Source organism: Lepidochelys kempii, chromosome 2, assembly GCF_965140265.1.
Source record: "Lepidochelys kempii isolate rLepKem1 chromosome 2, rLepKem1.hap2, whole genome shotgun sequence".
Taxonomy (NCBI): Eukaryota; Metazoa; Chordata; order Testudines; family Cheloniidae; genus Lepidochelys; species Lepidochelys kempii.
In genome coordinates, this window is record NC_133257.1 from 271,390,167 (window position 1) to 271,619,586 (window position 229,420).

The 229,420-nt window shown below is 46.2% G+C and overlaps 1 protein-coding gene across 22 annotated transcripts; it reads left to right on the forward strand.

The window, feature by feature from the left end:
• The first annotated feature begins 10,872 nt into the window (after window positions 1-10,872).
• On the forward strand, window positions 10,873-224,623 carry SMARCD3 (SWI/SNF related BAF chromatin remodeling complex subunit D3). Of its 22 annotated transcripts, XM_073335007.1 has the most exons (17): window positions 10,874-11,022; window positions 14,451-14,646; window positions 15,991-16,252; window positions 51,761-51,993; window positions 52,692-52,884; window positions 53,970-54,044; window positions 54,262-54,322; window positions 124,617-124,834; window positions 128,662-128,704; window positions 152,771-152,893; window positions 173,569-173,691; window positions 179,569-179,664; window positions 185,419-185,520; window positions 199,362-199,523; window positions 206,392-206,489; window positions 207,164-207,299; window positions 223,818-224,537. In XM_073335007.1, the coding sequence occupies exons 8-17, from the start codon at window positions 124,626-124,628 to the stop codon at window positions 223,989-223,991; spliced, it is 1,266 nt and encodes a 421-aa protein (XP_073191108.1). In that variant the 5' UTR covers window positions 10,874-11,022; window positions 14,451-14,646; window positions 15,991-16,252; window positions 51,761-51,993; window positions 52,692-52,884; window positions 53,970-54,044; window positions 54,262-54,322; window positions 124,617-124,625; the 3' UTR covers window positions 223,992-224,537. The 22 variants fall into 22 exon arrangements, 21 of the variants coding, with proteins under 21 accessions (XP_073191105.1, XP_073191106.1, XP_073191103.1 ...); XM_073335004.1 differs by lacking the exons at window positions 52,692-52,884; window positions 53,970-54,044; window positions 54,262-54,322 and adding an exon at window positions 81,460-81,677 and having other exon boundaries at window positions 10,873-11,022; window positions 223,818-224,538; XM_073335008.1 differs by lacking the exons at window positions 53,970-54,044; window positions 54,262-54,322.
• The last annotated feature ends 4,797 nt before the right edge of the window (window positions 224,624-229,420 follow it).

The following is a 229,420-nucleotide window of genomic DNA, read 5'->3' on the forward strand; positions in this document are numbered from 1 at the left end:
TGTCCAGAAAGTGGATCTCTTGTGTGGACTGGACCAGGCTGAGGTTGATGGTGGGATGGAAATTGTTGAAATCATGGTGGAATTCCTCAAGGGCTTCTTTTCCATGGGTCCAGATGATGAAGATGTCATCAATATAGCGCAAGTAGAGTAGGGGCGTTAGGGGACGAGAGCTGAGGAAGCGCTGTTCTAAGTCAGCCATAAAAATGTTGGCATACTGTGGGGCCATGCGGGTACCCATAGTAGTGCCGCTGATTTGAAGGTATACATTGTCCCCAAATGTAAAATAGTTATGGGTAAGTACAAAGTCACAAAGTTCAGCCACCAGGTTAGCCGTGACATTATCGGGGATAGTGTTCTTGACGGCTTGTAGTCCATCTTTGTGTGGAATGTTGGTGTAGAGGGCTTCTACATCCATAGTGGCCAGGATGGTGTTATTAGGAAGATCACCGATGGATTGTAATTTCCTCAGGAAGTCAGTGGTGTCTCGAAGGTAGCTGGGAGTGCTGGTAGCATAGGCCCTGAGGAGGGAGTCTACATAGCCAGACAATCCTGCTGTCAGGGTGCCAATGCCTGAGATGACGGGGCGCCCAGGATTTCCAGGTTTATGGATCTTGGGTAGTAGATAGAATATCCCAGGTCAGGGTTCCAGGGGTGTGTCTTTGCGGATTAGATCTTGTGCTTTTTCAGGGAGTTTCTTGAGCAAATGCTGTAGTTTCTTTTGGTAACTCTCAGTGGGATCAGAGGGTAATGGCTTGTGGAAAGTGGTGTTGGACAGCTGCCGAACAGCCTCTTGTTCATATTCCGACCTATTCATGATGACAACAGCACCTCCTTTGTCAGCCTTTTTGATTATGATGTCAGAGTTGTTTCTGAGGCTGTGGATGGCATTGTGTTTTGCACGGCTGAGGTTATGGGGCAAGTGATGCTGCTTTTCCACGATTTCAGCCCGTGCACGTCGGCGGAAGCACTCTATGTAGAAGTCCAGTCTGCTGTTTCGACCTTCAGGAGGAGTCCACCTAGAATCCTTCTTTCTGTAGTGTTGGTAGGGAGGTCTCTGTGGATTAGTATGTTGTTCAGAGGTATGTTGGAAATATTCCTTGAGTCGGAGATGTCGAAAATAGGATTCTAGGTCACCACAGAACTGTATCATGCTCGTGGGGGTGGAGGGGCAGAAGGAGAGGCCCCGAGATAGGACAGCTGCTTCTGCTGGGCTGAGAGTATAGTTGGATAAACAACTCTGGTGGCTGAACTTTGTGACTTTGTCCTTACCCATAACTGTTTTACATTTGGGGACAATGTATACCTTCAGATCAGCGGCACTGCTATGGGTACCCGCATGACCCCACAGTATGCCAACATTTTTATGGCTGACTTAGAACAGCGCTTCCTCAGCTCTCGTCCCCTAACGCCCCTACTCTACTTGCGCTATATTGATGACATCTTCATCATCTGGACCCATGGAAAAGAAGCCCTTGAGGAATTCCACCATGATTTCAACAATTTCCATCCCACCATCAATCTCCGCCTGGTCCAGTCCACACAAGAGATCCACTTCCTGGACACTACAGTGCTAATAAACGATGGTCACATAAACACCACCCTATACCGGAAACCTACTGACCGCTATTCCTACCTACATGCCTCCAGCTTTCACCCTGACCACACCACACGATCCATCATCTACAGCCAAGCTCTGCGATACAACCGCATTTGCTCCAACCCCTCAGACAGAGACAAACACCTACAAGATCTCTATCAAGCATTTTTACAACTACAATACCCACCTGCGGAAGTGAAGAAACAGATTGATAGAGCCAGAAGAGTTCCCAGAAGTCACCTACTACAGGACAGGCCTAACAAAGAAAATAACAAAACGCCACTAGCCGTCACCTTCAGCCCCCAACTAAAACCTCTCCAACGCATTATTAAGGATTTACAACCTATCCTGAAGGACGACCCAACACTCTCACAAATCTTGGGAGACAGGCCAGTCCTTGCCTACAGACAGCCCCCCAATGTGAAGCAAATGCTCACCAGCAACCACATACCACACAACAGAACCACTAACCCAGGAACCTATCCTTGCAACAAAGCCTGTTGCCAACTGTGCCCACATATCTATTCAGGTGACACCATCACTGGGCCTAATAACATCAGCCACACTATCAGAGGCTCGTTCACCTGTACATCCACCAATGTGATATATGCCATCATGTGCCAGCAATGCCCCTCTGCCATGTACATTGGTCAAACTGGACAGTCTCTACGTAAAAGAATAAATGGACACAAATCAGATGTCAAGAATTATAACATTCATAAACCAGTCGGAGAACACTTCAATCTCTCTGGTCACGCGATTACAGACATGAAAGTTGCGATATTACAACAAAAAAACTTCAAATCCAGACTCCAGCGAGAAACTGTTGAATTGTAATTCATTTGCAAATTGGATACAATTAACTTAGGCTTGAATAGAGACTGCGAGTGGCTAAGTCATTATGCAAGGTAACCTATTTCCCCTTGTTTTTTTCTACTCCCCCCCCCCACGTTCTTGTTAAACCCTGGATTTGTGCTGGAAATGGCCCACCTTGATTATCATACACATTGTTAGGAGAGTGGTCACTTTAGATAAGCTATTACCAGCAGGAGAGTGGGTTTGTATGCGTGTGGGGGGGGGGTGAGAAAACCTGGATTTGTGCTGGAAATGGCCCAACTTGATTATCATACACATTGTAAGGAGAGTGATCACTTCAGATAAGCTATTACCAGCAGGAGAGTGGGGTGGGGGGAGGTATTTCTTCATGCTTTGGGTGTATAAAAAGATCTTCTACACTTTCCACGGTATGCATCCGATGAAGTGAGCTGTAGCTCACGAAAGCTTATGCTCAAATAAATTGGTTAGTCTCTAAGGTGCCACAAGTACTCCTTTTCTTTCTGTGAATACAGACTAACACGGCTGTTACTCTGAAACCTATTTTTATATCAGTAGCTCCAGATAACTTACATCTAAGAGTTTTAAAAGAGCTGGCTCAGGAGCTCACAGGACTGTTAATGTTGATTTTCAATAAATCTTGGAGTACTGGACAAGTTCCAGAAGACTGGAAGAAAGCTAATGTTTTGCCAATTTTAAAAAAGGGTAAACAGGATGACCTGGATAATTATAGCGTTGAGAAAGGAATAACATGATCCAATGATATGAAAATTCAGATGTGAAACATGGTATTAATTTTTAACTGTGAGAGTAATTAACCATTGGAACAATTTACCAAGGATCATAAAATGTCAGGGACCTCAGGAGGTCATCTAGTCCAACCCCCTGCTCAAAGCAGGGCCAATCCCCAATTTTTGCCCTAAATGGCCCCCTCAAGGATTGAACTCACAACCCTAGGTTTAGCAGGCCAATGCTCAAACCACTGAGCTATCTCTCCCACCCCACAATTGCTAACCATTTTAAAATCAAGATTGGATGTTTTTTTAGAAGATGCTCTAGAAATTATTTTGGGGATGTTCTATGGCTTGTGTTATACAGGGGTCAGACAAGATGATCACAATGGTCCCTTCAGGCTTTATATTCTTTCCCCCATTAATTACCACCCTCCACTGGGGATCAGAAGAGTCAGCCCATGAAAGTACAACGAGACATGTTCACAAATGCCTGGGGTGCAAGCTCATCCGGCAGTGTATCCTAAGCGGCAGAGGAGCTGGCTGTATACCACTTTCAGTCACATAGTTCACTTAATAAGGTTGAGCTGCAGGCTGCCTTCTTGGCTGGAAAGAGGACGGGTGAGCCCCTTGGTCCCAGACAAATGTTCTCAAGCCTTGGGCAGTACACCCACTTATGCAGTGTTTTCCTACATATACTACACCTCAGATCTTTGAGGTATAGCTACACAGCCCGTGGCAGTGAGCCTCCCAGCCCAGGTCAACAGAGTGTAGACAGCATTTTGAAGTTGTGGCTTGGTCTGGAGTTCGGACTCTGAACCCCACTGTCTTCTCTAGACTTCAGAGCCCAAGCCACAATGTCTTCACAGCTATTAATTGTGGACCCAAGTCTCTTGACCCAGGATGGGAGGCTTACTACCAGGCTGTGTAGACATACCCTAAGATCCCTCAGCGGGGGTCTTCTGGGGTTGGCTGCTCCCTCCAATTTGGGGCATCTACACTGATGCCCTTTCCAGGACCCATGCTTCGACCAATCCCTTATGGGAACATTCTCATAGAATTGCTTTAACCCGATCAGGTCATATAAACCTGCCATCGCACTGCTACCTCTTTTGTGGAGATATTCTCCCATCTGGGTGAACAGCTTCTATATATATCACATCCTATTTCTTTTGCACACCCTGAAAATTTTTCCTATAAGCCTCAAGTGTTACTTCAAACTTAAGCAAGAGAGTCTTTTTAACTGTTCATAGTCCTCTGTATCAACTCTGTCCATCTGCCTATACACCTCTTATCGTTTTGGGAGCCTGTCAGAAAGTCAAACAACGGAGCTGGTCTGCAGAACCAACCTTATTCAAATCACAAGCCTTTTAAAGGTTTCAGAGTAACAGCCGTGTTAGTCAGTATTCACAAAAAGAAAAGGAGTACTTGTGGAACCTTAGAGACTAACCAATTTATTTGAGCATAAGCTTTCATGAGCTACTACCCAAGATCCATAAACCTGGAAATCCTGGGCACCCCATCATCTCAGGCATTGGCACCCTGACAGCAGGATTGTCTGGCTATGTAGACTCCCTCCTCAGGCCCTACGTTACCAGCACTCCCAGCTACCTTCGAGACACCACTGACTTCCTGAGGAAATTACAATCCATCGGTGATCTTCCTGATAACACCATCCTGGCCACTATGGATGCAGAAGCCCTCTACACCAACATTCCACACAAAGATGAACTACAAGCCGTCAAGAACACTATCCCCGATAATGTCATGGCTAACCTGGTGGCTGAACTTTGTGACTTTGTCCTTACCCATAACTATTTTACATTTGGGGACAATGTTTACCTTCAAATCAGCGGCACTGCTATGGGTACCCGCATGGCCCCACAGTATGCCAACATTTTTATGGCTGACTTAGAACAGCGCTTCCTCAGCTCTCGTCCCCTAACGCCCCTACTCTACTTGCGCTATATTGATGAGATCTTCATCATCTAGACCCATGGAAAAGATGCCCTTGAGGAATTCCACCATGATTTCAACAATTTCCATCCCACCATCAACCTCCGCCTGGTCCAGTCCACACAAGAGATCCACTTCCTGGACACTACAGTGCTAATAAATGATGGTCACATAAACACCACCCTATACCGGAAGCCTACTGACCGCTATTCCTAGCTACATGCCTCCAGCTTTCACCCTGACCACACCACACGATCCATTGTCTACAGCCAAGCTCTGTGATACAACCGCATTTGCTCCAACCCCTCAGACAGAGACAAACACCTATAAGATCTCTATCAAGCATTCTTACAACTACAATACCCACCTGCGGAAGTGAAGAAACAGATTGATAGAGCCAGAAGAGTTCCCAGAAGTCACCTATTACAGGACAGGCCTAACAAAGAAAATAACAGAACGCCACTAGCCGTCACCTTCAGCCCCCAACTAAAACCCCTCCAACGCATTATCAAGGATCTACAACCTATCCTGAAGGATGACCCAACACTCTCACAAATCTTGGGAGACAGGCCAGTCCTTGCCTACAGACAGCCCCCCAACCTGAAGCGAATACTCACCAGCAACCACATACCACACAACAGAACCACTAACCCAGGAACCTATCCTTGCAACATAGCCCGTTGCCAACTGTGTCCACATATCTATTCAGGGGACACCACCACAGGGCCTAATAACATCAGCCACACTATCAGAGGCTCGTTCACCTGCACACCTACCAATGTGATATATGCCATCATGTGCCAGCAATGCCCCTCTGCCATGTACATTGGTCAAACTGGACAGTCTCTACGTAAAAGAATAAATGGACACAAATCAGATGTCAAGAATTATAACATTCATAAACCAGTCGGAGAACACTTCAATCTCTCTGGTCACTTGATTTCTGATCTCAAAGTGACTATCCTTCAACAAAAAAACTTCAAAAACAGACTCCAACGAGAGACTGCTGAATTGGAATTAATTTGCAAATTGGATACAGTTAACTTAGGTTACTTTTTATAATGAATCAACCATTCCCAGTCTCTATTCAAACCTATTTCCCCTTGTTTATTCCTCCCTCCGCCCCCCACCACCCCACCCCCGTTCCTCAGACGTTCTTGTTAAACCCTGGATTTTTGCTGGAAATGGCCCACCTTGATTATCATACACATTGTAAGAAGAGGTTTCAGAGGAACAGCCGTGTTAGTCTGTATTCGCAAAAAGAAAAGGAGGACTTGTGGCTCCTTAGAGACTAACCAATTTATTTGAGCATGAGCTTTCGTGAGCTACAGCTCACTTCATCAGATGTTCATCACATCTGATGAAGTGAGCTGTAGCTCACGAAAGCTCATGCTCAAATAAATTGGTTAGTCTCTAAGGTGCCACAAGTCCTCCTTTTCTTATTGTAAGAAGAGTGATCACTTTAGATAAGCTATTACCAACAGGAGAGTGGGGGCGGGGGGGGGGGGGACCTGGATTTGTGCTGGAAATGGCCCACCTTGATTATCATACACATTGTAAGGAGAGTGATCACTTTAGATAAGCTATTACCAGCAGGAGAGTGGGGTGAGGGGAGAGAAAACCTTTTGTAGTGATAAATACCCATTTTTTCATGGTCTGTGAGTATAAAAACATCTTCTGTATTTTCCACAGTATGCATCCGATGAAGTGAGCTGTAGCTCATGAAAGCTTATGCTCAAATAAATTGGTTAGTCTCTAAGGTGCCACAAGTACTCCAAGCCTTTTAAAGTCACCTATATTCCTCCCTCTATCTCTTTAAATTGGGGGAAACAATTTGATATCAAGGCTTCCTGCAGAATTGGCTTCCCTTGGTCTCACCCTCCTTATCCTTCTATGGGACCTTTTGCTCTTCTGCTTCTCTCCACGTGCAGTTTATACTGATGGTGCTTTTCATGGTTTTTCCACTCTTCCACCTGGTGTTTTCACTGCTCTTCCTTAGGTTTTTGATGGTTCCTGTGGTCAGCTCACTCCCTTTCACAGTTTGCTAATCTCTGTTGCTCCTGACTGTGGAATCCTTTTGTTGACTCTTACTTGAGACTGACATGGAGACAAGAGGAAAGAGACAACAAAAAGAGTCCACAGCAGCTGTGTGTAGTGCTGACTTGGGTAAGATGGACTATGTTTTTATCTTTGCTTATCTGTGCTAACCCAAGGATTTCCCATTGCTGCATTCCAGTTGACTAATAAACCCTGCTCTGTTTGCAAAAGGCTGTCTGGTGTCACGTCAAATACTTGCTGAGGTACATTGATCCCCAAAGACTGTAAAAATCTCTGAATATGAGTCTACCTCAGTTGGACTTGCTGGGTAGAGCACACAGTGTGAAACAGGAATGATGGAGCCCAGAGGCTCAGGGCTGGTCTACACTACAAAATTAAGTTGACTTAGTCGACATACAGGCACCACAGCAATTAAAGTGATGGTTCACGTCCACATTTGCTCCTTCTGTGGGTGGTGCGTGTCCTCACCAGGAGCACTTTCACCAACTGAGGTGGGGCATTGTGGGACGCTGAGAGCTGGAGCCCAGCAGCTCTGCATGAAGGTCACAGCTACCCCAGCACTGACAGCTCAAGCTGTCAGCTAGACGCAGGCTCACAACAGCCCCCTCCCTCCCATCCCAGTGCTGACAGCCCAAACTATCAGCTGGGCATGGGGCTCATTGCTCGCCCCCCAGTACTGACAGCCTGAGCTGTCAACCTGGCACGGGACTCACATCTGCCCCCCAACCCTTGCACTGACAGCCCAAGTTGTCAGCAGGGCATGGGCTCACAGTCCCCCCCCCCCATTGATGCCGGGGCAGAAGGGAGGGCTAAAACTGTGGGTGCTGGAGCAGAAGGGAGGGCTCCAGCTGTCAGCCTCACTGGGGGCTGGCAGCCAACAGGCTGTGTAAGTAACACAGTGTCTACACAGATACTGTGTCGCCCGAACTACAGTGACATAAGTGCTATGTCTCTCGTGGAGGTGGAGTTATTATGTTGGTGTAGCAGGGGACAGGGTAACAGGGCAGAAGCTGCACTCTAGTGCAGCCACGGAATAATTAGGTCTAGTGTAGACACTGCACTGCACTCTATAATTAGGTCTAGTGCAGACACTGAATAATTAGGTCTATGTAAGCTGCCTTGTGTTGACCTAACTCTGTAGTGTAGACCAGGCCTCAGTCTTGGAGGCATTCAGGCCTCGTGGCCTACCCTTAAGGGAGAGTGGGGTCTGGCACACTGAGGGGGTTCCTCCAAAGAACTGTGTAAAAGCTGGGGGATAGCACAAATCCTGTATATCTGTGGCGTGGGTGGGGAGCAGTTGGTGCCTGCTTGGTGGTCAGGGAGGGAGGGATGGTGCAGCTGTGTTGTCAGAGCCTGGTCCCTGGCAGGGGTTTGTGTGTTGGCACCTGGACCGTGTCAGGGGAGACATGTTAGTGCCTGGTCTCTGGCAGGGGGCCAGGGAGTATGGGGAGAGGGGTGTTGATGCCAGTCCCTGGAGGGGAGAGGGACAGGGAGTGGCAAGGGTGTGGGTGGTGCCCAGTCCCTGGGGGACAGGGAGGAGATGTGAGGGAAGGAAGAGTTGTCAGGGCCTGGTCCCTGTGTGAGGCATGGAGGTGGGGGAGGGGTGTGAGTCCCCAGCCCCTGGCTAAGGGGGGCAGAGGGGATGTTGGGGGGCAGGGGTGTGACGAAGTGGGACTCTTCTTAATGTTTCCTCTGAATAGTGTGGGGGTGCCTCAGTTTCCCCTAGGCAGTTCTTAAGTATCTAGGTGGTGGGGTAAGGGTGTATGATCATTGCAGAGCCCTAGAGGGCCGGTGTGTGCAGGAGTGTGCACGGAGTTCCTGGGCGATGCTCTGGAACTGCTCCCCATGAAGCCAGTCAGGACTCTGGGGTAGTCGCCTTTCTGTGAGCAGCCTGTCTTCAGGACACACAGCTCACACAGCTTCCACCTTCCTGGGTCTGACCTTGGAGCATTCAGCATCCTCTGCCCCTCCGTGCGCTTCCCCCCAGTGAGTCCACTCAGGTGGGGCTCCTGGGGAAGCCAGAGGGTCCTGCACCCCAACTCCGCAGTCAGACGGGACTCTCAGCCAGCCAGTAAAACAGAAGGTTTATTAGACGACAGGAACATGGTCTAAAACAGAGCTTGCAGGTGCAGAGAACGGGACCCCTCAGCTGGGTCCATTCTGGGGGGCAGTGAGCCAGACAACCACGTCTGCACTTCACTCCATGTCCCAGCCAGCCCCAAACTGAAACTCCCTCCAGCCCCTCCTCCTCTGGGCTTTGTTCCTTTCCCGGGCCAGGAGGTCACCTGATTCCTTTGTTCTCCAACCCTTTAGCTCTCACCTGGCAGGGGGGAAGGGCCCAGGCCATCAGTTGCCAGGAAACAGGGTGTCGGCCGTTCTCTGTGTCCAGACTCCTGCACACACCGGCCCTCTAGGGCTCTGCAATGATCATACACCCTTACCCCACCACCTAGATACTTAAGAACTGCCTAGGGGAAACTGAGGCACCCCCACACTATTCAGAGGAAACATTAAGAAGAGTCCCACTTCGTCACAAGGGGGATGTCAGTGCTCGGTTGAAGGGGGCTCAGTGGGTGTGGTGGGGAGGAGTGTCAGTGCCCGGGTGAGGGGGGCAGGGCTAAGGGAGGGGTCTCCGTGCCCAGCTGAGGGGTCAGAGGCTGGGAGGGAAGGGGTGTCAATACCTGGCTGAGGGGGACAGGGCTGGGGGAGGGGAGGGGAGGGATGTCAGTGCCCGGGTGAGGGGGGCAGGGGCTGAGGGAGGGGTGTCAGTGCCTGACCGAGGGGGGCAGGGCTGGGGAAGGGGAGGGGTGTCAGTACCGGGCTGAGGAGGAAGCGGGTGTGGAAGGGGGAGGGGTGCCAGTGCCCGGCCGAGGGGGGCGGGGCTGGGGGAGGGGGAGGGGTGTCAGTGCCCGGCCGAGGGGGCAGGGGTGTGGAAGAGGGAGGGGTGTCAGTGCTCCGCCGAGGGGGGCGGGGAGGGGTGTCAGTGCCCGGCCGAGGGGGGCAGAGCGGGGGAGGAGAGGGGAGGGGACGGGTGTCAGTGCCCGGCCGAGGGGGCTGAGGGAGGGGGAGGGGTGTCAGTGCCCGGCCGAGGGGGCTGGGGGAGGGGGAGGGGTGTCAGTGCCCGGCCGAGGGGGGCAGGGCGGGGGAGGGGTGTCAGTGCCCGGCCGAGGGGGGCAGGGCGGGGGAGGGGGAGAGGTGTCAGTGCCCGGTCGAGGGGGGCAGGGCGGGGGAGGGGATGGGTGTCAGTGCCCGGCCGAGGGGGCTGGGGGAGGGGGAGGAGGGGAGGGGTGTCAGTGCCCGGCCGAGGGGGGCAGGGCGGGGGAGGGGTGTCAGTGCCCGGCCGAGGGGGGCAGGGCGGGGGAGGGGGAGGGGTGTCAGTGTCCGGCCGAGGGGGGCAGGGCGGGGGAGGGGGAGGAGGGGAGGGGTGTCAGTGCCCGGCCGAGGGGGGCAGGGCTGGGGGAGGGGATGGGTGTCAGTGCCCGGTCGAGGGGGGCAGGGCGGGGGAGGGGGAGGAGGGGAGGGGTGTCAGTGCCCGGCCGAGGGGGGCAGGGCTGGGGGAGGGGGAGGAGGGGAGGGGTGTCAGTGCCCGGCCGAGGGGGGCAGGGCGGGGGAGAGGACGGGAGGGGTGTCAGTGCCCGGCCGGGACGGGAGGTTCCCGCGCTCCCGCTCGGCTCCGTGGCGCGGGAGGCTCTTTACCCCGATCCCTGACGGCCGCACTTTGCAGACGCTCCCTGCCGCCCGCCGCTCCCCGCATCGCCGCGCAGGCGCCCGCAGGCCCCGGGAGCGGAGCCGCGGCCCCGGGAGCGGGAGAGTCCGGGACCGGCGGGGAGGAGCATGGACGTGAGGGTGAGGGTGAGGGGGAGTGGGAGTGGGAGGGGTCCCGCCGCCCCCGGCTCCTTCCCTTGCCCCCCCCCAGCCTCTCCTTTGTGGGAGACCGACCCGCCCCCCAAGCCTCGGGCACTGCCCCCCGCTGCCCCCCCTCTGGGGAGACCGGCCCCCCCAGTCCCGGGCACTGCCCCCCGCCGCGCCCCTCCAGGGAGATCCGCCCCCCCCCAGCCCCGGGCACTGCCCCCCGCCGCCCCCCTCTGGGGAGACCGGCCCCCCCAGTCCCGGGCACTGCCCCCCGCCGCGCCCCTCTGGGGAGACCGGCCCCCCCAGCCCCGGGCACTGCCCCCCGCCGCGCCCCTTCGGGAGACCGGCCCCCCCAGCCCCGGGCACTGCCCCCCGCCGCGCCCCCTCCGGGGAGATCCGCCCCCCCCAGCCCCGGGCACTGCCCCCCGCCGCCCCCCTCTGGGGAGACCGGCCCCCCCAGCCCCGGGCACTGCCCCCCGCCCGCCCCCCTCTGGGGAGACCGGCCCCCCCAGCCCCGGGCACTGCCCCCCGCCGCGCCCCTCCGGGGAGATCCGCCCCCCCCAGCCTCGGGCACTGCCCCCCGCCCGCCCCCCTCTGGGGAGACCGGCCCCCCCCAGCCCCGGGCACTGCCCCCCGCCACCCCCCTCCGGGGAGATCCGCCCCCCCCAGCCCCGGGCACTGCCCCCCGCCGCGCCCCTCCGGGGAGATCCGCCCCCCCCAGCCCCGGGCACTGCCCCCCGCCGCGCCCCTCCGGGGAGATCCGCCCCCCCCAGCCCCGGGCACTGCCCCCCGCCGCGCCCCTCTGGGGAGACCCGCCCCCCCAGCCCCGGGCACTGCCCCCCGCCGCGCCCCTCCAGGGAGACCCGCCCCCCCCAGCCCCGGGCACTGCCCCCCGCTGCGCCCCTCCGGGGAGATCCGCCCCCCCCAGCCTCGGGCACTGCCCCCCGCCGCCCCCCTCTGGGGAGACCGCCCCCCACACTCCTGGGTACTGCCCCCTTCCTGTCCCCTGTCGGGGAGACCGACCTCCTGGCCCCCAGCCCTGCCTACTGCCCTCTTTCCCTGAGCCCGCTGGGGAAGTCCAACCCCCAACTCCTTCCCTTGCTCCCTGCTGGGGGAGACTGATCCCTCAACCCCTTCCTCTGGTAGGGGGAGACTGACCCCCACCACCCCTTCCTCTGCCCCCTGCCGAGGGAAACTGACCCTCCAGCCGATTCCCCTGTCAGGGAGACCACCCCAGCCCCTTCCCTTGTCCCCAGTCCTGGATACTGCCCACTCCCCGGCCCCCCACTGGGGGAGACCGACCACCCCCTCACCTCAGGCACTGTGTCCTACTTCCCTCAGGTGAGACCAGCTGCTACCTACTGGCTCCTCCTGGGACAAATGAACTGCCCCCTGCTAGGAAAGATTGACCTCGACCAGTCCCAATGCTTGCTCCCCTGGCGTTAGGAGAGATCCAGCACCACTTCCTCACAGCCCCAGCAGTGCCTCTGGGGGAGACCCCCATTTTTGTGATATATCTTCTCCTACATGGCACTGTTCCCTGCCCCTGAGACATACCCTGGGGGCTGGGTCTGCCTTTGCCTTGAGATAGCTTAATTCTCCTGCCCCTGCTCAGTCTGGCGGTGCTACTGCTCCCACCTGCCCTGGAAGAGAGACATGCCTGGTACTACCCCCACCTGCCCTGGGGTAGAGATACCCCATCCCCACCCCCTGCACTGCCCTCTATCCAGCACTGCCCCCGTTCCCTTGGGGAGAGACTCCCTGCTTGGAATTGCTCTCAGCTTGCACTGCCCTCTGGCCCTAGGAGACAGACCCCTCTCTAGCATTGCCTTAGGCTGGGCACTGCCCCCATCCCCTGGAGAGACCCCTAGCACTACCCTCAGTCCAGCACTGTACCTCTGCTGTGTGATACCCCTAGTTCTGCCCTTAGCCTGGCACTCACTCCTGCCTTCGGAAAGGGACTCTTAGCACTGCTTCCTGTTCTTTCAACCTTGGCACCCTCCTTGCCTAGCACGGCCCTTCGGTCTGCAGTTTGTTACTATATGCCTCCACCTTACAAGCCTTGCTCCCTGCCTGCCAGGCCTGGCACTTTCACTTGCTTCTGCCTTGGCATTGTTCACCTGGCCTTACATGGCGCTGCTTCAGTTCATGCCACTGTCCACTATGTGGTACTGCCCAGATCCTCCTAATTATTTCTGGATCTACTGCTGGGCACTGTTAACAAGTCCATCTGCCCACACTGTCCCATGTCCCCTGTCCGCTTTCCCCTGCTTGGCTCTGCCAAGCAGCTGCTTTGGCACATTGTGGCTCTGACCAGATATTGCTGCTCACTTATTCCAAAATGGCACCACACATTGCATGGTCCATACCTTGGTCTCTTGCACAGTCTGCCTTAGTGCTGCACATTTTCTACCTGCCCATCTCCATTTCTGCCTGTTAGCCCATACCTTGTTTTGGCAGTGCTGGATCTGGACCCATGCCCTGCTCTTCAGCCCTGGCAGAGTTGGTTCTTTTGCCATGACAGAGCAGGCTGAACACCGCTGCTCTGCTCATCTGACTTAGTACTGCTACATGAACATCCTCTCCTCTCGGTCCATCTGCTCTTGGAACATCTGGATCGTCAGCGAGCACCCTGCTGGCCTCAACACAGCTGGGTATTAAACTACCCTCCCTGTACATCCCTATGAGCACAGCTGTGTTTTCCTCTCTCCACTTGCTGTGATACAGCCTCGCCTTACTTCCTGGCTTGCAGAGTTAGTGTGATGTGCCATCCCTCTTCCACGGGCATAGCTCGATTGTCACACTCTTCCCAAGGAGCAGCTGTATTGACATCCTCTTTTCCACAGACAGAGCTGGATCTGCATCCCCTTCCCCAGGAACGGCAGGATCTGCTCTGGACTTGCCCTGGCAGAGATGACTCTGCACCCACTTGTGTTGCCCATGTTGCCCATCAACAGCTCCATTCCAACCTACCTACCCCAGGATATTTGGATCTTACCCTACCCTCCTTACACATTTCTATTTACATCTCCTTACCTGCCTTAGCACAGCTAGTTCTGCACCTTCCATGTTCTGGTACAGCTGAGGTAACAGTGTCTCTGCTAAAACATTGTACTTTGCTGTCTGTCTTTTGTAGCCTTTTTTTATACACCAGCAAACTGACACTTACAGCTCCTGAACTAGTTCACTTTCCCCAAAATAGCCAGAGTCCAGATGTGCCCAACAGCAGGAATATAGCCTGGAACAGCAATATCAGTAAACACTCTCCACTCTTCCTTCAACATCTGGGGCTGATAGCCTCTCTATCTTTCTTCTCTCAGCTTGCAAAGGTACATCTTGGGTCAGCACTGACCCAGCAAGTTCACACTGATTTGTTGTGTTCATCTCTTCCCTCCCACTCACTGCCTGCCTTCTCCTTTCAGAGCTGGATTCGAATGTATCCTGGGTTTGCTGCGTTACAGCAGTTCCTGCTTCAGTTAGATCAGAACCTTCCCTGCTAATTCATCATGACATAACCAACCAGCCACCTCCCCCTGCACAGCTGGATAAGCTTCTTGTTTCCCATTGTTCCAAGCACATGTGACTCAAGGCCTTCATCATCCACCTAGTCTGGTACAGGTAGGTTTAACCCTTTGGAAAGCAGATTGTTCCTGGTGGGAAGGAAGATGTATATGGTTTGCATGAGATAGGGAGAACCTCTGGGGCTGGCAATCTTGGGTATGTTAGGACTGTTGCCTGGAGTCAGTCCTAGACTGAGCTGCTCCTTCAGGTACTCACAAAAAGAAAAGGAGTACTTGTGGCACCTTAGAGACTAACCAGTTTATTTGAGCATCCAATGAAGTGAGCTGTAGCTCACGAAAGCTTATGCTCAAATAAATTGGTTAGTCTCTAAGGTGCCAGAAGTACTCCTTTTCTTTTTGCGAATACAGACTAACACAGCTGCTACTCTGAATCCTTCAGTACTGGATATCTTAGCTGGTGCTCTGATTAGTTAAGATCCAAATATACTGGGGTAGATAGGCTGGAATGGAGTTGTTGATTACCATCATGGCTGGTAGAGAGGAGACTAACATGGGCAAAGCAGGGAGTTTGACTTGGAGAGTGAGAGGTAGCCATTGAGAAAGTAAACGAGTGCCTGTTGTGGGGGAGAAGGGAAGAGGAGGAGCTTAAGGTGTTCATTCACAGTAACTCCTCCTCCATTCACTAAGGGTGATTGATGCTTGCCAGGCTGTCATTGACTTGTACAGGTATCATGCTTATCTTTGCACCATTCCTAAATCAACATTTTTTGAGTTCCCATTTCCTTTATGTAGTGTCACACAGTAAATTCTCCTCCTCCTGCTATTCCTCCATCCCTGGCCTCCATAGATACCCACTGGTTAACTCTACATTTACACTAACATACTAGAATCTCCAGTTCAATTCTTTCATCTTTAGTGTCACTTCCACTGGAGCATTTCCAGATGAGCCATACTGCCTCCTGCTGCTCGGTCACTTCTTTACAGTTTCTCTAACCGGTATTCTCTTTTCCATGGTTGGATCAGTCCCTTTTTTCCTGCTTAGACTTGCAAAGTTCACTTCAGTGGTCACTGGTGGTAAGAGTAGTGGACGAACACAGTGTTACCCTAGTGAAGGTAACAATTTTATAGTTTGGGATTATACCATTATGATCCGCCAGTTTGGCCGCCTGCGCAATCCTGGCTAGAGAATCTCTCCTGGTGATTCCTGCATCAAGTTCATCACTTCTGGCTGAGCTAGAGCATGTTGCTGAGTGAAAGACACCCAGTCTTGCTTTATAGATTCGAAGTGATGGAGAATTCACTGTGGCCCAGGTAAGTTGTTCTGGTGGTTAATTACCCTTACTGGTAAAAATTTGTGTTATGTCTAGTCTGAATTTGTCTAACTTCTGCTTCCAGTTAGTGGATCTTGATGACTGAAAACTTAATACCTCATCTTTTCCAGTCCAGTTGGTGCAGCTGAACCACTTCATGGAGTTTTAAAGCCAGAAGGGACCATTATGGTAATCCAGTCTTACCTACTGCATAAGACAGGTCAGAGAATTACACCTAGTGAATTCCTGCGTCCAGCCTAAGAGCGTACCTTTTAGAAAGGCATACAGTCTTGACTTATAGACTCCTCATGAAGTACTCTTGCTCAACATCTGGCAAAGATTGGGGCATGGATGAAAGCTGGCTGGCAGAGGCTCGACTCAGATAAGAACAAGGTAATGCTGGAAAGTTGGGGGAAGCAACTGGAAAGAATGGTAGCGATTATCAGTCTGCTTGGTCGAGGGAGTGCACCTCCCATTTATACTCTTGTTTGCCATTTAGGGACTCTGTTAGGTCTTAGACAGCCGCTGGATACCCCAATAGCAGCTGTGGCCAAATTGCTTTTTCCCTTCTGCGTTTGGCAAGGAGGGTGCAACATTTGCTTTCCAATTCTGAGACCTCATTACAGTTGTCCCTGTCACTGTCACCTCAATACTAGACTATTGCAGTGTGCTCTACATTGGTTTACACCTTAAGGTCATCTGGCAGCTGAAGTTACTGCTGAATGAGTTTGTCTGCCAACTTGTTTGCATGTTGGTGTTCGAGAGTCTGAGGAGTTTGGGATGGAATTTAAGGTGTTGCTTTTGACCTACAAAACTCTAAAAGGTTTGGGACCTGCCTCTCTCCCAGTGTGAAGTTGCTACAGTGGTGTTCAGTGGGAGACCTCAAGGTAACAGCCTGATACTTTAAACAGAAGGGAGATGGAGGAAGGGTATTTTTCTTAAGGGGCCCTTTGACTCTGGATTTGGCTAATTTTCCAAGCCCTGTCCAGCAAAGCTTGGACCATTATAACTAAGACCCTACTTGAATCGTGGGATCATATTCAAATAATTACGGTTGAGTTGAGAACAAGACATGGAAAATCATGGAAAAGTACTAATGGACATTTATTAATAGCAGTAATTTGGAAAAGCCAGAGTAGACCTACTTGTTTAAGAAAAATTTGCTGGAACGATATAAACACTCAAGTATTATGTTATGCCTGCTAATTTTTTTGATAACCAGACATTTTGCTGTAACTATATTAAACATTCATTTAAAAAAAAGAAAGTGACCCATACAATATAAAATTTAAAAGATTAAAAGTCTTAACATAACTGCTGTAGAAATCGACTCCAGTCCACTTTAGCCTTCAAAATTTTACAGGCATTATATGTTAGTGCAGTACTAATTGCATACTCAAAATACATGCAAAATTGTGGACTGTGCAAAGTAAGCCAATTAAAATCCAAATTGCAGTAGAAGCCTAATGTTGTGGGATCTACAACTTCCACAATATTGCAAATGAGGTAGGGGCTTAGTTATGACATTCAGGGCATGCTGTAAGACTCAACTTTTTTCCTAGGGTTTTCTGGAAAGGTTCATATTTTGAGATGGGGAGGATTCAAAATCTTTTATGGATAGCTCTCTTTGTATGTATTCAGTTGTGTAGAGGTGCCGTAATCCTGCATAGTTAATTACTTTTAGACAAATGTAAATAACTAAAATAGACAACCCTAAGGTGCCACAAGTACTCCTCGTTCTTTTTGCTGATACAGACTAACACGGCTACCACTCTGATACATGTCTTTGTAGCTCATACTAACAAGTATTTGTATTACACTCTCCGGAATGTATTCATGCCATATATAGTGACTACTAAATGTTCTCATCTCACAATGTGTATTGCTCAAAAATGTCCTCAGATGGATTCATTAACTGCTTTCAGCACAGAGACTGGTATGCTGTGGGCAAGTATGTCTGGTATTTAGCAACTTAACATGGGGTCCTTAACACGGGGACCATAAGGCAGAACTAGCACTTTATATAGCGGATAAGTATCCCTTGAGTTTCAAGGGTGCTTGTTGGGTAAGAAGTGAGAGACAGTTCTAAATATAAATGACAGTGTGCAATGACAGAACTCATAGAATATCAGGGTTGGAAGGGACCTCAGGAGGTCATCTAGTCCAACCCCTGCTCAAAGCAGGACCAGTTCTCAACTAAATCATCCCAGCCAGGGCTTTGTCAAGCCTGAGCTTAAAAACTAATGGAGAGATTCAAGAAATTGGGTGATGTGGTCAGAGTGGTGGCAGAAGAAGGTCATTTCATGACTTTGCTTCTATGACCTCTCTGGCCTTGACAACTGTCAACCTCGTCCCTTACAAATCTATTTAGTATACTTCTGCGAAGATCATCTTCCTGGCCTGTCACTTTGATTATGTCACCCTTCTTTTTAGTCCCTCTGCTAGCTCCTCCTCCCACGTATCCGACACAAACTTCCTGTCCTTACCTTCAAGGCCTTTCATAACTTAGCCCTGCCCTGTCTATCCTTCCTGTTATCACAACATTGATCCCCACCTTTGCCACAGATAGGTGTCAAGGTCCATGGATAGATGTCCTCTTTTTTAAAAAGTGAAGCCCTAGAGTAGAGGTTGCAGAGGTGTGTCAAATGCTTTTAACTTTGTCATCTTTTACTCTTTGCTTTAAAATTTGGCACATTCTGTGGGAATGAAATTTTTGCATGCTTTTAGTAAAGTGGTTCAGTTGTTTTCAAGAACCAGGAGGGTGGAGAAGAAATACAATTTTGCAATTATAAAAATGCATTGTGGCCCTTTTTTGTTGTTGTTGTTTGCACAGCTCTAGTGCTTCAGTGGAAAATGGTATAAATGTGCATTTGACACGGTTTTGCATATGGTCCTTAGATTACAGTGTGCCTTTTGGTGGTCTGATGAAAATTGGACTTGATTTGGTGAAATTACAAGGGTTTTAAAAAACGTATTTTGTACATATTGGGTGCTCTCAATAAAACAATTGGTTACTGTTCCCCTGGCAGCACGTGTGCTGTATGGAAATTGAGTAAAATTCTTTATTTACAAGGTGATGTCATGGAGGAGAAGTGGAGTTGAATTTGTAAATGTTAGGCAGTTGAGTGGGAAATTACTTTTAAGTGACCCATAGATAATTTAAAAAAAATAAAAAGGTTTGGTCTTTTCTGCTGCTTTTTATGGTAGAAAATGAAGAGCTGGAAGTGTTTTAGGGGGTTTCTGTGTTTGTTTTTCCCCTTAGAAGTACATAGGGACAGGCCCAAACCAGACCCTAGGGACAGCTTCCTGTACTGATAGTGGCCAATACCAGCTGCTGCAGAGGGGAGGCCCAAGAAACCTTGCAATAAATGGTTATTCATAGATTCTTAGAGTTTAAGGCCAGAAGGGATTATCTAGTCCAGGGGTGGCCAATGGAGAAGTGGCTCTTCAGAAGTTAATATGTGGCTCCTTGTACAGGCACCGACTTCGGGGCTGGAGCTACAAGCATCAACTTTCCAATGGGTCAGGGGGTGTTCACTGCTCAACCCTTGGCTCTGCCACAGGCCCTGCCTCCACTCCACTACTTCCTGAGCCTGCTATACCCTTGCTCCTCCCCCTTCCTCCTCCCAGCCTCCTGCACGCTACGAAACAGCTGATTGGGAGGTGCGGGGAGGGAGGGGGAGGCGCTGATTGGCAGGGCTGCCAGTGGGAGGGAGGCACTGGGAATGGAGTGGGAGGGAAGCTGTTGGGGGGGCTGCTGATGTATTACTGTGGCTCTTTGGCAATATACATTGGTAAATTCTGGCTCCTTCTCAGGCTCAGGTTGGCCACCCCAATCTACTCTGACCTCCTTGATAGCACAGGTCCTGTATTGACCCAATAATTTATGTGTGACTAAAGCATAAGTTGGTGTTTGGTTAAACCATATCTTCCAGAAAAGCATCCAGTCTGGATTTGAAGATTATCCTTGTGTTATTTGTTAAGAACATAAGACTAAGTGTTATTTGTTGGTAAAGTGCTTTTAATTTATCTAAATTCCATGTATACTTTACAAGGCTCTGAAGTGGTGTAGGGTGGAAGATTTTGGTTTTGCGGAACATTGGTTCACCTTCTGTTGGAAGAGGGGGCTGTATAGTTTGAGATGGCCTTCACCTCTGCAGAAGGGGGACGAATATTCTTGGTGGCTAGAATAGTCAGGAGGGTGTTAAACTAATAAGAAAAGAGGAGGATAAAAAGAGGAAAGATATGAGAACTCAACACAAAATTGAGATGTTGAAAATAAAATTAATAAATGACATGGAGAGAAGAAATTATTGAGTTGCCTATGTACCAAGGCTGGGAGCATGGGTAACAAACGAGGGTTTGGAATTGCTCATTTATGAGAACAAAATTTGATCTAGTTTAGAGGTTCTCAAACTTCATTGCACTGTGACCCCCTTCTGACAACAAAAATTGCTACAAAAAGAAAAGGAGTACTTGTGGCACCTTAGAGACTAACCAATTTATTTGAGCATGAGCTTTCGTGAGCTACAGCATGCGATGAAGTGAGCTGTAGCTCACAAAAGCCCATGCTCAAATAAATTGGTTAGTTTCTAAGGTGCCACAAGTACTCCTTTTCTTTTGGCGAAGACAGACTAACACGGCTGTTACTCTGAAAAAAATTACTACACAACTCTGGGAGGAGGGACTGAAGCCTGAGCCCGGGACAGTGTCTGCAGGTTTGGCCGATCGCAGCTCCCGCTGGCCACGGTTCGCCGTTCCAGGCCAATGGGGGCTGCGGGAAGCGGCTTGGGGCAAGGGATGTGCTGGCCGCCACTTCCTGCAGCCCCCATTGGCCTGGAACAGTGAACCGCAGCCAGTGGAAGCTGCGATCAGCTGAACCTGTGAACGCTGCAGGTAAACAAACTGTCCCGGCCCACCAGCGGATTTCTCTGATGGGCCGCATGCCAAAGGTTGCCAATCCCTGATACAAAATTAATATGGCACACATTAAATGGATTTAAAGCTGGTTAACTGACAGGCCTCAAAGTTTAATTGTAAGCGAAGACTAATCATCATATGGATGTGTTTCTAGTGGGGTCCCACAGGGATCAGTTCTTGATGCTACGCTGTTTGACATTTTTTTATCAATGACCTGGAAGAAAATATAAAATCATCACTGATAAAATTTGCAGATAACACACAAATTGGGGGAGTTGTAAATAATGAAGAGGACAGATCACTGATACAGAGAGATCTTGATTCCTTGGTAAGCTGGGTGCAAGCAAACAATATGTTTTAATATGACTAAATGCAAATGTATACATCCAGGAAGAAAGAACGTATGCCATACTTACAGGATGCGGGACTCCATCCTGAGAAGCAGTGACTCTGGAAAAGATTTGGGGTAGTGGTGGATAATCAGCTGAACATGAGCTGCCAGTGCAATCCTTGGATGTATAAATGGGTATCTTGAGTAGGAGTAAAGAGGTTATTTTTAGGGCTGTCAAGCGATTAATCGTACTGTTAATAATAGAATACCATTTATTTAAATATTTTTGATGTTTTCTACATTTTCAAATATGTTGATTTCAGTTACAAACAGAATACAAAGTGTACAGTGTTCACTTTATATTTATTTTTAATTACAAGTGTTTGCACTGTAAAGACTCAAGAAATAGTATTTTTCAATTCACCTAGTACGGGTACTGTAGTGCAATCTCTTTATCATGAAAGTTGAACTTACCAATATAGAATTATGTACCAAAAAACTGCATTCAAAAATAGAACAGTGTAAAATTTTAAAACTTGCAAGTCCACTCAGTTCTACTTCTTGTTCAGCCAATCGCTCAGACAAACAAGTTTGTTTACATTTGCAGGAGATAATGCTGCCCGCTTCTTGTTTACAATGTCACTTGAAAGTGAGAACAGGCATTCTTATGGCACTGTTGTAGCCGGAGTCATAAGATATTTACGTGCCAGATGTGCTAAAGATTCACATGTTCCTTCATGCTTCAACCACCATTCCAGGGGACATGCGTCCATGCTGATGACTGGTTCTGCTGGAAAACCATCCAAAGCAGTGCCGACCGATGCATGTTCATTTTCATCCTCTGAGTCAGATGCTACCGGCAGAAGGTTGATTTTCTTTTTGGTGGTTCAGGTTCTGTAGTTTCTGCATCAGAGTGTTGCTCTTTTAAGACTTCTGAAAGCATGCTCCCTACCTCGTCCCTCTCAGATTTTGGAGGGCACTTCAGATTCTTAAATCTTGGGTAGAGTGCTGTAGCTATCTTTACAAATCTCGCATTGTTACCTTCTATGCGTTTTGTCAAGTCTGCAGTGAAAGTGTTCTTAAAACGTACAACAACATGTGCTGGGTCATCATTCGAGACTGTCATAACATGAAATATATGGAAGAATGCGGGTAAAACAGAGCAGGGGATGTACAATTCTCCCCCAAGGAGTTCAATCACAAATTTAATTAACTCATAATTTTTTTAACGAGCGTCACCAGCATGGAAGCATGTCCTCTGGAATGGTGGCTGAAGCATGAAGGGGCATACAAATGTTTAGCATATCTGGCATGTAAATACCTTGCACTGCTGGCTACAGAAGTGCCATGCAAATGCCTGTTCTCACTTTCTGGTGACATTGTAAATAAGAGGACAGCATTATCTCCTGTAAATGTAAAGAAACTTGTTTGTCTTAGCAATTGGCTGAACAAGAAGTAGGACTGAGTGGACTTGTATGCTCTGAAGTTTTAAATTGTTTTGTTTTTGAGTTCAGTTATGTAACAAAAAAAAATCTACATTTGTAAATTGCACTTTCAGGACAAAGAGATTGCATTACAGTACTTATATGAGGTGAATTGAAAAATACTATTTCTTCTGTTTATCATTTTTACAGTATAAATATTTTGTAATCAAAATATAAACTTTGATTTCACTTACAACACAGAATACAAGATATATATGAAAATGTAGAAAAACATCCAAAATATTTAATAAATTTCAATTGGTATTCTCTTGTTTAACAGTGCAATTCGAACTGCGATTAATTGCGATTAATTTTTTTGAGTTAATTGCGTGAGTTAACTGTGATTAATCGGCAGGCCTAGTTATTTTATCTCTATATTTGACATTGGTGTGACCGATGCTGGAATGCTGCGTTCAGTTCTGGGGTCCAGAGTTCAAGAATGATGATGATAATTTGGAGAGGAGCGATGAATATGATTAAGGGACTAGAAAACATGCCTTACAGAGATAGATTCAAGGAGCTCAATCTATTTAGCTTAACAAAGAGAAGGCTAAGAGGTGGCTTGATTACAGTCTGTAAGTACCAGCATGGGGAGCAAATATTTGATCTTCAATGTGAAAGGTATAACATGATCCAGTGACTGGAAGGTGAAGCTAGACAAATTCAGACTGGAAATAGGGTGTAATTTTTTTTAACAGTGAGGTTAATTAAACATTGGAATAATTTACCAAGGATCATGGTGGATTCTACATCACTAGCAATTTTTAAATTGAAATTGGATATCTTTCTAAAAGATCTGCTCTTGGAATTATTTTGGGGAAGTTCGATAGGCTGTGTTATACTGGAGGTCAGACTAGATGACCACATTGATCTCTCTTGGCCTTGGAATCTATGAAATCAAACACAACCATGAGGCTTCACATCATTTTGATGACTGGGGGCTATATGTCTTCAGATGAAGGTGGAGTCATCTTGGCCAGTTATTTAAAGCATTTCTCCTTTAGACAGCATAATTTTTGTCTTGCCTGGAGCATCTTGAGGAAGTCCTCTGTAAATCACCAAAAATCCCAGATGTGCATCCTGCTAATCTGCAGACCTCCAGAGCCCTGTGAGATCTTCAAGACCAACCCCTGGGAGGATATGACAGGGATGCAGTGTGACATGGTGGTTCAGGATTTACTGCCCTAAGTATCTTCAACATCCATGCTAATACCACCTCTGATAGGAACATGGGACTGGAAGGGGCCTTCTGGATCGTCAAATCCAGTCCCCTGTTATTGATGCAATAGTATGAGATCTCCATCTACCCTCTCTTTCCCACAGGTTGTTTCTTGACTTTGCCACATTACCATTCACGCGCTGGACTTAATTTCAGACTGGGTGTGGATATAGGGAACATAAGAAACAGTTCTCTATTCTGGACTGACGCTCTTTCTCCAAACTGGGATGAGAAGAAAATATAAAATCTGGAAGAAATAAATAAAGATCTGGAAGAAAACATAAAATCACTGCCAACAAAATATGCAGATGGTGGAGTGGTAAATAATGGTGGGGATAGGTCAGTTATACAGACCAATCTGGATTGTTTGTCAAAATGTGCCATTTGAACACTATGCATTTTAATACAGCAATCTACAACATCGTACATTTAGAAACAAAGAATGAATATCACACTTATAGGATGGAGTGCTGTGTTCTGCAATGCGGCAACAGAAGAACTTAGGTGTCATGGTAGATAATCAACTAACGTGAACTCCCAGTGTTGTGCTGTAGCTAAGAGGGCAAATGCAGTCCTTTGATGTATAAGCAAGGGTATACTGAATAGAAGTAGGTTTGTAATAATACCTCTGTATACGGCATTAGTGAGACCATTACTGAATAGTGCATCCAATTCTGGTGTCCACACTTCAAAAAGGATGTTGAAAAATTGGAAACGGTTCAGAAAATAGCTACAAGGATGATTTAAGGTCTGAAAAACCTGCCTTAATAGTGAGAGACTAAAGTAGCTCAGTCTATTTAGTTTATCCAAGAGAAGGTTGAGGGTGAATTGGTCACATTCTATAAGTATCCATATGGAAGAGATTTTGATAATAGATGGCCTTGAATCCAACAGGAAAAGGCAGAATGAGCTCCAGTGGGTGGATGCTGAAGTTAGACAAATTCAGATTAGAAATAAAGTACACATTTTTTTTCCTGGAATGGTAATTAATGGAACAGTTTACCTAAGGATGTGGTAGATTCTCCATCACTTGACATTTTTGTATCAAGTCTAGATGTCTTTCTAAATGAGATGCTGTATCTTAAACTGAAGTTATGGGCTTGATCCAGAAGCTGCTGGGTAAGGATGTTTGGCCTGTGTTATGCAGCATGTCTGGTTAGATAATCCTAACAGTCCCTTCTGGTTTGAAAATCCTCATTTACAGATAAACAGCATCCCTGGGAGCTTCTGGACGGGCCAGATATACTGGTAACCCCTCCTCAGTCCCTGAAACAGGCCAGAAAATAGGTGATCTATTGAGCTACTAAGATTGCTCCGTAACCACAGCCACTGACTCGCAGGCACCAATGTGCCTGCTCCATTCTTACCCCCGAGGTCTCCATGGTTTCAGGGATAAACTGTGACATGAAAAGCATGAAGGAACAAGACTTGTTTGTTGAGGAATATGCTCCCCCCTCCCTGCCATTTTTTGTGGCTTTACCATCCTATTTAAAAAAAATATTTCCCCTCCTCTGTTACTGCATAAGAGAGTGAGTGACTGACTCTGCTAACTGGCCCTGCCTAGGGTAGGGGACACCGGGCCAACCAACCAGCTCTACACAAAATGGAGGCTAATGCCAAATTTTCTGCAATTTTGGTTAGTGGGAGAGGGAATGAGAGAGGTTACCAGGACAGTAGCAGGAAATATTTTCAGACGGGTGTTTTTTTAAATTAAGAGTCTCTCTCTAAATTTAGATACCAAAAATAGCTGTAGGGAATAATCTGGCACATTTACTAAACTGCCCAAAATTGGAGCTGAAGAACAGGAATGGGGATGGGGGTTTCCTGCCTGTAAAGTTAGGGGCTTTGATCTATCAGTGTAAAATCCCTTCCAAGCTTTAGGCACTCTGAGGTCCTCAATACCCTGAGACACATTGTTCCCCGTCTCAGAAAGCAATGACTGCATCTCCTCGGCAACGGGAAAGGCACAAGTCTGTTCCCATGGAAATACAGTGAGAAGTACTCCAATGGGAAGCCTCTGTGTAGAAGCTGACAGCCCAAGCTCTTTGTTTGACCTGCTGAATCTGAGGACTTTCTGTACCCTCTGGGTATGTCTGTGGTGCAATTAAACACCTAAGGTTGGCTTGTGTCAGCTGACTTGGGCTGTAAGGCTATTTCTTTGTAGTATAGACTTCGGGCTCAGTCTAGAGCCTGAGCTCTGAGCTCCTCCCCCTCAGCTCAAACCTCTGCACTGCAATTAAACAATCCCAGAGCCCGAGTCAGCTGACACAGGGCAGCTGTGGGTGTTTAATTGCAGTGTAGACATACCTCAGGTGCTCAGACCCTGCTGGTGACAAGGAGAAGTGAGATGTGAATTGTGGTGCTGTGTTTGGCTTTATCTGTAAGAAATTTGTGTTGCACTACATTCCCATCTCAGGAGCGTCTGCTTCAATCACTGAGAGTCTGTCCGTCTGCGGAAATCAGAGGTGCAATTGTGGCACATGTAGACATACCCAAGCTAGTTTGGATTTAGCTAACTGCCCAGTTATGTAGTCAAGTTTCCTGGTGGGCTTGTACTCAGTGGCTAGATCATGCTACTATGGCTTCACTGTTTTTGGTTTAATCTAGCTTTGCGCAAGCTAGATTAAAGCTAATATGAAGGTGTCTACACATGCAGCAATCTCACACCTCATTACTGTTGTGTAGACATGCCTGGTTGCAGCTTCTGTAAGGAAGGGGATACCTCTGCTAGATCGAGAGTCAGGGAGGCACCAGAGGGATAAGCAGGGAATTTGTAGTTCAGTGGAGTCCTTTTCTCTGTTTGAAGGAAGAAATGTTTCTGTGCACAAATTACATCCCAGCTAATGAGACAGTTTGATTATACAGTAGAAAAGCAAAGGGTATTGAATATATCTCCCACACCTGCAGCTCACAGTGACCAAAACTAGACCTAGAAAGCAGTGAGTTAATCTGGGAGATTAGCATGTTTTTTCCATTCTGAAGTGGTGGAGGAAGGGGAAGCTGGTGGAGGAATTGAAAAAGGGCATGATGCAGTCAAAACAAAGGACAAGGCAGGTGATATTAATACCAGCACTTTGTACGACTTCAGGAGGATGATGTGATTGTAGAGGATTTCGGAGAGCAGGTGGCTAATGGTTCAGTGTTTTTTAAAGTCCTTTTATCACTTCTGAGTGGGCTGCCCTTTTAATTTCATTGGCTATCCCCTTGTTCCTCTTTTATGAGAGAGTAAATAGAAATGCTTGATTTTCCTTCTTTATCCCTTTCGTTATCTTGTATTCCCCTACCCACCCACCCCCCATTTATCTCCTTTCTAATTTAAACAATCCCAATCTTTTCAGTCCCTTCTCAAACAGAAGTCTCTCCAACTTCTAATCCTATTTTTCACTCATCTCTGAATGCGCTCTGTTGAATATTTTTAGAAATGGGGATGACCAGAACTGCATACAGTGTTCCAGGTGAGGGCATACCTTTGATTTTTATGGTGGCATTAGTTTTGAGTGTCATTCTCAATTCCATCCCTTTTGCATCCTAACATTTTGTTTGCTTTCATGTCCACTGCTGCATATTAAGTCAAGGTTTCATTGGGCTGCCCATGATGATGCTCTGGTCTCTTTCCAGAGTGGATAGGTTGCCTTAGAATTCAGCAAGATCCTGGGCCTGATAGTTTGGGGGCAGGGAGTGTCCTATTACTCCAGGAGCTAAGAGGAACTCCTAGGACACATCAATATGGACCTTGAGTGGGTCTCTGTACTTATTGTTTGGGGATTGAGGGGGTCTTCAGGCATGTCAGTCATTTCAGGGTCTGAAGGAGGATGCCTTGTGGTACAGACATTCTCCTTTAGAGATTAGAAAAGCCCCATTAGTTTACATCTAGTCCATTCTACACCAGGACTCAGCCAGGATGGAATTGTTTCCTACAGAGTATTCTCCCAGGGCTTTATTTCGTTGTAAACATCCAAAGGGTTTTTAACCTCTCCTCATAAGTCAGTCCCTTTTGCCCCCCAAAATTTGCTAGGCACTTGGAGATTTTGATTTGGGAGATATAGAAGTAGCTAGATAGAGCAGTGTGTAAAGTAAGGGCCCAGGCCTGCAAATACGCAGTCCCAATAAAATCGTGTTGCAAAGTCACATGCATACAGAAGTGCCTGCAGGACTGGGCCCTAGTTTGAGATATGACTGGGTTAACAGATAATACAGAGGCCATATGAAAAAGGAAAGATGAGGGTAACAGTGATGTCATTGTGGGGGAGAAGCTTTTTTATTGACATGCTTATTGTGGTATTGTGGAAGGGGATTTGGAAGTGGAAATGGTAGTGATGTAGCATTCTGGAATTGGGGTGGTCTGATACCTGCATGGAGAAATTCTTGGGATTGGTCCTGCTTTGAGCAGGGGGTTGGACGAGATGCCTTCCTGAGGTCCCTTCCAACCCTGATCTTCTATGATTGTGGGGAGAAAAGATGCACTAAGAGACAGGTCCCAGCCTGCTCAATGACTTACAGTACTAAATTACACTTTGTCTGCTATATTTCATTTTGTGTGTAATATGTTGCTATCTCCCCCTCCAGTCTTGTTCAGGCTTTACAGTGTCCTGGGGAGCTCCTACCTTGAATATTGTTTATTTCCATCAGTGCCCGTGCTATGGTTGATACAGTCTCTTCCTTGAAGACTCTTAGGACAGAGAGATGGAGAGGAAAAGGAAAACAACAAATACACTTTTAAAAAAGTCTCAAAAAGAAAAGGAGTACTTGTGGCACCTTAGAGACTAACCAATTTATTTGAGCATGAGCTTTCGTGAGCTACAGCTCACTTCATCGGATGCATACCGTGGAAACTGCAGCAGACTTTATATACACACAGAGAATATGAAACAATACCTCCTCCCACCCCACTGTCCTGCTGGTAATAGCTTATCTAAAGTGATCATCAGGTTGGGCCATTTCCAGCACAAATCCAGGTTTTCTCACCCTCCACCCCCCCACACAAATTCATTCTCCTGCTGGTGATAGTCTGTATATCTTTGTAAGATCCCAGATGTGCCTACAGCCCATCCTGCCCACTATAGTGTGTGTGTGTGTATTTGAGTGTTGTCTCCCCCTGCATGCTCCCAGGTGTATTAGCTATACCACTCCTGGCTGCGTCTCATTCTTATTTCCTGCCAAAGAGGGGGAGGCTTCCTGCTCTAGGGCCTTTCAGGCAATAACTTTGTCCAAGCTGGGGTTCGGGATGCTCCCCAGTCGTCTTCACATTTTTCCTCATTATACTTTTTACTCCACTATGTGGATCTGCCATGTCTACTATAGTTAAAGTCTAGACCAGCTTTTTGTTTAAAGCTCAGCTCTTGTGTGTGCTCTAAAATCTGCACCATTACCTGGATTGCCTTGAAATGTGCTGTGCGTCTTGGGGATATGGGATAGGTTAGTGAACTGAATTTGGGGTCATTTTGAGCAAAGGGTTCTCTTGATACAGCCACCTCTCCCCAAAAGGCTGTTCTAAAGGTTGACATTTTTGGAACACTTTTTTGCCCATACTTGGGGATCAAACCAGGGCTGTTGTCAAGCTGTCTGGAGTGGCTCCAGTGTATGAGTACCAACCTCAGGGCAGACTGTTAAGAAGCAGGGCCCAAAGCCCAAACTGGATGCAAGTTCATCAACCAAATGTAACGCCGACAGACCCTGGTTGTTGGTAGGCAGGATTGAATCTGGGATCTCTGGAGCTAAATGCATGAGCGTCTATTACATGAGCTAAAAGCCACATGGCCCCTAGCTAAGGCTGTAGCAGACTCATTAGTCTCTAAGTGGTCTTGGTGCCACTAGAGGGAGCAGAGCACCACACCCAGGAGGTGTGTGGGTTACACAAGTATCTAGTGTAAACTACTGAAGCACTGCAACAGCCTTAACATGGAGTCACACACAGTCCTCTGGGGTACTCTGGTCTATCTTGCCACTGAGGGAAGCTTGAATTTGTGATGGTCCCTTAGAAAATCACAATAATATTCAGGTTAATCCCAATTCCAGAGAACCAGTTACTTACCCCAGGCCAATTGCACTTTAGATCTTACACCAAAGACAACCCTTGTAGCCAATCCCATAATAAACTAAAGATTTATTAACTAAGAAAAAGAAATGGGCTATTTACAAGGTTAAAGCAGGTAAACATACACAAAGATGAGTGAGTTGTAGATTCCAAAAGGTGGTAGAAGCTTCTATAATAAGGAACCTCTATATTTCTTTAAGGGCTAATGCAGGCTAAGCAGCTGGGGATCCCTTGCTTATGCTTAGAAATATTGCCCTCTCAAAATCCACTCATCATAGAGATGGTTTCTTCTTATCTTTGTTCTTTGATGTTTCAATGTCTCATTTGGTTTCAGTGAGCCTTCTTGGTTGGCAGGACCTACCACCTTGTGCAGGAAGTCAGCATTTCACATTAATGAATGCTTCTTTCCTGTTTGGTGAGTTACACAATTACACAGTTTACTCCTGGGAGAATTCTGCATCAAGAAATTAAAAATTCTGCACTAAAAAATTCTGCCCATAATATTTAAAAATTCTGCAAAATTCTACATATTTTATTTGTCAAAATAACACAATATAATCACACCAGTTTTAATTATTTTGGTTATTTATTTATAATAATATTTATTTATAATACCTGTCAGCAAGGTTCTGGTAACCTTTTTTTGACAAATAGATTTGTTACTAGGCGTATTAATACAGACCTTTGAGTAATTCATTTAAACTAAATGAGACATTGAAACATCAAAGAACAAAGATTTTAATTGCTCCCCAGCACACCCAGAAAGAGGAGATGTGCATGTGGACTCATCCCATCAGCTTGAATTCTGGTGGAAAAAAATCATTTCCCACACCCGTAAGAAGCAGTGAAAAGTCTTGGGGGAGTCAGGGGTAATGGAGGAGCTGAGGGAGAAGGAAGGAGCCTGGAGTGAATCTGGTGGGTTGTTGGGTGTGGATCAGAGAATTATGGAACAGAGTGTTTTGTGGGGAGGGAGAGGGATTGTTAGGGAGTTGGGGAGCCTCCCCCATGCAGACCCTGGCTGACCTCAAGCCTCTCCTATTCAGTCAGGTACATCTGCCCCTGTCCCTGCAGCCCCCCCGTCCCCATGTGTCCCTGCAGCCCCCCCGTCCCCATGTGTCCCTGCAGCCCCCCCGTCCCCATGTGTCCCTGCACTCCCCCTCCCATTTAGCTCCTGGTTCAATGCTGTCATCCCACTAGCTCCTGAGCCCACGCCCCCAGTCTATCCCACTTGATTAGCCTTTCTGAACCTGTCTGTGACCCCTCAGCAGCCCTGTGTGCTGCACTCTGTCAGTCCTAAGCTGTCTTCACAGGCGGGGTGCTGGGATGAACTTCTACTCCTGCGGGAATTCTGCACCACTGTGTACAATTTTTTTCCCCACAGAAAATACATTCTGCCCCAGAAGTGCTGTAGTTCCACCTTTTGTCCACCAGAGGCCGCTGTGGTGCCAGAATAGCTAGCTGCTGGCTGCATTCATGCTGCTGGGTGTGCCGGCACCACAGCGGCCTCCGGTGTGTCAAAGGCAGAACTGCAGCACTTCTTGGGCAGAATGTATTTTCTGCAGGTGGGAAAAAAAAGTTCTGCGCTCAGACATTAATTTTGCACGTGCGCAGTAGCACAGAATTTCCCCAGGAGTAACAGTTATAGAGGTTTACAATGCGAATACTCCATATAACCTTATCACATGGGGTATGGATGTTATAAGTGAGATTAATATATGCAGTAATGTACAAGCATTTCATGACATCTAACCACTATACACATTTTTATAAATGTTATACCTATTTTAACAATATAACACTTGGGTGAGGCAGACAGGTTTCCAGCTATGCATTTAGCAGTGTTCAGTTGAGGCCTAGGGTCTTGGCAAGCATGAGCTGGCACCCGGTCTTCCAGTGTCACAACTCTGATCCTGGCACAGGGTCTAACTCACAAGAGGGTTACCCCCAGAATATTCATGGAATCCACTAGCCCTTTGGGGAAGCAAAATAGTAATCAAGAAAGAGTTTAGATCTACCTAGGGGTTATAGTGGACGAGAAGATGGATATGAGTCAACAGTGTGCCCTTGTTGCCAAGAAGGCTAATGGCATTTTGGGCTGTATAAGTAGGAGCATTGCCAGCAGATCGAGGGACTTGATCATTCCCCTCTGTTTGACATTGGTGAGGCCTCATCTGGAGCACTGTGTCCAGTTTTGGGCCCCACACTACAAGAAGGATGTGGAAAAATTGGAAAGTCCAGCGGAGGGCAACAAAAATGATTAGGGGGCTGGAGCCCATGACTTATGTGGAGAGGCTGAGGGACCTGGGATTGTTTAGTCAGCAGAAGAGAAGAATATGGGGGGATTTGATAGCTGCTTTCAACTACCTGAAAGGGGGTTCCAAAGAGGATGGATCTAGACTGTTCTCACTGGTAGCAGGTGACAGAACAAGGAGTAATGGTCTCAAGTTGCAGTGGGGGAGGTTTAGGTTGGATGTTAGGAAAAACTTTTTCACTAGGAGGGTGGTGAAGCACTGGAATGGGTTACCTAGGGAGGTGATGAAATCTCCATCCTTAGAGGTTTTCAAGGTCAGGTTTGACAAAGCCCTAACTGGGATGATTTAGTTGGGGATTGGGGTCCTGCTTTGAGCAGGTGGTTGGACTAGATGAGGTCCTTTCCAACCCTGATATTCTTTGATTCTCTGGATAGGGTTGAACCTTATGTTCCTAAGGCTCACAGCTAAGCAAATTATACTGAGCATGTGAAGCCAGAGGAGCTAAGAGGATTTTTAGCCTTGCAGTGTCACTGAAGCTGGATAGCTCAAGGGGCTGAGCAGTAGTCCTTGAACCTGACCCACTCAGCCAGTGTCAGCAAGAGTCTACCTTGGGTAGAAATCTGGTAAAGGTATGAAGGCATACTGCTAAAATTTGTGCCTCAGGCTTAGTTTTTTATTTGTGGGAAATATAATCAAAATATTCTTGGGGAAAATAATTAGATATGCAAATGCTTGCTGGTAGGGAAGGGAGAGAAATAGGCCTGGACAATAGTGGTGGTGGTGGGGGGGGGGGTTGGGAGCTCAAGTGTGGGGGAAAGGTTAGGGAGAGTGGGGGTTGGGGCTCTGGGAAAGGGGACATTGAGGTGAAAGGCAGGGCACTTAGGGGAGAATAGGGGCAGGGGGCATCTGTGAACTTCACATTCTCTCTCCCATGTATGTTCCAGGATCTGGGGGGAGTTCTCCCAGGGAGTCTGAGCCAGTCTCCCTGCCTTTGCATGTGTGCTGGGATCTGGATGGGGCCCAGTCCCTCTAGGGGATCTGAGCGCCTATAAATGAGTGGCTGCCTCCCAGGCACCCCTGTGTAGCAGCCCTCAAGTAGCCCCTCTTCTCAGTTTTCTTTGAGTCACTAGTAACTCCGTGGAAGTTTATCCTCTAATCCATGACCATAGTTTATTAACAGAACATAGTACAGAATTCCCAAAGCATAAAACATATCACGCTAGTGCAAATCCTCACTCTCTTAGCCATTGACATAACATATACCAGTGTCTTCAACCACACCCAGACTCCATCGGTCCTCCTCTGTCAGGCCAGCCACTGCAGCCTTTCCTTGTGGGTTGTGTGACGTTATTGACATAATCTGGGATTGTATAGATCATTGTTACAACCAAGGTCCTGTAGTGGCACCAAATCTTGTATAAAGGGGGTCAAATAAGGTGTCTAAGACAAGGTTATGGTTTGCTGGTTATGATTATGCTATCTATATGTGGGTATCATTTTTGTAGTTAAAGTTATGAATATTGGCTTTATCCTGTCTGTAGTTCAAATGTGTGCTGTGCTTCTGATTGACACCCCAGACAAGTTGGTGTCAGCTCTGCCTAGCCTGCTTGATGGCCCATTAAGGACCATTAGCTATACAATTGACCCATGGAGAGAAGGCAGATACGTCTAGTGATTCAGCAAAGTGTGCAGGGACTTGCCCATGTGACTCCAAACTCCATTCTGCTGTAGTTTTCCACAGTAAGAACAAAGAGGTGTTCATACACCTGGAAAAGACTATAAAAGGCTGATGCCTCATCTCCATCTTGTCTTCAATCCTGCTTCATACCTCTGGAGGAATTTTGCTACACTGAAGCTTTGAACCAAGGACTGAGAGACCCATCCCAGCTGTGGATGTCCTCCAGAGACTTGATCTGAACCTGCAGTTTATTTTATCACTGCTGCAAGACTGAACCAAGAACTTTGCCATTGCAGTTTCCACGGTATGCATCCGATGAAGTGAGCTGTAGCTCACGAAAGCTCATGCTCAAATAAATTGGTTAGTCTCCAAGGTGCCACAAGTACTCCTTTTCTTTTTGCGAATACAGACTAACACGGCTGTTACTCTGAAATTTGCCATTACTGTATGTCATTGATTCCATTGAACCAATTCTAGCTCTCATCTATATTTCTTTCTTTTATGAATAAACCTTTAGATTCTGGATTCTAAAGGGTTGTCAACAGTGTGATTGGTGGGTAAAATCTGATTTGCATATTGACATGGGTCTGGGACTTGGTCCTTCAGGATCGAGAGAACCTTTTTTTCTTTTATTGGGGTATTGGTTTTCATAACCATTCGTCCCCATTATGAGTGGCACTGGTGGTGATACTGGGAAACTGGAATGTCTAAGGGATTTGCTTGTGTGACTTGTGATTAGCTAGTGGGGTAAAACCAAAGTCCTCTCTGTCTGGCTGGTTTGGTTTGCCTTAGAGGTGGAAAAACCCCATCCGTGGGCTGTAACTGCCCTGCTTGAAGCAATTTGTCCTCAATTGGCACTCTCAGTTGGGACCCACCAGAACCAGCATAGTTACAGGGTGCAACCCTGCTTTTTCCCAGTGGGAACTCCTTAGCTTGGAGCATCCCTCATGTCCTTGCTCCTCTCACTGTTTTTCAGGGTCCAGCTGTGCAGCAAGGTGACATCAGTGAGTTAACTGTTTTTCCCCCTGCCTTCAGCTCTCTGGCCCTTGGCTCCAGCTGTCTGGCTTAGAGCCAGCAGGCATCTCCCTGCTGCTGCTGCTCCTCCTGCCTTCAGCCCTGGCTATCTTGCTTGGGAGTGCCATCCAGGAAACACCTCTTTCTGCTCTCCTGCCTTCTCCCAGGAATCACCTTCTGGCTCTGGCACCTCTCATTTCCTACCCTTTACTTGATTAATTCAGGGTATGTCTACACAGCAATTGATCCCCCCCTTTGCCTCCACACTGCGGTGGTGCTAACCTAGCGCTTGGACCCAGGGTCCCATGACCCTGCGGGGCTGGAGGGTCCGAGCCCATTTTAAGGAAGGACTTAGGATCCGAGCCGTATTGGTTTCCTGTGTACACATGTCCCCGGCTTGACTTGCATCTGGAAGGCTCTTGGCACCCATCCCACAGTTTCTGATGGCAGAGTAGCAGTGCTGCAGGCAACCAGTGCAACTGGCTGGAAGTGCAGTTACTGCATGGCTGAACGTGCATTCCCTTCCTGATCCTCCTATGGCAGCGGTGGCTCCGTCTCTTGCTCCTCCTTGCTGCTGCGTGGAGCTTGCCCAGAGCAGGGAGCAAAGTTGCAAGGTGGGAGGTGGCTCCTAGCGGCCAGGATGTTGGGGGTCATCCGTCTCTGGGCTGGGCTGACCCAGGAGCTCTGGGCATTTGGTCCTGCTGTGTTCTCTGGTCCTTGCTCCCTGGCTCCCCCTGGCTCCCAGGGGCTGCACGTGCAGGGCCACTCGGGCTGCGTGGACTATCAGGGCAGTGAGTGGAAACCAGCCCCAAAACTTTCCTGCAGCCTCCTGGGGTGCAGTGGGAACGGGGATAAGTGATGCCTAGGAGGTGCTGGAGCACACTGCACCTCAAGTCCCGAGGGTGCACTTCACTGCTCCGCAGCTGGCAATAGCCAGGCTGGAGTGAGTGAGTGTGTGTGTGTATCACCTGCTAAGAACATAAGAATGGCCATATTGGATCAGACCAAAGATCCATCTAGCCCAGTAGCCTGTCTTCCGACAGTGGCCAGTGCCAGGTTCTTCTGAGGGAATGAACAGAACAGGTAATCATCCAGTGATCCATCCCCTGTCTCCCAGCTTCTTCCAAATAGAGGCTAGCGTCATCATTCCTGTCCATCCTGGCTAATAGCCATTGATGGTCCTACCCTCCATGAATTTATCTAGTTCTTTTTTGAACCCTGTTACAGTCTTGGCCTTCACAATATCCTCTGGCAAAGAGTTCCACAGGTTGACTACCCTGTGGAAGAAGAAACAGAAGAAATACTTTCTTTTGTTTGTTTTAAACCTGCCGAAATTCTTTTTTGGCCTTCCTAATTATATTTTTACATTTCATTTGCCGGAGTTTATGCGCCTTTCTATTTTCCTCAATAGGATTTAACTTACACTTTTTAAAGGATGTCTTTTTGCGTCTCACGCTTTCTTTTACTCTGTTGTTTAGGCACTTTTTTGGTTCTCTTACTATGTTTTTTAATTTGGGAGCATACATTTAATTTGAGCCTTTATTATGGTGTCTTTAAAAAGTTTCCATGCAGCTTGCAGGGATTTCACTTTTGGCACTGTACCTTTTAATTTGTGTTTAACTAACTTTCTCATTTTTGTGTAGTTCCCTTTGCTGAAATTAAATGCTGCTGTGGTGTTTTCCCCGCCACAGGGATGTTAAATTTAATTATATTATGGTCACTATTACCAAGTGATTCCGCTATATGCACCTTTTGGACCAGATCCTGTGCTCCACTTAGGACTAAATCAAGAATTGCCTCTCCTCTTGTGGGTTCCAGGACTAGCTGCTCCAAGAAGCAGTCATTTAAGGTGTCAAGAAGCTTTATCTCTGCATCCCATCCTGAGGTGACATGTACCCAGTCAATATGGGGATGGTTGAAATCCCCCACTATTATTGAGTTTTTTTATGTTTATAGCCTCTCTGTCTCCCTGAGCATTTCACAGTAACCGTCACCATCCTGGTCAGGTGGTCGGTAGTATATCCCTACCGCTATATTCTTATTATTTGAGCATGGAATTACTATTCATAGAGATTCTATGGTACAGTTTGGTTCATTTAAGATTTTTACTTCATTTGGGAGGATTGTCTTGAAAATTAATGTGCCTCATGTATGCACGGGGTAGGGCTAGTGATTCAAATTTGGGGCCATTCCAGCAAGTTTCCTAGCTACAGCTGTCTACCCAAGAAAACAGCATTTCATAAAGTTCACAAATTCTACCAATTTTTTTGTGTGCACAGCTGGCTTCTAAAATGTGAATGACTTGATGGGATGGGAATGGGAGGGTGAGCTCAAAATGGTGGTGGAGGAGGAGGATGTATGTTGCAGGGAGTTGTGGAGAGACACCAGTCTTCTGTAACCATCATGTAATAAACCGTCAAATCCTTGGAACATATACTATGTCTGAGATTTTTCTTGCTGGCCTTGCTAGCAGCTATACATTCCAGACATTTCAAAGCATGACCATTATCGCCATTCCACTATAACAAAATGTACCAGGGGGAACATTTAGCAACCATGTGGGCTAATGGAGAGAACTGTGGACTGGGACTTGGTAGACCTGGGCTTTATTCCTGGCTCTGTTACTGCCCTCAGGGAAGACTTTTGCCAAGTAATTTTCACCTCTCTGTGCCTCAGTTTCCTCATCAATGGAGATAATGATGTTTCCCTCCTTGAGACCTACTAATGGAAAATGCTATGTGAGAGCTAGGTATAATTATTATTACCTGGCCTCAGTAGCATCTGAACTGTGCATTTGTATGATAATTACACCTGTCTAAATGACTACTATCTCCTACTAACAATATTTCTCTGTCTTCTCAAAAAACTAGAAAATTTAAATGACAAAAAAGTTCATTAATACAGAGAGCTTGTCCACATGAACAGTTAGACTGGGACAAGCTGGGGTGTGAATCTATCGTGCACTAGTCTGCAATGGTCTAATTGTCCATGTGCACTCTGATGGTGCGCATCAACAGTTTGTAAGCACTTTGATTAAGTCCTCTTGAAACAGCACTAGCTTAAAGTGCAGGGTAGATTCACTCCCCCAGGTTGCCACAGTCTAATTGTTTGTGTAGACAAGCCCAGAGTTACGATTGCCTGGCTTTGATCTTTGGCTTGTATCTGGACTCTGGCTTCGATATCAACTTGGCTTGTCCTTGGACTCTGACTACCCAGTTTTAGCCTCTGGCCTGCACTTGGATTCTGGCTACGGTTCTGATCCTGGTTTGTCTACAGACTCTGATCTCAGTTTTCATCCCAGCTTGTCCCCAGATCTTGATTCCAGCACCACCCTTGGCCCTGGCCCAACCCTATGCCTAGTTGTGACCTACGCTCCAACCACTAGGCCTGATTATTGGAGGCAGCTCCTGATAGTACACACCTATGCAACCTTAACTCTGTCCTGGGGAGTAATGCCCCATTATGCCAATAGCCCATATTCACAATCTGCCTGTGCACTGTGTTGAACAGGAGCTACCTACACCTATGCTCATACACTTAAATGCTCCATGGACAGAACGCCAGCTCTGCTGCATTTGACAACCTCTTTTACAAATGTTTTTCCCCTTATGTGCATAATGCCATCTAGTTGTATACTGTCACTTACCTTTCATTGAACTCACAGACCATACTCCTTTCCCATCTAACTGCTGACAATCCCCTGTGCCCTTCTGGTAACACAACCTACACCACACAGTGCTGAAATGAGGGATCCTGGATCTCTCCAGGTACATATGCATGGCTTTCCTTTGATCAGACACAAGGGGAGAGGGGCTCACATAAACCCCCAGCGGGCCACAGCCTCTCAGATTGCCCCAGATCATTTCCCAGTTAGCTCCATTTGTCCCTCCACCGTTCAATACAGGTACATCTAACACAGTGAGTGCAGTTTGTGTGCATGTAGATAATTCCCAGTGGCTATTGCCAGCTGCAGGGGGGGCAGAATTTAGTTTGTACGGGAGTGTATTTTACTCCATGTTTTCTTGCTTACACAAATTTGAGTTTTGATGAATTCAGTGTTCCAGAACAGTGTGTGATATCAGCAGGAAAGCTTAATTCTGTGTTAACAAAGTGTGGGGTATTTTTGGCAATTTAATCTTCTTGAATGTTAGTGAAGATCATAACACCAATGCTTGTGGCTCTCACAAGAGTGCTCATAGCTAACTGCAAATGCCACCTCGTTACCCAAGTTTTTTGGCAATAGGACCTGACTCTCACCAGTGCTTCCAGTCTGCTGTATTGAACGATTATTGCAGAAATATCCCCAAGCCTCAGCCGGCCTCTTGCTGGCAGCTCCTGGGAAATGTGTGTGAATGAGAATCACTGTGGTGGTGGTTTTACTCATTCTCTGATGGTGAGAAAGTCTTTCCTCTGCCTTCATTTCTTCATATATAAAAGGGGGGTATGATATTTACTTGCTTCAGTAAAGCAGTTTGAGCTCAATGGATGGAAAGTACTAGGTAAATATGAAGTATTATTCAAGGGGGGAAATGTGTCAGTATTTGGAGATGCAGGTGGGGTGTATTATGAGGGGTGGGGAGACTAAGGAATGCTGATTTTGAGAAGGGGATGAACCAGAGTAGTGGGAGAGATTGAGGTAGGGATGAAAGTGGGGGTGAGGGATATTGGGAGGTGGGATGGGTTGGCGTTACTGGGGCAGGTGGAGTGGTTAGAGGAGTTGAGCAGATGAGAGATCTCGTTTTTAGTAAGGGGGAAGGAAGTCCTGTTGGAGCTTGCTTCCTGCATAGAGATTGAGGGGTGGGCAGGAGGGAGCTGGATTCAGTGCCAGTAGAGGAGCAAGGTGTTTGGCTAGGAAGATGGCAGTGCTGAGGGAGGAAAGAGTGAATTTGTAGCAGAGGAGGTCTGTGTGGTTGAGGGAGGTCTTTTTGCCAGAGGTGCTCATCTGTATGGGAGTAGAAACAGATGGTGGGGATGCCTCAGGTCTGTGAAGTGTGTGGCAGACCTTGTAGCAAGAGAGAAGGGCAAAAAAATCAAGGATGTCAGTGACTTAGGGCATGTCTACACTACAAACTTAAGTCGACTTCAGTTAGGTTGACATCCAGCCGCCACAGTAATTAAGTCAGTCAAGCGTGTCTATACCACACTCCTTGTGTCACTGGAGCATGTCCTTATTAGCATTGCTTGCATTGATGCAGAGAGCAGTGCACTGTAGGTAGCTATCCCACAGTGCAACTCACTATAGGGGGTTTTGGGAAGGGCTTGCAATGCCTCATGGGACCCAAACATTCTCATCGGGAGGACTGGGAACATGGTTTCAATGTCCCATGATGCAGTTTTCTCCCTCCCCTGATTTCAGCTAGAACCCATAATATTTCGCACCTTTTTTCAAAAGGCTGGCATAGCCACGCGTACACCATATCCTGAGAAGCATGGACCCCACTCAACTGTGCACTGTTGACCAGATGTCCCGATTTTATAGGGACAGTCCCAGTTTTGGGGGCTTTTTCTTATATAGGCACCTATTACCCCCTCTACTCCGTCCCAATTTTTTACACTGGCTGTCTGGTCACCCTAACTATTGTGAGCATTACAAACACCACATGCCTTATCCTACAGTATTCACAAAGCTGTGAGAGGAACCACCATGCAGAACGTGGCAGTGTCCTTCAAGCAGCACTGCTGGTAGCCATAGAATGAAACAATTCCCAGTTGCTGCTGGCAGTCGTGTGGGAACTGAACACGATGGATTGCTGTTTCTGGTATTGAGAGCCAAGCACTGACTGGCGGGATCACATTGTTATGCAGTTATGGGATGATGATCAGCGGTTGCAGAACTTTTGTATGTACAAGGCCACTTTCCAAGAACTGTGTGCAGGGCTCTCCCCAGCCCTGCAGCGCAGCAATACTAAAAACGAGACCTGCTCTGACAGTGGAGAACTGAGTGGTAATTGTGATGGGGAAGCTTGCAAAGCCAGACTGCTACCTGTCAGTGGGGAATCAATTTGGAGTTGGTAATTCCATCATCAGGGCAGAAAAGGTGGGGGAGTAGCACTGTATGTAAGGGAGCAGTATGACTGCTCAGAGCTCCGGTACGAAACTGCAGAAAAACCTGAGTGTCTCTGGATTAAGTTTAGAAGTGTGTGCAACAAGAGTGATGTAGTGGTGGGAGTCTGCTATAGACCACCGGACCAGGGGGATGAGGTGGATGAGGCTTTCTTCCGGCAGCTCACGGAAGCTACTAGATCGCATGCCCTGATTCTCATGGGTGACTTTAATTTTCCTGATATCTGCTGGGAGAGCAATACAGCGGTGCATAGACAATCCAGGAAGTTTTTGGAAAGCGTAGGGGACAATTTCCTGGCGCAAGTGCTAGAGGAGCCAACTAGGGGGGGTGCTTTTCTTGACCTGCTGCTCACAAACCGGGTAGAATTAGTGGGGGAAGCAAAAGTGGATGGGAATCTGGGAGGCAGTGACCATGAGTTGGTTGAGTTCAGGATCCTGACGCAGGGAACAAAGGTAAGCAGCAGGATACGGACCCTGGACTTCAGGAAAGCAGACTTCGACTCCCTCAGGGAACGGATGGCCAGGATCCCCTGGGGGACTAACTTGAAGGGGAAAGGAGTCCAGGAGAGCTGGCTGTATTTCAAGGAATCCCTGTTGAGGTTACAGGGACAAACCATCCCGATGAGTCGAAAGAATAGTAAATATGGCAGGCGACCAACTTGGCTTAATGGTGAAATCCTAGCGGATCTTAAACATAAAAAAGAAGTTTACAAGAAGTGGAAGGTTGGACATATGACCAGGGAAGAGTATAAAAATATTGCTCGGGCATGTAGGAATGTTATCAGGAGGGCCAAATCGCACCTGGAGCTGCAGCTAGCCAGAGATGTCAAGAGTAACAAGAAGGGTTTCTTCAGGTATGTTGGCAACAAGAAGAAAGCCAAGGAATGTGTGGGCCCCTTACTGAATGAGGGAGGCAACCTAGTGACAGAGGATGTGGAAAAAGCTAATGTACTCAATGCTTTTTTTGCCTCTGTTTTCACTAACAAGGTCAGCTCCCAGACTGCTGCGCTGGGCATCACAAAATGCGGAAGAGATGGCCAGCCCTCTGTGGAGATAGAGGCGGTTAGGGACTATTTAGAAAAGCTGGACGTGCACAAGTCCATGGGGCCGGACGAGTTGCATCCGAGAGTGCTGAAGGAATTGGCGGCTGTGATTGCAGAGCCACTGGCCATTATCTTTGAAAACTCGTGGCGAACCGGGGAAGTCCCGGATGACTGGAAAAAGGCTAATGTAGTGCCAATCTTTAAAAAAGGGAAGAAGGAAGATCCTGGGAACTACAGGCCAGTCAGCCTCACCTCAGTCCCTGGAAAAATCATGGAGCAGGTTCTCAAAGAATCAATCCTGAAGCACTTGCATGAGAGGAAAGTGATCAGGAACAGCCAGCATGGATTCACCAAGGGAAGGTCATGCCTGACTAATCTAATCGCCTTTTATGATGAGATTACTGGTTCTGTGGATGAAGGGAAAGCAGTGGATGTATTGTTTCTTGACTTTAGCAAAGCTTTTGACACGGTCTCCCATAGTATTCTTGTCAGCAAGTTAAGGAAGTATGGGCTGGATGAATGCACTATAAGGTGGGTAGAAAGCTGGCTAAATTGTCGGGCTCAACGGGTAGTGATCAATGGCTCCATGTCTAGTTGGCAGCCGGTATCAAGTGGAGTGCCCCAAGGGTCGGTCCTGGGGCCGGTTTTATTCAATATCTTCATAAATGATCTGGAGGATGGTGTGGATTGCACTCTCAGCAAATTTGCGGATGATACTAAACTGGGAGGAGTGGTAGATACGCTGGAGGGGAGGGATAGGATACAGAAGGACCTAGACCAATTGGAAGATTGGGCCAAAAGGAATCTGATGAGGTTCAATAAGGATAAGTGCAGGGTCCTGCACTTAGGACGGAAGAACCCAATGCACAGCTACAGACTAGGGACCGAATGGCTAGGCAGCAGTTCTGCAGAAAAGGACCTAGGGGTGACAGTGGACGAGAAGCTGGATATGAGTCAGCAGTGTGCCCTTGTTGCCAAGAAGGCCAATGGCATTTTGGGATGTATAAGTAGGGGCATAGCGAGCAGATCGAGGGATGTGATCGTTCCCCTCTATTCGACATTGGTGAGGCCTCATCTGGAGTACTGTGTCCAGTTTTGGGCCCCACACTTCAAGAAGGATGTGGATAAATTGGAGAGAGTCCAGCGAAGGGCAACAAAAATGATTAGGGGACTGGAACACATGAGTTATGAGGAGAGGCTGAGGGAGCTGGGATTGTTTAGCCTGCAGAAGAGAAGAATGAGGGGGGATTTGATAGCTGCTTTCAACTACCTGAAAGGGGGTTCCAAAGAGGATGGCTCTAGACTGTTCTCAATGGTAGCAGATGACAGAACGAGGAGTAATGGTCTCAAGTTGCAGTGGGGGAGGTTTAGATTGGATATTAGGAAAAACTTTTTCACTAAGAGGGTGGTGAAACACTGGAATGCGTTACCTAGGGAGGTGGTAGAATCTCCTTCCTTAGAAGTTTTTAAGGTCAGGCTTGACAAAGCCCTGGCTGGGATGATTTAACTGGGAATTGGTCCTGCTTTGAGCAGGGGGTTGGACTAGATGACCTTCTGGGGTCCCTTCCAACCCTGATATTCTATGATTCTATGATTCTATGATCATGGAGGCTGTTGTGATCCAAGTATGCAGGGCCATTAATCATCGTCTGCAAAGAAAGATTGAGACTCTGGGCAAAGAGATACTGGATGGTTTTGCTGCAATGGGGTTCCCTAACTGTGATGGGCTGATAGATGGCATGCCTATCCTTATCTTGGCACCAGACCATCTTGCCAAAGAGTACATAAACAGAAAAGGATACTTTTCAATGGTGTTGCAAGTGCCGGTGGATCACCGGGGCCGTTTTACCAACATCAACATGGGATGGTCAGGGAAGGTGCATGATGCACGCATCTTAAGAACACAGGTCTGTTCAGAAAGCTGCAAGCAAGTACTCTCTTTCTGGCACACAAAATAGCTAGTGGTGATGTTGAAATGCCAATAGTGATCCTGGGAGACCCAGACTACCCCTTACTTCCGTTGGCTCTTGAATTCATACACCCGACACCTGGACAGCAGCAAGGATCAGTTCAACAATAGGCACAGCAAGTGCAGAATGGTGGTTGAATGTGCCTTTGGCCATTTAAAGGGTTGCTGACGCAGTTTGCTTACTAAGTTAGACCTCCGTGAAACCAATATCCCCATGGTTATAGCTGCCTGCTGTGTGCTTCATAATATCTGTGAGGCAAAAGGAGAGACATTTCCACAGGGGTGGGACGTGAAGGTGGATAAGCTGTCTGCTAATTTTGAGCAGCCAGATACCAAGGCTAGAAGAAAAGCTCAGCATGGAGCATTGCATCTCAGGGAGGCTTTGAAAACCCGTTCTAGTAATGACCCACAGTAATGTGCGCTGATTCTCTGTACTGTGCCTCCCCATGGTGTGAACCTTGCTGTGACAGCACACCCCTTCTATTACCTCAGTTTCCTTGTCCATCCTCTTAACCCCCCCCACCCCGGCTGTTTTAAATTAATAAACTATAAACTAATAAACTATTAATTCATTCTCTCATTTTATTGAACAAAGATACTGAAACTTAAAGATCACAAATAGAATTTAACCTTGGACACAAGGTGGAATAAAATTGGTAGGAGAAAAACACATTAATCTTGTCTTTAAAAGTACAGTAGCCTCCTTGTCATACATCATTGTATATGCAGCTTTTATTTTTGGGACCTTCCCCTGCGGTTGAGCGGAAGGGATATTGCATTTGCCCTCCTCTTCTCCTGGAATGTTAGGGGGAGGAGGAGAAGTACGTTGATGTTGGAATGCCATTCTGCAGGGGCTGCAGAGGGAGTCTAGCCTCAAGGTGTTTCTCCTGAAGGTCAACCAGATGTCTCAACATGTCTGTTCTTTCAGAATCCCCAGCACTTCCTCCTGCATGCCACGGCCACTTTCCTGGGCTGCTGCTCTGCTCACCATGTCCAGTTTTTCAGAGAGAGAAATCCTCCACGCTCTCTGTGTGGTGTTCGCTGTCCCAAAGGCGTTCGTAATCTCATTAAACATGTCATCATGTGTTCTTTCACCTTTGTCTTATCTGGGAGAGCCTCTACACCATTGTGGAGGAAGAGCGGAAGGCCACACTTTCAGCTGTAAGCCATGGAAAGCACAAAACAACCATTGTCAGTGCAGACCTAGGATCTAGTGCAGAGTTGCTTTATAAAAATCACTCCCTTTATTTCACAGAAGTTTAAGGCAGAGCATTTTCATTTATATAAGGTATTCACTGAACCAGTTCGCTGTCCCAGCACTGGTGAGTATGGCCCTGGGGCATGGGTACCAGACAGTCAGCAGCATTGGGTGGGCAACCTGCGGCGGGACCAGAGGTGGGCAGGGTGCCATGCCACCTTCCCCTTTATAACATGGACGTTGTCTGGAGATTGGGGACCAGCATTCACCATCCTGAACTGCAAGCCTTTGCAGAGGCTACGCCGGGGGGTGCTTGTGGTGGTGAGTGGGCACCACAAAATTCTCCTCCCCTTCCCCGCTGCTGCTAGCCGAGGTTTGTAGCTACTAAGGTCAATGCCCAGCCCCTGCTGCCCAAACTATAGCCATGTTTTGGAAACAGTGGGTGAAGGGGCAGAAAATCATAGAAGATTAGAGTTAGAAGAGACCTCAGGAGGTCATCTAGTCCAACCCCCTAGTCAAAGCAGGACCAACAAGGCAGGGAGAGCACAGACATTATTTTTTGCACAATCACTATTGTTTGTGGTCCAAGCAGTTGAAATGAAAACTACTGCCATCTCCCCTAGGTGAATCTATCTGATATCAGGGTCCTGAGGGTAACAGAGGTAGCAAGGGAACAGACGGGGTCTTTATGCTGCAATGCTGTGTACTGCAATGATGCCAGCCAAATTAACACTGGAGTAGCATGTGGAATTGTCCTACCGTGGTGGAAGACTGGCTGGGCCAAAGTTGAGTGAGTGGCATTGCAACCTGGTGCACATGGTGGGGTCAGTGGTGCAGTTGGACGAAGAGGTTGCCATGGCTGGGGACTTGAGTGGTCAGGGCCAGGCTTCCCTAGAAAGCTTATCCTGCTTACTGCCCTGACTCTGTGCTGACCACTGCTGCCTGCCTTAGATCCTGCTGGTGCTGGCCTCACGCCATCCAAGTGCAGTTTCGCTTCTGCCAAGTGCTGCAGACCAGACCTGCCAAGCAGCAGCGGCTTCTGTGTGGCTTTGAAGAGTTCACCTTCTGTGGCTGCCCAGCCATGCTTGAGGACAAGCTTGGAGAGGCCCTGGTGAGTGGTGCTGGGTGGGGACTGGGGCTTGTGCCTCCTTCTGGGTCTGGGACTGAGACGGGGAGCCGAAGCAGTGCTGGACCCCCACCGGGCCTCCACTTGTCTCTGAACGGAGGGCTCATTTCCCCCCCACCCCCACCCCAGCATGAGAATTAGAGGAATGGGGGTGGGTATCCAGCTCCTTTTGGAGGGTACAGGACTCAGATGCCAACTCAGCAAAACAAGGGTTTAGGCACTGCAGCCCCCACACCTCTGTCCTAAAGACCTTCAATGTCTAAAATATTTTATTTCAAATGAAAATGTGCCAAACAGCAATAAGCAGAGACTTTTGAATTACACAGATGCTCTAGTAATCTATTTGCATGTTTTTTGTGGTTTTTCATTTCTGTTTTTGAACAAATGCTGTGAATCCATTTTTGTTTGTTTATGGTACTTGAACTGACTGCATGAAAATGGCAACTAATAAACTGTTACAAATTTGAACCAAACATTGACAATTTTCTTAGTCTTATGTGTTGTTTGAGCTTGTCTTTTTTTTAATTTTTTTCATTTATTTTTTTTCATCCTCCTCTATGTAATTGTACTTATTCTGCAAAATCATAGAATCATAGAATATCAGGGTTGGAAGGTACCTCTGGAGGTCATCTAGTCCAACCCCCTGCTCAAAGCAGGACCAATCCCCAATTAAATCATCCCAGCCAGGGCTTTGTCAAGCCTGACCTTAAAAACTTCTAAGGAAGGAGATTCTACCACCTCCCTAGGTAACACATTCCAGTGTTTCACCACCCTCCTAGTGAAAAAGTTTTTCCTAATATCCAACCTAAACCTCCCCCACTGCAACTTGAGACAATTACTCCTTGTCCTGTCATCTGCTACCATTGAGAACAGTCTAGAGCCATCCTCTCTGGAACCACCTCTCAGGTAGTTGAAAGCAGCTATCAAATCCCCCCTCATTCTTCTCTTCTGCAGACTAAACAATCCCCGTTCCTTCAGCCTCTCCTCATAAGTCATGTGTTCTAGACCCCTAATCATTTTTGTTGCCCTTCGCTGGACTCTCTCCAATTTCTCCACATCCTTCTTGTAGTGTGGGGCCCAAAACTGGACACAGTACTCCAGATGAGGCCTCACCAATGTCAAATAGAGGGGGATGATCACGTCCCTCGATCTGCTCACTATGCCCCTACTTATACATCCCAAAATGCCCCTGGCCTTCTTGGCAACAAGGGCACACTGCTGACTCATATCCAGCTTCTCGTCCACTGTCACCCCTAGGTCCTTTTCCACAGAACTGCTGCCTAGCCATTCGGTCCCTCGTCTGTAGCTGTGCATTGGGTTCTTCCATCCTAAGTGCAGGACCCTGCACTTATCCTTATTGAACCTCATCAGATTTCTTTTGGCCCAATCCTTCAATTTGTCTAGGTCCCTCTGTATCCTATCCCTGCCCTCCAGCGTATCTACCACTCCTCCCAGTTTAGTATCATCCGCAAATTTGCTGAGAGTGCAATCCACACCATCCTCCAGATCATTTATGAAGATATTGAACAAAACCGACCCCAGGACCGACCCCTGGGGCACTCCACTTGACACCGGCTGCCAACTAGACATGGAGCCATTGATCACTACCCGTTGAGCCCGACAGTGTAGCCAACTTTCTACCCACCTTGTAGTGCATTCATCCAGCCCATACGTCTTTAACTTACTGACAAGAATACTGTGGGAAATGAAGCATTTAAAAAAAAAAGGCATTAAAGATAGTCTGGTAAACTTGTTCTTTCTGACCCCCAATATTGCTTATTGCTCAAAATTACATTATGTTCAGCAGTGTGCCGTTCTTGCCAAGAAGGCTAACAGCATATTGGGCTGTATTTGTAGGAGCGTTGCCAGCAGATCGAGGGAAGTGATTATTCCCCTCTATTCGGCACTGGTGAGGCCACACCTGGAGTATGGCATCCAGTTTTGGGCCCCCCACTACAGAAGGGATATGGACAAATTGGAGAGAGTGCAGCGGAGGGCAACGAAAACGATTAAGGGGCTGCGGCACGTGGCTTGCGGGGAGAGGCTGAGGGAACTCCAGTGGCGCAATGTGTTAGTGCACAGTGCTGACAGAGCAGTGCTGTGTGGAGTATTGCTGAAGCTGTGAGTTCAGACCTCACCTGGAGCACTGGTTTTCTTTAATCTCGGGGGAGGGATAGCTCAGTGGTTTGAACATTGGCCTGCGAAACCCAGGGTTGTGAGTTCAATCCTTGAGGGGGCCATTTAGGGATCTGGGGCAAAAATTGGGGATTGGTCCTGCTTTGAGCAGGGGGTTGGACTAGATGACCTCCTGAGGTCCCTGCCAACCCTGATATTCTATGAACTGGGGTTATTTAGTCTGCAGAAGAGAAGAGTGAGGGGGGATTTGATAGCAGCTTTCAATTACCTGAAGGGGGGTTCCAAAGCGGATGGAGCTCTGCTGTTCTCAGTGGTGGCAGATGACAGAACAAGAAGCAATGGTCTCAAGTTGCAGTGTGGGAGATCTAGGTTGGATATTAGGAAACACTGTTTCACTAGGAGGGTGGTGAAGCACTGGAATGGGTTCCCTAAGGAGGTGGTGGTATTTCCATCCTTAGAGGTTTTTAAGGCCCGGTTTGACAAAGCCGTGGCTGGGATGATTTATTTGGTGTTGGTCCTGCTTTGAGCAGGGGATTGGACTAGATGACCTCCTGAGGTCTCTTCCAACCCTAATATTCTGTGATTCTATGATCTGTAGTGATTTTTTTCTCCTTAATATTTATTCCATTTTACAAGGGATAGGAAGTGGATTTATCAAACAGTTATTGCCAAGATTTCTCTCCTTTGTTTGGAGATGTATTTTTCTCCAGTCTTCTAGTGCTCCCTCGCTAGTGCTTTCCATGACTGTTTCTCGCTTCGTCCCTACTGGTGCATGTTATTACTTCTTCCAGTCAGACTCTGCAGTGATTTTTACACAATGACACCTTAAGTTATAGGCATAATTGGGAATAATGTATATTTCCCATTTTAAAGGAAGAATAAAATAAAAAGTGTTACTGTAATCTGATGTTCCACTGCTATAGCCAAGCACCACCCTTTTTATTTAACACCTGTGTTGCAGCAGTGAATAAGGAACTCAACCAGGTCAGGACCCTGTTGTGGCAGTTGCTGTACAAACATACAGTAAATGAATGACAGTCCCTGCCCCAACAAATTTACAATCTAAAAGACAAGGCCTAAAAGGGGAATGAGACAAACAGTACTGCGCAGAATCCTCTGTCTTGCATAATTTTGTATTTTCCCACATAAAATAAATTTTGCCTAAGTGCTGCAGTTCTTCCTTTTGCTCACCAGAGGCTGCTGTGGTGCCAGAATAGCCAGCTGCAGGAACACAGCCAGCTGTTCTGGCACCACAGCGGCCTCTGGTGGGGAAAAAGGTGAAACTGCAGCACTTCTGGGGCAGAATGTATTTTCTATGCCCAGCGCTGCAGAATTCCCCCAGGAATTCATCACAGCACCCTGCCTGCAGAGCCAGGTTAGGACACACAGTGGGGCACACAGGGCTGCTGAGGAGTCACAGGTGGGTTCAGAATGGCTGGGGGGTGGGACAGACCGGGGCATAGGCTCAGGAGCTAGTGTGGTTACAGCGCTGAGCCGGGGGGTGGGGGGGAGGGGCTGCAGAGACCCATGGGGATAGGGTCTGTGGGGACGGGCAGATGTGCCTGACTGAATGAGAGAGGCTTGGAGTCAGCCAGGGTCTGCATGAGGGCGGCTTCCCAACTCCCTAAGAATCTCCCCCCATAGCACCAACACCCTCTAGGTTCACTCCTAGGCTCCTTCCCTCTCCTTCAACTTCTCCATTACCCCTGACTCCCCCAAGCCTTTGCACTGCTTCCTGACAGGTGCAGGAAATACAGTTCTGTATTGTAATTTAAATGCATTACTCAAAGTTCTATATTAATATGCCTAGTAAGGAATCTATTTATTTGTTTAAAAAAAATTACCAGAATCTTTTTTTTGGTCTGTATTGTTACAGACATATTTGCTGATGGATATTGAACTATATTACCAAAATAATTGAAACTGGCATGATTATATTGTGCTATTTTAACAAATAAAATATGTGGAATTTTGCAGAAATTTCAAATACTGAATTTTTATTTTTTTGGTGCAGACTTCCCCCTGGAGTAAAACAGGCAGACTAGGGTAGCATATGATAGGATATGTGAAATTGTTAGCCGGTCACTATTAGTGATCACACACTGGCCACTCTGCTTATATGCTGTTTTTATCCTCTGTCTTCAGTCTAATGTCACACTGAGATATTTTGGGATGGGATGGGATTGTCTCTTATCTTCTAGCCACAGAAGTCTATGCATGTGCAGTTCTGCTTAGGCCTTTCAATTGTTTAGACGGAATGCTGACACAATAGTTCCGGTAGAGTTTGGTTTAGCTGCCAGGATAAGAAATATTCTTCCATAGTTTTAAGGTTCTTGGTTAGGCTGTATTCTATGATAGATTCTCTGCCTGTGCACTCAAAACAATGTCGTCAACAATGCATAGACACATTTCTATGATCAAGTCTGGGGAAGGTTGCTTGTGTGAAATATTAAACAGGATCGGCGCTAGGACAGGTCCCTGTGATAAGCAATCATTCAGAGTATGTGGCCTGCTGACCTCATTATCAAGGAAAATGCAAAACCTATGATTGATTATAGTGAAAGTTTCTTACAGATTTTTACTTAAAGCAGGACTAAAATATCTGCTTTGCAATTTAAATGTTGCATTTCTTCTCAAATTTGACACAGTTTTACAGAGAGCAATGGAATATTGTGTATTGTTTTAGAAAAAGGTTTTGTAACTTTTGCAAAGGAAATACTTTAAAAATGCTCCTTTTTAAATTTTGCTGTTTTATTCACGTTTTTTTGGATTCCTCTATTGTAAAACATAAATTTACACAAGCTTAAGATTTCACCAAGTAACTCATCTTTACAATATCTCAGGCACAGGCTAAGGTGTGGAACCTGAAATATTAAAGTTATAAAACGATTGCTATAATTTACTGTAAGCAAAGGAACCTATAGGTCATGAGAAGTGTTATTGATGCCATGCTCTGGTACAGATCATGAGACTGCTGAGAGTGTCCTTTTTGGGGATGGGGGTGTGATGTTATCTGATTAAAATATGACCATATAGATAGTTGTTGCAACCACTGTTCTATATTTGCAGCAAATCTTGTACAAAGGTTGTCAAGTGAGGTGTCTATGAAAAGGTTATGATTTTGCTGTGTGTATGCATGTATCATTTTTGTATTTGAAGTTATAAGTATTGGCCCTCAACCTGGATTTCAAATGTTTGCTTCTGGGGTACCACCCACAAGGTAGCTAGCCAGCACATGTTGGAGGGACTATTCAAATTAAGTGGCTCATGAAGAAACACTTGGTTGACAATGGACCATGGGAGACGCCCATCTACGCTGTGTCATGTTAAACGTTCTGTCTGGGGTGTAGGTAATGGCTTCCTGCAATGACTGAGTGAAATTGGGCATGAACATGTGACTCCAAACTCCATCTTGTTGCTGTAATTTTCCACAGTAAGAACAATGGGATGCCCTCCACATGGCAGAAGCTATAAAAGGCCCTGGAAACACTTCCATTTTGTCTTCAATCCTGCTTCTTACCTCTGGAAGAACTTTGCTACAAACTGAAGCTCTGAACAAAGGACTGAATGACCCATCCAAGCTGTGGATGTATTCCAGAGACTTGACTTAAGCCAGCAGTTTATTCCATCACTGCTACAAGCCTGAACCAAGAACTTTGCAATTACTGTATGTATTTGACTCTTTTAACCAATTTTCTCTTTCTTTCTCTCTCTTTCTCTCTTTCTTTCTCTCTCTCTCTCCCCTCCCTCCCTTCCTCAGAGTTTACATACTAAAGGATTGGCATCAACGTGATTATTGGGTAAGATCTAAGATATATATTGACCTGGGTTGGGGGCTGCTCCTTTGGGATCAGAAGAACCTTTCATTTGATGAGACTGGTTGTAAAGAACCACTCATCTCTGAATCCAGTGTTTTTCGTGGTTATATAAGAACTGGAATGCCCAAGGAAACTGCTTTTATGACTTCTTGTTAGCCAGTGTGGTGAAACAGGAGTTTACTTTTGTGGCTGGTTTCGTATATATCATAAAAGAATAACCACCAGTTTTCGGTTGTGTTTGCCCTATTTCTCAGTAGTTTGTCCTGAATTTGGCATCCTTAGTTGTGACCCACTAAGGCATGGTTACAGGAGGAGGAACCAGGAATGTGGGGGAGCAGGAGGGCTTACCAGAAGTATGGAGTAGGCATTACGGGCAGGGAGGCGTGAGCAGCCATCTTGGTGGTGGGTGAATGGGGAAGGGAAGGGAAGGGGAGTGTTAACCCTTTCCTTCCTTCTCTACCTGACCTGCTGTAGTTTGCTGGAATTGGGAGGGTTACTTCGCTTTAAGTCATAGCAGGAATGCTGCAATGGTTCTCTTTCTCCACAGCCTGATGAATAACTGGTCCTTGCAAGTCTGCCATCCCTAGGGATCAGTCTGCAGCTGCAGATACTGCTGGTGTTTGGGGAAAGAGCAAGTGCAGCAGGAGGAAGTAGGGGCAGGGCAGCACTAGAAATGTCTTGCCGTCTCTGCCTGATGAACCCGTGCCTCAAGTGAACCCAAGCCATTGCAAATCCATCAGGTGAAGAAGGCAAAGACGAGCTACTTTTCCCTTATTTTGTCTTCCTGCTTGCACCCCACCAGAATCTCCTTGCTCCCATGTCTCGCTCATTCTTACTTGTCCCCCACAGCCCAATTTGCTTATCTCCCATGCCCTCTCCATGGCTCTAACTCTTTGATACCCCATAGCCTCATATCACTTCTTGCTCTCCCAAAACCCTGCACCCTTCTGTCCCCATAAGTCCCATAACTCTTCTCACCCAGTAGCTATATTGATGATCCTCTGCTGCCCCTCTCTCGAGCATGACCATCACAGCCAGCACTCTTCCCTGCCCCAATCCTTGCTGTCATCTCTTGCTTCCCAATATTCCTTATACTACTTCTTCCAGCACTGGCTCCCACTTCTTAGAATCACAGGGAGACTCCCACACAAAAACTTTAGAGCTGTTTGCTCAAGTGCGTTTCTTATCCATGCAGTCACTAGAAATAATTAAACTCCTTGGTGAAGGCTACATTAACATCCAGAACAAGTTCAGCTCACATGCCTTGTCATCCCTATACACGTGGACTCTTTACCTCTTTACCGTAGTAGACTTCCTTTTGCTTCTCACAATGCACATGTCCAATTCCTCTAAATCACACTCAAACGTACAAGTTTTCATAGATTCCAAAGCATCATCTAGTCTGACGTCCTGCATAACACAGGCCATAGAACACCCCCAAAATAATTCCTTTTGAACTAGACTATATTTAAAAAAAAAATCTTGATTTTAAAAATGTAAGTGATGGAGAGTCCACCACAACCCTTGGTAAATTGTTCATTAGTCAATTACCTTCATAGTTAAAAATTTACGCCTTTTTTCTAGTCTCAATTTGTCTAACTTCAACTTCTAAAGCGATTGGATCATGTTAGACCTTTCTCCATGAGAGGTCATTATCAAATATTTGTTCCCCATGTAAGTGCTTAAAGACTGTGATCTAGTCACCTTTTAACCTTCTTTGTTAGACACAAGGAGCTCAATCTATGTAGCTTATCACTGTAAGGCAGGTTTTTCAATCCTTTAATCATTCTCCTTTCTTTTTTATGAACACACTTCAATTTATCAGCATCATTCTTGAATTGTGGACACCAGAACGGGACATAATATTCCAGCAGCGGTCGCATCCGTGCCAAATAAAGAGGTAAAAACCTCTCCGTTCCTACCTGAGGTACCTCTATTTATGCATCCAACGATTGCATTTGCTCATTTGGCCACAGCTTTCCTTTTGGAACTCATGTTCAGCTGATTATCCACCTCTCATTCCCCCCACCCCCCAAACACTTTTTCAGAATTCCTACTGCTTCTGCAAGTGCTGCTGGTGGTGGTGCGGACTGACTGCCTCTCCACTTCCTTTTCAGTGCCACATGGTCTGAAACAGAACCCTTCTGTTCCTGGAGCTGATCCACCTACATCAAACCTGTAAATATTATAAACTGTAAATATTGTGTATAAAATTTCTTATTTTATTAGACAGATATCAGGGACATGCCTCCGGAGCCCCCCACTTTCTGGTATGGGAGTCCAATTATGCCTGGGATTCTGGGCTTCAAGAACTGCCTCTCCTGTCCCTGTTCTTTTCCGGTCAGCAAAGAGCACTGCAGGTTCCTTTACTGCCTTGGGAGAGAAGGTCATATCTCTGCTAAGTGCAGTATCGGTCACTTCTTTCTGACTTGAACCCATCAAGCCCAGGAGTTCAGACTTAAGAAACACCTCATGAAGCAGGCTATGAGGCCCCTGTTGGATCTGGGCTGGGGAGACCCCACTTGTACAGTGGGCTTGAGGCATCAAGGACAGCAATGCCAAGTATTACACACCAGACACAGGTGCAGGCAAAGGTAGAGCCAAGGGCTCCTTTTCTCAGACTTCATGCTAAGGCAAGAAACCCTCTCTATACCTGAGAGAAAATTCCCCCTCCAGATCCACTTCTAAGAGGAGGGCTGATTCACTTATACTGTTGAGGTTGGGTGACTCTGAAGCTCGAAAACCCATTGATGTCGTGGTACTGGCCCACAGGCTGAAAAGACTGATCGCCTCCACTTTGGCATCATAGGTGGCAGTGGGACTGTTACACCTGGGGTTATTTGAACCCAAAACTATAGTAACTAATTCTTGCTTTCCAGGTGGTGGCAGGAAATAAATCTGTGGGGACACAGCTCCTCTGTCCAATAAATGATTGGTACAAGAGTGCTTCCACTTAGTTTTAAGCACACACACACACATATGCAACAGCAATAGTCTAGAGCACCCCAGATATAGTTACCCGAAGTCTGAGGTGGTGTCGAGTGGGCAACAGGAGGTTTTTGGTGATCAGCCATCCTTCCAGTTGCTGGGGAATAAGATGTCAGTCTGCTAGCTCTTAGAAATCCTCCTCAATCTGCTTCAAATTGGACATTTTCAACCTCTAATAAGCTAACAATTTTCCTAGCAACAGCAAAAACCTCATAATGCTACTTATCAGCAAAGCAACTCCAAGTCATAACAGAAAGAGACACAGATCCAAACTCAGTTATCCACATGTTTTAATTTTAATAAATCCATACACCGCTGCAGCTGTGCAGCTATTCGTATGGTTTACTTAGGCAAAGGCCAAATTATTTCTAACTATATGGTATTTTCATTTTCAACTATTGGTGGTGGAGTACACAAAATGGCTACAGTTATGTCAACTCCAGCTTATGTCATGTCCAGTTCTCTTGTAACAGGCCCATCAGTACTGAGTAAAAAGAAGCATGAGCCTAGACTGGCGAAAGACAGATGACCATCCCATACACAGTCGTCACTGGCACACACTTTGAGCTGACGCCAAAGGTTCACAGGGAGAAGACTCACGGTGGCAAATACAGTGCTTTGGGGGACAAAGTCCTGCACTTAGGACGGAAGAATCCAATGCACCGCTACAGACTAGGGACCAAATGGCTAGGTAGCAGTTCTGCAGAAAAGGACCTACAGTGTTACAGTTACAGTTAAAGGGTTACAGTGGACGAGAAGCTGGAAAGGAGTCAACAGTGTGCCTTTGTTGCCAAGAAGCCCAGTGGCATTTTGGGATGTATAAGTAGGGGCATTGCCAGCCAATTGAGGGACGTGATCGTTCCCCTCTATTCGACATTGGTGAGGCCTCGTCTGGAGTACTGTGTCCAGCTTTGGGCCCCACACTACAAGAAGGATGTGGAAAAATTGGAAAGAGTCCAGCGGAGGGCAACAAAAATGATTAGGGGACTGGAACACATGAGTTATGAGGAGAGGCTGAGGGAACTGGGGATGTTTAGTCTACGGAAGAGAAGAATGGGGGGGTGGTTGATAGCTGCTTTCAACTACCTGAAAGGGGATTCCAAGGATGGATCTAGACTGTTCTCAGTGGTAGCAGATGACAGAACAAGGAGTAATGGTCTCAAGTTGCAGTGGGGGAGGTTTAGGTTGGATATTAGGAAAAACTTTTTCACTAGGAGGGTGGTGAAACACTGGAATGTGTTACCTAGGGAAGTGGTGGACTCTTCTTCCTTAGAAGTTTTTAAGGTCAGGCTTGACAAAGCCCTGGCTGGGATGATTTAATTGGGGATTGGTCTTGCTTTGAGCAGGGGGTTGGACTAGATGACCTCCTGAGGTCCCTTCCAACCCTGATATTCTATGATTCTATGATAACCATCCTGCTGGATCCAGAATCTCCCATCCTATCAGAATTGATTCTTACAAGGGAGATCATGACACCATTGGTCCACAAATATTATGAAAGAAGCCAGTCTCCTGTTCCCTCTGCTACTTGGGATATTTCCTCATCCACAGTTCTAACATCACCACCTTTGGAGATGGAACCTACATTTTTTCTTCAAGTGCTTGCTCATGTCCATTCAACTAGGTGTGTGTGCTTGCCACACGTACCAGTGCCGGAAGGTTTTCCCTCAGCAATATCCGTAGGGGACCGGCTCCAGCGCCCCCAGGAGTGGCGCACATATGCCACGGTATATAGGGAGCTGCCAGTTCCCCCCATTCTCAGTTCTTCTTTGAGTGATTGCTCATGTGCATTCCACAGTAGGTGTGCGTGCTTGCCACATGCACCAGTGCCGGAAGTTTTCCTCCTAGCAGTACCTGTAGGGGAGCGCCCCTAGCAACCCCTGGAGTGGCACCACCATGGTGCAGTATAAGGGGCTCAGTTCCTTCTTGCCACCAGTGACGGTGCTTCGGAACTGCTGTGCTCCAGCTCTCCATTGTAGCGTTCCCTGTTTGGTCTGTTGTTTAGTCTGTAGATAGTTCGTACTTGTAGTTTTAAAAAATATATAGATAGATAGTAGTAGTAGTAAAGTAGAAGAACTACGCCTGGATCGGGGCATGCCCTGTGCCCCGGGCTTCAGGTCGTGCGACACTTGTAAATGGCCTATGCCCAAAAGTGACCCACACACCAGTTGCTTATGCTGTTTTGGGGAAACCCACATCAGCGACCGCTGCAAAATTTGCAGATCATTTAAGCCATGGACTAAGAAGGAGCAGGATATTTGGCTCTGAGCCATGTTGATGGAGTCGGCACTGACCCTGACACCGCTACGCCGCTCCGAGTCAGCACTGTAGCATCGGTGCGCGGGGACTCAGTGGTGCCTTCCACCAGCCGGCATCACTCCCCATCCACGGGACACTCTAAGAAGATGAAGAAGCGATCTTCTCTGTCAAGGCACCAGGGCAAGGCTGGGGGCGAGACTAGACCCATGCTGGGCAGCTCTCAATCCCCGTCAGCCTTACGGCCTCCAACTCAAGTAGAGCGGAGTAGCCCAGACCACTCTGAGCCGACCTCCCCCGACTCCAGTGGCCACATACGGGTGCCCTCCACGTCAGAGGCCCTGTAGGCCACTCGAGACATCATATCTCTCCTGGTACCAGCTGGTACCTGGTGCCGAGGCAGGCCGGCGCTGGGACTGCTGCAGTCACCATCTGGGGGGTACCGCTCACGGTCGCAGGAAGGTTCCTGATGCCATTCTTCACCAAGCCCCGCTTGCAGCCTGCACCGGTCCCCGTTGACCCCCACCCAGTTGTCTGGGGTGCCAAGCAACAGGGAATTGAGACACTGCTCCGAATCTAGGGAGCGCAGGCCTCAAGTTCAGAGCATGCCCCACCAGGACTGGGACCGATGGCACTGGAGGTTGTCGACTCCGAGAAACCACTGTAGTCCCTCATGGTAGCAGCACTGGCGCTGCTCACGCTCCTCACCCCGGTCAAGCTCCCCAGCATGGCACCGCTCCCGCAGCCCCAGGCGTAGCTCACCGTCAGCTGGCCGTTGCAGATCCGCCCGACAGAACCGTTTGCGGAGCAGCTGTTACAGACGGACTCCTGCTCCTGTAAACCAGACTGACGGTCTTGAGCCCAGCACCACTCCTGACACCGCTACTCGTCCCCATCCCAGGATAGCAGGCGTTCGTATGCCAGCCTCTCCTCCCCTCAGAGCCCACAGTCAGCGGACCAGGCAAGTCCGGCGGGGCAGCCTGCTCCATGGTGCCACAGCATGTGCCAGTGCCCTGGTACTAATGGACCCCTGGGCCCTGACGCAGCCCCTGGTGGTGGCCCACTTGGTAGCCGGCGCATCGGACAGGCAGTCAGCCTCCCTCTCTCAACCCCCCAGCCCTGCACTCAGAAGGGGACCAAGCGCTTGGGGGCTGCGGCGCTGGTGGGAACACAGAGCACTGCGCCTCCATCTGCATCCTCCCCAGATGAGGCCATCACGACGCCTCCTCCTCCTGTTCCCCAGGAGGACACAAAAGCCCACCAGGAGCTCCTGAAAAGGGTGGCCGCAAGCCTCAATTTACAGCCCTAAGAGATGGAGGAGCCTTTGGACTCCCTCTTTGATGTCTTCTCAGCCACAGCACCGGCTAGGGTGGCCCTCCCTGTCCGTGAAGGGGTGGCGAAAATCTCCACTGCCCTATGGCAGACCCCGTCTTCCTGGCCACCAAGGGGCACAATATCTTTATACTCACCCCATATCGGCCTTCCACCTGCCTGTCCAGGGCCACACAGTATTTTCTCATGCCATGACCGGTTGATTCCTTAAGGGCTTAGATTGCCTCTTTCCTTACGTTAGGCCCCCTGTTTCACAGTGGGGCCTGAACTTGGTTCTGGCCAGGCTGACAGGGCCTCCATTTGAGCCGCTTGCCACATGCTCCTGGTCCCACCTTTCATGGAAAGTAGACTTTCTTGTGGCAATTACATCTGCTAGGAGGGTCTCGGAGCTCCGGGCCCTGATTGCCGAACTCCTGTATACAGTATTTCATAAAGATAAGCTCTAGCTCTGCCCACACCCTTCGTTCCTCCCCAAGGTGGTCTCCGCCTATCATATGAATCATTTTCCTTCCGGTGCTCTGTCCCAAGCCTCACGCATCTAGTGAGGAGCACTGTCTCCACATGCTAGATGTGAGATGGGCCCTGGCTTTTTAACTGGAATGAACAAAAGCGTTCAGGAAGTCTTCACAGCTGTTCATAGCCACGGCCGAATGCCTGAAGGGTCGGCCGATCTCCACTCAGCGACTCTCCAGCCAGATCATTTTATGTATCTGTACTTGTTATGACCTGGTGGGAGTTCCCCCACCACAGATTGTGAGAGCGCACTCGACAAGGGTGCAAGCCTCGTCGGCTGCCTTTCTGGCTCATGTCCCTATTCAGGACATGTGTAGGTCTGCTACATGGTCATCTGTCCACATGTTCACGCGCTATGCAATCGTCTCCAAGACCAGGGAGGACGCTGGGTTTGGCAGGGCAGTGCTCCATCCTGAGTGTCTGTGAACTCCTATCCACCTCCAACAGGTATAGCTTGGGAAACACTACTGTGGAATGCACATGAGCAATTACTCGAAGAAGAAAACAGTTATCTTTTCCGTAACCGGTGTTCTTCGAGATGTGTTGCTCATGTCCATTCCACATCCCTCCCTCCTTCCCCACTGTCGGAGTTGTCCGGCAAGAAGGAACTGAGGGTGGGGGGAGCGCCCAGTGCCCCTTATACCGTGCTATGGTGGCTCCACTCCAGGGGTTGCTAGGGGCGCTCCCCTACGGGTACTACTAGGGTAAAAACTTCCGGCACCAGTGCACATGGCGAGCACGCCCACCTGCTGTTCAATGGACGTGAGCAACACCTCTCGAAGACACAAGTTACGGGAAAGGGAACGGTCCTTCCCTTCTTGCCACCAGTGACGGTGCTGGAACTATTGCTGCTTCAGCTGGTGCGGTTGCTGCTCATTCCTATGAACTACTTAATACTTGTATTATAGGGTATGTGGTTTTGTTAGTGTTTGTATATCTTTTAGCTATAGTTAGAGACTTCGTAGGTCCTGAACAGGACTTTGTCTTGGGATGCGGCATGCCCCGGGCCCCAGACTTTAAGCCCTGTGATCGCTGCAAGAGGCCCATGTCCGTTAGTGATCCACACAGTAGTTGTCTGTGTTGCTTGGGCAAAGGGCACATTAGTGAAAAGTGCAAAATTTGCAAGTACTTCAAGCCATGGACTAAGAAGGAGCACAATATTCATTTAAGAGCAGTCCTTATGGAGTCAGCCCTCACCCTGGTATCGGAGCAGTGCTCCGACTCAGCACGGAGCACCGTGACCTCAGTATGCAGTGCTCCACCGGGACCAACCACTGGCCAGCACTGGTCCCCATCTGTGGCTCCGATCAAGAAACCCAAGACGACGGTGCAAGGTCGGTCTCCAACCTCCCGCAAGGGAAAAGATAAGACTGGGTCTGAGCAAGGTCCCGTGCTGGGCAACTCTTCACCACATTGGGATCTCGGGCCCAAGCTCTGGTGGAGCAATGTAGCCCAACCCACTCCCCGCCGGCTACCCCAGATAGTGGCAGAGGCTCCGTCAGCTCCAGGTACCATCCATGCCAGAGGCCCTGCAGTGGGCGCAGGAGATCATGTCTCTCCCGGTATGCCCACACCAGCTCCTGCAGTTCCCTGGTCACGGGGTACACCCACCTTTGGACTGCTTCAGTCCCCACCTCAGCGGCACCGTTCCCCTTTGCAGGGGATATCCCACCAGCGCTCTCCTTCCTGTATCCACCATGTCTTTGACCATGAAAGGCAGACACAGCGCAGCCCCATTCGGTCCCCAGACCTTGGGCACGGGCAGAGAGACTCAAGGCACAGCTTGCCGGTTACCGGGTGCAGACCTTTGGAGGCATGCGCCTCCCGGCAGGAGTACTGGTCCCAGCACCTGGTATCTCTGAGACCATGGTACCGCTCCAGGGACCAGCTGAGGGATCAACATTGCCATTCCTCAGACCGTCGCTGATACCTTAGGAGAACTTCACCGAGTGCAGGCGCTTCTCAGCACCGGGCCTATTCCAACAACTGGTCCCGCTCCTCATCCCGGTACAGTTCGTGAAGCAAGAGACACAAATTGCTAGATCCAAGCCGCAACAGATCTGTCTAGCTCCACTGGTCCCTAAGACCCCGCTCAAGATCGGACTCCAGGCGGAGTGACTGGCACCAGTCGGGACAGAGTCACCGTTCCGCTTTGTCCTGGTCACCTGGAAGCGACCGCCCAGGATCCAGCCCTGGTTGGGAGTGAGGTTCCCTGATGGTGGGACAAGCTCTGGTACAGGCGGTACCAGCTACATTGTTGGCACCGAAACTGGCCCCATGGCCTCAGGCACAGTGGCTGGCATTGTAGTACCCAAGGAACCTGTGGGGGTTCACTCAGCCCACCCAGGCTGCCCGCTTGGTGTCTGGATCCTCAGAAAGAACAGCTGCCTCTCTCTCCTGGCCTCCTCCAGTGCATGAAGCCTCAGGTGCGAGGACCCCGCAGGTCCAAGAGGGAGCAGGGGAACAAACCACTGAGCCACCAATGGTTGTGGAGGACCCTACAGCACTGACATCTTCATCGTTGTCGCCAGATGAGGCTATAATGGGGCCACCTCTCCCGGTTCCTCTGGCTGATGCTAAAGTGCACTAGAAACTACTGAAGAGGGTCGCTGCCAACCTGGGCCTTCAGGTGGAGGAGCTAGAGGAGCCCTCGGACTCTCTCTTTGATATCCTTTGTTCTACAGAACTGGCCAGAGTGGCTCTGCCCCTTCATGAAGGGGTCTCTAAGATCACTAATGTCTTGTGGCAAACTCCCTCCTCCCTGCCACCCATTTCCAAGAGGGCTGAGCGCAAGTACTTTGTGCTATCTAAAGGCCACGAGTACCTGTACACCCACCCTGCTCCCAACTCCCTAGTGGTAGAAGTGGTTAACCACAGGAAGCGACAAGGTCAACCCAGAGCTACCCCTAAGAACAGACTCCAAGAGACTAGACTTGTTTGGACGTAAGGTTTATTCGTCCTCTAATCTCCAGTTGAGGGTGGCCAACCATCAATCCCTCCTGGGACACTCTGACTTTAACATGTGGCAAGCGATGGCCAAGTTCGAGAGCTCTCTTCCTGAGGCTTCTAGGAAGGAGTTCTGGGCCATTATAGAGGAGGGCACGATTGCGGACAGGGCGATGCTCCAGGCGGTGTCAGATGTGGTGGACACTGCCACCCAAACCATGGCCTTGGCTGTTACCATGCGCCAGGCATCCTGGCTGCTCCTTTCTGGCTTGTCCATGGAGGCTCAGCAGTTGATGTAAGACCTTCCCTTCAAAGGGCAAGCCCTGTTTGCGGAACAGATGGACAATAAACTCCATGGCCTGAAGGACTCCCGCATGACCCTTAAAATGCTGGGCCTATATGTTCTCGGCCCTGCTCGCAAGTGGTTCAAGCCACAGCAGCCTCAGGGCCAGGGGAGCCACCCTTGCCAGGAGCCTCCCCCTAAGAAATCCAGAGGCTAAAAGCAGCGTCCTAGCCAACAGCCTTCACAGGCTTCTCAGTCGCACTCAACCCACCATAAACAGGCGGGCAAGCACTCATTTTGAGGGTATGCTTGAGGACGACCTACTGGACTGTTTCCAGGATCTTCCCTTCCCTATTTTTGCCAACTGCCTTTCTCCTTTCCTCCCTGCATGGGTATTTATAACATCGGACCGATGGGTCCTCAGTACGATGGCGCGGTGTTACACCCTTCAGTTACTTTCTACCCCTCCTTCCCACCCACACCCCGTCCCTCTTCAGAGACCCTTCTTATGAGTCTCTCCTCGTGCAGACGGTAGAGAGGTCACTGTAGGTAGGTGCCATGGAGGTCGTTCCTCTAGAGTACAGGAACAAGGGGTTCTATTCCCGTTACTTGTTAATCCCAAAGGCCAAGGGTGGTCTGCAACCTATCCTGGACCTATGAGACTTGAACCACTTCCTAGCAATGCTGAAATTCCGCATGGTTTCCCTGGCCTCCATCATCCCCTCCCTGAATCCAGGAGACTGGTATGCCGCCCTCGGTCTGAAAGATACATATTTTCACATTGCCATCTTTGAGGGACACAGACGCTTCCTCCGATTTACAGTAGGTCCCAACCACAATCAGTTTGCGGTCCTCCCGTTTGGCGTAGTGAAAGCACCACGGGTATTTACCAAGTGCTTGTTGGTGGTGGCCACTTACCTCAGACATTGGGGTGTCCAGATCTACTCATACCTCAACGACTGGCTAGTCAAGGGCAGCTCTAGGTCCCAGGTCCAAAGGGATGTCGCGATGCTGTTAGTCACTTGTCATCGTCTCGGCCTGTTGGTAAATGACAAAATCCACATTAGTTCTGGTACAGAGGATAGAGTTAATCGGAGCGGCGTTTGACTCGACCTGCGCCAGGGCGTTCCTGCTGCTGGAGAGATGCAGGGCACTGACAGACCTCATCGCAGAAGTCTCTGTTTCTCCTGACCACCCCCAAGGTTTGCATGCGCCTCCCAGGTCACATGGCAGCATGAACATATGTGGTGCGCCACGCCAGGCTCCGGATGCAACCCCTGCAGCAATGGCTGGCGACGGTCTACTCCCAGTCCAGGAACCACCTGGAAAACCTCGTTACCATTCCTGCGATGGTACTTACCTCGCTGTGATGGTGGACCGACCCTGGGAAAGTCCTGGAAGGAAGTTCCCTTCATCAGCACTCCTCACTGAGTCAAGTTGGTTTCGGACACCTCGCACCTCCGCACCCTCCATACCCAGGGTATGTGGTCCCCAGAGGAAATGACACTACACATAAACATCAAGGAGTGCAGAGCATGCATGGTCTTCCTACCTTTCCTGTCGGGCAGAGGGGTCAGAGTCCTGACAGACAACACAGCCTCAATGTTCAACATCAACAGACAAAGGGGAGCGCAATCCTCGGCCCTCTGCCAAAAGGCACTCTGTCTCTGGGACTTCTGCATTAACCACGGAATCTACCTAGAAGTGTGTCACTTTCTGGGTGCCAAGGATATGCTAGCAGATCACCTGAGCAGGGACTTCACCTCTCACCACGAGTGTGTAGCCGGCACGATCTTCCAGAGGTGGGGAACTCCTCAAGTGGATTTGTTCGCCACCAGGCAGAACAGGAGGTACCACAGGTTTTGCTTCAGACGGGCAAGGGCTGGGCAAGTGCTCCCTCTCCAATGCCTTCCTCCTGCTGTGGACAGGAAGCCTAATGTACGTGTTCCCTCCGATTCCGTTCATCAGCAAAGTCCTAGCAAAAATCAAGAGAGACAAGGCTCAGGTTATCATGTCGCTCCAGCATGGCCTTGCCCGCACTGGTTTGGGATGCTATTGAGCTTGTCAGTGATCCCTCCGTGGCCCCTGCCGAACCTACCGGACCTGCTGTCACAGGATCACGGTCGACTCTTGCACCCCAACCACACGTCCCTCCACCTCATGGCATGGATATTGTGTGGCTGAACCCTGAGGTACAGGCCTGTTCAGAAGGGATCCAGAGGGTCCTCCTTGAGAGTAGAAAGCCCTTGACTAGACAGACTTACCTGGGAAAGTGGACGAGGTTCTCCCGCTGCGTGGCCGAGTGGGGCATCTCCCCTTCGCATTCTTCGATGCAGTTGATTTTTAGACTGCCTGCTTCATTTGAGGAACCAGGGCCTGGCACACTCCTCTATCTATCTGGCGGCCATTTCTGCTTTCATCTGCCCATCCAGGGGCGAACGGTGTTCTCCCATGACATGATGGTCAGGTTCCTCAGAGGTCTGGAGACTTCTTTCCTCAAGTTTGGTCCCTGGCCCCTCAGGGGGATCTCAGCTTGGTTCTGTCCAGGCTCATGGGCGAGTCTCTGAGCTGCAAGTCCTGACCTCAGAACCATCGTACACAGTCTCCTATAAGGACAAGGTCTAGCTCCGGCCTCACCTGGCCTTCCTTCCCAAGGTGGTGTCTACTTTCCACATGAGCCAGGACATCTTCCTTCTGGTCTTCTGCCCTAAACCCCATGAGACTAGTGAGGAGAGGTGCCTTCACGCTTTGGACATAAGAAGGGCCCTGGCTTTCTACCTAGATTGGACAAAGCCTTTCCGTAAGTTGACTCAGCTTTTCATCTCTACAGCTGATAGGATGAAGGGCCTCCTGGTGTCCACGCAGAGGATTTCTAACTGGATCACTGCTTGCATTCGGACCTGCTATGAGTTGGTGAGAGTCCCTCCACCGCTGATTGTCAGAGCCCACTTGACCAGAGAGCAGGCATCTTCAGAGGCCTTCCTGGCGCACTTCCCGATCCAGGACATCTGTCAAGCCACGATGTGGTCCTCGGTGCACATGTTCAGAGCTCACTGTGCAATCACTCAGCAGGCCAGAAACGACGCTGGGTTCGGCAGAGCTGTGTTGCAATCTACATGTCCGTGAACTCCTACCCACCTCTAACGGGTACTGCTTGGGAGTCACCTAAGTTGAATGGACATGAGCAAGTACTCGAAGAAGAAAAGAAAGTTACCTTTTCCGTAACTGGTATTCTTCAAGATGTATTGCTCATGTCCATTCCACAATCTGTCCTCCTTCCCCACTGTCAGAGTTTCTGATAAGAAGGAAGTGAGGGTGGTGGGAACCAGCAGTGTCCTATATATCGCATGCCACTCCAGGGGGAACAAGAGCCGGTCCCTTATGGATACTGCTGAGGGAAAATCTTCTGGTATTGGTGTATGTGGTGAGCACACACACCTAAGTTGAATGGACATCTTGAAGAACACCAGTTACCGAAAAGGTAACTGTCTTTTTCTTTGTCAGGTGATTCTGATATGCGAGAAGGATCGTGATCACCCAAGAGATGTCACCTTGCTAGAGGTTCCAGAATCACTTGGGGCCCAACACAATCATGTAAGATGGCATATCCCCCGCCACCTCCTGGACCAGTGGTACTCTATGCCTTGGGGTCCACCTCAACCCAGGCTGGATCCTTCTTACTGGCCCTACTGGGGACAATAGGACCAATATGTGCATTATCCTGAATTCATATGGTCCCATCAAGACAGTTATCATCCATCTCCACTGGGGCACCAGCCTGAACTCCTGGAGTCCATGGGGGAAAAAGCCGAATTTAATGGTACCGTCTTCGTCTTCTGACTGTGTGGTTGCCCCAGCATCACCATCTCCACCAGACGATCACAGTTTTAAGAGTTAAGAAAAGTTACTGAAGCCCTCTAGATTGCCCTTGAGGAAGTTCAAGAGTCATTCCACAAACTCGTGGACATTTTGCAGAGTACAGGGACCACTCTCAGTCAATGACATTATCCTAGACCTGGCCAAAGTGGTGTGGCACACTCCAGCAACACGTGGACCCACACCTAAGAGGGCAGAAAAGAGGTACTTTGTTCTACCCAAAGGAGTGATTTCTCTTCATACATCCTGCCCCCAGCTCCTTGGTTGCTCAGGCTGCTATGGAAAGGAATCAGCAACAACACACAAGATCTACCCTTTCAGATAAGGAGGCCAGACACTTGGACTTCCGAGGGAGAAAAGTATTTACATCTAAATACATCCTACAATTCCAAATAGCCAATTATCAGGCACTACTTGTGAAATATATGTTCATGAACTACTGCAAGATTTTGGAATTTAGAAAAAAATTCCCTCTGGAGGACAGAATGCTATTCCAAGTCCTTATTGACAGGGGTAATGTGATAGCCAGATCATCTCTTCGGGCCGCAGTAGATGCAGTTTATACTGCCTCTAGATCAGTGGTTTCCAAATGGTGGGTCTGGGGTCATGCCATCAGCGGCTGGGGTCACAGGTTCAATGGGCTAGATTTGCCCAGCAGAATGATTTTGTCCACCTCCAAATGTGTCTGCATCTGCTTCACAAACACTTGAGGAGGATGCTGTGATGAAGTGGAACTGTTCTTAATGTTTCCTCTGAATGCTGTAGGGGTGCCTCAGTTTCCCCTATGCATTTCTTAAGTCCCTAGGTGGTGGGATAAGGGGGTGTAATTGTTGCAGAGCAAAGGGCCAGTGTACATAAATGGCCGACACTGTCTCCTGGCAACTGATGGCCTGGGCCCTTCCCCCCTGCAAGGTGATAGCTAAAGGGTTGGAGAACAAAGGAATCAGGTGACCTCCTGGCCCAGGAAAGGGACAAAGCACAGAGGAGGAGGGGCTGAAGAGCGAGTCAGTTGGGGCTGGCTGCGGACATGGAGTGAAGTGCAGATGTGGTTGTCTGGCTTACTGCCCCCCAAAATGGACCCGGCTGAGGGATCCTGTTCTCTGTACCTACAAGCTCTGTTTTAGACCGTGTTCCTATCATAGAATATCAGGGTTGGAAGGGACCCCAGAAGGTCATCTAGTCCAACCCCCTGCTCAAAGCAGGACCAATTCCCAGTTAAATCATCCCAGCCAGGGCTTTGTCAAGCCTGACCTTAAAAACCTCTAAGGAAGGAGATTCTACCACCTCCCTAGGTAACGCATTCCAGTGTTTCACCACCCTCTTAGTGAAAAAGTTTTTCCTAATATCCAATCTAAACCTCCCCCACTGCAACTTGAGACCATTACTCCTCGTTCTGTCATCTGCTACCATTGAGAACAGTCTAGAGCCATCCTCTTTGGAACCCCCTTTCACGTAGTTGAAAGCAGCTATCAAATCCCCCCTCATTCTTCTCTTCTGCAGGCTAAACAATCCCAGCTCCCTCAGCCTCTCCTCATAACTCATGTGTTCCAGTCCCCTAATCATTTTTGTTGCCCTTCGCTGGACTCTCTCCAATTTATCCACATCCTTCTTGAAGTGTGGGGCCCAAAACTGGACACAGTACTCCAGATGAGGCCTCACCAATGTCGAATAGAATCATCTAATAAACTTCTGTTTTACTGGCTGGCTAAGAATCACGTCTGACTACGAAGTTGGGGGGCAGGACCCTCTGGCTTCCCCAGGACCCTGCCTGGGCGGACTCGCTGTGGGAAGCACACGGAGGGGCAGAGGAGGCTGAATGCTCAGAGGTCAGACCCAGGAAGGTGGAAGCTGTGTGTGCTTTTTGCCCTGAAGACAGGCTGCTCACAGAGAGGAGATTTCACCAGAGTCCTGACTGGCTTCATAGGGAGCAGTTCCAAAGCACTGCCTGGGGACTCCGTGACAGATGCCATTTTGATCCACAAAATAGTGTCCTCTGCACAGTGTGATCTTACATGCACTGGACATGCTGTATCACTCCATGAGGAGACAGCCTTTTTGCTCTACAAAATGGCAGCCTCTGCTTGGCTACGTGGAGGTCATTTTGCCATTTATACCATACACACCATCCGGCTGTGCAAGGATCAGCTGAGACTTGAACCCAGAAGATCCTTATAATCTGGGAGCAGCAGCCTTGTCAAGAAAGCATCCTCTGTGCTTGAGCTGGTAGGAGCCTGTGCTAGCATTTTCTGAGATGGGAGTCTGCAGTGGCTTGTGAGAGTCCATATCTTTTTCTCTGCCATCCTGAGCACTCTGTTCGCACTCAATAAAGAATAAGTGTAAGCTACTGACTCTGTGCTGCCCTGGTATCACCACACATGGCCTTCTTAACTCCTGATCTTACTTGCTTAACAGTGAATTGTGCATTCTGATTTGTGATAGAAGAGGCACAATGGACTCATTTCTATGCAGAGCATCTGGTGCAACCACCAGCAGTGAGTCTGATGTAGTTATGAACAAAAAACAAGAATGTGGGGAACGCGTTTGCTAATATGATAAAGCTTATCTTGAGTATGGCATTACCTGTGTTTTTGTCAAGAATGAAGAAAGGAGAAAATGTCTGCTGTCACACAGTGTTATCTAGGGAAAGTATGAAGCCTAGTAAACTTAAATGACACTTGGAAACCCTTCACAAGGAATACAGAGAAAAAACAAGGTCATTTTTCCGGTGCTTGAAAGAAGAATTTTTGCCTCAACAAATGCAATTCAAGAGAGCCATTTCTATCTCTGACCAAGTTCAAAAGACATCATTTGAGGTAAGTTACTGTATTGCACAGGCCAAGAAGCGTCACACCAATTGCAGAGATTTTTGATTTTGCCTTTTGGCAACAGTATGTTGAAGGTAATGTGTGTGGAAACTGAGGCAAACAAACTCAAAGCCATGAGACTCTCCAACCACTCAGTGAAGTGAAGGAAGGAGGCAATAGCTGCAGATCAGGAAAACACGCTGGTGAAGCTTTTGAAAAACACAGATGCTTTGGCTCTTCAAGTTAATATGAGTACTTAAGGTCGTTATGAATGTTTCTTGGCTTTTGTGCTGTATATATGGGAGCATGCAATTCTCAGACATTCTGTTCTGTCTATCTCTTCCTGGACATTAGATGGTATAAGGAATATTCAATGTGCTACATGTAAGACAAAAATATCCCATGTGATTGCAGGGTGGGCTTTTGCACAGATAGAGTTCAGTCTATCCCAGGCTACAAGGCAGGTCTGTGCATCTTGGTAAAGAAAGTTGCTGTCTGCTGTGTGGACTCACTGCAAGATTCACAGAAAGCAACTGTCATATAAAGCTTTGAGTCAAGAGCTAGGTGAAGTCTTGCAGCAGGTCTTATCCATTGTGAACTACATCAAGACTCAGCCTCTTCACACATGTCTGTTTGCAAAACAGGGTGAAATTTTGGGGTGCAATCATGATGCATTGTTGTTCTGGAGTGACATAGTTAAGCTAAACTATGCTAACTGTGAAGAGGCAAAGGCAAACAAGACTAAAGGGATACTTTTAAATTGGTCTCCATGCATCTGGAGAAGTGTTTTTTTTACCCACGAAAGCTTATGCCCAAATAAATCTGTTAGTCTTCAAGGTGCCATTGGACTCCTTGTTGTTTTTGCAGATACAGACTAACACGGCTACCCCTGATGCTTTTAAATTTTTAGAACTTTGCAAGGGAAAATCCAAAAATTGTATAAGGAGCATAAATCATATAGAACATTACCAAGTACTTGCTACTTATAATAATAAAAAAAAGGTTACCAACACATTAACCTTTACAAACTTGTACACACTACTCTTCCTTTCTCTGTGCAGTTAATACCAAATGCATTGTTGTTAACAAGAACAAAGAGATTACTCCACAATATAAAGTGTCACTTCAGAGAAGAATCAACTTTTCCTGTCCTTGGCTGTACATAAGAACGTTAAGATGAACTGTCAGGCTGGAGAGAGGTTACGAGTGGAGTTCCTCAGGGACTAGTCTTGGGACCAGTCTTACCTAACATTTTTATTACTTTGGCACAAAAAGTGGGAGTGTGCTAATAAAATTGCAGGATGACACAAAGTTGGGAGGTATGGTCAATACAGAGGAGGACCGGAATATCATACAAGAAGATCTGGATGACTTTGTAAACTGGAGTAATAGAAATGGGATGAAATATAATAGTGCAAAGTCATGCATGTAGGGTCTAACAAAGAATTTTTTGCTATAAACTGGGGACGTCTCAGTTGGAAGTAACAGAGGAGGATCAAAACTTGAGTGTATTGGTTGATCACAGGATGATTATGAGCTGCCAATGTGATGTGGCTATGAAAAAGGCTAATGCGGTCCTAAGATACATCAGTAAAGTGTTGGTACCATTAGACCTCATCTGGAACACTGTGTGCAATTCTGGGGACCATCGCTGCCCATCCCGAGTAATCGCCATTGATGGACCTATCCTCTATGAATTTATCTAGTTCTTTTTTGAACCTGTTATAGGCTTGGTCTTCACAACATCCTCTAGCAAAGAGTTGTACAGGTTGACTTTTTGAATAACTTAGAGGAGAGGAAAGTGATCAGGAGCAGTCAGCATGGATTCACCAAGGGCAAGTCATGCCTGACTAACCTAATTGCCTTCTATGATGAGATAACTGGCTCTGTGGATGAGGGGAAAGCAGTGGACGTGTTATTCCTTGACTTTAGCAAAGCTTTTGATACGGTCTCCCACAGTATTCTTGCCAGCAAGTTAAAGTAGTATGGGCTGGATGAATGGACTATAAGGTGGATAGAAAGCTAGATCATCAGGCTCAACGGGTAGTGATCAATGGCTCCATGTCTAGTTGGCAGCTGGTCTCAAGCAGAGTACCCGAAGGGTTGGTCCTGGGGCCGTTTTTGTTCAATATCTTCATTAATGATCTGGACGATGGCGTGGATTGCACCCTCAGCAAGTTTGCAGATGACACTAAACTGGGAGGAGAGATAGATACGCTGGAGGGTAGGGATATGATACAGAGGGCCCTAGACAAATTAGAGGATTGGGCCAAAATAAATCTGATGAGTTTCAACAAGGACAAGTGCAGAGTCCTCCACTTAGGACTGGAAGAATCCCATGCACTGCTACAGACTAGGGACCTAATGGCTAGGCAGCAGTTCTGCAGAAAAGGACCTAGGGGTTACAGTGGATGAGAAGCTGGATAGTCAATAGTGTGCCCTTGTTGCCAAGAAGGCTAACGACATTTTGGGCTGTATAAGTAGGAGCGTTGCCAGCTGATCGAGGGATGTGATCATTCCCCTCTATTCGGCATTGCTGAAGCCTCATCTGGAGTACTGTGTCCAGTTTTGGGCCCCACAATGCAAGAGGATGTGGAGAGATTGGAAAGAGTCCAGCGGAGGGCAACAAAAATGATTAGGGGGCTGGAGCACATAATTTATGAGGAGAGGCTGAGGGAACTGGGATTATTTAGTCTGCAGAAGAGAAGAATGAGGGGGGATTTGACAGCTGCTTTCAACTACCTGAAAGGGGGTTCCAAAGAGGATGGATCTAGACTGTTCTCAGTGGTACCAGATGACAGAACAAGGAGTAATGGTCTCAAGTTGTAGTGGGGGAGGTTTAGGTTGGATATTAGGAAAAACTTTTTCACTTGGAGGGTGGTGAAACACTGGAATGGGTTACCTGGGAAGGTGGTGGAATCTCCTTCCTTAGAGGTTTTTAAGATCAGGCTTGACGTAGCCCTGGCTGGGATGATTTAGTTGGGGATAAGTCCTGCTTTGAGCAGGGGGTTACTAGATAACCTCCTGAGGTCCCTTCCAACCTTGATATTCTATGATTCTAAGAAATACTTCCTTTTGTTTGTTTTAAACCTTCTGCCTATTAATTTCATTTGGTGACCCCTAGTTCTTGTGTTATGAGAACGCGTAAATAACTTTTCCTTATTTACTCTCTCCACACCAGTCATGATTTTATAGAACTCTATCATATCCTCCCTTAGCCGTTTCTGTTCCAAGATGAAAATTCCCAATCTTATTAATCTCTCCTTATGCAGAAGTTGTTTCATACCTCTAATAATTTTTATTGCCGTTTTCTGAACCTTTTTCAATTCCAAAATATCTTTTTTGAGATGGGGCACATCTGCACGCAGTATTCAAGATATGGGCATACCATGAATTTATACAGAGGCAATGTGATATCTTCTGTCTTCTTATCTATCCCTTTCCTAATGATTCCCAACATTCTGTTCGCTTTTTTGACTTCCACTGCACATTGAGTGGGTGTTTTCAGAGAATTATCCACAATGACTCCAAGAATTCTCTATTGAGTGGTAACAACTAATTTAGATCCCATCATTCCATATGTATAGTTGGGATTATGTGTTCCCATGTGCATTACTTTGCATTTACTAACATTGAGTTTCATCTGCTATTTTGTTGCCCAGTCACCCAGTTTTGAGAGATCCCTTTGTAGCTCTTTACAGTCTGTTTTGGACTTGACTTTATTAAGTAGTTTTATATCATCTACAAATTTTGCCACCTCACTGTTTACACCTTTTTCCAGATAATTTATGAATGGGTTGAACAGCACTCGTCCCAGAACAGATCCTTGGGGTGGGGGTGCGGTGTGTGTCCCACTATGTACTTCTCTCCACTGTGAAAACCGACCTTTTATTCCTACCCTTGGTTTCCTATCTTTTAACCAGTTACTGATCCAAGAGAAGACCTTCCCTCTCATCCTATGACTGCTTACTTTGCTTAAGAGCCTTTGGTGGGGGACCTTTTCAAAGGCTTTCTGAAAGTCCAAGTACACTATATCCGCTGGATCACTCTTGTCCACATATTTGTTGACTCCCTCAAAGAATTCTAAGAGACTGGTGAGGCATGATATCCATTTACAAAAGCCATGTTGACTTTTCCCCAACAAATCGTATTCATCTATATTTCTGATAATTCTGTCCTTTACTATAGTTTCAGCCAGTTTGCCTGGTACTGAAGTTAGATTTACCAACCTGTAAGCAAAGAAAAACCCGTGACTGGCCTGTGCCAGCTGAGTTGGGCACATGGGGCTTGGGCTGTGGGGCTGTTTCATTGCTGTGTAGATTTCTGGGCTCAGTCTGGCGCCTGGGCTCTGGGAGGCTTCCACCCTGCAGGGTCCTAGAGTCTGGGCTCCAGCCCGAGCCCAAAAGTCTACACAGCAATGAAACAGCCCTGCAGACTGAGCCATATGAGCCTGAGTCAGCTAGCATGGGTCAGTCGCAGGTTTTTCTTTGCTGTGTAGACGTACCCTAATTGCTGGGATTGCCTCTGGAGCCCTTTTTAAAACTTGGCGTCACATTCACTACCCTCCAGGCATCTGATACAGAAGCTGATTTAAATGATAAGTTACAAACCACACTTAATAGTTCTGCAATTTCACATTTGAGTTCCTTCAGAACTCTTAGGTTCCATTTGATCCTGGTGACTTATTACTGTGTAATTTATCAGTTTGTTCCGAAGTCTTCTCTAGTGACACCTCAATCAGGAATAGTTCCTCAGATTTGTCACCTAAAAAGAATGGCTCAGGTGTGGGACTCTTCCTCACATCCTTGGCAGTGAAGACTGATGCAAAGAATTCTTTTAGCTTCTCCACAATGGCCTTATCTTCCTCGAGTGCTCCTTTAGCACCTTGATTGTCCAGTGGCCCTGCTGATTGTTTGGCCCACTTCTTACTTATGATGTATTTAAATTTTTTTGGCTGTTTGTTTTTGAGTGTTTTGCTAGTTGCTCTTCAAATTCTTTTTTTGTCCTGCCTAATTATACTTTTACACTTGCCTTGCCAGAATGCTGCTAGGCAGCAGTTCTGTGGAAAAGGACCTAGGGATGACAGTGGACGAGAAGCTGGATATGAGTCAACAGTGTGCCCTTGTTGCCAAGAAGGCCAATGGCATTTTGGGATGTATAAGTAGGGGCATAGCCAGCAGATCGAGGGATGTGATCGTTCCCCTCTATTCAACCTTGGTGAGGCCTCATCTGGAATACTGTATCCAATTTTGGGCCCCACACTACAAGAAGGTTGTGGATAAATTGGAGAGAGTCCAGCGAAGGGCAACAAAAATGATTAGGGGTCTGGAACACATGACTTATGAGGAGAGGCTGAGGGAACTGGGATTGTTTAGTCTGCAGAAGAGAAGAATAAGGGGGGATTTGATAGCTGCTTTCAACTACCTGAAAGGGGGTTCCAAAGAGGATGGATCTAGACTGTTCTCAGTGGTAGAAGATGACAGGACAAGGAGTAATGGTCTCAAGTTGCAGTGGGGGAGGTTTAGATTGGATATTAGGAAAAACTTTTTCACTAGGAGGGTGGTGAAACACTGGAATGCGTTACCTAGGGAGGTGGTAGAATCTCCTTCTTTAGAAGTTTTTAAGGTCAGGCTTGACAAAGCTCTGGCTGGGATGATTTAATTGGGGATTGGCCCTGCTTTGAGCAGGGGGTTGGACTAGGTGACCTCCTGAGGTCCCTTCCAACCCTGATATTCTATGATTCTATGAATTTATGCTCTTTTCTATTTTCCTCAGTAGGATTTGAGTTTCAGTTTTTAAAGGATGCCTTTTTGCCTCTAACTGCTTCTTTTACTTTATTGTTTAGCCATGGTGGCAATTTTATGGTCCTCTTACTATGTTTTTTATTTGGGGTAAACATTTAATATGAGTCTCTATTATGATGTTTTTTAAAAGTTTTCATGCAGCTTGCAGGCATTTCACTTTTGTGACTGTACCTTTTTAATTTCTGTTTAAGTACCTTCCTCATTTTTGTGTAGTCCTCTTTCTGAAGTTAAATGCTACCGTGGTCAGCTACTCTGGTGTGTCGTCCTCCCCCCCACCACACCCCCCAGGATGTTAAATTTAATTATATTATTGTTGCTATTACCAAGTGGTTCAGCTATATTAATCTCTTGGGACCAGGTTCTGTGCTCCACTTAGGACTAAATCAAGAATTACCTCCTCTCTTGTGGTTCCAGGACTCACTGCTCCAAGAAGCAGTAACTTATGGTGTCAAGAAACTTTATATATGCATCCTGTCCTGAAGTGACACTTGTCCAGTCAGTACGGGGATAGTCAAAATCTCCCATTATTATTGAATTTTCTATTTTTATAACCTTTGTAATCTCCCAGAGCATTTCATAATTACCATCACCATCCTGGTCAGGTGGTCGGTAATATATCCCTACTGCTATATTCTTCTTATTCAAGCATGGAAATTCTGTCCAGAGAGATTCTGTGGCAGAGTTTGATTAATTTAAGATTTTTCTATGTTTAAGTCTATGCTCTCTTTCACATATAGTGCCACTCCTCTAGCAGCACAATTTACTCTGTCATTCCTATATATTCTGTACCCTGCTATTACCACGGCCCATTAAGTATCATCATTTCACCAAGTTTCTGTGATCCCTATTATACCAATATTTTCGTTTAATACCAGGCACTCACGTTCACCCATCTTAGTATTTAGACTGCTAGCATTTGTATACATACGCTATAAAACTTGTCACTTCTTAGCTGTCTGCCTTCATGTGACGTAAGTAAGGCCCCATGGGTCTAGAACTCAGGCCTGCAATGCTACCAAGCAGTTAATCTGCAGGCTGCCACACAGTGGCAGCTCTAACTAACCTGTGTTCCACTTCCCATGACCTGCTGTGGACACAGACCAGGGCAAGTTCTACCTCAGGGTTTGGCAGGCAGCAGCCCCAAGGCTCCTGATTTGCTCCCTGTCCTATATAAACCCAAAGGGTGTTCCAGGAAGGGTCTAAGCAACAACATGGATCTTCTGTAGTGGCCATGACCGTGCTCTTGAACTCCTGGCTTGACCTCAGCTTGTTTTGGATATCACCTCCTGATTCGGACTCTGAAACCTGACTTGCACTCTGATCCTCAGTATTGTCCCTGGCCTGGAACTGGCTATGAACTCTTTGGCTACTCCTTACCTCAGTTTGCCCCTGATTTGACACTTGGTGCTGGCTGCTCTTTTGGGGATCCTGAGAATGTAATTGAATGGAACTCGTTTTCATTTGACTGTTTCTCTTCAGCTCCCACCTGTACTTATCAAATTCCATTCTCTCCTCCTTCCTAGGATATAAGGAATCCCCATTAATTGATCCTCCCCAAGGGATGTCTCTGTCTGAACCATGTGCTTCTTCACACCTGTCGGCTTTCCCCCATCCCTTAGTTTAAAAACTCCTCTATAAATTTTTTTGATTTTACATGCCAGCAATCTGGTTCCATTTTAGTTTAGGTGGAGCCTAAAGATTCTCAGTTCCTAATAAATCTAGCCCGCTCCTTCCTACACAATTGTCTCATCCTTGCATTGCGTCTCTACATTTCTACCTGTCTAACTGGCCCTGTGCATGGAGCTTGAAGCATTTCAGATAATGCTACGATGGAGGTACTGCACTTCAAGCGCTTACCTAGCAGCCTAAATTTGGCTTCCAAGGCTCTCTCCTAGCTTTCCATATGTCATTGGTAACTATATGTACCATGACCACCAGCTCCTCCCCAGCACTACACATAAGCCTGTCTAGATGTCTCGAGAGATTTGCAACCTTTGCCTCTGGCAGACAATCCACCATGCAGGTCTCCCCGTCCTCAAGAATCCAGCTATCGATATTTCTAATGATCGATTCAGCTGCTACTATTACTTGTCTCTTCCTAATACTTGGGATTCCCTCCTCCAGAGAAGTACCTCAGTGCAAGAGGATACCATGACATCATCTGGAAGGAGGATCCCTACTATGGGATTATTTCCCTCCATTCCAGCTTGATGTTCTCCTTCCCCAAGACCTTCATCCCCCCACAACTGCACAGAGGCTGTCAGACTGGGGGTGGGACCACTCTACTGTGTCCTGGAAAGTCTCATCTATGTACCTGAGTGTCTCTTAGCTCTTCTAGTTCTGACATCCTGGTCTCCAGAGCCTGTACTTGGTCTCTGAGGGCCAGGAGCTCCTTGCACCGAATGCACACAGACACCACCTGGCCACAGCGCAGGTAATCATACATGCTGGATTCAGTGCAATAAACTGGATAGCCCCCATTCTACTGCTGGATTTCTGCCTCCATTCTCTGTACTCGTGCAGCTTTTTTGGTTGGGTTTTGTTTGTTGATCTTTTTCCCCCCACGGGTGGGGGAGTTTATTGCTCTAAGTTTAGAGAATGTTAATCAGGTGTATCTAACACTCCCACACTGTTTCTAAACTCCCTCACAAAACTCCTGTCAGCTGCTCCTGTTCGCTAGTTCCTCTGGTTGCTTAGGAGCTGGCTTTTTAAACCTCTGTTCTCCCTGTATGTCCATCTCCATTCTTGCTGTCCTGTCCGTCTTGGAAGTGCTCCTTAGATTCAGCGTTCCTGTGGCTGTACCTCTTTTCACTGAGTATATCCACAAGTGGGGTTTCTTCACCCAGTGGGCCCTCACTTGTCCATTAGACACCTTTTTACTGTATTTCTTCAATAGATGTTCAAACAGTCATTCTCTCTGTTCGTATACTGTGTGGGAGGGTTTCTCGTTTACAGTTTTCAGGATTTGTTTTAATCTAACACAGCTTTTTGATCAATTCACTTTTTCACCAATTATATTTCCTTTTAGTGTTTTTCTTGATTCTCTCTCTCCAGTATGTCTGTAGATTTTATTTCTCTCTACTTCCCTTCTCTAATAGTGTATGTTCACGTACCCAGCTCTAGCTTTTTCTGCTTCTCCTGACCTGAAACCTTTTCTAGTTTCCTTCCTTCCTTCCTCCTCCTCACTTCCCAGTCTCCTACTTTTATTCTCCTCCTACCCTAGCTCCAGTTCATCTGCTATATCAGCATCTAAGTTCTTCTCCTTCCCTCTTTCTCTAACAGCTTTTTTTCCAACTGCCCCCTTCCAGCAGATTCCAAGCCTCCTCCCCAGCTCGAGCTGCCTCTCGTTGGCTATCTCTCCTCCCAAGAAAGCATTTTATGATGCTGCATCACAGCTGCAACAGGTGCTAGTTCCAGGGCCAGGGTTACTACAGTTCCATGCTGAAGCTTGTTGACTCTCAAGAGGAAAAGTACTGGGATAATTTTTTTGAGCTGAGAGACAAGTTGTGTGCCTATGCAATGTTCTGCAAAAAGAGTGAATTTGTTGATTTTCTGTGACCAAAGGAAGATGTCCCTATGTCAAAGACATATTTGGGAACTGAGTGTATTTAATACACCCACATCCTTCACAGAATTCATGAAGAAATTTGTGTTCTGGAAGAATAATCTCTTGAAGACAAACTATGACTGCTTCCCGCAGATTTGCAACTTCCTGGCTAATAAGGAAATTATTCAGCCTCCCATACAGTGATGGCTGAGCATCTTAGTCGGCTGGAGGTACAGTTTGCATCCTTTTTCCCGACTTGAGATGACAAAATATGACTGGGTGCAAAATCCCTTTCAGTGCAAGCTTGATGCTATGGGTTTGCCAGCAGCTGAAATCAAACAGCTCATCAACATTTTCTGCAATTGATTCTTGCAAGGAACATATGACCAACTTTCTTGACAGTGAACCAGAACTCCAGAAGAGAATGAATGTCCTGCACACTCAGTGCATGCATTGAAACGGATTGTGCCATTCGCAAGCACATATTTGTGTGAAGCTGGATTCAGTGCACTAGTATCCATCAATTCTCAATATTGCTCTACCACTGATGTCACCTCGAAGATTAGATGTGCGATTTCTACCATTGTACGATTGCTGCTGGACTTCAAGAAACTTTGTCACAACATTGTGTCACAGTACATTGCATTAAATAATGTACTGAATGTGTAATTACTTGCTTCGTTGCTGTCTGGGGTCACAGGAATCGGTTTGTTTTAAAATGAGCTCACACAGGCAAAAAGTTTGGGAACCTGTGCTTTAGATGGATGGCTATTGGTATGCAAAGGAGTCCTGAATTCATTCTTCAGGTTTCCCTAAGGAAATACAGTCCACTGCTGAAGATTTTCTCTTTGAGGAGGTCTACTTGTTCAGGCAAAAAACTGATGAGTCATTGCACTCATTAATGACAGGTTTCAGAGTAGCAGCCATGTTAGTCTGTATTCGCAAAAAGAAAAGGAGTACTTGTGGCACCTTAGAGACTAACCAATTTATCTGAGCATAAGCTTTCATGAGCTACAGCTCACTTCATTGGATGCACTCATTAAAGGACTCAAGGGCAACCCCCTCTGTTCCCTGGATATATATACCCCATCACCCAAAAGGAAATACGCAAAGCTATCTTATAAGGATCGACCAACATAGAATCATAGAATCATAGAATATCAGGGTTGGAAGGGACCCCAGAAGGTCATCTAGTCCAACCCCCTGCTTGAAGCAGGACCAATTCCCAGTTAAATCATCCCAGCCAGGGCTTTGTCAAGCCTGACCTTAAAAACCTCTAAGGAAGGAGATTCTACCACCTCCCTAGGTAACGCATTCCAGTGTTTCACCACCCTCTTAGTGAAAAAGTTTTTCCTAATATCCAATCTAAACCTTCCCCACTGCAACTTGACCCCATGTTCCAGACCCCTAATCATTTTTGTTGCCCTTCGCTGGACTCTCTCCAATTTATCCACATCCTTCTTGTAGTGTGGGGCCCAAAACTGGACACAGTACTCCAGATGAGGCATCACAGGTATTTTTTCACCAAAGAGGGTGTGAATCACCACGAAAGAGTCAGTGGATACAGGGGAACAAGCATAGTGCTTTTTTCCAGCCACAACTGCCCATCAAGAAGTACTTTCAACAGGATCTTCGAGAGCTGCAAACCCACCCAAGTGCCAGGTCCTCCAGGCTCCAAGATTCATTTTGGTGGCCACCTAGCTCAATTTTCCCATATATAGCAGAAGATAAAAATGGAAAAATGGGTTCTCCATACTGTCCATCTTGGTTACACCATAAAGTTACCTGTCCCTTTTCAGGGACCACTCTCAAGAGATGATTCTCCTACAGAAGATATGGCGACTTACTTCTGGGGAGCCATAGAGCTAGTACCACCTCAACATCGGGGAAAGGGATTATATTCCAAATATTTCCTAATACCCAAGAAGAAAGGAGGATGAAGACAGATATTAGACTCCAGCTCCGCAGTGTCTTTATCCAAAAACTAAGATTCAGGATGGTAACACTCTCACCAAACAGAAATGAATGGTTCACAGCTCTCAATGTAAAAGTTGCCTGTTTTCATGTGGACATCCCCTGAGGTTTCTGAGGTTCACGGTAGATGTGAACTACTGTCAGTACAGGGTGCTTCCTTTTGGACTGGCAGCGGCGGCCAGTGTATTTACAAAGGTGCCTTCCATAGTGGCAGCTCACTTCTGATGCAACCATTTCCATACCTAGACAAGTGGCTTCTGACAAGAATGTCTTGTTGGGAAGTAGTGATATCACTCTCATATCCCTTCAATCTTCTAACATCACTAGGAATCTGCCTGAATGTAGAATAGTCCATTTTAGCTCCAACACAGATCATAGAATTAATTGCAGGAACTCTAGTCTCAACCATGGCCAGAGCTTACCTCCTTATGGACAGATTTCTGTGAACATCCTGATCAGTCATGTCAGAAATAGCCCACAAACATTGGTTTGATCATGCCTCTTCCTCCTGGGTCACATGGCATTTTGCACGTATGTGACACTGTTCATGAGGTTCTGACTTGGCTGTCTACAGGCCTGGCTTTGAATGGTATATGTGCCAAGCAGGCACATTATGCCTCCCAGGGTACAAGACTCTCTAGCTTGGTGGCAGGGCAGAGAACAGTTATGCATAGGAGTTCCTTTTGTTCTGCCACCTCCTCAGAAGATACTAATTAAAGATGCCTCCCTTGTAGGTTGGGCTAAATAAATTACCATTTGAACCACTAGTGACATGTTCACTTTCCCATTTATCTATGAAGGTCATCTTCTTGGTGGCCATCACTTTGGCTAGAAGGGTAGGCAAATTTGGGGCCATTATGGCCAATCCACCATACTCTGTATTCCATAAGGATAAGGTTTCACTGAGACTACACCCTAAATTTGTTCCCAAAGTAATCTCAGACTTCCACCTGAATCAGACTATACACTTACCTGTGTTTTTTTCCCCTAAGTCTCATACCATCAGTGAGGATCAGAGACTCCATTTACTGGATGTATGTTGGCCATTGATGTTCAGAAAACAATGCCCGTAGGAGGTCACCTAGGCTGTTCGTGGCCTGAGTTGAACAGATGAAGGGACAAGCATTATCGTCACAAACAGTAGCCACGTGGATTTTGGGCTGTATCTTGCTCTGTGACCAGTTATCTGATGCGCCTCCACATCCTAAATGTGAGTCAGCAATGCGATGCTTTTGCAAAAAAAGCAAATGCAATTTTAGATTGCATTAACAGAGGCATAGCATGCAAGTCATGGGAGGTGATAATACCACTCTGCTTAGCTCTGGTTAGGTCTCCGCAGGAGTACTGTGTCCAATTTTGTCACCAGTGTATAGAAAGGATGTAGAGAAACTGAAAAGGATCCATAGGTGAGCAACAAAGATGATTAAAGAGATGGAATGCAAGCTATATTACCAAAGGCTGAAGGAACTGGGTATGGTTAGTTTGGAAAAGAGGAGATTAAGGGGGGACATGATAGCAATCTTCAGGTACTTGAAAGGCTGCCATAAAAAAGATGGAGAAAAGTTGTTCTCTCTGGCCACAGGGGGTAGGACAAGAGGCAATGGGTTCATACTACAGCATAGCAGATTTAGATTAAATCTCAGGAAAAACTTCCTAACTGAAAGAACAGTAGGGCAATGGAACAGAGTGCCTAGGGAGGTTGTGGAAACTCCTTCACTGGAGGTTTTCAAAAGGAGGCTGGATAGCCATCTGTCTTGGATAGTTTAGACACACAAAATCCTGCATCTTGGCAGGTGGGAGGTAGATTTAGGTGACCCTTACGGTCTCTTCTAACCCTATGATTCTGTAATCTTGTAAATATGGCCTACCTTCTTTGGTTCTAGATGTATACATTTGCGTTTAGCCATATTAAAATTGTTTGTTTATACCCAGCTTACCAAGTGATCCAGATCACTCTCTATAAGTGACCTGTCCTCTTCATTATTTACCTACCACTCTCCCAATTTTTGTGTCATCTGCACACTTTTATCAGTGATATTTTGTTTTCTTTCATGTCATTGATAAAAATGTTAAATAGCGTAGGGCCAAGAATCAATCCATACATGACCTCACTAGAAATACACTTGCCTTTATCAAACTTGTAATCTAATTAAAAAAGGTATCAGGTTAGTTTGACAGGATCTATTTTCTCATGACCCATGTTGATTGGCGCTGATTATATTATTCCCCTGTAATTTTTTTATTGAGTACCATATCAGCCACTCCATTGGCTGACAGGCCTATAATTACCTGGGTCATCCTGTTTACCTTTTAAAAATATTGGCACAGCATTAGCTTTCTTCCAGTCTTCTGGAGCTTCCCCAGTGTTCCAAGACTTATTGAAAAGCAACATTAATGGTCAGCTCCTCTACCAGCTCTTTTGAAACTCTTGGTTGCAAGTTATCTGGACCTGCTGATTTCAAAATGTCTAATTTTAACAGCTGTTGTTTAACATCCTCCTGAGATATTATTGGAATGGAAAGTGTGTCATCATCATCTGGTATGACTATATCATCTGTTTTTCCCCAAATACGGAACAGAAATATTTACTGAATATTTCTGTTGCTATGACCCTAACTATGATCTTTGATTTTTAGGTAGTAGTAACCATGTTTACTGTGCAAGTATATTCAGTAAAGTATATTAATCTTGGTTAGGTCAAGGCTGTTTGTCTGTGTGTGGTTCCTAGGAGCTGAATATATGTATTGTGACTCGTATTTTGTAGTGGTACCCCAAACTTCTTGGTTCAAGGAGAAAAAGTCTATCCTGAAGAGCTTGCAGTCTAAGAAGGCACACATCATGTAGGGAGAGTTTATTGTAAAGTATCGACTATCCAGTTCTACTTGTACATAATTACTTTGCTAATTCCCTATGGCAAAAGGAGGTCGTGGAGGGATTTGAAGGTGGCAAAGATAGAAGGCTTGCAGATCAGCAGAGAGCGGTGCATTCCAAGTGTAAGTGGCAATGTGGAAAAAGGTGAAAAGATAGTTGGAGGAGAAAGGAGCAAGACTGACAGAACAGCGGGGCGATATGATAAGAAACAAGAGCAGAAAGGACAAGAAGCTTGAACTTGGTGCAGTGGATGAATTCAAAGGTCCTGGGGAGGTGACACAGTCAGAGTGCCTGACTCTGAAGACTCTCAGCAGCAGTGTTTTGTTGTAATTGCACTGCTGGGAGGTAATGTGGGTGTGAGGGAGGTTGGAGAGGAAGAAGTCACAATGACCAAGACAGGAGATGATGAGAACTTCCATTGTGAGGATAGAGAGAAATGGAGTTTTGAAGGAAGGAGGAGCAACATTAGGATGTAGCCTGGATGGACAAGGGAGAGCCAGAGTCAAAGCTGCCTTACAGGTTATGGGCCTGGAGTAATAGGGAGAAAATGGTGGTATTGTCAATGGAGATTTGCAGTAGTGGGGAGGGTTTGGAAGAAAGACCAGAGTTCAGTTTGGGCCACATTAAATTTAATCTTATGGTGAGACACTCCCAGAGAGACATTAGAGAGACAGGGGCCTTATGAAGGACAGGATGGACAAAGACAGAATGGGTGTAAAGAGGTAGATCTATGATTTATTTGTGTACAGATGGTAATTGAAGCTATGTGAGTAAATTAATAGAGAGAAAGGAGGAGGGGACATTATAGGGGGACTTGACAGCAACCACTGTATTAGGATGTCTAATACTTTTTATTATAAAAAATTCTTGTTACCGTTTATTGAGAAACATGAACACTTGCAGCAGGTTTTTGAGATATGGCAAGGGGAAAATCCTGTAGCTGGAGAACTGCTTTTTCTTTCTCCCATTTAGCTGAGGTACAAACTGTTGAAAAATCACCATTTCTCTTCTCTCACTTGTGTTCCTCAAGAAAATTCTGTCAGCACCAAAATAACTTGCCAAGCAAAATGAGGCCTTATTCTCAACTTGATGGCATTTCTCTGTTTGTTAGTAATGCACTAACTTTTGAACAGTGCATCTGATCAATTTTAAAATTTCAGGGAATATTCTAGGGATCAATGGCTAGAACCCTGTTGATTTTGGTGAAAATTGGAAAAGCTGAAAGGAAAAATGGGGACATGGAGCCCCTGGGATCTGGTTAGCAGCAGCTTCAAAACTGTCTAGATCACTACATGCATCCAATGAAGTGAGCTGGAGCTCACGAAAGCTTATGCTGAAATAAATTTGTTAGTCTCTAAAGTGCCACAAGTCCTCCTTTTCTTTTTGTAGATCAAAGAACTGGTTGGTGGCAGCCATTAACACCTTCCAGCATAAGAATACCTCACACCCCCACCTCCCCAGTTTTGCTGATCCTTCTAATACAGTGGAAAAATATTGACACCCTGAATAAGTTCTCTCCCAGGCAGAAAGAAAAATAAGAATGTGTGTGTTGGGGGGAGAGCTTGGTATTCGAGGCATGGTAGAATGGGGTACACAGAGCCACTGGCATAGTGGAGAAGGTGGAGTAACGGGTATAGGAGAATGTGGGGCACATGGAGCTCCTGCCATAGTGGTGAAGAGCTGATCCCTTGGCGTGTGGAGGGAGAGTGGGGGACATGAGGGACACAGAGCCCCTGGCTTGTGGTACGTGGGAGGGGGGAGGCATACAGAGCCCCAGGCATGGGAGGAATGGGGTGGCATGAAGGAGGAGAGTGGGCGTTGCAAGGAGTCCCTGAAACAGAGGGGAATGGGAAGGGAATCTTTGTAGGGGGGCATAGAAGAATGCATGGAGCCCTTGGTACATGCAATGCACTCAGCCTACAGAAACAATGAAGTATATGACCCTCTTGTAATTCAACACAAACATTCTAAAGAGCTGTGGCCACGTTGCTGCTGCAGGAGTACATCCTGCACTAGGAATGCCTGGGAGCTGGTGACGCAATTAGAGCAGCAGGAGTGGGGAAGAGAGCTGGGCTGGGCCAGGTGCTCTCTTTCTCTCGTTCGCACGCTCTCTCACGTGGCCTTTCTGCTAGGGGCATGACATGGAGTAATGCTCAATGCTCAAACCCCTGAGCTATCCCTCCCTCCAAGTACATGGAGCATTGGATGGGACTAAGTAGACCTGTTCTATTCCCAGCTTTGCCAGTGGCCTGCAGAGTGATCTTAAGTAAGTTACTTCAGCTATGGCTACACTGGCACTTTACAGCGCTGCAACTTTCTCGCTCAGGGGTGTGAAAAAACACCCCCCTGAGTGCAGCAAGTTACAGCGCTGTAAAGCGCCAGTGTAAACAGTGTCCTAAGCTGTCAAGGTTCCTTCCCCACTCTGAACGCTAGGGTACAGATCTGGGGACCTGCATGAAAACCTCCTAAGATTACTTTTACCAGCTTAGGTTAAAACTTCCCCAAGGTACAAACTATTTTACCCTTTGCCCTTGGACTTTTGCTGCCACCACCAAACGTCTAACACCGGTATTATTATTATTAGGAAAGAGTTTGTTTGGAAATGTCTTTCCCCCCAAAAATCCTCCCAAATCTTACCCCCTTTTTTCTGGGGAAGGTTTGATAAAAATCCTCACCAATTTGCGTAGGTGACCACAGACCCAAACCCTTGGATCTTAAGAACAATGAAAAAAGCATTCAGGTTCTTAAAAGAAGAATTTTAATAGAAGAAAAGTTAAAAGAATCACCTCTGTAAAATCGGGATGGTAGGGTAATTAAATTCAAAAGGGTAATGAAATTCAAAACATCTAGGCAAAAACCTTAAGTTACAAAAAGACACAAAAACTGGAATATCCATTCCATTCAGCACAGCTTATTTTCTCAGCCATTTAAAGAAATCATAATCTAATGCATATCTAGCTAGATTACTTACTAAGTTCTAAGACTCCATTCCTGTTCTGTCCCCGGCAAAAGCATCACACAGACAGACTCAGACCCTTTGTTTTTCCCACCCTCCAGCTTTGAAAGTATCTTGTCTCCTCATTGGTCATTGTGGTCAGGTGCCAGCGAGGTTATCCTAGCTTCTTAACTCTTTACAGGTGAAAGGGTTTTTCCTCTGGCCAGGAGGGATTTTAAAGGTGTTTACCCTTCCCTTTGTATTTATGACATGAGATAATCCCCTCGTGGAGGTGGAGTACCAGGAGCGCTGGGAGAGCTCTCTCCCAGCACTGGGGCGCGACCACACTCACACTTCAAAGCGCTGCTGCGGGAGTGCTCCCGCAGCAGCGCTTTGAAGTTTCAAGTGTAGCCATACCCTAAGTTTCTCTGTGTCTTCATTTCCCCATCTATAAAATGGAGATAATGAAACTGACCACCTCTGTAATGCGCTTTGAGACCTTCTGATGAAAAGAACTAGGTTTTATTATATGATCATATACTATTTTTTCCCTGGGATGCCTGCCTCATTCACTGCATAGGTTGGATGCACATGGGGCAGATTTATGGTTACGCTGGCAACAGTAGATCTGATAAATGACTGCTTCTTGACACAGCAAGTCCTGGAACCCACAAGTAGAGAGGCAATCCTTGATTTAGTCCTAAGTGGAGCTCAGGATCTGGTCCAAGAGGTGAATATAGCTGAACTACTCAGTAATAGTAACCCTAATATAATTCAATTTAAGATTCTTGTGAGGGGGAAAACACAAAGAAGCCCATCACAGTAGCATTTAACTTCAGAAAGGAGAACTACACAAAAAATGAAGAAGCTACAGTAGAACCTCAGAGTTACGAACACCTCAGGAATGGAGGTTGTTTGTAACTCTGCCCTGGTCTACACTAGGAGTTGAGGTCGAATTTAGCAGCGTTAAGTTGATTTAATCCTGCACCCGTCCACAGGATGAAGCCCTTTTTTCCGACTTAAAGGGCTCTTAAAATCGATTTCCATACTCCACCCCCGACAAGGGGATTAGCGCTTAAATCAGCCTTGCCGGGTCGAATTTGGGGTACTGTGGACGCAATTAGATGGTATTGGCCTCTGGGAGCTATCCCAGAGTGCTCCATTGTGACAGCTCTGGACAGCACTCTCAACTCAGATGCACTGGCCAGATAGACAGGAAAAGGCCCGCGAACTTTTGAATTTCAATTCCTGTTTGGCCACCGTGGCAAGCTGCAGGTGACCATGCAGAGCTTATCAGCAGAGGTGACCATGATGGAGTCCCAGAATTGCAAAAGAGCTCCAGCATGGACCAAACGGGAGGTACGGGATCTGATCGCTGTATGGGGAGAGGAATCCATGCTATCAGAACTCCGTTCCAGTTTTCGAAATGCCAAAACATTTGTCAAAATCTCCCAGGGCATGAAGGACAGAGCCCGTAACAGGGACCTGAACCAGTGCCACGTGAAACTTAAGGAGCTGAGGCAAGCCTACCAGAAAACCAGAGAGGTGAACGGCCACTCCAGGTCAGAGCCCCAAACATGCCGCTTCTATGATGAGCTGCATGACATTTTAGGGGGTTCAGCCACCACTACCCCAGCTGTGTTGTTTGACTCCTTCAATGGAGATGGAGCCAACATGGAAGCAGGGTTTGGGGACGAGGAAGAAGATAATGATGAGGTTGTAGATAGCTCACAGCAAGCAAGCGGAGAAACCGGTTTTCCCGACAGCCAGGAACTGTCCTGGACCTGGAGCCAGTACCCCCTGAACCCACCCAAGGCTGCCTCCCGGACCCGCCAGGAGGAGAAGGGACCTCTGGTGAGTGTACCTTTTAAAATACTATACATGGTTTAAAAGCAAGCATGTTTAATGATTAATTTGCCCTGGCATTCGTGGCTCTCCTGGGTATACTCCCAAAGCCTTTGCAAAAGGTTTCTGGGGAAGGCAGCCTTATTGCGTCCTCCATGGTAGGACGCTTTACCACTCCAGGCCAGTAGCACGTACTCGGGAATCATTGTAGAACAAAGTATTGCAGTGTATGTTTGCTGGTGTTCAAACAACATCCGTTCTTTATCTCTCTGTGTTATCCTCAGGAGAGTGATATCATTCATGGTCACCTGGTTGAAATAGGGTGCTTTTCTTAAGGGGACACTCAGAGGTGCCCGTTCCTGCTGGGCTGTTTGCCTGTGGCTGAACAGAAATGTTCCCCGCAGTTAGCCACGGGGAGGGTGGAGGGGCTAGCCACGCGCTGGGGGGAAGCAAAATGCTACCTTGTAACGAAAGCACGTGTGCTATGTATGTAATGTTAACAGCAAGGTTTACCGTGAAAGAGTGTACCCATTGTTCTATAAAATGTGTCTTTTTAAAATACCACTGTCCCTTTTTTTTCTCCACCAGCTGCATGTGTTTCAATGATCACAGGATCGTCTCCTTCCCAGAGGCTAGCGAAGATTAGAAGGTGAAAAAAACGCACTCGTGATGAAATGTTCTCTGAGCTCATGCTGCCCTCCCACACTGACAGAGCACAGACGAATGCATGGAGGTAGACAATGTCAGAGTGCAGGAAAGCACAAAATGACCGGGAGGAGAGGTGGTGGGCTGAAAGGTGATGGCAGAGTGATGAGAGGAGGCAGGATTCAATGCTGAGGCTGCTGGAGGATCAAACCAATATGCTCCAGCGTATAGTTGAGTTGCAGGAAAGGCAGCTGGAGCACAGACCGCTGCTACTGCCCCCGTGTAACCAACCACTCTCCTCCCCAAGTTCCATAGCCTCCTCACCCAGATGCCAAGAATGCGGTGCGGGGGCCTCCGGCCACTCAGCCACTCCACCACAGAGGATTGCCCAAGCAACAGAAGGCTGGCATTCAATAAGTTTTAAAATTGTAAACTTTTAAAGTGCTGTGTGGCCTTGTCCTTCCCTCCTCCACCACCTCTCCTGGTGCTTCTCTCCTCCACCACCCCTCCTGGGCTACCTTGGTAGTTATCCCCCTATTTTTGTGATGAATGAATAAAGAATGCATGAATGTGAAGCAACAATGACTTTATTGCCTCTGCAAGTGGTGATCGAAGGGAGGTGGGAAGGGTGGTTAGCTTACAGGGAAGTAGAGTGAATCAAGGGGCGGGGGGTTTCATCAAGAAGAAACAAACAGAACTTTCACACCGTAGCCTGTCCAGTCATGAAACTGGTTTTCAAAGCTTCTCTGATGCACACCGCGCCCTCCTGTGCTCTTCTAACCACCCTGGTGTCTGGCTGTGCGAAACCAGCAGCCAGACGATTCGCCTCAACCTCCCACCCCGCCATAAACTTCTCCCCCTTACTCTCACAGATATTGTGGAGCGCACAGCAAGCAGTAATAACAGTGGGAATATTGGTTTCACTGAGGTCTAACCGAGTCAGTAAACTGCACCAGCACGCTTTTAAACATCCAAATGCACATTCTACCACCATTCTGCACTTGCTCAGCCTGTAGTTGAACAGCTCCTGACTACTGTCCAGGCTGCCTATGTACGGCTTCATGAGCCATGGCATTAAGGGGTAGGCTGGGTCCCCAAGGATAACTATAGGCATTTCAACATCCCCAACAGTTATTTTCTGGTCTGGGAATAAAGTCCCTTCCTGCAGCTTTTGAAACAGACCAGAGTTCCTGAAGATGCGAGCGTCATGTACCTTTCCCAGCCATCCCACGTTGATGTTGGTGAAACGTCCCTTGTGATCCACCAGTGCTTGCAGCACTATTGAAAAGTACCCCTTGCGGTTTATGTACTCGGCGGCTTGATGCTCCGGTGCCAAGATAGGGATATGGATTCCATCTATTACCCCACCACAGTTAGGGAATCCCATTGCAGCAAAGCCATCCACTATGACCTGCACATTTCCCAGGGTCACTACCCTTGATATCAACAGATCTTTGATTGCTTTGGCTACTTGCATCACAGCAGCCCCCACAGTAGATTTGCCCACTCCAAATTGATTCCCGACTGACCGGTAGCTATCTGGCGTTGCAAGCTTCCACAGGGCTATTGCCACTCACTTCTCAACTGTGAGGGCTGCTCTCATCTTGGTATTCATGCACTTCAGGGCAGGGGAAAGCAAGTCACAAAGTTCCATGAAAGTGCCCTTATGCATGCGAAAGTTTCGCAGCCACTGGGAATTGTCCCAGACCTACAACACTATGTGGTCCCACCAGTCTGTGCTTGTTTCCTGGGCCCAGAATCAGCGTTCCACGGCATGAACCTGCCCCATTAGCACCATGATGCCCACATTGGCAGGGCCCATGCTTTGAGAGAAGTCTGTGTCCATGTCCTCATCACTCACGTCACCGCGCTGATGTCACCTACTCGCCCGGTATCGCTTTGCCAGGTTCTGGTGCTGCATATACTGCTGGATAATGCGTGTGGTGTTTAATGTGCTCCTAATTGCCAAAGTGAGTTGAGCGGGCTCCATGCTTGCCATGGTATGGCGTCCGCACAGAAAAAAGGTGCGGAACGATTGTCTGCCATTGCTCTGATGGAGGGAGGGGCAACTGATGTCATGGCTTACAGGGAATTAAAATCAACAAAGGGGGTGGCTTTACATCAACGAGTATTTCAGGCAGGACTTCATGGAGGGAGCAAATAAGTACAAAACAAATCTGGTCTATTTCTTGTTTTGATCCACTCCACCTATCTTTTACATCTTTGGCTGGCAGCAGATGGTGCAGAAGGACTGCAAGCCATCCACATCTCTTGGCTGCTCGGCAGAAGATGGTACAATAGGACTGCTGGCCGTCCATATTGCCTGCCTGCTCACCAAAAGATGGTAGGATAGGACTGCCTGCAGGACTAAAGAGAGTGACCTGATCGAGTCACTCCACTACGCTGGAGGGGAGGGATAGGATACAGAAGGACCTAGACCAATTGGAAGATTGGGCCAAAAGGAATCTGATGAGGTTCAATCAGGATAAGTGCAGGGTCCTGCACTTAGGACGGAAGAACCCAATGCACAGCTACAGACTAGGGACCGAATGGCTAGGCAGCAGTTCTGCGGAAAAGGACCTAGGGGTGACAGTGGACGAGAAGCTGGATATGAGTCAGCAGTGTGCCCTTGTTGCCAAGAAGGCCAATGGCATTTTGGGATGTATAAGTAGGGGCATAGCGAGCAGATTGAGGGACGTGATCGTTCCCCTCTATTCGACATTGGTGAGGCCTCATCTGGAGTACTGTGTCCAGTTTTGGGCCCCACACTTCAAGAAGGATGTGGATAAATTGGAGAGAGTCCAGCGAAGGGCAACAAAAATGATTAGGGGACTGGAACACATGAGTTATGAGGAGAGGCTGAGGGAGCTGGGATTGTTTAGCCTGCAGAAGAGAAGAATGAGGGGGGATTTGATAGCTGCTTTCAACTACGTGAAAGGGGGTTCCAAAGAGGATGGCTCTAGACTGTTCTCAATGGTAGCAGATGACAGAACGAGGAGTAATGGTCTCAAGTTGCAGTGGGGGAGGTTTAGATTGGATATTAGGAAAAACTTTTTCACTAAGAGGGTGGTGAAACACTGGAATGCGTTACCTAGGGAGGTGGTAGAATCTCCTTCCTTAGAGGTTTTTAAGGTCAGGCTTGACAAAGCCCTGGCTGGGATGATTTAACTGGGAATTGGTCCTGCTTTGAGCAGGGGGTTGGACTAGATGACCTTCTGGGGTCCCTTCCAACCCTGATATTCTATGATTCTATAATGTAGTCCCTGCACCCATGTCTGCCCAGGCGCTCCTGGCTGACGTGGCCAGGAGCACCTCGGACATGACGATGATGGCTATCAGTCCTCTTGTACTGCCTCGTCTGCTGCCACAAGGCAATGGGTTGCTGCTGCTGTGTAGCAATGCAGTACCGCGTCTGCCAGCACCCAGGAGACATATGGTGACAGTGAGCTGAGCGGGCTCCATGCTTGCCGTGGTATGGCGTCTGCACAGGTAACTCATGAAAAAAGGCGCGAAACGATTGTCTGCCGTTGCTTTCACAGAGGGAGGGAGGGAAGGAGGGCCTGATGACATATACCCAGAACCACCCGTGACAATGTTTTTTGCCCCATCAGGCATTGGGATCTCAACCCAGAATTCCAATGGACAGCGGAGACTGCGGGAACTGTGGGATAGCTACCCACAGTGCAACACTCCGGAAGTTGACGCTAGCCTCGGTACTGTGGAAGCACTCCGCCGAGTTAATGCACTTAATGCACTTAGAGCATTTTGTGTGGGGACACACACAATCGACTATTTAAAAACGATTTCTAAAAAACCAACTTTTATAAATTCGACTTAATTTCGTAGTGTAGACATACCCTCTGAAATGTTCGTAACCCTGTACAAAACATTATGGTGGTTCTTTTAAAAGTTTACAACTGAACATTGACTTAATAGAGCTTTGAAACTTTACTATGCAAATGAAAAATTCTGCTTTCCCTTTTTTTTAGTAGTTTACGTTTACGTACTGCACTGTATTTGCTTTTTTTTATTTGGTCTCTGATGCTGCCTGATTGTGTACTTCCAGTTCCAAACAAGGTATATGGCTGACTGGTCAGTTTGTAACTCTGGTGTTCGTAACTCTGATGTTCTTCTGTAGTTAAATGGAAAGTAAAAGGTAAAGTCACAAAAGTGAAATTCCTGCAAGCTGCATGAAAACTTAAAAAAAACCCGCCATAATAAAATCTCAGATTAAATGTATATCCCAAATTAAAAATACATAGTAAGAGGACCAAAAACGAGTCACCATGGCTAAACAAAGTAAGAGAAGCAGCAGTTAGAGGCAAAAAGGCATCCTTTAAAAATTAGAAGTCAAATCCTACTGAGGAAAATGGAAAGGAGCAAAACTCTGGCAAGTCTAGTGTAAAAGTATAATTAGGCAGGGCAAAAAAGAATTTGAAGAGCAACTAGCAAAATACTCAAAAACAAACAGCAAAAAAAATGTAAATACATAAGAAGCGGGCCAAACAGTCAGTAGGGCCACTGGACAATCAAGGTGCTAAAGGAGCACTTGAGGAAGATAAGGCCATTGTCGAGAAGCTAAAAGAATTCTTTGCATCAATCTTCACTGCCAAGGATGTGAGGGAGAGTCCCAAAGCCTGAGCCATTCTTTTTAGGTGACAAATCTGAGGAACTGTTCCTGATTGAGGTGTCAATAGAGGTTTTGGAACAAATTGATAAATACACAATAATAAGTCACCAGGATCAGATGGTATTCACCCAAGAGTTCTGAATGAACTCAAATGTGAAATTGCAGAACTATTAAGTGTGGTATGTTAACCTATCATTTAAATCAGCTTCTGTACCAGATGACTGGAGGAGAGCTAATGTGATAACAATTTTTGAAAAAGGCTCTAGAGGCAACCCATCGGTGCTAGGCCAATTGGTTGAAACTATAGTGAAGAACAGAATTATCGGACACACAGATGAACACGATTTGTTGGGAAAGTGTCAGCATGGCTTTTGTAAAGTGAAGCCATTCCTCACCAATCTATTGAACAGTGGTTTTCAAGCTGATGTCCATGGACTTCTGGGGGTCCGCAGGCTACGTCTAAGGGGCCTGTGAAAGGTTGTCATTACCATAGAGCAGTGGTTTTCAACCTGTGGTCCGCGGCCCTCTGCAGCTTCGCAGACTATCTAAGATTGCCAGAGGGGTCCACATCTCCCTTTGACATTTTTTAGGGGTCTGCAAATGAAAAAAGGTTGAAAATCACTGTATTAGAATTATTTGAGGGGGTCAACAAATGTGTAGAAGGTGATCCAGTGGATGTACCTGAACTTTAAGAAAGCCTTTGACAAGGTCCCTCACGGAAGACTCTTAGTATGCAGTCATGGGATAAGAGAGACAGTGCTCTCATGGTCAGTAGCTGGTTAAAAGAGAGGAAACAAAGGGTAAGAATAAAAGATCAATTTTCATAATGGTGAGAGAGTGGTGTCCATATTCATAAATGATCTGGAAAAAGGCCTAAACACTGAGGTAGCAAAATTTGCAGACATACAAAATTATACAAGATAGTTAAGTCCAAAGCAGACTGTGAAGAGTTACAAAGGAATCTCAGAAAACTGGGTGACTGGGCAACAAAATGGCAGATGAAATTCAGTGCTGATAAATGCAAAATAATGCACATTGGAAAACATAATAAAAGCCATACATACAAAATGATGGGATCTAAATTAGCTGTTACCACTCAAGAAACCCATTGTGGAGTCTTTGTGGTTAGTTCTATGAAAACATTCACTTAATGTGCAGAGGCAGTCAAAAAAGCTAACAATGTTAGCAACCATTAGGAAAGGGATAGATAATACAGTAAGACAGAAAATATCATACTACCATGATATATACCAATGGTACATCCACAGCTTGAATACTGCATGCAGTTCTGGTCACCTCATCTCAAAAAAGATACAAGAGAAGGGCAACAAAAATGATTAAGGGTATGAAACAGCTTCCCTATGAGGAGAGATTTAAAAGACTGGGATTTTTCATCTTGGAAAAGGGATGACTAAGGGGGGAAATATGACAGATATCTATAAAAACTTGAATGGTGTGGAGAAAGTGACTAAGGAGGTGTTATTTACTTCTTCTCATAAGGTAAGAACTAGGGATCACCAAATGAAATTAATAGGCAGCAGGTTTAAAACAAAAGGAATGTTAAAACAAAAGGAATTCACACAATGCACATTCAACCTGTGGAACTCATTGCCAGGGGATGTTGTGAGGGCCAAAACTATAATGGGGTTCACAAAGAATGAGATAAATTCATGGATGATAGGTCCATCAATAGCTATTAGCTTAAATGGTCAGGGATGCAACCCCATGCTCTGGGTGGCTGTAGCCTCTGACTTCTAGAAGCTGGGAGTGGACGACAGGTGACGGATCACTCCATGATTGCCTGGTCTGTTCATTCCCTGTGAAGCACCTGCCATTGGCCACAGTGAGAAGACAAGATACTGGGTTAGATGGATCATTGGTCTGACCCAGTATGGCCATTCTTATGGTGTTACCTAACTTTTGAGGGTTTGACTTTCTTTTAATTTATCTTTAATTTTTTTGGGGGGATTATTAGAATGAATGAGAATAATTAGTTAAATTAGGGTAAAAATGTATATAGAGATCTAATCCCTTTCTGCTTTAGGGCATAATAAATAAACCAACCACAAACTGGATTAAGAACAAATTTAACTTGTGAGATTATTCCATAACTGCAAACAAAACCCCAAAACAGAAGCCATAATGGATACCTTCCTCTTAAGCATCTGAGACTGGTGGAAATGGAATATTGAATTACATGTGCCACCAGTCTGATCTGATACTGCACGTCCTGTGTTCCTGTCTGCAGACTCAGGCAGACAGTGTTGCGTTGTGGTCACATCCAGAAGGTTCTTTCATAACCATAAGGACTAAACTTTTGTTTTGTTTTTAACGAAAGCTTAAATTCTATAGCGAGTAAAGAGAAAAGGAGTACTTGTGGCACCTTAGAGACTAACCGATTTATTTGAGCATAAGCTTTCGTGAGCTACAGCTCACTTCATCGGATGCATGCAGTGGAAAATACAGTGAGGAGATTTATGTACACACAGACCATGAAAAAATGGGTGTTTATCATACACATTGTAAGGAGAGTGATCACTTAAGATGAGCTATTACCAGCAGGAGAGTGGGGTGGGGGGGGAGAGAAAACCTTTTGAAGTGATAATCAAGGTGGGCCATTTCCAGCACATTTTCAGGAGTTAACAAGAACGTCTGAGGAACAGTGGCGGGATGGGAGGGGGGGAATAAACAAGGGGAAATAGTTTTACTTTGTACAATGACTCAACCACTCCCAGTCTCTATTCAAGCCTAAGTAATAGCTCATCTTAAGTGATCACTCTCCTTACAATGTGTATGATAAACACCCTTTTTTTCATGGTCTCTGTGTACATAAATCTCCTCACTGTATTTTCCACTGCATGCATCCGATGAAGTGAGCTGTAGCTCACGAAAGCTTATGCTCAGATAAATTGATTAGTCTCTAAAAAATGCCACAAGTACTCCTTTTCTTTTTGCGAATACAGACTAACACGGCTGCTACTCTGAAACCTGTCTATAGCGAGTGTTTTTCAGACTGCTCCTGAGTGGATTTGTCACATCCAGTTCTAAATAAGCGTGTCAAAATGTCCTTAAAATATCCCAGATTCTGCTTTATATCTATATTTTAGGTAAGAAAGGCCCAGGTCTGGGGACTTACGACTCTAGGAAAGACTGGGCCCAGGGAAGGAGGATGGAGGGAATGAGGTGTCTCTGTTACTGCTCCTCAGACTACTAAAATGCTTTCACGTAGGGGCCAAAAAGCAATTAGTAAAAGGAACAGGAAAACAAGGTGGGTGCAAAGCTTGTTTGATCTCCGTGTGTCCCCCAGGCAAGACAGGTCTCTCCCTGTATCCCACAGTGAACACTGGGGGAGGAGGGTCTCTTCCCCCCTTTAGAGAATGCTATGGGGATGGAGATCTCCCTTCTCCCCCTCCCACAGATAAGGCTGTGAGCTCCTTCTCCCTCCCTCTCCCCACCAGAGTACTGCAGCTTTCTCTCTGTCTCTGTCAAGGCCTCCACAGAGAACACTCCAGGTCTCCAGCTTCTGCCTGAGCGTGAATGGTTTCCTTGTTCCTGGGCACTGAGACCCTGCGCTGCCTCCTGTGGGTCCCACTCTGTGGGAATAGGGACACTCAGGGCATTCTCAGGGGGTTGGTGTGTGCTATGAGAGTAGGTCATTGTGAGGTGCACAAGCCATGTTTTCTGGGACAGAAGGAGTTAACTTTCCTAGTCCATCCTTCCTCACCCTCCTTCTCTCCCTCCCTCCCTCCAGCTGCTGCCTTTTGAGTCCTGCAGCTAGGCCAGGGGCTGACCTTCACAGAGAGAGTTTGCTCACTGAGCATGCTCACTTCCTTCTGCTGGCTCTCATCTGCTCCAGGGACCCCAGTGCTCACAGGCAGCGTCCTGCTGGGAAGGAATGTGTACAGCACATCCCGGCTCCAGGCTCACCACAGGTCAGGGGCCCAGGCTGCCTTTGTGCTCCAGCTGTGGGACCACTAGCTCCTGCTCCCTGGCTCTCCCTGCCTGCACTGCTGGGAGAAAAGCCGTTGCCATTTGGTGCTGTTGGTGCTTCAGTGACTGAAGGAGAGATGGGGGGACATTAAGGGGGATTCCTGTTTTGACTGCTGCAGCAGCCAGCACTGGCTGAGGCAAGGCGTAGCCCTACACCACAAGACACTCCTTTCACACATTCATTGCTCAAATACTACAGTGACGGGGGCTGAGTAGGGATTGGGGTGCGTTTATGATAAATAGATTTGGATGAGGTTCTGCTTTTTGTGGCATTGGGATGAAGGTCTATCATAAACTTGTGGGAGTGCTATAAACACCTGAAACAGAGGAGCTAGACAATAAATGTCTTTTCTTACATCAGCTAGGCTGATTCTGGAGAGCTGTGTCTTTGCAACCTCATGTCTTGCCGTGTGGCTGAGTGACAGCAGTTTTAATATCCTCTGTGTGTGTTGAGCCTTTGTATCTGCCTGTATATTTGTGTGTCTGTCTGTGTAAATGATGTATTTATCTTTTTTGTTTAGATATATTTGATTATATAAGGGGGAGACTATATTAGAAGGGTTATTTATTATAGCTCCCATCCAATCATACAGAAGATGGGAATGAATTAGGAGATTTTTATATCTATTTCATATTGTGATCTCTCTGAGGCTGGAATTGTTAATAGATTCATAGAGTTTAAGGCCACAAGGGACCGTTAGATCATATAGTCTGACCTCCTGGATAGCACAGACCAGTATATTTCACCCTATTACCCCTGCATTGAGTCCAGTCACTCGTTAGCTAATGTATCTTACAGGAAGGCATCCAGTCTGGATTTGGTTAATTAACTCTGTGTTAGTTATTGGTATAGTGATTTATAAAATGGGCACTAATTGGGATCCAAATTAGAAATAATAGGAATACCTTTAGAGAGAGATGTTTCAATAATCCTATTGCTACTGAAGTTGGTGATTTCCCCAAAGATGGCAGCAACCAGAGATGGATGTGTTTTGTGATGAGGACTTGGCAGTGTTTGTTGTGCTACCACAAAGGGCTAGACAAAGGGCTAGAAAGGATGGCCCATGCATTTCAGTATGCTTTTGGGACCTGAAAGGGAGATGAGACTGAAGAGATACAAGCCAGATGCTGCCTCACCAAAAATGGAGGAGACACACAGTTGTCTGAAACCAGATCACGGGTGTGTTTTGTCTAAGCCACAGACAATATCTCAGGAATGGGTGATCTGCTGGATGAAGACATGCTGGTCTGCTGGGCAGGTTCCTTCTGAGAGAGCTAGTTGACAGAAGATCCCATCTTCCTAGCATTTCTGGTATTCCTGCAGAGATCCCTGGGTACTAGTGCTTGGGTTAGGGCCACGCTGAAGAGTTAAGAAGTCCTATTTCCCCTGTATGTGAGGGCCTGAGGGATTTGGGGAATTGATACATTAACCCAGAGATGCCTGTGACTTGCTGCTCAGTTCCAGCTTACTCAGTATTTCCTCTAAAAAGAAAAGGAGTACTTATGGCACCTTAGAGACTAACCAATTTATTTGAGCATAAGCTTTCGTGAGCTACAGCTCACTTCATCGGATGCATACTGTGGAAAGTTCCGATAAAATGCAGCCGATGAAGTGAGCTGTAGCTCACGAAAGCTTATGCTCAGATAAATTAGTTAGTCTCTAAGGTGCCACAAGTACTCCTTTTCTTTTTGCGAATACAGACTAACACGGCTGTTACTCTGAAACCAGTATTTCCTCTGTGGGTTTGGTTCTCAGTACAATGGTCTAGGCAGTGATATATTTGAGATCAGGTAATTTCCCTGCTCATAGTCTGACCAGACAATTCTTAGCCCCTAAACAAGAATCTCCAGCTGAAGAATAGGATAAACCCCTCTTGTAACCTGGCAACATCTCCTGTATTGCTGTGGTAGGCAAACAGCAGAATGTCAACCCTTCACAAGCTGCAGACATGCAAGAAGCAGTCAGTAAGCAGATTGCTGCCCCAGGCCACCACTGTCCATTCTACCATTATGGAAGAGCCAGCCCTGCTGAGTAGGGAATGGCTGCTATGTCTGTCTACAGTCACTGAATTGCCAGTGTCTAACTCATTTGCTGGGTGAAGTCTTAGGGCATCTGCAGTATGAAATGGGCTGTAAAATCTATATTACCTCAGCCACCTTGTCACTCTAATGTCCTGGAGTTGATATGGCTACAACAACACTGCATACATATGTAAAATCCATAGTCAATGTCTTTTTACTTTACCCATCTCTTCTTTTTCACTTAACTGGGCGTGGCAGGTATACTCCATGTTTCCCATAGTATGCAGCTTTTATTTCCTAGGGAAGACATGCTTTCAACAAAAATGATTAGGGGACTGGAACACATGAGTTATGAGGAGAGGCTGAGGGAGCTGGGATTGTTTAGCCTGCAGAAGAGAAGAATGAGGGGGGATTTGATAACTGCTTTCAACTACCTGAAAGGGGGTTCCAAAGAGGATGGCTCTAGACTGTTCTCAATGGTAGCAGATGACAGAACGAGCAGTAATGGTCTCAAGTTGCAGTGGGGGAGGTTTAGATTGGATATTAGGAAAAACTTTTTCACTAAGAGGGTGGTGAAACACTGGAATGCGTTACCTAGGGAGGTGGTAGAATCTCCTTCCTTAGAGGTTTTTAAGGTCAGGCTTGACAAAGCCCTGGCTGGGATGATTTAACTGGGAATTGGTCCTGCTTTGAGCAGGGGGTTGGACTAGATGACCTTCTGGGGTCCCTTCCAACCCTGATATTCTGTGATTCTATGATTCTATGATTCTTGTTTACATTAGGCTTTTTGTTACACCTGGCTTGATATTTATGCTTAATGGCACGCATGGTGTTATTGTTTGTGCCCATCAATCACCTTTGAGGTGTCTGTCACTCTAGTATGTAAGAATAAGGGCCGGTCACCCTGGCAAGGTTATGGGGGCATTGTAGAAGGGGAGCAGCAAATCAAGCAGCATGCCTCAGTCACTAGCTCTATGCTACATCCACTCCTTTTTTCACAGACTCTCCTTCTCTGTGTCCTTTTTCTGTTCTGTCTCTCTCTATCACACACACACACACACACACACACACACACACACACACACGTTCTCACACTCTTTCTTACACACACACACACTCACTCTTCCCAGCTCTCTCTCTCCTGCTATTTCTCTTTCTTGTCTAAAGGGCTTAGTTCTCAGTCTCATTTGCTGGAAATGCTGCCAGTGAATGTTTGTGTGTGCTGCCTGCCAGGTCTCTGGGGAAAAGGCCTGGAAATACAGTGCAGGAGGAGTAGTGGGAGCAGGGGAAAGCCATTGTTTCTCACTGCTTGCTTGGTGCATTTTCCAACTGGAAAAATCTCTCTGTGAGGACTGAGTTTCTTGTCATTGCCGAAGCCCTGCCCCCCCATCCCATTGCTCAGAATCTGCCATCCCCTCATGCTGAGGAGGAGAGGTTGCCGTACTGCTACTAAAAAGCTCAGACGTGTTTTCAGTTTGCCTCCTGCTTATCTCTGTTGTTTGGACAGAGAGGTTTAAAAAGCTGGATTTTCTGTCCCTGCAGAGTAAACACAGAGAACCCGGCAGCACAAACTATTTCTGGCTTATCAGTTGAGGAATGCAGCAGCTGAGGATTAGCGTGAGTGGGCCGTCAGGAAAGCCCTGAAGGGGCCCCCTCCCCACTCAGCTCTATTAGAAGTGTGAGAGCCCAGCAGGACTCAGAGGGGAGAGTTGGAGAAAAAGGCAGAAAAGGGAAAGAAAGAGGAAGAGAGAGAGTGAGAGAGGCTGAGCAGACCCTGATGGCTACAGATGAAGTTACAGGAGGGGCTCGCAAAGCTACGAAAAGCAAACTTTTTGAGTTTCTGGTCCATGGGGTGGTGAGTCGGGAAAGTTAGTGAGCTGGTTTGGTCTGAATAGAGGAGTGAGTGGAGACTGGAGGCTCTGTGGTGGGCTGAAAGCAGCCCCTACAATATCTTCTGGGGGCTTCGGCGAAATGCCATATATTAGAACACAGAGATCTGTGAAGCCCCCAGAACATGCACAGAGTCATTGATAAAACAGGGTTGGGTTTGGGGGAATGTGTGCTGCAATTTCTGCTCTTGACTGTCCATGAATGGTGAATGGTTTGCTTTTGAACCTGATCACAGTGCAGGGTTTGAACTGGTTCTGACCCTAATGGGCTCATTGGACACTTGGTTCTGTTGTCAAACTTTTGTGTGTTGTTTGTTTTTTAATTCTGATGAAAGCCCAGTAAAGCTTTGAATGGTGCTGCCTCTGGTACTTGTCTTATACTTAGCTCTTCTCTATCTTCTGGCTACCTAACAGGTGGCTTTGAGGGGTTCTAAGAGATTAGCTCTGCAGGTCCTTAGCAGTCCATAGGCACTCATTGGTTAGGGAATCTTAGATGGTTTGGGTGCTATGCTTTAAGGAATCATTAAATCTTTATAAGATTACTACAGTGTTTGGAGACCTCCTGACACTCAAGCTCTCCATTTATGGGGAATTGCAAGCCCCTATCCCACCATTATTGGAGAACATGTTCTGCAGATGTTCCTGCCAGTGATTGAGAACAATCACAGCTTATGACATTGGGATTTCTTAAGGAGACTTTAAATTTAGCAAACATCAGAGTACTGGAAAGTCGTAGGAGTACAAATGCTGAATGAATTTCAATGATCATGTGAACTTTCTCTTTTGAGGTCTCCCTGCTATGACATTTCCAAGACATCAGCTGAGGGCTTCTATATCAAGATCACAGGAATCTTAAGCGCTCACTTTTCAGATTCCCTAAGTGTCTCCATAATTCAGGACATGCCAATCCTGGCTGTTTAGAGTGTAATTTGTAATTTACAAACATTAGATACAGTGAGATCTGCAAGGCTAGGGACATTGAAGTGGTATGCTGTTTGTGTAAGAACTGAGAGATGGTGACCATTGTACTTGTGTCCTACAGAACTAGTTAAGGAATATATTGTGAGAATACGCCTGATATATTGGGCTGGCCTGTGGAGTGGCTTGGCAGTGCATGTGTGGGTGGACATGCAGGTGTGGCCTGGTGGTGGGGGGTAGTGAGCGGGCATGTGGGCAGGGGCATCTGGGTTTCAGATGTGCAGGCATGCGGGGGTGGTATGGCAGTTGGCAGACATGCAGGTGTGGCCTGGTGGTAGGTAGGTGGGTGGGAATACTTGGGGTGGGTGGACATGCGTGGGTGGCCTGGCAGGTGGGAGCAGCCTGGCAGCAGGCAGGGAATCATCTGGGGGTGGCCTGGAAGCAGATGGCTGGGGATGATTTAGTTGGGGATTGGTCCTGCTTTGAGCAGGGGGTTGGACTAGATGACCTCCTGAGGTCCCTTCCAACCGTGATATTCTATGATTCTATGACAGCCTGGGGATGGATAATCAGGCATATGGGGTGGCCTGGTCGCAGGTGCATTGGCCTGTGGGGGCAGCCTGGTGAGCTCACAGTCTGTCACTCAGGAGTGGCCTGGCAGCAGATGGGTGTGTGGATGGGCACATGGGTGTGACTTGGTAGCGTGTGGCAGGCTTGCAGGGTGGCCTGGCGGTGGATGGGTGGGTGTGGATGGGTGGGTGTGCATCTGGGTGTGGATGAGAATGCCGGGATAGTCTGGTGGAAGGCAGGCGGGTGGATGGACACATGGGGTGTGTTTTTTGTTTTTTGTTTTGTTTTTTTACAGTTTCCAAGGTTTCTTTTTGTAATTCCAGACTAATTCACTTTTCTATGGTACTAGGAAGATTAAAGAACATAAGAATGGCCACACTGAGTCAGACCAACGGTCCATCTAGCCCAGTATTCTGTCTCTGACAGTGGCTGATGCCAGAAGCTTCAGAGGGAATTAGTAGAACAGGGCAATTGTCCAGTGATCCATCCACTGTCATACAGTCACAGCTTCTGTCAGTCAGAGGATTAGGGATACCTGTTTGGCTGAAATGGTTATTATAAAACACGTATGTGGACATGGTGTGATAGAGAAAAATTGGCTTCTGTAAAGGAGAATCAGGTCTCTTCAATGTTTGAAATTTTTGAGGATGTTGACAAAATGGTGGTTACAAGGGAACTGATTTCCATTGTTTGTTAGGACTTTCAAAGAGCCTTTGATGTAGTTTGTCAAAGAAGGGTATAAGGAAATTATTTCCTTTTCTGCACTGGGATTTCAGCCATCAGACTGTGTAGCTATAGTTGTGCAAGCCCCTGGTGTAGACACTTTTGCACCGTGACTTGCTTTAGTGCAGCTTTTCCCGGGTTTCAAGATCTGACAGGACCTCCTCTGCCCTATTCATCCCTTTATCCCCTCTCTATCAATGAAGTTGAGGCTTCTTGCCTGTTCTCCTCTAACCTGTAGACCTGCCTGAGTGACCCCATTGCTTCCTGCTTGCTTATCTCCTTCACCTACGCTCTCATCTCCTCCCTTGCCCTTCTCTTGAATCTCTCACTTTCTCCAGGCTTCTTCCCTTTACAACATAAGCACAGCTTAATCTTCCCTATCATAAAAAGTAACCCTTGACCCTACCTGCCTCCTCAACCACTGTCCCATCTCCCTTGCTCCGCCCACATAATTGAACGTGCCATTTGCAATTGTTGCCGTGATCTCTGTCTGTCTATCTGAGCAATCGATCATCACCATAGTATCTGAGACCCATTCATGTAAAATCAACGGTAATAAGAAAGTCCCAAATGGATTTATTGAAGTCTGTGGCTCTCCTCTCTGTTTGGGGTAAAGGCTCTTGCTAGGGTGAGGTTGATTGGTTGATTTGTTAGTTGAGGGGGATGTTTGAGGTATGTGGGGATAGGATACAGAGGGCGCTAGACAAATTAGAGGATTGGGCGAAAAGAAATCTGATGAGGTTCAACAAGGACAAGTGCAGAGCCCTGCACTTAGGACAGAAGAATCTCATGCACCGCTACAGACTAGGGACCGAATGGCTCGGCAGCAGTTCTGCAGAAAAGGACCTAGAGGTTACAGGGGACGAGAAGCTGGATATGAGTCAACAGTGTGCCCTTGTTGCCAAGAAGGCCAATGGCATTTTGGGCTGTATAAGTAGGGGCATTGCCAGCAGATCGAGGGATGTGATCTTTCTCCTCTATTCGACATTGGTGAGGCCTCATCTGGAGTACTGTTTCCAGTTTGGGCCCCACACTACAAGAAGGATGTGGAAAGAGTCCAGCAGAGGGCAACAAAAATGATTAGGGGACTGGAGCACATGACTTATGAGGAGAGACTGAGGGACCTGGGATTGTTTAGTCTGCAGAAGAGAAGAATGAGGGGGGATTTGATAGCTGCTTTCAACTACCTGAAAGGGTGTTCCAAAGAGAATGGATCTAGACTGTTCTCAGTGGTAGCTGATGACAGAACGAGGAGTAATGGTCTCAAGTTGCAGTGCGGGAAGTTTAGGTTGGATATTAGGAAAAACTTTTTCACTAGGAGGGTGGTGAAACACTGGAATGGGATTATCCAGTTGAATATCAGGGTTGGAAGGGACCCCAGAAGGTCATCTAGTCCAACCCCCTGCTCAAAGCAGGACCAATTCCCAGTTAAATCATCCCAGCCAGGGCTTTGTCAAGCCTGACCTTAAAAACCTCTAAGGAAGGAGATTCTACCACCTCCCTAGGTAACGCATTCCAGTGTTTCACCACCCTCTTAGTGAAAAAGTTTTTCCTAATATCCAATCTAAACCTCCCCCACTGCAACTTGAGACCATTACTCCTCGTTCTGTCATCTGCTACCATTGAGAACAGTCTAGAGCCATCCTCTTTGGAACCCCCTTTCAGGTAGTTGAAAGCAGCTATCAAATCCCCCCTCATTCTTCTCTTCTGCAGGCTAAACAATCCCAGCTCCCTCAGCCTCTCCTCATAACTCATGTGTTCCAGTCCCCTAATCATTTTTGTTGCCCTTCGCTGGACTCTCTCCAATTTATCCACATCCTTCTTGAAGTGTGGGGCCCAAAACTGGACACAGTACTCCAGATGAGGCCTCACCAATGTCGAATAGAGGGGAACGATCACGTCCCTCAGTCTGCTCGCTATGCCCCTACTTATACATCCCAAAATGCCATTGGCCTTGTTGGCAACAAGGGCACACTGCTGACTCATATCCAGCTTCTCGTCCACTGTCACCCCTAGGTCCTTTTCCGCAGAACTGCTGCCTAGCCATTCGGTCCCTAGTCTGTAGCTGTGCATTGGGAGGTGGTGGACTCTCCTTCCTTAGATATTTTTAAGGTCAGGCTTGACAAAGCCCTGGCTGGGTTGATTTAGTTGGGGATTGGTCCTGCTTTGAGCAGAGGGTTGGACTAGATGGCCTCCTGAGGTCCCTTCCAACCCTGATATTCTATGATTCTATATTGATACTCTGGATGTCATTCTTGCTATGAGGAGTCCGATGGCACCTTAAAGACTAGCAGATTTATTTGGGCCTAAGGTTTCGTGGGTAAAAAACCCCCTTCTTCAGATGCATGGAGTGAAAATTACAGATACTGGCATAAATATATATACTGGCACATGAACAGAAGGGAGTTACCTTACAAGTGGAGAACCAGTGTTGACAAGGCCAATTTAGTCAGGGTGGGTGTGGTCCACTCCCAATAATTGATGAGGAGGTGTCAATACCAAGAGAGGGAAAATTGTGTTTGTAGTGAGCCAGCCTCTCCCAGTCTGTATTCAAGCCCAAATTAATGGTGTTAAGTTTGCAAATGAATTGTAGCTCTGCAATTTCTCTTTGAAGGATGACTACTTTTAAATCTGTTATTGAATGTCCAGGGAGATTGAAGTGTTCTCCTACTGGCTTTTCTATGTTACTATTCCTGATGTCTGATTTGTGTCCATTTATTCTTTTACATAGAGACTGTCCAGTTTGGCCAATGTACATGGCAGAGGGGCATTGCTGGCACATGATGGCATATATCACATTGGTAGGTGTGCAGGTGAATGAGCCCCGATGGTGTGGCTGATGTGCTTGGGTCCTATGATGGTGTCTCTAGAGTAGATATGGGAACAGAGTAGGCAATGGGATTTGTTACAGGGATTGGTTCCTGGGTTAGTGTTTCTGTGGTGTGGTGTGTAGTTGCTGGTGAGTATTTGCTTCAGGTTGGGGGGCTGTCTGGAAGCAAGGATTGGCCTGCCTCCCAAGATCTGTGAGAGTGAGAGATCGTTTTCCAGAATAGGTTGTAGATCGTTGATGATGTGCTGGAGAGGTTTTAGTTGGGGGCTGTACGTGATGGCCAGTGATGTTCTGTTATTTTCCTTGTTGGGTCTGTCCTGTAGTAGGTGACTTCTGGATACCTGTCTCGCTCTGTCAATCTGTTTTCTCACGTCCCCAAGTGGGTATTGTAGTTTTAAGATGCTTGGTAAAGATCTTGTAGGTGTTTGTCTCTGTCTGAGGGATTGGAGCAAATGCGGTTATATTTTAGGGCTTGGCTAGACAATGGATCGTGTGATATCGGAGAATATTTTATTGCCCTTATGTAAATCCATGGTACGCCCACATCTTGAATACTGCGTACAGATGTGTCCCCTCATCTCAAAAAAGATATACTGGCATTAGAAAAGGTTCAGAAAAGGGCAAATAAAATGCTGAGGGCTTTGGAATGGGTCCCATATGAGGAGAGATTAAAGAGGCTAGGACTTTTCAGCTTGGAAAAGAGGTGACTAAGGGGGATATGATAGAGGTCTATAAAATCATGAGTGGTGTGGAGAAAGTGAATAAGGAAAAGTTATTTACTTGTTCCCATAATATAAGAAGTAGGGGCCACCAAATGAAATTAATGGGTAGCAGGTTTAAAACAAATAAAAGGAAGTTCTTCACTCAGCACACAGTCAACCTGTGGAACTCCTTGCCTGAGGAGGTTGTGAAGGCTAGGACTATAATAGGGTTTAAAAGAGAACTGGATAAATTCATGGAGGTTAAGTCCATTAATGGCTACTAGCCAGGATGGGTAAGGAATGGTGTCCCTAGCCTCTGTTTGGCGAGGGTGGAGATGGATGGCAGGAGAGAGATCACCAGATCATTACCTGTTAGGTTCACTCCCTCTGGGGCACCTGGCATTGGCCACTGTCGGTAGACAGGGTACTGGGCTGGATGGACCTTTTGTCTGACCCAGTATGGCCATTCTTATGTTCTTATGATGTGTCCGGGATGGAAGCTGGAGGCATGTAGGTAAGTATAGCGGTCAGTAGGTTTCCAGTATAGGGTGGTGTTTATGTGACCATCATTTATTTGCACTGTAGTGTCCAGGAAGTGGATCTCTTGTATGGACTGGTCCAGGCTGAGGTTGATGGTGGGGTGGAAATTGTTGAAATCCAGATAGAATTCTTCAAGGTTCTCCTTCCCGTGGGTCCATATGATGTAGCACAAGTAAAGGAGGAGTGTTAGGGGACAAGAGCTGAGGAAGTGTTGTTCTAAGTAGCCATAAAAATGTTGGCATACTGTGGGACCATGTGGGTATCCATAGCAGTGCCTCTGACTTGAAGGTATAAGTTGTCCCCAAATCTGAAATAGTTGTGGGTGAGGACAAAGTCACCAAGTTCAGCCACCAGGTTTGCCATGACATTATCGGGGATACTGTTCCTGACAGCTTGTAGTCCATCCTCATGTGGAATATTGGTGTAAAGAGCTTCTACATCCATGGTGGCCAGGATGGTGTTTTCAGGAAGATCACCAATGCATTGTCGTTTCCTCAGGAAGTCGGTGGTGTCTCGAAGATAGCTAGGAGTGCTGGTAGTGTAGGGTTTGAGGAGAGAGTCCAAATAGCCAGATAATCCTGCCGTAAGAGAGCCAATGCCTGAGATGATGGGGCTTCCAGGAGTTCCAGGTTTATGGAACTTGGGTAGCAGATAGAATACCTCTGTTTATGGTTCTAGGGGTGTGTCTGTGTAGATTGGTTCCTGTGCTATAGCAGGGAGTTTCTTGGGCAGATGGTGTAGTTTCTTTTGGTACTCCTCAGTGGGATTGGAGGATAGTGGCCTGTAGAATGTGGTGTTGGAGAGTTGCCTGGAAGCTTCCAGTTCATAATCCAACCTGTTCATGATGACTACAGCATCTCCTTTGTCATCCCCTTTAATTATAATGTCAGAGTTGTTTCTGAGGCTGTGGATGGCGTTGCGTTCTGTACAGCTGAGGTTATGGGGCAAGTGATGCTGTTTGTTAACAATTTTAGCCTGTGAAACGTCTGCAGAAGCTCTCTATGTAGAAGTCCAGTCTGTCATTTCGACCTTCAGGAGGAGCCATGCAGAATTCTTCTTTTTGTAGTGTCGGTAGGAGGGTTCCTGTGGGTCAGTGCAGGGTTCAGTGGTGTGTTGAAAATATTCCTTGAGTCATAAATGGCGAAAGTAGGCTTCTAGATCACCGCAGAACTGTATTATGTGCGTGGGGGTGGTGGGGCAGAAAGAGAGTCCCTGAGGTAGGACAGACTCTTCTGCCGGGCTACGTATGTGGTTGGATAGATTAACAATATTGTTAGGTGAGTTAAGGGTACTAGCGTTGTAGCCCCCTGTGGCATGTAGGAATTCAGATAGTTTACTGTCCTCTTTTCTCCGTAGAGAAGTGAAGTGTGCATTGTAAATGGCTTATCTCATTTTTGTAAAGTCCAGCTACGCAGTAGTTTGTGTGGAAGGCTGGTTTTGTATGAGAGTCTCCAGTTTGGAGAGCTCATTTTTGATCTGCTCCTGTTTGCTGTACAGGATGCTGATCAGGTGGTTCCTCAGTTTCTTTGAGGGTGTGTGGCACAGTCTCTCACCATAGTCAGTGTAGTATGTCGATTGCAATGGATTTTTTACCTTCAGTCCATTTGGTAAGAACATAAGAACGGCCATACTGGATCAGACCAAAGGTCCATCCAGCCCAGTATCCTGTCTGCTGACAGTGGCCAATGTCAGGTGCTCCAGAGGGAGTGAACATAACAGGTAATGATTAAGTGGTCTCTCTCCTGCCATCCATCTCCACCCTCTGACAAACAGAGGCTAGGGACACCATTCCTTACCCATCCTGGCTAATAGCCATTAATGATATCCATCTGTTTGCACTTGGACAGGAAGATGATGTCTGTCTGTATCTGTGTGAGTTTTTTCATGAAGTTGATGAATTTCCACTTTGTATGGCTAAATTCGGTGCCTTGCATGGTGCCAAGTATCCTCGTTGTTTTTTGTGGATACAGACTAACACAGCTACCCCTCTGATGTTTGGCACCATTCTTGCTATGGTATAAAGACTTTTTTGAAGAGGAAAGTTTTGCAGTGTTTCCCTAAAACTATCAGACTCTTGATTCACCTGATCTTCTCTGAAAATATGCTCCATGTCCAGATCCTCTCAAATGAGAGAGGTTTGTTTCCATCTTTCACACACTTTGGTTTCTACCCTGTCCACTTCACCCAAATTGCTTTCACTAATTACCTCTTCTCAGCCAAATATCAAGGCCTTTAAATAGGGTCCTTCTCGAACTTTCAGTCTCCTATCTTCTTATGGTTCTCTCTCCCTCATATCTTCTTCAACGTCTTCAATGTCTTACACCCTTCTCTGTGGGCATTTCCCAAGGCTTTATCCTTGTTCCTCTCCTTTCTTCTGTCTGCACACTGCTGGAAATGGCCCACCTTGATTATCACTACAAAAGGTCCCTCCCGCCACTCTCCTGCTGGTAATAGCTCACCTTAAGTGATCACTCTGGTTACAGTGTGTATGATAACACCCATTGTTTCATGTTCTCTATGTATATAAATCTCCCCACTGTATTTTCCACTGAATTCATCCGATGAAGTGAGCTGTAGCTCACGAAAGCTTATGCTCAAATAAATTCGTTAGTCTCTAAGGTGCCACAAGTACTCCTTTTCTTTTTATACTATTTCTAGGTGCTCTTATGCATAAGCATAGATTTAATTATCATCTTTGTGCTGATCTACTTGTCTGTTGATAAACTGTCTCCCTCTATCCAATCCTGCCTCTCAGGCTATCTTTCTGACATCTCCTTGTAAGGTGTCCAGCCATTATTTAAGCTCAGCTTGGCCAAAACTGAGCTAATAATAATCTTTTCCCATTCTCCCTTTTTCTGTCTGTGAATACTACCACAGTCCTTCATCTCATTCAGCTCTATGGTCTGCATGTCATCTTTGACTCCGCCTTCTCCTTCAACCCATGTATACAGGCAGTATCTAAATCTAGCCACTTCTTCTTGTACAGCCTCTCAAAGATCCAGCTTTTTTGGCTGGTACATACTGCCAAAGCTCTTGTCAAAGCAACTGTCACATTGCACTTTGATTCCTGTAATCTCTTCCTTTCTGGCCTTGACACTGCCAACCCAGGCCTCATTATGTTAATTCAAAATTCTGCTGAGAGGTTTATCTTCCTGTCCTGTGTTTCTGACCTATTCACCCTCCTTTTTTGTGTCCCTTTACTGGTCCCCCTTCTCCACCTTTTCAAACACAACCGTCTTCCGGCTATTTATTATTTGCATAACTGTAGTGCTGAGGAGTCCTAGTCATGGACCAGGATCCCTACAGTGCTGGGTGCTGTACAACTCAGTACAACAGGATGGTCCCTGCCCCAAGGAGTTTATAATGTCAGCCTAAGACAAGAGACAAAGGATGGATGCAGATAGATGGGGGAGTAAAAGGAAACAATAAAATAATATTAGTGATAGGCAGTGGCCACAACGTACCGGCAGCCTAACAGTTGTCAAGTTTTTTGTCAGCATCAATGCAAATGATGTCTTCTTGTGTAAGCCCGTCCCTCATTTGTCCCCCCCAGCTGTCAAATCAAATTTCTTCTTGCAATGTTATTGATACCAGCTCGGATTACCTGCTTTTCCCATAAGTATCTTTGTGCTTTTCCCCACACAGTCTGTTGTGCATGGAAGCTTTCCATGTTAAAATTTGTAAGTCCACCACCTTCTCCTCTTTTAAATCCCTCTTTAAAATTTATTTTTGCCATGATGCCTACTAATCACTACTAGTGTCTAGTATTGGCTAGACACTGAGACTTCTAATTTATGCAAACATACCCATCTGTTACCTTGTCCTCTTGACCAACCTCCACACCACATTTGTCTGCTTATCAACCTGGTCATAAAATTAAACTTTCAGTGCTCTGGGGCAAGGACTCTTTGTTTCATTCATTTGTACAGTACCTAGCACAATGGACCGGAGTCTCTAGGTCAGAGGTGGGCAAACAATGGCCCGTGGGCCATGTCCGCTCCTGAGCTCCTGGCCCGGGAGGCTGTCCTCCCTCCCCACAGCCACACCGCCGTGCAGCGCAATGCTCTGGGCGGTGTGGCTGCAGAGCCCAGCCTGACCCAGTGCTCTGTGCTGCACGGCACAGCTGCCTGTCTTGGTGCAGCTGCGCTGCAGCCACTGGTGCTCCAGGCAACGTGGTGGGGGGGGTTGGATAGACGGCAAGGGAGTTCAGGGGGTGGTCGGGGTGTGGATAGGGGTCAGGGTGGTCAGAGGGCAGGGAACGGAGGTTGAATGGGGGCAGGGGTCCCGTGGGGGCAGTAAGGAAGGAGAGGGGGAGTTGAATGGGGTGGTGGGGGGCAGTTAGGGGCAAGGGGTCCAGGGGCGGTCAGGGAGAATGGGTGGTTGGATGGGGCAGGGGTCTCAAGGAGGCAGTCAGGAAGGAGAGGGGGGAGTTGGATGTGGCGGCGGGGGGTCTGGGGGCAGTCAGGGGACTGAGAGCGGGGGGGGGGTGGATGAGGCAGGGGACCGTCAGGGAACGGGGGGGTTGGATGAGGAAGGAGTCCTGGGGGGGCCGTCAGGGGGCGATAAGTGGGGGGTGAGATAGGGGGCGGGGGCCGGGCCATGCCTGGCTGTTTGGGGAGGCACAGTCTCCCCTAACCGGCCCTCCATACAATTTCAGAAACCCGATGCAGCCCTCAGGCCAAAAAGTTTGCCTGCCCCTGCTCTAGGCACTACCACAATATAAGTAAATAAATGATAAGGGGAATAAGTGGTCAGTTTTCCTTTTAGCTAAAGGCTAACAATGGAGCGTGGTGCCAGAAGAATCCATACAAGGAGAGGTTTCAGAGGAGCAGCCGTGTTAGTCTGTATTTGCAAAAAGAAGTATTGTTTAATTTATTTATCTGGAAAAGGAGTTGAGCCCTGATTTTTAATCTGCAGATTTTGCCACAAAACTCTTCATACATTGCTGGGTTCTAAATTAACTGAGGGAACCCTTCAGGAAAAAAGCCTAGACACTACAGTGACCTGTCCAGTATGCAGCCGCAGCCGCCGCCGCCGCCAAGAAAGATAGCAAAATATTAGCATGCATAAAACATGGGATGGAGAATAATATAGAAAATATTCCAATCAGAATCAATGGCATGCTCTCACCTGGAATATGGTGTTTGGTTTTGGTCATCCTAGCTACAAAAAAAGTTAGAGCAGAAAGAGAGGAGGCTCAGAGACTGGAGATAACAATTAGAGGCCTGAAGAAACTTCTTTGTCAGCAGAGAATAAAAAGAGGAGGACTATTTAATTTATGCAGGAAATGAAATAAAGGGGACGAGACAATGATATAAAATCATAGAAGTGTATGACTGAAAGGGCCCTCAATAGGTCATCTAGTCCAGTCCCCTGAACGATAACAAATGGTATAGAGAAGTAAATCGGGCAAGCTTCTTACCTTTTCTCATAATATAAGTACAAGGGCACAGTCAACAAAATTGAAAGATAAGTTTAAAACTGATAAAAGTAAATGATTTTTCCCAGCATGTAACTAGCCTGTGGAACTCACTGCCACAGTAGGTCATTGAGCCCAAGAGCATAATAAGTTAAAAGGGATTAGACAGTCACACAGGTAATAAAAATATAAAATTACATTCAATAGTGTAATTTTTTTTACAAGGGATATACATCTTGCTTCAGAACATAAGCCAACCTGAGACGTGCAGAGGCTATAAAGATACTTCCCCTTTGAATAAGTTATTCCACATCTCTCATGCAGGGCTTCTTGCACCTTCCCTGAAACATCAGGTCTCAGCCATTCTCAGAGACAGGATATTGGAGTTGATGGATCACTGCTTTGCTCTTTAGGGCAATTCCTGTGCTGGGTTATTAGACAAACAGAAACTCAGAGTATGTGCTAGGCAAATTGAGAAAAATTATGAGCAAAACTGATTGGAAGAGAGGAAGGTGATTGGGAATAGTCAAACCATCCCGATGTGTAGAAAGAATAGTAAATATGGCAGGCGACCAGCTTGGTTTAACAGTGAAATCCTTGCTGATCTTAAACCCAAAAAAGAAGCTTACAAGAAATGGAAGACTGGACAAATGACCAGGGAGGAGTATAAAAATATTGCTCAGGCATGCAGGAGCGAAATCAGGAAGGCCAAATCACACTTGGAGTTGCAGCTAGCAAGGGACGTTAAATGTAGCAAGAACGGTTTCTTCAGGTGTGTTAGCAACTAAAAGAAGGTCAAGGAAAGTGTGGGCCCCTTACTGAATGAGGGAGGCAACCTAGTGACAGAGGATGTGGAAAAAGCTAATGTATTTAATGCTTTTTTTGCCTCTGTCTTCACGAACAAGGTCAGCTCCCAGACTACTGCACTGGGCAGCACAGCATGGGGAGGAGGTGACCAGCCCTCTGTGGAGAAAGAAATGGTTCAGGACTATTTAGAAAAGCTGGACGTGCACAAGTTCATGGGGCCGGATGCGCTGCACCCTAGAGTGCTAAAGGAGTTGGCGGTTGTGATTGCAGAGCCATTGGCCGTTATCTTTGAAAACTCATGGCGATCGGGGGAGGTCCCGGATGACTGGAAAAAGGCTAATGTAGTGCCCATCTTTAAAAAAGGGAAGGAGGAGGATCTGGGGAATGACAGGCCATTCAGCCTCACCTCAGTCCCTGGAAAAATCATGGAGCAGGTCCTCAAGGAATCAATTCTGAAGCACTTAGAGGAGAGGAAAGTGATCAGGGACAGTTAGCATGGATTCACCAAGGGCAAGTCATGCCTGACTAATCTAATTGCCTTCTATGACGAGATAACTGGCTCTGTGGATGAGGGGAAAGCAGTGGACGTGTTGTTCCTTGACTTTAGAAAAGCTTTTGATACGGTCTCCCACAGTATTCTTGCCAGCAAGTTAAAGAAGTATGGGCTGGATGAATGGACTATAAGGTGGATAGAAAGCTGGCTAGATTGTCAGGCTCAACGGGTAGTGATCAATGACTCCGTGTCTAGTTGGCAGCCAGTATCAAGCAGAGTGCCCCAAGGGTCGGTCCTGGGGCTGGTTTTGTTCAGTATCTTCATTAATGATCTGGAGGATGGTGTGGATTGCACCCTCAGCAAGTTTGCAGATGACACTAAACTGGGAGGAGAGGTAGATACGCTGAGGGTAGGGATAGGATACCGAGGGCCCTAGACAAATTAGAGGATTGGGCCAAAAGAAATCTGATGAGGTTCAACAAGGACAAGTGCAGAGTCCTGCACTTAGGAAGGAAGAATCTCATGCACTACTACAGACTAGGGACCGAGTGGCTAGGCAGCAGTTCTGCAGAAAAGGACCTAGGGATTACAGTAGATGAAAAGCTGAATATGAGTCAAAGTGTGCCCTTGTTGCCAAGAAGGCTAATGGCATTTTGGGCTGTATAAGTAGGGGCATTGCCAGCAGATCAAGGGACATGATCATTCCCCTCTATTCAACATTGGTGAAGCCACACCTGGAGTACTGTGTCCAGTTTTGGGCCCCACACTACAAGAAGGATGTGGAAAAATTGGAAAGAGTCCAGTGGAGGGCAACAAAAATGATTAGGGGACTGGAACACATGACTTATGAGGAGAGACTGAGGGAACTGGGATTATTTAGTCTGCAGAAGAGAAGAAAGCAACTATCACCCCCCCCCCATTCAACTATTTGAAAGGGGGTTCCAAAGAGGATGGATCTAGTCTGTTCTCAGTGGTACCTGATGACAGAATGAGGAGTATTGGTCTCAAGTTGCAGTGGGGGAGGTTTAGGTTGGATATTAGGAAAAACTTTTTCACTAGGAGGGTGGTGAAGCACTGGAATGGGTTACCTAGGGAGGTGGTGGAACCTCCTTCCTTAGAGGTTTTTAAGGTCAGGCTTGAGAAAGCCCTGGCTGGGATGATTTAGTTGGGGATTGGTCCTGCCTTGAGCAGGGGGTTGGACTCGATGACCTCCTGAGGTCTCTTCCAACCCTGATATTCTATTATTGCCAGCAGATCGAGGGAAGTGATTATTCCTCTCTATTTGGCACTGGTGAGGCCACATCTGGAGTGTTGTGTCCAGTTTTGGGGTCCCCACTGCAGAAAGGGTGTGGACAGATTGGAGAGAGTCCAGCGGAGGACTATGAAAATGATTAGGGGGCTGGGACGCATGACTTATGAGGAGAGCTGGTGGGAACTGGGCTTATTTAGTCTGTGGAAGAGAAGAGTGAGGGGGGATTTGAAAGCAGCCTTTAACTACGTGAAGGTGGGTTCCAAGGAGGATGCAGCTAGGCTGTTCTCAGTGGTGGCAGGTGACAAAACAAGGAGCAATAGTCTTAAGTTGCAGTGTGGGAGGTGCTAATTTCCTTCGATATTAGGAAAAACTATTTTACTAGGAGGGTGGTGAAGCACTGGAATGGGTTCCCTAGGGAGGTGGTGGAATCTCCGTCTTTAGAGATTTTTAAGGTCTGGCTTGACAAAGCCCTGGCTGGGATGATTTAGTTGGGATTGGTCCTGCATTGATCAGGGGGTTTCAGTAGATGGCCTGCTGAGGTCTCTTCCAACCCTAATCGTCTAAGATTCTATGCTTGGGAGAAAAAATTTAGGCAGAAAAAAGTGAATGAAAATTGGGAGGTCTTTAAGAAGTGCTTAGTAGTAGATGGCCAAAACCCCATGAGTCCACAAGAAAGAAAGAGAACAACTTTGGCTAAAAGCCCATTTTGGTTCAATGGGGAATTGAAAGCAGTAATTAGAAGTTTAAAAAAATGTAGATTACAAATGGGAACAAGGGTGAAATAGATAGCAATCACCAGAAGTTATCAAGTATAGAAAATTGATGAAGGTGAGGGCATAAGGGAAAATTCCCTTCCTGGCAGGGTTAAGGACAATAAGATGAAGTTTTTAAAATGTATTAGGAACAAAAGAAATCCAAGCAATTGTATATACCCATTAGTAGATGGAGAGGGTAAATTTGTAAATAATGATGCAAAAAAGGCAGAAGTGCTCAAAAATATTCTGCACTGGGAAAGAAACAGAATGATGTACTTCTGTCATATGAGGAAAATGAAGTACTTTCCAGTCCATCAGTAACTGAAGAGGATATTGAACAACATCTGCTAGGGATAAACATTGTTAAATAATCAAACTTTCAGTCAAGAATCGTAAAAGAGCTGGCTGAGGAGACTCCTGGCCTGCTGATATTAGTTCTTAATAAATCTTGGAATACTGGGGAAATTCCAGAAGACTGAAAGAGTGCTGGTGTTCTGATGCATGCATCGGATGAAATGGGTTTTAGCCCATGAAAGCTTATGCCCAAATAAATTTGTTAGTCTCTAAGGTGCCACAAGGACTCCTCGTTGTTTTTGCTGATACAGACTAACACGGCTACCACTCTGAAACTGGTGTTCTGCCAATATTTAAAAAGGGCAAGTAGGATCGTGGGGAAAATAATGGAAAAGCAGATACACGATTCAATCAGTAAAGAACTGAAGGATGGGAACAAAATTAATGCCAGTCAACTTGATTTTATGGAAAATAAAAAATCCAGTTTCATTTCATGTTGAGATTATAAAGGTGTTTGATAAAGTTAAGTGTGGAGATGACATACACTTGACTTCTGTAAGATGTTTAACTTAGTACCTCAAGCCATTCTGGTTAAAAAATTTGCATGATACAAAATTAATAAAGCACACATTAACTAGAAAGACCTAGCTAATGGATAGCTCTCAAAAAGTAATCATGAATAAGGAATCATCTTCAAATGTGGGTGTTTCTAGTGGGGTTCTTCAGGAATAGGTACTGGATCTGACGCTATTCGACATTTTCATCAATGATCTGGAAGTAAATATTAAATCAGTGCTGATAAAGACTGTGTGTTTCTTCGAAAGACATGCTGTAGTTCAAACTGGAATTATTTTGGGTAAGTTCTTTGGCCTGTGTTATTCAGGAGGTCAGACTAGACTGGGGTAGTCAATAGTTGGACTGTGGGCCAAGTATGGTTCACCAGACACTTTTGAATGGACACCAAAATCTTTTTATTTACTTATTGTTATCGTTGTTGTTGTTTTGTACTATTTTCTCTGAAGTCTAGACCTTGACTATACTTTGACCAAGAAATTTGGACCTTGACAAAAAATAATTGACTACCCCATCTGGCCTTGGAATCTATGAATTTATAAAAAAAGGGTGTTGAAAAATTGGAGGGGGTGCAAAAAAGAGAGACAAATTATTTGAGGGGTGGAGAAAATGCCTTTCAATGAAAGACTTAAGGAACTCAATCTGTATATTTTATCAAAAAGAAGATTGAGAGGTGACTTGATTATAGAGTATAAGTACTTCTATGGGGCGAGAAGACTGAGCACTAAAAGACTCTGTAATCTAGCAGAAAAAGGCATAACAGGACCCAAGGCTGGAAGCAGAAGCCAGACAAATTCAAATTAGAAATACGATACAGATTTTTCACAGTGAGGGAGATTAACCACTGGAACACACTACCAGAAAGGTGGTAGATCTCCATCTTTTGATGTCTTAAAGTACAGACTGAAAGTCTCTTCAAAGATCTGATTTAGCCAAACACAAGTTACTCGTAATAATAAAGAGGTAACAGGGTGAAATGTAGTGGCAATACAGTGCTGCACAGACAATCCAGGAAGTTTTTGGAAAGCGTAGGGGACAGTTTCCTGGAGCAAGTGCTGGAAGAGCCAACTAGGGGCAGAGCTCTTCTTGACCTGCTGCTCACAAATCGGGAAGAATCAGTAGGGGAAGCAAAAGTGGATGGGAACCTGGGAGGCAGTGACCATGAGGTGGTCGAGTTCAGGATCCGGACACAGGGAAGAAAGGAGAGCAGCAGAATATGGACGCTGGACTTCAGAATAGCAGACTTTGACAACCTCAGGGAACTGATGGGTAGGATCCCCTGGGAGAATAACATGAGGGGAAAAGGAGTCCAGGAGAGCTGGCTGTATTTTAAAGAATCCTTATTGAGGTTACAGGGACAAACCATTCCGATGTGTAGAAAGAATAGTAAATATGGCAGGCGACCGGCTTGGCTTAACAGTGAAATCCTTGCGGATCTTAAACATAAAAAAGAAGCTTACGAGAAGTGGAAGATTGGACAAATGACCCAGCAAGAGTATAAAAATGCTGCTCGGGCATGTAGGAATGAAATCAGGAGGGCCAAATCGCACCTGGAGCTGCAGCTAGAAAGAGATGTTAAGAGTAACAAGAAAGGTTTCTTCACGTATGTTGGCAATAAGAAGAAAGCCAAGGAAAGTGTGGGCCCCTTACTGAATGAGGGGGGCAACCTAGTGACAGAGGATGTGGAAAAAGCTAATGTACTCAATGCTTTTTTTGCCTCTATCTTCATGAATAAGGTCAGCTCCCAGACTGCTGCGCTGGGCAACGCAGCAAGGGGAGTAGGTGGCCAGCCCCCTGTGGGGAAAGAAGTGGTTTGGGACTATTTAGAAAAGCTGGACGTGCACAAGTCCATGGGGCCGGACGCATTGCATCCGAGAGTGCTAAAGAAGTTGGCGGCTGTGATTGCAGAGCCATTGGCCATTATCTTTGAAAACTCATGGCGATCGGGGGAGGTACCGGACGACTGGAAAAAGGCTAATGTAGTGCCCATCTTTAAAAAAGGGAAGAAGGAGGTTCCTGGGAACTACAGGCCAGTCAGCCTTACCTCAGTCCCCAGAAAAATCATGGAGCAGGTCCTCAAGGAATCAATCCTGAAGCACTTACACGAGAGGAAAGTGATCAGGAACAGTCAGCATGGATTCACCAAGGGAAGGTCATGCCTGACTAATCTAATCGTCTTCTATGATGAGATTACTGGTTCTGTGGATGAAGGGAAAGCAGTGGATGTATTGTTTCTTGACTTTAGCAAAGCTTTTGACATGGTCTCCCACAGTATTCTTGCCAGCAAGTTAAAGAAGTATGGGCTGGATGAATGCACTATAAGGTGGGTAGAAAGTTAGCTAGATTGTCGGGCTCAACGGGTAGTGATCAATGGCTCCATTTCTAGATGGCAGCCGGTATCAAGTGGAGTGCCCCAAGGGTCGGTCCTGGGGCCAGTTTTGTTCAATATCTTCATAAATGATCTGGAGGATGGTGTGGATTGCATTCTCCGCAAATTTGCGGATGATACTAAACTAGGAGGAGTGGTAGATATGGTGGCAGGTAGGGATAGGATACAGAGGGCCCTAGACAAATTAGAGGATTGGGCCAAAAGAAATCTGATGAGGTTCAACAAGGATAAGTGCCGAGTCCTGCACTTAGGACGGAAGAATCCCATGCACCGCTACAGACTAGGGACCAAATGGCTAGGCAGCAGTTCTGCGGAAAAGGACCTAGGGGTGACAGTGGACGAGAAGCTGGATATGAGTCAACAGTGTGCCCTTGTTGCCAAGAAGGCCATTGGCATTTTGGGATGTATAAGTAGGGGCATAGCCAGCAGATCAAGGGACATGATCGTTTCCCTCTATTCGACATTGGTGAGACCTCATCTGGAGTACTGTGTCCAGTTTTGGGCCCCACACTACAAGAAGGATGTGAAAAAATTGGAGAGAGTCCAGCTAAGGGCAACAAAAATTATTAGGGGTCTGGAACACATGACTTATGAGGAGAGACTGAGGGAACTGGGATTGTTTAGTCTGCAGAAGAGAAGAATGAGGGGGGATTTGATAGCTGCTTTCAACTGCCTGAGAGGTGGTTCCAAAGAGGATGGTTCTAGACTATTCTCAGTGGTAGAAGATGACAAGACAAGGAGTAATGGTCTCAAGTTGCAGTGGGGGAGATTTAGGTTGGATATTAGAAAAAACCTTTTCACTAGGAGGGTGGTGAAACACTGGAATGCGTTACCTAGGCAGGTGGTAGAATCTCCTTCCTTAGAAGTTTTTAAGGTCAGGCTTGACAAAGCCGTGGCTGGGATGATTTAACTGGGGATTGGTCCTGCTTTGAGCAGGGGGTTGGACTAGATGACCTCCTGAGGTCCCTTCCAACCCTGATATTCTATTATTCTATGATTCTATACAGGAGGTCAGACTAGATAATTTGTGGGTTTTTTCTGGCCTTAAATTGTATGAATCTATAAATGAAATTGAGGAGTAGAGTTGGAATTGGGCCCTCCAATTATGGGGACATGGGCTATGTGGATAGTTCTGTTGTAATCCTCAGCAAAGCAGTGGTTCAACAACATTGCAGTTTAAACTGACGTCATTATTTTTTGTAATTAAGCTACACTGAGGTGCATGGAGCTCTTATATCTGATGTCTTCCTTAGTCTGCAGACTGGCAGCATGTTAATTGATCACCATTTTGTTGTACTGGTTTTGTTTGTAACTATAAGAGCTATTATTTATGTATTTGAATGGTTGTATCACCTAGAAGCCCCCATTAAAGATTTGGGGTCCCATTGTGTTAGGCACTGAACACCCACATATCACAAAAAGATGATGGCTGCCTCAAAAAGCTTATGGTCTAGGTATCAGCTTACAATCCTAGAAACAGTGTTTTGTGCATGAAAAATTTTAGCTTGTGCTGCCCAATATGCAGTGATGGGTGGAGTCTGCAGCAAATGCCACAGCTGTGGAATCCTGGAATACTTGGTCCCTGATTATAGGGCATGGGATAGTGCAGGGAACTGGAGGACTAGAATGCTTGCTGGAAATGAGTGAAGTGAGAGATTCTAAGGAGTAGGAATTGAAGCACTGAAATTTCTACTTAGTAACTCTGTGATAGACATTAGAGAAGGCAATGTCTATTAGGTCATATTTATAGTCATCCTGGAAAGAGAGGAGAGGCTGTAAAGGATTATTTACAGCCCTTTTTCCTATACTTGTTCCAGTCCAATTTTAAATGTTGCTGTCAATTGGGCTTTCACCACTTCCTTGAGAGACTATTACCAAAAGGCAGGGTTCCCTAAGATACAGTCTTAATTTCGTCCTATTACTCCGAGTGATACCACTACTTATCGCTCTAGAAAAGTCTTCTCCCTTGTGGGTGTTCAAACCTGTCATTAATAGCTGCCATCATGTGCTGCCAGCACCTTGGATGCTGTTGCCTAGCCAAGCTGTACTGTGCTCTTTTACATTTGGACATTTTTGTTCTTTTTAAAACTTCTCATTTGTCAATCTCTTTACATTATTGAAGAGCCCAGGGTTGAGGGCTGCATTCCAGATGGAGTCCCCCTGGAGCATGGAGGCATGGTACCTTTATTGGGCTCCAGGGGGACTCCAACTGGAATACAGCACTCAACCTTGGGCTCTTCATATGCAACCCAAAACTGACCTAGCTTTTTTACAGCCATTTTGCATTGTAAACTGCCATCTAACTTGCTGGACTATTTCAGGCATTGCTGCTCTTCTCGTTTGCTTCTCCCATTGCCTGTCCACATTTCAGATTAGTTTCCTGCAGCTGCACAGATTCAGCCTGAGTCTCATTTTGTCATTTCAGTCTTTTAGGTGCTCTGTTGTTAAAGTTCTTGTAACAGGACTCTTGTGTCTGCAGTAAGAATGCAAAGAGAAGCACAATCATATTAAAACCAGGAGATGTGCAGTCTTGTGCCGTCCTTCATCTGTACTATATGACAGGAGGAAGCTGCTTGAGAAAAGGGGAGGAGGAGAGACACTGAGGAGGTGAGAGAATTGAATTGGAAGGGAGGAGAGTGAGAAACAAAAGACAGGACAAGCTGTAAAACAGAAGAAAGGAGAGACTGGAAAGGATGAAGGAGAGAGGCAGCACCTCATGGCAATGCGGAGCATGCTGCTGTCTGGAGGGGCCTAAGGCACTGACAATGTGCTCAGCTCTGCACAAGACACAGTACCGACAGGCCTTCCCCTCAGGAGCACAGAGAAGACCAGATGCACTAGGGCACCCTGAGGAGGATATTAGATTAGGTGTTGCCTCCTTGTCCTCTCCTCTGGCATTCAAAGTTTGTTCCACATCTAAGGACAGCGTAGAAGAAGGTGCAGAGGTGGGGGTGGGAGAAGGAAAGTAATTAGGCAAAGCAGGGGGTGGACAAGGTGTGAGGGGGACATAAGAATTTAAATGGAAGATGTCAGCCAGAATAGTACTAACCATATTTCTTGGTGGAGCTACTCTTCCTCTGTGACAGGCGATATTTGTTTGGTACCCACACTGTTTTAATGCCCAACAAGAAAAAGGGGAGCCAACAGGAAGTTCAGAAAGTAGGATATAGGCCAGTAACTGGGTTGGCCCACCCAACTTTGCTATTCTGGCCATAATTCGTCCTTTGCAGACACAGATAGCTGGGCCCACAATCTTGTTTCTCCTGGCCAGGCAGTTTTCAAGGGAGTGGACATGGGGCAGCAGAGCTGCGGTGATTGACAGGCAACAGCAGGGCCCACAGTCCGTTTTCTCCATGCTGGAAGGCAGCCACGGTTTGTGGATTGACAGCCAACAGGAGATTCTAAATACAAGATTTAGTGTGAAGTATTTTTAAGCCATTTCCTTTTGCTGACTGCTGGGTTTGGGGGGTGGGGAGTGTGGTGGAGGAGAGAGCCATAGTTTCCAAAGAGTTGTCATAACAGTGTTTGCAGCTCAGCCAATGGTACAGGCTGGGACAGGTGAAGAAGTTCTCGGCTGTATACAAAGGCTTCTCTTTTACTGGTTTACTGCCCCCTCCCTCTCCTTTACCCAGTTGCAGCTCCCACAGTCAGTCTCCCATACTAGCTCTATTATCTGCACTCACTAGCCATGCCCACTCTGTCTTCTGAGCTGGTCTCTCCTCTATCCCCCTCCCATTAACAGTGCAAGCAAAGGTTGTCTGTGCCTCTGCCCCTAAGCCCTCCTATAATTTTCTGTTACTATCCACACCGCCCCTACCTTCACTCTAACATTCTGCCACCTCTGTAATGCAACCAGCCCCTTGGAATCTAAGGAAGAGCTATTTTCTAAGGCTTATGAGGAGCAGGGAGCCTGATGAGGTTTGGTGTTGGTGGGTGGGGTAGTATAGTATACTGGCTAGCTAGTCTGGAGGTGTGGACTAAGCTCCTGGCTTTTGTGATGTTTATGTGGACTGTTCTGTTAAACACTTGCTCACTACCTGCGGCTGGAGCAGGTGCTTTGTTATCTGATCTATACATCACTTGCGCATTGGACTCAGAAGTCATCAAAGAACTCATTGGTGCATACACCATGCTCTGTCAAGAGTGATGGTGCCATTGAAATCATAATAAATAAGGGTAACAGTTTGATGTGTCCAGGAGTTGGGCTTGCATTTTTAAAATGAGATTAATCTTGGTGATTGATTCTTGGAGGGCTATACCTCTTTAGGGCTAGGACTGACTTTATGCTGTGTTTTGTATAGCACTGATCTCATGGTCTGACTCAAAACCACTGAAGTCAATGGAGATGTCAGGAGACTTTAGCATTCCTAAGGAAATGTTATCAGGCTCTCATGTTCCCCTGTTATTGGGGAATGCCTGATCAAAGAGATGACTCTTTTCTGTAGCCACATCTTCTCACTTTATAGGCTTATTCTGATCCTTGGTGATAGTGTATCCTGAAGTGGAAGGCCTTTATGGAGAACTCTCTTCCCCCAGTACTTTAAAGTTTCACCTTTGACTGCCAGCTATAATGTCCCTTGATCACAGTAGCTCAGTCAGCATAAAGGATCACTGGTGTGATATGGTGTCATCATCAGTCTTGATTAACATGTAGACCACAGCATGTTGGCCCAGATGTAGCTTCTACATGATCTTTACGGTCAGTCCAAGAGAGAATGCTGCAGTAATCTGGCCTGGATCTGTCACCCACCCGCTCAACATCTAATTTTATCAAACAAAATTACTTACCCAGCCGCTCAACATCTTGCTGTGTGAAGTATTTTTCCTTACTACCTCCCAGCCTACTCTCTTATCAGGTTCCTCTCTCTAATGACCAAAAAGTGCCAGGCCTGAGTCCATCACTTTGTCCTGCTGCATTGGTGCTTATTAGAATGGTCAAAGCTTGGAAACTTTATGGTCTTTACATGGGAGCTAGTTGCTGCCGTCATGCCAACCCCTTTGCTGTTGCAATAACTGTGACCAAACAGACATTTTATTTCTGTTTTGCTTCCTCCCTAGCGCCCTGGGATGCCATCAGGTGCTCGAATGCCCCACCAGGGGGCTCCAATGGGTCCCCCAGGCTCACCCTACGTTGGAAGCCCCTCAGTGCGCCCTGGGATGCCCCAAACAGTGATGGAACCAACACGAAAGCGCACAGCACCTCAGCAGGTGCAGCAACCGCAGGTGCAACCGCAGGTGCAGCCGCAGCAGCAAGCAACTCCGACCCGAACCCGGAGGTGAGCGCACTGCAAGAGAAGAAGGGAGGGTACCTGTGGGAGGAAGAACCAGCCTCCTTTGCAACTGTGTGACAGCCTTAAACATGTAGGCAACAAATCAGTGGATTTATAGGTAAGGCTACGTTTTAGTCATGGGTATTTTTAGTAAAAGTCAGGGACAGGTCACCGGCAGTAAACAAAAATTCACAGCCTGTGACCTGTCCCTGACTCTTACTAAAAACGCCCATGACTAAAACGTGTGGCGGGGGCTGCCCAGGGGCCCTGCGGGTGCTGAGGCAGAGCAGCCCAGGTGCCGGGGAGGCATGAGCGACAACGCGCAGCCTGGGACCCCTGCCGGTGCTGGGAGGCAGGGGGTTGGCGGGGCCAGTAGGCTCCCTGCTGGCTCCGCGCCTCCCTTTCCTCACCCCCAGCAGCAGAGTTTGGGTGTGGGAGGGGATAGGGGGTGGGGCCTTGGACAGGTTGAGGCAGGCTCTGGGTGGCGCTTACATGGGGACGTCCTCCTCACTCCCTGCTAGGCAGAAGTGTGGCTAGGCAGCTCTGCAGGCTGCCTCCGCCCGCAGGCACCGCCCCTGCAGTTCCCATTGGCCGCAGTTCCTGGTCAATGGGAGCTGTGAAGCCAGCACTCTGGGTGGAGGCAGGTGTGCAGAGCCACCTGGCCACGCCTCCGCCTAGCAGCTGAACAAGGGGGATGTCGCTGCTTCCGGGGAGCCCCCCAGATAAGTGCCGCCCAGAGCGTGCCTCACCCCAACCCGTGCCCCAACCCTTTGCCCCTTCCACCCCCAAACTCTGCTGCATGTGTGCGTGTGTGTGTATGTGTGGCCTGAGACTGCCCCAGCAGCAGCCGGTGCGTCTGGCTCAGGGGCTGCCTGAGCTGTCCCTGAGCCAGGCGCACTGGCTGCTGCAGAAGTCACGGAAAGTCACGGAATCCATGACTTCCGTGACCTCTTTGACAAACTCGCAGCCTTATTTATAGGGTGTATGCTGCTTGGAGCAGGGACTGTGACAATGCAAAATTCACTGAATAGTTTTTCATTGGTGAATTGTCTCTGAGCAGATCTTGATTTCTATTCATTTTCTTGTTATTTGGAGTTATTAGAATGTTTGGTGCATGTTTCAGGCTATGGGGTCTAGTTGTATTTAATCTATAGAGTATTTGCTAACTACTTATTTTGACTTTGTCTTCAACTCTTTGTTGTTTGTGATATATGACTGGTCACATATTTTGCATAATAATACTCCTGCTCCCTGATTGGTTAACTGAATATTTTATAAACAGGAGCAGGCAAATCAGAGATTTCAGCTTCGTAGCGTGAATACTTATACCGTGAGCACTAATGCAAAATGCATTTTCATAAATATTCATGAGATGTTCATTGTCTACAAACATTCTCTGGTGAAATTCACTAATGAAATTTACAGGAAGTAACTAGCTAGAGTTGGAGGGGGGCATTTTTGATGTGTATGTACTTTTCTGGCAGAATTTGCCCATCTTTAATCTCATACAACACCCAGTGCACTGCTGGCAATTAAATAAAGTGTGAGCCAATTCCTCAAGCCTAGATTTATGGCTGATAAGTGCTTGAGGGACATTCACCTACAGACTCTGCACAATGACTGTGCAAACATTATGGGTACTTGCAGGGTCAGGCAATGTATTAGTGGTGTCAGTACATATGGTTGCATGTAATACCTGCTTCTTTAGGTTCAGTGCACTGGGAGCTCCTGTGAGTCCAGGGTATTTGCACTGCAGCATCTAGCAAGCGTTAAGAGTGTGTACTGAGAATGTCCATGTATCTGGGATGCACCCTAGAAAGGCCCCAGCAGCAAGAGTGTTAGTGGATTAAGGGTGAGTGCAGTTCCCAAGGGTCGTCACATGGGAATTAGTCTGTTTCATGTCCCCGTTACAGAAGAAAACACCTTCTTATCCTCAGATTTTCTTGCCGTTTGAAACCCTGTTGTAGCGAGTGAGCCCTGCTCACCTGAAGCCTTCCAGGAGGCACCAAAAGGCTTCCAGTGTTTCCTCCATCATATCTCCTCTCCATGGAGTTTATTGTATTCTTTACCCTGGTTTTCTTTCCCTCCCCTGTCCCCTTCTCAGAAGTTCCTCTGCTTTCCCCGCGCTAACTCCCCTACCATCTCTGGCAGGCTTAGGGGAGGGGGTAAATATCCTTGCCACGGGAGGCTCGGTGTAGGCAGAAAGGGGATAAATTCCCTGGTCTCTATCAGACTTTGGGGGAATGGATGGGGTGTAATGCCCCTTCAGTTTTACTGGGTGCTCCAGGTCACATTCCCATTTCCTTTAGGCTCTGGCTCACCCAGTCACTGTTTCTCGCCTGCAATTATTGTGGCATTACCTCCTTAACTGTCATTTCTGGGGTGTTTTTTTCCTTCTCCAGCTGTTCCCTAGGTCTGGTGAGAGTCACTAGCCCCTCCCTCTGTGGCCAGGCCAGAGGCACTAGCTCCTCCCTTGCCCCTACCCCTGACCCCCATGCTCTCCCCCTAGATCAGATCAGAATCCCAGCCCCGCCCCCAGAAACTGCCATGGAATGTTTCGGCTCCAGCATTTCTCACTTCCTAAAGGGGCCACTGTCTCAAGAGGGCATCCTGCCCATGTGGCCAGTGGATGGGTGTGTAAATACTCTGGGCCAAATCGAGAGCTGGGCCAGAGGGAGGGAGGGTCAGTTTACATTCCCACCCCCACAAACAGTGCCTCGGGCCTGGCCCCAAGAAGAGAAGAGAAACTGGTGTCCCAGGCCCCACTCAGGAGGAAGGCTGCACATCGCTAGTGAGTGTGGGAAGGGCATGTACCGCCCCTGGAAAAAGGTGAAAACATCGGTCCTGGGGAGACAGAAACTAAGGGGTCCTCAGGAGAAATGGGAATGGAGGAGGGGGGACAGGAGCAGCCCCAGGGCCTGGTGGGGGCGGGGAGGGGCCTTCCCTCATTCGCCTCCCAGAGATGGACTGATTGATCCCCTGCTCAAGGGATGGAAGTGTCACTCCTCTGAGCAGAGGGGGGCCAAGTTTCTCCTCTCTCTGAACTGCTGGGGCTGCAAGGAAACGGCTTGATGGGCACCGACAGTGTGTGCAGTTTAAAGTCAAAATCCAGGGACACTGCCTTTGCCTGATTCCAATTTCATCAGCATGCCTTATGCACACACTGTGCCTCATATAGAGGGGTGTGTGTGTGTGTGTATACACACCTGTGCTTGGAACGTAGATGCATAATATATATATTTATATATACACACACAGATATACATGTCCATACATGCTTGTGTAATTCACATGTGTACATACACATACCCGTGTGTGTACAATCACACACACACACACACACCTCCTTCCATGGACATGCATGGACACACATTAGGATATCTGTTTGAACAATCAATCGACAGACATGCACCATCAAGTATGCACATATGTATATACACACAAATGTATGGATACATATCTACATATGGCTACACACACTCCTACATAAATGCTCTCGCACAGACTCTCACAGTCATAATGTATTCATAGATCACACACACACGCACACACACTGCTGCCCCATACTATAGAGGACCCTGCGGTCACAGAACTTGAAGACTTCTTTTTCCAAGGTGTGTGACAGAAAGCCCTGATTTTTTCTTAGTTGCCCCCACCCCTCGGAATGGCTGAGAGAGGGGGTCCTAAGTACTGGGTAAGGCTGAGACCTCTTTGCCGACACATGCACAGCTGTGCACCAGCATGTGGAGATGTCAGGGTAATTTAGCAGGTGGCCTCGTTACTCCTAGATCTGTCACCATGGTAACGTGTTTTTTTCTTTAAAAAATGTACAGTGCCAAGAGGAGGAAGATGGCTGACAAAATTCTCCCTCAGAGGGTGAGTCACTTTCATTTCCTATTCACTTCACAGTCTGCTCAGCACCTTTGTTTATTCAGATGGATTTTAACAAATACTTTCACTTTTTGTTTAAAGATGTCTAATTAAAAAGTAAGTAGCCTGCTGGGTGAAAGTCTAGAGAGTGAGGCCAATGCTGGGGCTGGGAGTGTGGAGCAGAGCTCAGCCTGTGCCCTCCTTGTGTGAAGGGTTAGCCCTGCTGACACTGCTGCATGCAGGGAGGGCCAGGGAGCTGGGCTGCAAAGGACACAATTAGGCACTTGTGCCCTCTGGATTTTGAAGGGGTTTTAAATCAATGTTTCTGTGGGTAGCCAAACGCAGGTTCAGAGTTCAACACCTGCCTGCAGGAGATGGGCTCCTCCTCACATTACAGTGGCCCAGCAGTTCATTCAGCTCCTCGTTTTCAACCATATTCTCTTGCAAGTAAACTGTCTTAATCAATGTCTACAACAGGGCTAAAAGGGTCTAGATTATCCAGAGAATTAACTTGGGTGTCCCTGAGAATTACTCTAGTTGCCTTTGTGTGGCCCTCTACATGCACCTGATCTGACTCACTTCCTCCCCACTGCTTAAACTCTCTAACTTTCTTTTGCAAGCCCCTGACCTCCTCCTCTCTGCTGGCATCCCCTTACTTTTAAGCTAGCATGCAAACCCCATAACACGTGCCCTGACCTGAATTGCCCCCACCTTCCCTTGGAGCAAAACCCTCACATCATCTCACCCCGATACCCTCCTGTTCACCCCTCCCCCAACAACCATCTGGTCCCAAAAGACAAACTATAGCCTTCACAACAAGCAACTTTATATCAATCACTTGATACTAGCCTCTCTTCCACTACCATTCCTCACTCCAGATGCCAACACCCCTTTGATAGGCACTCAGAACCCTTCCACAACTCATCAGTCAGCCTCCCTTCCCTTTGCTAGCATTTATTTCCAGCTTCCGAGCTCTTCCTTTATCCCCCATAAGTAGATGGGCCAACCATTCCAACACATTAATTGTCTCTTGGCCCCTGTGAGATGCAGGTGTCTTGTCCCACAACTGTGAACCCTTTCTCTGCAGCCTCCTGCTCTGAAAGACCCAGGCCTAACCTTCTAGTCTTAGAACATAACCAGTTTTCAGGTGTTGCTGCTTTAGGAATTGGGTTGGAATTAAACCCAGGAACTTCATGATACTCACATTCTCCTAAATTTTTTATGTCTGCTCCGTAGGGAGCCTGTCCTTTCCGAGAATGGGAGTTCAGGCTCTATATTCTTTCAGCTTTGTCTCTTTCGCACACTGGTCCCCAGTGGGCCCCACCCAGCTTAGACTGTTAGATCATAAAGTCAGAAGAGACCATTGTGGTCATCTAATCCTGGCCATAGAATTTTCCAGAATTAATTCCCATTTGAACTACAGCAGATCTTTTCGAAAAAACATCCAACCTTGATTTAAAAATTTCCAGTGAGAGAAAATCCACCATACTCCTTAGTAAACTTTTCCAGTGGTTAATTACCCTCACTGTTAAAAACTTGTTTTATTTCTAGTCTGAATTTGTGTAGCTTCAATTTCCAGCCTTTGGCTCTTGTTATACCTTTGTCTGCTAAACTGAAGAGCCTTCTATTATCAAATGTCTGTTTCCCATGTAGGTACTTGTAGACTGTGATCAAGTCATCCCTTCACTTTCTCTTTGATAAACTAAACGGATTGAGTTCCTTGCATCTTTCACTACAAGGCAGGTTTTCCAATCCTTTCATCATTTGAATGGCTCTTCTCTGAACCCAATTTATCAACATCTTTCTGGACCACAGAACTGGACAAGGTATTCTAGAAGCAGTTGCACCACTGCCAAATACAAAGATCTTTGAGAGATACCCTTCTATTTTATGTGGTGAGAATGGAAGTTATTCCCATGTTTGTTAAAGGCTGCAGTTTCCCCCCTTCCCAAAACAAAAGCACATAGCTCCCGCAAATGGAACTGACTCCACTGGCAGCAAAAGACCTATCTTTATTTATTCAATTACTGGTAACTCAGTGGTGTTTAAGGCCTTTTCTACACTACGGAATTTTACCCAAAAGCTGCACTGGTGGTAGCACCAGAGAGAGCCTTTGTATAGACAAAATGTGGCTTTCGCTGTTTTTAATCACTATGTCAGCTAAATCATTGATACAGTGATAAAAGCCCTGGAAGTGGCCAGAGTTTCATCTACAGTAGGTTTTCCACCAGTGCAGCTGAGTAATCTCAAACTAACTATGTAATTTAATCTTTTCCAGACTTCTTCTCTCCTCCTCCCTATCACTCCCTTCTGGGGTAGGTGAATAGGATAAATATCACCTCTTCCATTAACTGGAAAATCTCTAGCTGTGGTTATTGGGAGTATGCACAATTCATGCTTCCAAGTCTCATGAGAGCTTTCTATCCAATCAGTGGCTGGATATAGACCCCCCCACACCACTCTCCCCCATGTGACCTATATAGTATGTGATAAATATTTTTCAGTCATTCCTCAGCCATTTTGTTGCCTTTCTCCTAATGCTTCCTGGAGGTTGAGGGAAAGTCTCAAAACAAATTGTACTCACTCTTAAAAACTATCTTGTTTTCTGAGTAAGGAGTGGGGAAAAGTAGTGAGAATGAGTGGTTTCCTCACTGTAGGCTGCTGGTTCCAGCAGTGGCCTTGGCAGAGAGGCTGGAGAATGGGCAAACAGATCACACCTACTTGGACACACACATGCTCTGATTAAGCCTGTACTGCAGCCAGTCAATGCTGGAACTTCGTACTGCTCTCTGCTGAGAGCCAGCACAGCTGCTACCATTGTTAGCTGCTTGAGTTGTGCTTAATTTTGCATATATTTAATTGTACACAGCCAGCTCAGCCTAGCGTGACACACAGGCAGACATGTTGAAAAATTACAAGGCTGAGAGTTTAGTGGGTTATATTCAGCAACATTAACTTCAAATCTGTTTCTTCCTCTTTCCCTCACATCACCTCCACCTCATGGTCTTTTTCAAACCTTATACCCATCCCACTTGCTCCCATGCCCTCCTGGTCTTCTCCTGTTCTCTCTGAATGCCAGTTCCATCTCAAAAAAGATCACAGCCATCCATCACCTCTTCATCCTCTGTTCCCTGTGGTCTCTTGGCTCTCAAGACCTGGATCCCGCATCTGACAGCCTCTGTAGACTCCCTCTCTTATGGTGGTCACTTCTCTCAAAGTCTCTTCCTTGAATTGTCCCAAAAGAAACATGATGGGCTGTCATGCTCCCCTCCTTTGGCTCCAGCCCTTCATGCCTTCTCCCCTGAACAGCACTCATCTGTTTCTTAGAATCATAGAATATCAGGGTTGGAAGGGACCTCAGGAGGTCATCTAGTCCAACCCCCTGCTCAAAGCAGGACTAGCACCAACTAAATCATCCCAGCTAGGGCTTTGTCAAGCCTGACCTTAAAAACTTCTAAAGAAGGCGATTCCACCACCTCCCTAGGGAACCCATTCCAGTGCTTCACCACCCTCCTAGTGAAAAAGTTTTTCCTAACATCCAACCTAAACCTCCCCCACTGCAACTTGAGACCATTACTCCTTGTTCTGTCTTCTCCCCTTCCATGTCCTCTCTCCTTTTCCCCTTCCCCGCCCACCCAGCTTCTTCCACATCCACCTTCTTCTCCGACTCTGATTCATGACTCTCCATGTGTTAGCAACAAGAAGGTGGCCAGGGAAAGTGTGGGCCTGTTACTGAATGGGGGAGGCAACCTAGTGACAGAGGATATGGAAAAAGCTAATGTACTCAATACTTTTTTTGCCTCTGTCTTCATGAACAAGGTCAACTCCCAGACTACTGCACTGGGCAGCACAGTATGGGGAGGAGGTGACCATCCCTCTTTGGAAAAAGAAGTGGTTCAGGACTATTTAGAAAAGCTGGATGAGCACAAGTTCATGGGGCCGGATGTACTGGATCCGAGAGTGCTAAAGGAGTTGGCAGATGAGATTGCAGAGCCATTGGCCATTAACTTTGAAAACTCATGGTGATTCGGGGAGGTCCTGGATGACTGGAAAAAGGCTAATGTGTAGTACCCATCTTTAAAAAAGGGAAGATCCTGGGAACTACAGGCCAGTCAGCCTCACTTCAGTCCCATGAAAAATAATGGAGCATGTCCTCAAGGAATCAGTTTTGAAGCACTTAGAGGAGAGGAAAGTGATTGGGAACAGTCAGCATGGATTCACCAAGGGCAAGTCATGCCTGACTAACCTACTTGCCCTCTATGATGAGATAACTGGCTCTGTGGATGAGGGGAAAGCAGTGGACGTGTTGTTCCTTGACTTTAACAAAGCTTTTGACATGTTCTCCCACAGTATTCTTGCCAGAAAGTTAAAGAAGTATGGGCTGGATGAATGGACTATAAGGTGGAGAGAAAGCTGGCTAGATTGTCGGGCTCAATGGGTAGTGATCAATGGCTCCATGTCTAGGTGGCAGCCAGTATCAAGCGGAATGCCCCAAGGGTCAGTCCTTGGGCCAGTTTTGTTCAATATCTTCATTAATGATCTGGAGGATGGCATGGATTGACCCTCAGCAAGTTTGCAGATGACACTAAACTGGAAGGAGAGGTAGATACGCTGGAGGGTAGGGATAGGATACAGAGGGTGCTAGACAAATTAGAGGATTGGGCCAAAAGAAATCTGATGAGGTTCAACAAGGACAAGTGCAGAGCCCTGCACTTAGGACAGAAGAATCTCATGCACCGCTACAGACTAGGGACCGAATGACTCAGCAGCAGTGCTGCAAAAAAGGACCTAGGGGTTACAGTGGACGAGAAGCTGGATATGAGTCAACAGTGTGCCCTTGTTGCCAAGAAAGCTAACAGCATTTTGGGGTGTATAAGTAGGAGCATTGGCAGCAGATCGAGGGACGTGATCATTCCCCTCTATTCGGCATTGGTGAGGCCTCATCTGTCGTCCTGTGTCCAGTTTTGGGCCCCACACTACAAGAAGGATGTGGAAAAATTGGAAAGAGTCCCACGGAGGGCAACAAAAATGATTAGGGGTCTGGAACACATGACTTATGAGGAGAGGCTGAGGGAACTGGGATATTTAGTCTGCGGAAGAGAAGAATGAGGGGGGATTTGATAGCAGTTTTCAACTACCTGAAGGGGGCGTTCCAAAGAGGATGGATCCAATCTGTTCTCAGTGGTACCAGATGACAGAACAAGGAGTAATGGTCTCACGTTGCAATGGGGGAGGTTTAGGTTGGATATTAGGAAAAACTTTTTCACTGGGAGGGTGGTGAAACACTGGAATGCGTTACCTAGGGAAGTGGTAGAATCTCCTTCCTTAGAAGTTTTTAAGGTCCGGCTTGACAAAGCCGTGCCTGGGAAGTCAGGCCAGGAATCTTGACTCTCCGTACTGTGCACATTGCTTCTCAAAAACAAGTGGATTGAGAAATAATTCACATTCAAAGTGGGGAGAAGAAAATGCAGCCTTCCTTGGAGCTGACTGTATTCTACGGTTGATGAGTTTTAGCTTGGTGAAGGCCCTGGACTCCCAAGTGAGTCGTGGATATGTACCACAGAGATGGCTTGGTTCATTGGTGCTGTGCTGTCAGTGAAGAAACATGCTTAATTCAAAAGGACCTACAGGATCACTATCATTAGTCCTTATGTCAAGAGCTACTAATGATTCATAGACTATCAGGGTTGGAAGGGACCTCAGGAGGTCATCTAGTCCAACCCACTGCTCAAAGCAGGACCAATTCCCAACTAAATCATCCCAGCCAGGGCTATGTCAAGCCTGATCTTAAAAACCTCTAAGGAAGGAGATTCCACCACCTTCCTAGGTAACCCATTCCAGTGCTTCACCACTCTCCTAGTGAAAAAGTTTTTCCTTAACTTAACCTCCCCCACTACAACTTGAGACCATTACTCCTTGTTCTGTCATCTGCTACCACTGAGAACAGTCCAGATCCATCCTCTTTGGAAGTAGTTGACCTAGTACTCTTCCTGTGGTCCTGCTTTATAGATGGTTGTAGCATTAGTGAGCGAGCTGGGTGTGTTTTAGCACCAGATCATGTGAAAGCTTGATGAGTCAGAACTCTTGCCAGGGAAAAGCTTGCTTTCCTCCCTGTTTCTTTTCCTTTCTCTGCTGTGTCTAAACAGGCTTTTATGTATTTATTCCTCCTGAGTCTTCTGCACCAAGAGAGTTAAACTAGGATGCAAACTCCCAGATTAGTGATCCCACAGTGTCGGCCCCAGTGCTATCAGGGATCTATCTAGGTACTTAAATAGCTGCCATTACCATAACATCTGCACCATGATACCAGATGCAGTATGAGGCTCATTCTGAGGGGTCTCTGATCTGGAACAATCCATGAGCATCTGGCTTTCAGAGAGCAGTTTTCTCCAGCCCCAGTGGGTAGCTGAATGCCTCCCTGTGCTTTTGCTGCTTGTACACTACGGTAATGTTGACCTTGTGACAACCACCTTTACAGTGTCACAAAGGAATAAGAAACCTAGGACTCATCAGCCTCTTGGGCCTGTCCTCTGTGATATCAGCCCATGTGCCCTCTGAGAAGGAGCCTTCATAGACTGCATCTTTTCCATCTTCAGATGAAGAATCACTGAATTCCGAGGAGTCTGATGGGTCAAAAAAGATGATGACATAGTGGCATCCACATAATCTTTGCCTCTTGATCATTTTAAGAACTTCTAGGTCCTGATCAATGCTTTTTTTGCCTCTGTCTTCACGAACAAGGTCAGCTCCCAGACTACTGCACTGGGCAGCATAGCATGGGGAGGAAGTGACCAGCCCTCTGTGGAGAAAGAAGTGGTTCGGGACTATTTAGAAAAGCTGGACGAGCACAAGTCCATGGGGCCGGATGCGCTGCATCCGAGAGTGCTAAAGGAGTTGGTGGATGTGATTGCAGAGCGATTGGCCATTATCTTTGAAAACTCATGGCGGTCGGGGGAAGTCCCGGACGACTGGAAAAAGGCTAATGTAGTGCCCATCTTTTAAAAAGGGAAGAAGGAGGATCCTGGGAACTACAGGCTAGTCTGTCTCACCTCGATCCCTGGAAAAATCATGGAGCAGGTCCTCAAGGAATCAATTCTGAAGCACTTAGAGGAGAGGAAAGTGATCAGGAACAGTCAGCATGGATTCACCAAGGGCAAGTCATGCCTGACTAATCTAATTGCCTTCTATGACGAGATAACTGGCTCTGTGGATGAGGGGAAAGCAGTGGACATGTTGTTCCTTGACTTTAGCAAAGCTTTTGACATGGTCTCCCACAGTATTCTTGCCAGCAAGTTAAAGAAGTATGGGCTGGATGAATGGATGATAAGGTGGATAGAAAGTTGGCTAGATTGTCGGGCTCAACGGGTAGTGATCAATGGCTCCATGTTTAGTTGGCAGCCGGTATCAAGTGGAATGCCCCAAGGGTCGGTCCTCGGGCCGGTTTTGTTCAATATCCTTATAAATGATCTGGAGGATGGTGTGGATTGCACCTTCAGCAAGTTTGCAGATAACACTAAACTGGGAGGAGAGGTAGATACACTGGAGGGTAGGGATAGGATACAGAGGGCGTTAGACAAATTACAGGATTGGGCCAAAAGAAATCTGATGAGGTTCAACAAGGACAAGTGCAGAGTCCTGCACTTAGGACGGAAGAATCCCATGCACCGCTACAGACTAGGGACCGAATGGCTCAGCAGCAGTTCTGCAGAAAAGGACTTAGGGGGTACAGTGGACGAGAAGCTGGATATGAGTCAACAGTGTGCCCTTGTTGCCAAGAAGGCCAATGGCATTTTGGGCTGTATAAGTAGGGGCATTGCCAGCAGATCGAGGGACGTGATCGTTCCCCTCTATTTGACATTCGTGAGGCCTCATCTGGAGTACTGTGTCCAGTTTTGGGCCCCACACTACAAGAAGGTTGAGGAAAAATTGGAAAGAGTCCAATACACTCTCCCTAGTGAGGCAGACTAGCCTGTAGTTCCCAAGATCCTCCTTCTTCCCTTTTTTTAAAGATGGGCACTCCATTAGCCTTTTTCCAGTTGTCCGGGACTTCCCCCAATCGCCATGAGTTTTCAAAGATAATGGCCAATGCCTCTGCAATCACAACCGCCAACTCCTTTAGCACTCTCGGATGCAGCGCATCCGGCCCCATGGACTTGTGCTCATCCAGCTTTTCTAAATAGTCCCGAACCACTTCTTTCTCCACAGAGGGCTGGTCACCTCCTCCCCATGCTGTGCTACCCAGTGCAGTAGTCTGGGAGCTGACCTTGTTTGTGAAGACAGAGGCAAAAAAAGCTTTTTCCACATTAGCTTTTTCCACATCCTCTGTCACTAGGTTGCCTCCCTCATTCAGTAAGGGGCCCACACTTTCCTTGACTTCTTCTTGTTGCTAACATACCTGAAGAAACCCTTTTTGTTACTCTTAACATCTCTAGCTAGCTGCAACTCCAGGTGTGATTTGGCCTTCCTGATTTCACTCCTTCATGCCTGAGCAATATTTTTATACTCTTCCCTGCTCATTTGTCCAGTCTGCCACTTCTTGTAAGCTTCTTTTTTGTGTTTAAGATCAGCAAGGATTTCACTGTTAAGCCAAGCTGGTCGCCTGCCATATTTACTGTCCTTTCTACGCATCCCGATGGTTTGTCCCTGTAACCTTAAGAAGGATTCTTTAAAATACAGCCAGCTCTCCTGGACTCCTTTCCCCCTCATGTTAATCTCCCAGGGGATCCTGCCCATCAGTTCCCTGAGGGAGTCAAAGTCTGCTTTTCTGCAGTCCAGGGGCCGTATTCTGCTGCTCTCTTTTCTTCCTTGTGTCAGGATCCTGAACTCAACCATTTCATGGTCACTGCCTCCCAGATTCCCATCCACTTTTGCTTCCCCTACTAATTCTTCCCGGTTTGTGAGCAGCAGGTCAAGAAGAGATCTGCCCCTAGTTGGTTCCTCGAGCACTTGCACCAGGAAATTGTCCCCTACAGTTTCCAAAAACTTCCTGGATTGTCTGTGCACCGCTGTGTTGCTCTCCCAGCAGATATCCGGGTGATTGAAGTCTCCCATGAGAACCAGGGCCTGCGATCTAGTAACTTCCGTCAGTTGCTGGAAGAAAGCCTTGTCCACCTCATCCCCCTGGTCCGGTGGTCTATAGCAGAATCATAGAATCATAGAATATTAGGGTTGGAAGGGACCTCAGGAGGTCATCTAGTCCAATCCCCTGCTCAAAGCAGGACCGATCCCCAATTAAATCATCCCAGCCAGACTCCACGACACCACCCTTGTTGCCCACACTTCTAAACTTAATCCAGAGACACTCAGGTTTTTCTGCAGTTTCATACTTGAGCTCTGAGCAGTCATACTGCTCCCCTACATACAGTGCAACTGCCCCATCTTTTCTGCCCTGCCTGTCCTTCCTGAACAGTTTATATCCATCCATGACTGTACTCCAGTCATGTGAGTTATCCCACCAAGTCTCTGTTATTCCAATCACATCATAATTCCTTGACTGTGCCAGGACTTCTAGTTCTCCCTGATTGTTTCCCAGGCTTCTTGCTTTTGTGTATAGGCACTTGAGATAACTTGCTGTTTGTCCTGCTTTCTTAGTATGAGGCAGGAGCCCTCCCCTCTCGCACTCTCCTGCTCGTGCTTCCTCCCGGTATCCCACGTCCCCACTTACCTCAGGGCTTTGGTCTCCTTCCCCCGGTGAACCTAGTTTAATGCCCTCCTCACTAGGTTAGCCAGCCTGCTTGCGAAGATGCTCTTCCCTCTCTTCGTTAGGTGGAGCCCGTCTCTGCCTAGCACTCCTCCTTCTTGGAACACCATCCCTTGGTCAAAGAATCCAAAGCCTTCTCTCCGACACCACCTGCGTAGCCATTCGTTGACTTCCATGATTCGACGGTCCCTACCCAGGCCTTTTCCTTCCAGAGGGAGGATGGACGAGAAGACCACTTGCGTCTCAAACTCCTTTATCCTTTTTCCCAGAGCCACGTCGTCTGCAGTGATCCGCTCAAGGTCATTCTTGGCAGTGTCATTGGTGCCCACATGGAAAAGCAGGAAGGGGTAGCGATCCGAGGGCTTGATGAGTCTCGGCAGTCTCTCCGTCACATCGTGAATCCTGGCAAGCAGCAGACTTCTCGGTTTTCCCGGTCGGGGCGGCAGATAGATGACTCAGTCCCCCTGAGGAGAGAGTCCCCGGCTACCACCACCCACCTCCTTCTCTTGGGAGCGGTGGTCGTGGAACCCCCAACCCTAGGACAGTGCATTTCATGCCTTCCAATCTCTGGAGTCTCCTTCTGTTCCCTTCCCTCCCCTCAGATGTATCATCTAGTCCACTCTCCGCATTAGTACCTGTGGAGAGAACATGAAAATGGTTACTTACCTGTATCTGTGTTGCTGGTACATGGACGCTCCCCTTTCTTCTTCTGGAGGTCACATGCTGCCAAATTTCTTCACCGTCCTCCTGTCCCCTCAGCCTGCTCTGAATCTTCAGAACATTGTGCCCGTAGAAGCATATCCTGACGTCTGTCCAGGAAATCTTCAGTTTCTCTTATGCAACGCAGTGTCAATACCTGTTGCTCCAGACCTTGAACCTTCTCTTCCAATATGGAGACCAGCTTGCACTTTGTACAGACAAAGTCGCTTCTGTCCTGTGGAAGAAAGACAAACATGGCACATCCAGTACAGGTCACAACAGCTGAACACCCCCCATCCATATTACCTTCCTTCTACGGGCTTCCTCAGGAATTGTTGTAACTATGTCCATGAGTTTTACTAAAAATACCCATGACTAAAAACTAGCCTTAATTATATTCCATGCTACTTCCCAAATCTCCCTCATAAGAGAGTACTGAGAGATGAAGTGGTCTCCCTTCTCCAAATTAGAACTGAATTAATGATGTCTCAGTAATCCCATGGAAAAGGGTTTTATTTCCAATATTTCCTCAGTACAAAAAGTTAAAGGTGTCCTTCTTTCCACACAGGGTTTAAGAAAACAGAACAAATACATCCCAAGGTTCACATTCTGTATAGTGACCTTAACTTCAGGTAGCATGGTGATGGATGCGGAATAAAGATCTGCATTATCTCTAGAATTCCTTCTTGTTGTTGCCACAGGATTTGTTCAGCTCTCTTGATTTAAGGGATCCATCATTCCTCATATCTGTCTGACACACAAGAAGCAGCCCTGATTATGTGTGTGTTCAGATAATTTCCAGAACTAAGTTCTTTCTTTTGTCCTTCCTATAATTTCACCTGAACTGCTCCGTAATAACCACAATAATGTAATTAAATTAGGGCCGTCGATTAATCGCAGTTAACTCACGCGATTAAATCAAAAAAATTTACTGTGATTAAAAAATTAATCATGATTAATTGCCCTGTTAAACAATAGAATACCAACTGAAATTTATTGAATAGTTTTGGATGTTTTTCTACATTTTCAAATATATTGATTTCTATTACAGCACAGAATACAAAGTGTACAGTGCTCACTTTATATTATTTTTATTACAAATATTTGCACTGTAAAAAACAAAAGAAATAGTATATTTCAATTCACTTAATACAAGTACTGTAGTGCAATCTCTCTATGATGAAATTTGAACTTACAAATGTAGAATTATGTACAAAAAATAACTGCAATCAAAAATAAAACAATGTAAAACTTTAGAGCCTATAAGTCCCCTCAGTCGTACTTCAGCTCAGACAAACAAGTTTGGTTACAATTTGCAGGAGATAATGCTGCCCACGTCTTGTTTACAATGTCACCTGAAAGTGAGAACAGGCGTTTGCATGGCACTGTTGTAGCCGGCATCTCAAGATAATTACATGCCAGATGCGCTAAAAATTTATATGTCAATTCATGCTTCAACCACCATTCCTGAAGACATGCATCCATTCTACTGACGGGTTCTGCTCAATAACGATCCAAAGCGGAGTGGACTGACACATGTTCATTTTCATCATCAGTGTCAGATGCCACCAACTGAAGGTTGATTTTCTTTTTTGGTGATTCGGGTTCTGTAGTTTCCACATCGGAGTGTTGCTCTTTTAAGACATCTGAACGCATTCTCCACACCTCGTCCTTCTCAGATTTTGGAAAGCATTTCAGATTCTTAAACCTTGGGTCGAGTGCTGTATCTATCCTTAGAAATCTCAGATTGGTACCTTCTTTGCGTTTTGTCAAATCTGCTGTGAAAGTGTTCTTAAAACAAACGTGCTGGGTTATCATCCAAGACTATTATAACATGAAATATATGGCAAAATGTGGGTAAACAGAACAGGTGACATACAGTTCTCCCCGAAGGAGTTTAATCACAAATTTAATTAACGCATCATTTTTTTAACGAGCATCATCAGCATGGAAGCATGTCCTCTGGAATGGTGGCTGAAGGATGAAGGGACATATGAATATTTAGCATATCTGGCACGTAAATACCTTGCAACGCTGGCTACAAAATTACCATGCAAATGCCTGTTCTCACTAAATTAAAAGGAACAGTCACTAGTGTGAAATGTCTGCCAGCTGCATGGAAACTATTTAAAAACGCCATAACAGAGGCTCAAACTAAATGTATACCCTTAACTGGGGGGAAAGAGGGGGGCGGAGTGGAGGGGAAGGACAAAAAATGCCACATTTGTTCAACAAGAGAGTACAAGCAGTTGGAGGCAAAAAGGCATCCTTTAAAAAGTGGAAGTCAGATACTACTGAGAAAAATAGAAAGGAGCATAAGTTCTGGCAGGTCAAGTGTAAACGTATAATTAGGCAGTCCAAAAAAGAATTTGAAGCGCAACAAGCAGAAGGCACAAAAACTAACAGCAAATTTTTTTTAAAGTACCTCAGAATCAGGAAACCTGCCAAACAATCGGTGGGGCCACTGGATGATCAAGGTTTTGAAGGAGCTCTCAAGGAAGACAATGCTGTTACAGAGAAACTAAATGAATTCTTTGCATCGATCTTCACTGCAGAGGATGTGATAGAGATTCCCACACCCAAGCCACTCTTTTTAGGTGACAAATCTGAGGAACTGTCCCAGATTGAGGTGTCAGCAGAGGAAGTTTTGGAACAAATTGATAAATTAAACAGTAACATGTCACAAGTACAAGATGGTATTCACCCGGGAGTTCTGAAGGAACCCAAATCTAAAACAGCAGACCTTCTGATTATAATATGTAACCTATCGCTTAAATCAGAATCTGTACCAGACAACTGGTAAATAGCTAAAGTGGTGCTGCTTTTTAGAAAAAGGCTCCAGAGACAATCCTGGCAATTACATGCTAATAAGCCTAACTTTAGTAACAGGCAAATTAGTTGAAGCTATAGTAAAGAACAGAATTATCAAACCCATAGACGAACACAATTTATTGGGGAAGACTCAACACAACTTTTGTAAAGGGAAATCATGCCTCACCAATCTGTTAGAATTCTTTGAAGGGGTAAACAAACATGTGGACAAGAGTGATCAAGGAATAAACAATGGAGTGGCAAAATTTGCAGACGATAGAAAATTACTCAAGGTAGTTAAGTCCAAAACAGACTGCAAAGAGTTACAAAAGGATCTCACAAAACTGGGGACCAAAATGGCAGATGAAATTCAGTGCTGCTAAGTGCCAAGTAATGCATATTGAAAAACATAACCCCAGCTATACATACAAAATGAAAGGCTTTAAATTAGCTGTTAGCACTCAAGAAAGTGATCTTGGAGTCATTGTGGATAATTCTCTGAAAACATCCAATCAGTATGCAGCAGCAGTCAAAAAAAAACTAACAAATGTTAGGAACCATTAGAAAAGGGTTAGATAATAAGACAGAAAATATCATAATTCCACTATATAAATCCCTGGTATGCCCACACCTTGAACACTGCGTGCAGTTATGGTCACCGCATCTCAAAAAACATATATTAGAAATCAAAAAAGTTTAGAGAAGTGCAACAAAAATTATTAGGGGTATGGAAGAGATTCCATACGAAGAGATGTTTCAGAGTAACAGCCGTGTTAGTCTGTATTCGCAAAAACAAAAGGAGTACTTGTGGCACCTTAGAGACTAACCAATTTATTAGAGCATAAGCTTTCGTGAGCTACAGCTCACTTCCTCAGATGCATATCGTGGAAACTGCAGCAGGCTTTATATATACACAGAGAATACGAAACAATACCTATTCCCACCCCACTGTCCTGCTGGTAATAGCTTATCTAAAGTGATCATCAGGTGGGCCATTTCCAGCACAAATCCAGGTTTTCTCACCCTCCACCCCCCCACACAAATTCACTCTCCTGCTGGTGATAGCCCATCCAAAGTGACAACTCTTTACACAATGTGCATGACAATCAAGTTGGGCTATTTCCTGCACAAATCCAGGTTTTCTCACATCCCCCCCACCCCCCCCCACACACAAACTCACTCTCCTGCTGGTAATAGCTCATCCAAACTGACCACTCTTCAAGTTAAAATCCAAGTTAAACCAGAACATCTGGGGGGGGAGGGGGGGAGGAAAAAACAAGAGGAAACAGGCTACCTTGCATAATGACTTAGCCACTCCAAGTCTCTATTTAAGCCTAAATTAATAGTATCCAATTTGCAAATGAATTCCAATTCAGCAGTTTCTCGCTGGAGTCTGGATTTGAAGTTTTTTTGTTTTAAGATAGCGACCTTCATGTCTGTGATCGCGTGACCAGAGAGATTGAAGTGTTCTCCGACTGGTTTATGAATGTTATAATTCTTGACATCTGATTTGTGTCCATTTATTCTTTTACGTAGAGACTGTCCAGTTTGACCAATGTACATGGCAGAGGGGCATTGCTGGCACATGATGGCATATATCACATTGGTGGATGTGCAGGTGAACGAGCCTCTGATAGTGTGGCTGATGTTATTAGGCCCTGTGATGGTGTCCCCTGAATAGATATGTCGGCACAATTGGCAACGGGCTTTGTTGCAAGGATAAGTTCCTGGGTTAGTGGTTCTGTTGTGTGGTATGTGGTTGTTGGTGAGTATTTGCTTCAGATTGCGGGGCTGTCTGTAGGCAAGGACTGGCCTGTCTCCCAAGATTTGTGAGAGTGTTGGGTCATCCTTTAGGATAGGTTGTAGATCCTTAATAATGCGTTGGAGGGGTTTTAGTTGGGGGCTGAAGGTGACGGCTAGTGGCGTTCTGTTATTTTCTTTGTTAGGCCTGTCCTGTAGTAGGTAACTTCTGGGAACTCTTCTGGCTCTATCAATCTGTTTCTTTACTTCTGCAGGTGGGTATTGTAGTTGTAAGAAAGCTTGACAGAGATCTTGTAGGTGTTTGTCTCTGTCTGAGGGGTTGGAGCAAATGCGGTTGTATCGCAGAGCTTGGCTGTAGACGATGGATCGTGTGGTGTGGTCAGGGTGAAAGCTGGAGGCATGCAGGTAGGAATAGCGGTCAGTAGGTTTCCGGTATAGGGTGGTGTTTGTGACCATTGTTTATTAGCACTGTAGTGTCCAGGAAGTGGATCTCTTGTGTGGACTGGACCAGGCTGAGGTTGGTGGTGGGATGGAAATTGTTGAAATCATGGTGGAATTCCTCAAGGGCTTCTTTTCCATGGGTCCAGATGATGAAGATGTCATCAATATAGCGCAAGTAGAGTAGGGGCTTTAGGGGACGAGAGCTGAGGAAGCGTTGTTCTAAATCAGCCATTGATTGTCATGCACATTGTGTAAAGAGTTGTCACTTTGGATGGGCTATCACCAGCAGGAGAGTGAATTTGTGTGGGGGGGTGGAGGGTGAAAAAACCTGGATTTGTGCTGGAAATGGCCCACCTGATGATCACTTTAGATAAGCTATTACCAGCAGGACAGTGGGGTGGGAATAGGTATTGTTTCATATTCTCTGTGTATATATAAAGCCTGCTGCAGTTTCCACGATATGCATCTGAGGAAGTGAGCTGTAGCTCACGAAAGCTTATGCTCTAATAAATTGGTTAGTCTCTAAGGTGCCACAAGTACTCCTTTTCTTCATACGAAGAGAGATTACAAAGACTGGGACTGTTCATCTTGGAAAAGAGATGATAGAGGTCTAAAAAATCATAACTAGTGTCGAGAAAGTGAATAAAGAAGTGTTATTTACCCCTTAACATAACACAAGAACAAGGGGTCACCCACTGAAATTAATAGGCAGCAGGTTTAAAACAAACATAAGGAAGTACTTCTTCAGAAAACACAGAGGCAGTGTGTGGAACTCACTGTCAGGGGATGCTGTGAAGGCCACCAGTATAACTTGGCTCAAAAAAGAATTAGGTCAGTTCATGGAAAATAGTCTATCAATGGCTTTCAGCCAAGGTGGTCAGGGACTCAGCCCCATGCTTCAGGTATCCTTAAACCTCCAATTGCCAGAAGCTGGCCGTGGATGATAGGATGGATCACTCAAAATTGACCTGTTCTGTTCATTCCCTCTGAAACATCTGGCACTGGCCACTGTTGGAAGACAGGTTTCAGAGTAACAGCCGTGTTAGTCTGTATTTGCAAAAAGAAAAGGAGTACTTGTGGCACCTTAGAGACTAACCAATTTATTTGAGCATGAGCTTTCGTGAGCTACAGCTCACTTCGTTGGAAGACAGAATACTGGGCTAGATGGGCCCCTGGTCTGACCCAGTATGGCCATTCTTACGTTCATGAGTCTTCCCAAAGTACCTAGCAGTAGCAGCCAGGAATATATGTTTAATCATTATAAGGGTTCACTGCTCAGAATGTGTGACTAGCTGTTCAGTAAATCTGCTCTCTACTCCAGTTGTTGAGTCCTATGATTTGCTGGAACAAGTTTATTTTTATACCACTGAGACTCTCTCTTTCCTAAAGGCTGTTCTTGGCTCAATCTGCAAATCCAGACAGATTTCAAGAAATTCAAAACAATCAATCTGGTTAGATCTTTGTCTCATCAAACCATGAGCTATTACTTCAAATTTCTAGAGTTCATGGGATTGTGTACCCAGGTCACTCCATTTGCTAGGCCTTGAGTAAAACCTCTACAAATTTGAGGCCTGTGCCTCAAACACCAACTTCCATTTGGTAATTTACCATTCCGATTCAAAGCTTTCTAGTGGTGGATAATCCCAGAATATGGGTGCAAAATGGTGCTCCTCACTATTCCCTCCCCATTGAAAGTGAAAGTGTGGTACACACTTTAGACATGCGTTGAGGAGCAAACCAAGACCAACTCAGTATTCAGGTTCTGTGAAATCCCAGGAAGGCCAAATTGCATATAAATGTGTTGGAGTTAAGAAACATTTGTTTAGCTCTCAAACGTCCTTCTACATGTGGGAAACTGAGTTCTACCATAATTAAACATATCCTAATATTCAGGTGTTGACAGGTAATACCACATTTATATACTGTCTCAACCATCAAGGAGGAACTCACTCTCATCTGGAATATCTGAGGCAGTTAGGGAGTGAAGCATCCATCATCCAGTGTTGCCAATGGCCAAGCATCACCAAGCGAACAACACTTTAGCAGGTAATCCAAGCCAAAATGCAATTCCCAGCACTTGTGGTCTCTGAAGACTGAGATAATGGCTATATTTTTACACACGTGAGGAAAACCAAAGGTTTACCTCCTTTGCAGTGAGGGAAAATTCAGTGTTCTCTAGTCTATTCCTGGGGTGCTCAGAGTATGGAGCCCTGACTGAAGCCTTTCTTCTGGGTGGGAGCAGGGATTTCTACGTGTCTTTCTTCCAGTGTCACTTATCCCAAAAGTGTCATGATTTTAAGAAGGGACAGAGCTCATATAATATTAATAGCTGCAGGCTTGGGCTCAGATCTTTTGGCATTGACATTGGAGCCTCCAGTTCATCTGCCATTTCCTACAGATCTCCTGTCACATTGCCAGAGACAAATATTGCCTTCAGATCTGAGCTCTCTGACCCTGACAGTTTGGATGATTGCACTTTGTTCAATTCTAATAATGATTTTCTTGAGCGGTCCATTGAATTTCAACATGGAAAACTTTACAGTGAAGTGGAAAATATTTTTCCGCATGAGTCTCTGTCAAAAGTATTTCATTTTTGGCTGCTGCAGTCCCTAATACTCTGTTCTGTTGTTTGATTCTAAAAGAATCTGGATCTATTTTGGGTACTTGATGTGGTCATGTTTAGGGGTCCCAGTCCTGGACCACTACCCTGAACAAGCACAGAACAGAGAGCTGGTCCCTGTTCCAGAGAGCTTACACTCTTAAAACAAGTGACAGCAGGTGGATACAGACAGATGAGGAGCACAAGGCTAGAATGAGGCATTATTGATCAGCTTGCTAGGACGTGGTCTCAGCAGATCAGCTGCCTAACAGTTGTCAAGCTGTTTTGTAGTTATCATGGCAAAGGGGAGTTTTAAGAAGAGATTTGGTGGGATTGTATTACTAAAGTTAATCTGGCAGCTGTGTTATACCAGCTCATCATGCTTCTATTCCCAGATCTTCAGTTCTTGCATACCCAGTGATGTAAAGGTTTTAAAGGAATCTTGCATGTAATTTCATCTGTTTGTAAGCTTCCATCACCTTTTGAGCTCAAATTGTGTGCCACAAAACTTCTGGAATGACTTTATTAAGATCCTTGTGCATACTTCCTGGTCCACCTCCTTGTGAAGCGTATGGCAGAGACAGTGAATTACGAATCCTGATGACGGACACCCCTTTATGGGGTGAACATGGTATTGCATCCACCTCCTAAATTCCTGCTCAAGACTTTGATTAAAATCTGTGAACTTCCCTATTCTTTTTTTTCCAAAACTCCATATTTTACCAGGAGAAGCAAAATATTATAGATGTAACATTAACTAGATGTTAGAGGAGTTCTCAGTGACTATCTAGGTAGAACAAAATTTATAAGCCCTTCCAATTTTTTTGTAGTTTATATAATAAACCGAGGAAAGAAACATCTGCTGCTCAGATTGTCAAAATGGATTAGATTTTGCATTCGGACTTGTTATAATCTAGTGGGTGTTTCAGTACCTGAATGTCGAAGAACACATTATAACATGTATACTAAGGTAACAGACATGACAGAAATAGTTTAAATACGTAAAGGAGGTCTAACGGGGCTTCTGCAGAATGTCTGAGAGACAGATCTCTCACAGAGCTATTTAAGAACATAAGAACGGCCATACTGGGTAAGACCAAAGGTCCATCTAGCCCAGTATCCTGTCTTCTGACAGTGGCCAATGCCAGGTGCTTCAGAGGGAATGAACAGAAGAGGTAATCATCAAGTGATCCATCATCCCCTGTCACCCATTCCCAGCTTCTGGCAAACAGAGGCTAAGGACACCATCCGTTCTCATCCTGGCTAATAGCCATTGATGGACCTTTCCTCCATTTAGCTAGTTCTTTTTTGAACTCTGTTATAATCTTGGTCTTCATAACATCCTCTAGCAAAGAGTTCCACAGGTTGACTGTGCATAGTGTGAAGCAATATTTCCTTTTGTGTTAAATCTGCTGCCTATTAATTTCATCTGGTGACCCCTAGTTTTTGTGTTATGAGAAGGAGTAAATAACACTTCCTTATTTACTTTCTCCATACCAGTCATGATTTTATAAACCTCTATCATATCCCCCCTTAGTCATTCCTTTTCCAAGCTGAAGAGTCCCAATCTTATTAATCTCTGCTCATATGGAAGCTGTTCCATACCCCTAATCATTTTTGTTGCCATTTTCTGGACCTTTTCCAATTCCAATATATCTTTTTAGAGATGGGGCGACCACATCTTCACCAGTATTCAAGTTGTGGGTGTACCATGGATTTATATAGAGGCAATATGATATTTTCTGTCTTCTTATCTATCCCTTTCTTAATGATGTCCAACATTCTGTTAGCTTTTTTGATTGCTGATGCACATTGAGTGGATGTTTTCAGAGAACTATATACACTGACTCCAAGATCTCTTTCTTGAGTGGTAAAAGCTAATTTAGATCCCATCATTTTGTATGGGTAGTTGGGATTATGTTTTCCAATGTGCATTACTTTGCATTTATCAACATTGAATTTCATCTTTCATTTTGTTGCCCAATCACCCAGTTTTGAGAGATCCCTCTGTAACTCTTCACAGTCTGCTTTGGACTTACCTATCTTGAGTTATAGTTACCTAAATTACAAGGCTGCTGCTACTTGGAATTCTGTTCATGCAGTTATTCTATTCAATATTACTCTCATCTTAGCAGAGAAAGTGGTATACTGGTTCAGAAAATGGTCCATTCTAGTCCAGTATTTGGACTCTGATAGACTCAGTACCAACTACTTCAGATGAAGGTATAAGAAAACCTGCGGTAGGCAGCTGTTGGATAACCTGCTTCCAAAGACAGTTTTCTCCTAACCCTCTCTAGTTAGAGGTTGGCTTATGCCCTGAAGCAGGAGGTTTTAGGTCCCTTCCAAAACCCTTGTTTTTTTAATAAATCTTACAATCATAACTGTCATCAGGCCTCCCTCTCCAACTTAAGTAATCATAGCCAAAATATACAGCGTTAGCTCCTTGACTCTCTCCCGATAACTCTGCCACTCCAGGCACCTAAAATATTTTTTCCTGTTCTTCACTAAACTCCATCCACTCTTTCAATATCTCTTTGGCAATAATGTACTCAGAATAAAACCAGTATTCCAGGTTAAGTTGCATCAGGGACATATAGAGAGGGACAGTCCTGGCCAGGGACATGAGGTTTCTGTAGCCCACAATGACGTTGGCATTTTTTTTCTTTTTGGCCATGTTGCACTACAGCTTCATCAGATAGGTAGATGGATTGGGGCCCTAGGGTTCAATCCTCATGGTAGACACAATGCAAGAGGTACCAGGCATTGCTCCCACTATCAGACGCAGAGGTGGAGGATTAACTCAGGATGTCCCAGACCCTAGCCCTTCTCTGATATTGGATATAATGTTGAGGGGCTGAAAGAGAGGGTCAGTTCCAATTCTAAAATGATAGATTCTAAACCCAGAAGGAACCACTGTGATCCTCTAATCTGTCCTCCTGCATAACACAGGCCATAGAATTTCCATAAAATAATTCCTCTTTGAACTAGAACATATATTTTGGAAAAACATCCAGTCTTGATTTAAGCCCACATGATATGGGCTTATGAAGTCAGGCACCTGTATCATAGAATCGTAGGAGTGGAAGGGACCTCGATAGATTATCTAGTCCAGTCCCCTGCACTCATGGGAAGACTAAGTATTATCTAGACCATCCATGACAGGTGTTTGTCTAACCTGCTCTTAAAAATCTCCAATGATGGCGATTCCACAATCTCCCTAGGCAATTTATTCCAGTATTTAACCACCTTGACAGGAAGTTTTTCCTAATGTCCAACCTAAACCACCTTTGCTGCAATTTAAGTCTATTGCATCTTGTCCTATCCTCAGCGCGTAGGCAACTGGTAACTGCCGATGGGGGAGGCACAATGGCAGCTTCCCCCCTCGCCACCACAGTCACAGTCAACTTCCCAGTGGCTGCCAAGGCACCTTCCAGCAACACCCTCTTGACCACAGCTGCCCAGAGCCCCACTCCTTCCCTTTGCTCCTGGTCCCTGCTGCCTTCTCCGGACCCTCAATCCCCCTGGCGTGGCCTATGCCTCAGAGATTAAGGAGAATAGTATTTTTCTTCTTCCTTGTAACAACCTTTTATGTGCTTGAAAACTGTTATCATGTCCCCTGTCATTCTTCTCTTCTCCAGACTAAACAAACCCTGTTTTTTTCAATCTTCCCTCATAGATCATTTTGTATTCTCTAAAGCACTTGCAACCCCTCCCAGCTTGGTATCATCCACAGACTTTATTAGTGTACTTTTCATGTCATTATCTAAACCATTGATGAGGCTCCTGGGTGTTCCCAGTGCAGTGTGTGCTGCTGCTGTGGTGGAGTGGGTGTGGCTCATCAGAATGTTCATGTTCAGTTACTATTTACATGTTGCTAACATTTTCCTGAAGAATGTCAGATAAGAGAAATGACAATTTTAAGTAGTCTGTATCACAGCTAAACATGAATGGAGCTTAATGGGACAAAGAAAAGGTACTTCTCTGGCTCCAGGCCTTATTAGCAAGTCATGAGGCTCTGCCACACATCATATACAGTGCAAGGGAATGAATTAGGGGGACTCAGGGCTCAGCCCCAACCAAACAATGGCACAGGATGGATGAGGGGATGCCAGGGTTTGTGCAACATATGACTTGAATGGTTGAATTAATGAGTGTTCTCCTACATTGCAAGACCTGGAATGATGAGCTGGCCTGGAACTAGAGGAATGGCAGAAATAAAGATTTGGGCAGGGTTAGTGGCACAGTCCAGTCTTTGTTATGGTATTTCTGTAACAGCAACTGATTGGAGGCCTGACAGGAGTTACTTCCTGTGAAATGAACCTGTTTGTACCAGATATGCTGTATGCTGAAACACCTGTCAGAAAGTGTAGTAATGTATAATCTTTGGCCTGGTAGTAATGCCTTCTAGGCCCATGCTATCCATTTCCCATGTATCTGTGTGATATACTAAATCCAAACTGTATAACCCAGATTATAAACAGTAACAGGTGGCAAATATTGGCCAAGTTACCTTTACTGCTGTAGTACAGAAATATTTTAGCTGTTAAATATTTTTGCTGCTTAGTTGAGAACTGGAGTGAGTATTAGAAATGGACAAGAAGACTCAAGAGAGACTAAACTAGGAATTGTTTACTTGTGGCACCTTAGAGACTAACCAATTTATTTGAGCATAAGCTTTCGTGAGCTACAGCTCACTTCATTGGATGCAACTGTAGTTCACGAAAGCTTATGCTCAAATAAATTGGTTAGTCTCTAAGGTGCCACAAGTACTCCTTTTCTTTTTGCGAATACAGACTAACACGGCTGCTACTCTGAAACCTAGGAATTGTTTGTAATCCATTTCTTCTTTGGGCTTGTCTGCACATGGAGTTGTTCCTGAATAATTGTTCCTAATTTACTCCATGTCTGGACTCACTTATTCAAGTGTTTTGTTTAACCCAACTGGTCAGGCACAGTTAATCAGGAACATCTCCAAGTCTTAAAATGCTACCTGCCTCACAATTATCCACAGATCAGGTATTGCCAGGAGTAGATAGTCTGTGTCCACGCTCTAAGAGTATTTCTATACTGGGAAAATACATCACATTAGAAAATGTGCTGACTAATGTGATGTTAAACACAACTTAACATCTAGTATAGGAAGGGCTAGTCAAGTTTAAAAACAAATTTGCTGGTCATGGTTAATCATAGGGTCCACTGAACAAATTTTAAAACCCGACTCATCCTTGTCTGCACTAGGTGCTAAGTCATGTTTAACAGCATGTTAGCTTACACGTTTTCTGGTGCTGCATTTTCCCAGTGTAGAACACATCCCAGGAGGAAAATCATATGCCTATGGAACCAGGTTCTTCTTATCAAGTGGGGACATTGGGTGTGGGGTGTTGCATACCCCATCAGCTCCCTGGAGTCCCCTGTGCAGTAGCATGGAATGGGGACCATATGGATGCAGGGAGGGAGGAACTGCTACAAAGGTTCTGCTGAAGGATATGTGGAACCAGCTCCAGTCGTCGGCTCTGCAGCCTAAGGGGAGGACCCTGCCAAGCATCCAGCTCACTTGTTCAAATCTCTCTTTTCTCTTTTTCTGTGTCCCTCTTTCTTGTCTCCCTCTCTTCATGCCCTACTCCTTGCCAGCTCCTCTTAGAGCTTTTCTAGATTAGGAAAAGATATGTTTTTAAAAAGTGTGTTAGCCAGTATAGCTAGCCATAATATAAGCAGGACAAGTTGCATGTTAACACTTGTTAGCTGGTCATATTAAAGACTCTGGAGGAGTCTGGGGTTCATCTCAGCTGGCTAACACCTTAACCTACAACTTGCCCGGTGTATACTAGGGTTTTAAAAAGTGTAAGGTAACACAGTTGTTTTTAAAAGTGCCTTTCCTCTAGTGTAGAGAGACCCTAGTTTAAACAAAGACAAATCTAAAATGCTTTGTATTGCCTAGAGACAATCACTTCTGCTAAGCAAACCCTCTCTCTAAGGTCTGGACAGATATAAGTATTACTGTTCCTGGAATATGATGAATTCCTTGCCTCCAGTGTTTGGATATTCCCTGCTTCCTCCTCAGATCCGGGAGTTGGTTCCTGAGTCCCAGGCCTACATGGACCTGTTAGCCTTTGAACGCAAACTGGACCAGACCATTATGAGGAAGCGGGTGGACATCCAGGAAGCCCTGAAGAGACCAATGAAGGTATGACATGGGAAATGGTACTATTGGTTGAATCAGGAAAAACATCCTAAGTGTGATGTATTGGGCTGTGGAGCCATCTCACTCAAGAACTAGTGGAAGCTCCATTGATAGGCTGACCGAGGCGCTTAAGAATACATGGCGGGGAAACACCCTTCCTTGGAGGAGGACAAATTTGAATGACTCAGTTCAGTAGTTCTCACCCATCTCTAATTTATGAGTCTTTACTATAGGAAATAATCCTCTCTTTCATTTACAAATATTATTCTTTGAGGTTTTTAAGAAAAAAGAAGAGGAAAAGGAGATAAGACAGTAGAGGTCTATTTAGCACATTAAATATACTGTTAAGAGTTCAGTTTAAGACTGGATTAAAAAGGAAATAAAATAATGAGAAATGTTAGTCAGAAAATAAATAATCTTGTAGGCCCTGATCCTGCAAAAACTTAAACACATACTTAGTGCCACATTGGACTACTCATGTGAGCAAAGTTAAGCATGTGGAAAATTGTTTGCAGGATCGGATGCAAAGACAAGGTGGTTCTCCAAATCCTCAGGCACCACTCTTGTATTATGTGTTGTTTTTTCCTGCATTTGCCAGGTCACTGTGTTCATTATATAATTCTGCAGTGCTTAATTTGCTTGCTGATTTCCAGCTCCATAGGGTACTTCTTTTGGCCAGTGCAGATGCTGTTTGTCCATATCTTGTTCAGATTCCAAATCTCTTAGTATGAAGATTCTTGCATCTGTAGGTCTGTCATGATGTAAAATCATTATTATTATCTCATTATAATATGTCCAGAGGCCGAACTGTGATCAATGCTAGGCACTGTGTAGACACATTATAAATTTTTTTATACAATTTAAATACCTGAGGGAGACAAAAGGTGGGTAAAAAGAAGTACTATTATTCCTATTTTAAAAATGGGAAATGAGACAGATTAAATGACTAAGGCCTGATCTACCCATAAATCTTAGGTCAACCTAGCTACGTTGCTCAGGGCTGTGAAAAAATCCACCCCCTGTGCAACGTAGTTAGGTCAGTCTGATCCCCACTGTAGATGCATTTAGGTCAACAGAAGAATTCTGTGAACTAGCTACTTCCTCTTGGAGAGGTGAATTACCTATGTGAATGGAAAACTCCCTTCCAACAATGTAAGACGCATCTGTGCCACTGTAGCCTAGACATACCCTTGCACAGAGTCACACAAGAAATCTGTGGCAAAGCCAAGAATTGAGCCTAGTTCTCCTGGCCCACCCTTCCTCACATCATCCATGAAACATTTAGCAATATTGACAGTTAATGTGAAGCCCAGTGATGACAGTTTAACAGCTCTCAGTGCTGTTGTTTCAGGATCTTTGCAGATTTAGCAAGGCAACATTTTATTGGTTTACAAGTTTATGGGCAGTAAGGTTTTAAGATTCTTTGCACATAGTGGGCTAGATGTCAGTTAGTGTAAATTAGCATAGCTTCATTGACATCAACGAAGCTATGCCATTTTACACCAGGACATGACCCCATTTAAAAAAAAATGAAAGTATAGATACTCTTTGAAAAATATGCTATAAAGGGTGGATTTTGTGGCAAATTCCTCAACCATGAAACTGAGAAATACTGAAAGCTTTCTAGCAGAACTTTATAGGATCTGAAATGGGAAAGTACATAAAAACTAGAACTCCGCGGTTTCAGCAAACATTCTGTTAATTCCTGTTTGCTCATGTAGTTGCAGTTAGATTTCATTTCGAAAGAATAATCAGGTAGGTAGGTAGGTTTCTAATCTACCTCCAAACTCATGAATGATTGCTCAAATGCAACAGTCATGAAATTCAAAATCTGTCAAAACAAAACTGAGGCCAGCCATTTTTGCCTGGTTTAGAGTATTCTTATTTATTTATTTATACATACTATTCCTGGAGCACTGGTGACTGCTATAGTGAAGGGTGTCCCCGCATTTCCATCCTAAATGCTGCTCTGAGTCACTTGTAACCCTGAAATATTCAGCATAGAAGCTGCCATTTTCCAGACCTTGTCTGCCTGAAGATGAATTATTTAGAAGTTTTAGGGGAAATGGTTCAAACATTTTTGAATGAGTGGAGACTGGAAAACAAACACTTACTCCATTAAAAAAATGCTTTGGTCTTTGTGAGCAGCTGTAGTGCTGAAAAAATGGCAGCTGTGGGGGTAGCTCAAATGGCAGGGGCAAGGCCTTGGGTTGGGGATGGGGGAATGCAAGCATTGAGCCACCTGCCAGCTTACTCTACTGTTGGCAGAAACCCCAATCAGCTGTTGCCTTCTCCAGCCCTGATCCTGTTTCCTGTCATCTCTTTTTCTGTCTCTTGCTCTCTCTGCATTAGTGCATTACTATACCATGTCCATCACCATGGTGTCAACAGTGCCTCATCTTGCAGGTCAACATTCATAGAATCATAGAATATCAGGGTTGGAAGGGACCCCAGAAGGTCATCTAGTCCAACCCCCTGCTCGAAGCAGGACCAATTCCCAGTTAAATCATCCCAGCCAGGGCTTTGTCAAGCCTGACCTTAAAAACCTCTAAGGAAGGAGATTCTACCACCTCCCTAGGTAACACATTCCAGTGTTTCACCACCCTCTTAGTGAAAAAGTTTTTCCTAATATCCAATCTAAACCTCCCCCACTGCAACTTGAGACCATTACTCCTCGTTCTGTCATCTGCTACCATTGAGAACAGTCTAGAGCCATCCTCTTTGGAACCCCCTTTCAGGTAGTTGAAAGCAGCTATCAAATCCCCCCTCATTCTTCTCTTCTGCAGGCTAAACAATCCCAGCTCCCTCAGCCTCTCCTCATAACTCATGTGTTCCAGACCCCTAATCATTTTTGTTGCCCTTCGCTGGACTCTCTCCAATTTATCCACATCCTTCTTGAAGTGTGGGGCCCAAAACTGGACACAGTACTCCAGATGAGGCCTCACCAATGTCGAATAGAGGGGAACGATCACGTCCCTCGATCTGCTCGCTATGCCCCTACTTATACATCCCAAAATGCCATTGGCCTTCTTGGCAACAAGGACACACTGCTGACTCATATCCAGCTTCTCGTCCACTGTCACCCCTAGGTCCTTTTCCGCAGAACTGCTGCCTAGCCATTCGGTCCCTAGTCTGTAGCTGTGCATTGGGTTCTTCAGTCCTAAGTGCAGGACCCTGCACTTATCCTTATTGAACCTCATCAGATTTCTTTTGGCCCAATCCTCCAATTTGTCTAGGTCCTTCTGTATCCTATCCCTCCCCTCCAGCGTATCTACCACTCCTCCCAGTTTAGTATCATCCGCAAATTTGCTGAGAGTGCAATCCACACCATCCTCCAGATCATTTATGAAGATATTGAACAAAACCGGCCCCAGGACCGACCCTTGGGGTACTCCACTTGATACCGGCTGCCAACTAGACATGGAGCCATTGATCACTACCCGTTGAGCCCGACAATCTAGCCAGCTTTCTACCCACCTTATAGTGCATTCATCCAGCCCATACTTCCTTAACTTGCTGACAAGAATACTGTGGGAGACCGTGTCAAAAGCTTTGCTAAAGTCAAGAAACAATACATCCACTGCTTTCCCTTCATCCACAGAACCAGTAATCTCATCATAAAAGGCGATTAGATTAGTCAGGCATGACCTTCCCTTGGTGAATCCATGCTGGCTGTTCCTGATCACTTTCCTCTCATGCAAGTGCTTCAGGATTGATTCTTTGAGGACCTGCTCCATGATTTTTCCAGGGACTGAGGTGAGGCTGACTGGCCTGTAGTTCCCAGGATCCTCCTTCTTCCCTTTTTTAAAGATTGGCACTACATTAGCCTTTTTCCAGTCATCCGGGACTTCCCCGGTTCGCCACGAGTTTTCAAAGATAACGGCCAATGGCTCTGCAATCACAGCCGCCAATTCCTTCAGCACTCTCGGATGCAACTCGTCCGGCCCCATGGACTTGTGCACGTCCAGATTTTCTAAATAGTCCCTAACCACCTCTATCTCCACAGAGGGCTGGCCATCTCTTCCCCATTTTGTGATGCCCAGCGCAGCAGTCTGGAAGGCCACTTCTGTTTTAGTTCTTTTGTAAACAACCAGTATAGCTGTCACAGGGCCTTAGGCCTCCGGGTGCATGTGTGCCTTCTACCATGCCTATAATAACCAGGGCTGGATTTCCCATTAGGCACAGTAGGCATGTGTCTAGGGGCGCCTTACCTCTCTAAAACTGCGTGCAACAGGGAGGTCAACTGTAGGCGGGAGGGCATTGAAGGTGCTGTGCCTAGGGGTGTGTAACCTGTAAATGCAGCCCTGTTAATAGCCCTCGTGACAAAGTTCCTGCTCTACCTTGGTGGGTCTTGCGCTTATTGGCAGATTTGCTCACCTTGGAGCTTCACGGCAGCCCTCAGCTTGGCCGTTTTTCTGAACCCACAGTCCAGGTTGACTCCTCCTGTGTCTGACCAGGAGTTGGGAGGATTTGGCTGGAACCCGGGCCCGCCCTCTACTCTGGGTTCCACCCCAGGGCCCTGTGGAATGCAGCTGTCTAGAGTGCCTCCTGGAACAGCTGTGCAACAGCTACAACTCCCTGGGCTACTTCCCCATGGCCTCCTCCCAACACCTTCTTTATCCTCACCATAGGACCTTCCTCCTGGTGTCTGATAATGCTTGTACACCTCAGTCCTCCAACAGTCCGCGTTCTCACTCTCAGCTCCTAGTGCCTCTTGCTCCCAGCTCCTCACACGCACACCACAAACTGAAGTGAGCTCCTTTTTAAAACCCAGGTGCCCTGATTAGCCTGCCTTAATTGATTCTAGCAGCTTCTTGATTGGCTGCAGGTGTTCTAATCAGCCTGTCAGTCTTAATTGTCTCCAGAAGGTTCCTGATTGTTCTGGAACCTTCCTTGTTACCTTACCCAAGGAAAAGGGACCTACGTAACCTGGGGCTAATATATCTGCCTTCTATTTCTCTCCTATAGCCATCTGGCCCGACCCTGTTACATCCTTTAAAAGTGGGAGCTGTAGTTGCAGTTCTGTGAGTAGGGGAGCCTATGGGCCAACAGGAAGCCATATAGAAGGTTTTCTGCCTCCTACACAGGGACAGTGGGCATGAGAGACACAGGGTCAGGGAAGTTCTAGTGTGGGTCTTTACATAGCAGGCAGGAAGGGTATGGCCTCTTCTGTCCCAGCCGGTGGGAACTGGAGAAGACTTGGTGCTGTGGAGGCAGAGGGAGGGTGTGCATGTTAGTACCAGTATTTTGAGTTTAGTTGCTCTTCTTTTAAAGTAAAGTTAGCCCTGAGCAAAGGAGAAGGTGGTTGATGGGATCTTTATTCCACTTTCATGGTTGGTATGGAGGTGATGTCCATGTCATAAATCCCAGTCATGTGAGAAATAAATGTATCATTCATCTTTGCCCACTTCAACTGTCCTCTGCCCATCACTCCATCTCCCCAGGACATGTTTTAACACTCCATACTGCTGAACATCTTCAAACAACCGCCATTTAAAAAACAAACAAAATCTCAACTGGACAGTGAAATGTTTCTTTCAGACCTTCTCCTTGAGATGTGGAGTTCCCCTCACAAAATTGTGTACGGCTGAGGGTCAGGACAGGAAGATCCAGTCCTTAAGTGGTGCTGGATTTTCTGTACATACAAATTTGCTGATTTTAAAGACAAGTATATCAAGCAGTCTTGTGGAGTTAGAAATTAGAGCTCTATTCCATTGAAAAGAAGATATTCCCAGCTTCTCAGTGGAACATATAGCACTTACTTCCTACTCTGGAACTTCCCAGGGGTAAAAAACTCTAGCGTCATGGCTCTTTTAGGTACAGAAAAGCAAATAATGTGTAGAGATTTTTAAAGGCTTCATCTGAGTCCTTCTGAGGTTCAAGTATTGGGCCCAATTCTATACCTATTGAAGTAAAAAATGCAGTATCAGGGCCATGGGTGTTTTTGGCTACACAATCAGAAGAATACAAAAGTAGTCCTCATAAATATATGCATCTTAGGAAGGTGCAAGAAACCCTAGTAGATGGCTATGGGATAAGTTTCTTCCTAACTGTCAATAGTCAGAGTTGGCTTATGGTCTGAAACAGAAGGGTTTAATATTCCTTCCAAAACTCTTGTTTGTTTAAAAATATATTTATGGGTATAATTCTGGATATTCTTTGTATTCATATGAATGTCTTCGCCCTTTTTCTGTCTGGCTAAGCTCTTGGCCTCAGTACCAAAAGCATAACAAGATCCAATGGCTGCAAGTTGAAGCTAGACAAATTCAGACTGGAAATAATGTGCAGATTTTTAAGAGTGAGAGAAATTTACCATTGGAACAATTTGTCTAGGGATGTAGTTGACTTTCCATTACTTGAAATCTTCAAGTCAAGATCAGTTATCTTTCTGAGATATGCTCTTGTTCAACCAGAGATTCTGGCCTATCTTGTACATCAGGTCAGGCTAGATGATTATAATGGTCCCTTCAGGTAGTAAAAGCTGCATATCTTTTAATCTATATCATGTGGCAATGAATTCTACAGACTAATCGTACATTGTATAATATACTTGAAAAAATATTTCCTTTTGTCACTTTTGAGTCTGCTGCCTTTCAGCTTCATTGAATGTCACTTATTCTTGCATTATGGACTGGGAGTTTCTGGTCTCCCTGTCTACCTTCTAGATTCATAGTCTCTGGGGCCAGAAGGGACCATTATGACGGGGTGCTGGAACAATTTGTATTGTCTTTTTCAGAGTCACAGCATCCCAGGATAGAGTCCCCTATTGTGTAAATATGGTCTGCATTCATTGTAGGCCATTTTCTAGACTATTATTTTATGTATTTTTATTTTATGTGTGCTAGAACAGGGGTTCTCACAAGAAAATTTTTGGTGGCCTCAGAATGGGGCCATCAACTCTTGCTGCTGGCCGCTCTGACAATTTTTCCTAAAATTCTTAATTAACTTTAAGAAAAACAAATAAATACACACATATAAGTGTCCAAATCATTATAATTTATTTATGTATTTTTTTCAGACTCAATAATAAGAGTAATGTACAGTTGTCTCTATTCTTTACTGGACCTAAACAGAATAGAAACACAGACAAGGTGCTTCACACATTCTTGTTTTTTTGTTGTTTCTTTTGGTTTTTGGTTGTTATTTTTTTTTAAGACTTGCTAGCTAGTAAGTCTGCTGCTGTGAAAAGTAATATTTGTATGTTTGTTAGTATCACTTTTCACAGCAGACTTACTCAGCCCTGGATGTGGAGGTGGGTTAGGAGACAATGGGGGCCAGAGATGATGAGGGGATAGATGGGGGACTGGGGAGGCGGTGGGGGTCAGGGGCAATGTGTGGTGGTAGTGAGCCAAGGGCTGGCATCCAGGGCCAGAGGCCACCACCCTAGGGCTGAAGCCTGACCCTCACTGCCCCCGGAAAAGTGTGGAACTGACTGGCTGCCTGCTCCGCTGGCATTTGTGGCTCTGGAGGGGGCAGAGCCCACTGCTTTGTCCCCCCTTCAGTCATTGCGCAGGAGTCTGTGGCCACAAGAAAAGCCCCTGGTGGCTGCATTTGAGAAACACTATGCTAGAAGTCTAAATACTAAGGTGGGTGAGCTAGAGGAGTGCCTGGCATTAAATGAGAATATTGATATAATAGGAATTGCAGAAACTTGATGGAATAAGGATAATCAATGGAACATGGTAATACCAGGGTACAAAATATATAGGAATGACTGAATAGGTCATGCTGGTTGGGGAGTGGCATTATGTGTGGAAAAAAATATAGAGTCAAAGTAAAAATATTAAATGAATCAAGCCATACCATAGAATCTGTATGGATAAAAATTCCACGCTTGAACAATAAAAGTATAGCAGTAGGAATATACTACCAACCACGTGACCTGGATGGTGATAGTGATTGTGAAATGCACAGGGACAGTACAGAGGCTACAAAGGCAAAAAATCCAATAATAAATGGGGATTTCAACCTGTGTTCCCTGTAATCTGTGCGTTTGGGCAGCCGTGCAGGAGAGATTCAATTGCCACGCAGCTGATTAGCAGAGCGCGCATAGCCGGCAGCATGTGCTCAAGTGCCCTGACCCCCACGTTGCTCCATCCTGCAGCTGCTCTTGGGACCCTCCTGCTGGCTGTGCAGCATGGGGTGTGTGTGGAGGGGGTAGGGTGCTGATGTCAGGGTTTCCCCCTCCCCCCGCCCTTGTAGCCCATCTCCACAGAGCAGGGCAGAGGGGACAGCCTGGCTCAGGAGGACTGAGAGCTGCAGTCTGAATGGTGAAGGGCTGAGTCCCTTTCTTAAAGAGACAGTGCACTCTTTCTGAGATTTCCCCAGCAGCCAGCTCACGCACGTCTCTGTGTGTGTGTCTCTCACACTCACACTCTCTGTCACTGTCACTCTCCTCCCTTCCCTCTGCCCATGTACCCCATCTCCACATAAATGAACACAATATGTTGAGGAAAAGTCAACATGGCTTTTGAAAAGGAAATCATGGCTCAGCAATTTGTTAGAATTCTTTGAGGATGCCAACCAGCATTTGGACAAAGGTGATGGAGTGGATATAGTGTACTTGGACTTTCAGAAAGCCTTTGACAGGTCCCACACTAAAGCCTCTTAAGTAAAGTAGGCTGTCATGGTGTCAAGGTTCCTCCCCCACTCTGAACTCTAGGGTACAGATGTGGGGACCTGCATGAAAAACCTCCTAAGCTTATCTTTACCAGCTTAGGTCAAAACTTCCCCAAAGTACAAAATATTCCACCCATTGTCCTTGGATTGGCCGCTACCACCACCAAACTAATACTGGTTACTGAGGAAGAGCTGTTTGGACGCGTCTTTCCCCCCAAAATACTTCCCAAAACCTTGCACCCCACTTCCTGGACAAGGTTTGGTAAAAAGCCTCACCAATTTGCCTAGGTTTCTACAGACCCAGACCCTTGGATCTTAAGAACAATGAACAATCCTCCCAACACTTGCACCCCCCCTTTCCTGGTAAATGTTGGATAAAAAGCCTCACCAGTTTGCATAGGTGACCACAGACCCAAACCCTTGGATCTGAGAACAATGAAAAAGCATTCAGTTTTCTTACAAGAAGACTTTTAATAAAAATAGAAGTAAATAGAAATAAAGAAATCCCACCTGTAAAATCGGGATGGTAGATATCTTACAGGGTAATTAGATTCAGAAACATAGAGAACCCCTCTAGGCAGAACGTTAAGTTACAAAAAAGATACACAGACAGAAATAGTTATTCTATTCAGCACAATTCTTTTCTCAGCCATTTAAAGAAATCATAATCTAACACATACCTAGCTAGATTACTTACTAAAAGTTCTAAGACTCCATTCCTGGTCTATCCCCGGCAGAAACCAGCATATAGACAGACACACAGACCCTTTGTTTCTCTCCCTCCTCCCAGCTTTTGAAAGTATCTTGTCTCCTCATTGGTCATTTTGGTCAGGTGCCAGCGAGGTTACCTTTAGCTTCTTAACCCTTTACAGGTGAGAGGAGCTTTTCCCTGGCCAGGAGGGATTTCAAAGGGGTTTACCCTTCCCTGTATATTTATGACACATGGGATAAGAGGGAAGGTCCTCTTATGGATCAGTAACTGGTTAAAAGGTAGGAAACAAAGAGTAGGGATAAACAGTCAGTTTTCACAATGGAGAGAGGAAAATAGCAGGGGTCCTCCAAGGATTCATAAATTATCTGGAAAAAAGGATAAACAGTAAGGTCGCAGAATTTGCAGATGATACAAAATTACTCAAGATAGTTAAGTCCAAAGCTGACTGCGAAGAGTTAGAACTGGATTTCACTAAACTGGGTGACTAAACTGGCAGGTGAAATTTGATGTTGATAAATGTTAAGTAACACACATTGGAAAAAATCATCCCAACAATACATACAAAATGACGGGGTCTAAATTAGCTGTTACCACGCAAGAAAAGATCTTGGAGTCATCATGGATAATTCCCTGAAAACATCCACTCAATGTGCAGCAGCATCAATAAAGTGAACAGAATGTTAGGAACCATTAGGAAAGGGAGAGGTAATCAGACAGAAAATATCATAATGTCACTACATTAATCCATGGTATGTCACACCTTGAATACTGTGTGCAGTTCTGGTTGCCTCATCTCAAAAAAGATGTATTAGAATGGAAAAAGGTGCTGAGAAGGGCAACAAAAATGATTAGGGGTCTGGGACAGCTTCCATATGAGGAGAGATTAAAAAGACTGAGACTGTTCATCTTAGAAATGAGATGACTAAGGGGAGATATGAGAGAGGTCTATAAAATCATGAATGGTGTGGAGAAAGTGTATAGGGAATGTTACTTACCCCTTCACCTAACACAGGAGCTAGGTGTCACCTGATAAATTAATAAACAGCAGGCTTAAAATGAACAAAAGGAGAACAGTGCACAGTCAAGCTGTGGAACTCGTTGCTATGGGATATTGTGAAGGCCAAAAATATAACTGGATTAAAAAAAATAATTAGGTGAGTTCATGGAGGATAGTTCCATCAAGGGCTGTTAGCCAAGATGGTCAGGAACACAACCCCATGCTCTGTGTGTCCCTGAACCTCCAACTGCAAAAAACTTGGACAGGACAACGGGTGATGTATCACTTGAAATCATCCTGTTCTATTAGAATCATAGAATAACAGAGTTGGAAGGGACCTCTGGAGGCCATCTAGTCCAACCTCCTGCCCAGAGCAGAACCAGTCCCAACTAAATCATCCCAGCCAGGGCTTTGTCAAGCCTGACCTTAAAAACTTCTAAGGAAGGGGATTCCACCACCTCCCTAGGTAACGCATTCCAGTGTTTCACCACCCTCCTAGTGAAAAAGTTTTTCCTAATATCCAACCTAAATCTCCCCCACTGCAACTTGAGACCATTACTCCTTGTCCTGTCATCTGCTATCACTGAGAATAGTCTAGATCCATCCTCTTTGGATCCACCTTTCAGGTAGTTAAAAGCAGCTATCAAATCCCCCCTCATTCTTCTCTGCCGTAGACTAAACAATCCCAGTTCCCTCAGCCTCTCCTCATAAGTCATGTGTTCCAGACCCCTAATCATTTTTGTTGCCCTTCGCTGGACTCTCTCCAATTTCTCCACATCCTTCTTGTAGTGTGGGGCCCAAAACTGGACACAGTACTTCAGATGAGGCCTCACCAGTGTTGAATAGAGGGGAACGATCATGTCCCTCGATCTGCTGGCAATGCTCCTACTTATACATCCCAAAATGCCATTGGCCTTCTTGGCAACAAGGGCACACTGTTGACTCATATCCAGCTTCTTGTCCACTGTAACCCCTAGGTCCTTCTCTGCAGAACTGCTACCGAGCCATTTGGTCCCTAGTCTGTAGCGCTGCATGGGATTCTTCCGTCCTAAGTGCAGGACTCTGCACTTGTCCTTGTTGAACCACATCAGATTTCTTTTGGCCAAATCCTCCGATTTGTCTAGGTCCCTCTGTATCCTATCCCTACCCTCCAGCATATCTACCACTCCTCCCAGTTTAGTGTCATCTGCAAACTTGTTGAGGGTGCAATCCACACCATTCTCTAGATCATTAATGAAGATATTGAATAAAACCGGCCCCAGGACTGACCCTTGGGGCACTCCGCTAGATACCGGCTGCCAACTAGACATGGAGCCATTGATCACTACCCATTGAGCCCGACAATCTAGCCAACTTTCTACCCACCTGTAGTGCATTCATCCAGCCTATACTTCTTTAACTTGCTGACAAGAATACTGTGGGAGACTGTGTCAAAAGCTTTGCTAAAGTCGAGGAATAACACGTCCACTGCTTCCCCTTCATCCACAGAACCAGTTATCTCATCATAGAAGACAATTAGATTAGTCAGGCATGACTTTCCCTTGGTGAATTCATGCTGACTTTTCCTGATCACTTTCCTCTCATCTAAGTGCTTCAGAATTGATTCCTTGAGGACATGCTCCATGATTTTTCTGGGGACTGAGGTGAGGCTGAGCGGCCTCTAGTTCCCAGGATTCTCCTTCCCTTTTTTAAAAATGGGCACTACATTAGCCTTTTTTCAGTCTTCCAGGACTTCCCCCGATTGCCATGAGTTTTCAAAGATCATGGCCAATGGCTCTACAATCACAGCCGCCAATTTCTTTAGCACTCTCGGATGCAACGCATCCGGCCCCATCGACTTGTGCACATCCAGTTTTTCTAAATAGTCCCGAACCACTTCTTCCTTCACAGAGGGCTGGCCACCTCCTCCCCATGCTGTGCTGCCCAGTGCAGTAGTATGGGAGCTGACCTTGGTCATGAAGACAGAGGGGAAAAAAAGCATTGAGTACATTAGCTTTTTCCACATCCTCTGTCACTAGGTTGCCTCCCTCATTCAATAAGGGGCCCACACTTTCCTTGGCTTTCTTCTTATTGCCAACATACCTGAAGAAACCCTTCTTGTTATTCATAACATCCCTCGCTAGCTGCAACTCCAGGTGTGATTTAGCCTTCCTGATTTCATTCCTACATACCCGAGCAATATTTATATACTCATCCCTGGTCATTTGTCCAATCTTCCACTTCTTGTAAGCCTCTTTTTTGTATTTAAGATCAGCAAGGATTTCACTGTTAAGCCAAGCTGGTCGCCTGCCATTATTTACTATTCTTTCTCCACATCGGAATGGTTTGTCCCTGTAACCGCAATAAGGATTCTTTAAAATACAGCCAGCTCTCCTGGACTCCTTTCCCTTCATGTTATTCTCGAATGGGATCTTGCCCATCAGTTCCCTGAGGGAGTCAAAGTCTGCTTTTCTGAAGTCCAGGGTCCGTATTCTGCTGCTTTCCTTTCCTCCTTGTGTCAGGATCCTGAACTCGACCATCTCATGGTCACTGCCTCCCAGGTTACCATCCACTTTTGCTTCCCCTACTAATTCTTCCTGGTTTGTGAGCAGCAGGTCAAGAAGAGCTCCGCCCCTAGTTGGTTCCTCTAGCACTTGCACCAGGAAATTGTCCCCTACAGTTTCCAAAAACTTCCTGGATTGTCTGTGCACCGCTGTATTGCTCTCCCAGCAGATATCAGGATGATTGAAGTCGCCCATGAGAACCAGGGCATGCGATCTAGTAGCTTCTGCGAGTTGCCGGAAGAAAGCCTCGTCCACCTCATCCCCCTGGTCTGGTGGTCTATAGCAGACTCCCACCACAACATCACCCTTGTTGCTCACGCTTCTAAACTTAATCCAGAGACTCTCAGGTTTTTCTGCAGTTTCATACTTGAGCTCTGAGCAGTCATACTGCTCCCTTACATATAGTGCAACTCCCCCACCTTTTCTGGCCTCCCTGTCCTTCCTGAACAGTTTATACCCATCCATAACAGTACTCCAGTCATGTGAGTTATCCCACCAAGTCTCTGTTATTCCAATCACATCATAATTCCCTGACTTTGCCAGGACCTCCAGTTCTCCCTGCTTGTTTTCCAGGCTTTGTGCATTTGTATATAGGCACTTGAGATAACCCGCTGATTGCCCCTCGTTTTCAGTATGAGGCAGGAGCCCTCCCCTCTCACACGCTCCTGCTCGTGCTTCCTCCTGGTATCCCGCTTCCCCACTTACCTCAGGGCTTTGGTCTCCTTCCCCCGGTGAACCTAGTTTAAAGCCCTCCTCACTAGGTTAGCCAGCCTGCTTGCGAAGATGCTCTTCCCTCTCTTCGTTAAGTGGAGCCCGTCTCTGCCTAGCACTCCTCCTTCTTGGAACACCATCCCATGGTCAAAGAATCCAAAGCCTTCTCTCAGACACCATCTGCGTAGCCATTCATTGACTTCCACGATTCGACGATCCCTACCCTGGCCTTTTCCTTCCACGGGGAGGATGGACGAGAACACCACTTGCACCTCATACTTCTTTATCCTCCTTCCCAGAGCCACGTAGTCTGCAGTGATCCGCTCAAGTATCATTGATGCCCACTTGGAAAAGCAGGAAGGGGTAGTGGTCCGAGGGCTTGATGAGTCTCGGCAGACTCTCTGTCACATCACGAATCTTAGCCCCTGGCAAGCAGCAGACTTCTCTGTTTTCCCGGTCAGGGCGGCAGATAGATGACTCAGTCCCCCTGAGGAGAGAGTCCCCGACCACCACCACCCACCTCCTCCTCTTGGGAGTGGTGGTTGTGGAACCCCCAACCTTAGGACAGTGCATCTCATGCCTTTCAACTGGTGGAGTCTCCTTCTGCTCCCTTCCCTCAGATGTATCATCTGGGCCACTCCCCGCAATGGTACCTGTGGAGAGAACATGAAAACGGTTACTTACCTGTATCTGCGTTGCTGGTACATGGACGTTTCCCCTTCTTCTTCAGGAGGTCACATTCTTCCAAATTTCTTCACCGTCCTCCTGTCCCCACTGCGCAGTCTGCTCTGAATCTTCAGAACCTTGTGCCTGTAGAAGCATATCCCGACGTCTGTCCAGGAAATCTTCAGTTTCTCTCATGCAATGCAGAGTTGATACCTGTTGCTCCAGACCTTGAACCTTCTCTTCCAATATGGAAACCAGCTTGCACTTCGTACACACAAAGTCGCTTCTGTCCTGTGGAAGAAAGACAAACATGGCACATCCAGTGCAGGTCACAACAGCTGAACAATCCCCATCCATATTACTATCCTACTACGAGATTCCTCAGGAGATGCAGTAATTACTCAGAAAAGTCATTAGGGTGTAAGCCTCAGTGGGCTCACCCCAAGCGAACTCCAGGCAAACTCCTGCTGTTTGCTGCTCTGCTGTCCCCTGCTGCTCAGCTGGTTCGCGGAGCACCAGCTTCTTTAAACAGCCAGGCTCACCTGATTCCCTCTGAAGCATCAGGCACTGGCCACTGCCAGAAGACAGGTGTAATGATTCTGCTGCTGGTGGGACACAACTGAAAGAATCAGTTCAGGACAAATTGTTTAGAGCAGGGCAATCACAGCCCAAAAGGTGGGGTTCCTTTATTACTAAGGCATTAGTTAGATGGTGTCAGAGTAGCAGCCGTGTTCGTCTGTATTCGCAAAAAGAAAAGGAGGACTTGTGGCACCTTAGAGACTAACCAATTTATTTGAGCATGAGCTTTTGTGAGCTACAGCTCACTTCATCGAATGCATTCATGCAAGTACAAAAGTTAAGAATGTAAGCATTGTGAACTATAGTTAGTTTTCTAAACAGACTTGGTTGATTTCTAGGAATGCTGCTTATTTAATCAAACTTATGAGCTCCACCGGTTATTGTGAATTGGATGCCTGAAGAACTCAGAGATAGAAACAGCTACTGTTCATATGGTTGCAAGATCTGTTTTCCAGTGTATATGTGAGACTCATGTTCTAGTATAGTCTGTTCCATTCTGCATAGGTTCTTATGCTGTGTTCGTTACCATAGTATTTGAGAGCCTTCTTTCTCTTTTTCATCCTCTCTCCAGGAGGAAAATTGAGAGAGCACTATAGTGTTTTGTTTTGGTAGGTTTTATTTTTTTTAAAATGTATGTGCTGCTATACCTGTATATTATTGAAAGGAGGTCAAAGAAGTGTCTTGAACTTTAAGTGGAAGGTGATAGTTCTTAGTTCTGTGGAGTTCAGTTCACCGTCTTGAACCAGTCCTCACGTAAGTTCTATCTCCTGAACATGATGAACATTACTCTTGTGGTGGGCAGTTCCAGTGTACCTGAGGAACAGATATATTGATCTTGGTCTTCATCCTGGAGCTTTACATGATCTTTTCAATATCATGGTCCCAGGCTCCTGAGCACCTTTGTAATAAAGACCAAGACTGTGACTTGATATTCTGTGGGAAGTTAGGGTACAGAGAACAGGTGTGATGTGCTTGTGGTGATCTGTGTTGCTGAGATGTGCTGTTACAATCTGTGCTAGCTGGCATTTCCTAATAGCGGATGGTGTCATAACCAGGTATATTGCATTGCTGTAGTCCAGCAAGAAGGTAACAAAGGTGTCTATAACTGAGGCAAAGTCATCATCTGCCAGGATGAGATGGAGTCTCCTAATGAACCAGAGATGTAGAAAGCAAAGTTCACAGATGCTGCTGTGTGAGAGCTTTAGCATCAGCAAGGAATACAAAAGTGCATGTGAGCTGTGAAATGAATTGACCAACTGTGAGTGTGAACCATCAACCAAAGGAAACAACTCTATGGTTGCAAAGTGCTTATACTGCTAACCAGCGTTACCTTTGTCTTGCTGGGGTTTAGATTCAGGCAGCTGTTCTTCATTTGAAAGCCGATCTTGTCCAAGATCTAGGCCATCTTGGTAGTAAAGGTGTAGTTGTATGTAGTGAAGGATAAGTAGAACTGTATATTATCTGCATATTACAGCATTTGAATTATTGTCGTCTCACCAGGTTTCCTTTTGGCTTCATCTAGATGTTGCATAGGATCAGAGACAGAACTGGTCTCAACGGGACTCCATAAATTGGGCATCTATCTGCAGTTTTCCAAAACTGCCCTCTGCATGTGTCCATCCAGGAATGACTCAAATAATTTTAACACATTCTCCTGGACTTCTGCCACCTCTTTGAGGCAGGACAACAGTATGTGACAGTGTCTAATGCTACAGTGAGATCCAGTAAGAGGAGGATGACTGTCTGCCTTTACCTGTTGACAGCAGCATATCCTCTATCAGTGCTATTAATATGCTTTTTCTGTCCCATATCCTGGCCTGAATCCAGATTGTGTCAGGTATAGGTTGCTGGCTTTGGTTAAATGAGTTCTAGTCAGCCTTTGGCTAGCTTCTCTATGAGTTTGAAAGTTTAATAATGAGTAGTATTTGGCTAGAACCACTGTATCCAGGGTAGGCTTATTCAATGTTCATCAGACTATTATATATTTGAAGGAGGAAGGGAAGATTCCTCCTTGAATAGGGATTGATTGTTTTGGTCAAGAGTGGAACCACTTATTCATGACTCTCTTGCACTAGCCAGGAAGAGGAGGGGTCAGATTCACACCCATGCTTCTTGTGAAGTGAATGGGCTGGAGTCTGGGAACACAGATGGGTTGTTGGTTGGCTGGCAGAGGGGGATCAGATCCCTGCAAGCCAAAGAAACTTTCCTGAATGTGTGTGATCATTTCAGTGAAGTAGGAGGATAGTTCTTCACAGTGCTGGGTTCTGCTGTGGGCTGCAGACATCATGATTAATGAAGCCATTTAACACCTCAAATAATTTCTTGAGTGGTATTTGAAATGGAGGCTGATCGAAAGGTTCTTTTGGCCTGTAACACAGGTTAAAGTGAGCTTGAAGGAATTCTTTGTCTTTCAACCTGTCTCTTCCAGTCTTTGTTTTCTGCTGTTGGTACTTGAGTTTTTGTCCCTTTGTCTTCCTCCAGCACAAAGTTTCAGAAAACAAAGATCTGTGTGGCTGATGAGGAAGGAAGTGCCTCTGCGGGGGCAGTTATGGTGAAGGTCAAGATTCAAGTATGAGGATAATGGTTTCTCAGATCCTCAATATCTTGACCTGTTGGTGGAATGGTGCAGTCCTTTAGCATGTTTTGGAATTTGATATGGTCCATGAGTCTACATGGATTAATCAAATTCATGGGTCTTTCTTTTTGCATTGGTGTTGGGAGATCTCTGATTAATGCCCTTACTGGGGTGATGGTCTTTTCTGAGACAATGGCTGGTTTGCGATGTCCTCTGTATGAACATCTGATTTGAAGAACAGCTCACATATGTGAGTTACATATTCTGCTGGTTTCTCCAGGCACCTTTGAGTCCACCATTTATTATTAGTTATTATTTGTGTAGCAGTAATCACATGCTCACGTGCATACAAATAGACTGTCCTGGCCCAGGGTAGCAGCCTTTGGGTATGTCTACACTGCAGTAAAACACCCATGGCCAGCCTGTGTCAGCTGACTTGGACTTGTGGGGCTCGGGCTGCGGGGCTATACAATTGCAGTGTAGATGTGGACTTGGGCTGGAGCCTAAGTTCTGGGGCTCCATGAGTGGGGAGGGTCCCAGAGTCTGGGCTCCAGCCTGAGCCTGAACCTCTACCAAGATGTTTTATAGCCCTGCAGCTTGAGCCCCACGAGCCTGAGTCAGCTGACATGGGCCAGCTGCAGGTATTTTTTTGCAGCGTAGACAGACTATTTGAGTCCATCATGTTACACCTGAAGAGTTTACAAGCTAAAAGCAAGATACATAGAATGCAGGACACACTAGGAAATCCATAGGTAAGCATCATTTAGCATTGTTATTCATAATTATTATATGATTCTTCCTCGTGGCACAAAAGGAGACAGGTTCTGATACGTAGGGTGCAGCTGACTTGTACAAGAACATGAAGGAAGTGTGAGAAGCTTAAAATGGATGTGTTAGGCAAGGGGAGCCAGTGGAGAGCTGCAAGGAGAGGTGTGATGTAGTCTAGTTGACAGGGATGAAAGATAATTTTACCTGTCTCATTCTGAATGGATTAGAGGAGACTGTGTCGATATCATGGTTGGCCAGAGTAGAGGAGTTAGCAGTAAAGAAGACAGGAAAGATCAGGGTTTGAAGAACTGGCTCTTTGGACCATCTAATTGGAGATGAAGGGGCAGAATTTTTGTTATATTGAGGAGGAAAAAACAGAAGGATTTGGATATAGCCTGAATATAAGGAGAAAGTGAGAGTTAGGTGTTGAAGATGACCGCCATGTTGCAAGTTGGCATAACAGGGAAGATGATGGTGATGTCGATGGTAATGAATTAAGTGGAGAGGGTTTAGAAGGTCAAATAAGGAGGTCAGTTTGAGTCATGATAAGTTTGTGTAATCAGCAAGCCTTGCAGAAAGAATTATTGAGAGGGAGGCAGGTCAGGCGGGAAGAGGTGGTTTTGTGAGTCATCTAAGAAGGTATGATATTTATGGAGATTATAAAGTTTGCAGTGTAGTTGTAGCCGTGTTGGTCCCAGGATATTAGAGAGACAAGGTGGGTGAGCTAATATCTTTTACTGGAAAAACTGTTAGTGACAGAGACAAGCTTTTGAGTTACACAAAGTTCTTCTTCGGCTCTGTATAATTCGAAAGCTTCTCTCTTTTACCATTATAAGGTCTGATGGTTTATTGGAGCCACTTGTGTGCTCACAGGTACAAAACCCACCACACTGGTTGCTAGGGGAATATTATGGGTGATCAGAGCAGTGCAGAGATGGGGGAGATAGCTGTGCTGGGAATGGAGGAAAGTGATGGGATAAATAGTTACTGGGGAGGCCTAGAGTGCATGTGTTATAGGGGGCAATTGGGGTGGCAGCAGAGTTGTGCAGGAGGGTAGAGCAGTGTGTGGGTGAACATTACAGGTAAAGCTCTGCAGGATAGGGAAATATGGTGAGGGGGATGGAACTGCTAGTGCATCTAGTTTTGCAAGTTCATATACTACAGAAACGGATGCCAATATAAGAGGGATGACCAAATTTACTGACCCTCCAAGCTGCATACAACCATCTTCAGAAGTTCAAGAGCCGAGGTGTGCCTGTCGGGGCTTGGGGCTTGAGCTCCGCGGCAGGGTGGTGGGGTTAGGGGCTTCTGCCCTGCAGAGAAGGGGGGGGTCTCAGGGCTTCAGCCCCCCAGGAGGTGCCTGATTGGGCTCGGGGCTTCAGCCCTACAGGAGTTGCCTGATGGGGCTTGGGGCTTCAGCCCCGTGGGAGGCACCCAGTGACATTTGGGGCTTCAGCACTGCAGTAACGGGGGGATCTCGGGGTTTCAGCCCCACCCCTGCTGAAGTCCCAAGCCCCAGCAGGCGCGCCCCGCAGTATTGAAGCCCTGAGACCCCCCCTTTACTGCTGGGCAGAGCCAGAGGCAACAGGGGGTGGGGACTCATGGGATCACATGCTTCCTCAGATTTTTGCCAAGATTTGCTGGCCCTGCTCCATCACATGGTGCTACTGGGCCCCCTCCCTGCACAGCAGCTGCTGGATTTGGCAAGCTGTGAGCTGCGTCTGTGGGGACAGGCTGCAGCAAACAGCTGGGAGATGTAGGGAGAACCGCTGAGGGTATGGGGTATGTGTGTGTGTGGGGGGGCATGACTCAAGCTGTTGGGGGGTTTGAACCTTTAAAATGTGCCCCTCCCCACTCTCAGCAGGCACCAGTTGTCTCTGGCAGAAGACCTGAACTCCCTCCTACAGTCTGTAAGTGGAGAATGGGGGCGGGGAGGGGGCAAGCCACACTTTATCTGTAAAAGAGCTGCATGTGGCTTGCGAGCCATGGTTTGGTTACCCCCTGCAATATAAAAATCTGGATTGAGTCATCCATGAAAGACATTCATATGGCAAGAGCTTTGCTGTTATGGCTCATCAGTGTCCTCATCAACACTGGCTGGAATTGAGAAAGGAAGAATGAGATTGTTTTAAAGCATCAGAATTATTTAATCTTTTTACAAGAAATAGTTTTCAAAAGGTTTGTAAAAACAGTAGGACTTTGACTTCCAGGGCTGTGGGGTATGCACGGTACCCTTCTTTCTTCCTTGGTGTATGGCCCATTCTCTGCTCTTCCTCACTGCTGAGGGTTTCTGAATGGAATTTCAAGATCCAGCATTTCAGTAAGTTTTGTTACATACCCAGGGACAAATGCAGACCTGAAGTAAGCTGGTGCAACTCTACTGAGCACTCAAATTCTACAGTGATAGGGGGCCATATAAATACTTAGATACATCTATATCCCAGGGCTGCCCCATGCCTGGAATGTGCGCTGTGTGTGTTATTTTCTTATCTCTGTTTTGTTTAACAGCAAAAACGGAAACTGAGGCTTTACATCTCCAACACCTTTAACCCTGCAAAATCTGATGCTGATGACTCTGACGGCAGCATTGCATCTTGGGAGCTGCGAGTGGAAGGGAAGCTCCTGGATGATGTAAGACTTGGCTGCATTTCTCTCTCCACTAGGGTTGAGAAGGGGCTGGAAGTTCCTGTTGTGTTCTGTAGGATGCTGAACTGTCAGAGAATGTCAGTGTTAGAAAGGATATCTCCAAATAGGAGTGGAAGGGCCACTACTGCTGTGGAAGCATTATGTCCAGCAGAAGCAGAAGTACAGACATAATTCTGTGGCATGTGGGCAAAAAGGGAGGGGAGGGGGCATGATACTGACAGAAGGAAAGAAAGGGAGAGACCCAAACATAGAAGGGGAGAAGAGGATTGCACTGGGGGAAATTCATTCCATTTATAGATGTAGGCTGGATTTGGGCCATACCTTGTGGAATAGGTCTTGTCTGGGGACGGCAATGTTACTATGTAGTGTGACATGAGCAGGACAGGCTGCATTGTGAGGAGTAGGCTAGAGGGGCAAGAAGAGGATGTAAGGTGGTTTGTGTTCATAGGAAGTGTAAGAGAGCATATGTAGGGGGTCAGGGCCAGGTTGGAAGAGGATTATTATTATTTTTATTGCAGTAGTGCCTAAAGGTCCCAATCAAGGTTTTAGTCCCCTTCTGCTAAGTGCAGAACACATATATAGCAAAGACAGTCTGTCGTATTCTGGGGTGCAATCCAGACCAGTGAAGGGTTGTGTCACTACCTGCCCTGCAACCTTGGGTGCCTCTCAGTGCTCTATTATTCTAGTTCCCAGCCTGTTCGCTTACAAACAGCCTAACAGCAGGCAGGTCACACTCTGAGTGACTAAGTACAGCTGCAGCCCTGGTCCAGCAGCTCTGATCCCAGCAGCCTGCCAGACCACCCCAGTCACACTCTGGCTTCCACCAGCCTTAATTACTACTTGCAGGGTGACCCCAACACACTCCCAGTCCTGAATTTTCTCCAAACATGTGGTCTGTGCTGTCCAGCCCTTTCCTTGACAGTTCAGATGTTAAAGGTCCGTTGCCCCTGTAAAGGGTCAATATTCAACAATTTGCTACTTTAATTGGCATTACCAAACAGTTCAGTTTAAACACAACACTGGATTGGTTTAAATTAAAAAATAAAACAAGTTCATTAATAAAAGAAGATTGGATTTTGAGTGAATTCGGGTATTAAAGTCAGGAACGGTTACAAGAGAAATAAAGATAGAACATGTCTTGGTAACTAAAACTCAACAAGCTAGACTTGGTTCAAGGTAACATCCTTACCACATGTTCCCAGCAACATCTGCTACCACTGAGAACAGACCAGATCCATCCTCTTTGGAACCCCCCATCAGGTAGTTGAAAGCAGCTATCCAATCTCCCCTCATTCTTCTCTTCTGCAGACTAAACAATCCCAGTTCCCTCAGCCTCTCCTCATAAGTCATGTGCTCCAGCCCCCTAATCATTTTTGTTGTCCTCTGCTGGACTCTTTCCAATTTTTCCACATCCTTCTTGTAGTGTGGGGCCCAAAACTGGACACAGTACTCCAGGTGTGGCTTCACCAATGTTGAATAGAGGGGAATGATCATGTCCCTCGATCTGCTGGCAATGCCCCTACTTATACAGCCCAAAATGCCATTAGCCTTCATGGCAACAAGGGCACACTGTGACTCATATTCAGCTTCTCATCTACTGTAATCCCTAGGTCCTTTTCTGCAGAACTTCTGCCTAGCCACTCGGTCCCTAGTCTGTAGCAGTGCATGGGATTCTTCCTTCCTAAGTGCAGGACTCTGCACTTGTCCTTGTTGAACCTCATCAGATTTCTTTTGGCCCAATCCTCTAATTTGTCTAGGGCCCTCTGTATCGTATCCCTACCCTCCAGCGTATCTACCTCTCCTCCAAGTTTAGTGTCATCTGCAAACTTGCTGAGGGTGCAATCCACGCCATCCTCCAGATCATTAATGAAGATATTGAACAAAACCGGCCCCAGGACCGACTCTTGGGGCACTCTGCTTGATACCGGCTGCCAACTAGACATGGAGCCATTGATCACTATCCATTGAGCCCAATGATCTAGCCAGCTTTCTATCCATCTTATAGTCCATTCATCCAGCCCATACTTCTTTAACATGCTTGCTCTCACTGTGTTTTCTGAAATGCTGATTTTCCTTTTCTCCCTGCCATTTTCCCCCTTGCTGTCCTGAGCATCCTGTTTATTATGTATATATAAATTGAGATCAACACACATTCCTCTGTTTAACAAGTTTTGCCTAGTCGGGGCAATGTGGTTTTGAACACGTGCTATTAATATCATGCAGGAGGATTTCATTACTTTACATATAATGTTGCTACATACGTGATATTACCAGCAAGTTATTAGTTTTCAAATGATACCTCACAAGACATATTTTGTAGAAAGATTATTACAGTAGTGTGTAGGTTGTAAATAAAGGGGTGCTTTCGGTCACACTGTACCTGTCCCTAAAGAGCTTACAATCTAAGTATGTGATGAGAGGCAACAGGTGGGAAACATAAGCAAATGTAAAGGAGTACTTGTGGCACCTTAGAGACTAACAAATTTATTTGAGCATAAGCTTTCGTGAGCTACAGCTCACTTCATCGGATGCATTCAGTGGAAAATACAGTGGGGAGATTTATATACACAGAGAACATGAAACAATGGGTGTTACCATACACACTCTAATGAGAGTGATCAGTTAAGGTGAGCTATTACTAGCGGGGGGGAACCTTTTGTAGTGATAATCAAGGTGGGCCATTTCCAGCAGTTGACTAGAACGTCTGAGGAACAGTGTGGTGGAGGGGGGGAATAGTTTTACTTTGTGTAATGACCCATCCACTCCCAGTCTTTATTCAAGCCTAAATTAATTGTATCCAGTTTGCAAATTAATTCAAATTCAGCAGTCTCTCGTTGGAATCTGTTTTTGAAGTTTTTTTGTTGAAGAATTGCCACTTTTAGGTCTGTAATCGAGTGACCAGAGAGACTGAAGTGTTCTCTGACTGGTTTTTGAATGTTATAATTCTTGACGTCTGATTTGTGTCCATTTATTCTTTTACGTAGAGACTGTCCAGTTTGGCCAATGTACATGGCAGAGGGGCATTGCTGGCACATGATGGCATATATCACATTGGTAGATGTGCAGATGAACGAGCCTCTGATAGTGTAGCTGATGTGATTAGGCCCTATGATTAGGCCCTGAATAGATAGGTGGACACAGTTGGCAACGGGCTTTGTTGCAAGGATAGGTTCCTGGGTTAGTGGTTCTGTTGTGTGGTGTGTAGTTGCTGGTGAAGATTTGCTTCAGGTTAGGGGGCTGTCTGTAAGCAAGGACTGGCCTGTCTCCCAAGATCTGTGAGAGTGATGGGTCATCCTTCAGGATAGGTTGAAGATCCTTGATGATGCGTTGGAGAGGTTTTAGTTGGGGGCTGAAGGTGATGGCTAGTGGCGTTCTGTTATTTTCTTTGTTGGGCCTGTCCTGTAGTAGGTAACTTCTGGGTACGCTTCTGGCTCTGTCAGTCTGTTTCTTCCCTTCAGCAGGTGGGTATTGTAGTTGTAAGAACGCTTGATAGAGATCTTATAGGTGTTTGTCTCTGTCTGAGGGGTTGGAGCAAATGTGGTTGTATCGTACAGCTTGGATGCAGACAATGGATCATGTGGTGTGGTCTGGATGAAAGCTGGAGGCATGTAGGTAGGCATAGCGGTCAGTAGGTTTCTGGTATAGGGTGGTGTTTATGTGACCATCGCTTATTAGCACCGTAGTGTCCAGGAAGTGGATCTCTTGTGTGGACTGGTCCAGACTGAGGTTGATGGTGGGATGGAAATTGTTGAAATCACGGTGGAATTCCTCAAGGGCTTCTTTTCCATGGGTTCAGATGATGAAGATGTTATCAATGTAGTGCAAGTAGAGTGGGGGCGTTAGGGGACGAGAGCTGTCAGCTCTAAGTCAGCCATAAAAATGTTGGCATACTGTGGGGCAATGCAGATACCCATAGCAGTGACGCTGATTTGAAGGTATACATTGTCCCCAAATGTGAAATAGTTATGAGTGAGGACAAAGTCATAAAGTACAGCCACCAGGTTTGCCATGACATTATCAGGGATATAAGTAGGGGCATAGCGAGCAGATCGAGGGACGTGATCGTTCCCCTCTATTCGACATTGGTGAGGCCTCATCTGGAGTACTGTGTCCAGTTTTGGGCCCCACACTACAAGAAGGATGTGGATAAATTGGAGAGAGTCCAGCGAAGGGCAACAAAAATGATTAGGGGTCTAGAACACATGACTTATGAGGAGAGGCTGAGGGAGCTGGGATTGTTTAGCCTGCAGAAGAGAAGAATGAGGGGGGATTTGATAGCTGCTTTCAACTACGTGAAAGGGGGTTCCAAAGAGGATGGCTCTAGACTGTTCTCAATGGTAGCAGATGACAGAACGAGGAGTAATGGTCTCAAGTTGCAGTGGGGGAGGTTTAGATTGGATATTAGGAAAAACTTTTTCACTAAGGGGGTGGTGAAACACTGGAATGCGTTACCTAGGGAGGTGGTAGAATCTCCTTCCTTAGAGGTTTTTAAGGTCAGGCTTGACAAAGCCCTGGCTGGGATGATTTAACTGGGAATTGGTCCTGCTTCAAGCAGGGGGTTGGACTAGATGACCTTCTGGGGTCCCTTCCAACCCTGATATTCTATGATTCTATTCTATGATTCTATATTGTTCCTGACGGCTTATAGTCCGTCTTTGTGTGTAATGTTGGTGTAGAGCGCTTCTGCATCCATAGTGGCTTGGATGGTGTTTTCAGGAAGATCACCGATGGATTGTAGTTTCCTCAGGAAGTCAGTGGTGTCTTGAAGATAGCTGGGAGTGCTCGTAGCGTAGGGCCTGAGGAGGGAGTCTACATAGCCAGACAATCGTGTTGTCAGGGTGCCAATGCCTGAGATGATGGGGCATCCAGGATTTTCAGGTTTATGGAGCTTGGGTAGCAGATAGAATACCCCTGGTCGGGGTTCCAGGGGTGTGTCTATGTGGATTTGTTCTTGTGCTTTTTCAGGGAGTTTCTTGAGCAAATGGTGTACTGCTGGAAATGGCCCATCTTGATTATCACTACAAAAGGTTCCCCCCCGCCCCGCTCTCCTGCTGGTAATAGCTCACCTTACCTGATCACTCTCGTTACAGTGTGTATGGTAACACCCATTGTTTCATGTTCTCTGTGTATATAAATCTCCCCACTGTATTTTCCACTGAATTCATCCAATGAAGTGAGCTGTAGTTCATGAAAGCTTATGCTCAAATAAATGTGTTAGTCTCTAAGATGCCACGAGTACTCCTTTTCTTTTTGCGGATACAGACTAACACAGCTGCTACTCTGAAACAAGCAAATGTGTGGAGGAGAAGATAATAGTGAAACAATCACCATTAGTGTAATAAGCAGCAGATGCCGCACAGCAATTGTCAAACCACGGTATGTTTCTGGGAGGGACAGGGTGAGACTTCGACATGCTGACCAGCAATGAAATAGCAAAGCAAAATTTAAATCCGACAAAAGGAAATATTTTTTGTACTGTGCGTGATTAACCTGTGGAGCTCACTGCCACAAGATGTAAATGAGGCCCTGTGCTTTTTCAGATAAAAAAAAAAAAGAATATCCATCCCTACAATAGATGGGATAAACTATCTTACTCCAGGGTACAAGCCAAAGTTCTCTGACAGGGTTACGGGGAATCTTCCCCCATGGACAGGTGATTCCACAATCGCCCACTATCAGGTTTCTTTCACCTTCCTCAGAAGTAGCTGGTACTGGCCATTCTCAGAGACAGAGACTGGACTAGATGGACCTTGGATCCAGTCCAGTCTGGGAATTCATGTTCCGGACGAGGAGGCACAAAGTTAGCAGTAAGCCCAGGCTGAGGTTCGTTCTTTGACATTTCTCTGTTTTCTGATTTTACAGATCAGCAAACAGAAGCGGAAGTTTTCCTCCTTCTTTAAAAGTTTGGTCATTGAGCTGGACAAAGATCTTTATGGACCTGACAATCATCTGGTGGAGGTAGGAGGCTCATGCAACCCTGACACACAACCCTGCTTCTATTGCAACTCAACAATTATGTACATTCTTAATTCCCCCTCCCATGTTTACTTTCATTGACTCTTTCTGCTGGGATGTTTGTGGCCTTACAAGTGGCTTCTCAGAGAGGTGTTCTCTCAGGGATATGAAAGAGATTTGCCATACATAGTATTTATGACTGTAGTGCTTAAATAATCTTCATTCAGGCATCGTAAGCAACAAAGCCATGGCTTTGAGAAAGAAGACTTTGGTGTTGGAATTTTACTGATGCTGAGGCTGATGCCCTTTTATAAGGAGCCAGTTGGTGTGGATCTTTCATCTTTACTGTGAGTTCTGGATCAAGGAACTTACATGATGTATTGGCTAATGAAGATAAGAACTTTAAAAAGTTGTGAATAAGCATCGATTTCAAAATGATAGTATTGTAAGTGCCACGTTTTATTTTTAAATTCAGCACTGTGTGAAGTCCTTCCTAGTGTGTGTGTGTACTGTATATATATATGTGTGTGAAAAATTTTGTGTAAAAATTTTTGTGGCCATGTTATGATTCCAGTTTTAAATATTAGTTTTGTTTATGAATATATAAACTCTGTTATATATTACGATTGCATCTACATTCAGCAGCTGAGGGAAGGGCATTATGCAAGTCCATGAGGGAATTAGGCAGTCCATGCTGCTGGGTGTAGCCTACAAGTGTATGTATGACCTATATCTTTTAACTGGCCACAGCAGCAAAAGAGGGAGTCACAAAGGTAGCACATCTGAGCACTTTGCATCTGAAATTATTGAGCTTTACTTAAAGATGGCAAACAAGGTCAATACCACTGGCTGTACTATTGGATTTGTAGATGAAGCTTGTTCTTGCCATCTAGTATGCCACCTGGAGGTGATATTGAGGTTTCATAGGGAAATTGAGCTGATATGGTGGCTCAGCGGATTAAATACATTTTCCAGTGAGGGTACATGTAGCATGTCTTGCACCTTAAGGAGTAGATTCCGCAAGGTGACGTATCACCTGATGTCATGGGGCGGTGTTGAACAGTACCAACAGCTCGGCCTGGTTGGTTGGTTGGTCTCCTTAGTACTTGTGGCACCTTAGAGACTAACAAATTTATTTGAACATAAGCTTTTTGGGCTTCATCAGATGCATAGAATGGAACATATAGTAAGAAGATATATATACATACAGAGAACATGAAAAGGTGGAAGTTGCCATACCAACTCTAAGAGGCTAATTAATTAAGATGAGCTATTATCAGCAAGAGAAAAAAAACTTGTATAGTGGTAATCAAGATGGCCCATTTCAGACAGTTGACAAGAAGGTGTGAGAATACTTAACATGGGGAAATAGATTCAATTTGTGTAATGACCCAGCCACTCCCAGTCTCTGTTCAAGCCCAAGTTAATGGTATCTAGTTTGCAAATTAATTCTAGTTCAGCAGTTTCTCATTGGAGTCTGTTTTTGAAGCTTTTCTGTTGCAAAACTGCCACCTTTAAGTCTGTTACTGAGTGACCAGAGAGGTTGAAGTGTTCTCCTACTGGTTTTTGAATGTTATGATTCCTGATGTCTGATATGTGTCCATTTATTCTTTTGCGTAGAGACTGTCTGGTTTGGCCAATATACATGGCAGAGGGGCATTGCTGGCACATGATGGCATATATCACATTGGTAGATGTGCAGGTGAACGAGCCCCTGATAGTGTGGCTGATGTGATTAGGTCCTATGATGGTGTCCCCTGAATAGATATGTGGACACAGTTGGCTTTGGGCTTTGTAGCAAGGATAGGTTCCTGGGTTAGTGTTTTTGTTGTGTGGTGTGTGGTTGCTGGTGAAGATTTGCTTCAGGTTAGGGGGCTGTCTGTAAGCAAGGACTGGCCTGTCTCCCAAGATCTGTGAGAATGATGGGTCATCCTTCAGGATAGGTTGTAGATCTTTGATGATGCACTTGAGAGGTTTTAGTTGGGGGCCAAAGGTGATGGCAAGTGGCGTTCTGTTATTGTCTTTGTTGGGCCTGTCCTGTAGTAGCTAGTCCTCTGTGAAAAGAGCTGGGCCACGCTGGGGAGCAATACACTGCTACAGAATAGCACAAGGCAGGTACAAAGTTTCTTAGTGTCTCCACATTGGCGCCCCAGATAGAACCAGCTAGTTTGCTGATTAGATTATTACCTTTTTTTTAATTTCCATTGAAAATAAACTTTGTTAATGAAACATACATGTAGTGACTAGGACTGTCAAGCGATTAAAAAAATAAATCGTGATTAATCACATAATTAAAAAAAATCGCAATTAATCACCCTGCTAATAATAGAATACCATTTATTTAAATATTTGTGGATGTTTTCTACATTTTCAAATATATTTATTTTAATTATAACACAGAATATAAAGTGTACAGTGCTCACTTTATATTTATTTTTTATTACAAATATTTGCACTTTAAAAAAGAAAAATAATATTTTTCAGTTGCCCCATTGCAACTGTAGTGCAATCTCTTTATCATGAAAGTTGAACTTACAAAGGTAGAATTATGTACAAAAAAATAACTGCAATCAAAAATAAAACAATGTAAAACTTTAGAGCTTACAAGTCCCCTCAGTCCTACTTCAGCCAATCCCTCAGAAAAACAAGTTTGGTTACAATTTGCAGGAGATAACACTGCCCGCTTCTTGTTTACAATGTCACCAGAAAGTGAGAACAGGCGTTCTCATGGCACTGTTGTAGCTGGTGTCGCAAGATATTTACGTGCCAGATGCGCTAAAGATTCATATGTTCATTCATGCTTCAACCACCATTCCAGAGGACATGCGTCCATGCTGATGACGAGTTCTACTCGATAACAGTCCAAAGCAGAGCAGACTGATGCGTGTTCATTTTCATCATCTGAGTCAGATGCCACTAGCAGAAGGTTGATTTTTTTTTTTGGTGGTTCGGGTTCTGTAGTTTCTGCATCAGAGTGTTGCTCTTTTAAGACTTCTGAAAGCATTCTCTACACCTCGTCCCGCTCAGATTTTGGACAGCACTTCAGATTCTTAAATCTTGGGTCGTGTGCTGTAGCTATTTTTAGAAATCTCACATTGGTACCTTCTTTGCATTTTGTCAAATCTGCTGTGAAAGTGTTTTTAAAACGAACATGTGTTGGGTCATCATCCGAGATTGCTGTAACATGAAATATATGGCAGAATGTGGGTAAAACAGAACAGGAGACATACAGTTCTCCCTGAAGGAGTTCAGTCACAAATTTAATTAATGCATTATTTTTTTAAGAAGCATCATCAGTGTGGAAGCATGTCCTCTAGAATGGTGGCCGAAGCATGAAGGGGCATACGAATGTTTAACATATCTGGCACGTTAATACCTTGCAACGCTGGCTACAAAAGTGCCATGCAAATGCCTGTTCTCACTTTCAGGTGATGTAAATAAGAAGCAGGCAGCAGTATCTCCTGTAAAAGTAAATAAACTTGTTTGTCTTAGTGATTGGCTGAACAAGAAGTAGGACTGAGTGGACTCGTATGCTCTGAAGTTTTAAATTGGTTTTTTTTTTGAGTTCAGTTATGTACCAAAAAAAATCTACATTTGTAAACTGCACTTTCAGGACAAAGAGATTGCACTACAGTACTTGTGTGAGGTGAATTGAAAAATACTATTTCATCATTTTTATAGTGCAAATAAAATAATATAAAGTGAGCACTGAACACTTTGTATTCTGTGTTGTAATAGAAACCAATATATTTGCAAATATAGAAAAACATCCAAAAATATTTAATACATTTCAATTGGTATTCTATTGTTTAAAAGTGTGATTAATCATGATTAATTTTTTTGAGTTAATCGCGTGAGTTAACTGTGATTAATTGACAGCCCTGGCAGTGACAAATATAGCTGTGTAGTAGAGTATGTGAGGTTGTGTAATAGTCCTCACTTGGGGTCTGGTTGGGGAGTGTGGCCTAGTGGTCACGGCTGCAATCCCTGACTGCCTGGGCCCTCCCACTCCACTGGGCTCCGACCCAGGGCCCTTTGGGCTACCAGTGTTCTGGCAACCAAGGCGGCTTAAAGCTGTCCTCCCTGGGCCACTTCCTCTCGTGCCCTTCCTTCGCTTCCCCCCTGCCCTCCCCAAGGTCAGCTTAGTTCAAGGCTTTCCCCTGTTGGGGAAGTCCAAGCAAAATAAGTAAGAAGTTACCAATGTCCAGGGTCCACAGGCAGAGGAGAGGGGGATACTTCCCTTTCTGATTATCTCTGGGGTGGGTCCTCCCTTCCCTCAGAGAGAGCCCCTTTGGGCAGCTGTGTCAGAGCCTTTAGGCTTCCCTATGCACTTATGTGTGCTGCTGGAGCTGTGGGCTGCAAGTCTGCTCTCTTCCAGCTCTGCCCCCCAAATGAACTATTTCCCTCCCTTTTAATGCCTCCAACAGATGGAGCATTTGCTACAGGTGTGGCGGGGCGAGGCTGTCTGAGCTCAAAATAATCCCTTAATCCCTTGTTGCACACTATGGGGGTTGTATACCCCATCACAGATTGTCTAAAAAATTCCAGTTTGCAGTATATATTGTGCTATCCAACAAATAACATACACTGATATAAAGAGAGATTGTATTTTAAGGCATATGAACAAGAGGGAGAGTTGGAATTTTCTAACTTCAGAGGTAGGGTTGCCAAATTTCTAATCATACAAAACTGAACACTCTTGCCCCACCCCTGCCCTGCCCCTTCCCTGAGGCTCCTTCCCTGCCCTGCCTCTTCTCCGAGGCCCCACCCCCTGCTCACTCCATTCCCCCTTCCTCAGTCGTTCACTCTCCCCCACCCTCACTCACTTGCTCATTTTCACAAGGCTGGGGCAGGGGATGTGGGCTCTGGAGTGCAGCCAGAAATGAGGGATTCAGGGTGCATACGGGGGCTCAGGGCTGGGGCAGAGGGGTTAGAGTGTGGGGGCGGTGAGGGTTCTGGCTGGGCGTGCGGGCTCTGGGGTGGGGCCAGGGATGAGGAATTTGGGGTGCAGGAGGGGGCTCTGTGTTGGGGGTTGCAGCAGAAGGGCTTGGAGTGTGGGAGGAGGCTCTGGGATGAGGCAGTGGGTTGGGGTGCAGGAGAGTGAGGGCTCTAGCTGGGGAGTGTGGGCTCTGGTCAGGGACAGTGTCTGAGGGGTTGCTATGCGGGAGGGGGAAGGGGCTCAGGGCTAGGGTAGAGATTTGGGGTGCAGGATGGGGGTGAGGGTTCCGGCAGGGGGCTCAGGGCTGGGGTGTGGGCTTAGGCAGCTCCCGGAAGTGTCCAATATGTCCCTGTGGCCCCAAGGCACAGGGGCAGCCAGGGGGCTCTGCACACTTCCCTCGCCCACAGGTGCCGCCTCCGCAGCTCCCATTGGCCGCAGTTCCCAGCCAATGGGAGCTGCAGAGCTGGCGCTTGGGGCGGGGGCAGTGCACGGAGCCTCACTGGTCTCCCTTGCACCTAGGAGCCGGAGGGACATGCTGCTGCTTCTGGGAGACACGTGGAGCCAGGGCAGGCAGGGAATGGCCTGGTCAGAGGTGCTTACCGGAGCTGCCAGGTTCCCTTTTCAACCAGGCATTCCAGCCAAAAACTGGACACCTGGCAATACTGTTCGGACGGTGTGATTTCAGAATCTTACTGTTGAACTAATGATAATTTTTGCATGAAATACTGTGTATACACACCCAAAACAACACAATCTCCCAGGTCAGACAGAGGCAAACTGAGACTGACCCTCTTCCTGTTTTGTTTCTCCTCTGGCAGTGGCACAGAACTCCCACTACCCAGGAGACTGATGGCTTCCAGGTGAAGAGGCCTGGTGATGTGAGTGTGCGGTGCACACTTCTCCTCATGTTGGATTACCAGGTCAGTGCATTGAGCTTGGCAAGGTTGTTGCTGACACAGAACACAAACAGCAGGATACAGTACATCACAAGGGAGTCACCCTGTCACATACACCAAGAAATCATTTCCAGCTGTCATTTGTGTGATTCTAAGTGATGGAATTTTTAGAAAGGACAGCTTTTGCTGTATTCCTTTTTCAATTGGTGGAGGAGGTAAATGTCATAAATGTACAATATCATGGGCTATATTCATAGATTACAAGGTCGGAAGGGACCAATGGGATCATCTCTTCTGATCTCCTGTATAAGACAGGCCATAGGACTTCTTTGAATTAATTCCTGTTTGATCTGTAGCCTATCTTTTATAAAAAAAAAAAAATCCAGTCTTGGTTTAAAAATTGCCAGTGATGCAGAATCCACAGAATCATTGGTAAATTGTTCCATTGGTTAATTACCCTCACTGTTAAAAATGGATGCCTTATTTCCAGTCTGAATTTGTCTAGCTTCAACTTCCGTATTATAATTTTATTTGCTAGACCGAAGAGCCTACTATCAAATATTTGTTCCCTATGTAGGTATTTATAGACTGTGATCAAGTCACCTCTTAACCTTCTCTTTGTTAAGCTAAACAGATGGAGCTCCTTGAGTCTGTCACTATAAAGTATGTTTTCTAAGCCTTTAATCATTGTCATGGCTCTTCTTTGAACCCTTACCAATTTATCAGCATCCTCATTGAATTGTGGACACCAGAACTAGACATGCTATTCCAGCAGCAGTTGCACCAGTGCCAAATACGGAGGTAAAATAATCTCTCTACTCCTACTCGAAATCAGTGTTCCCTCTAATTTTTTCCACCCATGCGCAGAATGAATTTTGTTATGTGCACCAATATGGAGGTGATGTGTGTTTGGAGTGTGGGAGGGGGCTCAGGGCTGGGGCAGAGGGTTGGGTGCAGGGGTGTGAAGGCTCCTGTTGGGGATGCAGGCTCTGGGGTGGGGTTGGGGATGAGGGTCTCAGGGCTGGGGCAGAGGGTTGCAGGGAGTGAGGGCTCCGGCTGGGGGTGCAGGCTCTGGGGTGGGGCCAGGGATGAAGAGTTTGGGGTGCAGGAGGGTGCTCTGGGGCTACGGTGGGGACATAGGACTCCCCCAATCTCTCTCTCCCTACAGGAGTTCCGGGGCTGGGGCTGCAGGATAGGCGCCCCTTCCCCGGCCCCAGCATGTCCAGGCTGGAGCTGGGTTTGGGCTGTGGGAGGGGCGCCCTTGCCATGTCTGGATCTGGGGAGGGGCATCCTGGCCAGGCCTGGAGCTGGACTGGGCCGCTCCAGCCGCACCTGGATCCACACCTGGCTGAGCCATGCCTAGGCTTGCGCCTGAGTCCATGCCGCCCCAGCCGCAGGTGGGTCTGGGCCAGGCTGTGCCGCTCTGGCCGCAGCAGGTCAGGGCCACAGCAAAGTTGGGGCCAGCGGATGGGCGCCGCAGCAGGTCCGAGCCATCCCGGCCACAGTAGGTTGGGGGCTGGGCTAGGTTGGGGATGGGGGAGGGGCTCCCCTCCCCCAGGCTGTCCCCGGCTGCAGCAGGTCCCTGGGCTGGTTCCCTGAGCGCCTGCGTGGCGCTAAATAGGCTGCTGCGTAGACATGCAGCTTACAGGGAACTTAGCTCGAAATACTCCTGTTTATGCATCTAAGGATCGGGTTAGCCCTTTTGGCCACAGTGCTGCACTGGTAGCTTATGTTCAGCTGATTGTCCACTATGACCCCCAAATCTTTTTCAAAGTTACTGCATCTCAGCATAGAGTCCCCCATCTTGTAAACATGGTCTACATTCTTTGTTTCTAGATATATACATTTACATTTGGCCCTTGCACCTGTTCAAGCTGCATCATCAAGGGTAGGAAGAGGTTCTTGTTTTTTGGTGCTGTTAGCTCTATGGATGCTCTTATTTGTGTTTGGGAACAGCTTATTATGGTTTAGTTTAAATTTGTTGCCTAACTGCCTTATCACCAAATAAGAGAGAGGGTCCACATAGCCTCTTGCAACTGTTTAACCAAGTCAATGTAAAAAATAAAAATACTGACAGGATCTATTTTCCATAAACCTATGTTGATTCAAATTAATTATATTACCCTCCTTTAATTCTTTATTAATCAAGTTATTTATTAGCTATGTAAATGGTGATACTAATTCAAGTTAGTCCCTCAATGGGGAAAAGTGCCTCAAGAGTGTAACTTTCTTATTGGTGCAATTTTTTTCGTAAATCCATCTAGTCACCAAAAAAGTAGCAGGAGTGAGACAAGCTGAAAATGTGGCCTGGTAAATATATATAGGTTTGTGCTCTCAGGTAGGTAGATTGGTCAATGGAAGAATTCCCCATGTCACACAGAGACCCCTTGGTAAAGAGTCCCCTGTTGTTTGCAAACAGTTCACTTCAGACCTGAAAAACTCATTACACCAAACATGTCTTACAGGCTGTTTATTCATAAAGATATCATGTAAGATATCTGCAGAAAGCTCATAACCTGTCAAAACATAATCATTGCAGATGATACCAAGCTGGGAGGGGTTGCAAGTGCTTTTGAGAATGAATTAAAATTCAAAATGATCTGGACAAACTGAAGAAATGGTCTGAAGTAAATAGGATGAAATTCAATAAGGACAAATGCAAAGTACTCCACTTAGGAAGGAACAATCAGTTGCACACATACAAAATGGGAAATGACTGCCTAGAAAGGAGTAACGCAGAAAGGGATCTAGTGGTCATAGTGGATCACAAGCTAAATATTAGTCAACAGTGTAACACTGTTGCAAAAAAAGTGAACACTCTGGGATGTATTAGCAGGAGTGTTGTAAGCAAGACATGAGGAGTAATTTTTTCGCTCTACGAAGTGCTGATTAAACCTTAATTGGGGTGTTGTGTCCAGTTCTGGGCGCCACATTTCAGGAAGGATGTGGACAAATTGGAGAAAGTACAGAGAAGAGCAACAAAAATGATTAAAGGCCTAGAAAACATGACCTGTGAGGGAAGATTGAAAAAATTGGGTTTGTTTAGTCTGGAAAAGAGAAGACTGAGGGGGGACATAACAGTTTTCAAGTCTGTAAAAGATTGTTACAAGGAGGAGGGAGAAAAATTGTTTTTCTTAACCTCTGAGGATAGGACAAGAAGCAATGGGCTTAAATAGCAGCAAGGGCAATTTAGTCTGGACATTAGGAAAAACTTCCTTGGGTAATTTATTCCAGTGCTTAAGATCCTGACAGTTAGGAAGTTGTGGAATCTTGATCATTGGAGATTTTTAAGAGCAGGTTAGAAAAACACCTGTCAGGAATGGTCTAGATAATACTTAGTCTTTCCATGAGTGAAGGGGACTGGACTAGATGACCTCTTGGGGTCCCTTTCAGTCCTACGATTCTATGATTGCAAGATGTGTGTATGGATAATATTTAAGGAATAATGTATTTATATTGAAAGTATGCTTTATGGACTTGGAATAGAAATCAGTCACCAGGAGATAATGTGTCTTCTTGATTCCCCATTCAAGCAAGAAGGAGATGTCACCCCTTCCTAGTCAGCCAGTGAGGTAATACAAGGTTCTATGGTCTACTCTTGCCACGTCTCAGAACAATCAATGGAAAACCACCAGAGACAACAATAAACAATTGAAACCACTTTGAGATAGAAAAGGAACTCTGCAACAGGGCAGGGGTTTGCCCTGCCTGTGAATAGAAACAAAAGACTGTTTTCATTGTAAGAATGTGTTGAGAAAGGCACTCTGGATTCATTCACTGAGGAAAACCCCGGGCGGAGGGGGGTGTTTTCATGAACGTTTGGATCCTAGTTATTGAGAAACCAGCCATCTTTGCAAGAGACTGAACTTTGGGGGCAAATCTACTTTGTTAGATAGGAAAGATAACTATTGATAAGTGTAGACCCAGGTTCAAAGTTTTATAGTTTTGTTGTGTACTATAACCACTTGTTCTTCGAGTGTTTGTTCATGTCAATTCCAAACAGATGTGTGCGCACACACGTGCACAGTAACCAGAAGATTTTTCCCCTAGCAGCAACTGTAGGGTTGGCCTGGGCACCCCCTGGAGTGCCGCCTTCATGACATCCAATATAGAGCCCTGCCAACCTTACACCCCCTCAGTTCCTTCTTACCGCCAGTGACAGTAGCTGGAACTTCCCCTTCCTCTTCTCTTGCTTTGGCAAGCGGATTAGCAGTGCTTTATAAGCTGTACATAGTTAGTTTCCAGTAGTTAGTATAGTTTAATAGTTCTTTATAAGTTTCAGTTATAGGGGGGTTCCCATTTGTTACCGGGGCATGCTACAATCCCCGAGCTTTAAGACTTGACAGATCTGTGCGAAGCGCATGCCAAAAAGTGACCTCCACACCTCCCACTTATGGTGCCTGAGTGAGGGTCATGAGAAAGACCGCTGCAAGATCTGTCGGGAATTCCGACCGAGAACTATTAAGGAGAGGCAGCAGTGTCTCAAAATTCTCCTTATGGAGGCAGGTCTCTGACCTCAGTCAGACCCAGGCACCAGGGATCCTGTTCCCAGCACATCGTCTTTGGCGCGAAGCGCTCTGGTGCTGTCTTTGAAGGATCTGGTGCTGAAGAAAGATGCTCACAAGGAGGCTGGGCACCGTCATGGAGCCTCTCGGGGACAGTCCAGCCTTCAGCACTGGTCCCAATTGCTGGTGCAGAAGAAAAAGAGGTCGGAGAGAGGCCGATCTCCCTCGGCAAGACCCAGGGACAGCCACCTGTGGCACCTCTGTCAGGCCATGCCTCGGGAACTCAGAGTGGTGCCCAAGAGAGGCATCAAGTCTGGGCCAGTCTCGCTCACTCCCTCGCATCAGAGCATCTACCGCTCTTGTCCACCCCAGAGGCTTTTGAGGTGGTGCAGGACCTGCTGAGACTCATGGCTCTGTTCTCGCTGCTGAGACAGGAGAACATCCCGGCACCACAGGTTCCATCCCGACCCTCCGAGCAGTCTAAGGGAAAGCTGGCGTTGATGGCACACCAATCTCCATCGCCTCGGCACCCTTCTACTCCAACACCACCATCCAGGGAGTGCAGTCGGTCCCCTGCTTCTCGACGCTCTACCTCGAGAGGAGCAGTGCCATTCCTGGCCCTCCTACTCAGAGTCAGAGTCGGACTCATATCATAGAATCATAGAATCATAGAATATCAGGGTTGGAAGGGACCCCAGAAGGTCATCTAGTCCAACCCCCTGCTCAAAGCAGGACCAATTCCCAGTTAAATCATCCCAGCCAGGGCTTTGTCAAGCCTGACCTTAAAAACCTCTAAGGAAGGAGATTCTACCACCTCCCTAGGTAACGCATTCCAGTGTTTCACCACCCTCTTAGTGAAAAAGTTTTTCCTAATATCCAATCTAAACCTCCCCCACTGCAACTTGAGACCATTACTCCTCGTTCTGTCATCTGCTACCATTGAGAACAGTCTAGAGCCATCCTCTTTGGAACCCCCTTTCAGGTAGTTGAAAGCAGCTATCAAATCCCCCCTCATTCTTCTCTTCTGCAGGCTAAACAATCCCAGCTCCCTCAGCCTCTCCTCATAACTCATGTGTTCCAGTCCCCTAATCATTTTTGTTGCCCTTCGCTGGACTCTCTCCAATTTATCCACATCCTTCTTGAAGTGTGGGGCCCAAAACTGGACACAGTACTCCAGATGAGGCCTCACCAATGTCGAATAGAGGGGAACGATCACGTCCCTCGATCTGCTCGCTATGCCCCTACTTATACATCCCAAAATGCCATTGGCCTTGTTGGCAACAAGGGCACACTGCTGACTCATATCCAGCTTCTTGTCCGCTGTCACCCCTAGGTCCTTTTCCGCAGAACTGCTGCCTAGCCATTCGGTCCCTAGTCTGTAGCTGTGCATTGGGTTCTTCTGTCCTAAGTGCAGGACCCTGCACTTATCCTTATTGAACCTCATCAGATTTCTTTTGGCCCAATCCTCCAATTGGTCTAGGTCTTTCTGTATCCTATCCCTCTCCTCCAGCGTATCTACCACTCCTCCCAGTTTAGTATCATCCGCAAATTTGCTGAGAGTGCAATCCACACCATCCTCCAGATCATTTATGAAGATATTGAACAAAACTGGCCCCAGGACCGACCCTTGGGGTACTCCACTTGATACCGGCTGCCAACTAGATATGGAGCCATTGATCACTACCCGTTGAGCCCGACAATCTAGCCAGCTTTCTACCCACCTTGTAGTGCATTCATCCAGCCCATACTTCCTTAACTTGCTGACAAGAATACTGTGGAAGACCGTGTCAAAAGCTTTGCTAAAGTCAAGAAACAATACATCCACTGCTTTCCCTTCATCCACAGAACCAGTAATCTCATCATAAAAGGCGATTAGATTAGTCAGGCATGACCTTCCCTTGGTGAATCCATGCTGGCTGTTCCTGATCACTTTCCTCTCATGCAAGTGCTTCAGGATTGATTCTTTCTCCGACTATCGCTCCGACTATAGCAGAAGATCCTCCTCATGGCACCATAGGCGGTCCCATCTGATGCAGTGGGCCCTTCCGTAGCAAAATCCACAACCGTGGCCCTTTTGGGCTCCATGGACTTTCCATCAAGCCCAGGGTCGGAGTCAGGGGTCCCACTCGGCTGCAGCATCAGTGGTGTCCGCGACGTTCCTTACGCCACATTGGCACCGGCGCCAGTGTCTCGGTCGCTAACACTGGCACTTGTGGTGTCATTTTTGGCACCGGCACCGACTGCACCGACATCGACCGCTTCAGCACTGGGGCATCAGCGGCCCCGATTACAGCTCGGGCGCACGACGCACTCGCGGCTCCAGCGCTGACACTGCCTCTGCCATTGGCGCTGGCTGTGCCGGCACCTACAAGAACCTCAGTGTTCATGCTGCGCCAGGCGCCGGCACTGGCGAGGGCCCAGTGTCAGCACTGACACCCGTGCCATTCACAGCACCAGGACCAGGCCAACCTACTGCAGTTCCCATGGGGTAAAGAGATCCCTCGGGTGGGAATGGTCGGGAGCAACCACCTCCCCTGCTGGTCTCCTCCTCCTCCTCACCAGATGAGGACCTAGCTGGCACTTCAGTCGCCCCAGCTCTGGAAGACTCTAGAGTGTTGCAGGAGATGCTGCGCTGGGTTGCCCAGGGTCTGGGCATTAAGGTGGAGGAAGTCGTGGATGATACGAACCCTATGGTGGACATCCTGGCTCCCTCCGGCCCTGTCCATATCACCTTACCACTAATAAAGACAATCACGGACATGACTGAGACCCTTTGGCAGACCCTGGCCTCGCTGCCACCAACGGCCAAGCACAATGAGCACCGGTACTTTGTGCCCTCCAAGGGCTATAAGCACCTCTATTCCCACCCTCAGCTTGATTCCCTGGTGGTGGACGCCGCTAACCAGTGGGAGAGGCAAGGATTTCAAGGCCCTTCGCCCAAGAATAGGGATGCCAAAAAATTAGACCTTTTCGGGCGAAAGGTTTACTCCACAGGGGTACTGCAACTCCGAATACCCAACCAATAGGCCATTGTCAGCAGGTACTCCTACAATGCCTGCTTGGTGATGGCTAAATTTACAGAGTTGCTCCTCCCAGATTCTCATGCCAAATTTTCGGCTTTGGTTGAGTACGGGAGACTGATCTCCAGAGCGTCCCTTCAGGCGGCACTTGATGGGGCAGATGCGGCAATCAGAGTTATGGTTACTGGAGTGGCCAGGAGAGGGGGCTTATGGCTCCAGTTTTCTGGCCTCCCCTATGAGGTAGAGCAAACCATTCAAGACCTGCCCTTTGAGGGTGAGACCCTTCTCAGAAAAGACGGACAAATGGCTGAACAGCCTTAAAGATTCCAGAGTCATCCTCAGGTCCCTGGGATGCTATACTCCTTCAACACAACAGAGACACTTCTGCCTGTAGCCCCAGCAGCTGTTTGGTCAGCAGAACTGCCAAGATGGGTCCAGAAGGAGGAATTGGAACGGCAAGAGAAGGCCGCACCAACCCTTTGGCCAGGCTTGAAACAACCCAAGCCATCTTCACGGCCCAAGCTGGCCTTTTGAATGCATGGTTGAGGATGGTGTACCACACCTGACAATGGATCCACCCCGCCTTACCTTCTCATCCTGACTATCCCCTTTCTATCATGCATAATCCCGTATCACCTCAGACCGATGGGTGCTCTGCATGGTAGAGAGGGGATACTCCATCCAATTCTGTGCCTTCCCATCCTTCCACCCCTCCTACCCCCCCCCCCCCCACATCCCTCTTCAGGGGCCCTTCTCACAAGCAGCTCTTTATCCAGGAATTGCAGTCGCTCCAACCTTTAGGGGCAGTGGAAAAGGTTCCTCAGGAGCAGGGGCGAGGCCTTCTATTCATGGTATTTCCTAATACCGAAAACCAAAGGTGGCCTCAGGCCCATCCTGGACCTGCGAGAACTCAACAAGTTCTTGAAGAAACTCAGGTTCTTCATGGTCTCTCTGGCCTCCCTCATTCCCTCATTGGATCCAGCAGACTGGTATGCTGCCTTCGACTTAAAGGACGCATACTTTCATATTGCAATCACCCAGCCCCACAGGAAGTTCCTCAGGTTCATGGTGAACAACAGCCACTACCAATTTCCAGTCCTCCCATTCGGCCTGTCAGCAGCACCTCGTGTTTTCACCAAGTGCATGGCAGTTGTCACTGCGTTTCTGAGCAGGCACTGAGTACAGGTGTTTCCGTACCTCGATGACTGGCTGATCAAGGGCCGCTCCAAGACCCAAGTGGAAGCTCAGGTCAGATTCATCAGAATCATAGAATCTCAGGGTTGGAAGGGACCTCAGGAGGTCATCTAGTCCAACCCCCTGCTCAAAGCAGGACCAATCCCCAATTTTTGCCCCAGATCCCTAAATGGCCCCCTCAAGGATTGAACTCACAACCCTGGGTTTAGCAGGCCAATGCTCAAACCACTGAGCTATCCCTCCCCCTCACCTTCAACAATCTGGATCTCTTTCTAAAGAAAGCGAAATCTAAACTCTGTCCCTGGTACAGAGGATAGAATTTATAGGGGCAGTATTGGGCTTACCCAGTATTGGACTCATAAGCAAGGTTTCAGGCCATGACCGATATCATTTGAGGTCTCAGACAGTTTCCCACCACCACAGCAAGAAGCTGCGTGAAGCTTCTCGGACACATGGCTCCCTGTATGGACATGGTGCAGCATGCCAGACTCAGGCTTCGACCTCTTCAGTCGTGGCTTGTGTCAGTGTACTGCCTGGCCAGGGACAGCTTGGACAGGATAGTGACCCTGCCTCACCCGGTCCTCGACTCCCTCCAGTGGTGGCTCGACCCTCAGGAGGTGTGCTCAGGCATCCCCTTCGCCCTCAAGGCCCTAACCTCAGAACTCAAGGCCTTAACCTAAGAACCCCCTTATACTGTGTTCTATAAGGATAAAGTGCAGCTCAGACCTCCTCCTGCTTTCTTCCCAAAGGTGGTATCACAGTTTCGCATTAACCAGGACATCTTTCTCCCGGTGTTCTACCTTAAGCCGCATTCTAGTGGCAGGGAGCAGAGACTCCACTCACTAGACGTCCGCAGGGTGCTAGCTTTCTACATCGAGAGAACGAAGCTGCTCAGAAAATTGGTCCAGCTGTTTGTGGCGGTGGCAGACAGAATAGAAAGGCCTACCCGTGTCATCACAATGCATTTTGTCATGGATCACATCCTGCATCCGTAAGTACTACAACTTGGCGGGGATTCCCACACCCCCGATCACTGCACGCTCCACCACGGCTCAGGCTTCATCAACAGCGTTCGTGGCTCAGGTTCCCACTCAGGAAATCTGCAGGGTGATGACGTGGTCCTCCATCCACGCTTTTACCACACACTATGCAGTTACGCAACAGGCCAGAGATGATGCGGCCTGCGGACGAGCTGTGCTCCAATCAGTGGACGACTCCGACCCTGCCTCCTGAACTTGGATTTGTGAGTCTCCTTATTGGAATTGACATAGAATCATAGAATATCAGGGTTGGAAGAGACCTCAGGAGGTCATCTAGTCCAATCCCCTGCTCAAAGCAGGACCAATCCCCAACTAAATAATCCCAGCCAGGGCTTTGTCAAGCCGGGCCTTAAAAACCTCTAAGGAAGGAGATTCCACCACCTCCCTAGGTAATGCATTCCAGTGCTTCACCACCCTCCGAGTGAAAAAGTTTTTCCTAATATCCAACCTAGACGTCCCCCACTAGACCATTGCTACTTGTTCTGTCATCTGCCACCACTGAGAACAGCCGAGCTCCATCCTCTTTGGAACTCCCCTTCAGGTAGTTGAAGGCTGCTATCAAATCTCCCCTCACTCTTCTCTTCTGCAGACTAAATAACTCCAGTTTCCTTAGCCTCTCTTTGTAAGTCATGTGCCCCAGCCCCCTAATCATTTTCGTTGCCCTCCGCTGGACTCTCTTCAATTTGTCCACATCCCTTTTGTAGTGGGGGGACCAAAACTGGAGGCAAAACTCCAGATGTGGCCTCACCAGTGCTGAATAGAGGGGAATAATCACTTCCCTCGATCTGCTGGCAATGCACCTACTGATACAGCTCAATATGCTGTTGACTTTCTTGGCAACAAGGGCACACTGCTGACTCACATCCAGCTTCTTGTCCACTGTAATTCCCAGGTCCTTTTCTGCAGAACTGCTGCTTAGCCAATCGGTCCCCAGCCTGTAGCGGTGCATGGGATTCTTCCGTCCTAAGTGCAGGACTCTGCACTTGTCTGTGCTGAACCTCATCAGATTTCTTTTGGCCCAATCCTCCAATATGTCTAGGTCACTCTGGACCCTATCCCTACCCTCCAGCGTATCTACCTCTCCCCCCATCTTAGTGTCATCTGCGAACTTGCTGAGGGTGCAATTCATCCCATCATCCAGATCATTAATAAAGATGTTGAACAAAACCGGCCCCAGGACCAATCCCTGGGGCACTCCGCTTGATACTGGCTGCCAACTAGACATCGAGCTGTTGATCACTGCCTGTTGAGCCCAACAATCTAGCCAGCTTTCTATCCACCTTATCATAGAATCATAGAATATCAGGGTTGGAAAGGACCTCAGGAGGTCATCTAGTCCAACCCCCTGCTCAAAGCAGGACCAATCCCCAACTAAATCATCCCAACCAGGGCTTTGTCAAGCCTGACCTTAAAAACCTCTAAGGAAGGAGATTCCACCACCTGCCTAGGTAACACATTCCAGTGCTTCACCACCCTCCTAGTGAAAAAGTTTTTCCTAATATCCAATCTAAACCTCCCCCACTACAACTTGAGACCATTACTCCTTGTTCTATCATCTGGTACCACTGAGAACAGTCTAGATCCATCCTCTTTGGAACCCCCTTTCAGGTAGTTATATTCCATTCATCCAGTCCATACTTCTTTAACTTTCTGGCAAGAATACTGTGGGAGACTGTATCAAAAGCGTTGCTAAAGTCAAGATATATCTCATCCACCACTTTCCCCATATCCACAGAGCCAGTTATCTCATCATAGAAGGCAATCAGGTTGGACATGAACAAGCGCTTGAGAGTGAGTGGCAATAAAAAACGGGTACTCACTGTAGTAAGAGGAGGCCCTGAAACATAAACTCTTGTATCAGAGGCCCAGTCTGAGGCCTGAAGCCTGAACCATAGTACTTCCAGGCAGTGTTAAACAAAGCTGGGCTGTGAGCCAGAGGCAGGTCCCACTCACAGAAGTTGGCAAGAAAAGGTTGTTAGAAGCACGTGCACACACACATAAGTGCTAATGAGAGGAACTTGTGCCAAGATGGCATCAGAACGCTCCACAGACATAACAAGGAACAGGCAGGTGCATCTTAAACACAGGGTCAAAAAGACAACATGATGGATAGATTTGTTTGAACTATAATGAGTAATCTGTCCTGCCACTGTATAAAAGTAGGTTCAGGAGTGCATACCTTTGTCCAGCCTAGGGGGCAGTGGAGTGTCCTGCCACTGACTTAGCTGTATCCATTGCCAGGGAGCACAAATTCATAGTATGCCCTGTAGAGTCTATAGGGAACTATTACTGTGCTTTGTTTGACAATAAACCTGGCTCGGGTTCCGTCGTACCTTACAAGAATCTGTGGTTTTTGGGGGTGCTCTCGGGGTCTGCTGTATTAGCTATCTGTGCAGAGCTGGGGCAGCACACAGAGGGAACTCGCACGCAGCCGACTGTTATCATCATCGAACAAGACCAGAGCACCACACCGGTAGCTACTGACAACACTCACCTTCTTGTAACTTGTTCTTCGAGCTGTGTTGTTCATGTCCATTCCAATACCAACCCTCCTACTCCTCTGTCGGAGTAGTCGGCAAGAAGGAACTGAGGGGGTGTAGTGTCGGCCTCTATATTGGAGGCCGTGAAGGTGCGACTCCAGGGAGCGCCCAGGCCGACCCTATGGTTGCTGCTAGGGGAAAAATCTTCCAGCTATTGTGAATGTGCACGCACACACATCTGATTGGAATGGACATGAACAACACATCTCAAAGAACAACAGTTACGAGAAGGTGAGTAACCGTTTTTTTCCACCACTCTTGTTTCTAGTTAAATCTTTATTCTTTCTTAAATAAACCTTCTTTTGTTATAAGTGCTCACAAGTGCTATGTACTTTACAGGAGCTATGGTTTAAGGTAAAACTGGCAAACAGGGGCATGCTGTACCTTTGGGTGCAGAGGCTCTGGAAATTATGTGAGTAGCCTGTGTCAGGGTCTGGATATGAGAGGGAACGATTCAAAGCATATTTGCATATTGAGATTTCTCTCTGCCTGAGTCAGAGGAGGGATTTGAATCCATATCTCCTACCTCTCAGATGAGTGTATTAATCACCAGGTCATAGAGTCATTCCTTTTCTTTCTTTCTTTCTTTCTTTCTTTCTTTCTTTCTTTCTTTCTTTCTTTCTTTCTTTCTTTCTTTCTTTCTTTCTTTCTTTCTTTCTTTCGACCCAATGAATATTTAAGTATTTATGCATAGCCTATAGCCTGGTGGCTGGATCACTCACCTGGGAGGGAGGAGAGCTGAGTTCAAGTCTCTGCCCTAAAGAATATCTAAGTATTTATATAAAGTGTATAAGCATCAGCAGGCATGAGGTGAGAACAGAATAACTTCTAGTCTGGTTGTTGGGATGCTCACCTAGAAGGCAGAGAGAGTTGAATTCAAGTTCCTGTTTCAGAGTGGGGATTCAAATGTGGATCTCCCAGATCCTATACAAATGCCCTAACACTAGACTAAAGTTTATAAGGGATGGACAGACACACACTTTCAATTTGCTGACAAATTCTGAAAATTTTTGAAAATGAGCCAAATATTCTAATTTTTTTTGGTTTGCTCGCTGAATCAAAAAATCAGTTGTTTGCCCTGGTCTATTTATAACTCATTTTAGCTAGGAGGCTGGATATCTTAGATGACTGCTAATGGGACTTTCTAGATCGTAGATCCCTGATTCAAATTTGGACTGGATCAATAGTGATGAAAAGTTGTTACCCTCTGATGTCTATTTAGTGGCCTGCTTATATGAATTAATATTGGTGGTTCTCAGTCCAGTTTCTTGTCCCCACATTACAAAAGCCATGATCAAAATTGGTACTGATTGGTCCCCTTGTTGGTAAGCTCAACACATCGGCCAAGAGTTCCACAGGGACTGAACTTTCCTTTCACCCTTAAATATTGTTCTTCCAGGGCAGGGTTGAGGCACACTTCTTGGGCAGCTTGCACTTTTGCTGCCTTGATTACTTGAGTCTGCCACCTTTTATAAGGAACAAATTCACTAAAAAATTAAAAACAAAACTCACCTCAACCCTGTGCATCTTTCTGTCTGTCTGTTTCTGTCTCTCTCTCTGCTGTAGCCTCCACAGTTTAAATTGGACCCACGACTGGCCCGTTTGTTGGGAATACACACTCAGACCCGATCAGCAATTATCCAGGCCCTCTGGCAGTACATCAAAACAAACAAACTGCAAGACTCCCATGATAAGGAATACATCAACTGTGACAAATACTTCCAGCAGGTAACTCCCTATTGATAGCAAGATCTCTTAAAAGTTTGGGACTAGCACCTGGCTGTTTCTTGAATGGGCAGGAGGTACTGAAAAAAAGTTTCCTTTTATAATTCTCTGAATTTCTTCAGTTCCACATGGCTGTCAGCAGGCACTACCACCAATGAGACAAACACTCTTCGCATACCTTTATTTTGCAGTGTAGACAAAGCCCCCAGAGTCACATACCCACGTAGTTCTTCCTTCTACTTTGCAGTGCTGGAAGGAATTTTTCATGCTTTTCTGTATTCTGTATTAATTGCTTTGTACAGCTCTGACTCATGAATCAAAGCTTTTCTAATTACCATTTTATACCAGTCTTACAATATAACCTACTAATTCTGAATGGTTGATTATAGGGACAAAGTGAGTGAGGTAATGCTTTTTATTGGTCCAACTTCTGTTGATGAAAGGGACAAGTGTTCGATCTACACAGCACTTCTTCCGGTTGGTTATACACAGACTCCTCCAGTCTGGCAGAAGTGGAAGGACATGCCATATGTCTCTTGAAGGGCAATTTTCTCCTAGATTTGCAGTAACTTGTAAGATTTCACTTGTGATCTCTATGTAATGATTTGAACAGTTATCTCCTCAAGACCCATTTCTGCTATGACACCCATGTGAAATTAACCAACCAAGCCATGCATTAAAAAGAATCCTCACCCTTTTCTCTCCGTCACACCATGCAGTACTCTTGTTCAGGGAATGTCTTCACTGCCCACTGGATTGGCGGACAGCGATTGATCCAGCGAGGATCGATTTATTGCGTCTAGTCTAGATGCGATAAATCGACCCCCCGAGCGCTCTCCCGTCGACTCCTTGTACTCCAGTGCCGTGAGAGGCGCAGGCAGAGTCGAGGGGGGAGCAGCAGCAGTTGACTCACCGTGGTGAAGACGCCACGGTAAGTCGATCTCAGTACGTCAACTTCAGCTACGTTGCATAACTTAGATCAATTCCCCCCCGCCCCCAGTGTAGACCAGGACTGAGTAATGTTGTCTTATGGGTGTTAACTCCAATTCCCCTGCCCTCCTTGTTTCTATCTATGTACATCACGTCTAACTTAGTTTGTAAGCACCTCAGGGAAAGATCATTTCATCTTTCAGTTATGGGAGAAATAAATTATGAATATTTTAATGGGCACAAGGTAATTAAAGCTTTATTCTTAGCTTCCTTTCTAACTCTCCATTTTGAGTTGCTCATCATTCTTTTTCCAGTTGAAGTGACTCAACCCAAAGAGGACTTTTTATTTTTTGAAAGTTTGAACAAAATTATTTCAGCTATTATTTAAAATTATTTGAACATGAAAGGCACATTTGTCTTTGTCCCACTATATCCCAATCAGAAATTTAATATTTCTGTAACCCAAAACCTTAAATGTTTAGACACTTTGAACTTACCCTTTTTGAGAGATAATGGGTAAAATTTCCAATAGCTCTTAAGTCTCATTTTTAAAAGTGACTTGAGTACTTGAAGCCTGAATCCCATTGAAACTCAGTGGGACTTCTTCCTAAGTACCTAGGTCACTTTTGAAAATTTTACCTCTTACTTTGATCTAAGGCTAAAGGTAAATTTCTTAACTTGGTTCTTTATTTTTAAAGATCTGAGGACATAATTAGCATTTAAACTTTGACCTCTTTACACCACTCTTAAGATATAAAGGGACCTTTAAGTGAATAATTATATTCACTTGTAGGTTTACTTTTTTGCCCCCTCCAAGACCCCTTTATATTGCCAGAGCAGTATTCAGTGGCCTTAGTGTAAATGAGATGCAAACCCATGAGCCTGCACATTTGGGAGCTGGTTGCCTGCAAGGTAATGTTTTTTATCTGGCTTTCTGAGGCATTGTTTAAGAGAGCAGTAGTAGCATGTTCAGTGTAGCGACATTGTTAAGGAAAAAAGCTTAACCCATCAGTGCCCTTAATCTATCCAGGTTCTTGTATTGGCACCCATCATCTTAGTATGTAAGTGAGAGTAAGAATAACAACGTTGATCTATCTCAGTCTCCCTCCCTCCTTTTCTTGCTAGCAACAAGGGGATTTAAGGTTTGTTCTGAACTATGGTAACACAGTAGTGTTGGTTTGAGGAAGGTGTTATTGCAGGAAAGCATCGTGAATGAAGAGGTGGGATTGGCGGCCATTCTTATTTCATATGGCAGTGAGTTCCATAGTTTTGGTGTGGTTCCTGGGATGGTTCTGTCTCTTACAGTCATGAGTCTTGTTGAAAGCAGTGGTGTGAATGTGGGGTCATGATGAAAGAGGGGTGTCTCAGGGAGCCAGGGCCAGTCCCATGTACAGCTTTGAATATCAAGGTAGACACCTGGAATTGGACTCAGTGCAGAGAAAAGTGCTGTTGGGGGTGCTCTGTGCTGCTGAGAATGTCACTAAGCATCTGGGCTGCTGCATTCTGATTAGTTGAAACTTCCTAAAACCATAGGGCTTCATTCCTGGACATAGAGAATTGCAGTAGTTAAGCGGAGAAGTTACGAAAGGGTGGATCACAATGTGATAGAATGAGACAAATCATCTGGCCTGCTGCAGATGGAAGCTGATGTTTTTTGCCACAGTTATTTGGGTGGCTATTTGGGTATCTAGGTTCCATGCAGAGTCTGAGCGGATCCCAAGGCTACAGACCAGATTAACAATCCAGGGGAAGATACTTTTAGTGGGTGGGGTTGTTATGAAGGAAGAAAGTTCTTCAAAGCCCTTAATGTAAAAGTTCAGTTTGCTGAATAGCCACTGATTATTACAACTTCTAGAAGCTTTTAGTGTATGGGAGAAATGGTCCATGCTCCAAAGGGCACACAAGGTAGTTAAAAACAAGATTGAATAAGTGATTGTGAAAAATGATAGAAGAGAGGATGTGATGGAATCCAGTGATTTAATCAGGTAGTTTGCAAGGTGGCAACATGCATAAGTGGAATATTCCAAACCATATTCATTACTTTTTAAAGATCCTCTATTGTTTTCTGTTCTTAAATGGCCTTTGTCTGTTTTTTAAAGTTCTTAAACCTCTTGCTGTTTCTGGTTATTATAATATATAATAATGGATGGAAATGTTAATATACCCCCCTCCATGGGCATGTTGGGCAGCAGCTGAATATAGGGGCCCTTATGGTTCCACTTTCTGAGGAGGAAGAAGGCAGAATTCAGGGAGCTGTGAACTATGGCAGATTAAATTCAATGTAGATAAATGCAAAGTGATACAGATTGGAAACAATAATCTCAGCTGTATATACAAAATGGTGGGGTCTAAATTAGCTGTTACCACTCAAGAAAGAGATCTTGGCAGCAGCATCAATAGTTTCTGAAAACAATGTGAAGCAGCAGTCAAAAGAGCTAACTAAATGTTAGGAGCCATTAGGAAAGAGAGAGATAATAAAACAGAAAATATCATAATGCCTCTATATAAATCCATGGTACACCCACAAGTTGAATACTGTGTGTGGTTCTGGATACCTCAACTCCAGAATGATATATTATAATTGGAAAAGGTGCTGAGAAACAACAAAAATGATTAGGGGTATGGAACAGCTTCCATATGAGGAGAGATTAAAAAGATTAAGACTGTTCATCTTAGAAAAGAGACAACTAAGGGAGGGATATGACAGAGGTTTTTACAGTCATAAACGGTATGGAGAAAGTGAATAGGAAAGTATTATTTACCCTTTCATCTAACACAAGAGCTAGGGATCACCTGATGAAATTAATAGGCAGCAGATTTAAAACAGACAAAAGGTGCACAATACACAGTCAACCCATGGAACTCATTGCCAGGGGATGTTGTGAAGGCCAAAAATATAACTGGGTTAGGAAAAAGAATTAGATAAGTTCATAAAGAGTAGGTCCGTCAATGGCTATTAGCCAAGATGGTCAGGGACGCAACCCCGTGCTCTTGGTGTCCCTAAATCTCCAACTGCCAGAAGCTGGGACTGGATGACAGGAAATGGATCACTTGAAATTGTCCTTGTGACCGGAGTCCCAGGGGAGCCAACTGTGGTCACTCAATTAGGGTGAACTGCAAAGAATGGGTCAGACAATCCCCAAAGCGGGTGGATATTCCAATACTTAGATTTACCAAGCCAGCACAAAACAGCTTCTACAATACCTTACTGGCTACCCAGAAGCCAGCAACACAGTTGCCTTAAAGTAACCCAGCCTCAGGCCTCCCCAAGATACCCAAGTCAAATATGATAAGGATTACTGAAAATCTTATTCATCATATAAAAAAGTTCTACCAATCCTAAAGGATCGGACTCATTACCTCCCAGGTTAATCACTTTTCCAGATCTTACCCAAATACGTGCTTACAGCCAATTCTTATTAAAGAAACTAAAATGTATTTAAAAAGAAAAGAGAGTATGGTTAAAAGATCAGTATACATACAGACTTGAGTACAATCTTAAGATTCAGATTCATGGCAGAGATGATGAGTTTTATAGATGCAAAGAGTTCTTTTCGAAATAGTTCATAGGTTATAGTCCAATGTTTATATCCAGGGCAGTCCAGTCAGGACTGGGATCTCAGTCCTTATGGCTTAGGCTTCCACTGTGTGAAGCCTCAAGCAGATCTGAGATTGGGACCCAAACATCTTTATACAGTTTCAGGCCTTCTTGTGCAACTCGGAATAGGCACTCATGGGAACTTTGAAGTGGATCCATTTCCTAAGCATCGCCGGTAATTATCCACACAGATTAACATAAGGCAATTGCCTATTTTTCCACCATTCATAGATAATGTGCTGTACATTTCAAAGAGAGATGAATACAGTGATATCCTATGTTTACAATTCATTTAAATGTTAAGATGTCCTTTCAATCTCTGAATTAACAGAATACAGAATAGACAGGGGCTATTTGATTACATTCTTGGCCACTACCAATATATATGTAAATGCACAAAAACACAAACATTATTTCCCCATATGCCTTTAAGGGTTGAATTTGAGTAATTTATCCTGCAAGATGCTTAACCCTTTCTGTCATGTGTCACAGTCCTGTTCTGTCCATTCCCTCTGAAGCACTGTCCAAAGTTAGGATACTGGTTTAGATGGACCATTGGTCTGACCCAATAATCAAAGGCTTTGGTGAAGGCCATGTCAAAGGCTTTCTGAAAGTCCAAGTACTCTATATCGACTGGATTTCACTATATGGACTATATCAGGGGTTCCCAAACTTGGTTCATGGCTTGTTCAGGGTAAGCCCTTGGCGGGCCGCGAGACACTTTGTTTACCTGAGCGTCCACAGGTATGGCCGCTTGCACCTCCCAGTGGCTGCGGTTCACTGTTCCCGGCCAATGGGAGCTGCAGGAAGTGGTGCAGGCTGGGCCACCACTTCCTGCTGCTTCCCACAGCTCCCATTGGCTGGGAATGGCGAACTGCGGCCACTGATAACATGAGTTATGAGGAGAGGCTGAGGGAACTGGGGATGTTTAGTTTACGGAAGAGAAGAATGAGTGGGGATTTGACAGCTGCTTTCAACTACCTGAAAGGGGGTTCCAAAGAGGATGGATCTAGACTGTTCTCAGTGGTAGCAGATGACAGAACAAGGAGTAATGGTCTCAAGTTGCAGTGGGGGAGATTTAGGTTGGATAGTAGGAAAAACTTTTTCACTCGGAGGGTGGTGAAACACTGGAATGCATTACCTAGGGAGGTGGTAGAATCTCCTTCCTTAGAAGTTTTTAAGGTCAGGCTTGACAAAGCCCTGGCTGGGATGATTTAATTAGGGATCGGTCCTGCTTTGAGCAGGGAGTTGGACTAGATGACCTCCTGAGGTCCCTTCCAACCCTGATATTCTATGATTTTATGATTCACTGGGAGCTGGAGCAGCCATACCTGCGGACGCTCAGGTAAATAAAGCATCTCACGGCCCACCAGGGGCTTACCCTGAACAAGCCGCGAACTAAGTTTGGGAATCCCTGAACTATATTGACATAGATTCTAAGGCCGGAAGGGACCACTCTGATCATTTAGTCTGACCTGCTACATAAGAATAAGAACATAAGAATGCCCATACTGGGTCAGACCAATGGTCTGTCTAGGCCACTATTCTGTCTTCTGACAGTGGCCAATGCCATGTGTTTCAAAGAGAGTGAAAAGAACAGGGCAATTATCAAGTGATCCATCCCTTGTTGTCCAGTCGCACCATCTGGCAGTCAGAGGTTTAGGGCACCAAGAGCATGAAATTGCATCCCTGATCATCTTGACTAATTGCCATTAATGGACCTTTCCTCCATGAACTAATCTAATTATTTTTGAACCCCATTGCATAACACAGGCCATAGAACTTACCCTAAATAATTCCTGTTTGAACTATGCAGGGTCTTTTAGAAAAACATCTAATCTTTCATTAAAAAATTGCCAGTGATGGAGAATCTACCACAAACTTTGGTAAATTGTTCCAGTGATTAATTACCCCCACTGTTAAAAATGTACACCTTATTTCCAGCCTTAATTTGTCTAGTTTCAAGTTCCAGCTATTGGATCTTGTTATATCTTTGCTTGATTAATCAGCCCATTATCAAATATTTGTTCCATATGTAGGTAATTGTAGACTGATCTAGTCACACCTTAGCCTTCTAACATTATAATGAGCTGTTTGCTACGGCTGCTAGACTAAAGCGGGGATGCTGCCCACCCCATCAGCATCCAGCCAGACTGGTAAGTGACTTTGGAATTTATCAGGAAAGCAGTGTTAATATAAAGAATGCCCGGGCGGGGGTGGGCAGAGCTAGAGATAAGCTTTCAGAATTACCTGACTTTTGAGCCCTTGATTTCTCACCTTCCTGTTCAATTGCAAGGTAGTTTTGTTTCCCAGGGATATTAACAAACCTTTCACCTTGTTTAGATCTTCGACTGTCCACGGCTAAAATTTTCTGAAATTCCTCAGAGACTCACTAACCTGCTGCTGCCTCCAGACCCCATAGTTATAAACCACATTATCAGGTAAGTGTGCCGGCCAGCCCAGCACTGCCTGGGTTTCCCACAACAAAGGAAGTATGAGCCTCCAACCAAACCAGTCCTCCATTTTCTGCCAAACCAGGACCCTGATAGATTATTTTTATGTGGGATACTTCCACAGATGCCATTACTTTAGTACCTCATGAACTTTCATGAATTTATCCTCATAACCCCCTCCCTTCCCTTAGGAAATGTTGTTATCCCCATGTTACAGATGGGAAGTTGAAGTACAGAAAGACTAAGTGTTTTGCCCAAAGTCAAAGAAGATGTGAGTAGTGGAGCAGGGAGTTGAATCTGTGTCTCACTAGTCCTCGGCTAGAACCCTAAACACCGGACGATCTGTTCTTTCTAAAAAGGTACCTTTCACTATCCCCTGCAACACATCCTGCTGGAATACCGAGCTTTCCCCAAAGCCAGCACTCCTGGGAAGAGACTGGAGTAGCTGGGAGCTCCCATCCTGCCCTGCTACCTACAGTGCCTCCTACTAGGAGATGTTGGGACCTGTAGCGTTTGTGAGTGCCACAGAAGAAGCTCTGTTATTCCCATTCCTTGCTAGTTAGGTCTGGAAGAAGTCTCAGCAGATTCTGCTAAAAACTTGGACCCAAGTGGGCCTAACACTTAGAGTGGAATTCAAGGTTCTGTTGTTATCTTCTCCATAGTGTTGACCCCAATGACCAGAAAAAGACGGCGTGTTATGACATTGACGTGGAAGTTGAAGATCCCTTAAAAGGACAGATGAGTAGCTTTCTCCTCTCAACAGCCAATCAGCAGGAGATCACAGCACTGGACAACAAGGTACTGGCACAAGAGTGAAGGATTTAAAGTATCGTGGAGCATGGTATATGTGAATACGCAGTACGAGGGGCATGGAATCACATGCTACACTCTGAGAATGCAGTCTGAGCTGGATACATTGTCACAGAGCATGCTCTATGGGAGTAGATATTAATAGATTTTTAAGGTCAGAAGGCACCATTAGATTATCTAGTTTGACATCCTATTTAACACGGGCCATAGAATTTCACCCAGTTACCTTTATATTGAGCCCAATAATGTGTGTTTAACTGAAAAATACCTTCTAGAAAGGCATCTAATCTTGATGTAAAGACATCAAGAGATAGAAAATCCACCACTTCCCTTGCTGGTTTGTGCCAATAGTTAATCACTCTCCTTATGAAAAATTTGTGCCTTATTTCTAATTTGATTTTGTCTGGCATTAACTTCCAGCCATTCATTCTTATTCTGCTTTCTCCACTAGACTAAATAGCTCTTTACTACCTGGTATTGTCTTGCCATGAAGATACTCATATACGATAATCAAGTCACTTTTTGATTTTCTTTTTAATAAGATAAACAAATTGAGCTCCTTAAATCTCTCATGTAAAGCTTTTTTTTTTTCCAGTCCTCAAATAATTTTTGTGGCTCTTTTCTGTACCCTCTCCAAGTTTACAACATCTTTTTTAAAATGTGGATACCAGAACTGGATACAGTAATCACGTCCCTACTTCAAAAAAAGAAAAGGAGTTCTTGTGGCACCTTAGAGACTAACAAATTTATTTGAGCATAAGCTTTCGTGAGCTACAGCATACTTCATCGGATGCATTCAGTGGAAAATACAGTGGGGAAATTTATATACATAGAGAACATGAAAGAATGGGTGTAACCATACACACCGTAAGGAGAGTGATCACTTAAGGTGAGCTATTACCAGCAGGAGAGCGGGGGGCAGGGGAGGAGGGGACCTTTTGTAGTGATAATCAAGGTGTGCCATTTCCAGCAGTTGACAAGAATGTCTGAGGAACAGTGCGGGGTTGGGGGGGGATAAACATGGGGAAATAGTTTTACTTTGTGTAATGACCCATCCACTCCCAGTCTCTATTCAAGCCTAAGTTAATTATATCCAGTTTGCAAATTAATTCCAATTCAGCAGTCTCTCGTTGGAGTCTGTTTCTGAAGCTTTTTTGTTGAAGAATTGCAACTTTTAGGTCTGTAATCGAGTGACCAAAGAGATTGAAGTGTTCTCCAACTGGTTTTTGAATATTATAATTCTTGACGTCTGATTTGTGTCCCACTGTTCCTCAGATGTTCTTGTCAACTGTTGGAAATGGCCCACCTTGATTATCACTACAAAAGATTTTTTCCTGCCCCCCCCCCCCCCATTCTCCTGCTGGTAATAGCTCACCTTAAGTGATCACTCTCCTTACACTCAAGTTAAACCAGAACATCTGGGGGGGGGGGGTAGGAAAAAACAAGAGGAAACAGGCTACCTTGCATAATGACTTAGCCACTCCCAGTCTCTATTTAAGCCTAAATTAATAGTATCCAATTTGCAAATGAATTCCAATTCAGCAGTTTCTCGCTGGAGTCTGGATTTGAAGTTTTTTTGTTTTAAGATAGCGACCTTCATGTCTGTGATTGCGTGACCAGAGAGATTGAAGTGTTCTCCGACTGGTTTATGAATGTTATAATTCTTGACATCTGATTTGTGTCCATTTATTCTTTTACGTAGAGACTGTCCAGTTTGACCAATGTACATGGCAGAGGGGCATTGCTGGCACATGATGGCATAGATCACATTGGTGGATGTGCAGGTGAACGAGCCTCTGATAGTGTGGCTGATGTTATTAGGCCCTGTGATGGTGTCCCCTGAATAGATATGTGGGCACAATTGGCAACGGGCTTTGTTGCAAGGATAAGTTCCTGGGTTAGTGGTTCTGTTGTGTGGTATGTGGTTGTTGGTGAGTATTTGCTTCAGGTTGCGGGGCTGTCTGTAGGCAAGGACTGGCCTGTCTCCCAAGACTTGTGAGAGTGTTGGGTCATCCTTTAGGATAGGTTGTAGATCCTTAATAATGCGTTGGAGGGGTTTTAGTTGGGGGCTGAAGGTGACGGCTAGTGGCGTTCTGTTATTTTCTTTGTTAGGCCTGTCCTGTAGTAGGTAACTTCTGGGAACTCTTCTGGCTCTATCAATCTGTTTCTTTACTTCTGCAGGTGGGTATTGTAGTTGTAAGAAAGCTTGACAGAGATCTTGTAGGTGTTTGTCTCTGTCTGAGGGGTTGGAGCAAATGCGGTTGTATCGCAGAGCTTGGCTGTAGACGATGGATCGTGTGGTGTGGTCAGGGTGAAAGCTGGAGGCATGCAGGTAGGAATAGCGGTCAGTAGGTTTACGGTATAGGGTGGTGTTTATGTGGCCATTGTTTATTAGCACTGTAGTGTCCAGGAAGTGGATCTCTTGTGTGGACTGGACCAGTCACGCAATCACAGACATGAAGGTCGCTATCTTAAAACAAAAAAACTTCAAATCCAGACTCCAGCGAGAAACTGCTGAATTGGAATTCATTTGCAAATTGGATACTATTAATTTAGGCTTAAATAGAGACTGGGAGTGGCTAAGTCATTATGCAAGGTAGCCTGTTTCCTCTCCTTACACTGTGTATGGTAACACCCATTCTTTCATGTTCTCTATGTATATAAATCTCCCAACTGTATTTTCCACTGAATGCATCCGATGAAGTGAGCTGTAGCTCATGAAAGCTTATGCTCAAATAAATTTGTTAGTCTCTAAGGTGCCACAAGTACTCCTTTTCTTTTTGCAAATACAGACTAGCACGGCTGCTACTCTGAAACCTGTCATTATACTGGTTTAGTTACAGCTGTACAACTTGAAAGGGTGAATGCAATTGAATCAGTGTAAAGGTGCTAATTCTCATAAACTATTCCAGTGTAATAAGCACCTTTATGCCAGGAAAACTGTGCCACACTAGGGTTTGTACCAATTTAGCTATTTCACTGTAAAATCACACCTCTAACCAAAATAGTTAAATTGGTAGAAAAACTATGTGTATACCTTCCACTTTCACTGAATGATTGTAACAGTTGGGGTGTTGAATGTTTAACAACAAAGTCCTTTCACAAAATATTTATTAGTCATTTCAGTTAAATAGGCGGTAACAAAGTAACCAAAAAGGGGTTTTAAACTATATGACTTAGGCCAGGTCTACACTGCAAGCTTTTGCCAGCATAGCAATGTTGGTTACGTCTGTGATTTTCTGTGACATTTTTGTCCTATCAGAAGTCCTAGTGTAGATACAGTTGTACTAGCATAAAAGTGCTTTTGCTGGCTTAGCTTATTTTGTCCAATGACTCAATATAAGCTATACCGGCAAAATAACTTTTTTGCATTTACATAGGAGAGTTTTACTGAAACTTTCAAGAATAGATTTGGCCTCTGAGTTTCCAGTCTGTAAAACAGGGATAGCAGCACTGCTGTACCTCCCAGGGGTGTTATGAGGATAACGACTCTGAAGACTGTAAAGCACTCAGATGCTACAGTGAGTGGGACTGTGTATCTGTGATTGATGGATGTGGAGGTTTTGGTTCATGATGAAACCACCCCAATACTTCCCACTGCAGAGCTCCTCTCCCTGCCTTTTCAGCTCACTCTTCCCTGCACTCTTCTGTAGCCTGAACAATTATTCCAATTATAAAATTATTTATTAGGGTGGAACATGCACATGGCACAAGTAGGTTCTTTTTCAGGCAGCTACTTTAGAATTAATTAAGAAGATGAAATCGGTGAAACACACAGAGATCCCTTATTAGCTTTAGTTAATTAGTTATTTACTGGAGGCAAATATAATTGAAATCATAGAATCATAGAACCATAGAATATCAGGGTTGGAAGGGACATCAGGAGGTCATCTAGTCCAACCCCCTGCTCAAAGCAGGACCAATCGCCAACTAAATCATCCCAGCCAGGGCTTTGTCAAGCCTGACCTTAAAAACTTCTAAGGAAGGAGATTCCACCAGCTCCCTAGGTAACTCATTCCAGTGTTTCACCACTCTCCGAGTGAAAAAGTTTTTCCTAATATCCAACCTAAACCTCCCCCACTGCAACTTGAGACCATTACTCCTCGTTCTGTCATCAGCTACCACTGAGAACAGTCTAGATCCATCCTTTTTGGAACCCCCTTTCAGGTAGTTGAAAGTAGCTATCAAATCCCCGCTCATTCTTCTCTTCCGCAGACTAAACAATCTCAGTTCTCTTAGCCTCTCCTCATAACTCATGTGTTCCAGTCCCCTAATCATTTTTGTTGCCCTCCGCTAGACTCTTTACAATTTTTTCACATCCTTCTTGTAGTGTGGGGCCCAAAACTGGACAAGGTACTCCAGATGAGGTCTCACCAATGTCTAATAGAGGAGAACGATCACATCCCTCGATCTGCTGGCAATGCCCCTACGTATACATCCCAAAATGCCATTGGCCTTCTTGGCAACAAGGGCACACTGTTGACTCATATCCAGCTTCTCATCCACTGTAACCCCTGCCTAGCCATTCGGTCCCTAGTCTGTAGCGGTGCATGGGATTCTTCCATCCTAAGTGCAGGACTCTGCACTTGTCCTTGTTGAACCTCATCAGATTTCTTTTGGCCCTATCCTCTAATTTGTCTAGGGCCCTCTGTATCGTATCCCTACCCTCCAGCGTATCTACCTCTCCTCCCAGTTTAGTGTCATCTGCAAACTTGCTGAGGGTGCAATCCACGCCATCCTCCAGATCATTAATGAAGATATTGAACAAAACCGGCCCGAGGACCGACCCTTGGGGCACTCCACTTGATATCAGCTGCCAACTAGACATGGAGCCATTGATCACTACCAGTTGAGCCCGACAATCTAGCCAGCTTTCTATCCACTGTGACAAAGTTCCTCCTCTACCTTGGTGGGTCTTGCCTTGGAGTTTCACAGCAGCCCTCAGTTTGGCCATTTTCATGAACCCACAGTCCAGGTCAGCTCCTCCTGTGTCTGACCAGGACTTGGGAGGTTTGGGGGAAACCCGGTCCGCCCTCTACTCCGGGTTCCAGCCCAGGGCCCTGTGGTATGCAGCTATTTAGAGTGCCTCCTGGAACAGTTGTGCAACAGCTACAACTCCCTGGGCTACTTCCCCATGGCCTCCTCTCAACACCTTCTTTATCCTCACCATAGGACCTTCCTCTTGTAAGGCCCCTTAAGGCCCCTTGTAGCATGTAGTAGTTCAGAAAGTTTAGTGTCCTTTTTCTTTTGTAGAGAAGCAAAGTGTGTGTTGTAAATGGCTTGTCTAGTTTTAGTAAAATCCAGCCACGAGGAAGTTTGTGTGGAAGGTTGGTTTTTTATGAGAGTATCCATTTTTGAGAGCTCATTCTTAATCTTTCCCTGTTTGCTGTAGAGGATGTTGATCAGGTGATTCCGCAGTTTCTTTGAGAGCGTGTGGCAAATAAAACAGTCGGAGAACACTTCAGTCTCTCTGGTCACGCAATCACAGACATGAAGGTCGCTATCTTAAAACAAAAAAACTTCAAATCCAGACTCCAGCGAGAAACTGCTGAATTGGAATTCATTTGCAAATTGGATACTATTAATTTAGGCTTAAATAGAGACTGGGAGTGGCTAAGTCATTATGCAAGGTAGCCTATTTCCCCTTGTTTTTTCCTACCCCCCCCCCCAGATGTTCTGGTTTAACTTGGATTTAAACTTGGAGAGTGGTCAGTTTGGATGAGCTATTACCAGCAGGAGAGTGAGTTTGTGTGTGTATGGGGGTGGGGGAGTGGGGGGGGTGTGTGAGAAAACCTGGATTTGTGCTGGAAATGGCCCACCTTGATTATCAGGCACATTGTAGGGAGAGTGGTCACTTTGGATGAGCTATTACCAGCAGGATAGTGAGTTTGTGTGTGTGGTTTTTGGGAGGGGAGTGAGGGGGTGAGAGAACCTGGATTTGTGCAGGAAATGCCCCAACTTGATTATCATGCACATTGTGTAAAGAGTTGTCACTTTGGATGGGCTATCACCAGCAGGAGAGTGAGTTTGTGTGGGGGGGTGGAGGGTGAGAAAATCTGGATTTATGCTGGAAATGGCCCAACCTGATGATCACTTTAGATAAGCTATTACCAGCAGGACAGTGGGGTGGGAGGAGGTATTGTTTCATATTCTCTGTGTGTATATAAAGTCTGCTGCAGTTTCCACGGTATGCATCCGATGAAGTGAGCTGTAGCTCACGAAAGCTCATGCTCAAATAAATTGGTTAGTCTCTAAGGTGCCACAAGTACTCCTTTTCTTTTTGCGAATACAGACTAACACAGCTGTTACTCTGAAACCTTTTAAAACCCAGGTGCCCTGATTAGCCTGCCTTAGTTGATTCTAGCAGCTTCTTGATTGGCTGCAGGTGTTCTAATCAGCCTGTCAGTCTTAATTGTCTCCAGAAGGTTCCTGATTGTTCTGGAACCTTCCCTGTTACCTTACCCAGGGAAAAGGGACCTACTTAGCCTGGGGCTAATATATCTGCCTTCTATCACTCTCCTGTAGCCATCTGGCCTGACCCTGTCACACCACCTTCTAGTACATTCATCCAGCCCATACTTCTTTAACTTGCTGGCAAGAATACTGTGGGAGACTGTGTCAAAAGCTTTGCTAGAGTCAAGGAACAACACTTCCACTGCTTTCCCCTCATCCATACAGCCAGTTATCTCATCATAGAAGGCAATTAGATTAGTCAGGCATGACTTGCCCTTGGTGAATCCATGCTGACTGTTCCTGATCACTTTCCTCTCCTCTAAGTGCTTCAGAATTGATTCCTTGAGGACCTGCTCCATGATTCTTCCAGGGACTGAGGTGAGGCTGACTGGTCGGTAGTTCCCCGGATCCTCCTTCTTCCCTTTTTTAAAAATGGGCACTACATTAGCCTTTTTCCAGTCGTCTGGGACCTTCCCCGATCGCCATGAGTTTTCAAAGATAATGGCCAATGGCTCTGCAATCACATCCGCCAACTCCTTTAGCACTCTTGGATGCAGCGCATCTGGCCCCATGGACTTGTGCTCGTCCAGCTTTTCTAAATAGTCCCGAACCACTTCTTTCTTCACAGAGGGCTGGTCACCTCCTCCCCATGCTGTGCTGCCCAGTGCAGTAGTCTGGGAGCTGACCTTGTTCGTGAAGACACAGGCAAAAAAAGTATTGAGTACATTAGCTTTTTCCACATCCTCTGTCACAAGGATGCCTCCCTCATTCAGTAAGGGGTCCACACTTTCCTTGACTTTCTTCTTGTTGCTAACATACCTGAAGAAACCCTTCTTGTTACTCTTAACATCTCTTGCTAGCTGCAACTCCAGGTGTGATTTGGCCTTCCTGATTTGGGCAACACAGCATGGGGAGTAGGTGGCCTGCCCTCTGTGGAGAAAGAAGTGGTTCGGGACTATTTAGAAAAGCTGGACGTGCACAAGTCCATGGGCCGGGTGTGCTGCATCCGAGAGTGCTAAAGGAGTTGGCGGATGTGATTGCAGAGCCATTGGCCATTATCTTTGAAAACTCATGGCGATCGGGGAAGGTCCCGGACAACTGGAAAAAGGCTAATGTAGTGCCCATTTTTAAAAAAGGGAAGAAGGAGGATCTGGGGAACTACCGACCAGTCAGCCTCACCTCAGTCCCTGGAAGAATCATGGAGCAGGTCCTCAAGGAATCAATTCTGAAGCACTTAGAGGAGAGGAAAGTGATCAGGAACAGTCAGCATGGATTCACCAAGGGCAAGTCATGCCTGACTAATCTAATTGCCTTCTATGATGAGATAACTGGCTGTATGGATGAGGGGAAAGCAGTGGATGTATTGTTTCTTGACTTTAGGAAAGCTTTTGACATGGTCTCCCACAGTATTCTTGTCAGCAAGTTAAAGAAGTATGGGCTGGATGAATGCACTATAAGGTGGGTAGACAGTTGGCTAGATTGTCGGGCTCAATGGGTAGTGATCAATGGCTCCATGTCTGGATGGCAGCCGGTATCAAGTGGAGTGCCCCAAGGGTTGGTCCTGGGGCCGGTTTTGTTCAATATCTTCATAAATGATCTGGAGGATGGTGTGGATTGCACTCTCAGCAAATTTGCGGATGATACTAAACTAGGAGGAGTGGTAGATACGGTGGCAGGTAGGGATAGGATACAGAGGGACCTAGACAAATTGGAGGATTGGGCCAAAAGAAATCTGATGAGGTTCAACAAGAATAAATGCAGGGTCCTGCACTTAGGACGGAAGAATCCAATGCACCGCTACAGACTAGGGACCGAATGGCTAGGCAGCAGTTCTGCAGAAAAGGACCTAGGGGTGACAGTGGACGAGAATCTGGGCAACAAAATTTTGGGCAACAAAAATTATTAGAGGCCTCGAACACATGACTTATGAGGAGAGGCTGAGGGAACTGGGATTGTTTAGTCTGCGGAAGTGAAGAATGAGGGGGGATTTGATAGCTGCTTTCAACTACCTGAGAGGTGGTTCCAAAGAGGATGGTTCTAGACTATGCTCAGTGGTAGAAGATGACAAGACAAGGAGTAATGGTCTCAAGTTGCAGTGGGGGAGGTTTAGGTTGGATATTAGGAAAAACTTTTTCACTCGGAGGGTGGTGAAACACTGGAATGCGTTACCTAGGCAGGTGGTAGAATCTCCTTCCTTAAAAGTTTTTAAGGTCAGGCTTGACAAAGCCGTGGCTGGGATGATTTAATTGGGGATTGGTCCTGCTTTGAGCAGGGGGTTGGACTAGATGACCTCCTGAGGTCCCTTCCAACCCTGATATTCTATGATTCTATGATTTAACTCCTGCATGCCCGAGCAATATTTTTATATTCTTCCGTGCTCATTTGTCCAATCTGCCAGTTCTTGTAAGCTTTTTTGTGTTTAAGATCCGCAAGGATTCCACTGTTAAGCGAAGCTGGTCGCCTGCCATATTTACTATTCTTTCTATATATCCAGATGATTTGTCCCTGTAACCTCAAGAAGGATTCTTTAAAATACAGCCAGCTCTCCTGGACTCCTTTCCCCCTCATGTTAATCTCCCAGGGGATCCTGCCCATCAGTTCCCTGAGGGAGTCAGTCTGCTTTTCTGAAGTCCAGGGTCCGTATTCTGCTGCTCTCTTTTCTTCCTTGTGTCAGGATCCTGAACTCGACCATTTCATGGTCACTGCCTCCCAGGTTCCCATCCACTCTTGCTTCCCCTACTAATTCTTCCCAGTTTGTGAGCAGCAGGTCAAGAAGAGCTCTTCCCCTAGTTGGTTCCTCCAGCACTTGCACCAGGAAATTTTCCCCTACCCTTTCCAAAAACTTTCTGGATTGTCTGTGCACCGCTGTATTGCTCTCCCAGCAGATATCCGGGTGATTGAAGTCTCCCATGACAACCATCGATCTAGTAACTTCCGTTAGTTGCTGGACGAAAGCCTCGTCCACCTCATCCCCCTGGTCCGGTGGTCTATAGCAGACTCCCACCACGACATCACCCTTGTTGCTCGCACTTCTAAACTTAATCCAGAGACTCTCAGGTTTTTCTGCAGTTTCATACCGGAGCTCTGAGCAGTCATACTGCTCTCTTACATACAATGCAACTCCCCCACCTTTTCTGCCCTGCCTGTCCTTCCTGAACAGTTTAGATCCATCCATGACAGTACTCCAGTCATGTGAGTTATCCCACCAAGTCTCTGTTATTCCAATCACATCATAATTCCTTGACTGTGCCAGGACTTCCAGTTCTCCCTGATTGTTTCCCAGGCTTCTTGCATTTGTGTATAGGCACTTGAGATAACTTGCTGTTTGTCCTGCTTTCTTAGTATGAGGCAGGAGCCCTCCCCTCTCGCACTCTCCTGCTCGTGCTTCCTCCCGGTATCCCACGTCCCCACTTACCTCAGGGCTTTGGTCTCCTTCCCCCGGTGAACCTAGTTTAACGCCCTCCTCACTAGGTTAGCCAGCCTGCTTGCGAAGATGCTCTTCCCTCTCTTCGTTAGGTGGAGCCCGTCTCTGCCTAGCACTCCTCCTTCTTGGAACACCATCCCATGGTCAAAGAATCCAAAGCCTTCTCTCCGACACCACCTGCATAGCCATTCATTGACTTCCACGATTTGACGGTCTCTACCCAGGCCTTTTCCTTCCACGGGGAGGATGGACGAGAACACCACTTGCCCCTCAAACTTCTTTATCCTTCTTCCTAGAGCCACGTAGTCTGCAGTGATCCGCTCAAGGTCATTTTTCTAGTTAGTTAGGTTGTTCATTGGCGACTTCTCTATCCTTCCCAGCCCGGGGACTGTGCCCTTTCAAGCCAGTTTTTAAAACTGTGTCTTGTGCCCTTGCTCCTTCTCAGTGAGCGACGAATATACCCACTACTTGTAGTGTCTGGGTGAAGCCTACATAGTTTCCCGCTGCTCCATTTGCTGCTCCTTTCCACCACGGACCCGAGCAACTTGTGAGCTTTGCCTCTGCAATTTCTTAATGGAGGAGGCACTGCGCCCACATGCACAGCTCCAATGGAACTACCAGAGCGACGCCCAACACTGATGGTGAGCACCTCACTGAGTCCTTCTAGTGCGACATCACCATACACACCAAAGCCCCACCACGTGCACAAGAAGCACGGGCACAAAGGTGGCTCCCTGACAGGAACCACCTCAAAGGGCAGTGTTTCTTCCCCAGATCGGGATCGGTCGGGCGAGAAGTCATGCACTACAGCTGATGGTCCAGCCTCAACTTCAGCACTGTCCCCAAAGAGAACGCAGACAGAGCATCGCTCCAAATGCCACCTCGCACCATTGGCCCCATCTGTTCTGGCACCGGGACCCTCTACTTTGCTCCTGGCACCATCAATCCCGCCAAGACCCTCAGGCTCAGTGCATCTGGTCCTGTGCCCTCTGGGCCATTTATTGCCTCTCACACCATCGGCGGAACTTATGTTACCCTTTGTCAGTACTCCACCATGTTCCACACCACAACTGGACTGGGGATTACAGGTTGATGAGAAGCTGGATATGAGTCAGCAGAGTGCCCTTGTTGCCAAGAAGGCTAGCCGCATATTGGGCTGTATTAGTAGGAGCATTACCAGCAGATCAAGGGAAGTGATTATTCCCCTCTATTTGGCACTGGTGTGGCCACACCTGGAGTATTGCATCCAGTTTTGGTCCCTCCCACTGGAGAAGGGATGTGGACAAATTGGAGATAGTCCAGCGGAGGGCAACGAAAATGAATTAGGGGGCTGGGGCACATGATTTACGAGGAGAGGCTCAGGGAGCTGGGGTTATTTAGTCTGCAGAAGAGAAGAGTGAGTGGGGATTTGATAGCAGCCTTCAACTACCTGAAGGGGGGTTCCAAAGGGTATGGAGCTAGGCTGTTCTCAGTGTTGGCAGATGACAGAACAAGACGCAATGGTCTCAAATTGCAGTGCGGGAGGTCTAGGTTGGATATTAGGAAACACTAGTTCACTAGGAGGGTGATGAAGCACTGAAATGGGTTAATTAAGGAGGTGGTGGAATCTCCATCCTTAGAGGTTTTCAAGGCCCGGCTTGACAAAGCCCTGGCTGCGATGATTTAGTTGGGGATTGGTCCTGCTTTGAGCAGGGGATTGGACTAGATGACCTCCTGAGGTCTCTTCCAACGCTAATATTCTATGATTCTATGAATCTCCCTAACATGGTGGGTTGCCCCTATTATAGGGTTGCCTGAGCCCTAAGTGCCCTCCTTCCATGTCCAAACTTAGCCTTCTCACCCACAAAAATGTTAGAGTACACTTAATCTATAGGCTGGTATGTTCGTGCATATTAATGACATATTCATAACTATTAGAGACCACTAGCTCATCTTCACCTCTGTTATTTCTGTTATAATCAGTTATTTCCATGTTTTTTGTGGTGTACCTGTTAAGTCTGAAACAGGACAGGAACTTGGGTGGCCTTACCTACCAACTTACTTTAACTTGCCTACTTATCTATGTGAAAGGTCACAAACATATATACTGTATGCTTTAGCTCATCAGCACCTGTCTAGGGTAAAGGTCTCGAACAGATGTATGTTAACTTGCCTTAGCTTAACATACAGAATGTTACCTGTAGGTTCCTTCCATTACAGCTAAAATACTCTAATACAAATTGGTAAACCTATTATAATAACAAATAATAAACTTAAATGATTAAACTCATAACAAAATATATATATGCAAGCAAGCAGGCTAGCTTTATAGGCTACAAGCCATACTTGCGTGACTGGCTGGTGCAGGGAAGATATTTTCATCAGTCCTCAGTCTGTGTGCTTCACGCTCTGTTCCAGAGCCTGGGTATGAAAGTCAATTGTGGAGAAAGTGAACTTGGCACCCCCCTATTTCTCCCCCAGTCCAGTGAATCAGATTTCTCAATGTGATCCTGGACTTCACAAGATCCATGCCCTACCTCTCCCAGGACAGCTTCAAGAATGTGCTGGCACCAGTTCTACAGTTAGAATCAAACCCAGATGCAGATGTGTAAGGATGTGTCTCACCACTCTTTGTCATGTGGCCTCCTGTGCCTTTGTGACAAATTCACCTCAATTGCATGCGAGGTTGATTGAGATAGGTTTACAAACTCACCAGATGTCATCTAGACATGCCTCTCTGTGTTCCCTCTACTCATGTCATACCTGAAATTATGGAAGGACCTCGCAAATACCTGCAGAGGGGTCTCCTTCCACCCCAGGACCTTCTTAATAGATGCTTCGCTTTTGGGTTGGGAAATGTGCATGGAAGACCTTGGTGTACAAGACCTATGGACTGCAATGAAAACAAAAATGCACATCAATCTTCTGGAGCTCAGAGCTATGTTCAAAGCATTCAAGTCCATTCTCCAATAAATCAAGGAATAGACAATCCAAATAATGACCGAAAACATGACCACCATAGTCTACATCAACAAGCAGGATGGCATGAAGTTTTTTCCCTCTCTCCCAGGAAACCATCAGACTGAAACTAGTGCAACAGCTGTACTGGGGCAGCCCGGCTTCCCCAGGGGGCAATTTAAAGGGCCTGGGGCTCCCAGCAGTTCTGCCACTACTCCAGGGCTCCGGGGGCTATATAAAGGACTGGAGCAATAGAAGCAGGGGAGCAGCAGGCTCTTTAAATAGCCCCCGGGCTGCTGCTGCTACCACCCGGTGGGGGGCACTTACCTTACAGGGTGGGCTGGGGTTGGCTCTGACCCCCTCGGCACCATCCCTTCCGCCCTAGGCACCGCCCCTTCTGGGGGCCAGAGCTGGCCCCAGCATACCGGTAAGTCACTGGACTTATTTTCACCCCTGTATATCACATTGGTAGATGTGCAGATGAATGAGCCCCTGATGGTGTGGCTGATGTGGTTAGGTCCTATGATGATGTCCCTTGAATAGATATGCGGACAGAGTTGGCAACAGGGTTTGTTGCAGGGATTGGTTCCTGAGTTAGTTTTTTTGTTGTGTGGTGTGTAGTTGCTGGTGAGTATTTGCTTCAGGTTGGGGGGCTGTCTGTAAGTGAGGACTAGCCTGTCTCCAAAGGTCTGTGAGAGTGAGGGATCATCCTTCAGGATAGGTTGTAAATCCTTGATGATGTGCTGGAGAGGTTTTAGATGGGGGCTGTATGTGATGGCCAGTGGTGTTCTGTTATTTTCCTTGTTGGGCCTGTCCTGTAGTAGGTGACTTTTGGGTACCCTTCTGGCTCTGTCAATCTGTTTCTTCACTTCACCAGGTGGGTACTTTTTTCAGAGTAACAGCCGTGTTAGTCTGTATTCGCAAAAAGAAAAGGAGTACTTGTGGCACCTTAGAGACTAACCAATTTATTTGAGCATGAGCTTTCGTGAGCTACAGCTCACTTCATCGGATGCATACCGTGGAAACTGCAGCAGACTTTATATACACACAGAGAATATGAAACAATACCTCCTCCCACCCCACTGTCCTGCTGGTAATAGCTTATCTAAAGTGATCATCAGGTTGGGCCATTTCCAGCACAAATCCAGGTTTTCTCACCTTCCACCCCCCCACACAAATTCACTCTCCTGCTGGTGATAGCCCATCCAAAGTGACAACTCTTTACACAATGTGCATGATAATCAAGTTGGGGCATTTCCTGCACAAATCCAGGTTCTCTCACCCCCTCACCCCCCTCCCAAAAACCACACACACAAACTCACTATCCTGCTGGTAATAGCTCATCCAAAGTGACCACTCTCCCTACAATGTGCATGATAATCAAGGTGGGCCATTTCCAGCACAAATCCAGGTTTTCTCACACACCCCCCACCCCCATACACACACAAACTCACTCTCCTGCTGGTAATAGCTCATCCAAACTGACCACTCTCCAAGTTTAAATCCAAGTTAAACCAGAACATCGTGGGGGGGGTAGGAAAAAACAAGGGGAAATAGGCTACCTTGCATAATGACTTAGCCACTCCCAGTCTCTATTTAAGCCTAAATTAATAGTATCCAATTTGCAAATGAATTCCAATTCAGCAGTTTCTCGCTGGAGTCTGGATTTGAAGCTTGTTTGTTTTAAGATAGCGACCTTCATGTCTGTGATTGCGTGAGTACTGTAGTTTTAAGAATGCTTGATAGAGATCCTGTAGGTGTTTGTCTCTGTCTGAGGGATTGGAGCAAATGCGATTGTATCTTAGAGCTTGGCTGTAGACAATGGATTGTGTGATGTGGTCTGGATGAAAGCTGGAGGCATGTAGGTAAGTATAGTGGTCAGTAGGTTTCCAGTATAGGGTGCTGTTTATGTGACCATCGCTTATTAGCACTGTAGTGACCAGGAAGTGGGCACTCTTGTGTGGACTGGTCCAGGCTGACGTTGATGGTGGGGTGGAAATTGTTGAAATCCTGGTGGAATTCCTCAAGGGCCTCCTTCCCCTGGGTCCATATGATGAAGATGTCATCAATGCAGCACAAGTTGAGTAGGGGTGCTAGGGGACGAGAGCTGAGGAAGCGTTGTTCTGAGTCAGCCATAAAAATGTTGGCATACTGTGGGGCTATGTGGGTACCCATAGCAGTGCCGCTGACTTGAAGGTATAAATTGTCCCCAAATGTGAAATAGTTGTGGGTGAGGACAAAGTCACAAAGTTCAGCCACCAGGTTTGCCGTGACATTATTGGGGATACTGTTCCTGACAGCTTGTAGTCCATCTTTGTGTGGAAAGTTGGTGTAGAGAGCTTCTCCATCCATGGTGGCCAGGATGCTGTTTTCAGGAACATCACCAATGGATTGTAGTTTCCTCAGGAAGTCAGTGGTGTCTCGAAGATAGCTGGGAGTGCTGGTAGCATAGGGCCTGAGGAGGGAGTCTACATAGCCAGACAATCCTGCTGTCAGGGTGCCAATGCCCGAGATGGTGGGGCGTCCAGGATTCCCAGGCTTATGGATCTTGGGTAGCAGATAGAATACCCCTGGTCGGGTCTCTAGGGGTGTGTCTGTGTAGATTTGTTCCTGTGCTTCTTCAGAGAGTTTCTTGAGTAGATGGTGTAGTTTCTTTTAGTAACCTTCAGTGGGATCAGAGAGTAATGGCCTGTAGAATGTGGTGTCAGAGAGTTGCCTAGCAGCCTCTCGTTCATATTTCGACCTATTCATGATGACTACAGCACCTCCTTTATCAGCCTTTTTGATTATAATGCCAGAGTTGCTTCTGAGGCTGTGGATGGCGTTGTGTTCTGCACAGCTGAGGTTATAGGGAAAGTGATGCTGCTTTTCCACAATTTCAGCCCGTGCTCATCGGTGAAAGCATTCTATGTAGAAGTCCAGTCTGTTGTTTCGACCTTCAGGAGGAGTCCACGCAGAATCCTTTTTGTAGCATTGGTAGGAAGGTTTCTGTCGGTTAGTGTGCTGTTCAGCAGTGTGGTGGAAATATTCCTTGAGTCAGAGACGGTGAAAGTAGGATTCTAGGTCGCTGCAGAACTGTATGATGTCAATGGGGGTGGTGGGGCAGAAGGAGAGGCCCCGAGATAGGACAGGCTCTTCTGCTGGGCTAAGAGTATAGCTGGATAGATTAACAATATTGTTGAGTGAGTTAAGGGTACCACTATTGTGGGCCCTTGTGCTTTAGTGTTTTCCTGCATCAGTGCCTATATTTGTTGCTTTGTTTTAATAGAGACAATTCTATTTACATATTTATATAGCATCTTTCATCCAGAAAGATCCCAAAATATCTTAACAGACTTGGCAAACTGGCTCACTGTCCACAGGGATCACTGAATCCTCCAGTGAAATAAGTTAGTTCTTGACAGTGCATGCTTCACACTATCCAACAGTTCAGGACAGGATGTGAAAAAGAATTCTGTATCTAGGTGAAGTGTAGGAGCAGTCAGGAAAGCAGAACATGGCCAAGACATCAGAGTTAACATGCTTATTCTGGGGAAAGATGCCTTGGGATTCTTAATAACTGTAATTTGTCAAAATGACAGTTCTGTGTTTCATATGAATTACAGATGGGCTAAAGAGGATAAACTCAGACACACTGTGGCTTGGGGACACGTAAATACAAGAATGTCCATATTATTTCTTCTACTTTTCAGATTCATGAGACAATTGAATCTATAAACCAGCTAAAGATACAACGTGATTTCATGCTGAGTTTCTCTAAAGATCCCAAAGGATACATTCAAGATCTTCTCCGATCCCAGAGCAGGGATCTCAAGGTGAGCAGGGCATTCTGGGAGGGAAGAGGAGTCAGTCAAGCATGGGCTTGAGCTGTGCAGTTTCAGATTCATAAATTCCAAGGACAGAAGGGACCATTGTGATCATCTAGTTTGGCTTCCCGTATAACACAGGCCATAGAACTTCCCCAAAATAATTCCTAGAGCAGATCTTTTAGAAAAATTGTAATGTGAGAGAAGTGTTTGTAGCTCACAAAGGTTTCAACAAATATTTTTCATTGGTTCTGATCCATGTAGCTTTACTAAAAAGATTTGTGAAGTATTTTATTTGCTATTTTGAGCACCTGCGAGCATGGTAGGTGCTTTGCCATGCAAATCCCCCTTTATGACTCACCTTTGCCTTGATTTGTACAAAAAGCTGCCAGGTGATAATGACTAGTTAGAGGGCAAGTCTGACTACTGTTTATAATGAAAAATACTTCATTTATTTTGTCCACCTATTGTGTTTTCACCTTGGTCCAGGGACTGTCTTTTATTTCATGACCCAACACAATGAAGTTTTGATCCTTGACTGGGAACTCTAGGTTTTATTGCAGTACAATAATGAATAATAATGGTTCACAGAAACAAATAAAGACACTTTCCCTTCCCTTCAGAAGTCCTGAATGCAGATGTGTATTTGAGTTGTCTGCATGGAGTTGATAACTAAACTGCTATGATCAGACCCTGGACTTCAGGAAAGCAGACTTCGACTCCCTCAGGGAATGGATGGCCAGGATCCCCTGGGGGACTAACTTGAAGGGGAAAGGAGTCCAGGAGAGCTGGCTGTATTTCAAGGAATCCCTGTTGAGGTTACAGGGACAAACCATCCCAATGAGTCGAAAGAATAGTAAATATGGCAGGCGACCAGCTTGGCTTAATGGTGAAATCCTAGCGGATCTTAAACATAAAAAAGAAGCTTACAAGAAGTGGAAGGTTGGACATATGACCAGGGAAGAGTATAAAAATATTGCTCAGGCATGTAGGAATGATATCAGGAGGGCCAAATCGCACCTGGAGCTGCAGCTAGCCAGAGATGTCAAGAGTAACAAGAAGGGTTTCTTCAGGTATGTTGGCAACAAGAAGAAAGCCAAGGAATGTGTGGGCCCCTTACTGAATGAGGGAGGCAACCTAGTGACAGAGGATGTGGAAAAAGCTAATGTACTCAATGCTTTTTTTGCCTCTGTCTTCACTAACAAGGTCAGCTCCCAGACTGCTGCGCTGGGCATCACAAAATGGGGAAGAGATGGCCAGCCCTCTGTGGAGATAGAGGTGGTTAGGGACTATTTAGAAAAGCTGGACGTGCACAAGTCCATGGGGCCGGACGAGTTGCATCCGAGAGTGCTGAAGGAATTGGCGGCTGTGATTGCAGAGCCATTGGCCATTATCTTTGAAAACTCGTGGCGAACCGGGGAAGTCCCGGATGACTGGAAAAAGGCTAATGTAGTGCCAATCTTTAAAAAAGGGAAGAAGGAGGATCCTGGGAACTACAGGCCAGTCAGCCTCACCTCAGTCCCTGGAAAAATCATGGAGCAGGTCCTCAAAGAATCAATCCTGAAGCACTTGCATGAGAGGAAAGTGATCAGGAACAGCCAGCAGATGACAGAACGAGGAGTAATGGTCTCAAGTTGCAGTGGGGGAGGTTTAGATTGGATATTAGGAAAAACTTTTTCACTAAGAGGGTGGTGAAACACTGGAATGCGTTACCTAGGGAGGTGGTAGAATCTCCTTCCTTAGAGGTTTTTAAGGTCAGGCTTGACAAAGCCCTGGCTGGGATGATTTAACTGGGAATTGGTCCTGCTTCAAGCAGGGGGTTGGACTAGATGACCTTCTGGGGTCCCTTCCAACCCTGATATTCTATGATGATTCTATAGGCTGAGAAAGTGCAGAATGGTGGTAGAATGTGCCTTTGGATGTTTAAAAGGGCACTGGTGCTGTTTGCTGAGTAGGTTAGACCTCAGCGAAAGCAATATTCCCATTGTTATTGGTGCTTGCTGTGTGCTCCATAATATCTGTGAGAATAAGGGGGAGACGTTTATGGTGAGGTGGGAAGATTGAGGCAAATCACCGGGTGGCCAATTTTGAACAGCCAGACACCAGGGCAATTAGAAGAGCACACCGAGGTGCGCTGCGCATCAGAGAGGCTTTCAAAAACAGTTTCATGACTGACCAGGCTACGGTGTGACAGTTGTGTGTGTTTGTCCTTGATGCAAAACCACCCCCTGTGGTGAATGAACTGTAAGCCAGTCCCGCCCCCTTTGACCACAGCTGGCACAGGAAATAAAGTCCCTGTTGTTCTGAATCCATTCATTCATCTCCTCCTGTGTGTTCCGATCACGCTATCTGTATGCTTTCCTGGCTTTTGCCACCGAATGCCTCCATGCATTCAGCTGTGCCCTATCAGTGCGGGAGGACTGCACGAACTCTGAAAACATATCATCGCAAGTGTGTTTTTTTCACCTTCTGATCTGCTCAGGGTTGGAGTTGATACGGGGAGCATAGAAACATTTTCAGCTGAAGTGGGGGAGAAAAGGGAAAGTAGAATTTAAGAAAATGCATTTCTGAGAACAAAAGGGAGACTCTTTCACAGTGAATCAAGCAATTCACAGCAGACAACACATGTGTTTTAGGTACAAGGTTGCATTTTGCTTTTTATATTGAGCACCTGCCAGTATGGTGACACATCACACATGGCTGGGCAACAGAATTCTGTTTCCAGGCAGCCATGGTAAGCCAAAGGGTACGTGGGGTTGGCTTCTTCCGCTTTCATAACGTGTGGGAATGGTTTCAAACTGCAGCGCACCCTCCGTTCCCATAGCAACCAATGCCGGTTGGATTTGCCGTTTAAAAGGAGGGGCTGCAGTTTTGGGGTGGATGTGTAGCACACCCCTCCCCCCTGCATGGCTGTTCTCCGGGATGATCCCTTTTAGCCAAGTGCAAACAGCCCAGCATGACCGGGGTCTAATGTGCCAGGGATCACCAAGGAGGGGCTTACTGTTCCCTTACAAAAAGTCCCCTGTTTCAACCAGGTGACCGTGAATGATATCACTCTCCTGAGGCTGACACAGAAAGATAAAGACCGAATGTTGCATGAACACGACCAAAACCCAGGACCATTCGTTGCCATGCTTTGTGCTGCAATGATTCCAGACTACATGCTATTGGCTTGGAATGGTAAAATGTCCTACCTCGGAGGACGAAATAAGGCAGCCCTCCCCAGAAACCTTCTGCAAAGACTTGCAGAGTACCTCCAGGAGAGCTTCATGGAGATGTCCCTAGAGGATTCCTACTACATCCCCAGACATATTAACAGATTTTTCCTATAGCTGTACTGGCTGCAAATGCATCCCAATTGTTCAGGGCAAATCAAACATTAAACACAATTGCTTTTAACACCTATAGTTTAGTTACAAATATGCACTCACCAGAGGTGCCTTCTCCGCCTTCAGGGTCTGGGAACAATATGCCCTGGGAGGTATTGGCTCCAGGATGATGAAACGATCCTGGGTGCTGGGGAGAACAGATTCTCCACTTACCTGCTATGCATTCTCCTTCTCCTCCTCTTCCTCATCCACAAAAACCTCCTCCGTGTTGTGTGAGGCTGCCACCTTGCAGGTGTCCACAGACAGTCATGGGGTAGTGGTAGGGTCTAGGTCTCCCCCTAGAATGGCATGCAGCTGATCATAGAAGCGGTATGTCTAGGGCTCTGACCCTGAGCTACTGTTTGCCTCCTTTGTCTTTTGCTAGGCTTGCCTGAGCTCCTTAATTTTCACACGGCACTGCTGTGTGTCCCTGGTGTAGCCTCTGTCCACCATACCCTGTGTAATTTTGGTATATATATCAGCATTTCTTCTGGTGGATTGGAGTTCTGCCTGCAGAGATTCTTTTCCCCATACAGCAATCCGCTCCAGTGTCTCTCGTTCGCTCCATGCTGGAGCTCGTTTGCAATTCTGGGACTGCATGGTCACCTGTTCTGCTGAGCTTGCCACGCTGACCAAACAGGAAATGTTTCAGAGTAACAGCCATGTTAGTCTGTATCCGCAAAAAGAAAAGGAATACTTGTGGCACCTTAGAGACTCAAATAAATGCTCAAATAAATTTGTTAGTCTCTAAGGTGCCACAAGTACTCCTTTTCTTCAAACAGGAAATGAAATTCAAAAGTTCCCAGTGCTTTTCCTGTGTACCTGGCTAGTGTATCAGAGTTGAAAGTGCTGTCCAGAGCGGTCACATTGGAGCACTCTGGGATAGCTCCCGGAGGCCAATACCATCAAATTGCACAGTGCTGCGTCTACATTACCCCAAATTCGACCCAGGAAGGTTGATTTTAGCACTACTCCCCTCGTTGGGGAGGAGTACAGCAATCCATTTTAAGAGCCCTTTAGGTTGGCGGAACGGGGTTGGTTGTGTAGGCGCATTCCTTATAAAATCAACCTAACATGGCTAAATTAGACCTAACCTCATAGTGTAGACCAGGCCGTAGTTAAAACACCCTAATCCCCAGAGTAGAGAGTGCTAGGTTGATGGAAGAATTCTTTCATTGACCTAGCTAACACCTCTCAGGGAGGTGGATTACATACAGTGATGGAAGACCAACTCTCATCACTGTAGTAAGTGTCTACACTGAAACACTACAGTGGTGCAGCTGTGACACTAGTTTTTTAAGTCTGGACATAGCCTTATCCTTTGCTTCTCTGTGTTAACTTAAAGAACTTCCTGATGCTGTGTTCCAGGATGCAACTAGGAGTATCCCAGTTGACTAATAAACCCTAGTCTGTTTTTGAGAAGGCTGCATGGAGCTGCAGCAGATACTTGCTGAAGTGCATTGATCTCTGAAGAGGGTAAAAGTCTCTTAAAAGGAATGTGCTTTAGCCAGACTAGCTGGGCAAAGCTTAAGGTGAGAAGTGGGAGTGCTGGAGCCTGGCAGCACAGTCTAGGAGACATTGAGACCATGCAGTTTATCCTTATGGAAAAGTGTAAACCCTTGGGGGTTTTGCACACTGATGGGGTCCTCCCAGGTAACTATGTACAAGCCAGGGCATAGCATGGATTCTGTGCATTAGTGACAATATGCAATGCACTAAATGTCCCCTGCCTTGTTCTGTAACAACAGTTATATTTGCTCAGCTTTTCAAAGCAGTGCAGGGGATTTGGTCATTGCTTTTAATGACTTAAAGTCCCCTGCACTGCTTTGAAAATCTCAACCATTTTAAGATTTTTCTTTCCCCGTTAATTGTTCAAATCTTTTTATATTTTCTTGCAGATATTGAAAAAGTACCTCAAGTTTTTGGCCAATTTTGAGCCTTCAGTTTTCTCCCCTTTCCTAATTTATTAATTGACTGACTTTCTCCATAGCAGTTCTTTCCGTGTTGGGAAATGGAGTGGGCTCAGGAGAGATATGGATATTGGATAAAGACAGCACTTTAGTAAGCATTTTTGGTTAAGATCCTGACAATTTAATGCTGGTGAGGAAGCCACGTAGACAT

Excerpts from the sequence above, each read along its gene's own strand:
- SMARCD3 (XM_073334998.1), top strand. The coding sequence starts at position 101,183 with ATGGCTACAGATGAAGTTACAGGAGGGGCTCGCAAAGCTACGAAAAGC. Across the intron at positions 185,521-199,361 it reads TCCTCATGTTGGATTACCAG|CCTCCACAGTTTAAATTGGA; the intron begins GTCAGTGCATTG and ends TCTCTGCTGTAG. Across the intron at positions 206,490-207,163 it reads GTTATAAACCACATTATCAG|TGTTGACCCCAATGACCAGA; the intron begins GTAAGTGTGCCG and ends TCTTCTCCATAG.